The sequence below is a fragment of the Podarcis pityusensis genome (assembly GCF_964106645.2).
Source record: "Podarcis pityusensis genome assembly, chromosome: 3".
Classification (NCBI taxonomy): Eukaryota; Metazoa; Chordata; class Lepidosauria; order Squamata; family Lacertidae; genus Podarcis; species Podarcis pityusensis.
In genome coordinates this window covers 4,277,867-4,566,224 of record NC_138026.1, presented here as the reverse complement: position 1 = coordinate 4,566,224, position 288,358 = coordinate 4,277,867, and the positions used below count along the sequence as shown (strand labels likewise).

At 43.2% G+C, this 288,358-nt stretch overlaps 2 protein-coding genes across 4 annotated transcripts in view; both read left to right on the top strand.

Moving 5' to 3' along the window:
- LOC308472507 (interleukin-17F-like) overlaps positions 1-1,587 on the top strand; it is a 4,808-nt gene extending 3,221 nt beyond the window's left edge. The window contains exon 3 of the mRNA XM_080997504.1: positions 823-1,587. Within this exon, the coding sequence (XP_080853630.1) occupies positions 823-1,066 (244 nt within the window). The 3' untranslated portion in view covers positions 1,067-1,587. The remainder of the gene's footprint in view (positions 1-822) is intronic.
- Positions 1,588-46,930: 45,343 nt separating this feature from the next.
- PKHD1 (PKHD1 ciliary IPT domain containing fibrocystin/polyductin) lies at positions 46,931-286,539 on the top strand. 3 transcript variants are annotated; one of them, XM_080997326.1, is made up of 63 exons: positions 46,931-47,119; positions 49,816-49,968; positions 51,945-52,055; positions 53,549-53,672; positions 57,440-57,539; positions 64,227-64,284; positions 66,727-66,805; positions 67,279-67,353; positions 69,215-69,279; positions 70,872-70,911; positions 73,405-73,475; positions 74,261-74,362; positions 74,555-74,650; positions 74,914-75,052; positions 78,464-78,578; positions 86,850-87,125; positions 87,882-87,971; positions 89,351-89,441; positions 90,571-90,709; positions 90,793-90,929; positions 91,778-91,962; positions 93,870-93,992; positions 94,417-94,522; positions 95,971-96,249; positions 98,157-98,287; positions 99,597-99,732; positions 100,332-100,527; positions 101,389-101,456; positions 101,783-103,411; positions 104,384-104,524; positions 112,289-112,523; positions 115,300-115,450; positions 143,320-143,476; positions 153,105-153,317; positions 163,943-164,150; positions 166,142-166,299; positions 168,223-168,417; positions 170,338-170,463; positions 171,162-171,295; positions 176,245-176,357; positions 178,617-178,722; positions 180,512-180,646; positions 183,538-183,673; positions 184,853-185,099; positions 193,737-193,911; positions 195,895-196,090; positions 202,827-202,892; positions 204,154-204,288; positions 211,162-211,299; positions 216,025-216,138; positions 216,468-216,555; positions 217,939-218,093; positions 218,895-219,041; positions 219,936-220,817; positions 222,634-222,802; positions 224,826-224,983; positions 258,252-259,263; positions 267,204-267,339; positions 269,348-269,435; positions 277,036-277,143; positions 278,406-278,564; positions 279,316-279,453; positions 286,129-286,539. In XM_080997326.1, exons 2-63 carry the CDS (start codon positions 49,917-49,919, stop codon positions 286,467-286,469), a joined length of 11,673 nt encoding a protein of 3,890 aa, XP_080853452.1. In that variant the 5' UTR covers positions 46,931-47,119; positions 49,816-49,916; the 3' UTR covers positions 286,470-286,539. The 3 variants fall into 3 exon arrangements, with proteins under 3 accessions (XP_080853452.1, XP_080853453.1, XP_080853454.1); XM_080997327.1 differs by lacking the exons at positions 46,931-47,119; positions 49,816-49,968; positions 51,945-52,055; positions 53,549-53,672 and adding an exon at positions 54,698-54,719; XM_080997328.1 differs by lacking the exons at positions 46,931-47,119; positions 49,816-49,968; positions 51,945-52,055; ... (10 more) ...; positions 74,914-75,052; positions 78,464-78,578 and adding an exon at positions 81,108-81,171.
- The last annotated feature ends 1,819 nt before the right edge of the window (positions 286,540-288,358 follow it).

Here is a 288,358-nt window from a genome sequence, read left to right as displayed (position 1 = left end):
GAGACTCTTGATCAACGCAGTCTGTGCATGTTTCCGATCTCACATTCTTTTTGGCAGCACTTGCTTTGAGAACCTCCCGTTGGATCACCCTCCTCTGCCTGCTTAAAAGCAGGAATGGGTCTCTCTCACCTTCCCTTGCTTCACAGGGCAGGAGAAGAGAACCCTTTGCAGCCCAAGGACCCCATTTCCCTTAAGTCAGCCTTCCAGGGATATATGCCAGGAGCAAGAGCCTCCTGCCTCCACATAGTCAGCAACGTTCCCACCACGCAAAAGCCACAGGTTTCTAAACCCACTCACCTCTCCATCCACAATTCAGGCAAGCAAGAGGCATTCTCATATTCCAGTACTAGAGGGAAGTAAAGAGCAGAACCAGTGAGGTGGGTGGGGTGGCCTAGAGAGTCTTAAGAGACTGGAGGGCCATATTTGTACCCCCAAGGGCAGTGGCTGAGGGTCTCGACCCCTGTCATAGAAGAGGAACTGGCAAACTGACAGATTGTATTGCATATCACATGATAATATATTATTAATATAGTAGTCAATAAGCAGCCATTTCCTTCACTTTCTGATAACTTGCAGTCTCTCTTCCTTGAAGGATTGAGATGTGTGAACCTTTGGAAGTCTCTTCCATGCAAAGAGACCCTACCTTCCCCGCTCACAGACCTTTCTACAAGGCGGCCATTCCTGCTTCTCTTTGGCCAAGACTCTTATTTAGCGCTGGAGAGGAGCAAACGTTTAGCTTCCCATTGTATGCAGCCAGTTTCAAGGCTCTACGTGTTCTGATAAACTAACAGTCTTGCCTTCCTTTTGCCTCTGTATTTGCAGCATTCACGAAGATCACAACAGGTTTCCCCATGTGATTTCGAAAGCCACCTGCCGCCATGCCTTCTGTCTGGACAGTAAAGGCAAACCAAACATAGCCCTGAATTCTGTTCCTATTCAGCAGGAGATCATGGTTCTTCGACGGAAGCAGGTTGGTTGCCAGCAGACCTTTTGGCTGGAGAAAGAAGTGATTAATGTTGGTTGCACCTGCGTCATGTCAAGAACCTATGCTAATCGAAGTGCCTGAAAGAAGCATAGAATTGACCAGTGGAGGTAAATGATTGACTCCAGGCTGATGCTTTCCGAATCCAAATCACATTCTTTGATGACTCAAAAGAGAAAGAGACTGCTATCTCAGGGATGAGCAGAAATAAAGACAACATAGAATTAGGAAAGATTTTGTGCAACTTTCTTACTAGATGACACAACTTTAAAATGCCATTTGTTTCAAAACATTTAAGTAGGCCATGAAAATGTTGAATATATATTCCTCCTGGCCTCAGGCCACGATGACAAAAATAATCTCTCCTAGCTAAAATGGCCTCTTCTCTTCACTTGCCAAAAATGTAAAAGTCCTGCCTTGTAATGAGTGTTGCATCCTTTACCCCCATGCTATTGGTCAGTCTTATTGAACTGTATGTTCCATGTCATGATATAAATGCATATGAAATGTGAAACTCATGGAGAAGCAAAGAGAAACTTGCTTCCAGCTGTATTTATAAGACCTATTTATATAACTTGTATTTATGCACCTGCAAATTATAATTCAAAAACATGAGTTATTTGTATTTATTCAGTAACTTAAACAATGAATAAAAAGACAGAAATATTGAGTTGTCTGTTCACATTTTTCGAATTGAAAACTTTCCTAGTGGTGAAATGTTTAAGAGAACTGACTGTTGGCACGGGCGAGCCAGGCCAGGCCAGGCCAGGGGCTTGTTTTATGCACTGTAGAGGCAGCTCAAGGCCATAGCTCAGTGGCTGGAGCATCTGCTTGCAGGCAGAAGGGGCCAGGTACAATCCCTGGCTCTCCAGTCTGGGCAGCTTCCTAGGCCATTGAGCAATCAGATGCAGATCTCTTGTGACTTACCATAAATGCAAGCGGAAGACTCCAATCGCTGTCATGCACCTGTTATGCACCACAAACATGAACCTGTTTGCTTTTCCCCAGGGAAGGCTGAGGGAGGAACGGGAGTCCGGCCCTTCTCAGTGCTTCAATCCAACCGGCTGCCTCTTCCACCCCTAAGACCCAGCTACAATACGATACGATAATCTTTATTGTCATTGTCCCATACAGAACAACAAAATTGGGGGGGGGGATCTACATAAGACATTCAAAACCAACAAACCTGCTATCCCAGCTATCCCAACCTGGTTAGCCCCCTAAAAACTCTGATACCCCATTTTTAAAATACAATATACTCCCATAGAGACTCCTTAAAAAGGTAAAAGGGCCCCTGACCATTAGGTCCAGTCGTGGCCGACTCCAGGGTTGCAGCGCTCATCTCGCTTTATTGGCTGAGGGAGCCGGCGTACAGCTTCCGGGTCATGTGGCCAGCATGACTAAGCCGCTTCTGGCGAACCAGAGCAGCTCACGGAAATGCCATTTACCTTCCCACCGGAGTGGTACCTATTTATCTACTTGCACTTTGACGTGCTTTCGAACTGCTAGGTTGGCAGGAGCAGGGACCGAGCAATGGGAGCTCACCCCGTCGCGGGGATTCGAACCGCCGACCTTCTGATTGGCAAGTCCTAGGCTCTGTGGTTTAACCCACAGTGCCACCCTTGTCCCGAGAAACTCCTTACACTGTGTTTAAAGCCAAAAGCACATTTGGATAGAAACTGTTTCTCAGGCGGCTAGTCCTACAAATGGCAACTTTCTTTCTCAAATGCTGCATGCGATTTCACAAAACAGTTGCCATGTCAATGGAAAGGGGAGAGAGGCACAATTAAGCAAATTTTCTTTTTCCTCTGATCTCCTCTTTGCTCAGCATTCCTGCCAACTCTCTCGAACTTTGTTCGGATCACAACTTCTTTCTGAGACCTCTTCCCCCTTCCCCTCCCTTCAGAAGTCATTTCCAACCCGCCCCCCCCTTCTGCGGGATGGCCGCTTATTGGCTTCTGGAACTTTGCTGCAAATTGACCAGCAGCCGACAACTGACAGGCCTGCATTTGCCTCAGTGTCTAGGGCTGCCATATGTCCAGGTTTTCCCAGACACGTCTGGGAACAGGACTATCAAAATGGTGTCCGGGTGGATTTTTAATGAATCAGTCAAATGTCCAGGGGGAAACCCAAATGTATGGCAGCTCGGGTATTTTTTAAAAAAGAAAAACTCTTGTGAAAATCCAAAAACAACAATAACCACTGCAAAGATTACGTTTTTGGGGGGAGATGTCCCCAGCAGAAAGCTCAACAACTTTGCCCAGGTGTAAAAAAGTAAGGGAAGAAAAAGAAAAGAAAGGCAACCCTATCAGTCTCTCTCTCTCTTTTAAATGCCTGTTTGTGTGGTGTTGGAGAGGAGGAAAAAACGCTGGTGTTTGTGATTTGGTTTGATTTCATTTAGATTCCATACTCCATCCCAAGGGCCCAGAGCAGTTTGTACCAAGGTTTCTATCTCTTTCTAAATGCTTAATAGTTCTATCCCTAAGCGGCTCACAAAGATGGCATTGAAGTTAAAGGTAAAGGTAAAGGGACCCCTGACCATTAGGTCCAGTCATGGCAGACTCTGGGGTTGCGGCACTCTTTTCGCTTTACTGGCCGAGGGAGCCGGCGTACAGCTTCCGGGTCATGTGGCCAGCAGGACTAAGCCGCTTCTGGCGAACCAGAGCAGTGCACGGAAACGCTGTTTGCCTTCCTGCCGGAGTGGTACCTATTTATCTACTTGCACTTTGACGTGCTTTCGAACTGCTAGGTTGGCAGGAACATTGAAGTTAAGAGACATCAATTAAAGGAAAAAGTGAAATTGTTCCCCTTTTTGAAAACATACCATCACACAATAAATAACTAATTTTTTTAAAAAGCTACCCAGGGAATAATGCCTTTTGCAATCACTCACCTGCTAGATACTGAGCTGTTACAAGGATGCTGCAAAATGGGCCAGGTGAGGAGCAGAGCTCAGTCCCAGGTGTGGTGGTGGTGCCTTTGCAGCTCTGCTTGGGAGGCAAGTGGGTCTTCCCAACTCCCAGCTGCCATTGCTTCAGTCTTCCGCATACAAGGGTGTCCTCTGGAAGTGAAACCGATTTCTGCACCAGCTTACGTGCTGGACATTGTTCCTGAGCACCTCCTTCCTCCTCCTGCGCTTCCGAGTAGAGGTACATGTGGGCCTCTTGTTAAAGTTATGTGAATGCAATTCCCTGATCTGGACCTTGCGCAGAGTGTGACTCAGTAAGCTCTCCACACCAAGAAAAGAGTTCCAAAGTTTTACTGCAAACTGTCCTTAAACTTGTTACAAAAAAAAGAGGTGTAAATACAAATAAACACACTGCTCTTAAACAACTAGCAATGCAGTCCAGTTTTCTTTAAGTTCTTACTGGTTAATATACCAAGGAGCCTCACTCTGTGCCCAATAAGCGCAGGGCACCTTTGCTCGGCCGCACTGTGACCCACAGATTGCTGCAAAATACCGGGCAAGGTTTTGCCCAGTATCTTGTCTGTGCAATGGGCTCATGAGAAAATGCTGTCCCATGAGCCCTTGCAAAGGGGAGGGAAAAGCCTATACAAAGCTTCTTCTCCTGGAGCTCAGAGCCACTTTGCTCTGAGAGCTTGAGGTCTGCTCATCATACTTTGGTATGGTACCCCCACCCCCCCACCCCCCAAGGCCATAGCTCAGGGGCAGAGCATCTGGTCTGCATGCAGAAGGTCCCTGGCTCATCCCTGGCCCCCCCAAGGTAGGGCTGGATGGGATATGGCATTTTAGTTTTTTTTTTTTTAATTATTGGAAATTTATTTGCAACATAACATAAACCCCCCTCCCCCCAATACAGAAATACAATAAACGTAACATACAACAATGCAAACAACCAAATGAAAGACTTCCTTTATCCTCTATCTGGCCTCCTTATTTACTTCTTATAAGCTGTTTCCTTTATGAATAATTATTAAGATTTTTCTAATTATAACTTAAATATCCACAAAGTCTCCAGCAGACATTAATCGAAAGAAGTCCAGGTGTGTATTTTAGGGCACTGTTTTGTGAAGTATTCTCTGCATTTCCCCCATGCTTTTTGAAACTTGTCTAGTGTGATCTCTAATTGCCTCTGTTAATCTAGCCAGTTCAATATACTCTAACAGTTTGTCTTGCCATTCCCTTTTTGTTTGCACAGTTTCTTTTTTCTAGTTTTTAGCCATTAGGCATTTTACACTGGAACACGGGACAATCCTGTATTATACAGGGCAACCCTAGCCATGAGTTTTGGGTTCTCACCCCCCCCCATCTCTCTCTGTACTGTTTGTGTGTAAAGCCAAAGGTTAAGGGACCCCTGACCATTAGTTTCAGTCACTGACAACTCTGCGGTTGCGGCGCTCCTCTCACTTTACTGGCCTAGGGAGCCAGCGTACAGCTTCTGGGTCATGTGGCCAGCATGACTAAACCGCTTCTGGCAAACCAAAGCAGTGCATGGAAACGCTGTTTACCTTCCCGCCAGAGCAGTACCTATTTATCTACTTGCACGTTGACGTGCTTTCGAACTGCTAGGTTGGCATAAACAACAGGAGCTCACCCCTCCGTGGGGATTTGAACCACCGACCTTCTGATCGGCAAGCCCAAGCTCTGTGGTTTAGACCACAGCGCCACCTGCATCCCTGACTGTGTGTGTGTAAGGTAAAGGTAAAGGTACCCCTGCCCGTACGGACCAGTCGTGACTCTAGGGTTGCGTGCTCATCTCGCTCAAGAGGCCGGGAGCCGGCTCCGTCCGAAGACACTTCCGGGTCACGTGGCCAGCGTGACGAAGCTGCAACTGGCGAGCCAGCACCAGCACAGCACACCGAAACACCGTTTACCTTTCTGCTATAAAGCGGTACCTATTTATCTACTTGCACTTAAAAGCTGTGTGTGTGTAGCGGCTTTTAATTACTTAAAATGGCTGATTATATTTACATTGGTACCTCAGGTTACAGATGCTTCAGGCTACAGACGCTTCAGGTTACAGACTCTGCTAACCCAGAAATAGTACCTCAGTTTAAGAACTTTGCTTCAGGATGAGAACAGAAATCGTGCTTTGGCAGTGCGGCGGCAGCGAGAGGCCCCATTAGCTAAAGTGGTGCTTCAGGTTAAGAACAATTTCAGGTTACGAACAGACCTTCAGAACAAATTAAGTTCTTAACCCGAGGTACCGCTGTATATCTAATGCGAAAGTGCCAGCTTGTAATCTTGGTGGATATTGCGAACTAACAAAGATTGTTTGTATGTATGTGTGTGTGCGTGTGTGCGTGCGCACACGCGCGCATGCACCATGCCTGCTACAGCGTCACCTTGTGGTCTGGCTGATATTGCAGTCTAACCAATAAAGATTTCCTATGGGTTGCTGTGTGTGTGTCCTGGGCGGTTTTAAAGAGGCCCATTGGCCCGCTAGCATTGTACATTCCTGTTGACTGATTACACTAAATGAATAAAGACCCAGCAGTTAAAGTTAATAATAATTATTAAATAAATAAATGGAAGTAAATCAGCAAGTTGGAGAGAGAGAGAGTCAGAGCAACGTTTACAAGCCATGTTTGATTTCTCTTTGAATCCAAGGGACAAGCAAGACCTTTAAGGGTGTTGAATGCTGTGAACCCCTCCATTGTAAGCTCAGGTTGTACAGAGCTGTAAATAAACCATATACCCCACAATCTCTGCTGCCCCTCCATCTGAGCCCTGAGCAAGTGCCTGAAAGCCCTGGGACCTTGCACCGCTCAGATATTGGGGTGGTGAGCAGCAATACTTTGGGCCAGATCTGCAGAGGGGCAGTTTGGGCAACCACACATTTTGTACCTGTCCCGGAAAACCCTGCTGGTGGTCCTGCCCTGTGGAAAGCTGATGGAGGGCATGTGGTTGCTTTTCTCTTGCATATTTCCCTGAGTGACATCTCAGGAGGTTTCTGTTCACTCATAACAGTTAAAAAACCATAGACAGCTTTTCAAGCTCCTTCCAGGAATGTCTGCTGAAATGAATCTATGGCAACCAACCCAGACCTCTAAAATATGGGCCATTTTTGTTTTTGGTGTTTCAGCCAACAAGTGCTTTTAACGGAGCCCATGTCTAGCTCTCTTCCCCTCCTGCGTAGGTGCCTGGCAGTGTGGTTGCAATGCTGAGTCAGCCTGCCCTACATTCAACACTTTTGCAGAACACCTCGGGGTGGAGAAGGCAGCCTTCTTGGGAAGGGGGAAATGTGTGGCATTTCATTTGGCTTGGCAACATGGCTGATCTCGTGGGCCACCGGAATGGGGGCTGCTTCGAACATTCACATAATCTGTGAAGGAGACAAGCTTGTGTTTCGAAAAATATGTGCAAAGCATGTAAAACACATGCTTAGCAGCCATAAATGGCTTGGACTCGCTATGCATGCACTCCTTATAAAAACAAGCATTTGGTATCTGCAGAGATGCCATTTTGGATTTCATGGAATCGGGAGGAGTGATTCAAGATGGAATTTGAATAACTCCCTTGAAGATATATATTCAAGATTAAACGTCAACAATATGTTTCTAAATGCCATTTGCTGAGGTAACATACCTCTTAATAACTATAGCAATGATAGGTAGAAATAACTTTTCCAAGTTGTTTTGAAAGGTTATGAGTTCTCTTTCCTATTCGCCTATGATAGTTATCATAAACACCCGATAGTTATTTATTAGATGCAGTTTTATTGATTGCAGAATTATGTAATGCAAGGTAACTGATCTACTCATATAACGCATACCTTCCCATTAAGCAGATGCTGTATTAAACAGGTGATAAAAAAGGACTAGTTCTGAGGCCAGAATTAAACTGGTAGAGGGACGCAGGTGGCGCTGTGGTCTAAACCACTGAGCCTCTTGGGCTTCCCGATTAGACGGTTGGCGGTTCAAATCCCCGCAATGGAGTGAGCTCCCGTTGCTCGGTCCCAGCTCCTGCTAACCTAGCAGTTCAAAAGCATGCCAAAAAGTGCATGTAGATAAATAGGTACCGCTCCGGCGGGAAGGTAAACAGCGTTTCCGTGCGCTGCTCTGGTTCACCAGAAGCGGCTTAGTCCTGCTGGCCACATGACCCAGAAAAACTGTCTGCGGACAAATGCTGGCTTCCTTGGCCAGTAAAGCGAGATGAGCGCCGCAACCCCAGAGTCATCGGTGACTGGACTTAACGGTCAGGGGTCCTTTACCTTTATGTATTATTAATTTTGGGTCAACTGGGATGATACCTACGTCATTGAATAAAAGGAGGATAATGGCGGGGTGATAAAGAACATTATTTTGTCACTTGAATGAAATAAAGTGTAAAACTTTTAGGTATCTCTTGGATGAGGACCAGATTAAAAGACAAAGTCACGTTATCAGCATAATGAAATGCTAAAGAGAAGAACAATGCCATCACAATAGATGTGGAATTATAAATATTGCTGGAATGTTTTGAAGAAAATGGACTGCCTCAGTGTGATCCGAGTAAGGAATTTCTAGAAAAGTAGAGGCCCAGCTGCACTTTCCACAAGGTGATGGGGAGTCCTTGCTATTTTTCTAGAAAAAGAGGTGCCGGAACTCACCATGAACACCTCCCTCATTCTCTTAGAATGATAATGGCGCCCACCTGAGAGGTGCTGGAACTCAGTTCCAGTGAGTTTCGGCTGAAAAAAGCCCTGTTATTAGGGGTGCCTATGTAAGAAATGAAATTTACATTAAAAGGTGGAAAATTCCATTACCCTGGTTCAATTCCTGATCAATATAAAACCTCTCTCCTTTCCTCACTGCTTGTTGCTGATCTCACTTTATGCCACATGCTCTCACATGAGCCTGGCCTAACACTGACTACGAACTTGAGTCCGAAATGGGATGTATGCTAGGAAACTGGGAAATCAATATATGCTATGGTACTTAGAATTTCTGTTTCACAGCTAGATGATCTGGAAGAAGTTAGAAGGAGGCCAACACTTTAGTTAAGATAAGGAAATAACACAGATCATTTGTTTTGTCAGTGTAATTGTAATGCCACTCTTACACCACTTTTGAACCATATTTTTTAAACGGCTTATGTGCTATATTACACTTAGTCAAGGTATTTGGGGGTCCCCTAGTCTGTCCTGTATTTCTTGTGTTGGTGTGGGTTTGTTGTTGCTATAGATGTCTTTTAGACTGTGTAGGGCTTTGGTTTGCCAAGTTTTTATCTGGAGGTTTTGTGCTGCATGTTGGAATAGTGGGTGGTAGGCCAGGGGGGTTAGTGGGGCTGAGAATCAGGATAGTTTTACTGCTTTTCCTTTCCATGATTTAAGCATGGACTGTGTGAACCTGTTCAGTGTGGTGGGGATTTTCTTTAGTTCGTTTTGCAGAAATGGGTATGCTGTTGTGGGGATGTTTTCGATGGTGTCTCTCCAAGTGAACCCATTGCTTCGTCTCATCTTCTAGAATATACGATATTATGTGGCGTACTTGGTTGGTGATATGCAGTGGTACCTCAGGTTAAGAACTTAATTCGTTCTGGAGGTCTGTTCTTAACCTGAAACTGTTCTTAACCTGAAGCACCACTTTAGCTAATGGGGCCTCTCGCTGCCGCCGCACTGCCAAAGCACGATTTCTGTTCTCAACCTGAAGCAAAGTTCTTAACCTGAGGTACTATTTCTGGGTTAGCGGAGTCTGTAACCTGAAGCATCTGCAACTTGAAGTGTCCGTAACCTTGAAGTACCACAGTAATATGATTCTGCGTTGGGGATTCCCCATCCTCCTTCTGAGGAGGGGAGGTGCAGGTATTTTGGGCTTATTCTTGGCTTTTTGTGTGAGAAAATAGTTTTTTCTGCCACTTCTGGGGTTGGGTTGGGGGAATCCAGACTGGGAGAGTTTGGAATAAAAAGGTTAGTTTTGGGAGGGTGATCATTGCTGTTTTGTCTGAGAAGGTAAGGTTGGTGTTGTTCCATTTCCTCAAGTCTCTGTTGATTTGTCGCCACAGGGGCTTGTAATTGTGCAGGTAAAGTTTGTTGAGGTTTTGGTTATTTGAACCCCAGGTACCTGAATTTGGTACACCAGAGTTTTATCTTTGTGATATTGGTGAATTCCTTTTGGGTATGCAGTGTGTGTGTGTGTGTGTGTGTGTGATTTTGCAAAGTTTACTTGTAGGTCCAACACCATTGCGAATGTGTTGAGTTCTTTAGTTAGGGTGGTTGCTGTGTTGTGACTATCAAGTCATCTGCAAAGAGCCCAAGTTTGTAGGTTTTACCTTTTATTTCTACACCCTTGATATCTGGGTCTGCTTGGAGTCAGATTGCCAGGGGTTCCAGGGCCAAGATGAATAGGAAGGGAGACAGTGGGCACCCTTGTTTTGTGCCTCTGTGGATTGCTATGGTATTGGAGTCCATATTGTTAATTCTGCATTTTGCTGAGGCTTGGGAGTAAATTTGTTTGAGAGTTTGTAGGAAGTTGGGGCCAAATTTAATGTTCCTTAATACTGCTAATAGATACGTCTATTCTAACCAATCAAAGGCTTCAAGGATGTTTAAGGACATAATCATCAGTGGGAGTTTGGTTGTTTTGCTGTGTTCTATCAGATTCAGTAGTTTCCTAAAGGGATCTGTTATGTTGCGACCAAGAACAAAGCTTGCCTGGTCCGGGGCAATAAGTTGGTGTGGGAAGTTTTTTAGGTGGTTAGCCAGGATTGATGTGAATATCTTGTACTGTTGGTTTATCAATGATATTGGGCAGTGTGATTCTATTTTGAGGCTATCTTTGAGTGGTTTTGGGATAGAGACTATTTTGGAAGAGGCCCAGGTTTTAGGGGTGGGGAGCCTTTTTATGATGTCGCTAAATAGGCAGGTCATTGTAAGGCATCAAGGGTTCTTTTAATTTTTTGTAGAATTCTGCTGTATAGCCTTCTGGACCTGGGGTTTTGTGTGGTTTCAGATTTTTGAGTACCATCTCTATTCCTCTGGGGTGATAAGGCTGTCCATTAATTCTTGTTCCTTTGTAGTTAAGGTTGCATTGGTCAGCCCTGTTAAGAGTCTTCCAATTTCCTGCTCAGGTAGGTTGTGGGAAGTGTATAGGTTGGTGTAAAATTCAGCAAATTCTGAGGTTATTTCTTTGGTGGAGGATGTTATGTCACCGTTTTTTTTAGTGACACAGTGTATTCTTGTTTTGAGTGATATTTTCCTGCATCTGTTTGCTAATAGTCTGGAGTTCTTCCCTCCATATTTGTAAAAGCATTGTTTAGAATATAGGATGTTAGTCATTGTTTTAGAGAGTCAATTTCCCTTCTTTTTTGTTCTAGGATTTTATTGAGGTTTTTTGGCTCCTGTTTGTTTGTAGTGTGATGAGAGGGTTGTAATGTCTTGTTCTAATTTACCATTTTTTAAGGAGGTTTGTTTTTTAAAGGGATGCCCTCTCCTTAAAGCACACTCATCTGATGACTGCTTTCATTGTGTCCCAGAGGAGAAGGCTTGCAATGTCGCCCACATCGTTATCCTTAAAGTAGTCTTGGAGAGTTTTAAAGAGACTCTCTCTAGCTAGTTGGTTTGTGGTTAGGATGGGGCTGAAGGACCATGATGGGGTAATTTGTGCTTCGTCTCCTATTTTGAGGGTAGCTTCTACTGGGGCATGGTCTGCGATTTTAATGTTAGCAATGTTTGTTGTTTCTACCAGGGGGATCAAGCCTTGTGTTACCAGAATGCAGTCCGAGTCTGGACATTGTGCCATGGCGTCTAGACTGGAATGTGTGATGTATCCTGGGTTATTTTCTCCCCAGATGTCATAAGGGCCTCTGTTTTTTTAGCATTTTCATTAGTTTGTAGGAGTCTCTCATTGTTTGGGGTTTCCGTCTTTCAGGGAGGTGCCTCTCATATTTAGGTTGAGGTCACCTACTAGGATTGCTTCCCCTTCGGAGGAGAGGAATTTGTTTAGTGTTTTCTGGAAGAACTCTAGTTGTTTTGTGTTTGGGCCTTATAGGGAGCCAATTGTCAGTTTAGTTTTGCCATCTAGTGTCTCTTTAGCAAAAATGAATCTGCCTCTTTTGTCTTTTAGCACTGTTGTGGCTTTGAAGTTCAGGTATCTACTGAGTCCTATGGCTACTCCGCGGGCCTTTCCTGAGCCAGGTGCCACCCATGGTCGACTGAAGAGGAGTTCACTCAGGAGTTTGCTTTGTTGGGGTGGGTTGTGTATTTCCTGTAGGAAGGCAATGTGTGGTTTCATGGTGTTTATGTACAAGGTGATGCTTTTTCTTTTGATAGGGTTTCCCAATCCCCTCACGTTTAGTGTAATTGCTTTTCAGCTAGTCATTTTCTATGTCTGTTTTATAGGATGATTCCCTGCCAACCCATTGAGGTTGCCCTGTGTTTCTCATTTTATATTGTCTATTGAACCTAGTTTATGGTTATTGTTTTGATATAAAAGTTGTTCCCGCCTTAACTGAATGATCAAGCTGAGTATAATGCTTTTAAATAAACACTCCTGTCATTTTAATACTTACCCTGTATGAAATCTAAATATATCCACAGGAAAGAATAGGTAACTGGAGATGGCATATCTGAACTAAGAATTATTCAAGATTACTGTACCACATTGTTTATCCAGACCTAATTGGAGCATTGTGTAGACGTAATCTACACAACAAATTGAAATCATGTACAAAATTGCGACCTCCCTATTGCTGCTGCTGCTGTTAATAATAATAATAATAATTTAATACCCCACCCATCTGGTTGGATTTCCCCATCCTGGGGCTGCTAGTAAATAATGTAATTTATAGAGGGCAAAATCTGCATACAGTTTCTCTTCAGTTATAAAATAATTTCTAGTTTATTGTAATAGACATATTCTTACCGATGGTATTTATGCACTGTATGTATGATCCTGCTTTTCTCGCACATGAGGTTGTAATGGAAGTGTAAATCGATTAACCAGAATGCTCACCTTCTCTGAACCAAAGCAGATGTGATGGAGGCACCCACATTTAGTGTACAACACACAAACAAACACACCAGCTAAAGCAGCCCAGCTGTGGAATGTTCTCCATCAGGAGAATTTCTGGTGCCTTCTTTTTGGCACCAGGGGAATATCTTTTCCTTTCTCCTGTCCTTTTAACCTGTGAGGGCTTAGTAACAAATATTTCTGAAGTTTTATTCCAAAGGTTTTTGGATTTTCTTTTATTTTCATCTACTACTGTAAGCCACCCTGGAAGCTTTTGTATTGAAGCCAGGCTTTTCCCCATGATATTCTTGGAGTTTCCCATTATATTCTTGGAGCAAGCTGGTAAAACTGGATTTGTAGCTGTTTGATGCAGCACTTATCACTGGCCCTTCCTCAGCCCAGAAATAAGTGATAAATGGGGTGCCACAAAGTTCTGTTTGACGTTGTTACATCTTCCTGAATGACATGGCAAAGAAAGAGGGTGAGGTGCCCATTCAATTTTCAGATGACATTGAACTGTGTGGATGGAGAACTGGTCTAACATAAACACAAAGTTTTGCATTTGGGTAGAAAGAATCAAATGCACAAATACCAGATGTGTGGCACTTAGGGACTTTAGCAGAACACATACAGGAAGGGAACAAAGATGGGTGATGGTCTGGAGATGCAGTTCTACAAAGAAGAAGAAGAAGAAGAAGAGTTTGGATTTGATATCCCGCCTTTCACTCCCCTTCAGGAGTCTCAAAGCGGCTAACATTCTCCTTTCCCTTCCTCCCCCACAACAAACACTCTGTGAGGTGAGTGGGGCTGAGAGACTTCAGAGAAGTGTGACTGGCCCAAGGTCACCCAGCAGCTGCATGTGGAGGAGCGGAGACGCGAACCCGGTTCCCCAGATTAGGAGACTACCGCTCTTAACCACTACACCACACTGGTTGAAGGAGTTGGGTATGTTTAGGTTTAAGAGACTATTAAGAGAGGGATGCAGGTGGCGCTATGGTCTAAACCACAGAGCCTAGGGCTTGCCGATCAGAAGGTTGGCGGTTCGAATCCCCACGATGGGGTGAGCTCCTGTTGCTCGGTCACTGCTTCTGCTAATCTAGCAGTTTGAAAGCACGTCAAAGTGCAAGTAGATAAATAGGTACCGCTCTGGTGGGAAGGTAAATGGCGTTTCCGTGCACTGCTCTGGTTTGCCAGAAGCGGCTTAGTTATGCTGGCCACATGCTGGCTGTATGCTTCCCTCGGCCAATAAAGCAAGATGAGCGCCGCAACCCCAGAGTCGTCCATGACTGGACCTAATGGTTAGGGGTCCCTTTACCTTTAAGAGGCAATATGAATTCAAATATTTGAAGGGCTTTCACAAAGATGTTTTCTGTTGCTCTAGAGGGCAATACCTGAGCCAGTGGGTTCAAATTACAAGGAAAATGATTTAGGCTTTGTGTGCACTATACCTTTAAAGCACACTCATTCCCTCAAAGAATTTTGGGCCCTGTAGTTTACGCTTCATAGAGTTAAAATTCTCAGCAAGCCTTAACAAACCACAGGGCCCAGAATTCTTTTAAAGAATGTGCCTAAATGTATTGTATGTAAGTAGCCTTATACTAAATATGGGAAAGCTGCTTGACAGTGGGAGAGACTTCCTCAGAGGTTGGTGGACTCTCCTTCCCCATATTTTTTTTAAAGCAGTGTCAAGAAAACTGCCTATCAGGGATGCTTTAATAGTAGGTTTCCTGCATCAGCAGAGGACTGGATTAGATGCTAGATGACCTTTGAGGTCTCTACCAGTTCTGACTCTATGAAGGGCAGGACAGAAGTTTATAAAATAATATTAATAACAGTTCCCTCGATGTATTCTTGGAAGTAGTTAGGCAATGCTCATTCATCGTATGTACACTTTTTTCTAAGGATCCTCTAGGGGCCAAGCTTGCTGGGATATGGGCCTTGGCAAATGCCTGATGATCTTGGCTGCCCACCCAAATGCTAACCACTCTTACCAGCTGTGTGAACGGCTTACTTGTAGTAACTGAATATTTCTGCTACTTGGCAATTGGATAATTTTCATAGAATTTTTACTGTTCTGATAATATAGCAATGGTGCTACAATTAACATGTTAAAAATCGAGTGTTTGCATGCACCCAGTTATTGCTTATATTCCCAGTTGATGTAGGAATATACAACCGAATTGTTTCCCCCCCCACAACTATTTCTAGGAATGTTAACCCGTATGGAATCTGGTAATCCTGATTCTTTGGTTTGGAAACTCTGTTTAACACCAGCTGTGTCAAGAATGTGTACCAGTTTACCGCATTAGAACAGAAAACGCAATTTCCTCTCAAGAGTTCTGAGCAGAGAGGCTAATGGAAACTCTTCCATCAGAGAGAGGGTGCTTTCTCTCTTTAGCCATTTACGGAAATATTCAGTCAATATGGGTCACATTCTTTCTGGCTAGGAGTTAGTCATGTGAAACCTAACACTCATCCTTCCTATAGGAGATGTTCTCATATCTTGTTCTGGAGCATCTTATGTTTCCCACGACTGTAAAGAGAATACTGGAGTTTGTGAAATAAGAGTTGCTTGCTTGGTATTTTTGTATATTCTCACGCCCAAATACGCAAACTTGCAGTAGCACAATAAACAAATGAGTGAATACCCTCGTACCTACGGGACCGCCTCTCCTGGTATGTCCCACGGAGGACCTTACGGTCTTCAAACAAAAATATCTTGGAGATCCCGGGCCACAGGGAGGTTAGGCTGGCCTCAACCAGAGCCAGGGCTTTTTCAGCTGTGGCTCCAATGTGGTGGAACGCTCTGTCACAAGAGAATAAGGCCCTGCGGGACTTGACATCTTTCTGCAGGGCCTGCAAGACAGAGCTGTTCCACCAGGCCTTTGGCCAAGGCACAGCCTGACCCCCTCCTTTGGCAATCCTCACAGAACTCTAGCCCAATGGTTGCCATTAATTTGATTTGAACTGACTTTATAATGAAATGATTTTAGAATGTTGTATCATTTTACTGTTGTTAGCCGCTCTGAGCCCGGCTTCGGCTGGGGAGGGTTCTCATTGTTCAGGGATTATAAAAAACCAAAAAACGCTCCCTCTGCATGACATGATTTACTGTAAGTATTTTGTGATAGCAAAAGTGGAATATAAATTTTATACAGCTGAATCTGTCACAGAGTCTCTGATGTGACACGTACCTAGCTTCTTAACTTCTCAGAAGAGGAGGGTTCAACCAATAAATGCCAGTTAGCCCCCAGATGAGTCCTATTCAGGTGTCCTGCTTGAGGTTAACTGTTCATCCTAGTAGGAATTGGATCCACATTGAGTAGCCATCCCACTGGTATCTATGCAGAAAGCGCAGATGTCTGACAGAAGGGAGGGACCTTTCTATGCAGTCTGGAACCCTGGGTGATCAATGCTTCATCCTGTACGGATGCCAGGGGATGCCACGCAACATGGGTCCACTTCCAACTTGTACGTGCAGTTTAGCCACAAGTAGGACACCTGCACAGAATCATAGAACTGTACAGTTGGAAGGAAGTAATGGGCTCTTAACTGTTCCATTGGCTCTGTGGGGAAGTAAGCTCAGAAGCAAACACCAATTGACAACAGGCCAGGAAAGTGCATCAATTCAATATTTATTGGAGATCAGATATTGGCACAGACTCAAGCAATACAGGCAAAGATTAGTTACCCCTATTCAGAAAGTTCTAACTCACACTGGAAGCTGCCTTAAATCAAGACAGATCATTGGGGTCCGTCTGGCTCACTATTGTCTACACCAGGCTTCCTCAACCTCTGCCCTCCAGATGTTTTTGGCCTACAACTCCCACGATCCCTAGCTAGCAGGACCAGTGGTCAGGGATGATGGGAATTGTAGGGTCAAAACATCTGGAGGGCCGAGGTTGAGGTAGCCTGGTCTACACTGACTGGCAGCAGTTCTCCTGTACAGTGGTATCTTAGGTTACAGGCGCTTCAGGTTACAGACTCCACTAACCCAGAAATAGTACCTTGGGTTAAGAACTTTGCTTCAGGATGAGAACAGAAATCATGCTCCGGCGGCAGGTTTCAGACAGGCAGGTCTCTCCCCGGCCCTTCCAGGAGATCCTAGGGATTCAATCTGGGGCATTCTGCTACTTAGCCATGGTTCCCACACCACAAATCAAGAATACCCACAGCAAGCTGTGGAAATGTGGCAAGAGTAATGCGCATTGCAAAATAAAAAAAAATTGTAAGTATACTTCACAAGGAACAGAGATGAGACATAGACTTATTGCTGTGACACATAATGCTACTTTATTATGTACCTGATTTTTTTATTATTGTCAAGCTCAGAAAAATAGATTTTATACTTCAGGTGTGGTTTGGTGGTAGTGGTTGACACATTTGTTGAGTGGCAGATTTGTGACAGATACGTCTTCGCAGACAACAACAGAAATGGCAGGAAGGAAACCCTCGTTACCCACAGAGCAGCATAATGACTCCTAAGTGCAAAGTGAGTGGGAAATGAGAGTTTCAAGAAAAATTGAATGCATCTTCACTGTATTGTTTGGACTGGCTGGATATTATTCAATCTGTAGAATAAGCAAGTGTTTGAGTTCCGCTTGTTAACATGCACAAGTTAGGAAAGGCAATTGACTTACAGTCTGATGTGCAGTAGGTCTTCCTTGGCAGCTCAACAATCATTGGCAAACTATTTTGCTTCTTGACAATTAACATTAAAAATAGCTGGGGAAATATAATTTAATGTCCCATACAACAGCAGCAAAGCTTTGAAGGACTCCATTCTGATGAAATAGAGTGCTTGAGATTCTATGCTGAGAGCAATGCGGTGGAATCAGCTATATTGATTTAAATTTGCTTACTGAACCAAAAATACCTCTTGATCTGCAAAATATCAGTAATATTGCAGAGCCAGGTGGACATGTCCCTCACATGAAAGTCCACTGCGATCATTTGAATGAGTTGATGGTCACTGTAAGGTCCACTCTCTACCATAAAATTAGGGAGATGATAAAGGAAAATTGATCAACACTCTTAGTTTGTATAACAATGTTGAACATGAAGTATTCCAAATGAATATTCTATGCTTTGCAACAATACCTATGATTGGCCCCAAATCTCATTAAAAAAAATTTCCCCACAAAATAAGAGGATTGGAATTTTTATTAAAAAGAGCCAAATCTCCCGCTCTCCAATTTCTAGTTCTTCCTAAGTGTTACAGTACTTTGAATCCTGTAGGGGAATAAAAACATATTTCATAGTAGCCCCCAGTTTAATAGAAGTGTATATGGCTATTCACAATGATTCCTCTACCCAAACCAATTAGCTTCCCCACTGCGACTGAAGGAACTGCTGAGACAGTTTAATTGGATGTTTTAAAATGATCTAGGTGGTTTAGAATTTTGAAATGTAATCAAGGAGATACTTACTTTGTAATTAGCTCATCCTGCAATATTCTACGACAGGATCTTCATCTTCAAGGGGTCTGTTTTCTCAAGGGTTTGCTACCCATAAAAAAGTAAAGGTAAAGGGACCCCTGACCATTAGGTCCAGTCGTGACTGACTCTGGGGTTGCGGCGCTCATCTCGCTTTATTGGCCGAGGGAGCCGGTGTACAGCTTCCAGGTCATGTGGCCAGCATGACTAAGCCACTTCTGGCGAACCAGAGCAGCACATGGAAACACCATTTACCTTCCCGCCGGAGCGGTACCTATTTATCTACTGGCACTTTGACATGCTTTCGAACTGCTAGGTTGGCAGGAGCTGGGACTGAGCAACTGGAGCTCACCCCGTCACGGGGATTCGAACCACCGACCTTCTGATCAGCAAGTCCTAGGCTCTGTGGTTTAACCCACAGCGCCACCTGCGTCCCTTTTGCTACCCATACTGATGGACAATTTAACTTTTGTGTCCATTTCTTATTTCAAAGTTTAGATTTCCTACTCCAGGTGAAGGGATTATAAAGAGGAATAATTTGGATTTTCTGTCATCACAGCACAATAAACTGGCTTCCCTTTGCGACTGAACACATTCATCCCTGCTAAGGATTTGATTGGTTTGTGGCACTGACTGATGATACCTGTACCCCCACCCTCCCTGACAGCCACGCAGCATAGAAAAAGTAAGGCAAAACCAAACGCAGATAAGGGAGAGAAATCTGTGTATGTTTTGCAGATGGATGTTTGATGGCAGCACTGCTATAGCTGGTTGAAGGGGACCAAACCTCCAAGGAAGACGGTCTTGGTTCCATTTGACCAGCCAGAGCAGCACTCAGCGTCTGCTTTTGTGTTTACGCACTCAAGTTGACGTCAGGACCATCTTCAAGATCTCATACCTGCAACATGTAAAAATTGAAGTTTACAGAAATGCAATGGCTGATTGATGCTTACAAGTAAACATACATATGGGATCCTTTGTCAGATCAAAGCCCTAAGGACTCTTTTCCAACCATGAAGGGAGCTATAATTGGGGCTAACCTTACCACTAGGAGAATTGAAGCAGCTTCTTAAGGCTTTGTTGTTGTTGTTTCATAAAAAGAAGAAGAGTTTGGATTTGATATCCCGCTTTGACACTACCCGAAGGAGTCTCAAAGCGGCTAACATTCTCCTTTCCCTTCCTCCCCCACAACAAACACTCTGTGAGGTGAGTGAGGCTGAGAGACTTCAGAGAAGTGTGACTGGCCCAAGGTCACCCAGCAGCTGCATGTGGAGGAGCGGAGACGCGAACCCGCTTCCCCTGATTACGAGTCTACTGCTCTTAACCACTACACCACACTGGCTCTCAAGACTTTCCTGTCCCAGTGGATCGTGTCCTTTTGCTGCTCAGAGGCACTGATGTAGCAGTCAGTAAACTGCTAATGAATCACCGCAGAAGAAGGAGGGGGAGTAGATGAGGAACCCACTGGACCCAAGTTTTAGCAATAGTACATACATGTTTTCCCCCAACACAATAGATTAATCTGTTCAGAAAAGCGTACAAACCTTTTGTGGCATTTGTGCTGGTATGTTCAGGGAAGTTTTTAATATGTAACGCTGTACTGCTTTTAACACTTGTTTGGGAGCCGCCCAGAGTGGCTGGGGAAACTCAGCCAGATGGGCGAGGTATAAATAATAATAAATTATTATTATTATTATTATTATTATTATTATTATTATTATTATTTTACCTAATACTATGGATATACGAATGTTAAAACCCAATATACACCAAAATAGTGTATGTTGGTGGTGAGAAACTGTTAAATTAAAAAATGCTGACATTGCAATTCTACACACAACTACTGAGAAGTAAGTCCTATTGAGTTCAATGAGCTTTGCTTCCAGGTGGGAGGGTATAGGTTTGCAGCCTTAATGAGCTGAATGCTAGAGGCAGAAAAGGTAAAAGAATCATCGAGTTGGAAGGGACCACGAGAGTCATCTAGTCAAACTCCCTGAATGCAGGAATCTTTTGCCCAGGATGGGACCCCGAGATTAAGAGTCTGTTTCTCTACTGACTGAGCCATCCTCCCTACATCATACAAGGAAGTATGGTAGAAGCTGACAGAGAGCTATGGCTTACTGTGAGGCAACATGACTAGAAAATAGTTCTAGCAGGCTGGCTGGAATGAAAAGTGGGCAAGCCTTCAGCACCTATAAGCCTCAGGATGCAGAACTATATGTGGATAATAGTTACGAGGCTCTCTGGGATCTCGTGGAGATACTTTAAAGCCGGGACACTTGAATGTTGCTTGGAAGGATCAAAATGCCAGAGGCTGACCCTGAACCTTGCTTTCGCCTCTGTGACCTGCAAGCTGATAGCCCCACTCACTTGGCAGCTGGGTTATTTGAGAACATTAAAAACTTCAAGATTTGGCATCTGTGGACATGCAAGGTTCAAGCACATGACACAGCCCCAGTAGCAACAAAACGACACGTTCTCCTTAAACAAATAGCAAAGAACTTAAAGAGACCCCTCTTTTGTCATCTGAATCACCTGCCAGTTGTCGCTCAAGCTTCAGTTTTCACAAAGCTGCCCAGCTGTACCTCTGTGACAGCTGCCAGGGGCTGTTGAACCAGACGGCACGTGGCAATGCCTTAAGCAGGACAAAAGAGGCATTTTTTGAGATGATACCAAGGTGGCATGCCAGGGGTGTGTGGGGTGCGGCTCACCAGGAGCTTGGCAAAACTAGCTCAAAAGAAGCTTTCAATCAGGGAGTTTCACACTCTATACCAGGGGTCAGCAAACTTACTGAGCCTCGGACCAGTGTCTCCAGCACCGATCGCGTGGAGGGCAGGGGAGTGTGTGCCCATACACGTGTGCACACACTATTGCTGGCACACTCTTGGGTCGGAGGAGCACCGGAAATAGCTTGTGTGCATGTGCACGGGTCTCCTCCAACCTGGATGTGCACCAGAAATAACGCTTGTGCATGCGCAAATAACGCTTGTGCATGCGCACAAGCTATTTCTGGTTCTCCTCTAACCCGAAAGTGGGCAGCTGCGTAGCGCAGCACCGATAAGAGTGGGTGGCGGCAGCGGGCAGTGGGGGTTGCTGCGGGCCGGATAAACGAGTCCCTCAGGCCTTATCCGGCCAAGGGCCTTACTTTGGGGACCCCTGCTCTATACCGGCAGCCTCCTCCTCTTTTCCTAGAGCCAATGTAGCCGTTTGTTAGCTATGGGGATGTACCGACATCTGGGGGCTTCTACTGATCTCAGTAAGGTCTTTGTATTAGAAGATGTTCTTTATGAACATTTACCTATACCATGTAGAGGCATAGGAATCAATATTCAGAGAGTCACTGCCATTTTAACATTTGAGTAGCAAACCAGCGGTGTAGCTAGCTGCTCGGATGCCCAGTGCGGGGCGCGCATCCTGCAGCTGGAAGCGGGCGAGCCACCCATGGGGGCAAGGGGCGCTGGGTGGAGCCTCTCCGCTGCCTCCCCCTCTGCTCTAGGGCGGCTGAGGGAGAGGCGGTGGGCAGATGCAAGCCCCATGTGGCTCGGGCACGCTGCAGGCCCCGCGGTGTGGCACCCAGTGCCAGCCGCATTTCTTGATGTTTGTTGACTGAACTAAAAAGTTTCATGAACCCCCTTTTTTTTAATGCTCATATTTTTGTCATTTTGTCAACCCCCCCCCCCAGTGATGACACCCGGGGCGCACTACACCCCCCACCCTCTGCCACTGTAGCAAACTGACTGCTCTTTTATCTCCACTTATTCCAAGGTTCTGCTGCTCAGGGTTGAAGCCTCTCCAGATCAGCTTTCCCCAACCTGGTGCTCATGGTTGTACTGGCTGGGTCTGATAGGAGATGGAGTCCAAAATATCCAGAAGGCAGAAGCTGCTAAAGACTGTTCTAGAGTGACAGATACAAAAGAGGGCATAGGAGAAAATCCACTAGGCCTTGCTTCTCTACTCCCTAGAGCACGAGGTGACACATATCAGATTTCCTGATAACTATCAAAGTGGTGCAAAGGGTCAGTGTGTCTGGCTGTTGACCGGAAGGTTGGTGTTTCCAGCCCACCCAGGGACAGCTGTGGGCAGGATTCCTGCATTGCTGGGGGTTGGACTAGATGACCCTCAGGGTCCCTTGCAACTCTACAATTCTATGGAAGTCACTGAAGAGAAAATCACACAGAGAACCAACTGGCATGTTGAAAGTTCAGGGGCCAAAAGGTATTAATATTGTGCTAGATCCCACAAATAGTTGGGTTAAAATTTTAATAAAAGTATGTGCAATGTGGTAGGTGGAACTATTTAACCAAGGGCCATATTAGATTTGGAGTAGTAATGGTTTGATAGATGATGGTACAGTCATACCTCGGGTTACAGACACTTCAGGTTGAGTTTTTTCAGGTTACGGACCGCCGAAACCTGGAAGTACCGGAATGGGTTACTTCCAGGTTTCGGCAGCCGTACATGCGCAGAAGCGCTGAATCGCAACCCGCGCATGCGCATGCTGTGGGTTGCGAACGCTGCGGGTTGCAAATGTGCATCCCGCATGGATCACGTTCGCAACCTGAGCGTCCACTGTACTTTTAGATCACAAAACAAAAACATATATAATTGGTTCAAATATGTCATTCTTCAAATGGAGCACCAAGATAAAACATATTAATCATGTTTAAAGAAATCTGAGAACAATCCTTCATCAATGTGTGTGTGCAAAGGGCTCAGTAGAGTCCTCCATGTGTGTTGGTGCGTACATAAGCGAGTGTATCAGAGTGTTACGGAGAATGAGAAGTTTGTGAGCACCTCAGATCTCTCCTCCAGCTCTCCTCCTCCACTCAGGGCTTATCCCCACATACTGTTTGCCCCACTCTTTCCAGACACAGCTCTGCCTGGCTTCTTCTTCTTCTTCTTCTTCTTCTTCTTCTTCTTCTTCTTCTTCTTCTTCTTCTTCTTCCCCAGAGCTTTCCCCACGAAAGCTCTTTAGTGCTCCATCAGAGCAAACATCAACTCCCGTTTCCTCCGGTTAGTTTTTGCAGGAAAAGCTCTGGGGCAAAAATAAAAATAAAAGGGGCTCGGACACAGAGCTTTTAAGCGCAGACCATGCCTAAGTGTGGCTAAGCCTTTGGTTAAGTTTTAATAGCACCCCATGGTGCTGGGGGTGGAGCTTAATCATGTGCCCCTGAAGAAAAGGACTTTAGCACTGGTCTTTCCATATATATGTCCTTATGTTCCAGAGCTAATAAAACATGGCCAATTCTCTTCAAAGTACATTTTGTGGACCTTTGTCCCCCCTCAGGTACATTTATCAGGTCAAGTGCACCCATGTTATGCTATATGTTTTGGTTCTGGCTGATTTCGGTGACTTTCTATTGATTCCAGCAATAAGTGACTTCACATTTTGCACTTTCTAAATGAAACCACCATTTCCATTCTCCAATTGCAATTGTTCCCTTCCCATTGTTATTGTCTAGAAGTTTGCCAGCAAAAAGACCAGTTAAATATAATTTGCACTTGCTATGTAGTACGAAGGGAAATGATTCAAAAGTCAGCAAAATCAAACAATACATTTCAAAATATCTTGGGGGAGTCTGTTAACAGGTTGCCGTATGATTGCATGCATTTCAGTGAATGGAAGCGGTTTTGGATTTTTTTATGTGCTTGTGTGAAAGAGGACAGACCTTTCCGGTGGTTTATCTTCTTGAAACCACACACTTCCTTACATTCCATAGCAGTATAATTCATATGGGGATATAAAGAAGCATGTCATCTCAGAAAGAGAAATCTGTTGTTCTCCTCTTTGTAGCAGGAAGCCAAAACATGTTCACCTCAGTTTTATTAAGAAAATATTGTTCAGAAGATTGAAATCTTATGCATGCCAATTCGGAGGTAAATCTTACTGAATTTCACAAGACTGAGAGTGCTATTCTATAGATATCTACTCAGAAGCAAGCTGAGTATAAGGAAAGTCCCACTAATACCAATGAGTTGGGGTATGTTCACATTACTGCTTGCTCCACATCCAGTGCACTCCCATGGCTAGCTTTGGAAGCCACATTCACAGAACATTAGCCACAATCCATATTGTCCCTGTAGTTTCTCAACAAATATCGCTGTTGGCTTGGTTTCCCCTCAAGCCAGCTTCAGTCCAACTGGAAAACTTAAACCACATTCACTTCATGCTTAAGAAGAGTGTGTGCATCATTTTAGACAAGTGTCGTGCACACAGAGATGAGCGCAGATGGCAGCTTCATGAATAGAGTTTCGGATACATGACAAATCTGAAGAATCGTGAATTGTGCAGGCTGTTTATGTTAGCCAGATTTAATATGTTTCCCTCGATGATAGTGAGAGGAAGATATTTAGCTCTCCCAGAATCAGAGTGTCTCTGCAAATGTAGTAAACAGGAACCTGATACTTTGGAGCATATTTTCTTTTCTTGTGATTTTGGCATTTATGCCAGAAGACAATTATTAGAGGCCTTACAACTCAATAGGCTGAATTCTATGATACCAACGGTTCAGGACCTGCTTTCAGACAGGAATGATCAAATTACTTTAATAGTGGCTGAATTTTTGAGTGCTGTCCATGTAGAAAGACTGGGCCATTATAAAGAGATTTAGTGGTTCTTAACTGATCAGTGATGTGGTAGTGTTGTATTATATTATTTATGCAAACTGATTTCCTCTGGAGTTAAAGATCTGACTGGGACAAACCTTGTTATGCTGAGCTCGTATTTTGCACAATTTGTATACGGTGTCTGTTTGATAATGTGTGGTTTGCTATGCCTAATAAAGGATATTTGATTGAGAATAGAATTTCCAGGCAGAAGCAGGGCTGGTGGGGGCAGGGAAGCCAAAGTGCACTTCAGGCGATGAAATCCCCACCCTCTGATGTGTGCAAATGTGTCTTGAAACGCAGTGCAGAGAAAAGGACCATGCTCCATTTTAAGCTGCTAATGTGGAAATACCCTTAACTTTCAGATAAGTGTGTAAAGGATTTCAGATGTCAGTACCAGCTAAGTGTGATAGAGCAGCAGCCTCCGTGCATCAGATCCTATCCCTCCCACCTTAATGTGATAGTTATACTTCCTTTTGTTGACATTGGTAAGAAACAGTATGTGTAAATCAGTACCTACCCTTTTTGGTTACACATACTGGTTTCCCACATGTGCCAAGTACTTCAGATTCTATGAGAAAATTGAGTTTTCATGCACACACAGCAAGTGGAAGTAGAACTGGATCCAGTTTTTAAGTGAACTAGTGCACGTAGCATCCCGACGCGATCGATTTGTGCCATGCCCTCATGCCAGAGATTCAGACTGCTGTACCTGCGGTTCCCATCAGTCTACTAGCCACAATCAGACTATGCACAGGCAACAATATTTATGGGACAATTGGTCTAAATTTCCCGATTATTGCAAGGACTGGGAGGGTGGCCATTACTTGAATACCAAAATGCCCCTCGGTCTATTGCAGCTGTGATGGCATATTGCTAAGAGCTAGTTTCAGGTCTTCCCTGGTTTTGCAGAAATCTGCAAAACTGATTTGGTCAGGAAATGTTAGCTCTACAAAACCACCTTCAAGTATCTGAAAACCAATACCCTGTGCAGATCTCCAGGGCTTGCTTGCCTTCAGGAGTGGAGCTGAATCATGTGCCCTCAAACTATTCTTCGTGGTTCAGATGTTTTTGGCAGAGTTCTGAGAAATGCAGCTTTCAGCTGAAAGAAGATAGTATGAGCAAAGTCCCTTCAGTGTTGAATTGCCTTTTCAGTGGATGAAGTGATCATGTGAAACAGCCTGATGTTTGTTCTGGTTGCTGGGAAGGAACGGATAGGCAGAGTTTGAGGTCTAAACTTTATATAATGAGGGAGGTCTGCAATTAGATATCCTGTTTCTTTAAATTTGAAAATGCAGGGCTTTGCCAACTGGTTTGGGCTTTTTTGCAGATAGCAAGATAAGGAATTCGTTCCTTATCTAAATTGCCCCCTCCACCCCCATATGCCATCAGGTCTACAGAAGAAGCCCCGTGTGTGTGTGTGTGTGTGTTATAAACTGCTGTCAGTGAAACCAAACAACTACTATTTATGCTATTATCTAGTTTTCACAAAAGCAATGTCAATTAAGGGATTGATACTCTCACTGTTTTGCAGATGTGTTCCTATGGAACTCATAGTGGGTGGAATCCAAAGTCGTACAGGAATGGACTTCCTCTCCTTGATGGGGGGCGGGGCTTCAGGGGGCAAAAGAGCAAAGAGAAACCTTCTTGTGCAAGTGGAAGCCCATTCCACCTGTGCATGGATGTGAGGGGCTTTCACCCAGAATAACTAACTTCTACTTTAAGCCAAGAGGAATGCTTGCTTGAAGAGCCTATTGAAGTGTGAAATCTCTGCTAGCTAAAGGGCTGCACCCACCATCATTCACGGTATTTTCTTCAAATACCTGGATCCATTTCCTTCCCTTTCTAAGCTGGCTGGGTAATTTTGCATTGCCCACTCGCATCCAGCACCAGCTCTTTCCTTGGCAGGTGAGTTTGTGGAATCCTCCATGCCTTTGTGTGGCTGCATCCTTCTGTTGCACAAGAAGATATCTGGTTTGGGATGCAGGGTTGTTAAAAGATGGATTTAGAAACACACTTAACGCTGTTTTCCTCAACGCTCTCATAACCACTCTCAGCTCCTGTCCCACACTCAGTTGCAAAGCCCAGAACCAGATTGCATTAAAAAGCCTAAGGCTGAGGTCACATGAGTTAGAAATCTGTGACTGTTCACCGAGTTCACTGCATGTTTTCTATACATATGCAAAAGCAGCTAGAGGGAAGCATTACTAGACTGCTTTGAGTGCAGTCACTTGAAGTGGTGGCAAGGCTTCCCCCCCTCTACTTAAGAGAAAAAGTTAGGGAAGGGACACCCCCAGCTACTTCACTTTAAATCATAGAAGGGACCCCAGGGGTTATTTTGTCCAACCCCTTGCAATGCAGGAATCTCAACAAAGCCTCGGTGAAATTTAACCAGCTTTGTACAGGTCCTAAAGATGACAATGATGATTTAGATTTCTTACTCATCCTTCACCATGAGGTCCCAAGGGGGGTTATAGCAATTTAAAAATACAATATAATAACCAACCGAAATGAATTACACCAAAGAGAAAATTATATCTTGAGTGTTAACGGCCAGAGTAAAGAAGTGTGTCTTCAGCGTACAATGACAAATGAATGATTTTGTAAGAAGGGAATCCCACAGCTTGGTGGCTGCTGCAGAGATTGCCCTCTCTTGGGTATCCACCCCCAAACTTTTATGGGTGGTGGAACTACAAAGAGGGCCTCTGCTCACCCACAAGACGGTCTGTAGGAAAGGGGCCAGCTTTTCAGATATTTAGGGTCTAAGTCATTTAGGGCTTTAAACATGAACGTGAATAGGGTCCAGAAATGAACTGGTAACAAGTGCAGCTGGTCATGCGAGTTCTAAATGGAACCCCAGCCAGTAATCTGGTGGCTGCATGTGGCTCTGTAGATATTTCTGAGTTGTCTTCAAGGTGGGCCCATCTAGAGCATGCTGCAATAATGCAGTCTAGAAAGCACCAGAACATGGAATACAGTGGCCAAGTCTTCTCTGTCTAAAAGGGACAGAAGAAACTAGCTAGAGGTGAAATCAGACACTCCAATGCAACCTGAACCTCCAGCAAAAATGTTGGCTTCAGGAGTGCTCCCAAGCCACAGACCTGCTCCTTCCAAGGGAGTGCAGCGCCCTCCAGAACAGGCTGCCTCCCCACCTTCTGAATTTGGGAACTCCAAATAGATAACCATCTCTCTCTTTGCAGGATTCAGCTTCAATTTATTGGCCCACTGCCAGGCCATCCCCACCTCCATGTACCAATCTAGCACCTCAACTGCCTCTACTGATTCAGATGGAAGAGAGAAAGAGAGAAAGACCTGGATGTCATCTGCCTATTGGTGGTACCTCACTCTAGTTCTCCTGATGATACTTTCCAGCTATTTCAGAGAAATGTTAAATATCATGGGGGACAAGATGAAACCCTGTTGGATGCCACAGGGCAGCTCCTATCATGCTGAACAGTGACGCTCACACAACTTATTTCTGGAAATGGCTCTGGGGATAGGAGCAGAACCACCAAAGTACAATGTCCCCCACTTCAACTTCCCTGTCTGCTGCAGAAGGACACCATAGGCAATGGTATCAAAAGCCGCCAAGAGGTTAAGGAGAACGAGCAGGGGCACACTCTCCATCACCTTCCCTTCAAATGTCCTCAACCAGTGAGACCAAGAAAGTTTCAGTGCAATGGCCTGGCCAAGCTGAAATGGATCCAGGTGATCAGTTTCCTCCAAACTTATGTGAAGGTGGGCTGCTGCCACCCTCTCAAGGACCTTGCTCAAAAAGGAGACATCTGCCATGGGCTGATAGTTATGTAACACTTCTGGGTCCAAGGAGGTCCTCTTAAGTAGCGGAAGCACTGCCTCCTCCTTCCAGGTAGATACAAACTTCCATTCCTCCAGTGAAGCATTAATCACTTACTGGGTGTCCCCAGTCAATTCACCATGGCTAGCTCTGAGAGAAGCGAAGATGGGCAGGGGTCAAGGAAGTCCACTCTTCCTCAAGCAGCTTGTTCCACATCCTCAAGCCACAATAACCAAAAGTGACCCAGTCAAATGGAACGGACTGTGTTCTGGACACCTCCACCAATTTGGTCTGACTGTGATGTCAACCTCTGTTGGAATCTGAGAGATTTTGTCCCCAAAGTGCCTTGCAAATTTGTTACAGCAGGCTGTATAGGATGTCAGAGCCACATTCCCTTGGCCAGAGGACAAACTCATCAGTTAGAAAATCTCTGCTTGATGGCTACAACTTCAGGGGCTGTTTTGCGCTTCCTTCCACCTCAACCAACAAAAGGTCTGAACTGAATACTATTGTGCAACTACCAGAGTTTTTTTTCCCAGCCAGAACTCACTGGAATTCAGTTCCAGCACCTCTTAAGTGACCATTGCCATTATAAGAAACAAGGGAGGCGGTCATAGGGAGTTCTGGCACCTCTTTTTCTAGAAAAATAGCACAGGTAACTACCCAGTACCTACCATAATGCTATGTCTTAAAATTACAGTACATTCTTACCTATGAGAAAGGTATAATTCATTTAACGCTTATGCAAAAGCTTTCCATTGAGTGTGAAAACATGTATTCCCCTTTAATCAGAAATATAAACTCAACGTCTACCGAAAGAAAACTTTGCTGTTGTATATTTCTCCTTCTCTTCATGTATCCATGATCCTACATCTTGCCTATGAACACACTTGTGTGACTCTGAGGTTTCCTGTTTTGTAGGACTGGGAAGAGGTTGCTCAGTACATAAAAAACAACAGCACAAGCAGATAAGAAATGGAGATGGGCCCAGGAGGCTGGTAATGCCATAGCTGAACTCTGACCCACAAATAAATGTGTAACAGAGGGTGTTTAATGGGTAATGGATTGAGCTTGATCTGATGACAGTAACCCAATCATCTCTGAGCTATAGAGTGACACATCTGTCCATTCTTGGCATTTAAGATATGATAGGAGACAGATAGGAGCAGCTGTTTCAGTTTTACACTGTTAAGCGTGGTGATTTTTCCATTAACGTTGGGAGATATTTTAGAACTAGGTGATTGTACCCAAACAGAAGTTTATGCACTCGCTTGTCTGTTTGAAAGCTATCCTTTGAGTCTGGTGGCATGTGCTTGCAGTATGGTACCTTACATTTGAAGGACGGCAACAGACAATAGCTCATGCATGGGATTAGAATAGTCAGCTGTTGTGCACAGGGAGGACTGCACAACTGAAATTCCTGAAGCCACTGAATTTAAATGTAGCTTAACCCACCTATGCCAGCCCAATAACCTGTACTTATGTGTACCTTTCCCTTTATTGTGCAAGAGCCTGGAGAAGTGGCTCCAGATGACTTAGTGGAGACTTACATGATTTTAACAACCACCCAACAACTTCAAATTATGCATTAGCAATAGTTTGTAAAGAGCATGTAAGGCGACTGTTGCAACTATATCATTTCATACTGTTGGTAAGAGAAATACATGTGTGAAAGCTTTTCTACATGGAAGCACACACCTGCGCCCCCGCTGCAAAAATCCCTGTATGAATGAAGCTCACATTTTACTGAAACACACCGAGTTCTCCCTCATGTACACCATATGCTGTTATTTTCTGCATGGAGGAGTATTTAAACAGGCAGTTGTCCACCTGTTGTCCAAAGTGATTTCTGAATGTATGGCTTGGCTCTCCAAGAATACACTTAGCTGCTGGGGGAGCAGGGATTCCATCTCTGCTCTCTCAGCCATGATGTTTAAGGCACTCCAACAATCCTTTGAAATATCTACTAGGGAAGTATTGATTGCCAGTAATGAGCTTCAGTTAGGGAATCGAGGTACACTCAGAAGGTCTGGAATGGCTCTCTGAAAGAAGGACCTACCACAAGCTGGGACTGGAGACTACGCAACAGCAGAAAGTGGTCTAGTCCTATTCTTGCTTTAAACTTTTCTTGAACTTTTCAAATGGCTGCTATGTCACTACTCCCCTTGCCTCTCCCTTAATACATCCAGTGTGGTGTTCTTGCCTGTGACTTGTAGGGCCCCACTCTTCCTGAAACCAATATGAGGGAAACCTTTTTGAAGCTGCCTTGCCTTTAGAAATTATCTCATGCTTTGTTACTCAGTCCCAGATTTAGGCCAGAGGCAGGAACACTTCAGAAGGGAAGTCAGGAGAGAGGACCAATGCTAACTGTTGCTTCAGTGTTTTGTACACTGCTTAGATATATATTTAATATATTAAGCAGAATAGAAATTAAATAAGCAAAACTAATCTAATCAATGTGGACAAAGGTTTAAATGCCTACTCTCAGATATAGTCGTGATTAAAATGCAGTCTATATTGAGAACATTAGTTGCAGTTCCTTTAAAAAAAGAAAAGAAAAAACCCCATAATAAAGCAAAGTAATGATATTAACAGAAGTCAGCCTCCTTTTTAAAAAAGAAAGGAGAAAACAAATTTCTATTTTTTCACATGCACTCCTAATAGACTAATTTAACTGTTTATTATAAATCAGTGCACCAGACAGTGAGCTGACTAGAAATAAATGTGACGCTGACATTGGTCCAAAACACAGGTGGTTGGAGGAACCTTTGCCTCAGCATAACTGTATGTAACAGATGGTGGCAAAAGTCGGTAAAACAATAATAGAGGTTGTAGAGAAGGCCACCAATTAGATCCTGATGGGCCCTTTTACCTCACAAGTTGCCTAGTCAGAATCCATTACTTTACATGCCACCTACATGCCATCACAGCTTCTTCCTAAAATGGCCACCTGTCTCCAACTCACTTCTGCTACTCCTAAATACTACAACATACCCTCCAACATTTATCCAATGAAAATAGGGACGTCCTATTCAATAATAATAATAATAATAATAATAATACCATGCCCATCTGACCGGGTTGCCCCAGCCACTCTGGACAGCTTCCAACATATATAAAAACATAATAAAACTTGAGACATTAAAAAAAAAATCCAAACAGAGATGCCTTCAGATGTTTTCTAAAGGTTGTATAGTTGCTTATCTCCTTGGCTTGGGGGTCATACCTCATGTTACGTTTGCTTCATGTTATGTTTTTTCAGGTTGCGTCCCGCGGCAACCTGGAAGTACCGGTAAGGGTTACTTCCGGGTTTCACCGCTCGCGCAGTAGTGCTAAATCGCACTTCGCGCATGCGCACAAACACCAAATCGCGCTGTGCACCTGCACAGATATGGCGCTTCAGGTTGCGGGCTTTTCACGCTGCGAAAGGGCCTCCGGAACGGATCCCATTCGCAACCAGAGGTACCACTGTACAGCAAAGCATCACAGAGAAGTAAATGTATTTTGTGTTTGCCACTGCAGCCGCCCCATGTAAAACCAGCTGAGTGCATTGTTGAGGGATAGTGCTGGACCCAAAACTGATAAGCCTAAGACTTATCACCAGGACTGCTTTTAATACTGATGGAACTTGGAATTATAATATGAAAGAACACCAAGCGACAAACACCTTAGAGATGAGACAAATTAGTAGTGACTTAAGGATTCCAATCAGTGCGAAGCTGGTTTCAGAAACGACACATCAAACAATAGGATGCTGTAACAAAGTACAGGATACACATGCATTTCGGATAATGTCCCGTGAAGGCTGCAGTGCAGTGAGTGCACAGGTAATGGGTGTCTGAGCACCATCTATGTCTATTGGCTTAGCGGAGCATTACTGATGTGGGCACTTAAAGAATACAGCACGGCCACCACAGAAGAGACCCACTGTTCTGTGGGAGGCTGCACTGGAGGATTTACCTAAAACCTGTAAGCAAGAATTTAAATATGATGCAAATCACAATTTCCTCTGAGCCTCTGCTGCTTCATTCAGAATGCCACCAAAATGTTCTGCCCCAGCTGTTACTCTGCCCTGGGTAGAATGCTAAGCTCATGAGGAGGAGCCTTTGAGTCTCTGTGAATATTGCAGGCAGAGACTGGCAAACCTTTCCTTAGGTAAAAGATGGAAGGCTTTGATGTTTAGAGAATGTCTATTTATAATATTTATTTGAAAAGTTTGTTTCTTCGTTTTCAGTATCTAGGTCTCAAAGCGGCTTACAGCAATAAAATTTAGGGTAATTGATTAATAACTTTTTCATACTAATAATTTGCCCTCAGTCAGGAAACTGAATGAAAAATGGGAATTGTTTTTTAAGGCAAGGACTTCAAGAAGTGTAAATGACAGGTGTTATTGAGCCCCCTGGAGGTTAATAACACCCGCCATTTAAGATGGTGATCGTGGGACAAGAATTAATGCACTCTCTAAAAACAAAATATGCTTTCCATTGAAAATGTTAACTGATTAATACATTAAAATTCATTTGACTGATCAGCTACAATTTATTTAATTGGCTTAATGCCTAAGAAGAAGCTGAAACAGATATTGTCCTTTAGTTCCAGCACTTGAAAATCTACTCAAAGTGCTATGTTCAGAAAGCAAGAAAGAAAAGCATGTAGATTTGCAAAGAAATAAAAACAAAAAATAAATTCATGCTTGGGATTTGAGGTGAATTTGGGTGCTTTTTCATTAATGTTATGTGTCATGGTTCAGTGAATAATGTTGTTACTCATTGATTATTGAAAACACGTTTGCCAAGCCAAGACTCAGGCCTTGTCTATGCTTCTGCCTAGAAAGCAGTTTCTCACTTTCCCCGTGCTTTCTAGGCATGAGCCAGAGTGGTTTTGTGTTTGCCTGGAAAACACATTCTTTACTGCTGAATTGGAACTAATCTCTAGAAAATCTGATTGCTGTTTTCAGCAGAAAACCATGGGTTTTCCGAGGGAAAATGGCAGAGCATGCCTACATGGGAGTAAGCATACAATGGTACATTTAACTTATAAATAAACCCATATAGGATGTTACCCTTAGCATCCCTATGGAGTTATTACATCTTTGCTGAGTGAAGAAACACAACCGATTGGCTAATGAAGTTGTACTCCAACGCTTGTAATTTCACATTGTTTAGCAGATAATCTCCACATTTTCAGGTTTTCTTTTTCAGCCAGGAGAACATTAAAATATTTCTTTAAAATATTTCTAAGGGGAAGCGCTCAATATTGTTGTCACAGCTATCAGATTCTACACTGCAGATGTGATCGTGTTGTACGCTCTTCCATTGTGACTGTGGCCCTACAAACCCATGATCATGGAGAGGGTCCCTTTGCTTCCCTTTAAAGGTGACTTTTAGTTATAGAATGTACCATTCATCGTCCTAAGATTTCATAAAAACTGTGTTTCCCCTTAGTTTGCCTACCCATGAGACAGCCCAATACAGTTAAGCCATGTAATAAATGTTAAATAGGAGGAGGGGTGTGCTGATTTCCTCCTCCACCTCTAAGGCCTGTGCAAATGACCTGATGATGAAAAAGATACAACTTATTTTAAGTTTAAGTACAAAGGAAGCAAACATGTGGTTGGAATATGCTTATCGTAATCCTAGCCAGAGAGTCAGGATTGGCTGCTGTTCTCTATCTAGAGAGGCTAAACCTGGATTTGCTATTGCATAATGTGTGAAATACGGTTCTGCCTTTTCCATTTTGATAAGAATCACTTTTTAAAAACTTATTAGTGCAAATAAAGAGAGTGAAGCAATGATTTGGCATAATAGTCCAAGAAGGGGTTAAATATGAAAATTTCAAACATTACCTCATAGATCACCAGAGTCTTCCTGAAGTGCGTATCTCGTTCTGCACGGTGGGCCATCGCTTCACCATCCAAATTTGGAGGAAGGGGTGTTAGGGGGCATTTGAAAGGGGGGTGTTAAGACACAGAGAGGTTTGCTTCTTCCGGGATATTTTTTCCTGAGGCGCTTAAAATTCTTACAACTGGTTTTGTTCAGAGACCTTGATGACCTTTTAAAATTAAAAAAAAAAGAAAAAGATTCTGTGCAGTCTTTACTATTATCTCACCTCTTGCCTGTTTCTAAAATTATTTTTCTCATGCAGCTTCCAGCCCCTCTTCCCCACTCTATCCACACCCTCTGCTTGCCACTTCCTAATTTGCATTTTACTTCAAATCCGTCTAAATTTCTGCCCCTCTCTCCTGAGGAATCCTCGACCCCTTCGCAATTTCTTTAAAGAGTACTGCTCCTTGCAGTATTCCTTGCTGCGGAACGGCTCCATAGTTCTTCAAGCCTCTCTGCTACACTCCCCTGTTTTCATGCTGCTAATGTCATCTCCAGTTTCTCCTCCTCCTCCTCCTGTCTCCCCCTGGCTTCTTCTCTTCCTCTTCCTATCAACTGGGACTGGTCTGGAAAGGCCGGTGCGGTCCTTTTTTGTACTAGATGCTCTTACCCGCCCCTTAACTTGGCCTCCCACCTGTCTGCGTCCTTTACTGGCTGCAGCCGTATCCACAACTCCTGTCCACCTCAATCACTAGCAGTGACAGCAGCACAGAGGACGCTTGAATTACAGCTCTTCAGCTGTCCTAGACTGGGAGAGCAGCGACCGTCTTTAGATTGCATTTCATACATGACATTGCTGCTCTCCTCCCTGCCTGGATGTACAAAGGCAACACGTTCCTGGAAATAAGGACTTCACTTGCCACACATCTAAGGCGCTTTTAACAGTATGCTTGTACAGGGATACCCGGATATGCCTTAGCTTATGTTCTGCATGCCTTATCAAAGCTACTGAAATAAGTCAAGAAGGCAAAATACAATTTTACAAAGCTGGAAATGAATGGCGAACTATCCCAGTGGTAATACACCTCCCCCCGCCATTTTTGTGCTGGCAAGTTCTAGTAGTCACAGAAAAAAGGTCATTTGCTATCAAGGGGACCCAGGGGTATGCCTATGTCCTAGACCTTAGAAATACCTAATAATAATAATAATAATAATAATAATAATAATGGCATAGAATTCCTGAGCCTGCTTACAAAGTGGTGGGCATCTGCCCTACTTTACAGAAGGCAGCCCTATGTTTGAAGGGCTGTCCAGTCAATGTCCAATTGAAAAAGAAAGAACAAGGAGGCAGCTGAAAAGCTTTCTTGGGGAATTTTTATATTGTGCTGCTCAGTTTTTGCTTTATATTTTATTGGAATTTTACTGTGTTACTTTGAAATGTTATTTTATTATTTTATTGTTTATTGCTTGTGTATATGTTTCCTTTGAAAACTGCTTAGAGCCTATCTTTATTACATAGCATGTACAGTAAGCCAAATAAGTAACTATAAGTATCATCAGAAAAAGCCAACCACTTCTGGCCAGTAGACTGAGCTGCAACACCTCACCTCATCGTCTTTCCTGTGATGGTAAGAGGTATTGTTTTTCTGTTTAAATTAATAGTAATTGTGGCAACAACGGCTGGGGGTGGGAAAGAAAATCCAGAGCATCCCAATTTGCCCTTTGCCTGCCTTTTATTTATTGTAGCGCCATTAACAAAACAAGAACTAAATTGTTATTTAGTCGTCTCTGGAATGAATTAGGTTTATTTGCTTGTTTGCCATCAAAAGATGCTGTGTCCCAGAATCAGGAGCTAAATATTCCATAATCATGATATTTCCAAGGTAACTTTATAAATCTGGGATGTGAGTTACCTTTTTTCTATAAAAAAATTGAGATGCTCTTGAAGCACTGTAGTTATTTTTTTCTTTCAACCAATGAATGTTTAACCTTAATTTGAAATAATTGTTTTCACGGATTTCTAAAACTGCAATGCCTGTGAAATACCTGCAATATCTACTGTAGAACTGATTCATTACATGAAATATTTACATTAGTTCCCACTTCACATTGCTCTCTCTTGCTGTACATATTCTTGATGTGTTTAGAAGTCAAGCTGCCTGAAGTGTCACCACAGTCTCTGATCTGGTGAAGGAACCATTCAAAGTCAGCACTGAGCTGCTTCATGAAAGTCGCTGCCGTTGTTCCTCGTGACTGAAATTCTTTGCAGAACAGGTGGGCGGCTACATCTAATGGGTCAGGACTGCAGGAAGGAGGTCAAATATAGGACTCGAAAGGACAAATTACATATTTTTTGTTAGGAGATCAGCAATTTCACATTTGAATTCTTTTAGATGGTGGGTGCCAGTTATGACCTATAAAGCTTTGTGTGGCTTAGGTCCAAGCTATCTGAAATGCTGTGTTCCCTCATATGAACTTGCCTGGGTTTTGAGATCTTCAGAGGAGGCCTTCCTCTTGGTCTGGCCACCTTCACAGGCATGTGGGAGAGGACCTTTTTGGTGGTGGCTGCTCCCAGACAACTTTGGAACTCCCTCCCTGGAGAAGCTAGATAGGCTCCCTCCTTGTTGTCCTTCTGCCTGTCGGTGAAGACTTTCTTGTTCCAACAGGCCTTTGGGAACTGACTACTTTTAATGAAAGCATTGTTTTTATTCTAATTATTTGTATAGTTTAAATAGATTTTAATATAGTTTGAATTCTATAAAAGATTAATTGATTTATTTATTTTTTTAAAATGATCCCCCCTATGTTTTTAGCTGTTTTTATCTGAAATCCACCTTCAGTCCCTGTGGTCACTCCTCTCAATTGGTTCAGTACTTGCATCTCACCCCAGGTCCTGGGTGCCACTCAAGATAAAGTGTTATGTACTGATGTTCTCACCCTGGGCCAGCAGGGGGATACTGTAGATAGTTATGCAAATGAAGGATCGAAAGTGACGTTCAGTGATTGGATAGTTTGTATGCAAATGAAGGATCGAAAGTGACGTTCAGTGATTGGATAGTTTTAGAAAGTTGCAACAGTTACATTGTTCTGGAGCTCTATATAAGCAGGCTGACTGAGCTCCTCAGTTTAGTTCTGTTCTGGCCTCTGAAATAAACAAGAGCTGTTTGAAGAATCGCTGTGTCGTCTGATATGTTCGCCCACAACTTAACATAAAGTGTGCATGAAACCTTCTAGGGAAAAGAGAAGAGAGACTGTAAAACAGCATCAGCTACTGAACTCCTTTGGTTATTGTGGCTGTTAGAGTTGTGTTCAATCTGTCAGTCTGCATAAAATGCAATTAATTAATTATAAAATGTAGAAACCCCACAAAATGTAGTGTTGGTGCAGAATTCAGCTTCCTAGTGATTTGCTTTCGTTTTAATGAGAAATAATTTTTTTTTTAGCTCTTTTGGACACAACAATAGATTTGAAAGTGTTTAGAAATCCGAGGAGGGGAGCTTTTCAACTAGTAGAAGCAGCATCAATGATGCAAAATAAATAAATGTGTTTGATTTGCCTAATGCATACAGGTTGCAAAACCCAGCATCATATTTTGTACAACTTTGCTGCTTCATAGAGACCCACGCCAGGGTCAAAAGCAAGAGTGTTCTGGAGCAATTGTGGTGTCCCACACCTGCTTGCACACTTGTGAGGGGAGTGGAAGCAGTTGTTGGTTGATGCAAATTCTAAGAGTTCTTTTGGAATGTGAGGCCTAATGCAGCTGCTCTTTTTAGATGGCCCTTTTAGAATGATGTATAAGTATCTTTGATTTGCCTTAGAAATTAGGAAGATTTCCAGTAGGAACTAAGCCCATCTGTTTACACGGTTTTTATCAACGTTGTATTAATCACCTCCATTACAGTGAATCACCGTGTGTGTGTGCAGGGATGAAATTCACATGGTTGGCAGTGTCATTTGGGTAGAATATGAAGAAAGTAGCTTCTTCAAGGATTATAAAGATATTGGTTTATTGGTTTTACTTAAAAGGCATACATACCCCTTTTTTAAACATTCAAAATCAATTCTGTGATTGAATGGAAGGTGCGATTCCAGAATTCAACACCATATGTATTTAATAATCCTTCCCAATGCGGCTCAACATATATTCATGGGTGCATCTGGAAGTGAAGATTAAAACATGACCCACCCAAAGTTCCTACTAAATTGTTGGGTTTCTATTTCCTTTCTCTCCTAGGAGTCTGAAAAAATAATAATTACCTCATCGCAATGCAAAAGAAGGGGGACACACACATATAATTTTTTTAAATGTACATCATTCTGACCCTGCAATTAATTTTAAACACACTCACAGAGCTTTTTGGGTATTTGTTTTTATTTTTTAAAAACAAGCATTCTAAGAAGCATGCCAATCTGCAAAAGGTTTGAGCTTTTTCTTGCAAGGTCCAAGACGCTGGCGTTGGTGCCTGGCAGCTGTTCTTCTTGAGGTTTATACAGCTGCTGCCGAGGCAGCAAGCAGAGCAGGCAAATGTACAGAATTACCGAAACCGTGTACCTCTGGGACAGAGAAGGTCAAAGGGGAAAACGTTTTGTGTGAGAGACAAACAGGTGAAAATGGGAGGACAAAAGGACAATAATACTTCCAGTGTTTCAAGATGTAACCTGGCTTTATTGAAAATCATTTACTGCTTGAGAACAATACCAACAGTAGCACAGATATACAACAACACCTCGTTTTGATAGACTAGTCCTTAAATGTGTTAATTTATTTTCAGAAATCCAGCAGTGACACCAAGTCCTTGTTTATTATGGAAACCATGTTGCCTTGAGAATGCCAGCTAAGCAGGAAGACTTTGGATAGGCTCTTTGTTACACCTTCTCTCACATCCGCACAACTGACAAGCCTTTGCACATTTCCCTCTTCACTATCTCCAAATTCTGCCTTCCCCCCTCTGTAGCTATTGCTGTGTGAGTGTGTGTGTGATTTGCAACTACAATTCCAGATTGTTGCTTGCTTGAGTTTGTACTGTCACACCTCACATAGTATTTGGTGAGGGAGGGGAGGCACTGCGACTGCAAAAGAGAGGCATCCTGTAGGCTCTGGGAAACCCAAAGGTTTGCATAAGAATGATTGATATTTGCGCATGCTATGCGACCACAAAATACTCCCTGACTGAACGTTGGCAGGGGGTGGGCATGAAAACTAGGAGGATGGAGGAATGGAGCATTTTGTTAAAGGACATGGCTGGCTGGATAGAATTCTAAACAGAAGTGCAACATTTTGCTGCAGGTCCTACTTATTTGATTCTCCAAAGTGTGTTATGAATTCCCTTAAAGATGCGACCAAGGAAGAATCTTTTGGGAAGGCTTCTTCAGTGGGTGGGAACTTTTATCACCAGCCACCCCCTGAGTCCATCTGCAGTTCCTTCTGCCTGCTCTCTTTTGAGGGAAGAGCCTGGAATGTGGAGTATGTCATCAACTGACAGAGAAAAGAAAATATGGCAATAAACGTTCCCGTTGGGATTCACTCCTAGCTGGACCTGAAACCTGGCCTCTCCCAAGAGAAGGAGAAGGAAGCAAGACCCCACAGAGCAGATCCTTGCCCTGTCCATGGCCATGATTCAGAGCCAGATATCCCAGCTACAGGTCTCCACAGGCGCAGAGGAGAAGAGCCTAAACTGGGTAACTACAAGTTGCTATCGTAGTGTAAATTTTGCATGTTTTTAATTATAAGCTGCTTTGGAAGCCATTCGTGGCTGAAAAGCGGGGTATAAGTGAAACACCTAAATGAATGAATGAATGAATGAATGGTTAGCCACACATACTCAGTGACCAACACAGAAGGTTGGAGCTGAAACAAGCTGTCTCTCGAAACTGGAGAACGCTCCAACCTGTTGCTAAAGCAGCTGTGCCAGCAGTAAATTTAGCATTTAAAGAAATTCATTGGCTGAAATGTGACAGGGGCAATTTGTTCCAATTGGTCTTAGGATGTTTTTAGAAACAGTGCTCCCAAAATATATTTTTCTTAGCATAAATCAGAAGAAATTGTGGTGATAAGTGATATGAAAAACCAGCCATATCAAGTGAAACTGGGTGACCTTGGGCCAGTTGCTCACTCTCAGCCCAACTTACCTCACAGCGTTGTTGTGAGGATAAAATGGGGGAGAGAGAGAACCATGTATGACATCTGGGGCTCCTTTAGAGGAAAGGTGGGGTATAAATGCCATAGATCCATAAATCTGTTTGTGCTCAATGATCAATAGACTGAAAATTTAGCATGTCTTCTCTTGCTGACTTGGGCTAAAGCCATCTCAGCAGCGTGCAATGGTGGAAATGTTTATGTTGGAAAGGCTGAACAGTGTCTGATATACAAAAATGGGCCTGAGTGTTGGGATGGGATATTCTTTTGAGCCTAACCTTGATCCTCAGCAGAGGCTGCCAGTCAGACTGAATGAGAAGCAGAGATTTTCCACTGTGAGCAACTGTCCTCTAGTCGCTGAGCTGGAGATCGGGTGACAGGGGTGGGGGAAGGAAGGTGAGGAATCCCAGGTCAGGGTGCAGCGCTGGGCTTGATAGAGCTCGTGGTCCTGAAAAATGGCCGAGTGCTGCTCATAAAGACTCATAAATGCTGTTTTAAAAATCTGGAGATAGTGTTATACTGCTTTATATTTCCAAGGGAAAAATACCTCAAAACCATTTACAACACATTAAAACATCAAATAAAACATTACAGAAGAAAGTAAAAAAAAAGTATACGTTCAAAGCAACATAACAGGAAATGAAAATATTAAAGGTTTCAAAATAAAACATTACAAAGGAGGTCAACTGCAAAAGGCACACTGAACGCAGAAAAGCTAGCCAAAATTGCAGAAAACATTACTAGAGGAAGTCCAATATAAAATGCACCTTTAAAACAGTTAGCAAGAGAATAAAATATTACCCAAAGCATAGAACATTGCTGCTGCTGCTGCTGCTGTTGCTGCCAGTCCTACCTACCCAATGGTGGTTCATTGCGGCTGGAGGCTGTGGAAACGCAGGCTCCATGACCTGGGTCTGCACCAAGGGGCAGCCAAGATAGTCTTTGGCCTCTTCAGCAGCCTCAGCTTTTGTAGCTGGAGTCAGTCCGGGTGCTGCCCTCCCAGGCCAAGTGGAAAAAGGCCTGCAAGGCAGGGAGGCTATGCCTTGTGAAGCAGGATCCCAGCAGGACTCATTGTGCCTCTTCCTCCTCATCCTCCCCTTAGTCACCAATGCATTTGTGGTGTTCTGATGGCAAATGTGTCATAATGGAATCACACCTTGTTCCTTGGCCTAGTGGAGTTTAAAACTGAATCCTGTGGCAAATTTTCAGTATACGATTATGCCCTATAAGCAGTGCCGGATTTACGTATAAGCTAAACAAGCAATAGCTTGGGCCCCACTCTCTTGGGGGGCCCCCAAAAAAATTAAAGAAAAAAAAGAAAACCTGGACGTACATTTCCAAAATATAAGATAAAAACAAATAAAATAAAACCTACCTACAGCAACAGTGTTTTGTGTTGTGTAGGCTCTTATGATGTAAGCAATGGCCTGCTAGACTGCTCCCTAAAATATCACTGGTTTGCTCATTTCTATATATAGGGTGCCTACATTCTCCATGTGCAAATGGCTTTAGATACCTGTTAGGTCCATAAATTACCATATAGCATATATTCAACACAAAAACCTAGCAATTTGTTGTTGACAAAGAACAGCTGGACATATAAAGGGCCCCATTACCTTCAGTAGCTTAGGGCCTCATCAAACCTAAATCCGGCCCTGCCTATAAGTATTATTACATTGTAACGCTGTAGTTATTAGTGCTGCACAATGGTGTTTCTGAATATTTAGAAGCACCCCTCTGCAGGAGTGCCAACTTGGCCCTGCGACTGTGGGCGCCCGGGGCTGTGGGTGTCATGCAGCGTGCATGGCCCTGGCACTGAAATTTGTGGGTGCCTGGCCCCTTCACAGGGAACTTTGTGGGTGTTCAGGCACTCAGGGCCCCAGGGAGTTGGCACCTATGCCCGTCCGTTGTACACAGTATTTATTGCTGTATTATTTTAGCTTTTGCCCTAGGGAGTCACTTTATAATTACAGTGGTGCCTCGCAAGACGAAAAACTCGCTAGACGAAAGGGTTTTTCGTTTTTTGAGCTGCTTCGCAAGACGATTTTCCCTATGGGCTTGCTTCGCAAGACGGAAACGTCTTGCAAGTTTGTTTCCTTTTTCTTAACACCGTTAATACAGTTGCGACTTGACTTTGAGGAGCAACTCATAGAACGCGGTGTGGTAGCCTTTTTTGAGGTTTTTAAAGACTTTGGTGATTTTTGAAGCTTTTCCAAAACTTTCCCGACACCGTGCTTCGCAAGACGAAAAAAATCGCAAGACGACAAAACTCGCGGAACGAATTAATTTCGTCTTGCGAGGCACCACTGTATATATTTGCTATTGTTTGTATTTTATACAGGGTTGTCTGTGAAACTAACCAAGGACGTCCTAAAAGCATGAACAAAAACTTTTGCAGAAGTTTCATCTCAGCTCACATTGGATATTTCATCTACCTCTGACTATTTTTTAACTAGTGCTAAATTATGCTCAGTTAATTTATTAACTTTATTATCCACTAAAATGCCAAGATAGTGAATCCTGTTGACTGTCTGTTTAGATATTGTAAAATTACTTCCCCCCCCCCTATTCATCTTCATTAATCCCTAATTTAGATTTATTTTAGATTAATGAATCTGCGTGCACTTTTTGAGCCAGCACTCCAATACTGAGACTGAACAGGAGAGAAAGGAGAACCCCTTGTCTGATCTGTGCCCGTTCCAGTAAATCATGGCGGTAGCTGAGCTATAAACAACTGCCATTTCCCTCTCCAAATCCGATAGTGGCCAGCATTCCCTGCCTGAGATATCCAAGTCAGGGATGTGATGTCCCTTTAGGCTGGAATTCAGATGGAGCGCAATAACAAGAAGAATTTACTGGAAAAGAAATGCACCAAATCAATCAATCAATCAATCAATCAATCAATCCCAACACCTCACCACTAGGCACTGTACAGGAATTAGGTTTGAGCAAAACAAAGCTTGGCTGCAGTTTTACATTGATCCATTGACTTTCTCTCCAGTTCTTCAGTGGCTCAGCACTGCCACCCTGTGCCCCAAATGCTCCCCATCATATGGTGTGATTTTAGAAAACTTATTTACCACTGAAATCAAGGCGTTCATTTCCCCCCCTTTTGAAATGTGGACGGAGCTATTTTGGGGCTACTTTTTAAATGTCCACTTGTTTTCCTTTAGATTCTGAGTTTTATACTCTTGGAACTATTTCTAGTATCCTCCTGCCCTGCTGCTTTACTGCAATGGCTGAAAATTGCACCAGTTGCTCTTCCCCAATGGATCTGTTAGAAACATAAAATCATAGAACTGTCAAGCTGGAAGGGACCCCGAGGGTCATCTAGTCCAACCCCCTGCAATGCAGGAATCTTTTGCCCAACATGAGGTTCGAACCCATGACCCTGATATTAAGAGCCTCCTTCTTCTTCTTAATATCTTAAATGAAACCATATGAAGAAGTGAAAGAATACGTAAACGATTGGCTGCATTACTTTCAGATTAATGAAATGTTTAGAAAAGAGGTTACAGAAAGAGGCTATTTTGAAAAAGAATCTAGGTGTCAACGAGAAGTATTGAATAAGGAAGTTAAAAATTTATCTATGATGTATAAATTATTATTGGAATGGCATTTGAAGGATGAAGAGGTTAAATCAGTTATGATTCAATGGGCCAAAGACTTTGGATATAACATTCAATTTGATGATTGGATAAAATTGTGGAAGGAAGGGATGAGATTTACGGCATGTACCACAATTAAAGAAAATGTTATGAAAATGATATATCGATGGTATATAACACCAGTTAAATTAAGTAAGATGTATAAGGTGAGTAATAAATTTTGGAAATGTAAGGAGAAAGAAGGGACATTTTATCATATGTGGTGGGAATGTAAAAAAATGAAGTGCTTCTGGGAAATGACATATAATGAGATATAATGAGATAAAGAAAATACTGAAATATACATTTGTTAAAAAACCAGAAGCATTTCTATTAGGAATATTAGGTGGTGAAATAAAAAGGAATGATCAGAAAGTATTCCTGTATGCAGTAACAGCAGCCAGAACTCTTTTGGCCCAAAAATGGAAACAAGAAGAAATGCCTACGATTGAAGAATGGAGATCGAAATTAATGGATTACGCGGAACTGGACAAATTGACAGGGAGGATTCACAACCGACGAAACCAAATATTCACTGAGGACTGGATTAAATTTACAGAATATATTAAAAATATTTGTGATAATGATATAACATTTGTAAGTTTTCAAGAAGCTCTGTAAGAAGATTTGGTAGAAATATTGTTTAAACAACATGGTAAGATAAGATATATATAGTGCAATATAAATTAAGAAATGTGAAGATTTGTGATAATTACGGAAAATTATCAGACATGTTCCATTTGGCCTTTTCTTTCCATCCCAGAACAATAACTGTCATTCCAGCTAGAATCATAATCTTGTACAACTCTTGCTTATTACTTTTTACTTTGTTATTTCCCAGTATTCCCGAAAATAACAAATCCCTATTAACTTCTATTTTATTTCAAGAAATATGTTAATCCAGAAATTACCTTTATAATCTTTTGCCATTATTCCTTAACCATGATGGGAGTTGTAGAGATGGGAGTTGTAGAGTTGTAGAAAATTGCACCAGTTGCTCTTCCCCAATGGCTCCCAACAAAGTCTAAAAGAAAAAAAGATATGTGATGTGTTTTTGATGTTTAATGCTGTTATAAATTTGTCTTTATTGGAAAATTATATATATATATATATATATATATATATATATATATATATATATGAATGATATTAAGAGCCTCCTGCTCTACTGGCTTAGCTATCCCCGAGACAACCTGTTAGTAATTATGGCATTCTGGTTCTTCCTCACCAATCTCCATGATTATGGTATCACATACAAATGTGCCCATTCCATTATGGGATGTTCTAGGCCCAAAGAATCACAAACATTTCAAGCAAAATCTTTCTGGGGGAGGGCGGGCAGTCTGGGCAGCATGTCCAGGAAACAGTTCAAGTCTGTCAAAGGGGCATTTTAGGGGGCAGCGGTGGAAAAGTTCACCTCAGCCTTGCACATATTGGATCACCAGTAAGATGGCCAAGCAAGGAGCTGTTGGTTGTGGGGACTCCAGCACTGCATTGAATAACCCTTCCTCAACCTGAGGCCCTTCAGGTATGTTGGACTACATCTCCCATTAATGCCAGCCAGCATGAGAAGACTTCATGGGAGTTGTATTTCCCCCCCTGTTTTATTAAATTTGCTTAATAACATAACATTATTATATATATTCTATAAAACAAAGAATACAACACAAAATTCATGCATACTACAATGCATAACTACATAACATTAATATATATGGTTTCTGAAAAAGGCTTACATAACAAAATCAATTCAAAATATTATCCAGTTTACTTTTTTAAAAAATAATTCCCCTCCCCCCTCCTCCCTGATCAGGCCTTCCTTCTTCATATCTTTATCCGTGTACACAGTCTGTTCATTTGAGCTTGTATGTTAGGGTTGGCTTCCCCCCTTTCTATCCAGTTCCTGTAAAATGCCCATGTATTTGTGATTCTTTGGCATTTATTTTCCCATCTATCCTCTGCCACTATCTGTGCAAATATTTCTGATTGTACGTATTCAAAAACATATTTTTCCATATTCCATTTGGCCTTTTCTTTCCATCCCAGAACAATAACTGTCATTCCAGCTAGAATCATAATCTTGTACAACTCTTGCTTATTACTTTTTACTTTGTTATTTCCCAGTATTCCCGAAAATAACAAATCCCTATTAACTTCTATTTTATTTCAAGAAATATGTTAATCCAGAAATTACCTTTATAATCTTTTGCCATTATTCCTTAACCATGATGGGAGTTGTAGAGCAAAATATCTAGAGGATACCAGATTGCGGAAACCTACGAATCATCTATATGTTCCTCACATGTAGAATAGTCCTCAAAACTAAAGGACTGTTAAATGACAATTGCTTATATTATTTTTAAATGTGAAAAATAAAAAAAAGTTAGAATGTATATTTCAAACTGTGTTTTTCTCTCTCTTTAAAATTATTAAGTAAGATTAAGAGAAATGTCCCAAGCTACTTCTGTATCACCATGAAAAAAAAGCTTGTGGCAAGATGGCTTAATGGCATAAGTAGCTTACGTTAATAAGTAAGCTTGCCCCGAGAAAAATCACTCACACCCCTGCTATCGCAAGCATTCAGATTGGTCACACACTAGTTTTAGTTACAGTACAGCTTTTTCCAGTTTCTGGAAAAGCAAAAGCTATTGCTGGCTATTTAGAAAACCCATCATCCAGGACCAGTTGAAACAATGGAACAGAACTAAATTATAGGACTTTGAAAATGGTTAATTTTGAAACTCCGTATACCACTGTCTAATTATTGGATCAGAAAACTGGAGGAAGAACAAGTACTATAAAGGTATGCAATGGAAGAATTTTGAAGCATATAAACTCACTGGTGATTTTGGCATATTGAGAAAATGCTTGTTTGTTGCAGATCTATCTCGTGGAGGACCAGTCTATCTGTCTGTCTGTCTGTTTGTCTAACAAAATGTCTGTACTGTTTGATTGTAACAAAACATGGAAGTGGTTTAGAAGAAATATTTAAATTCTCAGCAAAACAGGTAAAAGCAAGTATTAAGAAACTTTTGAAATATCTGCATACTGGATAGGCTTGCATAAAGAAAAGTACTTTAAGCGGTTGCCGAAAAGAATACCGTGATGGTGCCTGCTTGATGTCAATGGGCAGGAAGTTGCTGCCACAACAAAAGAATTATTTCTTACAAGTGTAGAACTGGTACTTTGTGGATCTTGTCACATTGCAAGTTCTGCAGAGCCAAGCAGCTGGTCTACTTGATTTCGCTCCTAATTGTGAGATCTGAAGAAGTGTGCATGCACACGAAAGCTTATACCCAGAACAAACTTAGTTGGTCTCTGAGGTGCTACTGGACAATTTTATTTTGACGGCTTCAGACCAACAGGGCTACCTATCTGAATTGTGAGATCTGTTTGTTTTTAATTAAATTATAAATTAACTATAGAACTTCATCTCCAAATGTTTCTTTAAAATAAAACCTATTGTTAACACATCCACCCACCCATCAATATATTTATTTATATCCAGCCTTTTTCCCTGACAGGGACTTAAGTCAGCTTATAGATCAAATAAGAGCAGTTAAAAACATAGAGAAACCCCCGCCCCCAATCAATAAAGAACAGTTAAACATTAAAAGAACTAAAACTCTTTCTATATATGAATGATCTACTAAAACAATTTAGATAATTACAACAAAAACATCACAGCACCAGCCCTTTCCTTTAAAGTAGTCAGTTCCCCAAAGCCTGCTAAAACAAGGTCTTCTTCATCTGCTGGCAGAAGTACAAGGTGGGAGTCAGACTGGCTTCTCTAGGAAGGGAGTTTCAAGGTTGCCTGGAGGAACCACCACTGAGAAGGCCTTCTCCGCATCCCCACCAAATATGAGGTACTAACATTCATGTAATTATAATATAACAAAACTAAAACAAAACGGCAGAATACAACATTCAGTTCAAATCAGCCAATATAACTGAAGCCTGTTGTTGTTTAGTCGTTTAGTCGTGTCCGACTCTTCGTGACCCCATGGACCAGAGCACGCCAGGCGCTCCTGTCTTCCACTGCCTCCCGCAGTTTGGTCAAACTCATGCTGGTAGCTTCGAGAACATTATCCAGCCATCTCATCCTCTGTCGACCCCTTCTCCTTGTGCCCTCCATCTTTTCCAACATCAGGGTCTTTTCCAGGGAGTCTTCTCTTCTCATGAGGTGGCCAAAGTATTGGAGCCTCAGCTTCAGGATCTGTCCTTCCAGTGAGCACTCAGGGCTGATTTCCTTCAGAATGGAGAGGTTTGATCTTCTTGCAGTCCATGGGACTCTCAAGAGTCTCCTCCAGCACCATAATTCAAAAGCATCAATTCTTCGGCGATCAGCCTTCCTTTATGGTCTAGTAAAGGGTAAAGGTAAAGGTAAAGGGACCCCTGACTGTTAGGTCCAGTCGCAGACGACTCTGGAGTTGCGGGGCTCATCTTGCTTTCAGGCCGAGGGAGCTGGTGTTTGTCCACAGACAGCTTCCGGGTCATGTGGCCAGCATGACTAAACCGCTTCTGGCGAAACCAGAGCAGCGCACGGAAACACCATTTACCTTCCCGCTGGAGCGGTACCTATTTATCTACTTGCACATGACGTGCTTTTGAACTGCTAGGTTGGCAGGAGCAGGGACCGAGCAATGGGAGCTCACCCCGTTGCGGGGATTCGAACCGCCGACCTTCTGATTGTCAAGCCCTAGCCTAGGTGAACACAAATGTTTGGACCTCATCCCTGAATGATAACAAAGGTGTTCCCCCTTGGGAAGAGAGTTCCACAAACAGGGCATGGGAGCTGGAAAAGCCTCCTATCCAGTTGCCACACCTCACTTCGGATGGCAAGGTGGGCACCCATGCCCTCAGCAGATGGCCTCAAAACACAGCACCTTAAATGGGAGGTTAAATCTACCAGCAGAGTAGACTTCTCTCTCTCTCTCTCTCTCACTCACACACACACACTCATACAAAGGATGTGGTAACAGATATCTATCTGTCTGTGTATCATCTATCATCTATATCTATCTATCATCTATCTATCTATCTATCTATCTATCTATCTATCTATCTATCATCTATCTATCATCTATCTATCTATCATCTATCTATCTATCTATCTATCTATCTATCTATCTATCTATCATCTATCTATCATCTATCTATCTATCTATCTATCTATCTATCTATCTCTATCTATCTATCTATCATCTATCTATCTATCATCATCATCTATCTATCTATCTATCAATCATCTATCTATCTATATCTATCATCATCTATCTATCTATCATCTATCATCTCCCATATATTCTAAGATAATACAAAAGCTTTCTTTCAGGCTGTTTTTTTTTTTGGTTCCATGTAGTAATTCTGAATTGGTCTGTAGATGCCCTTACGAAGAAGGATTCTGAATTGGTATTGAAATGTCTTCTGGGCATCAAGCTGTTTGCCCCAAAGGTATTAAAAAAGAAAAACAGCATATAAGACATGTTTCCTTTGCAGTGAATACATGTGAGAGAACCAACCATCTGAGCTCTGATTATGAATGAGGCAGTGATCTCAATGAGAAAGTCTGTTGTCGAAAGCAGAGGCAGAGATTAGAGATGGAGTTTCGGATGCCATCCTTTCTTGAGGCTTTGCTGCTTTTCTTCGGAGGTGAGTTATCAAGCTGCACTACTGAGCATCAGCACCGTGGCAAAGAGATAAGAGCTTGCCTGTGTGCTTTGTAGAAATTCTGTCACCAGCTTGGCCAGTCAAACTTGCCTTAGTCAATCTGCTATACAAATTTAATAAATAATAATAATGACAATAAATTCTAAGCTTCCAATTAGCGACCTTCTTTACTGCCTCATCATGTATTCAGTTGCAATAGTAAAGAATTTGTTGTTAACTAAAACATGAAGTACCGTATTTTTCGCCCTATAGGGCGCACCTAGTTTTGGGGGGAGGGAAATAAAGAAAAAAACTTTTCCCCTCAGGCGTGGGGCTGGGGCGGGGGAAGCCCAAGCTTCCCCCGACCCCAGTCCCCAGAACAGGCTGCTATCCGCAAGCCTTGGGAGCCCGGTGGGAAATCCCACGGGCTCCCAAGGCTTGCGGATAGCTTCCTGAAGCCTGGAGACCAGAGGGGTCGGTGCGCACCGACCCCTCTCGCTCTCCAGGCTTCAGCAAAAGCCTGCATTCGCCCCATAGGACACACACACATTTCCCCTTCATTTTTGGAGGGGGAAAAGTGCGTCCTATAGGGCGAAAAATACGGTAAACCACTGCAATTACTTTTGAAGCACATGCAATTATGATATCACACTAGATCAAATACTCTTTAATAAGGAAATACGCTGGCATATTCAAGGGATGCTCAGTATGTCTGAGTTTGCTGAAGCATGTTTTTGTGACCAATAGCATACAGTACAGTGGTACCTCGGGTTAAGTAATTAATTTGTTCTGGAGGTCCGTTCTTAACCTGAAACTGTTCTTAACCTGAAGACCACTTTAGCTAATGGGGCCTCCCACTGCCACAGTGCCACCACAGCACGATTTCTGTTCTCATCCTGAAGAAAAGTTCTTAACCCGAGGTACTATTTCTGGGATAGCGGAGTCTGTAACCTGAAGCGTATGTAACCTGAAGCGTAGGTAACCCGAGGTACCACTGTATGTGTTTTGCTTATTGCAGCCCAACATAAATATTTTTCTTTTTTAAAAATGTGAGCTGGGAAGATTTCTGGCTGCTCTGGGTCCACCCCCTGCCCAGGGGAAAGAGCCAGAGATCCTGCTGAGGCCTTAGTTCCACTATGGAATGGGGAGGCTTGTAAGGCCATGGGCATGATTGTTCCTGAGTGCGTACTCCTGCACTGTGAAGTCTGTTTTGCCCCTTAGTATACTGAGGAGCGGGATGTGGGTGGTGCTGTGGGTTAAACCACAGAGCCTAGGACTTGCTGATCAGAAGGTTGGCGGTTCAAATCCCTGCGACGGGGTGAGCTCCCGTTGCTCGGTCCCTGCTCCTGCCAACCTAGCAGTTCGAAAGCATGTCAAAGTGCAAGTAGATAAATAGGTACTGCTCCGGCGGGAAGGTAAACGGCATTTCCGTGTGCTACTCTGGTTCGCCAGAAGTGGCTTAGTCACGCTGGCCACATGACCCAGAAGCTGTACGCCGGCTCCTTCAGCCAGTAAAGTGAGATGAGCACCGCAACCCCAGAGTCGGTCACGACTGGACCTAATGGTCAGGGGTCCCTTTACCTTTATTCTGAGGAGCTGCAGTTGATGAAATGGACTGGGCAAGGACTGGACTATGAGAGGCATATCTCACCCAGGAGCTGGCCAAGCATGTGTTCAGGTTCCTAATCAGGTTTGCCACGTGGCAGGGAGAGCCGCAAAGACACCCAGTGTTGCTGCCTCCATTGCATCAAGGCTCTGTCCAGCAGGGCTTTGTTTTTTCAGAGGGAGGTATGGAACACGCAGGAGTCTCTTTCATAGGAAGAGACCTTCACAAACCTTTCACGATCTCCCAGTTCTGCTCAGTCTGCATCCACATGCTCCGAAAGGCTTTTACAAATAGATTATTCTTTTAAGAAGAAAAGCGATTTGCTGTACCATTACATAATTCATTGCATATGTCTTTTTTTTTCTTTTTATAGTTACGTTGGCAAAGGTAACCATGGAGCCAAAGGAAGGCGGCATTGGCGGTGGAACCTGGATCACACTGAGATATGAGGGTAGATTCTGGGGCCCCTCAGAAACTGTTGGTGGTATTTCTAGACAAAAAGGGACAGTCATAAGACTAGCTGCTCTTTGTGGCACCTCAACCCAATTTTTAAAAGAAAATGTTACTAGATTAATCATGTGTGATTTTGTCAACCAATGGTAATTTATCAATTAATCTGCTGATTAAATTTGCATGTGGGTGAAAACAATAGTTTTAAAGCAAGAAGCACACTTTAATTACTGCTCACGTGTGTCAGCCCACATAATCCTAGAGAAGATATTCTCTGCTATGTGAGAGACAATGGGCAATACTGCAAACAAAGTATTCTAAATGCAATTGCACTGTTGATTCCTAAAATGGCATTATTATATTGATAATTTTATTTTCAGTCCCTTTCATTAATGATTCCTAACTTGAAACCCACAGTTTCACAGCTGCCACATTGTGGGTCAACATCCTCATTGAGCTGTCCAGCACAACCCCAAATTCTCTTACCTGGTCAGTAACTTCCACCGAGGGGGCGTGAGCGCCAGCCAGGTGAGCGGGCGGCAGGGGGCCACGCCCCCTGCTAGCCGGAGCTCGGGCCCCGACCACAACCCCTCCCCTCCCCTTCAGGGAGGAGAGTCTTTCTCTTACCTGGTCAGTAACTTCCACTTCAGTTCCTGTAAGTGAGATTAGAAATTTTTTTTGCCACAGATTGTATCATTTTGCACTTGTGTACACCGAATTGTGTTTGCCATTTTATGGCCAATTTGCCCAGTTTGGAGAGATCCTTTTGGAGCTCCTCATGGTCTCTCTCTCTCTCTCTCTCTCTCAAAACTGCCTTGAACACCTTGATAACAGCAAACTTGGCTATTTCACTGCTCACCCCTAACTCCAGGTCATTTATGAGCAAGTTAAAAAGCACATGCTCCAATACAGATCCTTAGGAGAATCCACTTCTTATATCCTTCCATTGTGAGAACTGGCCATTTCCCCCCCTATTCTCTGCTTCCTCCTCTTTCACCATTAGTGATGCACAAGATGATCTATCCTCATGTCCCATGACAAGAGGCAAATAAAATTCATTGTAAACATATGTAAAGTGATCCACATTGTGCCCCCAAAAATATTAAATTCCCCTATATGTTCATGGAGTTCAAACTGGCAGTGTCTGACCAGGAATGAGACCAGCAGCTTGATGAAAAGGTTGACCTGGTGTGCAGGATCTGTGAAAAAGGCTAATTCCATGCAAAGGATAATTAGGAAAAAAACCTGAAAATAAAACTGCTGATATCATAATGCCATACTAATCTATGGTATAACAGCACTTGGGAGTACTGTGTACAGTTCTAGTTGCCTCTTCTCAAAAATGATATTGTAAATTGGAAAAGGCACAGAATTTATTAAGGGCTTGGAAGTGTCTGGATTGTGATATATGATGGTGCTGTTATGCACAATGTCCTCTGTGCCCTGCACATATTGTCAGACAGGAGATCAGTGTTTATCCCGTTTCACCTTCTGTGCCTTGCTTGTTGTTTGGTTGCCCACCATTAGGCCTCTCATATCCCATCAATTGGTCTCACCTAGAAGTGTCGTTCTTGAATTCAGTGCTGCCTACAGTACTGTGTGACATTCAGCCTGTCAGTTTTGATCTGTCCACCACAAAATGCCAAACAAGGTAAGGAAGGTTCTTTGCAGTGCTATTATCAGGGGCAGAGCACAATAGCAGAGATCCAGATTAGTTAATCTGGAGCCATCCAGATGCTGAACTGCAGGCCCCATCATCCCTGACCATCTCCCTGGCTGGGTCTAATGGGACTTGGCACCCAATATCTGTATATATATACATATATGTATATGTCCTTCTGGTTAAAATATTTCCTGTGGGCCAAGAAGGGATAGTGGACTCAGACCATCCCAAAACCATGTTAGAGAAGCATTCTGTTGATATATGTGAGTTTACAATGTGCTCTTGTAGGTTGTGGGAATGGACCTACATTCCTTACATGCTTCAACCTTACTAATGAATGTAATGAACATCAATTCAGGAAGTGTATCTTATTGCAACAAGCAATGAGTTTCCTACATGGAGGAAGGGATCCAAACCCAACACGGAGGCAGGTTCTCATCCACTGCTTCCTGCCCCTTTTAACGTGCCACCAACGATTCAAACTGGGACCTTCTCAAAGCACGAAGAGAAAGTAAACATTGTCCTGAGGTGACTGCTCCACCAGGGCAAGCAATGTGGCTTCCCAGACAGAATGATCCCTCTCCCACCCCACCCCCCGCATGCTGCTCTGGGGGTTCTCCTGACAGCCCCCGACAGCCCCCAATTTGAGGCAGCAAGGAGGGGAGAAGGCCCATTGCACAAGCAGAAGTCCTTGCCCAGGGTTTTATTTTTTATATATTTATTTACAGCATACTTTTCAGAATTTCTAAGCGGTGTACGTAAAAATGTAACCCCCCCCCAATGACTTGTAGAGGATAAAAACAATAAAAATTCACCATGAAAACAGAAAACTACACCACTAGAGCTAGACTGACATCAGTAAGGACAGACATATTATAGGGCCTGTGGGTTTACTTGCCATATGTCCTCTTTTTCCAGGACACATCCTCTTTTTCATGTGTAGAGTCATAGCGATCCATAGTTACAAGTAGAAGTCAGCAAATGTCCTTTTTTTTTGCTCTTCAAAATATGGCAACCCTGGATGGTCTTGCTATGGTGTTAACATTTTTCCTGCTCTTTTGTTATGCTTTAACTCCACTTCTTGGTTTTTTTTCTTTTCGTGTGATATTTGTCCGTTTTTAATTATTTTCAGTTGCAGTCCTTCTGAAGATATACCATAGGATTGTACTGTTCATTTTCTATATATCTATACTGTTGTCAGCTACCATGAGCATGTTTCAAGGATAGAATATCTGTCTGTCTGTCTATATCTATAAAACCTCAGTGCTTTTTTGTGTGACCATACTCACTGATATCAGCACCTTTTTCACCCCCTTTCTTTTGCTGCCATTTTGTCCTGGCACCCTTAGCACATTAAGATAAGAGTACCAGCGTTTCATTTTTTACTCAAAAAGTCCTGAATAAACTTGTTCTTCAGGGCTTATTGCAAGCCTCTTGGCACCAGCCTTTGCTTGAAACACCAGCTTTAAATACAGTGGTACCTCGGGTTAAGTACTTAATTCATTCCGGAGGTCCGTACTTAACCTGAAACTGTTCTTAATGTGAAGCACCACTTTAGCCTATGGGGCCTTCTGCTGCCACCGCGCCGCAGGAGCACGATTTCTGTTCTCATCCTGAAACAAAGTTCTTAACCTGAAGCACTATTTCTGGGTTAGCGGAGTCTGTAACCTGAAGCGTATGTAACCTGAAGCGTATGAAACCTGAGGTACCACTGTACTGGTCTTGTTACCGCTCAGTAACAAATACTTCGTTACCTCTCAGTTTTTAATTAAGCAAAAGTCATTGTCTTTCCGTTTAAAGAACATTTCAAGTCTAATTAGATCTTCAAAATGCTTGACACCCTAGTGTAGCTGTTATATTAGAAAGATACACCAACAAGAGTCATGTGCCCCCATTCCCTGCTTTTATGGCTTGGTTGCAAATTTATTAATTTTTATCAGACAGGGACTTTAATAGGAAAAGTATATGTGGATGAGAAAAGTTATAAGAAATGTAGGATTAGTTTATATTCCAGACCATAACAAGGATTTCACCAAGTGCCAAGCAGGAAATCAGAATTTAAAATGTTAACGACAATGATTAACAAGTGTGGCGCATACCTGTGCCCTGAAGAGAAAGAGAGAAAAAAGCTTAAGTTTAAAGACTGGGTTTCTGGATAATTATTACTAAGTTAAAACTTTGACCCGCTGCACTTGGGTGGCAATTTGCAGCTGTCTCCTGCACTATTCTTCCCCACTCCCCACTCCCAACCCTCCAGTAAAAATATCCCACCACTGGTTTTCTGGGAGAGCAGTTTTTCTTTTAAGTCACATAATGAGCAGCAATCCAGAAGGTGAAGATTTTCATGTTACTGTACATCTATTGAGGAAAAGCTTTACCTGTTCAGTGACTACATGCCATTAACTGCGAAAGACACAGCCCTATTTCTAGAAAAAAGGTGGCAACCCTATATCACCACCTGAATTTGCAAAGTGGTGGCGGTGGAGTTAACTGAACTTTATGTAAGTTTAGAAAGTCCTGGTTGCGTGTCGAGGTCCCCAGGTCCACCCCAATAACTCACACATCACACAGAAGTTTTTGTTTAAGATTTTTGGCATAATTTTGGCCAAAACTTTATTAAAATACAAATCTGTGAGTGGTTGCGTAGGCATTGGTTGCGACTATCTGCCCCCACCATGGGGGACAGACTGACATTCCGCACGATGCGAAAGTCAGAATGGGGGAATACACTTGGGGGTTACGCGGAGCAGGGAACCTGCCCTCACCCCAAATGCAACCAGGAGCTCATTGCTATGGCCCGAGCCCCCTTGACAGAGTGGACAAGCAATAGTTAGCTCCCAATTCCTTTAACGGAATCCCTTGCAGCAGCAGCATTAGAGGAGCAGGCACAGCCAATCCATGCCCCTCAACCAACCAAACCATAAACCAATGCCTAACCGCGAACCTTACAAGTTGTGACGATTTGCTATGCAGTAGGCAAAAACCAAATGGCCCCAGCCAATCAGCCAGATGGACAAAATTCCTACCAGGCCCCCGCTCCAAAGCAGACGACCCCATGACAGGCATAGCAAGGTCAAAGCGAACAACCCTATTCTAGGGAGGGAGGGACGGGCAATCCGATGCACGGGCAAAAAGAGGAAGCCCTAGCCTCGTGCAAGGAGTTTTACTATTTCTGGCTGTCAATCAATAAATGGCAACATTAACTTCTTCCCAACAACAAGGGAAGCCCCAATCGCATCAGTGGCCAATGATCAATTAGCCCGCCCCCCAACTTTGGAGTGTCCTGGCGGCCCCCACCGCAACACGTGCTCTCCATGAAGGAGAACACGCTTCCTCAGATGGCATAAAATAGAAGTTACCTTAACAGACCTAGTCCTATTCTGCAATCCCCTCCAGCAACCCTCCCCCCCAGCAGAGGATCAGGCTCTATTAGCTTTCCTAGGTTTCCCCCACAGACTATATAATTATCAGTGAAGCACCCGGGAGATGAGGCAGCCATGTTTTCTTCTCCATGGTCTTCTCCTTCCAGGCCTTCCTTCTCTGCTCTTCTGAACCCATTTTGTGTGTGTGTTTTTCTCCTACAGAAGACGCTGGGGAGTTAATGACAAGATGGGTGGGAACTGGGTGGGAGAAATCATGGCTGCCTCGTTTCTTTCTTCAGATTCAATATTAAGCTTTACATTTTAGTAAAGTGGACTCCAGTCTCTCTCATGCTGCTTGCTAGCTATCCTTTGCTCTTATTATTTCCATTGAAGGGCTTCGCAGTGGGGAGGACTTTACCAACTCCAGTTCACTCTGAATGGGCAAATTATCAACAACACGAAAGAGTTGCACTGTGACAACTGCATATTTCAGGTATGTATTCAAGCGGGTGGACGCGTGATTAGGAGCAATCCAGTAGCCAGGCCATAGGACATGGGCCATTAATACATTGTTAGAAATAATGATTTTAATGCAGTGTAGAATTTAGACATTTAGAGCTAGCTCTGAGCCTTAGGCTAGCTCATCCTTGCATTTATGAGGTGCCCAGGCTCAATGGCACATTGAACGCACCCTTTATCTCCTCGACTACCTAAGCTTTGTAGTACAAGTGATGGTGCAAAGCATGAGGCATTGGCAAGCACGGCAGAGGAAGAAAACCTTGGCATACACTGGATATAACCTTGTGAATAGGAGTGGAACTTGCTCTCATGGACTGGAATGAATAAAGGGTGCAGGAGGAGGCGAACGCTTAATCTGTACCCAGTTCATTCTCATACAGCCTATGCAATCACACTCTTCTTGCGTGGTGAGTTCCCGACCCCCCCAGGTAGAAATAATGACACATGACACAATTATTAAGGTTAATGGGCTAAAAAAGGCCACAACTTTATTGGTTACAGGTGATGAGCAGTATTGGCTTAGGCAATGGACCTAACCGACTATATCTGACTCCAGCCCATCTGCTTGAAGTCTGGGAAGGGTTAACCACCAGTAGGGGGAGTCCTGCTGATGCACATCAACTAGGAGATCCCCCGGGGTCATCAATAGGGGTTGTGCCTTAGGCCCTAACCTCCCCAGGCTTTGGACAGGGCCACGCCTCCTGGAATCCTTTAACGGACTACCCTTCAATATGCGGGGCAGGTGATGGCGCTACCTCCCCTCTTTCCATTGCCTAACAGAACTATTCCAATGCCAATACTCAGAAAGTTGTGACGATTTTGCTACAAGGTAGGTGAAAACCAAGTGGCTGGTGCCAATTTGCCAAGTGAAAAAATTCCTACCAGGCCCCTCAATGGCAACCAACTGAGGTCCATAGCAAGGTCAAAGAAAGAAAACCTTAGAGGGCGGGAGGGTGGTAAACCAGAGCAGCTGGCGGGTGGACAAAGAGGGAGATCTCTGGCTGCGTCCTGCCTTTATGGGGCAGGCCACACCCCCGGAGCAACCCGATTGGCCAGTAGGGGGTGATGCAGCCGGGAATCCCCCAATTGCGCGGGGCTGGCCCCCCAACTCCTGCGCACGTGGAGGGGCCGTGAAGCCCACAACCCCACCTCCTCCTTATACGAAAGTGGCTTTGCTTGACAATTCATTTAGCCCCGGTGAGAACAAAAGTATCTTTTTGATACTCCTCCATGTCGATATGTTTGTTGGCGTGTAACATGTGATTAGGGCTGCATGCAGGCTTAGTGACAGCCGGGACTTATTTTCAATGGAACTTTAAGTCAGGAGCATACACTTCTGAGCATTTGCCATGGCACAACCACAACATTCGTAAGACCAGTCAAAGATGCCCAGAGCACCCATCTCTTGTGGTTTCATCAGACTGAAACAGGCAACCAGTCTTACTACATATCTGGACGTGAATTATAAAATTGCCCCTGCTGCTTGCTAAGTTGATACAAATGACCTCAATTCCCTGGGACAAGAGCAGTTTGCTTGTCTCTATGTTCTCTGTGGGTCATCCTGCCCAGAGCTAATGAAGATTTCTCTGTACTTGAGGTAGTGCTGTGTGGAAGAATATTTGGTAAACTGGCTGTGCATATGAGCTTTCTGTCACTGCAACATCAGCATGAATGGCACTAAGGCTGGTGAGATATGTGTGGTTTGGGAATAGAGAATAAGCTTGCCTTTTGCTCACTGAGCTCACTCAGCTGTCTCTGCTTGCCAATGAGCCAGAACTTTTACCATGTCGTGTACAAGTGCAACCAAGGGTTTTCTGCGGCATCGAGCATGAGGAGTCCCATGTTTCAGCAAATTGCACATTAAAGCTAAGGTGTTGTTTGGGAGTTCAGCTAGCTTAGAGAGCTGATGAAAAACCACCAGGGGATGCAGTTAATGAGACACATTCCAAGCGAAATAAAACACACACTGCCTCTTTGTTTGGGGGCACGAGAACCTGTGAGCCATGCACATTAAAAATTAATTTTCTCTCTCTGTGGTAGTTGTAAAAACGTAGACAGCTGCTGGCTGTGACAGGTTTGGAGAAACCTGCGGAAGGTATTCCAAGCAGCTGGCGGCCACTGCCTTCCTCTCCTCGCGCTTCCTCCTCTGCTTCCCCACAGCTTTTGCCCAGTAGCGCAGTCAGAGGCTGACCTCATGTCTCTGATGATCAGCATGAAGAGGAGAAGATTCATTAAGTATTCCGATTGCTTCACCTTCCTCTTAGCGGGAGAAGTGCAAGGGGCAGAGTCTGTAAAGGAAGGCAGTTCTGTTGTGCTAGATCATGGAAGCTTACAGAAAGCCTGCTTTTCAATTCTTATTTGTAAAGAATCTCGCAACTGTTTGTGTCATCCCTTTGTATCTAGAATGATAGAATTCTAGAGCTGGAAGGGACCCAGGGGTCATCTAGTCCAAGCCCCTGTAATGCAGGAATCTCGGCTAAAGCGACCATGGCAGAGGGCTATCCAACTTCTGCTTAAAAACCTCCAAGGAGTGAGAGTCCACAAGCCATTGCTTTCATGTTGTCAGTGTAGAGATGCCACCAGCTACATTCGGTGTAATGCTAAACTATGGTTTAGCGCTATGTGCATGAGTTGCAGTGAACCAAAATGAAACTTCAGTCTCATTCTCTCTCTCTGTCACTCTTCCTCTTGTGAAACCTGTAGCCTTCACAGAATCTCTGCTTAGTGTGGTGAATGAACCAGAGATCAAGCTATAGAACAAACTGGTCAGTTTCACAGCAAACCTTCTTAAATCCATGGGTTATGAAGTTGGTTTGTTTCACTAACAAGTGTGCGTTTTAAACCAGTCTTTCCCTACCTTATTCTGACCATGGCCCGTTTCCGACCTTGTTTCCTTCCTGTGCCCCCTCATGGGCATAGCCAAGGGAGGCAGGGGACAGCTGCCCCCCCCAAATAAAAATCAATGCAAATTCTGCGCCCCTTAACAAAATCCTGGCTACGCCTATGCCCCCTCCTGCCCTATTTATAATTTTTATAAATTATGCAAACTACAATTACATAAAATCATAGGAACACAATGAAATATTGCTGAAGCAGCAAAACGTAGAATCAAAATCAATGCAAATTCTGCCCCCCTTAACAAAAATCCTGGCTACGCCTATGCCCCCTCCTGTCCTACTGGTAGAAATGTTTTCTTAGTAAATAGAATAAGTTTTATTTATAATTTTTATAAATTATACAAAATACAATTACATAAAATGATAGGAACATAATGAAATATTGTTGAAGCAGCAGAACGTAGAATCATCTTCCTAGTGCAAACCCCTGCTGTGTAGGAAACTTTGCTAAAGCATCCATGACAGATGGCCACTCAACCTCAGCTTAGAAGCCTCCAAAGAAGGAGAGTCCAGAACCTCCTGAGGAAGATTCATCTTCCATAGTAAAAAGTAAGCAACACTTACTTGACCCCAGTGATTTGACACAGAGGAGGAAACCTACAGATACAGTCCAAAAGCCACACAAGGAGTTCTGTATATATGGGAGAATTTTAAAAAGCAAGTTGTCCTCACTGATCTGGTACAAAAAGATTTTGTTATCCGGAGGAGCCCTGGCTGCCTAGATGAAACACTATAGCCCCCTGCACCCTTACTTAGGAGTAAGGCCCACTGAATTCAGTGCAACTTTCTTCTGAGTAGACAGTTATTTACTAGATGCAAGTCAGCAGCACCAGACGCCCCCACTTGGCTAGGCGCTGGGGTGGACTTCACCTCGCACCTTGCAGAGCTAGGTCGACACTGCCGGCAGGCTCTGTGCCCCTTGACAACATCCAAAGGGCCTGATCCGCTAGGCGTTGGGGTGGATTGCAGAGTCAGGCCCAGGCTGCCACCAGACCCAGCACTGGCAGCATCAACAAGTAGCTCCGCCTCGCCCAGCCCTACCCATTGCCACCCTACCACTGCACTTGACTGACCTGGGGGCAGAGACGACCCTTGGTGGAATCTACACACATATAAAAAATTCTGTGGGGAAAAAAACAACTTAAAAAAAAAAGTTTTGAAAAATACATTGAATTTTGTATAACTCACTTTCGCCATCTAGTGTCACATTTGTATATTGCACTTTACAACATATTTAAAACGTTTTATTTGCAGCTCTGTAGTTAGAGAAGGGTTATTTTAATCCAGTGACTAACTCCTGAAATCATCATCTACGCTGTTCAGCTACAAACAGCATTTTCTATACACCACTGATAGACATCAGTCTTTCCAGTATCTTTGCAGGTTAACTTTAGGAACAAAAATAATAAAAATGCTAAATATTAAAATGCCATTTGTATTTGGAATGGATGAGGATGGGTGATGGACAGGGGATGAAGGAACCTGCAGGAGAGGCAGGCCAGAGATGTTTTCTCAGGGTGTGAGGCTGAGGGAAAAGGGGGAAGGTTGGAGCTGGGAGGGTTCAGTTTTCTGTGTGTGGAATAAGGATCAAGGTATAGTGATAGAGGGCTTAATATTATATATACACATTGGGTTTTTTTCATTCTTCCTTTGTTTTCTATTATTCTTTTCTTTCTTTTTTATTTTAGATTAGTTGGGTTTTTATTGTATCTTATGTTGAAAACTCTCAATAAAAATTGTTATAAAAGAAACTCTCAATAAAAATTGTTATAAAAGAAAGCCTGAAAATGAACTGAATGGAGTTACGGATATTAGAGGTAAATTAAGGCTCCAATTACAAGTGGCCTTCCAAAATAATTTTACCATTCTCCACACCACAGAAAGGCCGTATTGCTAATGGTATCAGTAATATACACTAAAAGTGACTACTGGGTTTGTGGAGAGGAAATTGCCTATAATCCAGCTGGCAAAAAAATGTCAGGTGTCTGAGAAAGCAAAGAAGAGGGGCAATTAAAAGCCGAAATGTGTTCTGGTCGAACCATGGCTCCTTCACTGGCTTCTTCCCAGAGGATTTGTGGGAACGAATGTCACTTATAACATTTAACAAACAGGTCACTGATACATATTTCAAGAATAATTTATTATAATTGTGGACCATAGATAATTGAAAAACAGGATATGAATATATTGGATATTTGAGAAAGGTGAGAATATTTGAATTGCTTTTAATACTAGTAAGTATCATAGTATTTTAATATTCTTTTGGAAGCCGCCCAGAGTGGCTGGGGAAACCCAGCCAGATGGGCGGGGTATAAATAATAAATAATAATAATAATAATAATAATTATTATTATTATTATTATTATTATTATCAGAATGCAAAGTGACTGGATGAAGTTAGGTTTGGGAAAGAGACAGGATTTTATTCACTAACCAAAAATTCATTCAAAATATTCAAAACTAGAAAAATATCTAATGTCTAAGCGATGTGGCACTGAAAAAGCAGCCTGAAAAAATGTTAGGATTGTACAGTATTTTGCAGAATTCCTTAGGGCAGGCTTCAGCAACTGCGGCGCTCCAGATGTCTGCAACTCCCATGATCCCTAGCTAGCAGGACCAGTGGTCAGGGATGATGGGAATTGTAGTCTCAAAACATCTGGAGGGCCAAGGTTGAGGAATACCCTGTCTTAGGGTATCAAATCAGGCTCCACCCCTCACCAGCTGGCTGCCTTGGTAGCCAATCAGAGAAAGGCCACAGCCCTCTGGTGGAATTCTGAGGCACTGCATCACCAGACTCTGGTCTGGCTCAGCAATCCGTAATAAATTAGCTTAATACATGGGTAGGCAAACTAAGGCCTGGGGGCTGGATCCGGCCCAAACGCCTTCTAAATCTGCCCTGTGGACGGTCCGGGAATCAGCATGTTTTTACATGAGTAGAATGTGTCCTTTTATTTAAAATACACCTCTGGGTTATTTGTGGGTGTGGCGATCACACAGGGCCCCCGGATGTTTGACGGGCTCTTGACCCTGTGCCACCATTGAGATTGCTTTCTTCGCTGCCACCACCCCGTTTCTCACGGGGACACACGGAGTCCAGACAGATGTTAACATTAACAAATAATCAAGTTTATTTTTAAATGCAGGAACAAGCTTATGGTTTCAGTTAATTTTTCTTGGCAGTTTCTTAATCTTAGTTTCTTACTGACCTATCTGTTCTTAACAACTTTAAACTGATTATTCCAACTATCTATCTAACTCCACCTGACAATTCCTCTCACTCTCTCACAATACAACTCGACCAACCCACTGCCTATTCCTCCCTCTTCCTTCTCCAATTCCCAAACCTCAACTGACTTTCAGAACCTCCCACTCTAATTTTTACTCCTCCCTTGCATTCTCACTGGCCAATCACATCACACTCCTTTAACCCTTTCCTTATGACCCACCTAGGAGGCAAACGCCACAGTGGGGCATAGGAATTCGTTCATTATTTTTTTCCAGAATATAGTCTGGCCCCCCACAAGGTCTGAGGGACATTGGACCGGCCCTCTGCTGAAAAGGTTTGCTGACCCCTGGCTTAATACTTAATTCTGTGATTTTTCTGCCCTTCTTCAAAAATGGCAGAGTACAGACAACCATCAACGTAAGTGGAGTATTCCTACTACATGGCAAGAGTACACTGATGTCTCTCTCTCCAAAACTGTGAATGAAACAATAGTTTTGTGAAAGGCAATGTAATATAATATATATTCTTTTCTTAACAGTTCTCTGTTGCACACACTCCTGTGGTGTATCGTGTGGACCCCCCCTATGGAGTCCCAGGTAAAGGATGGACCTTAACGTGGAGACCGTATGTCTTTATTTATACAATTGATGGGGAAAACAACTTATTTATGATTTACTTGTCAAGAGCTTTTAAGAGTCTTCCTTCTCTTTGGATGGTCTACATTCCCAGGCTGATGAGTCCTATACACAAAAAGGAGCATAAGATAAGGGAATATGGCAGATACCAGAAAGAACAATGAACAGTGTTTTCCTGTATCTTATTTCAGGCTATTATTACGGTTTTCTGACCTTTCGAAGTCATTAACATTAGTTAGGCTCATTACAGCAATTAAGGCAATAGGACTTCCGGGTTGGCGCCATCGCCGAATGGCGGACTCCCTCCGAGCTCCGGAGGGAGTCAGCTCGGCAGGGGCTGGGTCCTACCGCGCCGGCGACGCGGGGACCCTTAAAAACCACGGGCACGGGGCCCGTGGACATGGGGACTCGGCTGGTACCGTCAGCGCCCTCCCGACTCGTGAAGGAGCCTTTTTAAAGGCTACGGATCGGGTGCCAGGGAGTGGCGTGGTACTTTGAGTCTATCGCTTCCCCTGCCGAGTGCAGCCGCATGCCATTCGTCGGAGAGCGCTGGCTTCTTCCATTTGAAATTCGGACATTTAACAAAAACCCGTGAGTAATTGGGTAACCGGGTACAAAAGGAGAAAAAAAAAGGAATTTTTTTTTTTCCGGATTCGGCACGAGCGGGGGGGATCTAAAAAGGAAGTCAGTCCCCTCCCTGATTGTAAACATGCTAAAACAAGGACTGAGAAACCAAGATCAATTCAGAAGTTTATTGCTGACTAAAAATACCAAATTCCACGATGGAATCATTACAAGAATTGTGCTGGAGGAGAGTCGAGGGTGAGAGGGAAAAGGCAACCCCCCCCCCTGGGAACCGGGGCGATTCAGAGAACCTGGCGGAGAGAGATGGAGAGTTTGACAGCTGTCAAAGTAGCTGTCAAATCTTGAGAATATAAAGAGGACTTTGCTACAAGTATTTTGCTGGTTAATTTTGATACAATTGGATATAAATATGGATACAAAATGTCGGGTGGAAAAAGAAACAACAACTTGACTTTTGGATGAGAGGACACAAAGTTATTGCAATCCCTCTAGAGGGGCTTTGGGACATTACAAGCGGCGTATGTGGAAAACTACTCTGGGATGTGTACTACTGGTCTTAGCTCCTGGGAAAGTAGCAAAACTGAAATATTGTTTTGTCTACAGAGGTGACAACACAATAGAATTTTTCTATTTAAGTAAGCTCCTGAATAACAAACCTCTGTAGAGATACTAGATTTCAGAATAAGAATGGTTTTGCAGCTGAACAAGACAGAAACCTGAGAAAGTAAGAAACAAAAGAGTAAAGGACCAACTACGCCACGGCAAGAACAATGGGAGGAGCAACAATGACCAAGGGAAATTAAAGGCCTCGATTAGACTGGATTTTTGAAATTAAACATTATCAAAACAAGTAAATTTAAAGAAAACCGGCAAGATGGATTGAGAAAAATTTGGCTGTGGACTTGAGACCTCCAGGCCGACAACATACAGACTGATGGACATAAGGAATCTAAACCGGGGAAGGGAGGGGGAATTCTAGAATCCAAAGGCTATGCAATCAACTTCTGGAACCTTCTTCTATTTTCTATCTTTTTTTTTTATATATATAACTTTGGTATTTTGATTTAATATGTTTTGGAAAAAAAAAAAAGGGGGAATTCGTGGAAGGAAACGGGGTAGATTTTGGGGAAAAAAATCTTTGTTCTATTTTGTTAAAGGTGAGGAGTGATGTTAAGATTGCAATTTAAATTGGCTATTAGGCATAACATATTAGGTTAAATTGGGAATGAGAACTTGTGGAACCAACGTAGGGAAAGGGGAATACAGTCGGGAGGGGAAGGAGGGAGTCCCAGAAAGAAGGTTATGAAAATAAGGGTTTAAAATTGGTCTCTTTTCTTTCTTTCTTTTCTTTATCTTTTCTATCTTCTTTATTCTGTTATTATTGGAAATTTTAATAAATATGATTATAAAAAAAAAAATAATAAGGCAATAATATTAAGAAGCAGTTTAGGTTAATATTATAATGCTGCAACCCTGAGTTAACTTTAAAATTATATATAATGTTATAATGCTGACCTGAAATAAGATACAGGATAATGCTGACTAACGTATTGACCTCTTTTGTTTTAATGTTAACAAATACCACATAAAAATAGTACAATTTTGACTCCTCTTAACACCAGCCATGGAGAATTTGTTATCTATGTATTATTCTTTATGATTCTTGCTTATAATTTTTAGATTTGTAATACTTACAGAGGGCGTCTTCTACTGCACTGAAGAAATCAAGGCAGTAAAACCCAACTCCCCATTTTCCTCTACACAGATTTTCATTTTGCCTTTTAAATAATTCCCCCACCCCCATCCTTATCCTGTTAGGAAATGTAATGCAAGTCTATGGTCTTATCCTGGCCCAAGAATTTGATGCCTACAGCTTTAACACAGATTTTATTGATGGGTAAGTGTGTTTATTGCTTCCTTCAGTTCCTCTGTGCAACTCGATCTAGGGTTACTCCCTTTGCATTTCCAGGATGGGGAACTGTGGTTCTCCAGTTGCTGGACTCTAACACGCCCAGCCCCAGCCAGAATGGCCAACGGTTAGCCATGGTGGGAGATGCACTCCAAGAACATGAGCAGCCCCACAGGCCCTGTACCCCAACCAGTGTTGGATGTGGGGTGGTGCGAATGGATCCCCTGCACAGGGCACTGAGCCAAGGAAGCTCAAAATTGAGAAGACCCAAAATTGAGAAGATCCATTTGGGGTTGCCATATTACGAAAGATTTCCAAAGCCTGCCCCTGTCCCAACCCTGGCTATAATTAAATAATACATTTGGATTGTTACTGTGCATGGGGGAGAGAAATGTATTGTGGACTTGCATTATTATGGGTTGCCTTGAACTAACATTGCTTCTTCCCTCTCTCTGCCCCAGCCCTGTTATCCTCGAGGCAGAAAGAGATGGATGGATAACCATTTGTTCCCTTGCCAATAAGCAGATGCGCAGCATGTAAGTTGCTCCTCACAGCTTTGATTGCAATGCTTTTTTGCTGTGAGGATTCACAAAGCTTATAATGGTGCAGGATATTTGGGGCTCCTATAAATTAGGGAAGGCACACTAATAGTTTTGATGCCAATGAAATATAATTTCTGTCCTTCCATCCCTACCCTCAGCTACAAAATTGGTCCAAATGATTATTTCTATACGCAAGCACTTTTCTGTCTGAATTCATGGATGCGAATTTGTGTGTGTCATACCCTTTTGTGCATTCACCCTTCGTTTTCTCACATGTACCTTCATTTAAATATGTGTGTGAGTGCTTGCTTATATGTGTGCAAGACCAGCACCAGAGTCAAGGGCCCCCACTACCTGACTCATGCTCCTCCCATGCAGCCATTCATTGTGGCCACACAGTATTTTTCTTTTCTTTTCTTTTCTGCTGCTGCCATGGTGACAGCAAGAATACCAGCCAGTCTGTGGCAGCTGGTAGCCCCTGGGCTTGGTGGGGCAGCCTGTGTCCAAGGGGGACAATAAAGTCTCTCGTGTGGGACCAAGAAGGTCACGTGGGAGGGGCCGAGTTGTTCTGCCCCCATCCTCCTGCCTTACAAAGGTGTGGATGCAAGAGCATGGCAGCCAGGGAAGTACTGAATGCCTAACTAAATGGAGAAGTGCCTATCCTTGGTTTAGAAGGGGTCCCTGCTGTCACAATTTGTAGTGTTGGATTAGTGTCACAGTAACTCTGTTACTGCCATGGTTGCACTTGCCTCCAGAATAGACCACTGAGAAGGTAGAAAGTGAAAGCAGATTAGGAAGTCGAAATCATTGTTTAGCTGTGCAGTTAGAAACTCAAAGCATGGTTTGGGTTCTGAATGATGGTTCCTGTGAACTCTGCTTTGGTTGTAGTATCTGAGTATATGTATGTCCTTGAGAGGAGTGAGGTTGTTAGTGGTATCGCATCATGCAATAATTCAAACACAATGAGGTCAATCGATCAAGCCCTCTCCTGCTGCTTTTTGATGTAAAGACCTTTGTTTTGAAACAGGAAGACAGTGAAGCTGGCCTGTTAGGTATTTTAATGAATCATTATTTAAAAGTTCCAAGGCTAGGCTGTGACTTTTCTGGCTTTAAAACAAAAGAAAACAGGTCCAGTATTAACTTTATTATACAATTTAAAAGTTTTTTTTCTAGTTATGCCCTCTGGCAGAATAACTTAGAGCTGATTCAGTGCCCATATTTGGACTCCCTGTCCCTATTCAAGGTGATTTCCACCCCTCCCAATTTCATGGGTGGATGATCCAAGTCTGAGATGCAGTAATCTCAGTTCTTCATTAGAGGCCCAGTTCCTGAGCTGCTGCAAATGCTTCTAAAACACACAAAAAATGGACAGATAGTTCTCCCAGTTGTTGTCTTTATTAGATTTAAAGCAGGTGAATCAATATTTGTTGTCAGAGTTCATGTGCTTAAGCTACGTTGTGTCCCTAGACTACATGTTTATATTTAAAGCATATTGATGGGGAGCACTAAAAATCAAAAATATACTGTGGCCTTTAGAACCTAAGGAATGTACATTCATTCACAAAATAGTACTTGTTTCTCAATATCCTATTACCACTGCATGGGGACAAATTGGAGAGTGGGACACAAAATTAACAGGGCAGCCAAAACTAAATTTCTCAGTGGATGCTCAGACATCACTTGCTGAGCATTTGATGTGATGGGTTTGGATGTGGCAGAACACATTCAGTCCTTTGCTGTCTTTGAAGTAAATGAACAGTACTCAGCTCAGCTTCACATAATATGTTCTATCTCCTTTCCTTTGCCTCTATTGCATCTTCATGGTTCATTGTATTTTATTTTCCTTTGTTTGCAGATATCCCATTCAAGTCGATCACGGTCTGGGAACTGTAGCATGCCGAGTGGAAGGGAACCATATTGGTCAGTGGAAAGCAGGGAAATAACATGCAATCTTGATTTTATTCAGTAATATAAAAATCAACCATGATAGACCAACTGTAAGCAACAAGTGTATCACAGTGAATGCCTTGCTGAAGCCATAGAGAACAGGCACTCCTAGCAAGAGTTATTCCTCCCAAGAAGCACGAGGTGTGGTTTGGGGGGGGGGGAAATGGAGCAGAAACAGCAGCTTGTCAGGTGTCTGATGATGTTTCTGAACTGGGTGCAAAAGACACGGGCATTTCAGAGCAAGTGAGTCACGTTAGTTACCGTATTTTTCGCCCCATAGGACGCACCGGCCCATAGGACGCATCAAGTTTTTTTGGGGGGAAATAAAGAAAAAAAATTTTATTTCCCCCCCAGGCGCTTGTGGGGCCGGCAGCGGGGAGAAGCGCTCTTCTCCCTGCAGTCCGCCTTCAGACCAGGTCCGGGGACAGCGGGAAGACCCGCTGCGTCTCCCAGCTGTCCCCGGAGCTTGCGGGGCAGGCAGCGGGGAGAAGCGCTCTTCTCCCTGCAGTCCGCCTTCAGATCAGGTCCGGGGACAGCGGGAAGACGCGCTGCGCCTCCCAGCTGTCCCCGGAGCTTGCGGGGCAGGCAGCGGGGAGAAGCGCTCTTCTCCCCGCCGCCCGCCTTCAGATCAGGTCCGGGGACAGCGGGAAGACGCGCTGCGCCTCCCAGCTGTCCCCGGAGCTTGCGGGGCAGGCAGCGGGGAGAAGCGCTCTTCTCCCTGCCGCCGGCCTTCAGATCAGGTCCGGGGACAGCAGGAAGAAGCGCTGCGCCTCCCAGCTGTCCCCGGAGCTTGCGGGGCAGGCAGCGGGGAGAAGCGCTCTTCTCCCTGCAGTCCGCCTTCAGACCAGGTCCGGGGACAGCGGGAAGACGCGCTGCGCCTCCCAGCTGTCCCCGGAGCTTGCGGGGCAGGCAGCGGGGAGAAGCGCTCTTCTCCCCACCGCCCGCCTTCAGATCAGGTCCGGGGACAGCGGGAAGACGCGCTGCGCCTCCCAGCTGTCCCCGGAGCTTGCGGGGCAGGCAGCGGGGAGAAGCGCTCTTCTCCCCGCCGCCCGCCTTCAGATCAGGTCCGGGGACAGCGGGAAGACGTGCTGCGCCTCCCAGCTGTCCCCGGAGCTTGCGGGGCAGGCAGCGGGGAGAAGCGCTCTTCTCCCTGCCGCCGGCCTTCAAATCAGGTCCGGGGACAGCAGGAAGAAGCGCTGCGTCTCCCAGCTGTCCCCGGAGCTTGCGGGGCTGGCGGCGGGGTCTCCCCGCCGTCAGCCTCCAAACCACTTCGGGAGACAGCGGGATGGCGGCGTTCCGCCTCCCTCTGTCCCCCGACCTTGTGGGGCTGGCGCTGGGGCTCTCCTGAAGCCTGGAGAGCGAGAGGGGTCGGTGCGCACCGACCCCTCTCGCTCTCCAGGCTTCAGTGAAAGCCTGCATTCGCCCCATAGGACGCACACACATTTCCCCTTCATTTTTGGAGGGGAAAAAGTGCGTCCTATAGAGCGAAAAATACGGTAACTCTGTATGTACATGAAATGATTCACATTCCTGCACTGAGATGTGTGCTTTTTCTCTTCTTACAGGGTCACATAATGTTAGCTTTACAGTGTTTAACAAAGGAAAGTAAGTAAGGGATAAGGTTTTTTTTTTTTTTAATGGCTAATTTTATAGTTATGTTGTGTTTCTGAATGCCTTCTTTTTCATTTAAATACTATTTAAATGCACATATACCTTCTGCTTTGGAAAGTAGTTGTATTCAGAAGTTGGCATTCAAGGTGTCAGTGACGTTTCCTGCATTTGGGTCTGAAAATATGCTTTGAGAGCTTGTTGATGCTCACCTCAAGGTAGAGATGAGCATTAGAAAGTCCCAAATTGTACCTGGCTTTTCCCACCCAGCCCCCAAAGGCAAGTGGAGGAGAACTAACAATTCATCACTGAGCAGGTGGGACAAGAGTTTCTTTTCCACAGGTGGACTGGTGCTTCTCCCCTATGAGACGTTTGGGGAGCTTCAATGTCATTAAATCTTCCCACTGAAATCCCTGGAAAACAGTGTATCCATTCATTTCAACAGGAAGATTTAAAGATGCTAAAATTCTAAGATTAGCTGGTAGGAGGCAAACAGTCACCTGTCTTTGAAAACTTGCACCAACGTCTTTCAAAGCTGTAGCCAACCTCTAGCTGCAAAGATGCCTTTTGAAGTTCAGGGGTATCCCTTCCAGGGGACACATTGGGCTGTGCAGGGCTTGGCTGCAAAGTCTTTAGCAGCCAAATATAATTTAATGCCTCAATCTCCCTCACTGCAAAGAGCTAGCTGTGCACAGGTGGGAGGGTTTTTTTCCTGGACTTGTGAGAGTAGCCTTTGAAAGCCAGAAATGGTGTCAGTGGTGTCCTGCATTTTCCTGATCCCTGGGTTGTCACTGATTTTGCATGGCCAGGAGAGTCCCGTGTTGTGGCTGCATGAAATTGCCATCTGTATATGGTTGGGATGCTATGTTCTGATCTCTCTCTCTCTCTCTCTGTGTGTGTGTGTGTGTGGTGGGGATGGCTCAGTCGTGGTGGGAATCACTCAGCTTGTATATGAGCCAGTCTTAACATGAGCCACAGGTGGCTTGCCCCTTTCTAGTTGGCTTCAGCTTGGTGGATTCTGGAACCATATCAAGACAGAAATCCACTATTTTATTTTTCATCTGGAGTTTCAGCAAGATCAATTTTTGGAAGGGGGAGCAAGGAGAACAAATTATTTTAACACATACATTGAGTATAAGCTCAATTTTAGCAGTGTAAGCTTAAAGACAAGTCTCACCTAGTTGATCTTCCAGCAGATTCTATCTCATCAGGAAGTCCGTTCCATAGGATGTAGGAATTGGACTTATAGTGTGGTGGCACATAACCTCCCATTTTGTATCATGTAGACACTGCCACAATTGCCTTTTTGTCACCTGTGGAAGACCTTTTCCAACAATCCTTCAAAGGGGAGATTTTTGCCTCAGTGTTATATATAGTCTAGCGTTGATGCTCCTATTGTTAAATAGCTTCAGGATATTTCATGGGAAGCAATTCATGAGTGAATGAATGAATAACCAAGTTTGCCCTCTGGAGGTCAATAATGCAGCAGATTCCCATGACATATGGGGTGAGTGATGAAAGCGTTGCATGTGTAGGTCCCCAGGCCACCCCTCAAATAATTTCACACATAACACGTTGTCAGGGCAGCCCTGACACACGTAATTTTAGTTTCGGTTTTTGGGCACTATTTTGGCCACAACTTTATTAAAATACAAAATCAGTGAGTGGTTGTTTAGACATTGGTTATGACTATCTGTCCCCCAGCCTGGGACAGAACTGATATACCGAGGTCCGATCGGAAGCCAGTAGAAGGGAAAGTCAAAATTGGGGATCATTTGAGCTAAGCGTTGGATCCATGCCGCTCACCCCAGCAACTCCCCAAGGCTTGCCAGCCCTGGTCCCATGACAGGGATTGGACGAAATCGTGGCAAGCCCCAGGATTCCTCTAACGGAATTTCCTTCAGCACAATAGGAGGGGCAGGCACAGCCTATCCTGACCCCTCCACCACCAGCATTTTATAACCAATGCCTAACCGCAACCTTACAAGTTGTGACGAATTGCTAAGTAGTAGGCATAAACCAAATGGCACAGCCAATCAGCCAAATGGCAAAATTCCTACTAGGCCCCTGCACCAAGGCAGACGACCCCATGACAGGCAGAGCAAGGTCAACCGGAAAAGAGGGTGGGTGGGTGGGTGATCCGATGCACTCTGCAAAAGAGAAAGAGAAACCAGAGTGCCCCAATATTTAAAGACTATGGTCCCACCCACCCAATTTGCAACATACAATTTGCCCCAGCAACCCGGTTATCCAATCAAAGTACCAGGCAACAACCATTAACCTGCCTGGCAACAAATAGGGCTGACCCGGCGGCCCACACTGCAACACGCGCTCTCATTTATGGAGAATGCGCCTTCCCCAAACAACTAGCTTTTTGCAGTTCTGCACACATTTACTTTTTTCACTCTGCATTGGAATATCTTACATATTCCAGTCTTAATTTCCTTCTGTATTAGTGTTGCTGTTCACTCACTCGCTTTTGTGTTGCAGGTCAGTGGTGAACAAGGATGCTTGGCTTATCAGCGCAAAACAGGACCTTTTCCTGTACCAGACATTCTCAGGTATATTGCCCTGTAGTCTTTCATTGAAGAGGATTCTGGAATTAATCCCACTTCCTGTTCAGTCTACAAATCTGCTGTAATTATTTGTGTAGAAAAGGATAATGAAACAGAAGAAGCAGGGGAGACAGGGGTAGCTTCACTCACTCTCGACTCTGTCCTTGCTCATTTTTGGTTCTGGGCCTCCTACCCAGTTTTTACTCCAGATCTCCCTTCCCCCGTTGCTGGTATGCCGCTCCTGACAGATTATCCCTGAGAAAATTGGTCTTTCAGCTGAAAAATGGTTGTCCATCTGTGCCCTAACCGCATTCAGCACTAACCACAGTTCTGTGATTAGCTGAAAATGAAAGCAAAAGTTAGATTTCCCTCCTGCTGGAGAAGAAGAGAGGAGAAGGAGAGCACAAACCTTTTGTAGAGCATGAAACTGGGGGTTTGTGTTATGATTAAAACACTGTGTGCGTGTGTGTGTTTGTATCTGCTGGAGAAAGGGGGATTAATTTTTAGATTGAGATTTTAAACCTGATCACCATTGTCCTGCAGCCCAAACCATTATTCTTTTATTCACTTTACTCCTTTCCCAGTTAGTTTGAATTTTGCAAAGCTCCCAGAACCTGCAGCTCAGAACAAATGTGTCCAATGTGAATAATTTCTTTTGAGCATGGATTGGGGTTGTTTTGGTGCAAGGCAGAGTCTATGTGATATAAAACCAGTACGTGGTTGTGCTATTTTATTTTAGCTAACCTACATCGAAACAGAACTAAATTTCAATGATTTCACTTCCTCTGCAGAAATATTTTCAGTGTCTCCAGCTGGAGGGAGCCTGGGTGGTGGAACCGATCTCACCATCACAGGAGACTTCTTTGATACACCTGTGCAGGTCACAGTTGCAGGTAATAATGTTGAAACCAGTCTTCATGGTTCTGGAAATGTGAATTTCTCTGGAGGTTTACCACAACATGTGTTCATTTCCTTTGAAGCATGTGGTGGGTACGTCCGTGCTGGTGATCCTTTAAGAAGCTTGGACTGGCATTTTGCTCTGAAGCAATATCCTTCTCATTCATGTTTCTCTTCCCACCCTCCAGGCAGTCCCTGCCAAATTAAGCACGTTACTCCACGAAAGATAGTCTGTACAACTGGAGCCGTTGGTGTGCACAGAAGACTCAATGGCCCTAAACCAGGTGCACTTTTATTGTGGCGCGTCCAAGTGGTAGCTTCCCTCACAATTGGTTTGATGTTTCAGCATTAGCTTCATATTAATTGTATTAACACAGTTAAATTATCAAAGCCATGGATTTGTAGCATTCTAGATCATTTGTTCACTTGCAAAATCAACCCTCTGCCTCCTTAGCCAGCACCTGCTGTTGTTGTGATGTCCATTTGTGTTGTGATGCATTAACTCATTCATTGCAGATGATAAAGTTCTTGTTCCCCAATTTCTCAGGAAACAGAGGACTTCTTTTTGAGGTTTGGGATGGATCAGACACAAATTTTACTGAAGCTGATCCTGGGTACCGCTGGCAGTTTGTCCCTAATGCCAGTTCTCCATCAGATTTCCAGTTTGGGAGCCAACAGACATTCAGGTAATCAGTGATCTTTGAGGACTCTGATGTGTACTACAATTCACACTATTTTAGTGGAGTTCTTTTTACAGGAACTTGGGATCTATTTACAATCCACAATGAGTGTTACATGCCGCTTAACTGTCATGGCTTCCTCTAAAGAACATGGAGATTACCGTAATTTGAGGGCCCTGAGATTTCTTGGTTAGAGAGCGGCCCCTTTCCCAGAACACATTACCAGGTGAAAACACAGCTAAGTTGTTCTTTTTCTCAGTTTGGATTGAAGCTGGTTTTGGGTAAAAGGCATATAAAGCAATATTTCACAAGAAACCGCAGAATAGGTATGGGTTTGTGGCTAATGCCGTGTGCGCATTAGAGGTGGGAGTGCGCTGGATACATAGAGGGAGGGAGTGTGTGCACACTGAGCCAATGTATTGATCATGCAAAGTTTCAAGCGAGTCTGTATTGATAGGTGAGCAGTTGATAGTCAGTCAAATTTCCTGCATTTTCATAAGCACCTCCATACTGGCTGACTGAATGAAAGCTTAAAGCCTGTTCTTACTCAGGCGGGACGTTGCTACTTCCCCATGGACCCAGTACACTCTGGTAACATTTGAGTACTGAAACTCTCTAGAAGGTACTGACTACTGGGGGGAAGGGGGGATAAGTTGATAGAAGGCCCAAATCGAGATTATCTCAACACCCACACACCACTCCAGAATTAGCAGGAGTGCTGAGGAAGCTGTCTATGCTAGACGGTCAGAAAGTCAGTCACAAGGGATGAGCTAACTGGTGTCTGTTTTTAAACTTGCAGGTTTGCAGGTTGGGCAAGAAATCTGCACGTTAGCAGTTTGGGGCAGACAGGACAGGAGGGGTGGGAAGCTAAAAGAGGTTCTGTTTCTCTTGCCTGCATGAGTAAAGTTCCGCTTTTTTTTGCCTGCTTGAGTAAGCCTGTAAGAAGTTGTTTGCCGCATACTATAAAAGGCAACTTCAGAGAAAAAGGAGGGGCTCAGCCTTTGGGAGAGATCCTACTTGGTTGGACTCGATGGCCCTTGTGGTCTCTTCCAACTCTATGATTCTACTGTAGCCCCCGTGCAGATAAATAAATTTGACCTTTCTTGGAGAACCCGGTGTCTGTCTTTATTGACTGGGGAAAATACCTGCAACCAAGTATCCCAATTATATTGGTGTAATTCTCGTCCCTCCCAGGTGGCTTCATTCCTGCAGTACTAGAGAGGTAGGGAATCACAATGGCAATTATTATTATTATTATTATTATTATTATTATTATTATTTATATACCGCCCTATACCTGGGGGTCTCAGGGCGGTTCACAGAATAAAATCAAGATATAAAACTATAAAATGTGAGCATCTTTCCTTAGCATTTATTGACATAGCACATGACCCGGACAGAATTGGCTCAGCTGCAGAATCTTCACAGACCATTTGCACAGAATAATAATAATAAATAATAAATTTTATTTATATCCTGTCCTCCCCAGCCGAAGCCGGGCTCAGGGCGGCTAACAACAATAACAAGAATATGGGATTCCATAGATGTTCATTGTATTTGAATATTTAGAACAGAGAAAAAATACAGCTGAACAATGTTGTGGGAAAAGAGAAATGCACTTTATGGAAGAAATGGCAAAATCTCCCCAAAGCTCTTTAATATCCTATCCAAACATTTACCCAATAGAATGACAACATATATTGGAAAGGTGCCTTGGTTCTGGAAATTGTGATGTAGCTCTCTGGTGCTGATTTAATGAGCACCTGAAACAATCTCCTTATATGAAAATTTGATAACTTTTAAGGAAAGAAACCAGATTGACTTTCACGAAATCTATCTGAAGACACCATTCCCTCTCAGTTTTTACACTTGCTGTTTCTAAACCTACAGGTGGAACTGTCAGGAGCCACGAGGTTCCCTAGTCAGTTTCATATGTGTAAATAGAATCATAGAATAGAATCATAGAATCATAGAGTTGGAAGAGACCACAAGGGCCATCGAGTCCAACCCCCTGCCAAGCAGGAAACACCATCAGAGCACTCCTGACATATGGTTGTCAAGCCTCTGCTTAAAGACCTCCAAAGAAGGAGACTCCACCACACTCCTTGGCAGCAAATTCCACTGTCGAACAGCTCTTACTGTCAGGAAGTTCTTCCTAATGTTTAGGTGGAATCTTCTTTCTTGTAGTTTGGATCCATTGCTCCGTGTCCGCTTCTCTGGAGCAGCAGAAAACAACTTTTCTCCCTCCTCTATGTGACATCCTTTTATATATTTGAAAATGGCTATCATATAACCCCTTAACCTCCTCTTCTCCAGGCTAAACATGCCCAGCTCCCTTAGCCATTCCTCATAAGGCATCGTTTCCAGGCCTTTGACCATTTTGGTTGCCCTCCTCTGGACACGTTCCAGTTTGTCAGTGTCCTTCTTGAACTGTGGTGCCCAGAACTGGACACAGTACTCCAGGTGAGGTCTGACCAGAGCAGAATACAGTGGCACTATTACTTCCCTTGATCTAGATGCTATACTCCTATTGATGCAGCCCAGAATTGCATTGGCTTTTTTAGCTGCCGCGTCACAAGATCCTTTTTTAGCTGCTGCGTCACAAGATCCTTTTCACATGTACTGCTCTCAATCCAGGTGTCACCCATCTTGTATTTGTGCCTCTCATTTTTTTTGCCCAAGTGCAATACTTTACATTTCTCCCTGTTAAAATTCATCTTGTTTGTTTTGGCCCAGTTCTCTAATCTGTCAAGGTCGTTTTGAAGTGTGATCCTGTCCTCTGGGGTGTTAGCCACCCCTCCCAGTTTGGTGTCATCTGCAAATTTGATCAGGATGCCCTTGAGTCCATCATCCAAGTCATTGATAAAGATGTTGAATAAGACCGGGCCCAAGACAGAACCCTGTGGCACCCCACTAGTCACTCTTCTCCAGGATGAAGAGGAACCATTGATGAGCACCCTTTGGGTTCGGTCAGTCAGCCAGTTACAAATCCACTGAGTGGTAGCATAGTCAAGACCGCATTTTACCAGCTTCTTTACAAGAATATCATGGGACACCTTGTCAGATGCCTTGCTGAATAAATTTGCTGGGGGGGGGGTGAGGCAATCAATAGGGAGCTACATTTCCTACTTTTTATTTTATTTTTTAGAATGAACTACTAATGAGTTTATTAATTTTCATAGTTATGCAAGAAGGGATCATTTTTATAAGTAGTTTCTTGGAGATTCTTTAGTAAGCTAACATTTTATTCTGGGATGAGATAACATATATGTCTCAGTGGTGTTCTATAAAGGTAAGTCTTTTAAAATGATTGTGTAATAACTAAAGTCATTCATGTAACTCATCTGTCCCTCAGCAGCGGAAGTCTGTTATTTGTCTGAAAGTTTGCTTCATTAATGTTTTTGTTTTGTTACCCAGGGCACAACTATGTGGTTTTTTTGTGGCACCACAGACAAATAATTACACATTCTGGATCCAGGCAGATGACAAGGCTTCTTTGTATTTAAGCCAGTCCGAAGACCCCCAAAGCAAGGTACCAGTACCATAAATCACTACAAGTAAAAGTTAAAATTCTGTGAGCCTTATAACTTTGCATTGTGGCACTTGCTGGCCTTGCCCTTTGTTTAGACTTCCAGAGCAGGATCTGTGTTGATTTTTCTCTCTCTGTTAAATATAAATTGTGTAGACTGTTACAGCTTCTTGATGTTTATATAGTGCTTTTTGAGTGTTCAAAGTGTTTCCCATACATTACTTTAGTAGACAGCTGGGACAGCTCAGAGCATGAGACTCTTAATCTCAGAGTTGGACTAGATGACCCTCGTGATCCCTTCCAACTTTATAAATTCTATGATTCTACCCTTGTAGCAGGGAGCTGGGGCTGGACTCTGAAATAAGAGGAGCTTGCCTAATTTTATCTATTTTTTTTTTTTGAAAAATATTTATTGGGGTTTACAATAAAAGTGAACATAATGAACAATATAACAAATCTTAATATAATTTCACATTTTCTTTGGACTTCCTCACATCTCCCGCTCCCACTTTCATCATTATAACTTTTTACCAGCAATTTATTATCTTATTTGCATTCTTATATCTCATTTATGTCTTTATAATCTTATAATTCTCAATAAAGTTTATATTTTCTCAGTCTCACTTATTATCTTTAATCATCTAAGTTAGTGGTGCTCCATTATTTATGATCTAGCATCCTGCTTAACATTCGCTCAAATTACAATACTTTTGTAAATAATTCTTAAATTTCTTCCAATCCTCCTCCATCTTCTCTTCTCCCAGGTCACGAATTCGTGGCTTGCCTAATTTTATCTAGTTAATTCCTGGCCTAAGTGAAATTTAAGCCAGGGGCTTAAATTTACATGCTTTAACTTACTCCTGTGCTACACCGGATGTAAGACTGTCACTTCAGAAGACAAGTCACTCTTAGTAGCACAGTGCTTATGAATCATTTGCTAACCAGAAAGGAAATCGCTGATGATAACTGATTTTTAAATTGCTTTAGCTTAGGGAGGAAAATAAATATATTCTAAATAACTTATCTGCCACATGCAAGGAAACTTCATTTGTTATGACTTCTCAAATGTAAGACTCCCTTATCTAAACTGTCCCTAAGTAGCCAAGAGAATTCCACCACACATTTTTCAAAAGATCCAGCTTTATTAGTATTTTAAGATGTTCCTTGGGGGAATGCACACCTTGGATACAACGATCCATTGTTTACCAAATGATGACAAATCTTTTTCGGTTAAAGTGATTGTTCATCTCTTGTTAATAAAGAAAGAAATGTTCTCTCACGGGATTGCTTCTTCTGGTTGGATGTCTTGCCCGTAAAACATGCAAAAGATCAAATATCTTTTTTCAGACATTGATAAAACTAATTTCATTTGTTCAGCAAAATCACTTCTGCTTCGGATTGCTGTGGGTGCAGATGGTCTCCTCAAGGATAAAGTATAAAGGATCTTTATACTGGGATCTTCAAAGCAGGCTGGGGGGTAATTTCCCTTTCCCTTCTCCAATTCCCCCCTTGAGGCCTGCAGGTTGTTGTTCTGAGAAGAGTGGTGGGTGTTCCTCTAGCTTAGCGGCTTTTGCAAACAGACGTGCCTGCATGCCGGCCACGTTTCTTGGGTGTCACTGTTTGCTGGCTTGATTGGTTATCAGTGGAGAGATCTTCCTGTTGCTCCATCTCCTTGTTCTTTGGGTTGCCAGGGGTGGTGAAGCGGACAGACTGTTTCTTTGTCTGCCGGTCCTCTGATGGCGATGCTGCTTTTGGCATGGAAGGGTTGGCCAAACTGTAGAAAATATCATTCTCAGTTCGACGTGGCTTTCTTTGGGCTTTCTTCAGAGCAGAAGTACCTGTACGCCTAGCATGTTTCTTGAGGGCCTTCTTGAGTTTAGCCTTGATCGCAGCCCTCTTCTTTAGTTTGGCGTGCAGAAGGCCCGAGCGAGTCCGAGTGTAATGCTTCTTATTCCTTGGCCTGCCCATCCGTGAGGGCTTCCTGCTATAGGCTTTACTCCTCTGGGAGCACATGGTGTGCTTGGCCTTGTGGGCTGAAAGGACGTTGGCCCTCATCCGCCTGTCGAAATACCGGGACATGGGCTGGCGCCTCTTTTGATAGTGACTCCTTGCATACCTCACTATGCGTCTTGTCCTCGCTTTCTTCTTTCGCCTGGAATGTAGCCGCCTTCGTCTGCTCAGGATCTTCCGGGATCTCTTCTGCCTCCTTCTCTGGTAGTAAGCCTTCCTACGTCTTTGGACAGCAGACATGGCTTTGCTGTTTCTCTGCCTTCCTGTTCAGCTTAGCTGTCCTACTGCAAGTGACAGTGACCTCACTCCAGCTGTGCTCTTATATAGTGGGAGGCATTCAAATGAGGGACCGGCTCCGGGTGCTGTGATTGGCTGGGTGGAACAATAGTCCAGTGAAGTACGTAATAATGCTTAACTGTGAGATATTTCCTTCAGGGTGAAATCACAGTAAGGTCCCCCCCATCTAGCCTTGTGTTGAAGGAGGGGGAAATAGCTGTTGTCATGGCTGAAATAAAAATGAATTTCTGGAATTCTGGTCATCCTATAATGAGCCAATATTTGGGCCCCTATTAATGGTATTCTAAAGGTATCACTTGGATTGGCGCCATTATTATACAGAGAAAATGCTGGTTTCTACTTGAATTAATGTCCCAGCCATGTTTTGATTCATTACACCAGCTTTTTTTGTTGTAATGGACAAGACATAATAGAGACTGTGCGGACTCTGCTTCTTTCCATGATTGAGAAACTGTAGGAAATAATCACTTGCATTTGGGTAGTGACCATGATCTTCAGGATAGGTTGCTATATGAAAATGTGTAGGCAGTACCTTCGGTTTTCAGAAATAAAAATAGGGCTAAATGCACCTAGCCCGTCAGATTTTATTTTTATAAAATGAGTATACAACATCTTTTTAAAAAAATCTGAGTTGTGTAATCAAAATGCCATATACTGTATTAAAATGACACATACAATACAATACAAATCTTTATTACGGTCAGAGACCAGAATTTAAAATCTAAAAAGTGCTTTAGAAAGCTAAAAGGTATTAAAACACAAGGTGAATATAAAAGTCTATAAGAATTTAAAAGAAGCTAAAAGAATCCAAAAGAAGGGTTAGGAACATTGGGCAGGTGTGGTAGAGCACAAAAGTTTGATATATAAAGGCTTTAGCTATCATTTACAGAGCACTCTGATATGTTCATTAAAACTGATTTGTGGCACATAAATGATACATAAAACCATTTAGTAGCCAATAGAAATGGACCAGCAAAACGTTAAGGAGCAGATTACAGGACCCTTGTTTCCTTGTTACCTTAAGCCATAGTTTGAACTGATATACAGGCGCATGTGCAGTGTGCTAGCGCATGCTGCTGTGAGCACTCTGCTCCTCCAGGGCTGCGTGGCGCTGAGCCATGGTTAGTGTTATGTCTGAAACCAAGCTTGTGGTTTCTTTCCACCAAACAAACTGTAAGCGATAAGCCAAGAGCAAACCTTGGTTGTAAGCTCAGCATTTGGAGAGAAACAAACCTCAAGCCAATGTTTGGACATAACAGTAAGCCCATGGTTTAGATCAAAGCAGTGTAACAGGGGAAGAGTTTGGCTTAGTTTAATTTATGGTTTAAAGTGATGTATGATGCAGGCTAGAAAATAGCAGTTTGAACAGCTTCGCCAATAATTTCATGGAAGGTTTGGTGGAACAGAAAGAAATTGAATGAGAAGGCCTTTAATAGTGTCCTAAAACTCATTAGACATGTGACTATCCATAGGCAATGTATTCTGCACTTGTGGTTCAACAGAAGTATTCTGCATTTGCACCATGCCTCTCAATACTTTTGACAAAACATACAATATAAAAAATGAGGAGAGTTAACCTCCAGCTTCTTGTCCTCTTTAGCATGAAAGGGTTTTGGACAAGACCAATATACCAGATATCAAAATAAATGATCAACCTGTGTGACGGAAAGCTCAGCTCCACCAGTTTGGTGGTGCAGTCCCGCGGACTTCAACCAGAGGGCTGAGCTGTAGCCTCCCTCTGATTGGCTGCTGGTACAGCTCGCCAGAGGTGGGCGGAGTCAGCACTTTGGAAGGGAAAAGGAAAAGCAGGAGAGAGAGTTGGGCTGGATCTACATTGATCTTTTAAATGTTATTAAATATAATGTTCTATAACGTTTAATGGCGATTTGCTGGTGGCTCACTGCTCTGCAGCGCCCTCTGGTGTCACATTTTTAATAAGACATTTCTTACTTATAAGCCACGAGTGCAGATCCGCCCTTAAGAGAGAGGACAGTTGAAACACTACCATCGAAAAAAGAGTAATCTGGGATGCAAGTAAAGCAGTTATGAGGGGGTTTCTAATTCAACAGAATGTAATAAAGAAGAGAACTCAAAATGAGAAAAAAGATAAAATTTTGGAAAAAATAAAAGAGGGTGAGAAGAAACTGAGAGTGAAACCAAAGTCACAAGAGATTCTGAGAGAAATAAAGTTATACCAAGTTCAATATATGAAGATGATGAATCAGGAAATAGAATGGAAAATTAAACAAATGAGACAAAAGACATTTGAATCGGCCAATAAATGTGGAAAACTGTTAGCTTGGCAAATGAAAAAAAGACAAAAACTTAACACCATTACCAACTTGGAAGTGGAAGGAAAGAACATCCAGAATCCAGTGGAAATTAGAAAATGCTTCCAGAGATACTTTAAACAGTTATATACACAAGGGCCACAGAAAGAGTTTGATTTAGACCAATTTTTAAAAACAAACGGACTTCAAAAAATCTCTCAAGAAAATAAGTTAATGTTGAACTACAAAATAACAGAACAGGAGGTGGAAGGTGCCATCCAGAACATGCAGTTGGGCAAATCTCCAGGGCCAGATGGCTTAACCTCAAAATATTATAGATCCTTGAAGGATTGGATAATTCAACCACTAAAGGAGGTTTGTAATGAAATTTTGGAGGGGAAAAAAGCGCCAGAGTCGTGGAAGGAAGCTTATATTACACTAATACCGAAAAATGAGTCTGAAAAGACACAACTTAAGAACTACCGCCCCATATCCCTGCTTAATGTGGATTATAAAATTTTTGCAGATATTTTGGCTAAAAGGTTAAAAAAACTATTAGTGGAGGAGATACATAAAGACCAAGCTGGCTTTCTCCCGGGTAGACACTTGTCTGACAACACGAGGAATATAATCAACATTTTGGAGATGCTGCAAGTGAATATTAATACTAAAGCTGTTTTAATTTTTGTAGATGTGGAGAAAGCCTTTGACAATATTTCTTGGAGTTTCATGAAGAAAAATCTTCAGGGGATGGGGGTTGGTCAAGGGTTTGAAAATGGTATAAGTGCAATTTATTCAGAACAAAAGGCTAAACTAATAGTTAACAATGTGGTGACAGAGGAATTTAAGATAGAGAAAGGGACACGACAAGGCTGCCCAATTTCCCCATTGCTTTTTATTTCGGTCCTGGAGGTTCTGCTAAATATGATCAGAAGGGACCGTCTGATCAAAGGTATACAGGTCGGAGCCAAACAGTACAAATTAAAAGCTTTTGCAGATGATTTAGTATTGACGTTACAGGAGCCAGAATCTAGTACTAAAAGAGTATTAGAATTGATTCAGGAATTTGGTCATGTGGCAGGATTTAAGTTGAACAAGTTAAAAACTAAGCTGCTTGAGAAAAATTTAACATCGATTGAGAAAGAGAGGTTTCAGAAGGAGACAGGTTTAACATTGGTTAAGAAAGTAAAATACCTGGGGGTTAATATGACTGCTAAGAACTTAAACCTATTTAAAGACAATTATGAGAAATGTTGGTCAGAAGTGAAAAAGGACCTAGAGATATGGTCAAACTTGAAGCTTTCCTTGTTAGGTTGAATTGCTGTTATAAAGATGAATGTATTGCCAAGAATGTTATTTTTGCTTCAAACATTGCAAATCTTGGACAAAGTGGACTGTTTCAAGAAGTGGCAGAGAGACATTTCTAGATTTGTCTGGCAGGGCAAGAAGCCCAGAATAAAATTTAAAATATTAACTGATGCAAAGGATAGAGGTGGATTTGCCCTGCCAGACCTTAAACTTTATTATGAATCAGCAGCATTCTGCTGGTTGAAAGAATGGCTGCTTCTTGAGAACACAGACATTTTGGATTTAGAAGGTTTCAATAATGTTTTTGGGTGGCATGCATATTTGTGGTATGACAAGGTTAAAGCACATAAAGCATTTAAAAACCATATTGTTAGGAAAGCATTGTTAAATGTCTGGATAAGATATAAGGACTTACTTGAAAATAAAACCCCAAGGTGGTTGTCACCGATGGAAGCAAAGGCTCAGAAAAAGCTCAATATGGAGGCCAAATGGCCGAAATATTGGGAAATTTTGGAACAAGAAGGAGACAAATTGAAATTGCAGAGTTTTGAGAAATTAAAAGATAAAGTGCGAGACTGGCTTCATTATTATCAGATAATGGAGGCATACAATTTGGACAAGAAAATTGGCTTCCAGGTGGAAAAATCAAAATTAGAAACAGAACTGTTAGAACCCAGAACTAAGATTTTGTCAAAGATGTATAACTTGCTGTTGAAATGGAATACTCAGGATGAAACGGTGAAATCTGCTATGATTAAATGGGCACAAGATGTTGGACATAACATTATGTTTGCTGACTGGGAACAGTTGTGGACTACAGGTATGAAATTTACGGCATGTAATGCCCTAAGAGAGAATATTATGAAAACGATATACAGGTGGTACATGACACCAGTCAAGCTTGCAAAAATCTATCATTTGCCCGATAATAAATGTTGGAAATGTAAGGAAAACGAAGGTACATTGGAAATGTAAGGAAAACGAAGGTACCTTTGGTGGACGTGCCCAAAGATTAAGGCTTTCTGGGAGATGATCTATAATGAAATGAAAAAGGTATTTAAATATACCTTTCTAAATAAACCAGAGGCCTTCCTGTTGGGCATAGTCGGCCAATTGGTGCCAAAGAAGGATAGGACTTTCTTTATGTATGCCACAACAGCAGCAAGAATACTTATTGCAAAGTATTGGAAGACACAAGATCTACCCACCTTGGAAGAATGGCAGATGAAGGTGATGGACTATATGGAACTGGCAGAAATGACTGGCAGAATCCGAGATCAGGGAGAAGAGTCAGTGGAAGAAGATTGGAAAAAGTTTAAAGACTATTTACAGAAATATTGTAAAATTAATGAATGTTAGAATGATGTGGGATAGAAACTAAGTGGTTTCTAGCTGTAATGTTATAAGGGAATATGAAAAAATGGACTATTAATAGGTAAAAATCTAATGTTACAATACTTTAAGATTGAAGATTAGGATAAACAAAGAGGGGAGGGATTTGCTGAACTAACAAACTGAACTGGAATACAGAAAAGGGAGGTGTGAGGAGGTCCGGGAAATAAGCAAATGAAAGATAAGTGATTGAAAGACTGAATTGTTTTTAACTATTTTTATTTTGTATTTTTCTTTTTTCTTTTTTTATTTTGTAATATTTTGAAAATCTTAATAAATATCTTTTTTTAAAAAAAAAAAAAAAAGAGAGAGGACAGTTGAGAGGTGACTTTCTTGATATTCATGCTGGATAGAAGTATAGTTTCTGAGCATTAAAACACAGTTCTGTGCCTGGAAAGCGCAGTGTGGATGAGCGCCTGTCTTCAGAGGTGCTGCCAAAATGTGTGACATGCATGATCCAAAATTCTAGTCTGGTGATGTTTTGTTAAAGTGGTATCCATTCCCCAAAAGACAAGTTCATGAACACAATGGATCTTCTGCCTAATATTTAGTGCCATTCATTTTCAAAATGAGCTGGAATTTGAAAGCTCCTTTGACAGACTGCTGATGTGGCTACTTATGTTTTGAATGACCTTATGAGCTCTTATGTTCCCTCATTGAGGGATGTAAACCCATTTTTTCCCCCAAGCCATCCACAGGTTACTGTTAGCTAAGTAACAGATCTGTTATTTAGCCAAACACACACCTGGCTACTCTGACCACCTTATTTGCGTATGTCCTACAGGTGCGCTTAGTTTGTATTAGAAACCAGGCTTTTAGTGTTGCATCTCCAGCTGTCTGGAATTAATTACCAGCTGAAATTAAGACAGGCACCCAGTGTCATGACATCTGGGGATTAATTGAGGAGGGAAAGAACTGTACATGCCCCCTTGAGCTCCTTGCAGAAAAAGGTGGGTGAAAATGCAATGAATAACTGCTGTCGCTTACTTGAAAACAGGTGGAAATTGCATCTATTCCTGCTGGCATTCCTGAATGGTCAGCGCATTGGGAGGAGAACTGGAGCCATCCCTGGAAGCCAAAATCTGAGAAATTTGAGCTTACTGGTGGTTCAGTGTACTATTTGGAAGCTGTGCATCATGGGAAGTCGCCAAAGAATGGAATGAGAGTTGGAGTCCAGATGCACAATACTTGGCTGAATCCCAGTGTGGTTAATACCTATCGCAGAGAGAAGCACAAAATACATGCCTGTGCAGTTAGGCTTCCTGAAATACAGGTTAGTCTCATGGTTGAGAACTGAGCCTCATATTCTTAGAAGTTGTGATTCTGGGCCCTTCCCATGATTTCAAGTGATTTCTAGTCATGGGCCTGAGAGGTGGATTTCTTCCCCCCCTTCGGTCTTGCTGCTTTCTCCTGGGAAACCTGTTTTTTTACTGCTGAATCAGAACAAATGTTGGTAGAGTTCTCTGTGGATTGACGTTTGTGAACATTTCACCACATACTCAAAAGTAATAAAAAATGCAATAAGCCAGGAAATAATCAACACGTGTTGAAAACATTTAGTTCACTGGTTCCCGAATAAGACAATTTATGGGAACTTTATTATTGTTGTTTTTTAAAAAAAGATTATGAAAGTTGTCTCCAAGTCTCTTTGACTTCCTCGTTGGGCAAAATCTAGAGAAGAACTAGGGATTTTATGGGAATATCACATTCATAACTAGTATTCCTTTGTGCTGGGATTCATGGCTGGCCTGAATTATATAATAACCACTGACTTAATTCTAGAAGTGCTTTTTCAGTGGCTGCTAAATACACTGGGTCTACAGATTTTAGGGAGTAAATTTGCAATGACAGAAATCACACTGATCTTGTAGTTAAGGTGAATGTTGGGAACTCTAAGTGACAACCGTGAAAGGTTGTCCTCGTGGTCCCTTCAACTCTACAATGCTATGAAATAATTGTTTCAAGTTTCCATATTAGTACCACTGGGAAATAAATATTCATACTTTGCAAGGGTCTTTCTGCTTTATAGATGCTGATAATATCTGGTACAGGATGGTTCAGACTTGCCTGGGACAATGTCACCACCAACCTTATGTCAACAAATATTACAGCTGAACAAGTAAGTCGAATTACCGCTGCAGGCCAATAAATACTTTTGGTTATAGAATCATTGGGAGGGTATTACAAGATACTTTCTGAGAGTCATTTATCAGCATGGAGAAATTCTCAAAATCTACCTATGTATGGGCCAATCTAGTTCTGTATTCTTGACCTTCAACGACAGTGGATCTCTCGGGTTTCAGGCAGGAGTCTTCGCAATCCTACCTGGAGATGCTGGGGATTAAACATGGGATTTTCTGGCTCTTCTGAATATAATAAACACAGGACCAATAAATTAAGGGTCAGGAAAATATTGTGATATGAAATGTGATTTTCAACACGGAATATTGGGGAAGTTCATGGCTCCGTGGTAGGACGCATGTTTTGCATGCAAAAGACTACAGCTTCAATCCCTGACCTCTCTAGGTAAGGCCGGGACTGTCCTATGTCTGAAACCCTAGAGAGCCATAACCAGTCAGAGTAGATGATAAGGGGGGTAGATGGACCAATGGTCTGATTTGCTTTATGGCATCTTCTGGTCTTCTTGCAAACATTTCTAAGATCATGGTCTTTTCAGTGAGCAGCTCTTGTCCAGGTTTTGTCTTACTTTAAATGTTGTGAGGCTTGTTTGCCCTTTCAAAATAAGTTTTTTTGGGGGTGGGGAGATTTTGGGTTGTTCTTTTTATTTTGATTATGTATTTTGTGGTTTTCTATTCTCTGGGTATATAAATTCAATAAATAATAATAATAATTTCTTTTATTTAAAAAAATCTTTCAAAAACTGTAATAAAATTGTGGTTTTCTGATGAAACGTTACATAGAAGAACAGTACAATTCCTGTCAAGTGCAAAAGCTCTTATGGGTGATAAGAGCAAAGCACAATTTAAAATTTTGTTTCAGAAATGGCTATACAATCAATACATGAATATTTTCCAAAAGCTAAATTACCAGAAACTTCTAAATTTCTAGAAAAAGATATTTCATTTTTGTCATTGTTATGTGAGAAATTATAAAAAATAAATAAATGCAAAATACAGAGATTTCTCTTGGATTGTGAAAATAAACTATGGTATTTGTTATGCCTCTTAGGTTATGATTTTCTATGTGACAAGTTTCCCTACAAGTCACACTTTCTATTGAAATAATGGGTATGCAAAGTATGCTCACCTTTTAAAACCCAATAAATGTAGAGCAAAATACATTGTATGTATTGGTCTCTGAAACTGTATTCACATGTTCAAATGAAGATGCTTAGGGATATTTTTTAAAAAAAACACCTTAAAAGCCATTGTCTCCTAGTTTTAACCCTTACCCCCATGCTGTTTCCCCTATCTAAATTCACCTCTGCGCATGGCTTTGCTCTTATTTGCTCTTCCATTCCTCTTTTAATATCTGCAGCTCCAGAGAGAGCTAGAGGATCTTCTTCCTTTAAGATGTGAAACACAGCCATCATCTGCCAAAATTATTCTGCGGGAAGGATTTGAGCAAGGTAACATTGTCCTTTTACATCCAAAATATCTTTATGTCAGCAGAATACTTTAGTGCAGGCATAGGCAAACTTGGCCCTCCAGATATTTTGGGACTATAACTCCCATCACCCCTGACCACTGGTCCTGTTAGCTAGGGATGATGGGAGTTGTAGTCCCAAAACATCTGGAGGGCCGCGGTTGCCTATGCCTGCTTTAGTGGCTCTGTAAGAACAATAGAATCTGTGAGGCTGCTCCAAAAACCTTCTGAGCACTCAGAATTCAGGCAGGATGAAAAGTCGGAGGAGAATACACATTTGAATATATAAGAGCTCTCCATTCACTGGTAGCTCGTGTTGGTCAGGTCCATAAATATTCATTCCTAATATATTATGGACATTAAGAGATATCTGCAGTGTGTCTCTTTTGTTCTGTGTACTTTTCACGCAGTGCCCTTTCTTTCCCATTGCCTCTATGGTTTGTACCACTGTATGTGCGGCAAAATCAGTGCACTTCATAATGTTGTAACTTAAGATGCTCACCCATATCCTATTAGTGGGTTAGGAGAGCTGAAAATAATGCCAGTCTTTTTCACACCTGCCCTTGTGGAAGGCTCAGCTCTTTCAGGCTAAAATGTCTCATCAAAATGCCTCAATTGGTATCTGTTTATGATGACACAAAAGGATTCGCTGATTCCTTCTTTGTTAGGCATTCTTTATTTTTTCATGATTTTGGGTGGAAATGACATTGGGCAGGATCACGACATAAGGGGTGACCCCCCCATAAGGGGAGTGAGGAGGGGTCTGTCCTTGCATCAACCCCTCCTCCTGGTTGCCCAGAGGGACCTGGAAGCCTGGCCGGCACCATGTTGGGGTCCAACACTGGCAAACACCCATGGGTGCTTTGGGTGTTTCCTAATTGATGGCAGGAATAGGATTCCAACAGCAAGGACTGAGTGGAACTGAAGATGAGATCCTTTCCCTACCCCACTGCTGCATAAACCAAATGAAGTCATAGCTTGTTCCAGTGTACGAATGTGTGTTTGCCATGCTTATTCCTAGTGTGCTCATGAACCACAACCTGTGACTGCCACAGGAAGTGAGACTCTTGGTTCCACCCCCTGATATTATCCAAAAATGATTTCCTTTTCAGTTTTTCAAAGAGAGGCAAAGCCAGTTTGTCCTCATGGGAATCTTGTGGAATCCGTGTCAGTGGTCGGTGCTTCACCTGTGTATAACGTGTCCTTCTTAATGGCAGACTATTGCAAGACTCTCCCTCTTTTCTCGTTGAGGTAGGAATTGGTTTCAGAATTGTTCTGCGCCCTCCTGAAATGTTTGAAGCTGTATCTGTTTACATGGTTTCATTCTCACACAGAGGAGCTGTGCCTTGGGAAGGAGCAGGAGGGAACGTGGGTGAGGCCCAAATCAATCTGACCGTACAAAGAGTGCAGGCTGCAAGTCCACCTCTTGGAGGAACCTTTCAAATCCATCTGCCCAATATTGTGATACCAGGTAAACTGAGGCTACGCAGCCTCCATCTTTGGAAGTTATAGGAAGAATTCATGGCTAGCTTTAGATTTATTTCTTGGCCTGTTACTTCTGATTATGCTCTTTACACATTATTATTCACTAATATTTCCCTGCAATACTGCATTTGTCCCTTGCTTATTGAATCACTTATTTTGTCTTGTTTGAACTGTTTATTTTTTAAAAATGTTTTGTATTTGGACAATAGGTTAATGCCTATTGTGAGCCACGTTGGGCACAGTGGCATAGAAATCAGCTAAACTTAAACTTGATAGATGCCGGGTTAAACAGATCACAAAGGTTTCTCTTCCATGCATTTAAATATGAAACTATTCTAGTCATGTCACAAAGGGAGGTTAGGGATTAGATTTTGGTTTAAAAAGGAACCCTTTCCCCGCTGCTCTGTGACTTACCTTCATCCAGCCTCTGTCTTCAAGTAATTTTCTCTCAGGATCACTTCTGGTTTCAGAGCTCCTGTTAGGAGAACAGTACTTGGAGCATGGGAACTAAGGGAAAAATAAGCTTTGGAGGACAGGGAATGTGTTCCTCAACTGCACATCCCCTTTGCTTTAAAACCAGATCTCTACCTGCTCTCTAGCCATTCCCTGATTGAGAGAATTCCATACCTAAATCACATGTCTAGATTAGCCCTAAAGAGCTGTACTGCTGCTGATACACCAAAAAAAGCCCTGTCAATATGCTAAACACATCAACCAGCTTCATGCAATATGTTCGCATTTCATGAAACTTGCACTTCATTGTTTAATCACATATTCTTCTTCTAAGGTTTCTTGGTTACTGACTTAGGTTACTTTATATAATCCTTTCCCCAGGCATTCCAGTATCCATCTCTGCCCATCACCTCCGCAAGCTCCTGCAAGCCTACAGTGATAATTTCACAGCTCAGTATGTGAATGCCAGTGACTTTTCGGTATCTAAGGACGCAAGCAATTGTTATCAAAGTATATGGACACTGACCTGGACCTCAATGATTGGTGATTTACCCAATTTCATCAGTGTAAGACAATCTTTTAAATATATCCAATTGACTGCTCAGTATTTCTTTATATTCAAGATTAATTCATTCACAGTTTCTGCCTATACATGTGCTCTTGCCCTGGACCTTTATTACTTCAATCCAGAATTTGTTTATCCTTGATCTTATCCCCTTTTGCCTTGTTATTTTCTATGCTTGTAAATGTCTTGTACAACCAGAATGCATCTATAGTGCTTTGAATCATAGAATCATAGAATCATAGAGTTGGAAGAGACCACAAGGGCCATCGAGTCCAACCCCCTGCCAAGCAGGAAACACCATCAGAGCACTCCTGACATATGGCTGTCAAGCCTCTGCTTAAAGACCTCCAAAGAAGGAGACTCCACCACACTCCTTGGCAGCAAATTCCACTGTCGAACAGCTCTTACTGTCAGGAAGTTCTTCTTAATGTTTAGGTGGAATCTTCTTTCTTGTAGTTTGGATCCATTGCTCCGTGTCCGCTTCTCTGGAGCAGCAGAAAACAACCTTTCTCCCTCCTCTATGTGACATCCTTTTATATATTTGAACATGGCTATCATATCACCCCTTAACCTCCTCTTCTCCAGGCTAAACATGCCCAGCTCCCTTAGCCGTTCCTCATAAGGCATCGTTTCCAGGCCTTTGCTCCCATGGCAGGAGAGGGAACTCAAACAATCAGGCAATTACTTGGTGCAGTCCTTTCCTAGCCTCTGAGATGGTCTTTATTCTTCATGTAACCTTGCTGCCTCAGAATGCACATGGCCGGCGGTGGGGCACCTGCCCACTTATTAAAAGCTTCCAAATCGGAGAGACCCTCGTACATGGAGGGATGGCTGTACCATGACTGTACTTGAACTGGCTTTGAGGAAGCCTCATCCTTCCCACCTGTGCTTTCTTTCCGTCGGTATTTTATTTTACCCTGCTTTTCATCTAGAAATTGTGTCCCAAAGCAGCTCACAACATTTAAAAAGTAATGCAAAATATCATTAAAGCACAAGATGTAGCTTTTTCCAAGTTTCATGAGATTGCGACTCATCATTGTTGGGATGTGAATAGTTACTAGGAGAGGATATATTTATTAGGTATTATCCTTTCTTTCTCGTGTGTGTGAGTTCAGCAGAGTGCCATCCCTTAAAAGGAAGCTTAGACAGGTAGTTTCAGCCTTTTAGTTTAAGTAATCCAGGATGCTTTAAGGCAGACTGGATTTTCCTGGTATTTCCCCCTTTCCTGCCCCTTAAAATAACAATCGCACAAACAGTCTTGTAAAAGATAGAAATAACATTTACGCACTCAGAAGAGGAACAGATACAGCAGCTTTCTTCAGGCAGGCTTACAATGGTAATTCAGTTACAAAGGCATACTTAAGTCTAGCTTAAAATGTGGTCTGAGCTCCAAGCTCAGACTTTGTAGATGTTCTCGCCTTGATGTCACAGTGGCAAGAGATGGAAATGTCAGAGGGTGCATAAGGACACTGTGGGTGTCTCTCACAGAGTTTTCTCTAGCAAGTTTACAGGAAAACTGCTTCAGCTCCTATCATGTGCCTGTCTAGCAAAACAAATTGTTGGTTTGGCTGCACTTTAAATTCCCAGAATCATGACTCCTCCCCAGACCCCCACATTTTAAATAGTTCTTCTTTACAGAATGCCTTCCTTTCCCTTTCCCTGAGGGAAGGGCGAAGGTGACCCGCCAGTCAAGAAGAGGGGGTGGCAGAAGAGGCAGCTGAACTTGGACCAGCTCCATGAAGCCAGAAAATATGGGCGACTGACTGAGAGGGAGGGAGGTTAAAAACAGGAATTTGTTTTGCATGGGCCATATGTGTCCATTATCGGAGTTCTAGTGATAACCAGTTTAGTCTAGCAAACTATTCCCATGTTTGGATACATAAGATGGTTTTTGTTTTTCCCTTCAAGGTGTCTGCTGAAAACCTCACTGGTTTGCGCCCAGCTATTACACACCGTGTAGTTTTTGATGGTGGTGTTTTTATTGGTCCAATATTTGGAGACATGCTTGCTACCCCAAATAACTTTACACAGGTATGAAGTGGACAGACACCATATCTCATGAAAGTTGAGTGTTTTAACGTATCACAGAACTGACCATGAATTACCTTGCTATGGATATTCTCATTTTGTGAAAATTGGTAGACACTAGAGCGTCCTACAGGCATCCAAAAAAACATGTGAGATCTCCAACTGGGGAGGTGGTGGGGGTGTGTGCCCTTCTGCTGCCCTTGCCACTCATCTCCCTGATTGTCCTGGGTTCCCCTAGGCCACACCTAACTTTCTTGCTTTAAGTGAGAAGATCTGAAGGGGGCTTCTAACCATTTGTGTTTCTTATCAGGAGGAGTTATCTATGCACATTCAGTAGAATGCACTTAGAAGCTTCCATTAAAAAAAATGAATTCTTTCATCAAACAAATGACAAAGAATTGTCTAATAATTTCCTTTGACTTTCTAGGTTGTGGTTACAGTGAATGATGTTCCAGCAAACTGTTCCGGTTCATGTACATTTCAGTATCTCTGGGAATTCACCCCTTTGGTCAGTAATGTTGAATACTTTATAGGTAATGCTATAAGTTTTTTCCTCTAATAACCTTTCTTATAGTATTTCTTTTAATATCTTTGATGTCATGGTTCTTTTGATTGTGGAATCAGCCTTCATCACTCATTAAAGCTAGCTGAGGTGAGGGGGGGCTGCAAGCTTTGGTGATGAACATACCTTTGCAGGAAGGGGTGGGGGCTGCCACTTTGAAGGAGGCAGTAGAGTAGTCTCTTCCCAAAAAGAAATAACCACACCCTGAGTTGAAACTGTCCTCCCTTTGAGCAGCTGCAGACATTTCTTGAAGGAAATCATTTATCTACAAACATTCCAATCTGTATTCAGGCCAGAGTTTGTGACCAAACTTGCTTTTGTTGCCCTGGTGGGATAGCCTTTACCCAGGAGATGGATAGCTGGGCATACCCTTGCAATTTCTGCTTAATCTCTCAGCTTTTGCTGCCATTCTTCACAGTAGCTTCCTGGACCATCTCCAGGAGATGTGCATCAGGTTCACCTTATCCAGTGGTTCTGGTCCTATCACTGGGAGTGGTTCTGCATGACCACCTCCTAACTTTATCTGGGGTTTTTTTTGCATCTTGAGGCCCCAAGCCAGCCCCCCATGAAATAACTACACACGGACACAGAATTAAGGTTGATGGGCAACATTAAGGCCACAACTTTATTGATTGCAAATTAAATGTAAGTGCCATTGGCATAGGCATTGGCTGAAGTCTGTAACGGACTACTGCCCCAGTTGACAGAGTCTATGTAGGTAAACCCATTGGGGCAGCAACATTGGGGTTTTGCCTGACAGAAGCTTACCGCGAGGTTCCTGTGATGGCCCTAGCCCTTAAAGCGGACTTCAGACGAGATCTGGGACCCCCGGATTCCTTTAACGGAATACCTTTTGATCATTGAGGGGCAGGTGAGGGCCACACCTCTCCTCCACACACAAAATTAAGCCAATGCCTAACCGCCAAACCTGGAAAGTTGTGATGATTGCTAAGGGGGTAGGCAAAAAACCAAGTGGCCAATGCCAATTTGCCAAATGGATAAAAATTCCTACCCACCCCTGTCCCAAGACAGGCGACTCACATAAACTCCAAAGCAAGGACGAGAACCTACACTAAGGGCAGGAGGGCGGGTGTTCAGCAGTGCCAATCAAGTGCCTAGGGCACTCTTGCGCTGATGCTTATATAATTCCTTAACTACCACCACCCCTTTCCTGATTGGCTGTGACCTGTGATGCCTATTTAGAGAAATGAAACTTAGACCTAGAAATGAAACATACTTAGTCGGGGTGTGTCCAGGGGCCCAGTCGCAAGAAGGACCGCCTTCTGAGGACGATCCCATTTTTCTCTCTCTTTTTTTTGTAAGAAAGAAATGGTAAAATCTTGAGATTTATTTTAATAATAAAAATGATATGTTATTGATACTTTGTTTTGTAGTATAACTCTGAACTTATTCTTTCAGATGATGGAGTTCATATAGTCATTAATATCACAGGTTCTGGCCTGAGTTCAAGTAGTAGTTCTCTGCTCATAGAAGTGAACCACACACGCTGTGAAGTCCTGAGTTCAAATCACACTAATGCTGTTTGCCAGATGAACTTGTTGCCGGTTGGCTTGTATAAGCTGACAGTACTGGTGAGACCCCATGGATTTGCAGTCAATGCCAGTAGAAAAGGTGACATCTTACTGAGGATTATGCCTAGATTGACTTCTGTTGAACCTCCTACCGCTTCAGAAATTGGTATGTATGATTCGCTCGCACTTTCTATAAGCATATCATAGAGCCGGTTTTACACGTTTACTTCAACTGCTCTTCTTCCAGCTCCAAAGGCTGGAAAACAAAGAAGCAGGGAGAGATCTAGTGATGTTATTTTTTGTGTGTGGGAAAAAAAAATCTTTATTGAAATTCAGTAATATCATTACAGATTTAACTTCACACGTACACATACATACTAAGAAAAAAATATATCCTTAAATTAATTTACCATAAGGTGTTAATTTAAACTTCTAGTTCCGCTTAGATTTCAACTAAGCTAAGATCAAATAATAAAGTAAAATAAAGTAACATGTAACAAAATAAAGTAAAAGAAAATAAATGTAGACGTCCCATCATTTCCCGATATTGTTGACCTTTATGATTTTGTATGTACTTATAATTATTACCTTACATTTAATATACTTTCTAATACTTTCTTACAACATATTGTACCAATTTTTCTTTATTTCTTAATATTTTAAGTACACAAAGGTCATTCAAGCACTGCTATAGATAATATGTCACTGTTATTTTTGTGTGTGTGCCTCTTAAACATTTTCCATTTCTGAGAAAATGATTGTTTTGTGTTACCTGTTAACCTATCTGTTAATTGAACCATTTCCACATAGTCTAATAATTTATTTTGCCATTCCGTTAGCATTGGTATCTTTCCACCCTTCCAGTTAGATGCTATTGGTAGACGGGCGGCCGCTGTTGCATATAAAAAGAGTTCTCTTATATTTTTTGGGATATCTCTGCCTAAAATTCCCAATGGAAAAGCTTCTGGTTTCTTTAAGAATATTAATTTAAACATTTTTTTCATTTCATCATAAACAATATTCCAAAAGTGCTTGACCTTTCTGTATGTCCACCACATATGGTAAAAATCTCCTACTTTTTCTCCACACTTCCAACACTTATTCAAACTATTTTTATACATCTTGGAGAGTTTTGATGGTGTAAGGTACCACCGAAACTGCATTTTCATCATATTTTCTTTAATGGTGTAACATGCAGTAAAGTTCATGTTAGTTTTCCAGAGTGTTTCCCATTCTCTCATCATAATAGGACGTCCGATATCATGCACCCACCTGATCATTACCGCCTTCACCTCCTCCTCCTTGACTTCCCAGTCAAGGAGGAGTCGGTACATCCTAGAGATAATCTTCGTGTCATTATTTAACAGCTCTATTTCAAATTTAGAGGGCTCCTTGGCAAATCTATATTTTTGGTCCTGTCTGAATGTCTCAAAGAGTTGATGATACTCTAGCTAAGAGAGATTGAACAGATGCTTTATAACCTTTGGAATAACCTAGGTCCATTTAAGGTTATTTATTTTTTTTGCTTTCAAGTTTCCTTTAAAAGCCTTTCTTAATATCCCTGCTAGGAGATGGCAAACTGAGGGCAGTTCCAGACTGATGCTAATTTTGATGGGATTCAGTCATCAACCAGCATACTCAGGCTAGACAATTAAAAGTTGATTTGGAGCTCTTGCACAGCAAACCTACTCCCCACCCCCCAAATTGCACTTTTTGTGATGAGGAAAGCGACACAAAATGGCACTGGAAAATGTGGAATAACATTTGTTTGATACAGTCAGTGCTGTCTAACCTCTCTACAAACAAATCAGAACAAAAGCACAATAAAAAGTCAACATTGTCTAACCTCCCCGCAAATGTTGTACAAACAAATTAGGAGGCTGTCTTGAAACTACCTGAGGTTTAGGACCATGGGCATATGGAAGACAAAGGCAGAGGTAAAGAAAAGAATCCAAATTTTCAGATCCTCCTAATCTTTTAAAACATGTACTATTATAGCAGTGGCACACGTATGAATGGTTTTGCAAATGACATTCCTGCATGTTTGCTGTAATGAAATCCTGGTTTTTATAGGAGGGATTCCAGTAATCATCACGGGTTCCGGCTTAGATGGGATAATCTTGGTGCAATTTGGTTCCCAACCCTGTCCAATTAATGCCGATACCAGCAATTCAATGAAAATTGAATGCAGGCTTCCTCCTCGGGTAAGTAATACCTTCATTTTTGTTGCAAGAGAAGGCAAAATAATAATAATAATAATGATAATAATAATAATAATAATAATAATAATAATAATATTTATTATTTATACCCCGCCCATCTGGCTGGCTTTCCCCAGCCACTCTGGGCGGCTTCCAACAAAACACTAAAATACAATAACCTATTAAACATTAAAAGCTTCCCTAAACAGGGCTTCCTTTAGATGTCTTCTAAAAATTCATCTAAGCCCTCCCCTCCAACTTTCCCTTGTACAACATGCATTGCATGCATTCCTGTGGTGGGTTCATCTGAGGTCAGTTATTCTCTATAAGTTATTTTCAGCAAATACTATTGCACAAGAAGTACAGGTGGATGTTAAGGTATCCCCCACCTCATGGCAAATGCTGTGCAGGAGCTAATAATCAGAGGCTTATTAGTAAGTCATTGCCTATTTAACTTATTGTACAATGATATACATTTCTGCTCAGAAGTAGGTCCCTTTGCAAAGTATTCAACTAAATAATTGTGTGAGCTGAATGACTTCTGCTTCCACAATGACACCCCCCCTGGTGCCCTAAATCTGACATTTGCCCCCAACCCTCCATCTGGGGATAGCGCAGGTTGTGCATGAGGCGAGGAGAGAGGTGAATGTCCCATTGTGCAAGCACTCATGCAATTACCCAGTTGAATGCTCCTGTACAATAATAATAATAATAATAATAATAATAATAATAATAATAATTTATTATTTATACCCCGCCCGTCTGGCTGGGCCTCCCCAGCCACTCTGGGCGGCTTCCATAGAAACCAAAAATACAGTAAAATATCACACGTTAAAAACTTCCCTGAACAGGGCTGCCTTAAGATGTCTTCTGAATGTCAGGTAGTTGTTTATCGCTTTGACATCTGCTGGAAGGGCGTTCCACAGGGCGGGCGCCACTACCGAGAAGGCCCTCTGCCTGGTTCCCTGTAGCTTTGCTTCTCGCAATGAGGGAACCACCAGAAGGCCCTCGGCGCTGGACCTCAGTGTCCGGGCAGAATGATGGGGGTGGAGACGCTCCTTCAGGTATACTGGACCGAGGCCGTTTAGGGCTTTAAAGGTCAGCACCAACACTTTGAATTGTGCTCGGAAACGTACAATGGTTTAGGAGCAACAGGATCCTTATTACAGGAGGGATGAGTGGCTGTCATGTAATGGAAAAGCACTAATCGACACCTGCATGTTACCTCAAACTACATTTCATTTTCCCTGGAGGAAATGGCTTACTAGTGCACAGTCTCTACCGTTACTCATTTTCTGTTTGTTCCTTCTAGAGTGGAGAAGACTATATTGCCCATCTCATGCTGGTTAATGAGCACGGGCCTGTGGTCTTTGCCAATGCATTCACATATGATCCATCACTAAATCCACTCATTTTGTCACTGAGCAGAAACAGAAGCAGCACAGCAGGTAAAAGGGGCAAAAATCCCTGAACGTTGTTGTTGTTGTTGTTGTTGTTGTTGTTGTTGTTGTTGTTTTCTTCTTCTTCTCCTTCTTCTCCTTCTCCTTCTCCTTCTTCTTCCTCTTCCTCTTCCTCTTCTCCCATTTTTCCAATGCTTTGGTATTTTAAAATGTCACTGGCTGCACATGACATGTTTTAGAAGTGGTTCTTAGCAGTGCAGTAAGAGGACACAGCAGCTCAGATGCATTGGTGATTCATATAAACAAACTGCTCCTGGTGCTTATGTATGTCAGTGGGGAAACAGGCGCCTGCCCCAAGCAACCACAATGGCTTCTTCCACTGCCTTTGAATATCTGTGGCTGGGAATCACAGGTGGGCAGGGGGCGCTTGTGCTCATGTCCTGCTTGTGAGCTTCCCAGAAACATTTGGTTGGCCAGTGTGAGAATGGGAGGCTGGACTAGATGGGCCTTTGATTTGCTCCAGCAGGGCTGTTCTTATAAAACTGAACTCTGTTTAAGATTATTACAGCGGCATTTGTTATGGGAGTAGCTCATGCTTTTCACTGTATTAATAGCAGCGTCTGCAAGTTGTCTTTCATTCTCTGCAGGGGGTCAGGTGCTCCACATAGGAATATCATCCCTCACCAATTATACCTGTCTGGACGTGCAGTTCAGAATTCAGGAGTCTGTGGGACAAATCCAAGCACTATCTGATCATGGAATCAGTGTGGTACTGCCTTCTCTGACAAATGGATTATACAGCTTTTCTGTCGTTTTCAATAACGTCTCACTAGGCACTAGCGGGTAAGCAAATATAACTGAGACTGTAAAATGAGACTGTAGTATAATCCCTACCAATGAATATTTGTTGACAAGAGAGATCTATGTTGTTTGGGTATTATTTAAAAATGTTTTAGTGTTTTCTTGCTGATCGAACTATTCTGAAGGGTTTAATATCATGGTTGCAGGGTGTGTGTGTGTGTGTGTGTGTGTGCGTGCGCATACACACAAACATATATGTATGGGCTGTGGTAAATTATTTCAATTCTTTAGACTGAAGAACTAAAAATTATTCAGACAGGTTCTTCTCAAACAGTAAGAAGATGAGCTCAAAGTAAAAATTTAAAGCCTCCAGACAGCCAGGGCTTGTCCACACTTGCTAGTCTTGTGCCTAGAAAGTATGGGGCTGAGACGTTTTCTGCTTAACTTGTGCTTTCTAGGTAAGAGTCTGAGCAGTTTTTCATTGTCCCACCACTTTCTCTGGAAAAACTGTGGAATCGGAACAAATGTCAGTTGGGTTTTCTACAGATTGCCGTTTGTTTCCATCCAGCAGAAAACACCATGTTTTCCTAGGGGGAAGCATGAGGCAAGTGGAAGTTTGGGTGAGCCCTTAGTGGCCTCCATGTAGTTTGCTGCCAGAATGTACGAGCTGTTGGGTCTTCAGCCCAGCAGGGATCACATGGAGGCACCTACATGCAGCAGTTTGTGACTTGTCCAAAAAAGATGGCGAAAGGCCTACAAAGATCGTGTAAATCACAGCTGCCATGTGCATTAGTCCGACATGGAGGAAAATGAAATTAATTCTTATTAAGCACAGAAATAAGACTATTTGCATATAAGAAAAAATATACAACTGAATTGTATGGGTCTCTCTTTTTTTTCTAGAGTGGAGCCGTTAATCCAGTACGTCACAGAGATCTTCAAAATGGAGCCATGTTGTGGTTCCTTGCTGGGTAAACGCTATCAATGCATCATACATGTTTGTGCAGTAAGACTGTCAAGGATCACAGATAGATGACACCCATTGTTGGAGTAGGAGCTAAAGTTATACAGTGCTGTTGTTGAACCTTGTGTGCATGGCAGGGGACAGATTCTCTCCCCCCCCCAACTGTATCCCAATTTGCAGCCCATTTAGTGTGTCCCATAAAATGCAATGGTAGCTGTTTGGGAACTAACTCAGTTCTCATTTGCATAGTTCTACACTGCCAAAGCCTAAATGTAACATTAGACTTTGTAAGTTTGGTTTTAGTGCACTGAGATTTTATTATCTGTTTCCTAGGTGGGACATTGCTCACAATCTCTGGAACAGGCTTTGGCAACAGCCCAGACATGGTCTCAGTCTTGGTAGACTCACAGCTTTGTCGCGTTACCAGCGTGAACGATGGGAGGATTTTGTGTCAGACTCCACCTGTCACTCAGCTAGCCAGTGCCACCTTAGAAGACTTTCCAGCGCAAGTGGAGGTGCTCATAGGCAACAGGTCATCTGTGGACACACCTGCCTTGAGTTTCTCAAAGGAGAACGTTAACTTTCTTTACAAAATGTCTTTGACTCCAGATATTACAGATATTAGAGTAGAAATGCTGAATGATAGTGTACGGCTGAGCATAAAAGGGACCAATGTGACCATTTCAGTGGCTATGCTGGGAGATGAGGAATGCCAGCTTGAGGTGGAGAACGTCAACCACTCTGCAGTTGGCTTTCAGTGCTCTGTACCCCTAAGCGCACTAGAACCCGGACAGTATCCTTTAAGAATTCTCCAGAAGCAGGCGGGCTATGCCAACATACCAGCAGAGATGCAGCATGTAACGGTACGCCCCCTGATAAAGATGATTTTTCCGTCTCATGGCTCCATATGTGGGGGGCAGTTGCTCACCATATCTGGCGTTTCTTTAAAATCGTGGACAAATTCAGCTTGGGTGAATCTAACAGGCAACTTCACCTGTGAGATCCAGAGTTCAAACGACAGCCTCATAAAATGCGCCCTTTCCCCAGGTGACCCTGTTCTGAATGACTGGCAGCTGCGTGGTGCATCTCAAGTCCTTAGCGTCACAGTGACTGTGAATGGGATCACTAGCCACTGCCTGGGGGGCTGCTCACTTCATCTTCTGGAAAACCTGACCCTTGTTATTGATGCCGTGACCATGACGTGGAACGGGAGGCTCGCTTACTTGTTGATCAGAGGCCAGCGGTTAGATAGAGCAGGGGATGAAACCTTGATAGAGGTGGATGGTCATCTCCCTTGCAATGTCACAGCTTTGAATGAAACCTGGATCAAGTGCCAGACAGGCAGCCTTGACGCTGGAGAACACAGCATTTCTGTGCTGAGCAGAAGCTGGGGTCAAGCGTGCCTGAGGCAGAAAGGCTCCAGCATTTTCATAGTTGTTCCCCACGTTCTCCAATTTTACCCCCAGAATTTCAGCGTCAACGGCAGAGGCCTTCTCACACTCGACGGCCTAGCATTACGAGGCAGGAACGAGACCTCCATTCTCATAGGAGAGCTCCACTGTCCCCTTACCAGTGTCACATACTGGGCTCTTCGGTGCCTCACCCCTCCAGGCGCTGGGGTTGCCACAGTACAGCTGAACATAGATGGCGCCTCGTACCATATTGGGGAAATAAACTACAGCGAAGATTCCACACCTGTCTTTCTTTCCCTTCTATCTTCTGTGAATCAGCATCTGACAATGAGGGTGTCACGCATCTGGCGGACAGAAGACATGTATGTTTTCATTGGAGGCTCTCCCTGTGCCAATGTTGTTGGCAACAACACAACTTTGAGCTGCACACTCCCTCAGCTTTCCGCTGGGGAATATAACATCACAGGCGGAGATGCCCTCCAAGGCTTAGCTTCCTCCCATTTGGTGTTCCCTTCTGTCCTGATGGTTATGTCTGTGAACAACAGCTTTGGTAAGCAGGCTTTCAAGATAATTTTATTTTGACCTTGTTGGAGCGGCGTGGAATGCAGACACAGGACAATGGCAATATATTATAACAACATAGATATGAGAACTCATGGGCTGCAGTCAATGGGTTCCTGCTGTAATTGTGAGACTACTTGTTACCTCTGCTTTAAAAAATCCTTTTCCTGGTAGAGAGAAAGTGTGGAGCTTGTCTTACAAGAAATGTGTGCTCCTTGCTTAAAGCATACATCCCAATGCTCTCAGGTTTAATACTCTTTCTGCTGAAAGCCTTCTGACTTGCAGTAAATGAACAGTCTTTCCTGCTTTTCTATTGTCTCAGGAAATACTCTAAAGCAAATCTTGAGCAGTTTGTTTCCTGAAGCAGAGACTCTTGCAAATTCTTAAGTTTCAGAAATCCATTACTGACTTTGGAAGAAATACCCAAACCCCAGTACCTGATCTTCACCACCTCTCTCTTTCTCTCTGTGTGTCTTGCTTTACTCTGGGCACATTCAGAGGTATGCTATGGTAATAGCAATTGGCCAGCGAAACAATGTATTAACTGTTAAATGAAGGGTATCACAGGACTTTAGTATAGCTCATTAATAGCTATATATTGTAGAAACACATAACTCTGCAGGCGCTGAACTAAAAAACCTCTTTGGATACTAATGGGGTATTTAGTCACTGCCTTGTATTCTGAGGCTATGGTGAAGCCTTCTGTAACCTGTTCAAGATCTTATCTGTTGTATACTCTTTTTGTGTGTAACCACCTCTGTATGGTTGCGGCCTTTCTATCTTGAATAGCTGCATTGCTTTCCTTGTGGATATATGGAAGGCACAAGAGCTGCCTGTATCTTCATAGACTATCTCCAGTGGCTGGGTATTTCATATTTCTGGATTGAGTGTTGTTAACAAGAAGATCTCAGCAGCTGGCAGTTGTTTAGCTCAATACAAATTTTCTGTTTTTTCCTTCAAGGTTGTCTAGGTGGTGGAGAAATACACATACATGGGACTGGATTCTCTCCAGGAAATACTTCTGTTACCATCTGTGGTGCTGTCTGTGAGATGCTGGATGTCACACCAACTGATCTGCGATGCTTAGCCCAACCCTTGAATGGTCAGTTCAGCTGTATGGACTGAGAGATGTGCTTAGGGAGAAAGTGAATGGGTGAAAGAAAGAGAAGGGAAATGGTTGCCTTTTTGTCTTATGGTTGATCCTCACCACTGGAGTATCCGGTTTGTTAATTTGAAAATCTTCATTGCTTCTTAAAATATAATGAATGATAACAAGGAGTGGTGTAATGTAGTGCCTTGCAGTGAGCAGAAGCAAATGAAGAATGGTTTTAAAATATGACAGTAAAACATACTGTGTAGCATTGGACAGCTAATACTTCTCCACCTCCTCTTCTTCCTCCTCTGCCCTCTAAATCTGCTCTGGAGGGTTGGGGGAACTCCCAGAACAGGTTTAGGGCATGCACAGAGGATATACAGGGGAGGAGAGGGGGACAAGTCCTGTTGTGCAAGCGAAACTCGTTCGCTGTACACATACCTCCCTTAGCACTGCATTTAATTCCCCCCCCCCCCATTCTTGTGCTCTCCCCACATCCTTGGGCGGTGAGAAGTTCACTTACTCAGGTTTGGTTTTCTTTGGTAGGAGGTCCCTGGAAGTTTATGCCATTTATTTACAAATGTACAAGTTGAGCATAGGTGGTGGCACAGCTTAAGCACTCCAAGTGGACAGCCAAATCATGCTGCTCCAACATTAGATCTCCAGAGAGAAACAGACATTGCCACGCAATACTTTTCAGAGCTCAAAACAAGCCTTTTCCCCTTGGTCTACTGTCAGGAGTGGGAGCAAGTCAGCAGTAACTCACAAGGTGTCAGTGAAATTAACTCTTTATTAAAAGAAACAAAGTACAGTGCTACCTCGAGTTACAAACCCCTCAGGTTACAAACGCTTCGGGTTACAAACTCCGCTAACCTGGAAGAGTTACCTTGAGTTGAGAACTTTGCCCCAGGATGAGAATGGAAATTGTGTGCCTGCGGCGCAGCGGCAGCAAGAGGCCCCATTATCGAAAGCTCGCCTCTAGTTAAGAACAGTTTCAGGTTAAGAACGGACCTCTGGAACGAATTAAGTTCGTAACTAGAGGTACCACTGTAGCTCAGTCCTAGTGATCACACCAACTCTTCCCAGTAAGTCTTGCCTCAATGAGGCAGTTGCAAAAACTGTAGATCCTTGCCTCCCCTCCCCTCTCGAAGGCTTTTCCCCTGGGTCCTTCCCCAGCATCACAAGGCTCCTTCATCTTCTCTCTCTTTGCTCTGCCCTCTTCATTCCTCTCTGTGTTCTGGGAGACCAGTGGGGGAGGGGAGCTGGTCTCAGCAGGAGGGGGAGACCCCCTGGATTCTTCAGCAGCCTGCGTCATCTCTGTCTCCTGGCCCCCCTCCTTTCCTGGACTGCTCTCTGCCAAAGCCTCTACCTGCTCACTAAGCCTGACTGCCTCTTCAGCTTCCGCCATCTTTGCCTCCCAATCTGCTGCCTCTTCTCCCTCTGACCACTTATCGTCATCCCACCACCAGTCCTCTGGCACTGAGCCTTCTTCCCTGGGGGTTTCCCCAGCTGCTGCCTTCCACCATTCCTCTTCATCCAGCCAGTCCATGGCACCTGTGCCTACTCCAAACGTCTCCCCAAAAAACAGTGACACCCAAAACAGCCAAATGAATACAGAACAATGTTGAAGCACATGAAATGCTATCTGTGTTGAGGGGCTGAAATGGAGTATCCTGGAGGAATGCATGGCTGGCTGGAAGGAATCGGAGATGGTAGGATGCCAACTGCAGCCCTTTGGGTTGGGGGGCAGAATGTTGAAATTCCATACAATAAAGTGATGGGTGCTTTCAGAATGCATGCTGCAGTAATGTGTGTGCGCCCCTGCTGACAAAGTGTACAGAACAGTGTGGGGAGGGGAGAAAGTATGATGTGGGGTGGGCAGCTGGAGGGCACCTTATCTCTTACTCAGAGCTGTATCTAGGTCAAGGGTCAGGGGTCAGCAAACTTTTTCAGTAGTGGTCCCTCAGACCTTGTGGGAGGCCGGACTATATTTTGAAAATAATAATAAAGAATGAATTCCTATGCCCCACAAAGAACCTACAGATGCATTTGAAATAAAAGGACACATTCTACTCATGTAAAAACACGCTAATTCCCAGACCATCCGCGGGCTAGATTTAGAAGGCGATTGGGCCGGATCTGGCCCCCGGGCCTTAGGTTGCCTACCCATGATCTAGGTGATCTTGCGCCCCTGGCATTACCATCCAGATTGTGCCCCCTAGCCACAGACAAATTAGCTCTTCTTTCTGCCTCTCCTCCAACCCCCTCCCCCATTCAATTCACACTCTTATTAAAACCTTTTCTTATGAGGGGATAATCAATATTTTTATTTATAGACATATTTATGGACATATTTTTAGCCGATTTTGTGTCTCCTTCCTTGTCTCTGCCCCTGGCGGGGGCCCACCTCACCACACCCTAGCTACTGCCCTGCTCTTACCTGGGTGCTGACTCTACGTGGGGTGTCTCTCTGGAATCTGGTAGCATGTTTTAGTAGCCAGCGTGGAAGATGATGGCTTCCCCAAGGGCTACTGACCCTCCCACAGTTGCTACAGCTTCCGGAGCAGCAGTCTTCTAGAAAAGGAGAGAAGCAAAGGGGGAAGGATGGATGGATGTGATGAAGGGGCTAAGAGGCTCCCCAGGTAAGGAAGGGGATGGATTGGATCCTGTTACCCTTCTTGGGGGCACAGCAGGGTCTGGTTTGGCTTATAATTGGGCTCAGAACAGGGTGAGCCATTTTCTAGATTTCCAGAGGTCCCTCCATCACAACATCCCTTCGAGGGCAACTATTGGTTTTTATCTAGTATAGACATTTCATAAAATTAGCTTAATTTTTACCCCAAATAATACTAAACAAAGACTTCGCATGCCTTGTTTCACTAATATGAGTTTTGAAACCTGGAAAATATCCTTCATACGTTCATTTATAGGATAAGAATGATGGTTTGATTTGTCAACATAGCATCACTTTATAAAAAAGAATTTACCACAGAGAAGATAATTTTAGTTTTTTGTAGATAAAAGACCAGTTACTTACAAAAATAAAATTAACTAAACTACAGTTACTAAAACATAAAAATGAATTATTTAATGTTAAAATTGGTTTGTACACAGGAGAGGGGTTGTTGCTTTTGACTCCTTGCAATACTTTAAATTGCCATTAGATGTCAGCAAATGAACATTTGATTCGATCAATATCCTTTAGTAATTTGGCTGGGAAAGTTCGGTTAGATTATGTGCTGCTGATGTGGTATAAAGAATTTTATTGTTTCCGGTTGCTTCAGACAAGAGAATGGAAGGTAGTTGTCACTGTTTTTGCAATTGTAATAAAAGACAGCCCATGAGAAATAGCCTGCGTTTAAACGCATGAATAAAATTTGGCAGCAACAGCTGAGATTTTCAGCATAAAGACCCTATGTTACACAACAGCACAGGTAAGTCAGTCCAGAGAGAGGACCTGGCAAGAACAGGAAATCACTCTGTGCCACAGGGAAGTATGAAGGAAGGGCAATAGTTGTGTACAAGAGAAACTGTTGCGAGAGGTTTTGAGTTTATTTTGGGGTATCGGCTCCAAAGGGGTTGTATGGATGTTTGCTTACTGCGAGCAGTTGTAGGATATTCCTTCATGGCACTGTTATAAGGGCCCAGAGTCTTCAAACTAGGGACTTTGGGAGCAAACCCAAGGCATCTTGCCCTGCGTGCCACTGGGGCAGCTCATGGGGCAAAGGAAACCAGCTGTCACTCACACTGGTGAGGAAGCAAATTGAGAATTGTGTTGCTCTAGCGTAGGGTCCAAACAATGACTTCAAACAGCAAGAAAGGGGGCTTTGCCTGCCCATTAGGAAGGACTTCCTGATGGTACGAGCTGATTGATGTGGAACAGGCTGCCTCTGAATCTTGATTGCTACAAGCTAAGCAGGTAGAAGATGGGGAAAGACAGAGTTTGGTGGAGGAATGGAATGGGCAGGTGTGATGGCCTCCAGCCAATAATATTGGCAATCTGAAGTATAGGAGAAAAATTAAAGTGATGAGGGGAAAGGTAAGTGAAAGATTTTTGGGAGCAGACGCTGAAATGCAGCTAAATTAACTGAATGTGGTATCAAGGCAGGTGTGCTCAGCAACACGCAACTTTCTCCTGAAGTTGCCCTATTCTTACATGCCATCAGAATTCCTCCTTTTCTGTTCCTTTTTGGTTTCAGAACAATGGGAAGAGGAAATAATTTATTGGATAAAAATAAATTGATTTAAAGGACAAAAGATAAAAAATGTTTCCTGGTTGTATGGCTTAGGGAAAAGAAGTTTATCCCTCATCTCTCTCTCTCTCTCTCTCTCTCTCTCTCTCTCTCTCTCTCACACACACACACACACACACACACACGCACACAGGTCAGAAAGGAATTACTTTCACTTGCTTTCCAGAACAGTAGCTGTATTGATCTGTTGTACTGTCTCTCCTCCCACACCCTTATCTGAAACAGCCATGCTGAAAACTGAAACAAGTTGGACTTTATTTCATGTTAGTTAATACAGAATGCTTTTGGATCTGGCTGTTTCCATTATCAGCTCTGACCTTGAGGAATGCAGAGAGAAAAAAGATTGCCCACCTCTGGTTTATGTGACCCATTAGGAGAATAGCCAGGGGCAACTGAATGTGTGCCACATACGCAGCAAAAATGTCCCAGCAGTGAGAGCGGTTTGTGTGGCTATCATAAGAACTTTGGTTCTAGACATGAGCTGCAGTACTTTCAGTTGATTTCCTTAGACAAAGCCCATGGCAAACATTTCTCTTGCTAATCATTCTAGTGAAGTCGGACACAGGATTTGGCAGCATTTGTAGGACCGGAGCCTGCAAACTAAACATGGAGAGAACACATTGCTATATGCTGATTATGTGATATTGGTGCTGTTCAATTTCTTTTTTGCTTGAAAATGCATTTTCGACTCTTAGGGCTGTCTATGATGTTTTTGTTAGGACTGAGTGAAAATTGAAGAGCTTATTTTTCTTGCAATTTCTTTGCACCTGCAGTTGAAAATATGTTTTGAAAGTATAGAAATGATATCACATGTCTGGGACTTAAGAAATATATACAGTTGTACCTCAGAAGTCGAACGGAATCCATTCTGGAAGTCTGTTCGACTTCCAAAACGTTCAGAAACCAAGGCGTGGCTTCCAATTGGCTGCAGGAAGCTCCTGCAGCCAATCGGAAGCCCCGTTGGATGTTCCAATTCCAGAGAACGCTTGCAAACAAGAACACTCACTTCCAGGTTTGCGGCGTCCAGGAGCCAAAATGTTTGACTTGCAAGGCGTTCGTCAACCAAGGTGCGACTGTAGTCCAGCTGAAGTTTTGATGAATTGCCAGAGCATTTACTATGGATTACTAGTACTTGCCTCTCATCACTTTCACCCAGTTAGTCTTGTTAATGAAATGAGTGAAGTACTGCTGTGTGTGAACGGGACCAGTAGCAAATTTCTGAAAAGGGACTTGAGGGGAAAGTTCCCAGAGACACCTTGAGCTGCTTTACATGTTGCAGGCTGAGGGTTTACATTTTTTCCTTTTGCTACTGCCTCTTTTATGGTGTCTTTAACAAGTTGACAGAGGTTGGTTAAACTGGTGAACCTTTTCATGACATGGAAATTTGAAGGGATGTTTGGGGAGAGAAAAATTCCATGTGTTGAAACGTGTGAGCCTGCCGCTGTCAATGACACCTGAGCTAAGGCAGTGAAAAGGAGGAGGAAGGTATGTGGGTTCAAACAAGGGCATTGAAAAAAGTCCTTGTCAACTTGGCTCAAGTCTTGTGCGTAAGCCAAGGAAGTGGAACAGGTAAGTTGCATTTTGAGTCACTTTTGCACAGGGCTGTTGGTTAGAGACCCTGCAAGGGCTCCTGCGCTCTTAAGAGTTGCACAGAGGGTGTGTGACTTTCTCTCTCTCCCTGCCCACTCTCTGCTCAATCCTGAGATTGCCCTCCCAGAGCAGGTATGCCTGGCATCTTTCAGCACCAGACAAAGACATTTGCATTTGCCCAGAGGCTTAAGTCTGTACAGTTATTAAGAGGGCCAACCCAAATGGCACCCAGTAGCAAGCATTCTTTGCTCTTCATCAGGCTGGATGTTAAACACACAGCAGGAGTTGGGAGATGAGGGGAGAGAAACGGCAAGGCTTCAACAATCACACTATTTTTTGTATTTTTGTCCCTCCCCGCTGCCCCTAACCCCAAACTCCTATTCTGTGTAGCACCCAGCCCATGACCCCCCATATGGGCCACTTGCATAATCCAGGATTGCAGGGGGCTGGACTAGACTGACCCTTGGGGTCCCTTCCAACCCTATACCTCAAGTCATTCTCTGCCTATGGATTTTGGACCTTTTCTCTAATTATGAATATCTGACCAGCTATAATGCATGTACATCTACTAAAACTATTGTGAATATGGCTGTTATCCAAATATCCAAATACTTTATGACCTTAGGTCATGGGTAGGCAAACTAAGGCCCAGGGCTCGGATGCCGCCCAAACGCCTTCTCAATCCGGCCCCTGGATGGTCCGGGAATCAGTGTGCTTTTACATGAGTAGAATGTGTCCTTTTATTTAAAATGCATCTCTGGGTTATTTGGGGGGCTGCCTGGTGTTTTAACATGAGTAGAATGTGTGCTTTTATTTAAAAGGCATCTCTGGGTTATTTGTAGGTCATAGGAATTCGTTCATTATTATTTTTTTCAAAATACAGTCTGGCCCCCCACAAGGTCTGAGGGACAGTGGACTGGCCCCCTGCTGAAAAAGTTTGTTGACCCCTGCCTTAGATAATCAGTGACTGAAGGCTGAAGTACTTGTTGTGTTGTTCTTTTTTACACTACAGATTTTTAGAAAGCAAAATTCAGTTGTTAAGGCCACAATTTGAAAGGAAGAAGAGCGGCTTCTTTGCCCTTTCTCCTTATATCACCTTCCTACTATTACCTGCAGCAGTTTTTGTACCCCTATGATGGAAAACAAATTGTTGTTGTTGTTTAGTTGTTTAGTCGTGTCCGACTCTTCGTGACCCCATGGACCAGAGCACGCCAGGCACTTCTGTCCTCCACTGCCTCCCGCAGTTTCATCAAACTCATGCTGGTAGCTTCAAGAACACCATCCAACCATCTCATCCTCTGTCGTCCCCTTCTCCTTGTGCCCTCCATCTTTCCCAACATCAGGGTCTTTTCCAGGGAGTCTTCTCTTCTCATGAGGTGGCCAAAGTACTGGAGCCTCAGCTTCACGATCTGTCCTTCCAGTGAGCACTCAGGGCTGAAAACAAATAGTATGCACCAATTGTGATAAAAACAGTTGGGGGGGGGGGCTTGACCTATCTGGATCCATTTCCTCCTCCAAATTGCAGACTCAATGGCTGCATTTTATTAAACAAAAGTCTAGAAAGAATGGTGGAACTGCATGTGAAGTGTAGTTTGTTTATTTTTATTGGACAAGTTTCCATGCTGCCCTTCAGTCCAAGTGATACCCAATGGCAAAATACAGCAAAATCATTCCACCCTGAGAAAGCTTCAATGTGAATAGTGACAAAGCTGGGATAAGAAAATAGCTCATGAAAGTGCTTACTTATTCAAGGCTGGCGACTTTTAACTCGCCTTCCTCCTTGTGTTTTTAGCAGTAGCGTGACAAACCAACTGAGTAAGCTGCTAAACTTTCTCCATCACTTTCTGCAAGGCAAACAGGAGCAAGCCAAAGAAAAGTGGCGGTGCCAAACTAATATTGATGGCTGGTGATTTCCCTCTCTCTTCTCCAGCTTCCATAGCAGTTCTGTGCAGCTTGACGTGCTCTTTGGAAGAGAAGGCAGATGACTGGAAACAGCCAGGTGCGGCTCTGATCCAGTGTGACATCCGAATCAGAGCAAGCACTTCTGTTGTGACGGCAGCCACACCGTACCGATACCTTTGTGACGATTCAACGTGTTCCTCTTCGCTACCTCGCAAGGCTGCTGTCAACTCATCTGGCATCCATTTTGCTGGCCTTTTTATCAGGTTAGACATGGTCCTTCTGCCTGACAGTGGCTGGACTCCAGTGCACTGTTTTGTAAGGAGCACTCAAGTTTTGTAGGGACGGGTTTCAAACTGGGGAACAGGCATGTCATTGCACTTGCTAGACTGGCGATAGCCGAGTGTGCTTTGGCCTGCAGAGAGATCTGCCTGATTGAACGTGAAATCCATTCATTGTTGATATCAAAGGATCTCTTTGTCTTTTTAAAGTATCATTTGAGTCTGAGGGACACCAGATGATCCATCTAGTAAACATCTTACTTTGTTCCTGTGTGTGTCTTCTGATCCAAAGCAACATCTGTTGAATGCCACTGGGGGAAAAAGATTAGGGATTATGAAAAGCAGAAGAAGGCCTCCCCCCCCTCGCTACTTTAAGTCAACAACCTAAGCAATATTCAGAGTGCCCATTCAGTGTTTATTCATCAGTTACTGACCAGCAGGGTTGCCGTTGGCTTAAGGTCCAGTGTTACTGATGCATGTGAATCATTTGGTACCAGTTCCTCCTTGTGGTAACATTGGTTGGGTGTTTGGGGAACTGACTATATTATCGAAGGTTATACACTAGGATTTTTACTAGTTCTAGTCCTGTGTTTTTAGCAGTGCATAAGAAGTAAACACTTCTGATTAGAGTTGCCAGGTTGTAAATCAAGAGACTCCCATTTTGCCTTCAAATTTAGTGCTGAAGTTGGATTTTCAGTAGCTGTTGTAGCTTTTAAGGCTTCTTCCCTCCCTTGCAGCTCACCTGAAGTCCTGTTCGTAACAAGATGGGAGGGAGATGCCAGAAATCAAGGTTACTCAGTGTATTTATACAGGAACACATTTTTTAAATGTAAAAATGGGCACTTCTGGGTTTCATCTTTGCAAACATGCCGTATTTTTCCGTGTGTAACACTCCCCCGTGTATAAGACACCCCCTATTTTGGGGGACTCAAAAATAAAATGGGGGGAGATTGCCAAGAGTTGTTAAGCTTTTTTTAGGGGAATTGCCCAGAGTTGCTGAGCTTTTTTTGGGGGGGGGTGGGAATGCCAAAAATTGCTCACCCCTGCTGAACAGACGCTGACAATCACATGCTGCCTAATTGCCTCAGTGGCAGCCAATCACCCACAACCCTTCACACAACCACCAATCAGTCGCCAGATCGCCACAGAGAATCTCTAACTCGCAGCTGCAACCAATTGCACATCCCCCCCTCAGCACTACCTGTGCATAAGACGAGCCGAGATTTTTAACATGATTTTAAAATAAAAAACCCTCATCTAATACACGGAAAAATACGCTATATGCTAAATATGTGTTGCCAGGCGTCTGTTGGAAGCACAGTAGCAGGGCCATTTAAAAAGGTTATCAACTCCAGGCACTGTGGCTGCCTCCTCTCTCCTGCTGTCTCCTGCTGGGTGATGGTGGCGGTGGCCCTGGGGCTCTGGCAACTTTAGATCCACTGGATTTTAGCAAGCACTTTTGTCTTGCATTGCAAAAAGAGCAGCACCTGCCAAATTCTGGCCTTTCTGTAACTGTTGGAAGATACATGAGGCCTGCCTGCTTTGTACCAGTCACATTACCTGTGGGAGAATTTCCCAAATGTCTGTTTCTGTTTCTCAGGATACTGTTGGGAACACAAGAAGCCCAGTCGGGATGCCGGCTGCTTTGCTAATAGGGCTCCTGTGCAACCCAAGCAACAGCATCCCTGTATCTGTAAGGAAAAAAGTTTTATCTGCTGAAGGTCTTGCTCGCCGTGTATATACCGTTAAAGCAGACAAATCCTGCAAAACCATCACCACCCAGATCGGCAGCTGTGGCGCTTTTCTCTCTCCTGTGATGGTCCTGAGCAAAAAATGCAGAATTTTTTTGGGGGGAAATAAACCCTCTCACAAAAATAGAGTGTTAGGGGCAAGTAAATCTGAGGTTTTTAAGGCAGCTGAAAGGAATGAAAATGGTTGCTCTGGTAGGTGGAAATAGATACTAGAACTTCAGAAGTTCCCAACACAAGTGAGCAGCTGTTAGCAAGCGGGCCTAATTAAGAGCACCCCTTTGCTATTTCCATTATTATTACTTCTCCCCACCCCATCTCCCACTTCCCAATGAGAGAAGAGATTTCGGGGGGGAAAGCGGCCTGTTAAACTAACTGGCACATATATCGAATCTGCTTAGCCTGGGCTGTTAAGTAAGTTTAATTAATTTACTAAGTTAATGTTCCAGTGCTAGCAAGAAAACATCATTGCTATCAGCTGGGTAGCAGGAATTGGAACCCTAAATGAGCTCATTTTTTCACAGTTGGAATTAGGGACCAGTTAGCCAGTTGTGTGGTTTTTCCAATTTCTGCGCTTGCCCTAAGGGAGTTGCAAGTTATTCATTCCCCAGGATTAAGTGTGAGTAAGAGAGGGAAAGGAGACAAGCGCTACCTGGGGTTTGCTGCCATTTTTGACTCAAGCAGTGTCTGTTGTCTTTAGTTGTCCGTTCTTGTGTTTGCTCTGTCCTGGAACTGAATGTGTACATACGTTTTGATCGGCAGGCAGAATGGCATCACTGAAAAACATTTCCTATGTGTATTTTTGTGGAGAGGGCTTGTAGATAAAGGGGGTGGGGAGGCAAAACAAATAAACAATAAAAGAATGGAAACAAAATTACAGAAATTTGCAAAGTTTGACAAATGGTGGCCTGCAGTTGCCACAAGCTAATGGCTTGCGATGATTAATAAGAGTAAAAATAATTGCATTTCATTAAGATTGATGACACCCCATTTAACCTCCCTTCTCGTTTCAGCCCTAAAGTGGAAAGAGATGAAGTTCTCATCTATAATAGCTCCTGTAACATTACCATGGAAACTGAGGCAGAGATGGAGTGTGAGGAACCTAATCAGCCAATTACCGCCAAGATTACTGAGATATGGAAAGAGCGGGGCCAGAACACTCAGGTATAATCAAATCTTTTTTATAGACTGATTCAAACAGCTTAAAATCAAATTTGTAATATTGTGTACATTTAAGAGGGGGGAAAAAACAATTTAGGCCAGGCACAGGCAATATATAATTTTAACCGCTATCCAACTTTGAATAGCATTTCTAATGCACAGCAGTGGAAATGATGGTTAGTCATATGGTTTATCAAATATGGATGAGACCTGCCCCATCTCTTTTAATTGCCCTTTATAGCTTATTGTTATCTTTTTATTTTTGCAAAGCCTTTTCTTACAAATGCAAGCACTCTTCCTAATTCGATACTTCTTCCTGTCTCTGTTGCTCGAATCAGAGATCCTGATCACAGATTATTATGGGACCCTTTTTTGAGCCATTATGGAAACTTATCATTCTTTGCGGGCTGCTTACCAGTTGAAACAGGCCGATGACAACGCTTCTCTTTATGGCTATGTGGGGTAGCTAGGCAGACTTTAAAGAGTTCTGCCACATTTATTTATTTATTGAGGGAGAATGGCAGTTACAATTCTAGAGCACTCTGTTTTGGTACTGCCCCACACTGGAACCCAAATCAACTTGAAAATCTCATCATTTGATTAACAAATAAATAAATAAATAAATATGAAGTTGGTTTTGTGTCCCTGCATGCTCTGAGAAGCACAGATAACTTATCTCTCTCTCAGCCTCTCCTTCTTTGCCTTTCCTTGTTCTCATGGTAGCTGCCCATACAGCTGATTTTGCATTACCTGGTTATGGCTCTATCCTCTTCTTCTTTGGCAATCACTCGTAGCTGAGTAAGATTGTCTTCCATGAATACGGTCTTAACAGTGTGTCCATATGGCTCTATATTCCGTGTGTGGCAGTGTGAATGCTTTTTTTATTAAAAAAATTACCTTTATGCGTATGAACTTACTAGATTTGGTGGTGTTCTTTAGGCAAATGTAGTGTAAATGTAATGAAAGGTATCTCTCCTATCAAATAAATGAATAAATAACTTTTTACTTGACTCCAGTTGTTTGCTGCCTTACATCTTTTTGCTAGTGCATAGACTGAAATACTGTACTATTCCGTGTATAAGACATGCGGTTTTTTTTACTGTAAAATAAGGTTAAAAATCAGTGCATATGCGGGACGGGCGATTGGTTGCAGCTGTGAGCAGAAGCTTATCAGTGGCGATTGGGTGGGTGATTGTTGGCTGCTGCTAGGGCTGCTGTGAATTGGCTTCCGCTGCGGCAATTGTGTGTGCGATTGGCTGCTACTGGTGGCGAGTGGGCAGAAGCTTGTTTTCTCCTGTGACATGTGCGATTGGCAGCGTTGGGTGAGTGATTTTGGGGGCATTCCCCTCCAAAGAAAAACTCAACAACTTTGGCAATCCTGCCCCCAAAAAGCTCAACAACTCTGGGCCATCTCCCCCCCCCTTTTCTTAATTTGGGATCCCCAAAAGTAGGGGGCGTCTTATACACAGAAAATACGGTAATAAAGTGATATTACTGGTTGGCATCTTGTGTACGCGCTATATCTTTAAAGCACACTTGAAGCGCATGCAGTCCCTCAAAGAATACTGGGCACTAACATTTAGCCCTCACAACTGGCAGCGCCCAAAATTCTTTTAGGGGGAAAATGTACTTTGAATGTGCTGTAAAGGTCTCCCTGCCCCTCAGTCTAGGTTTTACATCTGGTCAGTTTAAAATTACTTCAATTGACTTGTCCTCAGTGCAAATTAATAATCTGTTCTAATGTTGCGTATATTTATTTACCTTAAATAGCAGGTGGAGATAAGAAATAGCTTCTCCCACAAAAGCCTGCCTGTTTTTTAAGATATCTGTGGAGACCCTCTTCTGAGTTCCAAATCCATATTTGGTTGGGATAAGGTTGGCCATCACTGCTGCTGTGCCTAAACTTTTGAATTCCCCACTTAAGGAGTCTTGAGTCGTCTTTGGTGGCCTTCAACCGCACCATTAAAACCTTCTCATTTAGGAAGACCTTTGGCCTGCTGCAGCTGGTTTTTAGTGTTTCCTACTGTAATTGCAAGGGACGCGGGTAGCGCTGTGGGTTAAACCACAGAGCCTAGGACTTGCCGATCAGAAGGTCGGCGGTTCGAATCTCCACGACGGGGTGAGCTCCCGTTGCTCGGTCCCAGCTCCTGCCAGCCTAGCAGTTCGAAAGCATGTCAAAAGTGCAAATAGATAAATAGGTACCACTCCGGAGGGAAGGTAAATGGTGTTTCTGTGCGCTGCTCTGGTTCGCCAGAAGCGGCTTAGTCATGCTGGCCACATGACCCAGAAGCTGTACGCTGGCTCCCTTGGCCAATAAAGCGAGATGAGCGCCACAACCCCAGAGTCGGCCACGACTGGACCTAATGGCCAGGGGTCCCTTTACCTTTTACTGTAATTGCATGCTCCCACCTTCCCCCCTATTTGGCATTTGTTATGTTTTGTGCTGCTCCCCCCCCCCAAAAAAAACCTGCAGCTGCTTTTAAACTCATTGCTGGCTTTTATTGATTTTCTTTTATACAGTATGTCGCTGTTTTAATAGGAAGTATTCAAGTAAATAGTTGTGCTAGTGCCAGGATTAGTGCTAGCGCAACAGGATCCCTCCTCCTTCTGCAAGACATGCCCTGCAAAGTTCCCAGATCTGATCTGGGGGGTTGTGGGGGGGAACCCAGGTCAGATTGAGTGGGGAAGTGGGGGGAATGTTCCATTATGCAAGAGGAAATCCTTGCACTAATGGAAGGTTCCCCTTAGTGCTACATTAGATGCAGACAATTGTGTTACATGTCTACTATTTCCGTAAATTGCCTTGAACAATATGAAAAGGGTAGGGTGTAACTGTATTTAAAAAACACACAAGCAGAAGCAAAGCGTGTTCTCATTAAAGAGAGAGCACGTGTTGCGGATGGGGCCAGACAAAACATCCTCAGTTGCCAGCCAGGCTGTTGCAAGGGAATTGAATTGATTGGTGACTGTTGTTACTGGGGTAAATTTGATGTTGCCAAGTAAGGGGTGGAGTCAGAGGTTATTTATACTGGGTCCACAGCTTGTTCCTTTCTCTTTCGCTGTGGACACCGGATCACCCGCCCGCCCTCCCTTGTTTGGGCTTCGCTCTGACCTTGCTATTGCCTGTCATGGGGTCGTCCGCCTTGGTGCGGGGGCCTAGTAGGAATTTTTCCTTTTGGCTGATTAGTGTGTGCCAATTGGGTTTTGCCTACTACGTAGCAAATCGTCACAACTTGTAAGGTTGGCGGTTAGGCATTGGTTAAATTGGTTGGTGGAGGGGTATGGATTGGCTGTGCCTACCCCTCCAATGCTGCTGCGGAATGGGAATTCCGTTAAAGGAATTCTGGGGCTTACCATCCCCTTGTCCAAACCCCTGGAATCGGGTGCGGGCTGTGTAAGACCCCAAGGCGCAGGCAGGGAGGAACTGAAGGGTCTGTAACGCAGCCCCAGTTGCCCTGCTTGTTCCTCCACACTGACTTACGCTGGAATCCGGGAGTCAGTGCTATCCCCCAAGGCGGGGGGGATAGCTAGTCATAACCAATGCCTACGCAACCACTCACAATTTTGTATGATAATAAAAGTTGTGGCCAAAATTATGCCAAAAACCTTAAACAAAAATTATGTGTGATGTGTGAGTTATTGGGGTAGGGATGATTTGGGGGACCTCAGCACGCAACTGAGCAATCTCTCTTCCCAGTAGTGATAGTTTCTTAAAGAGTCTTGTTTGGAAGAATGTTCAGATTCTCCCCATCATCACGGGCTGGTTCATAGGTCATGGATAACAGAATTGTAGTGTTGGGGGACCCTGAGGATCATCTGGTCTAACCCCCTGCAGTGCAGGAATATGCAATTGTCCCATACAGGGATCGAACCTGCAACCTTGGCATTATCAGCACCACACTCTGACCAACTAAGCCCAGGGGTCAGCAACCTTTTTCAGCTGTGGGCTGGTCCACCGTCCTTCAGACCATGAAGTGGGCCAGACTATATTTTGGGGAAAAAATATGAATGAATTCCTATGTCCCACAAATAACCCAGAGATGCATTTTAAATAAAAGGACACATTCTGCTCATGTAAAAACACGCTGATTCCCGGACCATCCCTGGGCCGGATTTAGAAGGCGATTGGGCCAGATCCAGCCCCCGGGCCTTAGTTTGCCTACCCCTGAACTAAGCTATCCAGGCATTCACAACTTGTTGAATGTAGCATCAAAGGCATGTGTGAATGAGCTATCAGAGATTAATAACTGCATATACAACTTTCCCTATTCACTATTTCCAGGCCGCCAGTACTTTTCTGGGTTATCTTGTGCCATCTGCATGTCAAATAATTTGGAGACAATTTAGGAATTCTGTATTTTGCAGAGTTATATTACCAACCTGCATAGCTCCCTATTGTAATACTGTTAACTCCATAACAGCAGAAACATAATTTCTGGATGGGCTCTTGGAGAGATTATTCCTAAATCATACCCCAGAACCTGGTTGATTTGCACCATGAGTTTCCTGATCATAAAATCTGCTTCAGCTTGAATGGCAGGTCCTTTCTGTTCATAGAAGAACGCTCTCTTCTGTCCTAGTGACTAGGCCACCTAAGTGACTGCCTTGTGCTTATTTGTGGCTTAAAGAAACTTGTGTTTGCTAACTGAAACCCAAGTAGCATGTATGTGAGTATGTATGGGGGAAGGGGCAGGTCAGATAAAAGGTTTCCATTTTAGTTGACAGCCCCCTGCTAAGATTTATGACACCATGTGCTATATGCATGCTTCCTTGTAGAGGCTTAAATCATGTCATGCAAACTGGCCTTACCTTTCCACTGGAAATAATGGTACCAGTCAGAGAAATGCATTAATGGCATCTTGTACATTGGGTTACAATAATGGTGCTATTAGCAAGAGGTGCAAAATGTCAGGGAAGTAATGGGACATCACCATTTCCCTTGCACACTGGACTCCAAGGATTTAATGCACCTCTACATATATTGAGCATCAAGCTCTGTATTATCAATAGACACTTAACCTTGTTGGCTTAAAAGAAAATAATTAATACAGTTGAAAATTTGATCTCTACTTGGTGATTCTGGGATGTCAAAGTGTAAAACAAATGTTCTCCTGAAACTATTGCCTTATAAAAAAAACCCTGAAAACTATTTTGTGTTTGGGAAGTTTAGAGATGCATTGCTGTGAACGTTTTCATCTCTCCTCCTTCAGAATATTTAATTCTGGGAATGCTGAGTATTCTTCAGTGTTAAAGTACCTAGAGGGCAGACTGTGGAGTATGGTTAGCGTACATATTAAAGTGTGTGTACTAAAAATAAGCACACATTATTGTGTATTAAAGAATAAGCACACAAACCTATTATTAAAGCACAAATAGGAGGTGGTTTGTTCTTCTGGAGTGGATGCTAGATTGCCGCAAAGGTTTAGTAGCACTGAAACCCTGCCCTCACATTGAGCCGGACGATTAATTGGGTTAGCGTCGTCCTCCTGGCTCTGTGCTCCATTCTGACCAGGCAAAGTATACCCATGTGAGGGGGTATAAGTGACGAAGGAAATAGGCACGTGCATCTTTTAGAACTCATTGACAGATTCGTGGCTCATTGAAAAGCTCATTGGATGTGTATGATATGAACTGCAGTTCAGTATGAAGGCAAAAGCTTGATTTGAACAATAACAATAAATGTTTAGATATGGATTTCTGGAAACACTTTACTTTTGATAGGATATCTTGTGGCATGAAGAGGGAATTTTATGTCAGACGGCTTAGATGGGATTTGGAACATCTCATGCTAAATATAGTAAGAGATGGATGAGACTTGGGTGAAATGGAGTTGGCAGTGTTGAGAGCAGCAGTGGAGGAGAAGAGTGGATGCCCCATAGATTGTGGGCTGCTGCTGGCTGTATTGCCAATGTGTGAGGAAACATGAAGGCTGACTAAACATCAGGAAGAACTTTCTGATGGTGAGAGCTGTTTGACAGTGGAAGGGACTCTGGGGTGGAGAACGCTCCTTCCTTGGAGGATTTCATTACATGAGTTTGGACTAGGTGTCAATTAGGGTCCCTTTCAACTCTACAATTCTATGATTTTATGAAGTGTGATTCTAATGTTCTATTTTCTGATTTTTTAAAAATCTACATTTTGAATTTTGTTTGCTGCATGTTTAGTTTTTTAGTAAGCTGCTTGAGGCATGATGTGAAAACTTAGTCAGCTGGACCTCAAATATTCAGTATTTTATTGATGATCCTCGAGAGCCAGTAGAGTGAAGAAGAGGATACAGTGCTTTAGTTTAGTAAAACAAATGGAGGAATACCGTCAGGAAAGTATGCAGAACAGATAATTACAAAAAGAGAGAGCAAAGTTTAGGAAAAGACACCCATTTCCTGAGCATTCATTGCTTGGTCTTTTCCCGTTATCTGCGTGCAGACTCTTGTGACGCACTCTTATCGGAATCAATTTAACATTGATTTTGGCTTCTGGACATACCTTCCCAGATCTGATGGTTTCCAAAAGCCAGCTCTTTTCCTTCTCCCCCTAAGTGTTCCTAAAAATATTTCCCTGTCTCCAAGTTTAGAAAGCGACCTTCCCGCAGGGCAGGAAGGGACAAATTAGTAACTTGCATTTTTAGGCATATGTCCTCATGAGTAAAATAGGGATTTTTATAACATTGTCTGCATTAAAATGCACACACTTCACTTGCAGACATGGCTTTGTGTTTGTGCATCTTAATGTGAAGGAGATGGGGAACAGAAGCACTTGGGTTGTCCTATTCTGTTTGCTCCCGTGTCACATGTGAATCTCTCTTCCAAGTTGCTTCTCTCCTTCTACATTTATTTAATATAATACATTTGTACCCTGTTTTCATATAATGTTTCAAACAGCTTACCAAAAAACTAAGCATGCAGCATACAAAATTTAAAATGTAGATTTATTTATTTTTTAAATCAGAAAATAGAACATTGGAATAGCATTCATGGTACAAAGCCCCCCTGAAATAAAATGGCCTTCATGTGTTAAATTTCCTCTAATAGGAGGGAGTTCCATAGACAGGACCACTCATAGTGCTTTGCCAGATGATCTCAGTGATTGACTTGAGACATACGTGGTGGGGTAGTCCTTAAGTTATTCTAGGCCTAAATTGTTCAGGGCCTTGTTGCATGGCGAGTTCTCGCCTCCCCCCAGTGGAAATAAAGACACATGACACAATTATTACGGTTAATGGGCTAAAAAAGGCCACGACTTTATTGGTTACAGGTGATGAGCGGTATTGGCGTGGCATTGGTCCTAACCGACTATATCTGGCTTCAGCCCGTCTGCTTGAAGTCCAGGAAGGGTTAACTACCAGCAGGGGGAGTCCTGCTGATGCACATCAACTAGGATCTCCCCCGGGGTCACCGCTAGGGGGCGTGCCTTAGGCCCTCACCTCCATAGGCTTCTGACAGGGGCCACACTCCCCGAATCCTTTATCCTTCAATATGTGGGGCAGGTGATTGCGCTTCATCCCCTCTTCAATCTACATAATAATACCAATACCAATGCCTAACTGCCAATACCGAGAAAGGTGTGACAATTTGCTACAAGGTAGGTGAAAAACCAAGTGGCGGGTGCCAATTTGCCAAGTGGAAAAATTCCTACCAGGCCCCTCAATGGCGACCAACCGAGGTCCATAGCAAGGTCAAGGAACGAAACCTTAAAAGGCGGGAGGGTGAGAAACAGGAGCAGCTGGAGGCGGCAAAAGAGGGAGATCCCCAGCAGCGTCTGTGTTAAATAGGGCAGGCCACGCTCCCCCAAGCCAGCTGATTGGCTGGCCAGGGGGTGACGCGGCCGGGGATTCCCTCAATTGTGCGGAGGGCGGAAGTGGCTTTGTGATGGTCCTGCCACTGGGGGCTGCCTGGTTGCTTTTGACCCATGACAGGACCTATTCAGTGGTGGTTCCCCATTTGTGGAATACTCCCCTCCCCCAGTGAGGTGCTTCTGTTTCTATCATGATTGACTTTTAGGAGGAATTGGAAAATATTCCTGTTTACCCAGGTATCTGATGGCTGAAGGGCACTGTTTCTGGAAGCTCTGAAACAGCTGGATGGGAAAGTGCTTTTATACATTTTAAATGCGACAGTTTTTAGAATGTTTAATTTTTATTTTTATTTTGCTGCGGATGTGTTTGCTGCCCAGGGATCCTTTGGGAGGAAAGGCTGAATATAAATTAAATAAACAGCACTTGATGGACTGTGCCGAAATGGCTAAAATGACCGGAAGAATCAGAAATCAGAAAGACCAAAATTTTAATAAAGAATGGGGGAAATTTATAACTTATCCTTAAATCTGGCCCAGCAGCAAACAGGAAGTCACTGGAGGTCTGTTAACACCAGTGTCATGTGCTGATAGTGGTCTCTTTCCATCAGCAGCCTAACTACAGCATTCTGCTCTTAGGCAGCCCTATCTATTTCACGTCACAGTAATTCAGTCCTGCAGTTTTTAAGCAGAGGTCGGATGGCCACCTGTCATGGATGCTTTAGTTGAGATCCCTGCATTGCACTAGATTGGGGTTGGACTAGATGACCCTCAGGGTCCCTTCCAACTCCACAATTCTATGATCCAGGATATATTCACCCCACCCTTTTGACTGAAAATTCCTCCAAAAATTATGCAAAAAACGAGATTGCATCCTTAGGAATTCTGCTGCTTTTTTCAAGCCAGAAACATGGAGGGGAGGAACCAGATGGCAGTGGATGGCTTTGAGAGATCTGTGAAGGGTTTGTCCCAGTCACACACAGGCCGACTAAAGAAGCTCTGCTGTCTTATCTACAGAGACATACACTGCTCTTTTTGAGGAGTGGAGCCAGAATTATATTAAAGCCTTGATCTAATATGTCTTAGCATGTGCATGTGCATAACTTTACGATTGCAGGTTAAAAAGAGAATTTCATTAGGAACAAGGCTTTTACATCTTCTCCGCAAGCTTGTTTAGAGTGCTGGAAATATATGCTGACGAGTGTGACCTGCAACAAAATGTTGCCATGCTCCTGTCAGCATGTTCATCAACTGTGCCACCTTTCAGGATATTCCTTTCCCACCCCAACAGACAGGCTGTGGCCACTGAGCACGTTTTTCTACTTCTTCAATTCCTAGTGTTCCCTTGAACATGCTGACACCTCCTTCTCATATCTCACTTGCCCCGTTTTGTAGCCAGGGCCGGCCCAAGACATTTTGGCACCTGAGATGAAAAACAAAACGGCCCTCTCTTCCTGCCAGGGAAGAAGGGGTGAGTGAAGATCTACAATCAGGAACAAAGGGGGAAATAAAGATCTACACCAGGGGTTGGCAACGTGCGGCCCGTGGGCCGGATGTGGCCCACAAAGACCGTTTTACTGGCCCACAAGCCACCCACTTGGTGAGTCCCCTACGCGCTGCGCTAAACCAGCGCAGTGCGGCGCGGGGACTCAGAGTGGTGCCGGAAATCGCATCTGTGCATGTCCAGACGCTGAAAATTGCTTCTGCACAGGTGTGATTTCCAGCATCTGGGCATGCGCAGAAGCGATTTTCGGTGCCGCGGACATGCACAGACGCAATTTCTGGCATCACGCTGCACCACTCCGGCCCACGGACGGTCTCCATGGGAGTGATCCAGCCCGTGGCTGGTAAACCTTGCTGACTCCCTCCCACCAACAACCAGGGTGGGAGGAGACTAGCAGTGCCTCCAGTTCAGCAAGAGGCCACTGTAGAGGTGGCCTGTGGCAGCAGCAGTGGGCAAGGCATTCCTTGGAAGCCGAACCTGCAGCTCCTGCCTCCTGAGGCAGTCACCCCTTCTTGCCTCATGGGTGGGCTGGCCCTGTATGTAGCTACCATACAGTCACTATTTTTCAGCTCCATCTACCATGGTGAAGTTAATCTAGACAACCATGTGCAGTGCCTTGAGCATCTAAGTCTACTATTAGGATATGTGGTGATGATGATCATGCACGAATGAATTCATTTGTGTAAGACAGAACCTCTTAGCATTCCTTTTGGAATCCACTGCATGTGCAACTTAGCCTGTGATTAACCTGGGGAGTCTGCTTCTGTAAATAATGCAGTTCAACCTTTTTAGAAACGAAGATGCTGGTGGCTTATTAGCTCATGGCTAAATGCTACTCTGAATACAGGGCTGGGGAAGCCCAGAGGAATAACCTGTCCACTTATACCTCTGATATCTAATGAAATGTCAACCACCGAGACACTGATGGGGTAAACATGCTGATGGGGTAAACATCTCAATACGAGATGCTGATGTTCTCTCTGGGCTTATGGGAGGTTTTGACCAAGCTTGGATGTCTTTGAACCTATTATGCTTAGTGAGCCTGCAGATTATTATTCCAGATCACTAGACCAGACCTAATCATCATGCAAGCATGCTGTTTTAACAATGTTTCCCTTGTACAGATTTTCCTTACTCCCCTGGCACCATAGGTGGTATGAATACATCTTTTAGGGCAGATGCCATGTATGTGAAGCCAAAGGCAGGAAAACCGAGCTGGTGGAGAACTGGATCTGTGACAATCCAGTCTCTCGAGAGATTATCATTATGGAACACGCAGGCTGATAACTCTAACCATTCCAGTTCATGGTGCTGCACTGAATGTACTTCTGCCTAACAGAGCAACCCTAACTATTGAAAGTGGGCATAATCCCTATTCCATATTCTGTTCAGGAGGCATTTGTCTTACACCACCCTTTTTGTGAGCTAAATTGGCCATGGGTGCAAGTCTCTCTTTGCCCTGTAGCGTGATAAGTTCCCTAGTCCTCCCCCCAAAATAAATAAAGACACAATTGACACAGAATATAATTTAAGGTTATTGGCATAATTTTGGCTACAGCTTTATTGATTACAGATTGTGAGTGGTTTGCTTAGGCATTGGTTCCTGACTAGCTGCACCTGACCTTAGCAGGGCAGAACTGACGACTGGACTCCAGCAGAGGTCAGTAAGGGAAAACATTCTGGGGGAGCGTTGGGCCAGGCTCAGACTCAAGCTCACCCCAAATGCTCCCCGGGGCTCTGGCGTGGCCCTAACCCCCGGAAGGGGATCGGACAAAAGCAAGGCAAGCCCCTGGATTCCTTTAACGGAATACCTTTCGCGCATTGGAGGGGCAGGTGTGACAACCTCCCCTCCACTCCACATTGAACCGATGCCTAACTGCCAAACCTTACAAAGTTGTGACAATTTGCTACGTGGCAGGCGAAACCCAATGGCACCAGCCAATCAGCCAAATGGGAAAATTCCTACCAGGCCCCTGTCCCCAAAACAGACAACCCATGATGGCATAGGAAGGTCATAATGAACCCTAAATATAGGGAGGGTTGGTGGGTGATCTGATGCACAAGGTGAAAAGAGGAAGCTCAACACAACGTGCAGCGATATATACCGTAGGTCGCCCGGTTAATGCATAAAACGATCCCATTGGCCAGAATTACCCCAGCAACCGAGGGACCACCAGTCAGGTTGTTGTGGTTATCCAATCGCTCCCACTCACAACAGCAGTGAAGTCAGTCTTGTTGATCTCACCGCAATGCGTTCTCTCTGGGAGGAGGACACGATTTCTGCTTCTCCCATGCCCCCAGAATCACCCTTTTTTGAGACTTAACACCTGGCTGAGCTGGGGTTGAGGGTCTTATGCTTTTGTATCTCTGGCTCAATTGGGAAAGCCCAAGATTGACTGAATCCAAACGCTCTCATCTCAGCAGATCTTTGATTTGAATTGTGTGGTTAGTTTGCTCTCCCCACAAAAGAGAAAAAGGCATTAAGTATTTAATTAAACAACCACTGGTATGACTGAACTTCAGTGCTGGCTGTGCAGCTGTGGAAATAACTGAACTTGAGTGGTGGTTGTGGCCCGAGTATTGGTGCACCCTTCTTCAATGGGAAACTGAAACTCCTTCCTCTAGATATTTTTGTCTACCTGCTATGGGTCTAATTACTCTGAATGAAGCTTGACCCATCTTTCCTGTTGATGTGTGTTCTGTTCTAGGTGTTTGCACTGTGAGCTGCTTTAGGGGTCTCTGTTGACGGGGAAAGTTTTAAATAAAAAATGGGGAGCAGTGCAGAAGCAAAAAAAGAAAGCAAACCATGCTCAAAACCATATTCTCTAAATAAGAAAAACATGGGTGCATCTGGTGCCACTTTCAATTCTGAAAATCTTAAAACAAACCTAAAGAATGATGTTCATCCTGCTTATGCTTCTTATTTTGTCCAATAAATATCCATTAAATGTGGGAAGGTAGGTAATGGACAAAGTTTGTATTTTCTTTTTTTGCTCTGCCTACACACACTCCACCCTCCACCCTCAAAAGGACCACTTCTTCACTGTGTCTCGTAAGATCAGTCAGTCCAGGCAGTAGCTCTACTGGTTGTTGCGGACATTTCTTTCTATGCACACATTTACTCTTGACTGTTTATTGCTAGACCTGTTACAGATGGTGACACATGGCAATCATTGTCCCACGCCCTGGGCCTCTTTCATAAAGTATGGCAAACTTCTACGTCCTTTTTGTAACCCCTGCCCCCATTGTAAGCAATTCAAAATCTATTTTTGATCCTCCCTTTTCAGGAGTGACGTCCTTCATGGATGGTGCCTCATTTAAATCACTCTGGCTACTTGGTGATGCATGGAAAAAGACAAGTCATTACAAAGTTTATTATCTGACACCCCGTCCCCCAGCAGTACTTCTGAAGTTGGAAGCAGCCGGCCCTCTGGTCTTCATACTTACACTGATGTTTGTCAGTGATATTTTGTAGGCTTCTCTGAACCTATGCTGCTTCGTATCGCCTCATTCTTCTCGATATCTGGACAGCCGTCTTTCAAAATTATATTAAATGACCTCCCACCCCAGGAGAACAGTAAGTCCTATGTGATCAGTGTGCAGCAGCAGCAACAACTGAAAGTCCAAGTTTAAGTGCAGATGTTATCTTTACGAACAAATGTGCCTTCTGCAAGGTTGTTAAGCTGCGAAGAGAAAGCCAACATGGCTGCCACTGTTACCACAGGCAATGCGAAGAGATAAATGGTTGACCCTGGCCCGTGTCAGGTTAGGATTGATGCCACTATCAGCTCTAGTGCCTTTCCAATGATTTTTTTTTTTTTAACTCTGATAGAGTGTGTTATCTAGTTACTGCCATGAGGGCAATAGCCTGGGGTAGGGGAAGGGGAAAGAGAGGGGGTGGGGAGAAAGGTCATTCTAAGAGGACAATCTTTGTCAGATTAAATGAGAAAAGGGACCTTGCTTTTAAAAAGGAAGTCGGGAAATAAATAAATAAATGATGAAAGTAGCTCTGACTTGTAAGGGAAGGATAAGCAAAATTGCCAGCGCTTTCTCTCTGTCTCACCAGGTTAGGCTTGGGGCAGATATGGGGGGTTCTGGTTGTAGCAGTCGTATGAGAGAGGGATTTTGAATAATGTTGCATGTTCTTTCAATCCTGTAACTTTGAAAACGTTTTAGCTCAGTATGCTCAGAATCAGGATGAATTTGCTTGCCCTTCTCTGCAAGGGGAGATGGGAAACAGAAGGAAAGTTAGGATCCAAGTTGTTGTATTTTAACCATTTTTTAAATGGATGCTGCCCAGAGACCTTTGGTTATGGAGCAGCATGGAAAGACCTTAATATATAAATTAATAAACAAAATAATGGCAACTCTGAAGTGAATTAAAGCTGTGTCAAGCAGATTTAACATAAAACTCCCTCTGCCCCCTGTGATATGGAAAGCTTTAGCCATTGTTTTTCTGCTGACAGTCATTGGGAGTTTGGACATAAAGTTCAGGCAGGCATGTCAGCAAAGGTTGCCATATGCTAAGCCTTGGGCAAAAATGGGGAACTGTGTACAAGGCGCTGATAGCTATATTATTCCTTTTTAATTTGCTGCCGTCAGATAATTGATAAGACATCATGGATTGATGTACATAAACTCCAAATTATTATTATTATTTGCATTTATCCAGCACCTTAGGTGTTTAAAGTATAAAGGGGGAGGTTCACCTGGTGCCACCCGCCTCTGGCCTCACAGGTATTGCCTGACCATTGCAATCACAATATCACTTAATGGGAACCTAAAAGGACAATAGAGAGGGGGCCATATGAGTTTCCCCAACAAAGTCACCTGCTGCTGCTGTTTTAATTTTGTCAGCTGCTCTTACTGCTAGGCAAAATATTTCTAGTTGACCTCTGGGTGGTTTTGGTGCTGGAGCTGTTAGCCCTGATTAGTTAAATTTCAAATGTCAGAGATCATTAGTGGTGATTTTAGCCAAAGAGGGTGTAGAATTTAAGTTCTTCAAACTGAACTGAATAAATGGAGAGCACCTATTTTTATGACTTTATCTCCTCCTCTGACATGGGATAAACCCATTTCCAGTTATATATCAGGTAGTAGGTTGATCACATAGGTAAAGGTAAAGGGACCCCTGACCATTAGGTCCAGTCGTGACCGACTCTGGGGTTGCGGTGCTCATCTCGCTTTATTGGCCGAGGGAGCCGGCATATAGTCATGTGGCCAGCATGACTAAGCTGCTTCTGGCGAACCAGAGCAGCGCACGGAAACGCCGTTTACCTTCCTGCTGGAGCGGTAGCTATTTATCTACTTGCACTTTGACGTGCTTTCGAACTGCTAGGTTGACAGGAGCAGGGACCGAGCAATGGGAGCTCACCCCTTCGCGGGGATTCGAACCGCTGACCTTCTGATCGGCAAGTCCTAGGCTCTCTGGTTTAACCCACAGCACCACCTGCAAGGTTGATCACATAACCATGCTCTATTTCCTTTTCTAGTTTTTAGGATTTGTTTGAAGGTGGCTGTATTTGATTATTACTGCCAGTATTTCTATCCTGCTGCTCCATTTAGAACAACCAAAGTGGCTTGCAGCAAATAAAATAGAATTGACATAAGATCAAATGAAGCAATAAAAACACCAGTGCAGCTGTACTAAAACATGCACGGGCATTGCTGTTTAATACAGGGATTAAAAGCAGCCGGTTAATGCAATTGCTTGAACACAACAAATCACACATTAAAACCCAGCTGAAAATGGCTGCTTACCCAGTCATGGGGTGGGCGGTGATGGTGGCGCACCAGGCCCCCTCCCTTTGCAGGAAAAAGGCCTCTGCGTTTTGTGGCCGGCCTCTGGGGATTTCCCATGGCCGGATGCAAAGGAGGGTGGGAAAGCCCGCCAAGCCTATCCACCAATCAGGAGGCAGCTATTTAGGCCGGTGCCGCCAGTGGTGGGGCCACAGTTGGTTGAAGAGCACCCCCCGCCCTCCCGTTATGCTGTGCTCTGTGTTTTCATTTATGGCAATAGAATGCCTGCTGTGTTTAAATGTATGCTATCCTTTTCCTTCCTTGCACCACCCAATTGATCTTGCTATGGTTCATTAAGGCTGGTCATTGAGTTTGACCAAACTGCGGGAGGCAGTGGAAGACAGGAGTGCCTGGCGTGCTCTGGTCCAGGGGGTCACTAAGAGTCGGACACGACTAAACAACAACAACATGGTTCATTCTGGTTGCCATATCTGGAGCCAGAATGACCGCTCCCTGCATAAACTGGGGGGTGTTTTTTGTGTGATCGCACGCAGCCCCCCCGGGTACTATTAGACCCCCTGGAAGGTAGTTGGCTTCACCGCCCCTCTGAGATGGATACCTGGAGGTTCCCGCCTAGCCTCATCAATCAGCCAATCCCGGCGGGGGGGGGGGGGGCTTTGCCAAGAGATTTGGCCAGGTAGAGTTAGGACCGCGCACACTCACGATAGAGGGTGTAACTTACCTGTTGGTCCTCAATCGGCTCCTTTAGTCTATCTTCCCTCAATGGGGGGGGGGGGGGCGTGAAGCCCCCCTGTGGAGGTGATCTCAGGGTTCCCTGTTAAAGTGGTTATTTTGAGAGGAGGCACTGGTCATACACCAATGGGTTGTCAGTGCTCTCCCCTACGACGCGCAAAATGGTGGGGGCATGCTCTCTGCTTGAACAGACGTTCTCCAGAGTCAGCCCAATCCCCACACACTTTGGATAACCCTGATGTTCCCCAGATCCCCAGCTGGGGACTGGGAGGGATAAATGCCCAATGCCTAAGCCAAGGTCTTCCTACATCTGAGAATTTAATAAAGTTGTGGCCAATTTTAATCCCATAACACGTTACTAGAGCCGGAAAGGAATTTGCCTGCAAACAGTTTCGCCCCGTTTGGAGGTTTTGCCTTCCTCATAACAAACTGCCACACCTTTTGGTGGATAAGGCACTGGGTGGAATCCTTAGCTGAACGTTGGGGTGGAGAGAAGTGGTGCAACGCCCCTACCCCCAATGGTGTGATTACAGGGTACCCCGCTAGAGGAGTCCAGTGGGAAGACTCTGTCCAGAAGCCAGGTGTGGGCAGATGCGTCCTAGAGCTTCCCCGTGACTGGGTCTGCAATTAAAAAGTTAGCAACAGTCATTAAAAATTATAGAAGGAGGGAGTTGCCAAAAAGAAGGCATGTTTCTTATACCCTTTCTGCATATTGACAGAGCAAAAAGCAGGTCTTCTGGCGCTGATCTCAAGGCTAAGTAATTGCTATGGCAGCAGGTGGCTTCTTGGCTTCTGAGGTAACCTAGCCCTAATCTGTTTTAAAGGTCAGTACCAGGCCTTTGGGATGCGGGTGGCGCTGTGGGTTAAACCACAGAGCCTAGGACTTGCCAATCAGAAGGTCGGCAGTTCAAATCCCCGTGACGTGGTTAGCTCCCGTTGCTCGGTCCCTGCTCCTGCCAACCTAGCAGTTCAAAAGCATGTCATGTGCAAGTAGATAAATAGGTACCACTCCGGCGGGAAGGTAAACGGCGTTTCCGTGCGCTGCTCTGGTTCGCCAGAAGTGGCTTAGTCATGCTGGCCACATGACCTGGAAGCTGTACGCCGGCTCCCTCGGCCAATAAAGCAAGATGAGTGCCGCAATCCCAGAGTTGGTCACGACTGGACCTAATGGTCAGGGGTCCCTTTACCTTTACCGTTACCAGGCCTTTAAATTGAGTCTGGGAAGAAATAGGTAGCCAGTACAGGTGGAACAGAGATCCATGTTCATATGGACACATTTTCTGAGCATCAAAAATATTCTCCACATAACGTGCACAATAAAATAAGACACAAAATTGAAAACAACCATAATGAAGAACTCAGTAAACCCATCAATCATTCAAACCAACCCTGTAGTAGATAAAATCCAGCAATAAAATCCAACATAGGTAGACACAAATTAAAAGCCCGGCAACCAATCCAGCAAAATTGAGCCCAGCTACAGAAGTGAAAAAAGTAAGGCCAAATTGCCATTATCCTTCAGAGACTAAGTAAAATCAATAATGTTAAAAGACATGAAGAGGTGTTAAAAGACTTGGGAAAACAAAAAAACTTTCTGCGTGGTGCTGAAAAATAGGTGCACTTTGCACCAATTAAAGTTTCTAGCCTGTTTTCAAAAGCAGCCCCACAGCACTGAAGTAAATCACCCTGGAGGTAGACATCTTAAGCAGCATCTTCTCCAGAGAAGGCCCAGCAGGTGAAACAGCTGAAGGCTGGTGAAAAGGATCCCTACCATTTAAGCATCCAAGGAAGGTACCCACAAACTTCTTCCTCCAGGCTGCATTCACTCTTGCCCCAACCCTGAGGAACTGCGCTTCCATCTTAGCTAGATTTTGCCCCCTGCCCCTGCAGTCCACTCCTGGAGGAACTCCAGACACAGATTTCCCACCAGACACCAGACTCCCACTGCCTTCCTAGGATCAGATGGTGGAAACGAGAAGGAAAGCTCTTTGTTGTCAGCATTTCAATCCAACCCCTGAATGACATTTCCCAGCAGTTTCACGTAGATGCTCAAAGGCATGAAATGGAAATGCCTTTGAGCATCCAGCTGCCTGCTGGGACTGATCTTCCAGGAATGTGAGGAAGTACTGAAGAATAGGGCCCTATAATGCCATTTCTTAAGGCAACAGAAATTATACCATAGTTGGCGGTATCGAAAGTCACTGAAAGATGAACTGCAAGGTCACACTCTCCTTCTCTAAATCTGGCATAGGTCATCCACTAGGGAAATCAGGCCAGTTTCGGAGCCAAGACTGCTTGGAGATCTTAAATGACTTGCCCTGCTAGAATCTACTAGGTCCAGTGTTTCTGATGCTGGTGGTGTGAGGTTGCTGGAAGAGAGGAAGAACTATTCCCCATTGCCTCTCATCTCTGCTCCGACCATTTATTCTCCATTTAAGGAGGAGGGAAGGGAGGAGTCAGAGTGTGTGTTGGCACAGAAGATGCTATGGATGCCTTAGGGGGTATTGGGAAGGCATGCGGTTTGGAAGTTGTGGGGCTTAGAATCATAGAATTGTAGAGTTGGAAGGGACCCTGCAGGTCATCTCATCCAACCCCCTGCAATGCTTCTACTCAGCTTGGCCTTGGGTTTTCCACACTCCGTGAGCCAGGCACCAACAAATGCTTGTACCATCGCTACTTTCACATGTTTCTAAAGGTGGCTTATATAAGCTCTGAACTGTGGTGCATATGCTAAATCGTTACTGTTTTGCTTCATAAGGACCTCGGTTTTTGTTTTTGCAACATGAAAATAGAGAAATGGTTCAACTTTGGTTTACTGTGGCATGCTTAAGCTAAAATACAAGAAAACCCCAGTTAAAAGGCCTAGTTCCACTCCCATAGTAAACTCTAAATGTGTTGGACGTAGGAGTTGTATTCTACCGTTTCTTTTCACAAGACAATGAGAGCCTGAAGCTATCGGGTGCGAGCCATCAGGTACTACTGTCAAAATAAGAATGATATCGAAATGAGTTCATGTCTTCCCTTCTAAACAAGTAAAACCCCACAAGATAAATATAGCACTCTGGACACGTTTCTTGAATTGGTGGGGCAGTCTCGGTTAGAGTAGGTGCAGCCTAAAGTAGCCCCTTATGTACTGCAAAAAAAAAAGGGGGGGGGGGGGAGAAGACACAGATTGGCATACAAATTTCATATACTAATTTATATGTCTGGATGGAAATTTAGAAATAATTGCTATGATTTAAATGAAAATACAGTACATCTCACTATGGTGGTGACGACGGCCTCTGCTCTTGCTACATGATGGACAACGCTTTGGAGAACAACGCCTTTAAACAGAGAACTCTGTAAAGTAGGATACATGGACACCCTAGTGCTGGTTGTTTTATAAAAGGCTGTTTACTGACAGCTTTGCCCCTTAAATTTATTTTTTTCTGCTTTACTTTGTTTAAAATTAAACCTTTTTGACAACAAAAATCCTGCAAAGTGTTTTATTTCCCTTTTTGTTTTGGGCAACTGCTGTGCTTGATCTGAATACTGCAGAGTTTATGCAGCTTACATTATCAGATGGAGGTGACTTTATTTCCTGCATTTATTCTTCCGGACTGAACAGCATTATGCAATTATGCCTGCTTTTAAAACTGCGTATTTTACACGGGGTGATTCTGTAACCAGGCCATGATGCATTATGGCAGTGATAATGTATACAGATAAGCCAAAGGAAACATGTTGCTGCTGTGCTAGGACTGAAACAGGATATTGCACTGGAAATGGAATGCTTAGTGCTTGCAAATTAGGCACTCCTTTTTTCTTTTTCTTTTCGTTGATGGGGGGCAAAAGAGAAAGCCTTGACAGCCAAGTCTCATATCTAAATAGAAAAGAGAAAGTGCAAAGTCTAATGCTGTCTTGCATGGTGCTGCTCTGTTGAAATGGCTCAGTTTGCACATCATGGTTAGCCATGTTTTCCTGAGATGTGCATGAGCTGGAAGGAGCTGCCATGAACCACCCACCTCAGATGGAACCATGTACTGGGCTATGCTTTCAGCCGGCAAATACCTGGTGGTAGAAAATTCCTTTGTTTAGCTATACTATGTGTGAAGAAGCACTTTCTTTTGTTCCAAATCTTCCAGCATGCAGCTTCGCTGAATGGTCCCAGGGCTTTTTTCCCAGCCAGAACTCTGTTTTGGCACCTCTTGGGTAGGCTCCATTGCCATTATAAGAGAACAAGGGAAGAAGAGTTTGGATTTGATATCCCACTTTATCACTACCCTAAGGAGTCTCAAAGCGGCTAACATTCTCCTTTCCCTTCCTCCCCCATAACAAACACTGTGAGGTGAGTGGGGCTGAGAGACTTCAGAGATGTGTGACTGGCCCAAGGTCACCCAGCAGCTGCATGTGGAGGAGTGGGGAAGCGAACCTGGTTCACCAGATTACGAGTCTACCCCTCTTAACCACTACACTACACTGGTTCCGGCACCTTTTTTCCTAGAAAAAATAGCACTGACAAGGCCTATCTACTTTCCCCACACCTCAGTCATGTCTCCCTACTCTTACTCACCTTGTTTCTTAACCTAAGAGAGAAAGGGAAATGGGTGTCGGACAGGTAAGCCATAAGCTGTTATCAAAAAGGGAGTGGACAGCAGACAAGGGAGCTCTGAGGAAAAGAGGGACTGCGAGGCAGAGAGCCTATACAGAAGCAAAAAAGTCAATGGCAGGTAAATAGGAACTGAGTTTAATACACTTGTTTAAAATAACCAGCTATGTCTTTTGCTATTGATCTCTGTTTAGTTATTAGTACAGTGGTACCTCGGGTTACAGACGCTTCAGGTTACAGGCGCTTCAGGTTACAGACTCTATTAACCCAGAAATAGTACCTCGGGTTAAGAACTTTGCTTCAGGATAAGAACAGAAATCGTGCTCCGGTGGCGCGGCAGCAGCAGGAGGCCCCATTAGCTAAAGTGGTACTTCAGGTTAAGAACAGTTTCAAGTTAAGAACAGACCTCCAGAACGAATTAAGTACGTAACCAGAGGTACCACTGTACCAACCAGTCACATCACAGAATAATTTTTATCTTGGTTTCTGAATTCAGGCTTTGCCGTCTATGCAAAGGGGAAGAGTGTGTTAAAGTAAGGATCTTCCACTTTCTTTACAGTCTCACACAACACAATTTTTATCTTCCCCCACAATGTTCTATTTCATAAATTAATTACCTCTAGGATGACAAGCCTTACCTCCTGGGTCTCGAAGCTGCTTTATTTACTTCCGCACCGAGTGAATTTTCCCACCCTTCCTCATCCAGGATTTAGATTTCCCTTTTGCTTCTGCCCATGTGCAAATTAGCCTCTTCAGCCCAGGAACTGGCTCATGGTGACCTAGACCTGCCCACTCCCCTCCCCAGCTCATCAGCAAGCAGAACTATTTCCACATTGGCTTTGGAGTCTTCCTGCTGCATTTGCAGCTGCCCCTGTCTGAGTAATTAATGATAGTGCTGTTGTTTATGGGCTTGAGTTGCTAACACTCTTGGCTGGAAATACATTTCTACCTTTGGGGCCTGCTAGTTTTCTGTTTCCAGTCCCACTTCACTGGTCCAGGTCAATATTTTCTGTGTAAATAGATTTATCCAATAATGGCTGGTAGGAGAGTGTGTCATTCATCAGTCCCGTAGCAAACACACTAGACCAACTTCCACTAGAGCCCAGGAGGCTGCACTAGTGCAGATTTGAAGAAAATGTTCCTTTTTTTCTGTATTGTAGGTACAATCCTGTGGTGTGCTTGATATTGAATGGAAGACTTTGAGGCCATAACCACCCCAGTCCTTGAAAGAAAACGGTCCCATAAACTTCAATGGAGTATTTGTATACACAAGCGAGGCCTAGAATTGGGGCCTAAGCATGAGTTGCTTGAATTGGTCCTACCCCATCGCCTGCGAGAAATATTCCCTTGGTTTTATGTGGAATTCTAGGGCACTAGGTATATTAGAGGTGTATACAGGTGGCAAATTCTCCAACAACAATGGCACTAAACAAAGCAACAGGGGAGCTAATGAGGTACACAGCACTCATTATGATCTATTAATCCAACTGGTCTGTTGTCGTCACAAAAATGATACCCAAGAAGTACCGTATTCCCCGAATAATGTAATATGGAGCTACAATTGCTTGCCACCCCCCCCCCCACAATCAGCAATGAGATTTCTTTCTGCTGATTGATAAATCTAGTGTCACCCCCCCCCCCTAGATCTTACAATAGTTCCTTTTAGAGTCAAACTGGAAATAGTACATAGATGACAGTTCTAAATAATATGCCCCTATGTTGAACGTTTCCTATGCTGACATTAAAATAAAAAACAGACTTTTAATAACAACAACAACAACAACAACAACAACAACAATAATGCCCAAATGACCACATGCAAGTTTAACACCATAGGAACATGTTGGAAAATTGTCTTGCGTCAAGCAGTCTGAAGGACATGACTTGCGAGCGCACCCTGCAAATCTTAACTCTTTCACAAACCATTCGTTGGTGTCTTCCTCCAACCTGTTTATGTTATTGTGCTAAAGTGTGTGGCAGAGGTGGGCTCTCTGTTGTGCATTGATTCTATGACATCCTAGAAGCAAGTAAAACAGACCTGTGCAAACTGTGACTCATCAGGCTAAGGGGCTAAGCCTTGCCCCACCTTTGCTCCTGCCTGCCTCAGACTGCACGGAACAGAAAATTCTTGAGCACAAGGCCAAGCAGAACATCAAATTGAGCACAGAACAAGATGCCCAAGCCAGCTTTAAAACAATGTTTGAGATAGTGATGACTATGGCAATGCTTTTTACAAACTGCCTGCTCCAAATAATTTTGGAAGGATTCGCTAGCAGCCTTGCTGCTCCTGGTGAGCATCCTTTATAGATCAGAGCACTGAAAGACATAAGCATATTTTGTCTGTAATGTATCTGTTGCTTATATTTTCTGTTAACAAGCCCAAAGGTATACAGACGTACTTGGAGAGTGTGGGAGGTTGACGCAGGAATTGCTTCGTCTTTTTAAATTATGGTTCTGTTCGCCTTCCTAATTGCTTCTTCACTAGGAAATCGCTTTTTCAAAAAACATTTCCCTAAGAGCTAAAGATAATCAACTTTTGTTTGTTTCTGTAAATATTTTTGTGTCCTTAAGGAAATAATAATTTCTATTGTTGCAAGAATGTGGTGGTGGCCACTCCTCTAGGAAGAATTGGAGCAGATGGCTGTGAATACATTCCTTGAAAAAAGGCAACTTGGCAACAAAAATGAAGCCAATTCCAGCCCCTCCTCCCTCTTTTGACATCTCTGAAGATGTGATTTTGCTTCCCTTCAGGTGGGTAAGGGGAGGGCTAGGGGAAAGCAAATCTCTCTGGTGTATTAATCTGAGGAGCTGTCAAGAGTTCACAGCCTGGAAAGTACGCACCGTGTATTCCATCACTGAAATTAAGTGTTCTGAAAGGTGGAGCTGGAGTCCTGGGTCTCTGGCATGGGGAAATATATACACTGCATTCCATCACTTAAAATGTTAACCTTGTCCCTCACTGGTGACTGGGAACAGGGACACTTGCTCCATGCTTGCTAGTTAAATGGCAATCTGTCAGTGCAACAGGGACGGCAGGGAGGCTGTGTTGTGTTATGTCAGTCTCTGTGATTTGGTTTTAATGTTCCATAGTTTCACTTGTTTGCGCTTGCAAGGCTGGGCGAGGGAGTAGTAATATATATATTACTTAAAGATTTGTCCCTCCTGCTGTGGACCACAGCTAATTACAGGGGAAAATAGTGTGCTTCAAAAAACTTGTGTAGCCTAAACTATAAAGATGGTCCAGCAAGTGTGGCGCTAGTTGGAGGAGCTAAAAGAGTTTCTTTATTATTTTTATTCAATAAGGTTGCATATCACTCTACACAGGTTCAAGATCCTATTGATTTCAGTTGTGTGGATGTGTGAAAGATGGTTTCCTGTGTACGCTGTCAGAAAGGTTTACATCTGCAAAATGGAGACAAAGCAATGCTCTTTCGCCATAAAGAATTAGGGTTTGCAGGAAACGTTATGCTGACAAATAAATAGCACAGGACATCTGTAATGTTCCATATGCTCTATGACAGGGGTCGGCAACTTAAGGCCCATGGGCTGCAAGCGGCCCACGGGGGTCATTTAACTGCCCCCCGAGCCACCCCTGAACTGAGCCGCCTGCTCTGCAAGTCCCCGCACATTGCACTAAACCAGCATGGTGTGGGGACTCACTTCTGTTGGCACCAGAAATTGTGTCTGCACAGATGCCAGAAATCGCAGGCACATGCATTCATGCGCACACGCAATCCAGCCCACGGAGGAATCTCTGCTGGAGTGAACCGGCCCTTGCGAGGTAAACTTTGCCGACCCCTGCTCTATGACATCTACTCCATCAGTCCTTGCATCTATACTGAGTGTAGGGTCTTTACTATTTTAAGTTTTTTAAATGGAGGGTCCCTCCTAGGCTGGGCTGGTGTTCATTTCCTTAGGCATGTCTGAGCTGATATTTTTAACCAGTGTTCCCCAGGTCATATCGTGAAGCCACATGAAACAATTAGTTCAGTCAGCAATATTCCAGGAATGGCACCTATTTTCTTATTTTTCACACCTGTTAATCTACTAATGAGATGCCCTCCAAATATTGGGAATGCAAATGGCCTAGAGACATACCAGGCTTTGGCTACTGAGCAATTTTCTGCCTTGCACCTGTTGCCTTTGGACAGTGTTACTGAGGTTGATGACAGATACGTACCTCGCCCTTGTTGAGTTCAGCTGTCTCCGTCTCGTATAGGCAGGACCCTCTTCCACACTTCTTCCACAAGTGTAGTTCTGTGGGTTCACAGCTGCTTTTTGCCCCCTCTTCATGCTTGCTTCAGCTGTGCGTGTATGAAGTCTCAGACTTGCATAAAAATCTCCACTCCATGTCCATTCCCAAAAGCATCCCACAGAGATGGTGGACTTAACGTAGCTTTGCCTGACCCTATAGGGTTTTTAATCAACCAGTTGTATCGTGACTCCTCCCATCTTATTTATATCAATTCTCTGGGGAAACAGGGAATAGGGCTTCTTGATTTAGACACAATCTGGGTGGTGATGACTTTCAGTCCTGTTGTATGTGGCAACAATTGCTGCTTGGACCAAGCAACTACTTTCATTTCATTTACGTTAGCTTGGAAGTTTGCTATCACTTGGTGGGTTTTATAAACATGCAGGTTGGTGGGAGGGGGCTGGGAGGGGACTGAGCTGATGAGTGCTGATGTTTTGCTGCATTTACTGGCAATTTCCCCATGTGCTGCTATAGGGGTTCACCCCACCATCCCAATCCAATTCTGGTGTGTGGGGGCAGGAAGGGGGGGGGCAGAAATAACCAACAGGAATCATAAGTTGAATCCAATTCTCAGTAATATTTAGGATAAACAAAAGCACCCCTTCATTCAGTATTTTACTGAACACTAGAAAGAAATAGGATTACATGTTACTTAGTAACTAGTAATTGTTAGGTGATGTTCTCAAACTTTTCCAAATCATCCACAATGGAATTTTGAAGATGATTTGCAGACTTTATGCTTCTCAGTTGTGGCTTCTCCTAGTTTAGCTTCTCCCTACTTAGCCCATTTTTGTCTCTGCTGAACAGAAAGTGACAGCCCTTGAGATATTTGAAGATGGCTATCATATCTACTCTCAGCCTCCTCTTATCCAGGCTGAACATACCCAGCTCCCCCAACCGTTCCTCATAAGGCTTGGTTTCCAGACCCTTAATCATCTTGGTTGCTCTCCTTTGCACACCTTCAAGCTTGTCAATATCCTGCTTAAACAGAGGTGCCCAGAACTGGACACAGGACTCCAGGTGTGGTTTGACTGAGGCAGAATAGAACAGGCCTATGACTTTTGACAGTCTACTATACTAAATTCCGTATTTTTATGTTGTGAACCACCCTGTTATCTTTAGGTAATGGGAAGTATACAGATGTAAATAAAAATTATAATAATACTTCTGTAGATGCAGCCTAGAGTAGCATTAGCTTTTTTGCAGGTGCATCACAGTGATGACTCCTGTTAAGCTTGTGGTCTTCTAAGACCCCTAGATCACTTTCACATGCGTTACTGGCAAGCCATGTGCCCCCGCCATCTTATATTTGTGCATCTGGTTCTTCCTGCCTGCATGTAGAACCAGGCATTTGGCCTATTGAAATTCATTTTGTTAGCTTGGGCCCAGTTCGCCAATCTGCTAAGGTCATCTTGAATCCCGATTTTGTCTCCTGCGGCACTTGCTACATCTCAGAAGAATGGTATTGTATATACATATTTGTGTTGTGTGTTTATCACTTCACTTGAGTGTCACAAGAGCACCAAAGCAATCTTTATACAATTTATCCATACAGTCAAATAACTCAAATGTTTTATCAAATTGTCTGTACACCTTGTTTTATCAAATGTTTTGTCAAAATGTCTGTACACATCAGTAACATTTGCTTCATGTCAAATGAAAGCTGCAGCAAACTGCATGCTGAAATTAATTTTAGAAATTCTCCCTGTTAAACTGGAATTTGAAGAGAGTGGAATGTAGGGCAGAGCAGACTCCTGCAGTGATGAAGGAGTTGGGAATGTGTCCAATATTGCATCCACCAGGGCAAAGAAGTCACTGCTCCTTACTCTTGTTAGGAGCATTTATGCATTTCTGTTTCAGTAAATTCTGATGTGAATGGATACAGCTTTGCACCTCCTAGACTAATGTGTGTTTTGGAATATATTAATCCTCCTGATTTCTCACTTCTTTGAATTCGGTGATACAGTTCCTGTTTCAAAAACCATATTTATGTGTGGGTGAAATGCACTTAGAAATTCATACATTGGGATAAAATGCATAATTAAACAGCATATTTTGTGATAAAATATGCAGAACAACAACAACAACAAAAACCCCTACAGATTAGTGTGCAAATGGGATGCAATGGGTTCACAACATTAGCTTAGGGATGGAGGATAAATACATGGACCACTTAATGTAGGTGAAGGTTGAAATCTGGAGCAGAGTCCTGTCAGCAGATTTGAAAGAATGGGAAGTATTATAGTAGAAGACATTTAGATCTTTGAACTTAAGCATCAACGCTTTGAACTGGGCTTAGACATTTACAGGCAACCATAATAGCTGGACTCAAATTGGTGTTGTGCAAGTTGCCCCTTGGCCCGGTAGGGACATGAGCCTTGTACATGTTGCTCTTTCTGGTTTGTTTTCAATGGCATTCCCACACAGAGGGCCTTGCAGCAGACTTAACAGAATGTTTCTAGAGTATGGGCAAGGGTTGCAAAGTATATTTCAGAGCTTTTTTTACCAGATTTGTATTCTGCTTTTCGACTAGTGTCCCCAAATCAGTTCATAACAGCCATAAAATCAACCAAATTCTCTAAAATCAAACCATAAAATAAATTTAGGCCATTTGTGTTTGTCTTTTAAGATCCTGATTTTGAAAACAAAACCACAACAAAAAATTAACACCCCCCCCACCTATGGATAATATCTAGTTCCTCTGAATATGAGGGAGGAGAGGAGCTGAAGGAGCTGATTTATGAACTGAGGCATGGGGTGGCATCTCAGTCTCCAACTCCTTCTTTCTGTTTCCTGGTTTTCTCAGGGATGATAGTTGGCTTTTCCTGGGTGCTCTGACGAGATGTCAGTTTGGCTGATCCTTGAGCTGTTTTGCTATACCTGCAGTTCATACTTCTGTCTTCTGCAAAAGAATACCATAGAATCATAGAACTGTAGAGTTGGACGGGATTCATAGGAATCTTTTGCCCAGTGCTTTCCTTCTATAAAAAAGGTGCCAGCACTGTGTACCCTTGAGTACCCCTAGAAAAAAGCACTGCTTTCGCCCAACGTGGGGCACAAACCCACAACCTTGAGATTAAGAATCTTACGCTCGTATTTCTTCCCTTGGTCTTGACTTTATGACTGCATCACCTGGAGGACATGCCAAAGAAAGATTCCATGATCTGCCTAGCTGAACATGTCCCCCTCCCCCCAAAAAAGTTTGTATTGCTAACCTTTTTTGCTTTCTGTTTCATTTTTAGAGCACCCTCCCTCTTAAATTTTGTGGATTCTGGTCAAAGAACATCAGCTGGCTTACTGGGCACCAACCACAAGATGGCGATAATGTCACAGTAGAAAGAGGCCAGACTTTGTTCTTGGATACAAGCACAAGCATCCTTAACTTGCTTCATGTCAAAGGTCTGAGCAAATTTCGTCCTCTCCTATCCCGCCCCCCCCCCCACGGGAAGGAAATTGCATCTATTCATTTGCTTTATTCTGTTCCTTTATTAACACTTAAACCTCTTATTTTATGTATGTGGAATTCTTCAGCGCTGCTTGAGGGGCAAGATACTTTTCTGCTTTGTTTCACTATACACCTGCACATGAAAGAGTAACAACAGCAATGGCCTCACTAATAAGCTGCTACTGCTGCAGACGAATGTGGAGAATTCATGTTGCCCCTTGCAGCTTCCACTGCTGAGGCCTGCGTGTCAGAATGCCAGTAGCTTGAAAGCTAAAATAAATAAACTTAAGGAAATTCATGTGAGGAAAGTTTCCTCTCTTCTCCATGCCACCCCTGAAAAGCTTCTCTAGGGGGCTAAGGGGCCTTTCTGACCAACGTGGCCCTGGGCAAAGGAAAGGAATGAAAGGGAAAGGAAGCCTTCTTCCAGGAATTTCCTTAAGTTACACTTATTTTAAGATCCAAGACAATGTGTTTATAGAATCGTTTAATGCTACTATTACGGTGGCTTACCACCATCTACATGCATGATGTTCTAATCTAAAATAGGTAAAGGTAAAGGTGCCCCTGACCGTTAGGTCCAGTTGTGGACAACTCTGGGGTTGCAGCGCTCATCTCGCTTTACTGGCCGAGGGAGCCAGCGTTTGTCCGCAGACAGCTTCGAGGTCATGTGGCCAGCATGACTAAGCCGCTTCTGGTGAAACCAGAGGAGCACACGGAAACTCTGTTTACCTTCCCACTGAGCGGTACCTATTTATCTACTTGCACTTTGATGTGCTTTCGAACAGCTAGGTTGGCAGGAGCAGGGACTGAGCAACGGGAGCTCACCCCGTCACAGGGATTCAAACCACTGACCTTCTGATCAGCAAGCCCTAGGATCTGTGGTTTAGACCACAGAGCCACCTGCATCCCAATGTAAAATAGGAGCAGGCAAGCAAAGGGGAATGGAAGCATGGGGAAGAATGTGTGGTTTTTTTCAATTGCAATGGACTTTGGCATAGTGGCAGTAGAGAACAGGGGCTAGCAGTGGGCGAGGGAGAAGCAAATCCAGTGGGAAAAGGAGAAGGTGGGAGAGAGAAAGTGAGTTGGTGCCATCATGGGAGAAATGTTTAAAGAATAATCGGGAGTCCAAGCAGTCAGAGTGAGCACAGGCTCTTTGGGGGCCTTTAGCACTTGCTGGGGTCCTCCTCTTCCTCCTCCTCCTCCTCCTCCTGTATTAAATTTGTATACCGCCCTTTGTCCAACAATCACAGCATAAAAATACAAAATGAGAACACAAAATACACAGTAAAACAGAAACAAACCAATAAGCCCACTCCACTGTGTGTTATGCCTTGAGGTGGGAGAAGCCACAGAGGAGCAAAGGTGTTGCACCCGAGCACATACACAAGCTCTTGCTGTCTGTGCTCCTGGCTGTAATGATGTTCCCTAAGTCTGAGCGGAAGGAGCTGGTTTTATATGAACTGTTGCATTTCTCATTGGACCTGGTTGTGCTTCTCAGAGAACAGCTCCAGTTCACACAAGTCCAGCAACGTGTGCTGTGTAAAAAGGCAACGATGGTGTGTGTGTGTTCTAAAACGTATCTGGAAGGTGAGGAAACTCTGCGTTGCTCTGCATTGCTGCATGCCGGCATAATTAAAAGGTTGGAGCAAGACCAGGGAGAGCCCAATTCAAATAGTCACTCAGTCACGAAACTTACTGGGTGACCTTAGGCTAGCTGTTCTCTCCAGCCTAACCTGCCTTGCAGGGGTGATAAGATAAAATGGGGGAGGGGAGAACCACGCATACGTTGGAGGAAGGGTGGGGTAGGCATTCCATCAATTTAATGTCCTGTAGAAGCTGGCCGGAGTGGTACCTATTTATTTACTTGCACTTTGGCATGCTTTCGAACTGCTAGGTTGGCAGGAGCTGGGACTGAGCAACAGGAGCTCACCCAATCGCGGGGATTCGAACCACCGGCCTTCCGACCAGCAAGCCCTAGGCTCAGTGGTTTACACCACGGCACCACATGCAAACTTGTGCATGTGTGCGCATACATGCGCACACGTCACACACTGTTTCAGAGGTTCTCACTGTGTCTCATTTATGGTGTTGTAACTTTTGTTAGAAAAACAAAAGTTGGTGTTTTTCACCTGAAGGAGGAGCCCTGTTAAGGCAGAGTGCTGTGAAGAAATTCCTTCTGTTTCGTTGAAAGATAGTTCTATCAACAGAGTGTGGGAAAAGACACAGAAAAAAAGGTTTAGATAGGGGACAGGGCTTTGAAGGTAGCATTTTAATTCTTCAGTTTTATACCTATTGATTTCCAATTTTTCCACAGAGCAATTCTCATCATCTTCATCTGAAGATGTTAGAAGCTAATGAGGCTTAATTCTACAAAAAAGTTTTATCTGCTGGCATCTGGAGATCAAAGTGCTGTTGTTTTGTTTTCTTCCAGTATTTGCTGGCAATCCTTTTAAAGTAAAGTTTCAAGTTCTGTATCTAAGTCAGAGGCAGGTTTGTCCTGATCCCACCACAATCCCATTATTATTGTTTTTTAAAAATCTGCTCAATATAAAGGTGCATGGGTATGAACTGACATGTGGTCCATGTGAAGCCAGTAGCTTGACTTAAAAAATAAATGCTTTCACTGACTAGACATCTTCATTATTTTTATACTGCATTGCCTGAATGTAGTTCCCGTTTATCTAATCCATTTTTTAGTTTTGCTCAAACCTTTTCAGATATAATTATGCATTCAGTTTTTAGTTAGTATTTGGTTTTTATCATAAAAAATGCTATAATTTAAATACCGTCAGAATGATTCTAGCAATGACCATGTTGTATTTTTTTTTTTTAAAAAAACACCAAATAAATTCCACCAAGTAATGGGCAGTCTACTTCAGTATATATGTCTGTGTGTGTGTGGTTTTTATTATTAAAGAAGGAAACTTCTTTACCTTCTGTTTATATGTTGTATCTAGGATTGTCGTAGTCTTGGAAAAGCTATGTACAAAGGGGAAATACCTGTTTGCTATTCAGATGGAATTCAGTTGGAATAGGAAGAAAATCCCATCAAATATCAGTTGATTGATTTTCAGTACCTTTGATCTTTGTAAATTCTGATTTGTGACTCAGTACAGGATGCACACATCTATTTCTAGACCTGCCAAGGAGGAGGCAACAGCTTGCGCATGAGATTCCTACAGCTCTTATTAGCCAACAAAGTTGATTATATGCATCTTTGGCAGCTGCTAAGATTCATCCCAGGCTTCTCTGGTGCCTCAGTGAAAGTTAATCCTAGCTCTATTAACAAAAGAAATTGCATTCCACTTCTGCAAAGCTTTAGCAAAATGGTTGATCAGTACATTTCCTCTACTTGTACAATGTAAGAAGTGGCACAGGTGGAGTTTAATAAGAGCCTTGGTGTGATTGCTTGATTTCTCATTGCTTTGTTACATAACCCAATGACTGGCCGTGGAATGGGTAAACTATGTGGTTGAGACAACATGACAGGTCTGTCTGCATGTGCAAATTGTCACTTGATGCTGCAGTCATCAGATAATGAACATGCATGTGTGAGCCAACTCTCTGAATATTAAAGCCCTTGAATTTTCTAGGAACCCTCCAAAACAATTACAGCTTTGTTGTGCTAGACGTTCTATGCAGATTCTTAGATACCACCTTTGCCAGGCAAGCCACTCCACGCATGGGAAGTGTGGATTGATGGTTGCCTTAATTCACCTCATTTCTTAACATCCCTGCATTTCATTCCTCCAGATCTTGAAATGTAGTGCCTTCATTAGCCAATCGGTTTATTGTATTGGCTTTTCAAATATGGACACTGATTAATCACTTCTTCCCATAGCAGCTGCTGCAGAGAAAGTTGCAGAGCAGGTTCTGTGTATAATAAGCAGCCAGGTTGTTTTAGCTTTAACGTTTCAGTTGAAATTAGAAATAGTCCTGGACCTCTACAGATCAGATGTCACCATAATGCGCTGTGGTCTAAACCACCGAGTCTCTTGGGCTTGCCAACTGGAAGGTCAGCGGTTTGAATCTGTGCAACAGGGTGAGTTCCCGTTGCTCTGTCCCAGCTCCTGCCAACCTAACAGTTCGAAAGCATACCAGCGCAAGTAGATAAATAGGTACCACTCCGGCGGGAAGGTAAATGGCGTTTCCGTGTACTATGGCTTCTGTCACGGTGTTCCGTTGCACCAGAAGTGGTTTAGTCATGCTGGCCACATGACCCGGAAAGCTGTCTGCAGACAAACACCGGCTCCCCTAGCCTGAAAGCAGAGATGAATACAACTGGACTTAACTGTCCAGGGGTCTTCTACCTTACTTTACCTTTTTACCTGTTTCCCAATACTGGGGGGTCTCTTGAATTCAAATAGTGATGCTGCCTCAGTAACTGCTTAAACAATTGGGGAGGCAAGGAAGTGATTGCTTGCAATGACCCTTTGCAGGACTGCTGTTTCTTATCTCTCTGAAGGCCATACAAATAAATTATCTATGTAACATATAGGGAGCCCATCCCCCCAATATACAGAACACCCACTGCCATTCGTGCTGTTCCAGAGCAAGCACAAATGCCTGCATGTTATGGTCATAACCTTTCTTCCTCTCTGGCATTTGTTTTCTTTGGCACACAGAGCCACATTTGACTAACCACACCGAACGCGATGCTGTTTCATTTCTGTTCATGTGGCGCAGTTTTCCTCCAGAAGAGATGCCTTATTCGAGCTGCTGATTAAATCACCCTTGCTTGGCACTGGTACTGTCAGGAAGGAGTCCAAGCAGCTTGCAAGGGAGCCCATGCCATCTGAACAGATGGGCACACATGCAGATGGCCAAGAAAGATGGACATCAGTTTGGGGAGTTGATTTCTGACTGAGAGTGTTCAAGCATCTGCCTGTGTATAACTCAGAGTGGGAGGAAGGCTTTGATCCAGAAAAGTGCTTTCATACACTGCTTGACTTTAAGCACACATTGAGTTCTATGAATTCTAATGGGAGCACTTGCATATTAAAAATCCAGCACCTGTTTAAATGCCTTGCTTAACTGGGACTGGAATTGGTATCCCTAGTGTGCTGTGGATCTGCAGTTGGTGAAAAAATATGTTTAACGCAAGCTGGATAAATGTAATGCAAAAATTGCTATATAGTGCATGTAATAAATCCACAAATTTAGACTGACCAGTATAGCTAATGACAAAAGTATGGTACTGATGTCATCATCCTTTTGTCCTGAATTTCTCATCTGCATTATTTTTTTTACTTTCCTTGAAATTCCTATCACTGGCCTCAAACACCCACCCAGGAATCTCACCAATCTTTCTGAAATCATCCTCTCTTTTCGTTATGCACAAGAGCAAATCTCAAAAGGTTTAAGTCTTGCTAATTGTTAGATAGACTTTTCTGGTTTTTCTTTACCTTTACCTCTGTGGGACTCTCCCCTAGGTAACATTAACTTTGCTTTATTTTGAGTACAGCAAAAGGACACGGTTGCTACCTCTAGCTGAGGCTTTGTGTAGTCTCTCGTGTCCAATGGAAATATGCAATCTAACAGTGATGCCAGTTCAGGAGAAAGTCGCAAGTGATATGTAGCAGCAGAAATAAAAACAAAAAAACCCCAGGAAAGGAGGAATGGCTGAGTGGCCCCTTGTGCGATACCTACAAGGCTAGCATGTTCCCTGGCCAATTTCCATTTCCATTTCACAGACTTTTGCAGCGTAGCCTCCTCCTGGGAGCAACCAAGTTCTTTCTTTTTTAAAGGGGGAATGCCTGGGAGTAGAGACTAAAGTTTATTTGAGATGACTGGTAATTTTGATGGTTTCTCAAAGCATCAATCAGCCTCAAGATGTTTCTCTTTACCTTCCTCATATGAGGGGAAGAGTGCGTTGGGAAATGTCTCTCTTGTAACTATATAGAAGTGATTATTTTTGGTATAATTGTATTTATTTTGCTTGGTAGGAAGGCCATCATTGCTCTAGTTCATTGATATTTTTACAGAATTACCCTAAGGTCATATGTAAGATATTCCTTGCTTTCTTGGAGAGCCAGAACAAACAGTAGAGAAGCTGGAGCCAAACACTTGCTTGAGTAATATTCATTCTTTTCTGCTCTTAGAAGAGGGGTCAAGTGCTATGAAAGCAAGAATGAGCAGCAGCTTAAAAACAAGGAAAAAACCAACCCTTTAAGGCAGTAGCTGCATATCTTTTTTGTACTAACAGAGTGCAGGAAGGGATGGGTTCAGAGAACTAGCCGTTAAGACACAGTTGGACCTAAATGCTTGTAAACTTTGAAAGAGTTATAATTAAATCAGGCAAGGGGTTTGAATTTAATCCTTCCCTGTCATTTCTTTTCCTTTTTCCTTATGTTTATTCATTTGGCACTCTGGCTCTTAATAAGTGGCTGGATTTTCAAAAAGACAAAATTTACGGCAGCGCTCCCTTCTTTTAAAGTGGAATAGAACTTCGAGCATCACCTGAAAAGTAGATTTAGGCTTGCATTTATCACATACATTGACAATGGTTGTATGAGCTCCTTATTTCCCCCCATATAGCTTCAAACACTTTCAATTTTCTTTTCTTAAAAAACTGTGTTTTAGTCATAGTGGTATGAACAGTTCAGCATAGGGTTTTTCACATGTTTTCTCCCTTAGCCTTCCTCCCACCTGCCCAGGATTCACACTGGCTCACACAGTTCAAGCAAAGTTACTCCAGGAACACAAGAATTTTACTGCAACCTACTGAAGGAAAAGGGACGTGGGTGGCGCTGTGGGTTAAACCACAGAGATTGGGCCGATCAGAAGGTTGGCGGTTCAAATCCCCACGACGGGGTGAGCTCCCATTATTCGGTTCCTGCTCCTGCCAACTTAGCAATTCGAAAGCACATCAAGTGCAAGTAAATAAATAGGTACCGCTTTGGCGGGAAGGTAAACGGTGTTTCCGTGTGCTGCTCTGGTTCGTCAGAAGTGTCTTAGTCATGCTGGCCACATGACCGGGAAGCTGTATGCTGGCTCCCTCAGCCAGTAAAGCGAGATGAGCTCCGCAACCCCAGATTCGTCTGCGACTGAACCTAATGGTCAGGGGTCCCTTTACTTTTACCTTCACTGAAGGAAAAGGATTGCTGGTTGCCTCTTCAGTGGCGTAGCGTGGGGGGTGCAGGGGGGGCCGGCCGCACTGGGCGCAACATCTGGGGGGCGTGCTCGCACTCGCAGCTCTCTGCCCCTACCTGGCTCCACGGGTTAGGGGGCGCAAATTACTTGCCTTGCCCCGGGTGCTGACAACCCACGCTACGCCACTGTGCCTCTTTAAAGATTAGTAGCAGCATATCACTGGATATCATTTTTAGTTGGGCCAAAAGGTCACTCATATATTCCAGTAGTCTAATTGGTTTGCTTTCTGTTCTAATTTTACATAGGCTACAATATTCTCCTCAGAATGCAAATAAAGCATTTGACCTGTGCCGCCCAGGTCCATATCTGCTTGCAATTATTCATGTTCATATTGGACACACACACTTAAGTCTAACCTGAAATAGCAGTCTGGCTATTTTTCAGTGCAGTAAAATGATGACTTGGCTCTGTATAACCTGTAGTATCTGATATGGAGTTGACCGGCCTCAAATGATGAAACGGGAGTTAAAAGTGAGATCAAAAATGCTGCTTTTGTTCTTTGACAATAGGTACTCACATATTCAGTATGAAGATTTATGCACGTCACAAAACTCGTTCAGGCTACTGGATCTGGCAAACTGTATTATCTGACAAAGTAATAGCAGAATCCTATACATGTCTACTCAGAAGTAACCCAACTGAGTTCAATAGGACTTACCCTGAAGTATCAAAACAACACAATTGTTTAGAAATATGGTTTTCTCCTTATTTCATATGTAAATCAGGGCTCTAAAAATCTTTGGTTCCATTTTTGCAAAGCTCCAGAAGAGACTTGCTCTCTTGAAAGGTGTTAACTTTCTCCTTGTAGAAGATTTTCTCTTCGTGGAAAAGATCTTTTATATCAGGGATGGGGAACTTTGGCCCTTCAGATGTAGGGAACCGCAGTTCCATGACGCTTACCATTGTTCATGCTTCCAGGGACTGATGGGAATGGGAGTCCAATGACATCTCCATTTCTGTTTTGTATACTACCCAATGTATATTGCATACCCTTCAACTGTCCTGTTTTAAGCGGGACATCCTGGAATCACAGAAGCCAATCCCAGTTTATGTTTGATTCCCGGATGTCCCATGTTTTGGTCCGGTATTCTAGGGTGAGTCTTTGTGCCTGAGCGCTGGACCAAAAGATTCTGGCGCTCGTGATCAGGGTCATGCCAGAGTGCTGAAGGTCCAGCACTCCAACATGACCCTCTGATGAGCCCAGAGTGCTGGTGTTGTGCTCTCGTGCCATGCACTCACCCCACTTTTTTGGGGGTGAGAGGATGATGTGGGACACATGAGTGGCCCAGGAGCGATGAGTGTCCTAATTTCAGGTAAGAAAAAGTTTGAAAGCGAAGTATGTTAGAGTTTGCCTTTGTATTTAAATTTATGTTTATTATGTTCAGGATTTTGTTATTTATTTATTTATTTATAAATAAATAAATAAATAAATAAATAAATAAATAAAGCAAGCAAGCAAGCAAGCAGGCAAGCAAGCATAGTAGAGAGTGGGACAAGGAATAAAATGTAGTTGTTTTTATTAAATATAAACTGCAAGACGTAACCAATACAAGTAAAAATTCACTTTTAAAGACCAGATTATCACAGTGTTGTAGGTGAGGGGGATTGTGGACAGAGCTGGTGCAGATAGCTTCTTTTTTTACCAACATGTCTTTGAAAACCCTCCCATAATGACCTGGTGAGAGCTGCTTCATGCTTTTTTCATTTTGGAGATACAGTGGTACTTTGGTTTTTGAACGTAATCTGTTCCGGAAGACCGTTCGAGTTCTGAAACGTTTGACAACTGAAAATAGCTGACATCTAGGCCTCAGGATGGATGCGGGTGGCGCTGTGGGTTAAACCACAGAGCCTAGGGCTTGCCGATCAGAAGGTCAGCGGTTCGAATCCCTGCGAAGGGGTGAGCTCCCGTTGCTCGGTCCCTGCTCCTGCCAACCTAGCAGTTCGAAAGCACATCAAAGTGCAAGTAGATAAATAGGTACTGCTCTGGCGGAAAGGTAAACAGCGTTTCCGTGCACTGCTCTGGTTCGCCAGAAGCGCCTTAGTCATGCTGGCCACATGACCCGGAAGCTGTACACCGGCTCCCTCGGCCAATAAAGCGAGATGAGCACTGCAACCCCAGAGCCGGCCACAACTGGACCTAATGGTCAGGGGCCCCTTTACCTTTAGGCATCAGGATCTTGCACTCAGAGGAAGCCGCATGGCATGTTCAACTTCCGAGGCGTGCTCGAAAACTGAAGCATTTACTTTTGGGTTTACGGTGTACAAAAACTGAAATGTTCATCAACGGAGACGTTCAAAAACTGAGGTACCACTGTAATGTTTGCCTTCTTTGTTGGGGCAGGGGGATAGTGGGGAGATTATATAATCTGCTATGTTGCTGAGACTACACCTTCCTACTCTTAATTATTGTTAATGCTGTTTCTCTTTCAGGAGGCAGGCTTGTGTTTGTTGGCCCTGGGCCAATAGAGCTCCATGCTCATTACATTCTGGTGTCAGATGGAGGAGAACTTCGGGTTGGCTCTCCTGGTCAGCCTTTCTGTGGCAAAGCCCAACTCCACCTCCGGGGCAGTTTGCACTCTCCTGCATCCTTTCCATATGGGGCCAAATTTCTGGCTGTGAGGAACGGAACCCTTTCTATGCACGGTGAGCTTTAGCCACAATTGTGTGATAGATGTGTAAAAAATGCTCAGTGTTAACAAAACCCATATTTTCCATTTTATTAAAATAGCTTGCACTCGAATCTCTCTTAAAGAGAACTGTGGAATATTGCAGCAGCCCTGAACATCCACTCTCAGTTAAAAAGGTGTAGGAATTATTTGCACCGTCTCTAATGCTGTGGTAGAGCATCTCCAGGTAGGGGTGGTCTTATTCTCAGGATAAGGCAGCTTCCTGTAGTGGAAGGGCCAGAGTTCAGTGGTAGAACATGGCTTTGCATGCAAAAGGTCCCAGATTCCATTCCTAGCAGCTCCAGAAGACTCCTTGCCTGAAATCCTGGAGAGCAGCTGCTAGCCTGTGTAATGCAGGCAAGTTCCAGTGGTCTGACTTAGTATAAGGCAGCTTCCTATGTACTTTCTACTTAGGATAGAGCCAAGACAGGTGATTTAGGTTCTGAAAACGATGTTTTATTCCCCAATTAGTTAAGTCCTTCCTTGCATACGTACATGGCAAAGTCAGTTTGGGTAGACAGCTTCTTTTTAGCAAAACCCTGATATGTTCGTACTAGTACACTGCTTTGCATTGTGTCTAGAGTGAGTTCTGAATTACTGTGCTCCATCTAGGCACCATAGTAACACTATGGCCCAGGTTTGTCTCTCATTATCCTTCTCTTTTGTATAATAAGCTATACCAAATATTATATTCATTAATTTAAGAATTTCTATCCTGCCCTTCATGATACGGTCATAGGACGGGTTACAGCATATCAAAATACATTAATTAAATACAACCAACACACATTAATGCTTGAAGGTGCAATATGGTCGCTGCTTACTCTGAAGAGCATCACAAAAAAGAAAGGCCCAAATGACGCAAGCGAAATTCTTGGAGGGATGTCTCCGTTTCCACCAAGGTCAGGCTGTTCAATTTACATTGCCTAGGCAACTGCTTAATATGCCACACTGTTCCTGTGGCTGGCGATGTCTCAAACATCACTCTTGCTGATAATGAATTCAAGTGGTGAGTGCTGACAGAATGAGGTCACTGAGAAACACGAGGGCAGTGTTGGCCTTCTCAAGGGAACCCTGATGTTTCCAGAAGTAAATAAATAGATAATAAAACCAAAGGGTGCTAGCCAGCTCCAAACGCGAGCCTTCTACCATGATATGGTACAGGAGGCAGAGGGAACGCATGGGACCTGCATCCCAAGGTCTGAACAGCATTGGAAGGAGCCCTGAAGAGGAGGACCTCTTTCAGAGGGGTGGAGATACAGAGCAACATTTTTTATTGGTCTTGCTTCTTCTCCTGATTGATGACCTGACAGAACTATGGAGTGCCAGCATTTTCTTTCTGCTTGGATTTTACTAGTGTCCAATGCCTTCCCCTTGTGTTGCTAGCAGGAGAAGCATTTGTATGGAAGGCAACAGGACCTTGTCTCCAGAGCATTTGACCTAGGTGCCATAAAAAGACAGACGGAAGGAACATCCACATGAAACACCAATGACTATTTCTAGTCATGTCCATGGCTGTAGAGAGTAGACCGGGTGATCAAAAAGAGTCAGTAAGGGAGAAGAACTGGGTGGCCTTGCCCATTCTATTGGAAACATCTTTTGGTTTCAATCCTTCAGCAATGATGCAAGAAATATTGGGCTTGCCATCCCATCTCCTGTCCGAGGCGCAGTTCCAGTGCATGGGTACAATTAAGTTTCACTCAAAGCGTGTAATCCACCATTTAGTCGTAATGCAATTGAGCCTCTATAAGTAAGATGAAAAAAAGAACACATACTTTTCTGCCTTCATGCTGCTTATGTCAAATACAAACACATTTTCCTGGTTCCAATATGGCATCAACCTAGCTTGTAGTATAAAACAAATTGGAGTGCTTGTCAACATTTTTATAGTTTTGAAATAAATGTGTATAGCTAGAGCAGATCTAAATCATTAAACAAACAGGCTTTTGAGGGGGAGAGAAATCAGCTGTCTGAGTAGACAGGATTGAATGTAATTTAATTTCTTATTTTCCTTCCAATAGAAAATTTGGAAGGAAGCATTCTATAGCAATGGCTGAATGCTGATTGTTTAGTAACTGCCTGTCAGCTTCTTCCTTTGATATGTTAATATGACTCAGGGTTTTCCCAGAATTCTCTCCAAGCGGCAGTCCTGTGCTCGGGTGGTCGGAGTAGACGGGGAAATTGCACTGTTGCCTTTGGCTTTACCCAGCTCCCCTGCCAATCAGACCACACTCCCCATAAACTGCCTGCCAATCACATGTCAGCTTTAAAGGAGGTCTCAGTCAGCTGGGGTAACTTGAATTTTTGACAATGTAATTATGGCCCTTGTGTCCACAGCAGAAGCCTGAATAGGATGGAGGGAATTTTTTTATTTTTATTGATTGTTCAGAAGTGAAATTTATCAATGTCTCTGGCTCTGTTCATATGTATTCCCCAAGAAACTCTCCTGACAAGTTTCCAAAGAGAAATCTAGCTTGGTGGCCTTGGCCATATCTTTGTCCTTTCCATTATAATCGATCTAGACGGGCTGGCTGTAGTTCCTGAGAGAACATGCAGAATTTCAGGTGGTGCAAGCTTTGTTCAAGAGATAGCATGCAAAAGAATTACAGTCGACATGCTGCAAATAAAACAAACCTATCCATTTTTTTCCACTACGGCACAGATGAACTGTTTGATTGGTGTCTGGTGCAAGACACTTCAACACTGGAAGTGTCTGAACTTGTGTGTGAACATGACGTATACAGAGTACCTTGATACTATTCCTGACATAGTCAGGAATTCTCTCACCCTTCACCCTGTCCTTCTGTGCTGCTCCTGCCTCTCTTGCTCTCTTATGGATAATTCCAGAGTCTTTGCAAACCTGAATCCTGGATGCAGAATAAACTAAACAAAGGCACTGTAGTTCTGAATCCAGTTCTCAGGCAACACTGAGAGCTTTGGGTCTCTCTGAGCTGATTGAGGTGTTTCCATTCTAGGCATTTAGCATGGAATTGCAATATTTAGGTTGCTCACTTTGGACAGAGCATTTATATGATGCATCGTCCAGTTATTGTCATCCTGTATTTTCCCTACCAGAAGAATAGTACAATCCTCCTGGTGTAGGTACCATTAGTGATACTCTTCTATGCATATATTTGAAGGGCAGGAGTTAGAAGGAGGCTTGGCTATATAGCCGGTGGCTGAACCAGTAACAGCTCAGCACACAAGCACCATAACCATTTTAGCATTTTGTTATTTTTAAAAACTTTTATTTAATGTTAACTGCTAATTTTATCTAGTTGGAAATAGCACTAAAATGCTTTTTAATTTTTTATTTTAATATGCTCTTTTTATTTTATTACATTGTAATACCAATTTAAATAATAAATCAGAAGAAAAAATCTTTCCAGTTGCCACAATAAACCACCTTGCTGAAATGACATGGAAAGGGTTCCCCAGTCATTATTATTATTATTATTATTTTAATTATAGTTTGCCAGATCCAGATGCAAGCCGTTCCTTGTAGGGCAATGAAATGGTGTCTACTGCAAAGATTATAGTGAATGTGTGCTTTGCTTCAAAAGGTTGTTCAGGTGAATTGGACCTTCCTGTTCCTCATCTTCAGCACTGGATATGACATAGCAGAATGTATACATAAAAGGGTGCATACACCCAGCAGTGTGGAGAGTTAAACACAATTCTTCTTATAGCCAAAAGAAGCCCAGTGATTGGGTAACACTGGGAGCAACGTGTTTGGAAGTAGCTTTGGTTTCTCACCTTATTTTAGCGTTTCAGTGGAAGATGCTATGTACTTTTACATAAAGCATGAATCATGAATAGTTGTTTAAAAATGTGAACTAGAGCTGAGCTCCTGTTGAAATGTGGACCTAGATCACAGCAAGTAGCTTTTGGCTAATCAAGGCATCCTGGAGGTTTATGTATTCCAAATTCTAGGTTTGTCTTTTACCATGGAATCATCAGTCTTCCTTTCTTCACACCCCCACCACTCCAATTCCCCTTCATAATGACCGACTTTTAGCTCCTGAAGTTATAGGCAACAGATCTTAACATTTGGATGATCATCTTGCCCTACACTGATGTTCCTAAAAGCGCTCATTCTGTCTCGTTCACTAACTGCTTAGGAGATTAACTGGCAATAATGGAAAATGTGAGAAGCTGGTGATGAGTCTGTGTTGTACTTACGCACTTAGCCCTCATGATATCTTCCTCCCTTTCATACCAGTGCAATCTAAATTACAGGTTCATTGCATTGCACATCACATCTTGCCAGCTTGGCCCCTGATGCTATTGTCAACTGGCAATACTTATGGAAAATACTGGCAGCACTTTGCTAGCATTATAATGGTTGCAATATTGTAATGCAGCAGTTGGTTCACCCTAACTTAATTTGCTAGTGTTGGGCGGGACTAAATCCTAAATGTGGTGCTTTTAATAAATGATTTAGGGAAATGGTAAAATAACTGACTGAAAACAAGACTGTTGTTGCCAGTAGCAGATTGCAGGGTGGTGTGGTGGACCTTACCAGGGAGATTGGAAGAGGAAAGGCAGCGGGGAGTTCTGCTCATTCCCCTCTGGGGGTCTGGCATTGCTGCCAGGCCTCTGATGCCTCAGCCCTAGGGAATTTCTCTTTGCCGGGAACTCCGGTTAGCAAGAGACCAATCCACTCTCTCACCGGCTGAGGGACTTGGATTCAGCCTGCCTGAAAATTGACTAATTGCAGGTGAGCCCAGAGGTGGTCTTTTGGGTGGTGGGCGCAGTGGACTGGGGTCCAAAGAGGACTTCACTCCAGTCCACTCCATCAAAATAAAAGGTGGCCCACTCCTTCACTGGCACCACCGGTGTCCCCCCCCCCTTTTTCCTACCCACACTTGGTTTCATCTTGTTACCATAAGTAGTTGTTAGGTGCTTGACCTCGCTATGGAGGCTCCCCCTATTCGGGGCCAGGAGGTATTTTTATGTCAGGTTAATTGGCCTTGTCTGAGGGTTTTGCCTTCCTCCCAACTTTGGTGGGTTAGGCATGGTTGGAGGGGATGTTGTAAGCCTCTGCCTGTCCTTCTAGGGGAATGGAGTATCCCATTAATGGGATCCAGGACGAGGGCTAGTATCGGGTTGAAATAGGCTAGAACTTTTATTGATTACAGGTGTAAGTAGTTTTTGGCCAAGGTATTGGGTATGTATCTGGTATCAAGCAATGCACCTACTGTTTAATAAATAAGGCGGGGCCATCCCCTGGCATACATCAGATGTTACGATCCCGCCAGGGCCACCATTGGGAAGGGTGCTATGGCTGCTGGACTCCCAGACACCCCCTCTTCCTGGACCCCTTTAATGGTGTCTCCAGATTGGCCTGTTCCAACAGACCTTTGCCACCAATGCCTGTGCGGTTGGAAGGGGAGACGCTGAGCGTTCCACCCACGGCCGAATGGGGAGGAAAAAGAATGGGCCCCTGGAGCCCAGGTAAGTGGAGACCCCTAGCTACTGATATACTTTGAGACTTATGGAGAAGAATTGTCTTGAAGGCCTGCTTCTTGGGTAAGAGGAATAACACGTTCTTGAAAATTGCTCCCAAGTATAAGCTACAAAACACGGTGATTAATTTAATATTTGTGTTTCTAGGTAGTTATCCCTTTTCCAAAATATTATGTATGGGGAAAAAAGAAAGAAAAAAAGTTGTCTGATGTGAGATGGTACGAGAAAAGTTCCAAATTTTGCACCATGATGCAATGGGAAATTCTACTTTCCTGCAGTAGGCTGTTCTTCTGAAGTACTTTCTCTTTGATACTAGGAAGCTTCAGGGGGTTTTGCTTAAGGAGTTCTCAGTAACCCAGGACACTGAATATTCCTTAGCAGCAAATAGTGATATGGAATAGATTCATTTTCCATGTCTAGAGGACTTAGTCATCATAAATAAGCAAAGACCTCCTGTTTTATCAGAGGGAACGTACGAAAAGCTTGCAGAGTGTCAACCAGCATATAAGCAACTTGAGAGAAGTTTGCTTTGCATCAACAAGCTGCCTACACAGAGAATTTGGCCTGAAGTGGCTTACGGAGGTGGCTCTAAACTTTCACGACAGGGAACAAACAGCGCCTGATTTATAGAAGTTGTGGAAGCTCCTTCCTATTTCAGCTACCCTGGTGCTCATAATGTTGCCAAAGCACAAATAGAAAAGATAGAAGAGAAAATCCACATTGATTTTGAATGGCTGCAGTTTGCTCAGGTCAAACTTAACTTATCCAAGAGCTGTTTGGCAAAATGTTTAGAGGAAGATTTTAGGCTTCCAGAGCTGCTGAAGAAAAACTGAATGCAGGCTGTTGCTACAGGGCCACAATTCAATGGTATTGCACATGGTTTACATGTAGAACAGGGGTAGCTGGCAGAGGAGCTGGGTATAGGGGGTGCAAGAGGCTTCAGTCCCCTCAGTATTTTGAGGCAGGGGGCCCTGCCCTCCCAATATTGAGGGGGCCGACATTCCCTGCTGCTGCCAGGTGCCCTCCGCAGACTCCAGCCCCTGCCCAAGAGCCCAGGAGCTAGGAGGGGGTTGGAACGAGCGAAATTGAAGATCGCCCTCCGCGTGTTCTGCCCCTGCCAGGCACATGCACGGAAATGGAGGCTGAGCATGGAGCCCAGCAGCCATGCTCTGTCTCTCCCCCCCACCCAATGCCATGAGGAGAAGGAGGGCGAGCACAGAGCACAGCTCGACACTCCCCATTCAACACCCAGTGCACAAGCACTGGTGGGATGCCATGTGGCTTGGCCTGCTGCGTGGAGGGGCAAGTTTGCACCCCTGGTAGCTGGTAACCTTTTGTCGACTGGGGTCCATGTTGACCCTACCGATGGAGAGACCTCTCTTGAAAGAAGCAAAGAAAGGCCAAAGGCTTCTGAAGGCTGCAGATTCACTTGTTGGTGAGTCACAGGGCGCTTCGGATGATGCAGAGCACTTACAACTCCAGCTCAGCGGCATGTTACGGGTTTTTGCATTGGGTGGGTGTTGAATTGCAGGATTGAGGACATGGAAATTGCTCCCAAATTACCCCACTGCACTTGGGGAAGCCCACAGCAGAAGGTAAGAAAATTCAAGGGGGAAAATTCCAAGTGTTTTTTGGTAGCCCATGGAGATCTTGGCATTTGATGCATTACTGTATTTTAATGTTGTGTTGGAAGCTGCCCAGAGTGGCTGGGGAAACCCAGCCAGATGGGCGGGGTATAAATAATAAATTATTATTATTATTATTATTATTATTATTATTATTATTATTTATTTGCTGGTTTCAAATTTGGCAGCATTCTTCTGTGGGGAAGATATGCTTTATTTTCCTCCTAAAACAAAACAAAACAAAACAAATCCTATGGCCTTGGCCTAATAGTATGTTGATGGAAAGGGGACGGCAGAGAAAAATTAAAGCAGGAGCCCTGACTATTTTTTTCTGAGGTCCCACACCCAACAACAGTATTGCCCAGGTACATTGCCTTGGTTGGGTCCCTGCACTCTGCTGGTACATGTCATCCCCGGCAGATGACTGAAAGAAGAGATGACAGATGAATGTTGTCCTTGACAGAAAAAAATGGTTGCCAACCTCTGTTTACAGCCATCGATAGTTTCAGCATACTCTGCTTGTAATATTTTTCCTCTTTCTTGTTTTATTGTGTTAAACTTCAAATATATAGTTTCAGCACAAGCAGGTTATTTAACACCTCAAAGGATGCATCTATAAAGCAACTTTGTGTACCTAGTCTACTGAGTACTGTATTTTTTGCCCTATAGGACGCACTGGCCCATAGGGCGCATCTAGTTTTTTTGGGGGGAAATAAATAAATAAATAAATATCCCCCCCCCCCCGGCCGCGGGAAGCCCGAGCTTCTCCCGACCCCAGCCCCCAGAACAGGCTGCTGCCCGCAAGCCTTGCGAGCCCGGCGGGAACTCCCCATAGGAGGGGAAAAAGTGTGTTCTATAGGGCGAAAAATACGGTATTTACAAAATTTCCCAAAAAACCTTATTTTCTCTTTTGAGTTGAAGAAGAATGGGGAGTGGGATGAGGCCTACTTTCCAACACAGCTGAGAATGATGATGGCAATGGATTTGAAATGGAGTGCTCCACACAAATACTGTTGTAGAAGAGTGCAGGTCGCATCCAGTTATTTTGTAGATATTCAGAGTAATACAGTATGCTGCATGGTTGATATTGCAATACATTGAAAGCATTTATGTGTCTTAATTTACAGAGTGCACAGTTATGTTTCTGTTCCAACTGGTGTAGGTGTTGCCTCCAAAAATAGTCTGTGGAAGAGTTGTTTTCCAACCGGCACTAGTTAATAATTAAAAAATGAATTAAATAATTGAGGAGTTGCATTGAGCCAATCCATATTTTAGTACTTGGGAATGTTTCCAGTGGCAGGCCTTTTGGTAAAGAATAATCGTAGTGATTTTAATTCCCCTTGCTTTTGACTGCCATCCTTTTATGAGAAATAGAATGCCATCTCTGGTGGGTTTATTTCTGCCCCCTTCCCCAAGTACTGCTGTGGTGCTTGCGATAGCCCCTTGTGAACAATCTCTTTCTGGTGACAAGACTTCTTCCCAAAGCATTTTGTCTGTTGCAGAGGGCAAGCAAAGGGGTGATGGATCATCCTGAAAATCGTCAGAGGAAGCATTTGCCCCCCAGGCCTTGTTCTCCCTAAGTTCTTCCCTCATCCCAGTGCCAAATTTTCTTTGGAATTGGCTCAGACTCCAGTTTTTGGAGGAAATCCAGCTTGTTGTTCTGTAGAGGTGGAACTCTCTGGAGGTTTCTCCGGGGGAATTCAAGGCGATGCTAAAATGGCACGGAAGGCGACTTCAGCAACTATTAGTCACTCCTGGTTGGCACAGCTGTTGGAACTTTCAGCTAATGAACCAGTAATTTATGAAAGCTGGGAAAGCTGATGATCTATCTTTTCTGCTTTTGGATTATTTCCACAATTCATGAAGGTTAATCAAATGTCAGGTTCCCAGTATACGGGTATAGATGTACTCGTTAATACTTGTGGTCATATATTGCTTGTTATGTCATGAGAGTTCAGAGCCTTGTTTTCTAATTTTGAATGGAATGTGATTGTATTAATGGCAGGAACTGATCATTTGTTTTTCATTTCACTCAGCTTTCCCAACTCTTAACTCCCATCAGTCCTAGCCATTGGATGATGTAGGGGGTAGTCCAAGACTTCAGGAAATCAGTCAGTCTGAGAAGGCTTGTCTAAGTGGGGTCAACGCAGTGTATTTCCCTTTATTGCATTTTAGACATGCAGACTGATGTCTGTCTTTTAGGTTTTTCCTTTGGCATGGCCTGTGCATAACTTTGCCTATTTAACTGTCTTAGCTCACAGTAAATAGGAGGCATTGATAATTCCACATGGTTTAAGTTGCCTTATAATATGCCTACAACATTACTTACAATAAATGGTTTCCTATCCTCTCTTTTGTGTATGGTACTAGATGTCATTGTATTTCAATATCTCCTGTGATCTTTGCTCCTGCAACTCCGCAATCCTCAGACACTTGGAAGCCTCATACTTTTAAAAATGTTTCTGCGCTCTTTTGTTGCCCAGCAACTCTGGGCTTCTCTCCATGTAGATGTGGTGCCCTATAACTCTTCAAAACTCACCTTAACTTGAGATCCCGTCGTCGCAGGGGGCTGGACTAGATGACCCTTGAGATCTCTTCCAACTCTATGGCTGTATGATTTCTACCAAGCCTAAGTGCATGGTCCAGCGTTTGCTCACACCCCTTGCCATTTTCTTCTTTCCACATTGTCAACACCAAATGTGCAAGTTCATTGGATGTAGGATCCTAAATTTTTGGTTATGGAATTCTTACAAAATGCCATGCATCTTGATGGTGTTGTATAAACAGTAATTTGTAGATGACAAGCTCCCTGAAAAGAACCAAAAGGTTCTCAGATACTTCACACTGACCTTGATAAAGTAATCGATATGCAAAACAGAGTCTACCGCCTCCACCCACATGGGGACTTTTAGAATCCTTTGTTTGCATTACAGTTGCATCAAAAATACCGACTGCATAGTCGGCATGGATCATTGCTTTCTCTGTTTCCACATCACCCTTCTCTGCTGGCCTCCAAGTGCTTGAGGGTTTTCGTCTTTGTTTTGTTCTACATGATCATTTCAGTGTGCATGGAAGAAAAATGAGTGTGCTGCTCTGTATTTTAACTGGCCTTAAGTTTAAAACAAACACAAAAGAGGGTAGAATGATTATTTAATGAGACGATTCCTATTAATGCATTAGCTTTAGCTTTACTGAAAGGGAAAGGACATTTAAGGAAACTTTCAGAAGAAGGACCTGGGACTTCTCTCATTTCTCTGAGCATTGCCACCTTTGTGGCATATTATTCATAAATTCATTTAAAAGCTTTGGGAGGAATTCAATGTAGCACCAAAGAGGTTGCTCCAACAGTGCAAGCATGCATAGTTTTTTGTTACTGATTTTGCTTGAATTGTAGGTTTGAAATACTTGGAAGATGAGATCAGAATGCTTAGTTTGTATGAAGAAAAGTCAAGCTACAATACCTTTGTGCTCCTTGTCTCTCTTTATGTCTCTACACATTATGTTGTAGGTTGTGTCCCTAAAGTGACAGTCACACACTTGAAATCAGCCGCACGTCCCAATGATACAAAATTAGTTCTGGTGGATCATGTGGACTGGAAACCTGGAGATGAAGTTGTTATATGTGGAGGAGGGCCTAGAAGTGCCCAGAAACAAGAGGAAGTCGTGACTGTCAAGACTGTAAATGGCACAGAACTCTATGTTTCATCTCCACTCAGGTATTTTTTCAGCAGACCTTGATGTTAATGTAAAGCTCATACAATTGTTCTTGGTATCTGAAGTGCATGCACACGAAAGCTTATACCAAGAACAAACTGAGTTGGTCTCTAAGGTGCTACTGGACTTCTGCTTCAGTGTATCTGAAGAAGAATGCCTGCACACGAAAGTTTATACCAGAACAAACTTAGTTACCCTATATTCTAATTCAGATTCAATTCTCTAAATATTACAGTTGTTCTTGGTTATTCTTCTTATGTTTGAAATGTTTAAGGCTGCAATCCTAAATACAAATACTGTCAGGCTTCCACTGGTTGACTGAGTACACAGGTTTTCGACTTTCTTCTTCTTGGCTTTATTCCAGGATTCCCTACTATGCTTAAACATAGATCAGGTTACATGATTCAGAAGTCACAGCAGAGCTGTAAGATACATGGCCACACATAAGCTTAGAAGTTGTCCCAACACTTAACATCCCCCCCCAAAGCTTCCCTTTTGAAGAACGAGGTGGCACAGTCATTCACACTGTTTTCCCCCAAGCCACAGGACTGGGCAAGCCAAAGGGCACTCCTATGAGTAGGCTGGATCTGCTGAGTCTTTGCACCAGAGGCAGAGTTGACATGGGTGTTACCTTCCCAGCGGTAGGGAGCACCTCCGTGACAGGAGGCAGCAGTGGAGGCAGATTGGGTGGCTCTCCTGTGGTGGCCAGATTATCTGATGTCACTGAGCTGGGCCTCTTCTCTGAAGACCCACTCCACCCAAAAACATTATCTGCCTGCCTACCTGTTACATTTATCTAGCCCCTCTATCTTGCAAGAGACTCAAAGTGGTGTCCATGGTTCTTCTTCTCCCAGTTTCATCATCACAACAACTCTGTAAGGTAGGCTAGGAGATGGTGGCTGGCCCAAGGTCACCCAGTGAGTTTCAGGGCTGAGTGGCGATTTGAACCCTGGTCTCCCAGGTCATAGTTCAAAACGCTAACCATTACACCACACTGCCTCTAGATCATCACCTGCCACACCACTGGGCTCTTCTCCAGAATCCAGTTCGGCACCCTCGTGCCATTCCTCTGCCCTTCTCTGGTCAGTCTTGTCAAGACATTTCCATGTGGCTCATGACATTTACTAAGGAGCGATCCAAACATCTCTCAAGCCCACCTCACAGCCATTGCATGAGGCCCAGTGTGGGGTCATTGGGTGCATAAGTGTGCATAGCCATCTTAACTGTGTCCCTCCCGCCAACCATCTGTTTTAGCTGCTGTGCACCAGCAGGGTTGCAAATGCACTGCTCTGTAAAGTCCTACTGGTGTGGAAGGGCAGGGAGATTTGGATTGTGCCCTAACCCTTATTGCATTCAATGGGTCTTCTCATAAACATTTTAAGGACTGAACTATTAATATGCACAGTACTGCTTGTAATGATATACGAGAAATTACTGTAACCTTGCACTTGTACAGTGAAGCTGCATTCATGTGGTTGCATCACAACTCAAGCGCCCACTTATGTGAATGGTTATATGTGTAGACTGTGTATGATTGGAGAAGAAGGGAAACTATTATTTGCATTCTCAGAAAATCCCACTCTTATTGTAGCAGCACATAATCCAGGGCTCAGCACTGGAGCTAAACATGTGTTCCAAGCCTCAAAGACCTTGCACCTCCTATTTCCAAAGGGGTAGTCTCTGGAAACCAAAACCAACAAAGAGTCTTGTGGCATTTTTAAAGTCTTAAGCAAATTTATCATTTCATCATTTATCATGGCAAATTTATTATCATGGCAAATAATATCACATTGGCAAATTTATCATCAAACAAACCAAGTTTTTTCCTTGTTTGGTTTGGGTCGAGGTGCCTTGGGGCAATTGCAAACAGCTTGTCAGAAGATAATGAAAGGTCAAAAGGTATGGATGGCAACTGAATTCTGGCTCTCATTTGTGACTAGATTTATGGTACAAAAATCTAAGCTGCCTACGATTGTTCCTATCTATCCTATAGGTATTCTCATGGTATTGCCGAAGAACATGTGTCTGGAGAGCACCATGTTTTCAGAGCTCTTGTGGCATTGGTCAGTCGGAGTGTGGTCATCCAAGGAAATGTCACCACAGAAAGGGCTTCCCACCTGCAGCAGTGCAAAGAAGCAGATATTTCAGGAGGTGAGAGAGAGGGTACTCTAAGGGTAACATAAAGAGATTAATAGAATCACAGAACTGGAAGGGACCCAAGGGTCATCTAGTCCAAGCCTTGCAGTGCAGGAAACCTTGACAGACGACGATCCAAACTTTGCTTAACAACCTCCAAGGAAGGAGAGTTCACCACCTCTCATGGGAGTCTGTTCCAGTGTCGAACAGCTCTTACTGCCAGAAAGTTCTTCCTAATGTTGAATTGGAATCTCCTTTCTTGTACCTTGAAGCCATTGGTTCTGCTCCTACCCTCCAGAGCAGGAGAAAACAAGCATGCTCCATCTTCCATGTGACAGGCCTTAAGATATTTGAAGATGGCTATCACATCTCCTCTTTTCCAGGCTAAACATACCCAGCTCCTTCAAGCACTCCTCATAAGGCTTGGTTTCCAGACCCTTGATTATCTTGGTTGCCCTCCTCTGCACACGTTCCAGCTTGTCAACATCCTTCTTAAATTGTGATGCCCAGAACTGAACACAGTATTTCAAGTGTGGTCTGACCAAGGCAGAATAGAGTGGTACTATTACTTCCCTTGCTCTGGACACTATACTTCTGTTGATGGGCAGGGTATATATTTTTTAATTATTTAATGTTGGTGCAGTCTAGAATAATGTTAGCCTTCTTGCTGCTGCATCACACTGTTTACTCATGTTAAGTTTGTGGTCCACCAAGACCCCTAGATCCTTTTCACATTTACTGCTACTAAGCCAGGGGTCCCCCATCCTATATTTGTGCATCTGGTTCTTTTCCTCTAAGGAAACTTGTCCCTACTGAAATTCATTTTGCTAGCCTGGGCCCAGTTCTTCAATCTGTTAAGGTCATTTTGAATTCTGATTCTGTTTTCTGCGGCATTAGCTACCCCTCCAGTTTGGTGTCATCTGTAAATTTGATGAGCATCCCCTCAATTCCTTCATCCAAGTCATTTATAAAGCTGTTGAACAACAACGGGCCCAGGACAGAACCCTATGGCACCCCACTTGTCACATTTCCCCCCACAGTGATGAGGAACCATTCTGACTGATAGCTGTGTTCCAGTCTGCATACAAATATGGGATCAGCTGGGGATGGGAGGATGTGTAAATTTTGGTTTTCTTAGTTTTTCATTGTTTCAATCTTAAATTTAGTACTCCACATTTCTGCAGCAATTTGTGATTTTTTTAAAATCCTTATTAAGATTTTAATGCAAATTTCTCCCAATGAACACATTTTTAATGTAGTTTTGACTAAAGCACATATTTTTTCAAGTAATTTACCATAATAAAATGCATGATTGCATTTTTGTGTGGTATTTTCACTAATGTATTCATTTTAATGAACATTTCCCCTATATATTTGTAATTATTGGTTGGAGACCTGCCTCACAAAATTCGGATAAGTATGAATATTGAAGGATGGCTGTGTTTTTGTTCTCATTCTTTCAGAAAGTGAATTTAATAGATTTGGCTTTAAATGTGAATTTCTCTTCCATCCATAGCACCAGTGAATTAAGTTAGTTCATTTTAGAATGCAAACCAAACAAACTTCCCTACTCCATCCCTTCTTGTTAGTCACATTTGGGGTATCTTGAACATTTCAGAAACAATTTTGTTAATTATTTGTCACTAAAATTCTTCTTGAGCAGGACTAGTAGAAGAATAGATGTTATTATTTGCTTTGCACATTTATGATTTTTTTGTGTGAATGGTCATCATGTGAGCACTCTAATGAACAAACATTGTGCCACCAGCCTGAGTAAGTTTTACCTACTTCACCCCCAGTGAGTGGAGCATGTCATAAACCTAAAGTATTTCATGTCTCATGATTACATCTCTTTTTTTGTAATTTGATGGAAGATTGTGAAGATGGCTTTTTAAACATTTGCCCTGCATGCTATATACCTTCACCATTGCTTTTCAGACGTCTCAGACTGTTTCTACAAGAAAAGTGAGAGGAAACTTGGATCGCGGGATATGGGGGCTGTTGTCATTGTGCAGGCCTACAGTGGTGAAGAGACTCAGCTTCATTTAGATGGTGTACAGTTCCGGCATGTAGGCCAAGCTTTCCAGAAGCATCTCAGTGCACTGACCATTGCTGGAAATGCCCACATGACTAGTGAGCAAAAATTATTATATTTTGTATCTTAGCAGCCTTTTAAAAAACAAACAGTTGTTGGCCTTAACTGAGTTCCATCATAAGTCTTGTTTCTGAGCACAATTCAAAGTGTTGGTTTTGACCTTTAAAGCCCTAAATGGTCTTGGCCCAGTATACCTGAAGGAACGTCTCCACCCCCATCATTCTGCCCAGATGCTGAGGTCCAGCGCCAAGGGCCTTCTGGCGGTTCCCTCATTGCGATGAGCAAAGCTACAGGGAACCAGGCAGAGGGCCTTCTCGGTAGTGGCACCCGCCCTGTGGAACGCCCTCCCAACAGATGTCAAAGAGATAAACAACTACCTAACATTTAGAAGACATTTGAAGGCAGCCCTGTTCTGGGAAGTTTTTAATGTATGACATTTTAATGTATTTTTAATCTTTGTTGGAAGCTGCCCAGAGTGGCTGGGGAAACCCAGCCAGATGGGCGGGGTACAAATAAATTATTATTATTATTATTATTATTATTATTATTATTATTATTACATTGCTAAAAACTCAAAACTAGGAGTGGAGCTTATTAGCTGTTCTTTCATGTTCAACTGAGTAGACCTTTATTTCAGTAAGACAATAACACCCAGAAATTTTTTGGAGGTGTCACTTTTCTGGACTAATAAAAGGAGATTTTTGGTAACCATTGGTCAGTCCAAAATGTCCTTTTCTGGGGTGATGTCACCATGATGCTTCAACAGGTGCTGGGTGATCAACTTTAAATATCTCTGGATGAAGCTGGTTATCTAGAAATATTTCAGTTGGCGTCCAGATTCTTTGGGGGAGCAAGACCAGAAGACTTTCTTGGTTACCCTGTAGGATGACATTCACAAGACAGACAGGAATGAGGGATCAGGACTACAGCTTGTGGTTGATCTGCATTTAGATCCAGACAGACTGATTGCTTCCCAGATGCCCAGTTGGCACTTTAACTTGGTAGCTATGCCAACTGCAGCATATCTTCTAGGGAAAAATGTGATCAGGTTGTAGTTATCTATGCCCTGGTGGCATCCAGGTTAGATTACAGCCATGGTCTAAATGAGGAGTTGCCCATGAAGACTATGTGGAAACTTCACTTCATTTGGTATAAAGCTGAAAGGCTGCTGACTGTTACTTATAAGAAAGACTGTATGTTTTCAGTTTTTAGGGTTTCACTGGCATTTGATGTGTTCCCGGGCACAATTCAAACTGCTGGTCTTGTCCTATAAAGCCCTAAATAGCTTAGGACCAAGAGCCACCTGGTCCTATAGGGATCTGTCCAATTGTTATGATCTTATTTGGAAGATGGACTTTAAGAACTCACATGCTCAGAACCAAGGTCGAAGGTTTCCAGGGATAGATTCTCCCTGGTGGTGTCATCTTTTTGTTGCACTCTAAGCTCAGGACCACTCAATGCATGTTCTGATGGCCTTTATTTAGAAAATGTGTAGACTGCTTAAATTTTTAAATTTCTGAGCAATGAGCAATATAAAAAACAAAACAAAAAACATGATATAAAATTAATAAACACAAGGACATAAGACAGAATTATTAGATACCTCATATGGCAAGATGCCAAATAACAGAACAATCTAAGCATGTTTAGTTTACTGGGACTTACCCTCAGTAAGCATGCATAGGATAAAACCCCTGTTCTTTCCCTAGGTTTTAGTGGGGAACAGGCTTTTAGCTCCAGCTGCTTTTTTAATCCCTGTTTGCTTTGATTTGTTACACTGCACTTTCGATTATATATTTATGTATTATTTTTAAATATGATGCAAGCTGTCTTACGAAATATGATTGAAAGACAGGATAAAAATATTTTAAGCGAAAATAAATAGAAATGAAGATACAGCATGAAATTCTACTTCTATCTAATTCTACTGCTTTATATAATTCTTCTTCTTCTTCTAGATTCTTATTTTCGAAACTGTGCCATATTAGATTCTTTTGCTCGTGGAATTAGCCTGCATGGGGTGTCAGATTTCAGGGTGGAAAATAACATTTTTTACAACATTATGGGCCATGGAGTTAGAGTGGGTAAGTTATACAAAATAAAATTGTGTTATGCAATATTAGTAGAAATTTTCAAGAAGATTCATTTTCCTCAAAACTATATTTTTTTCTTTAAAAATTCCATACTTTTTACTTGACATCTCACTCCTTTCATTTTATTGCTTTGTTTCAGAAACTTTCAATTTCCTCTTAAGATGAAAAACAGACATTTTATATAAAACCAGAAAATGTCAGTTAAATAAAAGCAGCAAAACTATTCTAAGAATTGAAAAATTGAAGTAATATATATGGTGCCGATTTTTTGACCTACAGAACCTGATACGGTTCTATGGACTTTGTAATTCCTTCTACTTATTTGTCTCTTTGGTTTACAAGCACTTGAGGGAAATCTTGATCTTTGCAATACAAGTCAAAATGCTGCAAACAAAATGGAGTTAATTTTTATTACAGAACTGTAATCTAGTCTCCATCTAAACAAAATGAGGGATTCTCTGGACCATCTCCATCGTTTTTGTCCCCTAGGAGCCTTTTGCTGCTTTGCCCACAAGTTGTGTCCCATTTCTTAATCATGCCTTTGAAACTGTAAGCAAAGTGTCACTGATTTGCCATTTAGTTACTGAGCAGGAACTAACTAATGAACATCTCAAGGTATATATTCTGTGACCATTGCATGTCTTGCCTCTGTGGCAGTTTGTTAATGTGTTATCTTGGTTTGTTTTTAGGAGATTCGCTGGATCAAAATAACCTATTAAGGCACAATACGATTATTGGGCTTTCTGGAACTGATGGGCTTTCCAGTGTTGAAACCTTGTCACCTGCTGGATTCTACATCCAGGCTCCTGATGATTTGATAGAGGTGAGCTGTAAGGATGTCACAGAGCACCAAGATAAGTGACAGTGTTTTCACAAGGTTCCCCTCTTCCTTTAGATTCTGTTTGTTGTCAAACAGATACCTCTGGGAAGTCCACAAGCACGGTGTGAAAGCAATAGCCCCTCTGCCATTGTGGCACCCCAATAGCCATCATGACTAATAGCAATGGATAGACCAACCTCTATAAAAGTTAAAGGTAAAGGGACCCCTGACCGTTAAGTCCAATCGTGGACGACTCTGGGGTTGCGGCGCTCATCTCGCTTTACAGGCTGAGGGAGCCAACGTTTGTCCGCAGACAGGTTTTCCGGGTCATGTGGCCAGCATGACTAAGCCGCTTCTGGCAAAGCCAGAGCAGCGCACGGAACCGCCGTTTACCTTCCTGACCAAGTGGTACCTATTTATCTACTTGCACTTTGATGTGCTTTCGAACTGCTAGGTTGGCAGGAACAGGGACCGAGCAATGGGAGCTCACCCCGTTGCGGGGATTCGAACCGCCGACCTTCCGATCAGCAAGCCCAGGAGGCTCAGTGGTTTAGACCACAGTGCCACTTGCCTTATAAATTTGTCTAATTGTGCTTTATGAAAAGGAGTACTTTCTTTTTTCTGATGATGGTGATTTGTACCCCTCTATTCCTCCCAGGCGTTTAAGGTGGCATGCATGTTTCTCCACCTCCATTTTATCTTCACAACAGTCCTGTGAGGTAGGTTAGGGTGGGAGTGAGTGGCTGGCTCAAGATCACTCAGCGAATTTCAGGGCAAAGCCAAACTTGAGCTGGGTTCTCTCCAGTCCTAGTCCAACACACAAGGTGACCCCTGAGTTCTTGAGCTATGAGAGAGAGGTAGGGAAATCCCTCCTGCTTTCCCACACCATTCAAGCTGTTTCTTTCATGGTGGAGTGGTGATTAAAGGGGATTAGGCCTGTTTGTTTCTCCTCCTGCTCCCCACACCACCAGCACTGGGAGCGCATAAGTGATATATGCTCACTTATTAAATAACCATGGTTTTCCCTCCTGTTTTGGATGTTGGGAGAGGGAGGGGCAATCCACATAATTCTAAGTACTAATGTAAATATTTTTATGCAAGTCAACTGTTATGACTTGCATAACAATGTTTATACAGTGGTACCTTGGGTTAAGAACTTAATTTGTTCTGGAGGTCCGTTCTTAACCTGAAACCGTTCTTAACCTGAAGCACCACTTTAGCTAATGGGGCCTCCTGCTGCTGCCGCGTCACCGGAGCACGATTTCTGTTCTCATCCTGAAGCAAAGTTCTTAACCGGAGGTACTATTTCTGGGTTAGCGGAGTCTGTAAGCGGAAGCGTCTGTAACCTGAAGCGCCTGTAACCTGAGGTACCACTGTATTGGTACTTGGGATGATGTCTCAGAATATGTGACTACATGCACAATCTAAGGCTTAATTCTCACAAACCACAGATGAAGTAGTTGAGTTATGTTTGAAGCACTTTGCTTCAGCTTGTAGGCAGAGACACACATAACTAAGTGCTGCTGCATTCATAAAATTCCCCACATACAGAAAAATAGCTGTGAGTGTTCTAGCCTAGTCTTCTCTCTGCTTATGATAGTTATCTGTGGGTTGCCACGTTTTTTCATGGGAGCTTCTCTGCTTTTTGTGAGAATTAGGCTGTAACATGTGAGCCAGATTACGGTGGCTGTTTGATCCACTGCATTTTACTTTGTCAGACCACCTAGGAAGGTGTCCCCCACAATCATGCTGAGGAATGACTTGGCTTGATGATGGTGGGTATTGAATAAAGAGTTTGCATTGATGTTGGCTTGTTGTTTCAAGCTTCTTAAAATCTGCCATTAGGGAGAAGATAAGGAAGCAAGTAGAGAGACGAGCTTGGATTTAAACTCAGCATTAACAAAATATGTTCAATATCCACATGTGGTATCTTAATCGCTTAAAAGGTCATGTGGCTGTATTCAATTGCTATCAGATACTCATGGAAGAAAACCACTTTCTCTCTGGGAATATAGCTGCAGAGAGATCTGTAGAATACAGTGCCCCAAATAATTTATTTCTGCAGAAAATTCTCTGCTTCGCTGAGACCACTGCTGTCAAGCTACCAGCTGTCTGCATAAATATGCTGGACTCTCGCCCTCACAAATCATCTGTAGAATGCACTACTGGAGTCGTAGGTAAAATAGTCACTGAACTATAATGTGAGTTGACTACTGAAGCTCTGCATTAACTGTGCTGTGGGCAGTGTGGTCTGAAAAGCTGCGTTTCCAAAAAGGTGCCTAAGCTTGTGCTTCTGGCACTACTCTTGTCTCTTTGCTTTGTGACCCTTGTGACAAATGTCAGACACCAGGACAGTGGGAAAATTGTATAGGTCACGAGACTGGAAACGGGATATGGAGCCTCTCTCTTCTAGGTCACTGGCTCTCCTTTGATCTGGGTCACAAGAAATGAACAGTCATTACCTTCTTAAAGCTCTCCAGTGACCTCTGGGAAGTGAGTTGGTGGTCTGGCTTCCAATCCCTGTGGACAAATATCCACCTCACAAACACTTCCAGTGACACAAGCGGCCACCTTTTGGCCACTGCACATCTGGACCAAATTTCCACTATGATTTTATAGTGTTGAAGGTCTGGGCAGAAAATTCACTCTTTGCAACTCTGGTTAATTCCCTTTTAGATTCTCCTGACTCTAATTCTCTGTGTCCAGGGTTTATTTTTTTAATCCTGATTTTGTAGTGAGAGTTTTCTTCAAAATGTATAAATTTGCAGAGAATTCCTTTAACTAGTGAGAAACCCACCAAATGGCAGGGTTTATTGTTATTATTTATCATACTGATTTTAATAATGCCATCAATATACCAGGCACTTTACAGAGGCAAGAAAGTAAAGAAGGTAGGTCGCTGTTCCAAGGAGCTGTAAGCTGCCCTGTGTTTTCCTGTGGAGGAGCTCCGTTCGCGGTGGCAGACATGTGTTTGATCACACCCAGTCTTCTGTGTTTGATCTGCTAAGCATTCAGTCTTTGCCACTTTTCTCAGTGTCAGGAATGTTGGTTGCTGGGCATTCAACAAGTATGAAATCCTAGAATTGCAGGAAGGGGGAGAGCCATAATATTACCTATATACTTTAGAGAGAGAAATGTTTGTTTGTTTGTTTTTAGTACCTGTAAGTCTTGTGAACATTGTGCATGTCTAGTGTTTTCAGCTACCTGATCATTTATAAGGGATTTTAAAGAATTGGTGCATGTAATCAGCTGTTCTGCAGTTTTCCATTCATTTGCATAAATCATTTTCTTCCCTGGTATGATGGCACACGTATCATAATGGTCACAATACAGTTTAAAAAGTCGCCCCACTTATTTATTTACTTAGATGTAATATTTAGGCAGGGACGCAGGTGGCGCTGTGGGTTAAACCATTGAGCCTAGGACTTGCCGAAGGTTGGTGGTTCGAATCCCCGCAACGGGGTGAGCTCCCGTTGCTCGGTCCCTGCTCCTGCCAACCTAGCAGTTCGAAAGCACATCAAAGTGCAAGTAGATAAGGTACAAGCAGGAAGGTAAACGGTGTTTCCGTGCACTGCTCTGGTTCGCCAGAAGCGGCTTAGTCATGCTGGCCACATGACGCCAGCTTCCTCGGCCAATAAAGCGAGATGAGCAAGCAACCCCAGAATTGGCCACGACTGGACCTAATGGTCAGGGGTCCTTTTACCTTTAATATTTAGGCCACTCCCCACCCCAACCCCAGTCACATGAAACATTTAAAACACAATTTTTACAAATTACCAAGAGATAAAATACAAAGAACCAGCAATAACTACCATTAATAAACAAAGCACAGTAGCAATTGAAAAGTCAAGAGACTAGCAGCGTGATCACTAAGAGAATCATGTTTAGAAGTCATCCTCCCCACTCCCCCCCCCCCAGGAGAAGTACTGGAAAGGCCTTCTAAACCTCCCTGGTCTTCTCCTTTCCACCCCCAGTGCTGTCTTCGAAGAGCAGCAATGGAAGACAAAAGCAGTTCGCACTGAAGGGAAAGGCCCCACCTTGAGCACCACACACCGGCTAATGGGTGGGGGTGAATTATCCTGGCATCCTCTGGCTCTTCCAACTCCACAGCTGCTTTTCTCTAGCAAAGGAGCAATTGGAAGCCCATGTAAAACTCCCTGTTGGTCCTTTAAAGGCTCACCCTTCCCTGTGTAATGTCAGGTGTAATTTGTTTCCACAAAACAGCCTCACACACTAAATGAGGAGACTTGGCAGGCTGGAAGTTCCGCATCTCTGTCTTAGATGAGAGCCAGGCTTCCTCAACCTTGGCCCTCCAGATGTTTTTGGCCTACAACTCCCATGATCCCTAGCTAGCAGGACCAGTGCTCAGGCATGATGGAAATTGTAGTCTCAAAACATCTGGAGGGCTGCGTTTGAGGAAGCCTGGATGAGACCATGGCTGCACCAGCAAAACTGTTAGAGCTGCTTGAAAAGATGCAGGATATTTTAGCTGAATATGTCGTTTTTCTTAGCCAGTATTACTTTTCTGCTTTGCTCTGATATTCATTTGAAAACAAGGAACAAACAGACAGTGGTTTGTTTTTGTTTTTCTCCCCTTTACTGTTGGACCTGCCATTATTCTGTCTACATGTGGTGCCACACAGAGGCTGTCTGCATGTTGGGGAACTCTTGACAAACCCTGTCAAGCACCCTAGAGAGGCCCCTCCAGCTCTGTGTCAGTTGATGGAGGCAGAGGAGGCTTCTGGCTGGAGGGAGCCCCATATCTGACTCCTTCTGAAGTAAAATTATGTCTCTCAGTTTTCGTCCTCAGGTGTCTGAATCTTTGCATTTCCAAACCAACTTGACATGGATGTTCATATAGGTCTGAAGATAAAATGCCACAACTTTTTCCAGTATTCTGGGATCTTAACTGCATTGAGATGGATGTTCTATAACCATATTCTCCTCCTCAGGGTAACACAGTGTGTGCTGCGGGACACGGCTATTTTTTCCACCTTTCTCCTTCAGGACCATCAGAGGCTCCAGTTCTGTCCTTCAGTAAGAATCGAGCCTATTCTTGCACGAGGTATTTTTGCATTCAGTTTGATTGGATAATATTTCCCCCTCCTTCCTCTCTGTCATTCTCTCACGTGTGCAAGCATGTGCACACATGTGTGTGAGCACACACTCACTCTGCTGCATAAATGCTAATTGCAATAGCCGATAAGGGGGGGGGGAGTGTTTAATGCTTTCTCTGATGTTTCCCCCAGCAGGATGAAAACATACTGATATGCTATGGTCCATTTCTCATAGACTGTAAATAGGGTTCATTTCAATTACAATTACATATATTCTTCTTTCCCAGTTCTAAACTATTGCCTAGTATTTTCATCTAGTAAACAGCTGTTGCATTTCATTTCAGAGATGTAGAATCTGCATATAGGCTTCAGTATTTGATACATTCCAAGTCAGTCTTACAGGGAAGCGGGTGGCGCTGTGGTCTAAACCACTGAGCCTCTTGGGCTTGCCAATCAGAAGGTCAGCGGTTCGAATCCCCGCGACGGGGTGAGCTCCCGTTGCTCAGTCCCTGCTCCTGCCAACCTAGCAGTTCAAAAGCACGTCAAAGTGCAAGTAGATAAATAGGTACCGCTCCGGCAGGAAGGTAAACGGCATTTCCGTGCACTGCTCTGGCTTCGCCAGAAGCAGCTTAATCATGCTGGCCACATGACCCAGAACTGTCTGCGGACAAATGCCAGCTCCCTCAGCCTGTAAAGCGAGATGAGCGCCACAAACCCAGAGTCGTCTGCGACTTGACTTAACTTTCAGGGGTCCTTTACCTTTACCTTTTTAAGTCAGTCTTAAGTGTGCTTTTTGGGAAAATTCATGTTTGAAATGTAGAACCCTGCATATTCTAGTTCAAAATGACCCCCAATTTATATATACACACATTCACACACATAAACAAATAAGTACACAGCCATATATAGTGGTTCAGGCTTTTTGTGTGGCTTATAAATTGACTGTTAGTAATTGTATTAGAAGTATTTGATCCATTCTGACAGTTAAGTACATTTTTTTAATAATCTGCAAAAAAAGGAATGATCACACAGATTTTTGAACAGGGTGTTTTTGTTTATGCCTGGTTTACTATTCAGTTTCCTAATTACCCACTGCTTTTTCTATTTTCCTTTGTATGTGCTTAGTAATTACTATAATTTAATTCCTGTGGAGTCAGGTACCTCTACTGATGTTTCCATCCTCAAAGTACCTCAGTATAAAAATCCTTGGCTCTGACTTGCAGTTTTTGTTATAGTGTGTGTGTTTTATAGTAACAGCTAATTCAGTAATATTTGCCTGTGAATATATGCTGTGAACTGGAATCACATTTTCTTCTCAGTATAAAGAACATGTACATTTAGGAAGAAACTTGAATTCCAAAGTGAATTCATTTGATTCATTTCAGGCAGATCATGAGACAAATTCAGAATCCACAGTCAATTAGATTGTGTTCCTGGAAAATATATTTGTCTTTTAAACTTGCAAAAATTGGTATTCCAGCTGCCAAGAGCCTGGATTGGTTCCTTTCTTCAAATGCACATGTTTATATGCAATTTTTCATTAAAAAGTTATTTTCACTAATACTGTGCAATCATATCTTGTTCAGAAGTTACATTTTGGGGATGGTGGGTGCATACACCTGAAAAAGCATGTACTCCAACTGCCTCTGTACGAATACCTTCTGGAGCTGGCGCGCTGAGTGGATCTTACCCAACAAGCAAGGCAGAGGGCTGTTACGCTCCCTTTTTTGGAGCAAGTCTCTCCCGCTCGGTGCGTGGGTTCTGGGCTGCTGTTGTGAGATTTCACAGGGCTGCCTGAGTTCTTGTGAGATCTTGTGAGAGCACCTCAGGGCCCACTAAGCACGGTGGCAGGCAAGCTCTTTGTGTGCTGAGAAAACGGGTGCAAAAAGAACATTTAAGCTTTCTGCCTTGTGTGCAGCCAGTTTGCACTATTTTAACTGGTGAGCTTTCAATTGCTTAAGGTTGAAATTGTGTAAGTTAATTACGTACAAGATGTGGTTGTACTATATATGCATTTCTGTGCCCCATCATATACATTTTTGTACAGATTGCTTAGCATGAGGACCACATTGCACAATTCAGAGAACTTCAATTTTTGAAGGATGGTTATGTTTCAGTTCACCTATTGTATTGGGAAGTGTGAGTCACAGTATGTAGATTTGTCTTTAAATGCAAACTGGGTTCTCTCCCATCCTTCCTATATCTGCACATTTTCCCATCTCAATGTTTTGTTATAAAGCCATTATCGTTCATTTCAATTTAAACAGCTTTGGACTCCTAATATACCCAGAATATCATCCTCAAAGAGTAAACACCACATTGCCTGTTACATTCGAAACCTTCACAGCCTGGCAATGTGAAGGTGGAGTTAAGGTAGGATAACCATAATTTTTTGCTTCCCCACCACCAAGTCTTCTGAAACACTTTAGCAATGGGGTAGTTTACTTGGTGCCCTTGACATGTTTGGGACAACAAATTCATCATCCTTGAGACCTTGTCCATTGAGCATGCTGGCTGGGGCTACTGGGAGTCAGAGTTACAACATATACAGTGGTGCCCCGCAAGACGAATGCCTCGCAAGACGAAAAACTCGCTAGACGAAAGAGTTTTCCGTTTTTTGAGTCGTTCCACAAGACGAATTTCCCTATGGGCTTGCTTCGCAAGACGAAACGTCTTGCGAGTTCTTGCGAGTTTGTTTCCTTTTTCTTAAAGCCGCTAAGCTGTTAATAGCCGCTAAGCCGCTAAGCCATTAATAGCCGCTAAGCCGCTAATATCCGTGCTTCGCAAGACGAAAAAACCGCAAGATGAAGAGACTCGCGGAACGGATTAATTTCGTCTTGCGAGGCACCACTGTACCATAATATTCATTGGCTCCAACTACTGTAACTTTGTTGTGCAACAATTTATCAATAATTTTCATTGTTTACATGAATAACAATAAATGATAATAAACTGAGGAGACCTAAGTCAAAATAGAACAAAAAACAAAGTTCAAAAACAGATATTTGTTGTTGTTTAGTCATTTAGTCGTGTCTGACTCTTCGTGACCCCATGGACCAGAGCACGCCAGGCACTTCTGTCTTCCACTGCCTCCCACAGTTTGGTCAAGCTCATGCTGGTAGCTCCGAGAACACTGTCCAATCATCTCGTCCTCTGTCGTCCCCTTCTCCTTGTGCCCTCCATATTTCCCAACATCAGGGTCTTCTCTTCTCATGAGGTGGCCAAAGTCTTGGAGCCTCAGCTTCAGGATCTGTCCTTCCAGTGAGCACTCAGGGCTGATTAAAAAAACAAACAGATATACTTCCCCTTTTTATGGTAACTATTGGGGGCATGTATTTTATGTCTCTGCTATTGCAGTCTTGATCCTGTGTGGAAGTACTGAAAATCCAGTCTTCTGGTTTGTTTCTCATTGTTAATCAAGCAGATGAGGAATAAGATAAAAGGGGAGGAAGGCAGGGTGGGTAAATTACTGTGTCAGCTGGGTAAGGGCTCAAGATTGCTGTGTCACGCCTGTTGCTATTTTTGGACAATACGATTGTAGCCAAAGCCCTGTAGAAGCTACCTGTAGAAGCATGGCATTCCTTCATACTCATTTCACATACCTTGGACTGTATTTATTATGGCTCAGAGATGGAACATCATCATCATAGCTAGGTGGCAGTGCCATTTAATCCCTCCACCAGGGCTATTGACTTTATGATGACGTCGCTGGTCCCCAGGAATTTAAAAATTAAACAAATTGAGCCATATGGAAGTTAAGTATAATGCTAATTTTACCATTTAAATAATAATTTACGAATTATGTTAACCCAATGGATGTATCTTTGTGTCTCATTTTGTAAATACGAAGACTTTGTGATTTAACTATTTCACAATTAAAATAAATAAAAACTGGAAAAAATAATCATAGTTAAGTGTCCCTTGTAGCATAAATTGTGGAATGTCAACCAGTAATTCATTCATGCCACGTGATAAAGTGTGGCCAGACTGAAAACACACCATTGTAACTAATGGTTAGGTGATTGGTAAATTCATAATTTTTGTTAAGGCCTGAGAGGTCACTGTCTTCTCGCACAGTGTCTTATGGAGCACAGACAACTATTCATTTACTTTATTTCCTTTGTAATAATGTATTAATGTTTAAAATACTTACTATTAACAGATTATTAGCAGTAGCAACCTACAGCTTTGGAGCTTCCACATCTCTTCTTGCAAATATTTTGGAATTGACATTGTGGAAAGTCTTGGAAACACCTCTGTTGCCAATAGTTTACTACTTGGTCACCTGCATGAGAAGGTAAGAACTCAAGTTGTCCTCCACTTTCAGAGGCTATTAAAGAAACAAACTTAAAGAGCTAAAAGGGCAATAAAGTTAGAAAAAAACAGCTTTTGGGGGAATATTGAGGTCTTTTCTCAGCACTGTTGTCAGACTTTATAGTCATATCTAGATGTCAAGCTAAATCATAGTTTAGTGTGATGTGAATGAGCTGTAATGAGACTTACGGTAGGTTCTTGCACTGTCCTCTCCATGGTTGCTAGTTGACTTATGGCTAAGTTTAATGGCGCTTTACCCTCTAATAAATGTGTATAGGATTGTAGCCTTATTCTTTCATGGGAGTAAGTGGGATTTACTTTTGAGTAGACATGTATAGGTTTATGAAGTTAGGCATGGTGTACTTTGTATGTTTAATGTATCCCAGTGACAATTGCAGAACTAATAAGGAAAGACCCGACTAGAGAAGACGTTTGCTCTCTCATCCAGAGTCTGTCTGAGTTTTATGTTTGGTTCTAATTTTTCCCTCATTGCTTTGGCAATATTTTTAATCTCTTTGTCTCAATTCTCTAATCTGTAAAACAGAAAATAATTCCCTGTGGCATAGTGAGGGCTTATCCGTTCATCTTTATCCGCTGCTTTGAAGCTGAGGAAAACTATGTATCTGTTGTTAACTATTTATTGTATTGTATTGAAATCCCTCTCCACAAGTAGACCAAACCAAAAGCCACTCGGATTCCTATTAAACTCTGAGTAACAACAGTTAAGGGAGTGCAGGGTATTTGTGTCTCAAACAGAATGTGTTTGGAAGCTGCTGTAAAAGGTTAGCCAATGTTGCACAAATACAGTTGGCTAGCGAGCAAGAATCCCTTTTTATTCATAGCCAGTATTTCAGGAACCGAATTATGTCAGTATAAAAAATATGAGGGATGTTGCTGTTGTTTTGCATACATGTTTGTCCAGAGCATGTGCTCTATCCCTGGGCCCAACCCAGAGAAGGTGCCCCACCAACTGAGAGGAGAGGTGGCTTGCAGAGAGTGGAGGAGAGAGACTGTAGAAGGAAGGAGGACCCTATGCTTTTGCCCTTTTCCTTCACACATCTCTGTCTGCGAGCTGCCTGAACAGCGGTGACTAGCAAAGGGATGCTGTAGTGGCTTGCACCAGTTATTGTTCTCTGCTTGAAAGGTCCCCAAGAACTAATAGCTTTTGCCAGCCACACCATTCCCAGAAGTAGAACCCAAAGTTCTTAATATGGGTCAATGTCAGGAGATTTGCTCCTTCAAGTACCTGGGTTTGTTTCATTTCCATAAGAGGTGTGTAAGGGTGTGTGCAGGTGTGTGTGTAAACCCAGGGAGCCTTAGGAGTGTGAGATGGTGGAGAAACAATATTCCTTGTGAAGGTGAGGAAAACTGAGGCAAAGAAGCTCAGGAGCCAGGAGAGATTAGAATGGTAGAGTGGGGTGAGCAACAAGAAGACACATGGAAATCTTTGGTAGGTGGTTTCCAGTACATCTAAGATGCGGCCTTTTGGTTTTGTTTTACTGTCGCTGGATATAGAGCATTGGAGTGCCCCCCACCCCATACTTGTTAAGAGATTTAAAGCACTCAGCTATGCTTTGTTCCTCACAGCACCCTGGGGGTGTGATTATCTTCGATTATCTCACGATAAAGAGTTGTCTTGTCATAATTTACATATTAATTTATGTAATTCTATCCTTTAATAATGATGTCTCTTTAACATCAATTAAAACTTTATGACATTAATTTAACAAGAAGGCTAAACCTTCCACTCAGCCAGCCCTTTTATTTTTAAAATATGCCTTTAAACCAGCTGTTACTTCTGTCCTTTTGTACTTCTGCTCTTTACACAGCAAGTTAATTTGTGGGGGGGAGGGGAGATGACTTCCATCAAGGCCAGAGAGCAACGTTGCCTACAGTTGGAACTTAAAATTAACGTTGCATGTGTAGTTCGGTTTAATAGCTGTTAGCAACTCAGAAAGTGCATAGCTCCTCCTGTCTATAGGTATGACTTGTGAAAGACACAACTTTCAATTCTTGCACAACTTACGTTTTCACAAGGGCCTAAAGGCAGCAAGAGCATGGAGAGCTTAATAGTGAAGGACACAGAATTTGTGATGGATACTGAACCGAGTGGGAAGCCAGTGGTGGAAGCTGAGAATGGGTGTGACATAGTATGAGCAACGGGATAAATCAATAATTTCAGTGAAGATTTACATAGAGGTGAGAGAACTGAGGCGTGAGAGAAGAAGACAGAAAGCAGAGAACACAGGATCAAACATAGGATAATTGGGATAGGACCTGGGAGAGAAAGCTGAAAATCTGGGAGCCTTTCTGGACATGCAAATCACTGTGTCTAGTTCTGGGCACCACAATTTAAGAAGGTAGAAGGTGTGCAGAGGAGGGCGACCAAGATGATCAAGGGTCTGGAAACTAAGCCTTATGAGGAGTGGTTGAAGGAGCTGGGTGTATTTAGCCTGGAAAAGAGGAGAGTGAGAAGAGATATGTTAGCCATCTTCAAATATCTCAAGGGCTGTCACATGGAAGATGGAGCAAGCTCATTTTCTCCTGCTCTGGAGAGTAGGACTCAAACCAATAGCTGCAAGTTACAAGGAAAGAGAGTCCAACTAAACATCAAGAGAACTTTCTGACAGTAAGAGCTGTTTGACAGTAAGAGCTGTGGAACAGATTCCCATGAGAGGTGGTGGACTCTCCTTCCTTGGAGGTTTTTAAGCAGAGGTCATGGATGCTTTAGCTGAGATTCCTGCATTGCAGGGGGTTGGACTAGATGACCCTTGAGTCCCATCCATCTCTACAATTCTATGTTCCTATGAAAAGAATAAAAGAAACCGCTGGAGCTATATCACAATATAGTCTCTTTCTATATTATTGCTGCAGGATGGAACTTGTATGCAGGCAGGACTGAAAACTCCCAAAAGGCATGAACTATTGATTTCAAATACAACCTTTATGAATTTTGACATTCCCAATTGCACTGCAATCGCCACCTGTTCTGGTTGTTACCGAGGTCAAGGTAAGATAGGCTTTCTGTGCAAAAACAAAAACAAAAATAAAAATGTGGTGGTGGATTTAAATGTGGACTGTTCTGTGCCTGTGAACTGGTTTCCTTGTCGGGTCAAATAAATGACCACAGCAGGCAGGGAATTCATGCTGGTGGCAGTGGAGGCTTCCCTGCCAATGCAGATAGCAGCCTTTGAGGGTAGAGGATTCAACTCCCCCCCCCCCCAATCCCCTGTGTTTCTGATCCTGCATGAGCTCAACTGAATTGGCTTCATGCAATCAAGGTCATGTCCAGTTTGACCCAAATGCAACTTCATAAAATAGGCAGGAAACATGGGGCAACAGAATAATGAGAAAAGGGACATGGAGATAGTTGTACTATCTACAAGCTGTACTATCTACAGACTGACAGCCTGCACAAAGTCCTATTTAATGTTTGTTTATTTTACCCTAAAAAGGTATTATCTTCTGTGCCCCACCTCAAATAATCGTAAGACCTCAACATTTGATGAATAAGCAGTGTCCTGAGATCCTGCCCATAATCCGGCTTTCTGAAATACTGTATGTTTTAAAAATGTTGTTATGTCCATAAAAATAACATACACTCATAAACAGCATCAAAAGCTGACTATAATCTGAACACCAACTATCCTTAAATGTATCATTTCAGCATGCTATATTTCAATGAAACTGTGGAGAAATCCAACATGGCGCGATAACAATTGTCTCATCAATGCAAGCATTTCAGACAGAGAACATTCCTTCTCTTTGCCCCCTATGGGCTGTTCTGGGGAGAGGGCTCTCCCAACCCCCTCCCAAGCCAATTTGGGGGGCATGGGGGATGGAGAGAGGAGAAAGCCCCATTGTGTAAGCAGAAGTCCTTGTGCATCCATGGACAGGATTCACTGGGCAAATCCCACCCTTAGTTTTGAGTAGGCACAAGATGTCAATTTCATTGCGAATGCCATGCTCCAAATACATTTATCTCTCGTTACCAACAGTGGATATGTCATAGATTTTCAGTATGAGTAATACATGCCTTTAATAAACAAGTAAGCAATGATATATGAACGTATTCTTTCAATATCCCAAAATAATTCTGACCCCTCCCTGACTGAATCAGATTTTGTAGCTTGTTCATCAGTTATTAGCAACACAACCATATTTCTCTCTCCCTGTCCCTACTTTACAGGCGGATTTGCTGTGAGGTCTGAGCAAGTGCTACTTCTAAATGCCCCAAATTGGATATCGTTCCCATTTCCTCATTGTGCAATTCTTAAAGATCTAGATGGCACAATCACAGGGCAAAGGGGGAGCTATATCCTCCCTTCTGTGGATACGCTTCCAGATTCCTGCTTGCCGAGTGTCAATGCCAGTCAATTTGCCAGTGGCAGTCTTTGCCATGGAAATGTTACTTTCCACCGTATGTCTATTGGCCTGTAAGTATCGTTCTTTTCTCAAGTTCTTCTTATAGAGGAAAGATGTGGACTGCTCTGTAGAGTACATGGCACATCTAGGAATGTATGCACATACACAAAGAACATCTCTTTCTCAAGTTTGACGTCCCCTGGAATGCCCAATTATGTGTTTACATGATTCCCATATGCGAACAAGTGCACCCTTGTTTAAGGGTTGCAAAAAGTGGTGTGGCTGGAGATAGAACTTTTTGCATGCAGGGCAGACGTTCTGCTGCCAAGCTCCAGCATGCACTGCCTCAGACCTAGCTGAGCCTTACACAAAGTGAGAGTGAAGATGGAGCTACTAACTCTTGCTGGGCCCAGAACAGACATGGGCCTTGGCAAATGCCTCTGAAAACTGCTGGCAGCAGTCACATGCAGCAGGATCCAGTTTGGATTTGTATGTGCAAAACAGGTGTTCTCTGTGAAAAGTGCTCCTGGTGTATGTGCTCAGTGGAGGTGGGTGGAGGGCTAAAATTGTTGGGATGTGCCCAAGGGAATGGGGGCAATTGGCAGGCCCCCAGCTGGCTCCAGCCCACCAGCCGGTTGTCGGTCAAACTCCAGTCCTTGGTTCTGCATCAAAACTGTGACTCAGAGATTCAGAAGCCTTTCAGAAGTTGAGCACGCAAGCCAGCAGAGATAACAAACTCTTCGCGACGGAAGGGCAGACAGAGGCATATGTAAAGCATATTTACAAGCAGTTTATTCAGCATAGATCAGGACAAAGAAAACATTTCTGCTCTCCTTCATGTCCAAGCAAGAAGCAGCATAAAGCAAAAGCTATACACAAATGGAAGTTCCCAGCAAGCTGTGCTGGAATGTAAACAGACATGTGACATACAACAGCTCCACACATCTGTTTAGGTGGAACGGAACAAAAATAACAGGTTAACTTTGTGAAACAACTGATTTCAGTATTGAGGTTCATATTATCAGCACTATTTTAAGACAGACTTTTTATTCCTGCTTCATTTTCTAGAGATGTATGATTACAGTAGATTATTTCACAAAGGTACCAAATGAAAAGCATTTAGAGCCAAGCGGTGTGTTTTTCCTTAATACAAAAAGGAGACTCAGAGAGAGACACCCTTAGGATAAGTAAGCTAATGGTAAACATAAACAGGAGACTTAATATTTATTCTCCTCAGAGTTGCTGAATGGTTTAGCAAATCCTTTGTGGGCCGTTTATGCCCAACAGTTCTGCACACTACACTTGAGCTAAATTACATAACAGTTTATACAACCATGATGGCAAATTGTAACCAAGGCTGTCAAGCTCCATCTATTAGTCATGCTAGATTTTTGCAGCATGCTGCTTCTTAACTGAAACTTACATGGACATAAACATTTGGTGTTGTCAATAAGTCATAAGTTGGTTTTGTTCTTAACAATTTTTGAAAGGTTCCTGACAGTTTGAGGCAGGGGTTAACTTCATCTTATGGCTGTTGCCTTTTCCTGGTTTCCTTTGCATAAAGACAAGATCAGTTCCTAGAGAGATTCCCTCCTCCCTTGGTAATGAAAGCTCTCTCCTCTTAATGATCCATGCAGACTCCCTCAGCTCCTCTGAATTACAAATACTCCTGCCCTACTCTGCTCCATTAACATTAAAGAGAGGTAGATTGGTGGCTATTTAGGGCACAGTGAAAATCACTGGCTATTTAGGGCAAATTAAAATGGTGCTAATTATGGTTTCAGGAATGCTCAATTATGTGGGCAATATAGTAGTTCTATTTTGGTGCTAGCTTGACAGTGTATAAAAACAGAATCATTGTTTGGAAAGAGACTCTGATATCCATTTCCAGTTCACAGTTAACCTGCATGTTTTAAAGGGAGGGAGCATATTGTTGCCTTTTTAAGGATTAAACCAAGAGATTTATTTGGAGGCACCAAACAAGGGAGGTTGCACTGACGACATTTCTTTCTTATTTTGCTGAGGATACTCAGAGATGGACAAGAATTATACTGCAAATAATACTGTCAAATACTCTTAGTTTTGGGCAGTGAAACCGCAGACGTCTATTGACACTGAGCCTCAATTTTGGCTCCTTGTTTATCAGAAACACTGTCTAGAGCAGCCTTTCTCAACCTGTGGGTCCCCAGATGTTGTTGAACTACAACTCCCATCACCCCTATCTAGTAAGGTCAGAGCTCAAGGATGATGGGAGTTGTAGTCCAACAACATCTGGGGACCCACAGGTTGAGAACCACTGGTCTAGAGCACGAGCCATATGAGAAGCTCCCTGCAACAGCAAGGAACTAGTAGTTCACAGAAGAGAGTCTTTTCTAAGAGAGAGTTTACGTCTAAGGGAGGTAGGCTAGAGATCCAGTTCAGTACATTGGAAGTGTGCTCTCTGAAATATTTGATGCAAAAATTGCACAGAAGACAGATTCTGGGAAATGGGAAGACCTACACTGGCTCCCAGTATGTTTCCGAACACAATTCAAAGTGTTGGTGCTGACATTTAAAGCCCTAAACAGCCTCAGCCCAGTATACCTGAAGGAGCGTCTCCACCCCCATCGTTCTGCCCGGACACTGAGGTCCAGCACCGAGGGCCTTCTGGCGGTTCCCTCACTACGAGAAGCCAAGTTACAGGGAACCAGGCAGAGGGCCTTCTTGGTAGTGGCACCCGCCCTGTGGAATGCCCTCGCATGATGTCAAGAAGAAAAATAACTACCAAATTTTTAGAAGACATCCGAAGGCAGCCTTGTTTAGGGAAGCTTTTAATGTTTAATAGGTGTCAGGGAACTGCCATCGGAAGGAAGGGAAGTGAAAGGGCTCACACAGGTTGGGAGAGACTCAGCAGCTGAAGAGGGAACCAGTAGGGGGAGAGGAGCTGAGCTGAGGGAAAGTGAGCTGGAGGGATGGCTCAGAGACACTTCCAGCGAAAACAGTGGGGAGGTTTCAGGACCTCCTGTAGGGACACCCACTCCTCGCCGGAAACTGTCACGCAGAGAGTCCAGAAGACGTGTTTCCGTTAAGGAGCTTTTATGTTGGAAGCGATTCCGAAAGCAACCACTGTCGGAATCTGCCAGCGACTGACGGAGCCATGTTTAAGGGGCTCCGTTACAGACAGAGGTTTGCAAACTTGACCAAACTCTGAGGGACTAGGATTTTACACACAAGCAGCTCATCGTCCCATCACAGCATTCCGACAGTCTCCGTGAGCAGCTTGTGCAGGAGAAGGCATCATGAGCAACCCAGCCGGAACCGGAGAAGCAGGAGCTGGAGCGGGTCCAAGCCTGGAAGAAAGGTACCGGGTGTTGGAGGTCCAGCTAGCGCTGCAGACGGCGAGGCTTGAGGAGAGGAGGGCTCAGGATGCAGACAAAAAGGGGAAAGACACCCAGCTCGTCAGAAAGGTACCAGGATTGGTGCAGAAGTTTGGGGGGGAGCCCAAAGACTATCATGGCTTTCGGACAGAGATGCAATATGCCCTCAATCTGCAGTTTGATGAATTCCCTGACGAGGAATCACGAGTGGCTTTCGTGATTGGGCATCTTGAAAAGGGGGCGAGAGACTGGGTTAGACCCCTGATGGCAGCGAATAGTGACGTCCTAAAGGACACGATGAAGTTCTTTCGCGCCATGGATCTGATGTTTTCCAGCGATATTGAACAGGGAGTGGTCCGCAGACAGTTAATGGCTTGCAAACAGGGGAGCCGATCTGTCCGTGAGTACTGGACTGAGTTCACCATGTTGATCCATAAATTGGGGTGGGATCTATCGGCGGAACCCATTCAAATGCTCTTTGAAGAAGGGCTTTCTTCGGCTGTGAAAGACGAACTTTCCCGGGCGCCCAGGGCGGAGTCTATGGACCAGCTGACCAAATCAGCGCTGACCATAGGAGCGCGCCAGGAGGCGAGAGCATTGGAGAGGCGGGAAGGGAAGGGGGAACGTTGGAAGGAGTTCCGCATTCCAGACATTCCAGAGCCAACTTTCCCGCCGGCAGAGCCGATGGAAATCGGAACAGCGCGCGCGCGCGCAGTTTCAAAGCCCAGTGAGGGGGGAAAGAAGGAGGGAAAAGGCGCCCGGAAATGCTATCTCTGCCAACAGCCAGGTCACTTTGCCAGAGTCTGCCCCCAGAGGAAGGAATGGCAAGGGATGGTAGGAGCTGTGGAGGGAAGAGAGGAAGAAATACCGAAGCAAGTAAAAGCCAACGCCTGGCTGCCACCGTCGGGGCACAGCAGCCAGGCCAAAGAGCAGTGAAAGTGCCCACGCCAGAACCTCCTAAACCCGCCCTAGTGATAGAAGTGGCGCTAGAGCTGCCAAACGGACACCCTCTAAAGATAAAGGCGCTGTTGGACTCAGGCAGCTCCTGCAATTTCATGAGCAAAGAGTTTGCAGCTGAACACCAGATACAGACGATCCCTTTAAGCAACCCCCTGCAGGTGACCACGATCGATGGCAGGGAGCTGTTGGGAGGAGAAGTCAGCTTGCAGACCGTCCCAATGATAATGAAGGTGGCAAGGCACACCGAACTGATAGCGTTTAATGTGGCCACCTTGGGAGGAGCTCCCATTATATTGGGGATGAGCTGGCTAGCGTTACATGATCCGCTGGTGGGCTGGCATCAGAGAGTGGTTTCTTTTGGTTCAGCACATTGCTTAGAACACTGCAAAGAGGGAAAGGGTTTGGCAGGGGCCCAAGCCACCCTAGCAGGGACTGAAGTAACGGAGAACGTGAAGGTACCACGACAATACGCAGATCTCCGCGACGTCTTCAGCGAAAGGGAAGCTGACCAACTACCCCCGCATAGACCCTTTGACTGTCAAATCAATTTACTCCCTGGGGCACAGCTCCCTGTAGGCAAGCTGTACGCCATGTCAGACAGAGAGATGCAGGAGCTAAGAGAGTTCATTGACAAGAACCTGAAGAGAGGGTTCATCAGAGAGTCCAGGGCGGTGGGGGGCAGCCCAGTGTTTTTTGTGGATAAAAAAAACACGAACAAGCCGAGGCTTGTGTGTGACTTCAGGGCCTTAAATGCAGTGTCAGAACCAGTGGCTTTCCCTATGCCCAGGATTGACGACATTTTGACAAGGGTCAGGAAGGGAAAGATTTTTACTAAACTGGACCTAAGGGGGGCGTACAACCTGATACGAATAAGGAAGGGGGATGAATGGAAAACCACCATGTTCACCCCTTTGGGGGCATTTGAATATTTAGTTATGCCCTTCGGCCTACAAGGAGGCTCCGCGTGCTTTCAATCGTTTATGAACCACGTCCTGGGGCCTTTGCTTTACAAGAATTGTGTGGCCTTCTTAGACGACGTGTTGGTGTATTCTGAGAATGAGGAGCAGCATGTGAGAGACGTCAGAGAAGTGTTGAGCAGGCTGCAAGCCAACCAGCTGTGGGTGAAACTGGAGAAGTGTCAGTTTCATACCAAGGAGGTGGAATTCCTGGGGTATCGCCTGTCAGACAAGGGATTGGCCATGGATCCCGGCAAGGTCCAGGCGGTGCTGGAATGGAAAACACCCAAAACAAGGAAGGATGTGCAGAGGTTCCTAGGATTTGGGAACTTCTATCGTAAGTTCATCCGAAACTTTGCCCACCTGACGGCGCCCATTACGGACTGTCTCAGCAGTAAGAAGAAGTTCGTTTGGACTGAGGAGGCGGAGCGAGCATTTGAGGAACTAAAAAGGGCCTTCGCCTCGGAACAACAACTCCTGCATGTGGATTTACAAAAACCGATGAGAGTGGAAACTGACGCATCAGACAGAGCGATTGGGGCGGTGCTTCTGCAGCCAGGGAAGGAGGAGTCAGAGTGGAGACCGTGTGCCTTTTTTTCGCGAAAGCTGAACAAATCCGAGAGGAACTACACGGTGTATGACCGAGAACTACTAGCCATTCATGAGGCGTTCCGGAGATGGAGGCACCTGCTAATTGGCGCACAACATAAGGTGCAAGTGTGCACTGACCACAAGAACCTAGAGTATTGGAGGACGGCACGAGTGCTCAACCAACGGCAAGTGAGATGGGCCCAGGAGTTCTCCAAATTTAACTTTGAGATTTGTTACGTGCCAGGCCCAGAGAACATTAGGGCGGACGCTCTCTCACGCAAACCTGAATATTTGGAGGGGGAGGGAGCACCCGAAGAGAGACATGTCATTCCAGAGGACCGCTGGGTGTGTGGGGCGGCATTGGTGGGACAAAGAGAACTGGTAGAGGAAACAGAGAATGATGAATACGCCCAGAATAAGCTCAGAGGTCTTAGGGGTGAGGGAGAGGAACCAGGGGGTTTCGAGGAAAGAAATGGAGCTTTGTATTACAAAGGGGCACTGTATATCCCTGAAGGAGACTTAAGGGGGAGGGTACTCAAGCAGTTGCACGACAGCCCCACGGCGGGGCATTTTGGACAACACAAAACCATGTGGTTGGTCACCAGGGAATTTTGGTGGCCTAAGGTGAGGGAAGATGTACGGGAGTATGTAAGAGGGTGTGAGCAATGCCAGCGAGCCAAAGGGGAGAGGCGGGCACCGGCGGGGCTATTAGAACCCTTACCAACCCCAGAACGACCTTGGGAGGCAGTGTCGATAGATTTTATGACTGATCTGCCGAAGTCCAAGGGGAAAACAGCCATCATGGTGGTGGTAGACCTACTAACAAAGATGTGCCACTTTGTAGCCTGCTCGCATGCAGTCACGGCGGAAGAGACAGCGAAGTTATTTGTAGAACACATTTTTAGGTTGCACGGGGTGCCATTGAGGGTGGTCTCAGACCGAGGAAAACAATTTACTTCCAGGTTCTGGAGGAAGCTCATGAGCTTACTGCAGGTGGAGGTCAACTTTTCGACTGCCCGGCACCCTGAAACCAACGGGCAGGCGGAAAGAGCAAACGGTGTCCTCCAGCAATACCTGAGGTGTTATGTCAATGACAGAGAGAATGACTGGGTAGAAAAGTTGGCGCTGGCGGAATTTGCCTACAACAATGCCGAGAATGTGTCCACAGGGATGAGCCCCTTCTTGGCTAATTATGGGTGTCATCCCAGGGGTTTCCCAGGGGGAGAAGGGGAGAGATGGAGCGTCCCGGCAGCCGAGCATTTTGTAGAAGAAATGGAAGCAATCCATCGTCAGCTCCAACTCAACTTAGAAAGGGCGAAGGAAGAATACAAGAGGCAGGCAGACAAGAACCGAAGGGAAGGTGAAACCATAAGGGTGGGAGATAGGGTGTGGCTGTCAACCCAAGGGTTGCCGTTCAAAGGAGGTTGTAAGAAATTAAGACCCAGGAGATTGGGTCCTTTTGAGGTCATTCAACAGGTCAACCCAGTGGCTTTCAGGCTCCGGTTACCCAACCACATGAAACTGCACCCAGTATTTCACAGGTCGTTACTGTCACCGTATGAGGGGGGACGAGAAGGGATGGCCACTCGGGGACCGGTCATAGAAGAAAGGGAATGCAGCAGCCATGTGGCAGAAATCCTCGACGCCAGGTGGAAGGGGGATCAGGTGGAGTATTTGGTAGCGTGGGAAGGAGAACCGGAGTCAGAAAACACTTGGGTAATGGCAGAAGATATCAATGACGAGGTATTGATAGAAACGTTCCATCAAAGGTTCCCAAGGAAACCTCAGCCTGTGGAGAGGTTCCGGAGGGAATACTTTGGGACCACCGATGAGGAGGAGGAGTTGGAAGGATTCTCGGACTCGGAAGGGGAAGGGGAGATGGACTCTGAGGAGGAGGAGTACTTCGAGACCAGGAACCGCAACAGGTGGAGAGAAGTGTTCGGGACATCGGAAGATGAAGGAAGTTCCTTCCGGGGTTTTGCCTCCTCACCGCCCGTAGAGGAGGGGGCGAGAGGGGATGAAGGGGGCCCTGGAGGGGAGGTGGATGTCAGGGAACTGCCATCGGAAGGAAGGGAAGTGAAAGGGCTCACACAGGTTGGGAGAGACTCAGCAGCTGAAGAGGGAACCAGTAGGGGGAGAGGAGCTGAGCTGAGGGAAAGTGAGCTGGAGGGATGGCTCAGAGACACTTCCAGCGAAAACAGTGGGGAGGTTTCAGGACCTCCTGTAGGGACACCCACTCCTCGCCGGAAACTGTCACGCAGAGAGTCCAGAAGACGTGTTTCCGTTAAGGAGCTTTTATGTTGGAAGCGATTCCGAAAGCAACCACTGTCGGAATCTGCCAGCGACTGACGGAGCCATGTTTAAGGGGCTCCGTTACAGACAGAGGTTTGCAAACTTGACCAAACTCTGAGGGACTAGGATTTTACACACAAGCAGCTCATCGTCCCATCACAATAGGTTATTGTATTTTAGTGTTTTGTTGGAAGCCACCCAGAGTGGCTGGAGAAACCCAGCCAGATGTGCGGGGTATAAATAAATAAATAAATATCATATTTTTCCATCTATAAGACGCCCCCATGTAGAAGATGCCCCCTATTTGGGGGGCAACAACCAATCACCAGTCCACCCTCGGCACTATCCGTGTATAAGACGCCCCCTAATTTTTGACATTATTTTTTAGGGAAAAAACCTAGTCTTATACACGGAAAAATACGGTATCTATGTTTTATGCCATCTGAGCTGTCATTAGCCTAAGCCTTTGAAAGACAATGGCGAACTAATAAGTACTCTAAAATAACAGTAGCTATTAGACAATGAAACGTGACTATTCTTAATTGTTTTTCAGAAAGGTCCCGATCTGTCCTTATAATTTAAAAGTGACTGATAGTCGCAATAAGACAACCATGGTCAGTTATGTTTCTGACACTCTGTCAAATGCAAATGGCTGGATGGTTCTTCTTTTGGATCAGGAGACTTATAGTCTGTCATTCGACAACCCTCTGCTGAGTGAAAACCTGCAGGTAACAATTCCCTCCCCTTCATAAATCACATTGGTATATTTGTTAGGGGTGCACACTGCTCACAAGATTGGGTTTGCACTAAAATTGTAGAAATGGGAGTGTCCCTAGGTAGGAATCCTGCCAAATTACAGACGAGTAGATTCAGGGTCTTTTTTTTCCTAAGCACCATTAAAGTTTATTTTGGGCTGAGCTAAACAAAAAGGTATTTACTTTCCAGGTAAAAATCATTCCCTCTTATTGGAAGTTGGAGCTCCTTCACTATTGACAAGTCTATCTCCACCTCTCCATTTTGGTGTCTTAGACTAACAGAATTGTAGATTTGGAAAGGACTCCAATGGCCATTGAGTGTAACCCCCTGCAATGCAGGATTCACAGCTAAAGAATTCCTGACAGATGGCCATCCAACATCTGGTTAAAAACAGGTAGTCCGTCCTTAAGCAAAAGCATCCTTAAGCTCCCTTTCGTAAAGTACAGTGGTACCTCCAGTTGCGAACGGGATCCATTCCGGAGCTCCGGCCGCATCCCAAGGAATTCGCAACCGGAGGTGCCGGTTCTGCGCATGCATGCAGTGCGGTTTAGCACTTCTGTGCATACGTGCGGTGTGTAGAGTGCTTGTGCACTTGTGCGTGTGGCGAAACCCGGAAAAACCCTGCCGCATTCGCATCCTGAAATATACACAACCAGAGGTGTGCATAGCTAGAGGTACCACTGTATTAGGATTGGAGTAGCTGCAAAAAGGACAGTGGGGCTAAGTTGGTCATGTGACCTCTGTGCCCCTCTCTCCTTCCGTTCTGGTTTGCTGCAGTAGCATAGCCAGACAGAGGTCGAGGGAGTGGCACAGTCCCACCATACTGTCCACTGCTGGATTGGAGAGCACTGGTGAAACCATTCCCTTTGATGGTAACATAGACCAGTCAGTCACCACAGAGCTTTCCCTCTGCACGTTCTCTCCATTCTGCTGTTTTCTCCATCATCCATCCCTCATGTTAAGTTGTTAAGCTAAGATTAGAGGCATTGCTTTCACTTTTAGCAGACACTTGTTTTGATGTCTGGAATGTGAAAGTACCAAGAAAAAAGCACACCAAGAACTCAGACCAATGTAAGTTTCAATAGTGGGAGTGGTCCCTGCTCACAAATCAATAGTCAATAGTAACAAGGGCTAATCCATTCAAAAGTATGTATTCTGACAAGGATTACAACTCAGATAGATATTACAAACTCTAACAGAGATTTCAAACTCAAACTCATAAAGATATGTATAACACAATAATTCGTTACAGAATTAGGGATAAGAGTTTATGAGTAGAGATAAGTTTATGTTAGTCCATAGTCAGATTCGACATGGAGGTCTTAGTTTCAATCACTGAGCAGAAGTCAGGAGTCAATTATGGATCAGAAGCCAGGACAGGGCCCTGTTTTGATGTATTCACCTTTGTCAGCTAATTTTTAAAGGGTTGTGTAAATTTGAAGACTTTCGGATAAATATATCCTATTATTTTCTATGTTTCTCAGGGATAACGACGACGTGTGGGTAGATCAATGTGTATCTTGAGATTTTCTGTGCCCATTCCTGGTATTTATCTGTCTTATGAAGAGGGCAAGTTTGTTGGTAGAGAGACATAAAAAGGCTGTGTGTATTTTCATTTTAACAATGAGAGGCATCCCATAGCTCAGGGGAAGGCAACCTAAGGCCCATGGGCCACAAGCAGAACACGGGGGTCGTTTAACCGGCCCACAGAGGGATCTCCACTGGAGTGAACCAGCCCAGGCAAGGTAAACCTTGCCAACCCCGCCATAGCTAGTTCAAAGGGTGTATGTACAGACCATTGGGGTTAGGGAAGCCCATATGAAATCATTTAATAGTGGCACTATGGGTCTAGAGAGTGTTCCTCATGTCTTAGATTCTTTCTGTTAAGCTCCAGACAAAATCTGGACACAAATATATTGTAAAAGTATGCATTTTTCTTATGTTTTACTCTCTAGTATATTGCTACGTTCGATAATTTCACAGTTGGGAATTATTTATTGCTGGAACATGAAGTCCGATCATCCCACATCAATGTTACAGTGACCTGTGGTACACGGAAAGGATCGCCACTCCTGTCGTTACCTTCACATAAGCACAATAAAGGCTGTGACTGGTTTTTCAATTGGGAAAGAAGGAGGTTAACTTATTTAGGTAAGAACAAATGCATATTCCCCCCACTTTAAGGATTCCTTTGAAACTGGGAGTTTTCAACCATCATGCTCATTGAGGAGGAGCAGCTGTATCCAAGCTCAGGAAGTGGTGAGGGATATCACACGTAACTCCTCATCCGTGACACTCTTCATCTGGGACATCAGAGCCCCCCCCCCAAAAAAATCCTATCACTTCTCTCCTGCCACATAAAATGATGGTGATGATGTTTTCCTGTGTTAAGTAAGTTAGGAGGGAGGAGTTACCCAGAGTCGTATAGGAGGACTCCTGAAAACACTGGGTTAACAACCCCCCCCCCACAGGAGATATGGAAGGACATGAGACATGAACATGAATACTAGGCAGTTCCCTGAGGCTCTTTCTCCAGTTTCCTTTCCTTTCCTTGCATAGGAAGTGCAGCTCTTTGCTCTAGGCTCTTTCGTTCAAGATTTTTCTGATCTCTCACCTGCCATTATTCAGTTATTTTCTCTAGATCGACAGCTCTCCATTTTCCTCCTCAGTTAAATTTAAAATTTTGTTTCCTGACTCTGATCTCCCACCACCACTGCCAGTAAGACTAAACTTATTGGGATGGTGAGATTGATGGACAGCCACCTGAATGTCTTAGCAGAAGACCAGGCTGCCACCCACTCTCCTGTGGCGTACAGCACAGAGCACGTCACTCAACTTGATTTGGAAACGTGCATTTGAACACACCACCCACAACTTGATACCTGTTTTGGGGACTGTTGGGGCAGAAGTGGCACACAAATGGACTCTGCATTTAGAAAATCTGTGAGACAAACGCTGGGTGAGGGCAGGCAGCAATGGCTATCTTGGATTCCTGCATCTACCTTTGTGGGACTGTGTCATTTTGGGCTGAGGACTTGATTGATATTCCCTTCCCAGTCCTTAAAGAGTCACAAATGCCTCAACCAGAACAACTAAAGGCACGGAGGTGTTGCTTTTTTCAAAAGACACAAAAAGAAACCCCGTTGTTCAGACCACTGTTAATCATTTGGGGCTCCTGTTGCCCCTTGCTGTTGGAAGTGGGTTTCCCCAGCATCTCCCTGCAGCCTGCGCAATTTCTAGATTTCCCCCAACTGATTAAGGAAGCCCTGATAACTAATCTTACCAAGCAACTGGGCATTGTGCAACATACTAAGAAATAAGTGTGCAATTCTAAAGAAGGCCCATAAGGTGGAAGCTTTGCCCCTGAGGGCTGCGTCCGTGCCCTAAGTTTTTGCCCATTCTTCACTTTTGTAGGTAGAAGATCTCTTGGTGCACAAAGTGGGGGCGGGGGAGGGCGAGGCGCAGAAGGTACTCTTCACTCTCCCCAGCCATATGATGGGGATCTCTGTGGGGGGCGGCTGGTTTGTGTGCCCCTCTCCCACCCAGGACAATGGGCCCTCTGGCACCCCATGCTACCCAGTGGTCAGGTAATGCTTGGACACCAGTCTCCCACCTATCCACAAAGAAGAAATCTGTACTATCCGGCTGGTAGCATTTGAACTTGTTCTTTGGACATGAAAGACCATCTGACGCCTTTGGTCACATGTTGGGACTTAGGGAGAATCAAACCTCTCCATTCTGAAGGAAATCAGCCCTGAGTGCTCACTGGAAGGACAGATCGTGAAGCTGAGGCTCCAGTACTTTGGCCACCTCATGAGAAGAGAAGACTCCCTGGAAAAGACCCTGATGTTGGGAAAGATGGAGGGCACAAGGAGAAGGGGACGACCGAGGACAAGATGGTTGGACAGTGTTCTCGAAGCTACTAACATGAGTTTGACCAAACTGCGGGAGGCAGTGGAAGACAGAAGTGCCTAGCGTGCTCTGGTCCATGGGGTCACGAAGAGTCGGACATGATTAAACGACTAAACAACAACAAAATGAAGCCCTAGGTAGTAGTAGTCAGTGTCTGGCTCTCCAGCTTTAGATCTTTGGGCCCCTTCCCTGGACTAAGCAATGGGAGCTTTTGTTTCCACATACCCCAGCACCCCAAAGCTATTTCACCTTAGCCACTGTTTAGATTTCTTGACTTCCGCCAGTAAGGATATACCAACTTTTTGGCTTCACAGAACTTCTTTAGGGCAGAAAGGTTGAGAAGGGTTTGTGTTTTTTCTTTTTTGCTTTGTTTCTGTTTTTTTGCAATGTCCTGTAGGAAATCAGCATTGTTGCATTGCTGGTCTTGGCCATTTGAGCCTTCAACGAAGAAAGAGGGCAGTTTTGTGTTTTAATCCCTGGAGTTCCCCTTGTTATGATATTAGAAACTGGCTTTATTTTTAAGTTACATTAATGGTCTGAAATAATTAGTCAACTAATTAATCCCGTTTACAAGCTTTGTAGGATTCTTCAGCTGCCACTCACTTCCAAACCCCGGGGCTCCCTGTTTAGTGTCTGCTCTCATGTTCATGTGACTTAGTCTCCATGGCTACAGGCTGCATCTGCTGACACCCCATACACTATTTACTGCTTAATTAAGAATTTCACGCTCAGCCCTTATCTGCCACAAAGAACAAGAACACGCTGTTAGGAAATTCCAAATTTAGGCCACTGCATAAGGAAAGCCTTTATTGTAGGCCTGACTCTGTGGAGCCTCTTTAACGATCCTCTTGGCAACTGAGCTGCCACCTTTCAATCAAAAATCATTAAATGGGGCAGAGATAATGAGCATGTAGCATATCAAAAGGAGGATGCTTGCTTGGGCTGAAGAGGAAAAGCTGTAAGAGCCTATAAGCAGCCACCACTTCAAAGGAAGAGGAGGTTGCTCCGTCAGCAGGACCCATAAAGCATCATTTGTTCCTGTTTGACTTATGTAAAAGGTCTGGCATGTTAGAGCCCCGTCTTGCAGACGTGGGTCCCCCGCCCTTTCGGTGCTCGTGTGTCAGCAGTTAGGCAGCTGGGCTCAAACCGTATCAGCCAGAGCATATAATCACTTGACTCTGCCCCAACAATGGACACTTGTAGGGGGTGGTCGAGGGGAGGTCTGTGCAACAATGGGAACACAATTATTGCAGCTGCTAGGGAGGGCTATAATTCTTCTTAGAGAAGCTAAAGGGACCTTGTAGAGGTGGTGGTGATGGGGAACCTGGGTGTATTATTAATAACCAGACTTTTGGAAGTACTTTCCGATGTCAGTGGGGTTCCAGCAGCTGCGCTTGTCCTGGCCTTCTCTAATAATTGTACATTCTGTTAGGGGTCAACTTACTTTTGACCCTCTCCTTTTGTGCCAGTTAAAAGCCTTTTAGAGTGAATTGTTGGAGAGTGGCAGGAGTGCATTAAACCCAAAATTTAATGTCAATAAATACATATCAGATGCCAGCTCATTCACTGGCGTGCTCCTAAATTCACACACTCTTTTTCTTGCTTCAGTCTGAATGACACAGTTAAAAGAAAATACATTGTGATTCAGAAAGCTGAACATCTGAAGGAAGCCATCCTGGAGTGCAGCAGAGGCTGCTTATACTCTATATTATCCCACCCTGATGTGCTCTGGGAAGGACCGTGTGCCTTCTCAAGTTTGAAATGTCAGGACAGTTTTTGCATGCAAAGTGGAAACAAAACCCACACTGATATCGGAAGCAAGCTGACTAACTTCACTCGTTGTGCACTGATCTGTTGTTGTGTAAGTCTGCCTTAACCAAACCACACTAAACAAAAAACAAAAAACATTACACAGTTATGGATAAACCACATAAAGAGTTTCCTGACATGCAGAGTTTTCAGAGAACGTTCTTCAAAGCTCTCAATTAAGAAAGTGTTCGTTAGCAGCTGAGTCTGGTCCTGCCCCCCCCCTCCGTCTGTGGGACGGCGCTGGGATGGAAGCTTCAGTGTTGGAGTCTGAATGTTCTCACTTTTATAGCTGTAATGTCAGATATTCAAGCTATTTTACGTATATGTTGTAAAGGAACATTGTCAAGGCATTCTTGTGAACTGGTGTATTAGCCTACTTTATAAATCACAGGGGCAGCAGGACATGTCTTTCAAGGTGCCTTTTCACAAACATGTAAAGTGGGATGGGGATGCCTGGTTTAAAGTGCACACTGAGTACACTGAGCAGGAAGGCAGCCCCACACATTTGCTTTTCCCTTAGAGCCCAGTAGAGGGACCAGCGGTTCAACAGGCAGAGCAGCAAGAGGGGTAGAGTCCCTCTCTCACATGCTCTTTGGGGGCTTTAACATGATTTATTTATTTGTAGAAGAATCTCTATGCTGCCAACTCATGTAAAATATCAAGGTAGTGTGTAATATATATACAATAAAACAGGAAAGACCATAAAAGCAATACCAAAATAAAATAAAATAAAATAAAATAAAATAAAATAAAATAAAATAAAATAAAATAAAATAAAATAAAATAAAATAAAATAAAATAATTGCAGCTCACCCCTGCCTTAAACATGACTAGATCAGTCCTGCATCTACACAGACATGAGAATGTTGTTATCTTCTGTAGTTTGGGTGTGAGATGATGATGAAGAAGAGGAATTTGGACTTGATATCCCGCCTTTCACTCCCCTTAAGGAGTCTCAAAGTGACTCACAATCTCCTTTACCTTCCTCCCCCACAAAAAACACTCTGTGAGGTGAGTGAGAGGCTGAGAGGCTTCAGAGTAGTGTGACTAGCCCAAGGTCACCCAGCAGCTGCATGTAGAGGAGCGGGGAAGTGAACCCGGTTCTCCAAATTACGAGTCCACCTCTCGTAACCACTATACCACACTGGCTCTCGGTGGAATACCCAGTGGAAAAGAACTGCCCATGAAGATGGATTTCATGTATCACTATATGCTATAATTACAGTGGAACTGGTGAACCCAGGTAGCAGAAACTCCGAGGTGCTGTATGTGGATTGGTATATTTGCATCTTCTATTCAATTAATAGACTTGTGCAGTGACCCTTTGATCTAACATCCTCCTAAAAACCTGCAGTACCTAATATGACTTTTCCATCTAGGTGCCTGCTGAAAAGCCACCCTTTGACCAAACAGTCATTGTGTTGTGGATCCTGTAATGCAACCTAGTGGAGAACAGTAGACACTTTCCATCCCATCTATTTTGTTGAGCTAAAATTAATCTATTAATGGTTTACTTGGTTAGATTTGGTCGAAACTCATTTTGTTTCTTTGAAGTCTTAGTGTGTGGTATCCTGGTTGCATTCTCTCAATAAGCTTGTTATAGATTACCTGAACATGAAATGCTACATAAACCATTGACAGTTCCTTGGATTTGGCAATGATTTCTAAAAGCTTTCAACGTTATTTTTTCATGTGATATATGTTGAACCACTTAATGTTGAATAGAATACTCTGGCTTGCTGTTTATGTGTGTCTGTTGTGGTCATTTATCCAAGTTTTAGCTTTTTCTAATAACCACAGGCAAAGTTTTCTGTCACCACATAGTTGATGAACATATTGCTCCTCCTATGCATCAACTCCTAGCTAGAAGAGGGGGAAATGGTTGGGAAAGCTGAATTAAAGGAAGACTTTTAAATAATAATAATAATAATAATAATAATAATAATACATCAGCCAGGTGTCCAACAAAGCCCAAAATCAGAGAGGAAACTGATGGTACTTGTTACCCACTCCTTTATTTGGTTTTATCTGGGCCATAGGGTTTTAAAGCTGTATTTTGTGAAGAGGCACTCAAATTTGCATTGGGATCCTTTGTTTCTTTGCATAGGTGATAGTGTGGAGTATATACAACTGTTCTATGAACTTCCATTGCCTGAGAACCTTATGATGTTGCACAGCCAGAATAGCGTAGTGTCTAGATGCTAAGACTTGTTTCAGGGAGGCCAAGGTTCAAATCCTCCCTTAGCAGCAAAGTTGACTGGATGACCTTAAACCTGCTGGCTGTCCCTCAGGCTAACCTGCTTCAGGCTATTGTGAGGATAAAATGAGAGTTAAATCACACGTGGGAGGAAACATGGGGCAGGGGGAAATGTAGTAAATAAAAGAAGTGGATCCCACAGTGTTGATTGTTTTTAGTTTGGTTTTTATTGCAATATATTTGGCTACAGAGAGATGGATTTGGAACATGGTTGCACACCAGCAGTTTAGCAATGGAAGAAGATCCATAGGGAGACAATGGAACAGGCTAAAACTTTCCAATAAATATCTGGTGCATCAGATAATTGCGGTATGGTGCCTTGAGTGTAGGAGATCCTATCTTAAAATGGAGGTCTGCCTAATGATATGTCCTTACAACTGTATAATTCTGTAATTATTCAGTAATGATTTCGTTTTATCTTCCAAGAGTCTTCAGCTGGGGATACCTTTATATTTTAATAAATAAGATAAATTATGTGCTTTTCACTGTCTGTCTCTGGTATATACAGTTTCTCAGAGGACAGAATTGGTCACTGAAATCTATAAATGTATTGATTAAATAGTCTGGAATGTAGTTGAACAAAAAAGTTGAACATCTCCCGCTAAATTTCTACTGCAAATGGAGGGCTAACAGTTACCTTGGAGCAACAGGGACCAGAGGGTGAATTTTTCTCTTTCCTTTTGGTTGTTTGTACTTGTATTTAATTGTTTATTTAATTCATATGTCTATTGTTGAACAAAAAAATCAGAGGTGAGGAATCCATGGATTATTTTAACTGGTTGTGAAATGCCTTCAGTAACTGAGTAGCTTAGCAAAGTTTACAATTGGAAATTATCGTAGAATAATATTTTAGCCTACTTTAATTTGTTTGTCAGTTTTATCTGTAAACTGTTGGCTTCTGAAATTTAGTTACAGGTCAAGGCCCAATCCAAGTGGCATTCCAGGCAGAAGTCACACTCCCTTTACCAATGCCCGGTATGTGTTGAAGGTGTGGGATTATTCAGACCACTAAAAATGTTTATCTGAAATGCTTTTGTGGGCTAATGTCTGTACTTGGGTAATTCTTTTTTAAAAAAGAATAATGGTGCCTTCTTTAACTTCAGACTATTTTAAAGATAATTATTCCAGTGCATTAGGCTTCAAGTGCACACGGAAACACATTTTTGTACAGAATAATTTTGAAAGGAAAGGAGAAAAGTCTACTTTCCACCACCCAGGATATTTAAAATTGACCTGTAAGCTGCTCTTGGCTGAAGATTGAAGTAAGAATGCTTTTTTTATGTTGACATCTCCGACACCCCAACACTACTCCTGCCCTCCTCTAACAGGCACTCCGTGAAATCAGAGCTGTTTAGGAAGGCAAATCATAGAATTGTAGAATTGGAAGGGGCCACAAGAATCATCTACAGTAGTCCAACCCCCTGCAATGCAGGAATCTTTTGCCCAACAAGCCTGAGATTGAGGCTGGATCTATACTGATTTGGAAAACTCTATTTTTAAAAATGCTATATAAAAAAGCTCTCAATGCAAATTCTCATTGGGACAGATCACAGCTCTACAGCGCCATCTGGTATCACATGTTTATAACACATAGATAACATTTTAATTAGTCCAGTGTGGCTGAGTCCTAAGTTTCATCCTCCAAACTGAGCTATCCTGCCTTATAGGGTTGGGGCCAGACTGGCGAAAAAGAGGAAAAAGCAACATTGTGTTGTGCTATGTTTTTGATGAAATGACAAATTAGTAAAAATCATTGCATTTTGAAAAAAACTGAACTAAAAATAATGAGTATATTTGTGCTTTTTAACAAAATGAAAATCTCTCTTAATTTGTTTTCAATTTTCACATAGTTAAAGATCTTCTGATCTTTAAGACCACATTGGAAAATTGAAGTATTTTTCCTTGCTGTTAAGATGGAGTGATTGGGAAAGTAGTCATGTGTGCATGTGGGTATGTGTTTTTTTACTTCAAATGCTGTGATTTTGTTGGTTGGTGGGAAGTATCTGTTTTGGGTGTGAATATGTGTCCATGAGAAACATAAATCTGTGATTAACTCTTTTTGTGCTGTTATGAATGGTATGTATTAAATGCTTTGATAGTTGAAACCAATATCTAAGCTTGGTAATGGAATTGCATACTGTCAATGATCAGTTTTGATAGGAATAAGCATCTTTATTTACACACCTTGGTTATGCTTATAAGGTACACTGTTTATAGTAATATGCCCTGCTTCTAGCTCCAGTTCCTCCTCCTCCACCACCACCTCTTCTGAGATGGTCACTTTCTGAGTCTTGGGATGGTGTGACAAAGGGCTGGGGTGGCTACAATAAGAGCATACCATCAACTGGTCAAGACGTCATCATTTTGCCTGGTAAGTAGAAAAGGTCTGATGTGAAAGAAAAATCATAGAAGCATGAGAGAAATAAATAAATAAATAAATAAATACACAGAAAAGCTGGGTTATGCTGATAATGAATCCACAATTTCCCCTTTTTCATATTCCAAAAGGGGATAGAGCTTTGGTTCATCTAAGATAGGGTGGGGGAACTTGTGTGTTGAAGTAAGAGTAGAGAAATTGCAGCTAAGAAGCTCAATTGTATATATGAGTGACACCCTTCTTTGGAAACGAAACAAATATCCAGACTTAACATTCAAAAACTTTACTTGCAGAAAATTATAGTTATAGATAAATTAAAACATATTATTTGCAGGCGCATGCTTCTCCAAGCATGGGCCTACAATCTCTTCTTCTAACTTCCAAACAATGGTATTTTCCTCTTTTTCCAGAGCTCAGCACTCAGCCTTCTCTATCTCTGTTAAGCCATACCTTAAAGCTCCTATGAGATATTTCCACTTTTTCCCATCCTTCAGCTTTGCTTTCTTTCAGGCAGAGAAGAAGCACTCCAACACTCTATTCAACGTAGCAGTGTTCACAGTGGATTCTAAAACACTTCACATAAAATGGAGTCTCTCCTTCATTAGATACCTCCCATATGACCAACGTTATCCAATCACATGAGAACTACTAGAGAACTTGCTAGAATTCAGTTACCAACCAATCAAATTTAAACACATAGTAATGCATACAAGCATTTAGAATTTCAGTGAATTAAACTACCATACTTAACATTGTGGCTTCCCACATGTCAGGCCCCAACATTCATCAGTCCCAGCCAGCATGACCAATGATGGGGGATGATGGGAGTTGCAGTCCAACAATATTGGGAGGACTATAAATTTCCTCACTTCCACCTCTGATCTAAGAATGCAAAAATGGAAACACTCTGTGGGCGCAACCCCCTTGCCCTCTGAAGAGGTTCCTTTCAGAACAGTCACCAGAAAGAGGGTCACTGACTTCCTTGCTTTAGTCAAAGTCTCCAAAACAAATTATTCCCAGACCTCAGAATCACACCTGGAGGATCTTCCTTTTGGAAGCTTAGTCCTGAGCGCTTCTGAATAAACCTAATTTAAAAAGGCTTAAAGAAGCAACACTATCATGGATTGAATAGTGAAACCAAAACAAAATACTTAATTGGCAAATAGAAACAAGACAAGTGTACTGCTTAAAAGTTAAGTCATTCATGCTTTAGAACATGCATTTTTTTTCATTCTGTAGCCCTCTGGTGAAAATATTTGTAACCCTTTCCTCTTACCATGAGCATAAAATGAAGATTTTAATATCTAAGATCATGGAAAGATATCAGATATTTAAATCTTCATTTTATACTCTGCAGTTCTTGCAAGCCACATTCTAATCTTCTTTTTGGATGTGTGTTGCCTGACTCCTTTAATTTTCTTTGTAGCTGATCTCTCTCTCTTAACTTACTCTTTTCCTAAGAATCCCCACTTTTCTTTTTCTTGACTGTGTGTTTGTGTAAAGAATTCTGTTTTCCACACCAGGAGTCAAAACAATAACCATAGACAAGCCTAACATGTGCCAGAGTGCTTCTTATGTGAGGTGCAGAAATTAGGGATGCGTTAATTTAGGCCATGCATGAACACAGGCTTCGCTCTAGACAAAATGCAGTCGCTCTCCTTTCTGCTTTCACATTTGTATGCAAAGTTCAAATGAAATGCACCCCTAATACTGTGTGCGAGAGAAAAGCATGTTATAATTTCTAGCAATGGTATGTTGTATAGATATGATATCATGTAGCCTGCGGCAGTTTTGTTTTTTAGTGGTGGAATCTGCTCTGTTGTTAGTGGGCTTTTTTTTTATTCTTTCTGATTCTGATTTGCTTTGAAGTTTTTCTGTTTGAAGAGATGAATGCTGGAGCCCTGTATCTCATGTAATAATGCTTCCGTTGTTCCTGATTTCCACTTGGTGGTATATTTATGGCATTTTCTAGTGCAAGAGTCTTGATCAAAGGGATTTTGTGTCATTACTTGAATCATTAGCAAGTTTTGTTTTATGCCAGAGCTGTGTCATTACTGAACTTTTCTCCAGACAAAAAACATGCATGCATGAATGGTGTATCAATTTAGATATTAGAGTGGTATCCTTCTTCGTTATGTATTAGCATTTGCTGATTAAGTGGTATAGAGTGGATGGAGAGAAAAGAGATGAGTCACACGTGACCTTTCCCCCCAAGGTTTATATGACCTAAAGTATGCAATATTTGCCCCCAAGTTATTTAATGCTACAAATAGATGTATGTTGTAAGATGTGAATAAGATACTTCAGTTTTATTTCATTTCCTAAAGGAGTGTGGAAAGAGCTTAGCTCTACAATAGAGCCCTCTGCTGTTCTGTTGAATATATTTCTGCATCACTCCAACACCACATAAAACAGAGTGGCTGTGGTCTCACCATTCTGGTTATGCCCCTTAGTTGTTGTGGATGATGATGATCAGATTCATTCATTCATTCATTCACCAGCAGAACTACTTTTGTGCATGACGAGTTAACAATAAACAAATCTGTGTTGCTGATGTAAGGTCACATTCAAACAGTAGTGATTACGGTATATAGGAAGTTAGTACTTTTTTTTTTTTTAAAAAAGGCTCAGTTATTTCTAAGGATATGTGGCTTAGCAAATAAGGAACAGAGAACTAGATGAAGTATACGCTCTAGGATGACACGGACTATGTTATGCATGCACTTACTGACTTGGAACTTAAGTTTTTATTCTGTAAATGCAAGCTCCTTCTGTTCAGTGAGGGGGGAAAAATAGGATTTAAGCTAATGTCTTATAAAATTGCTCGTCTTAGACTAGTTCCCCCAAATTAATTTAGCTACAATGGCTTTCCTTCCTATGCTTCTGTGTACTATTGTGACACTGTATTGTTTTCTGATTTCCAAGTCAATTTCTGCAAGGCATCTTCTGTATTATGTCAACTTACTGAATTTTATCCAGTGGTTGGTTTGTGGTAACATGAAATTATTCCGCTCGTGGCATTTGCTTTCCACCAGGACTGCAGCTCTTTGTGCCAACTCCTGCAGAGTTCCTGGGGGCTCTTCAAATCTCAAGAGCAGCTTGAGGGAGGGTAGGAGGGATCCATGGAAATCTGGTACCTTGCCTTGCATAAGCAGGAGTGCTTTCTGTTAGTGCATTTGATAAGAACCCATGCAAAGCAACAGTAAAGAAAGAATGATCAATGTTGCTATGGTTCACACTTTTAATGAGGTGTCGGCATGAATGTGGTCTGGGCAATTGCCATTGTAATGGTCTAGCGAGAGTTATTTGAGGTGGGAAGAGCAGTAACCCCTTCCTAGGGAGTTGCTGTACTTCTAAGGTATAGGTTCTAATACTGAAGGCGTCTGAGGATGCCCTGGAAGTGTTTCCCCATTCCAATGTACTACACCAACCCCATAGTTTTGCATGGCGAGTTCCTGCCCCCCACCAGGATAAATAAAGACACGAGACACCATAGTTTAAGGTTAATGGGCGAATTAGGCCACAACTTTATTGAATTCAGGAATGAGAGGCATTGGCTTAGGCATTGGTCCTAACGACTATCCGGCTCCAGCTCATTTGCTGGAGACACGGGGAAGGGTTAACACTATATCGGGGGAGTCTCCTGCCGAGGCACGTCGACTAGGAGCTCCCCCGGGTCACTGCTCGGGGGCGTGCCTTTGGCCCACACCTCCATAGGCTTCGGACAGGGCCACGCCCCCTGGAGTCCTTTAACGGACCACCCTTCGCTCACTGGGGGGAGGTGATGGCGTTCCTCCCCCCCCACATCCTCTTAACCCCTTCTTACTAATGCCTACCGCCACACGAGCAATCGCTTGCCGCCAATACTCTCATGCCTGAAACCAATCCCTTATCCCCTTTGCTATATCAGTAAGCCACATGTCATTTCCCACATCTGAAAGATGCACGCCATCAAGCCAAATATCATTTCCCGCATCCGAAAGATGCACGCCATCAAGCCGGTAGAGGGCCTCGCAGTTGCCCGGGTACTCAATGACCCACCCACCTAGGGCTGCCACTCTATGCACCACCGCCCGATCCAAGGCTTTCCTAGTCCTATTTGTGGCTATCGGGCACCTGCTCTCTCTCCAAACCCGGCTTTCCATCAACAAGGCCCAAAGAATGGTGATGTTTGGATAAGAGGCCTTAAGTTCCTCAAAGTCACTAAAGATATGCCACATCAAGTCGACTGCCTTTCTGTAAGCTAAATCCTTTTTGCCTAAGTGGATAACTAAAGCATCTGGGGGGCCCTCCGCTGCCGCTCTGGCCCTAATTGCGGGCAACATTTCAGCCCAGCGCATTCCCCTCCGATAGATCCAAGATATATTGATGTAGTTAAGGTGCGGCCCGAGACTGGAATTGATGGCGCGGATCCTGGCCCAATGCACAATGCTGTGCCCGATTATCCAGATGCACGCCCTCATAGCTCCTGCACCCTAGGTCCCCGTTAATGGCATGGTTTCTATCTCAGTGGACAGTGCAGGGCCTATACTCCAAATATGCACAACGTCACCTGAAAGCAAAAGAAGGTAACAAAGCCAGGTCAGGTATACTGTGAACAGTCACAAGGTCTTACGAATATATCCCTTAAATGCATCAGACTTCCACTGCCCCCAAGTCCTTCATCCTTTCAGCTGAGAGTCCCAAATGCAGTGCTGTGGTGGCGGCCCCAATCCTAAAGGAGTTAGCCACGAATTCAGCTGAGGATAAACCGCAGGCAGCAATCTCCCTTCGTATAACGCGCGTGGACTGATGCCGTGCAAGGCGGGAGCCATCCAAATGTATAAGGAATGGACCTGAGACGATTGGTCTCACGTACATGAAATGTTTAGTGTCCTTTACTGCTGATCGGTTTTGGAACATTTGACATGCAGGACTAAATTGGATCTGAACAAGGTCAGGTCTCTCAAACGAACCCCGGGCAGCGGATTCTGGTTGGGCCTTACAAACCACTTCGCCAATGCGCATAGCGCCAAAGGGCAGACGCAGCCGGGATTCCCCTGCTCTCGCAGGGGCTGAAACCAGCCCCCGCTCACGTGGGGGGTGGGCGTGAAGCCCGCAACCCCACCTCCTGGGCAGGCCGGAAGTGGCTTTGTGGTCACCTAGATCAGTAGTTCTCACACTTTCTTCCTCCAGAGAAATCTTTCAGCACTAACTTCTCTATCAACAAACCCTCTTGCGCTGCTGAGATTAGGGAGCGTGTTCTAGGACGCACACAATGAGTTGGTGTGGAACTTTTCTTAAAGACCAGTTGGGTCTCACTTTATTGTCCCATGCGAACGGAGAGTGTGCTCCAGATAACAGCAACATGCTGCTGTGGTTGCACATCCTGGGGAAATAGCTATTTCTCAGAGAAACATCTGCAATTGTCAGTCTTCTCATTGAGGAGTCTTGGATAAACTTCCCCAAGAGTTTCCCTGTCAATAGTCTGAAAATCACTGATCTGTGTCTTTAGAATGGAGGGTTAAATGTATTTTGAATATTTGAAATTATGCCCCGAGGTTAGAAATGGTCTCCTTTTAAAGCAAAAAACAATTTCTATGTTGTTTTTCTGAGTGCAACATAGAAAAATCTTGCTTTAAAAAAAGGAAGTTTGAATTATTTGTTAATAAAGTAACAGTAGATGACATAGATAGAGTTCACCCAAATGACCTTTCTGTCATTCAAACTGCAGCTATGGGTACTTGGCCATTCTGCCTCCATTCATAATCTACTTGACCTCTGCTTCTTTTGTTTATTTATAGCACAAGGAGAGAAAAGAGGCCTTCTATTCACTTTGGAGCCATCTGTTTTCCACTGTTTGTTTGACTAGTAACTTGACCTGATGATAATGTGGTGTCTGAATGACAAAACAGATTGATTTGTTGTGTAACTTTTTCATCCTTCGGAGCTCAGTGGCAGGCAGTGTGGAAGAAACACAGGCAGCCCATCTGAAGCATGAAGACCAATCCTTTTGCTTTGTGTCTCTTAAAAAAATATGTTGATTCCCTTAAGCTGCATTCACAAGCAAGTGTTTCACTGAATTTATTTGCTGACTGGGAGAAAGAGATCAAGGGAGAATTTTCATGTGTTTATTTACAGACTAATTAAATTAGGCCTGTTATTTTAGTAGCAGCAGGAGCTAATGATACAGTAGTATGTTGAGATTCTGAATGCAGTATGCATTTTTTGAAAGCCTCTTAATCATGGTCCAGGTATCTTTGTGTGTGTGTGTGTGTATGTGTGTGTGTAAATGTTTGCTGCTTTTCTCTAGCAACTTAACACCAACCTACTGCAATGCCAGCACACTGAAGTACTGTTAAACCAATTAGTTTCGCTAGGAGAGATTAAAGTGTGCATGAAGTCTGGATTGAAAATACAGACAATCACTTGCCATGAGCCTGAGAACAATGAAGAGGCTGTTGTGTGTGATCTGAGGAAGGAAGTGAGCGTGTTGGTGAGAGGGGTAGCCATCACAGATACACCGTGGTATCCTATGCACAGAGTGAGAAGGAAAAGCCAGAACCTGCCCACTTCCCTTTTAAAGTCACAGAGCAACAGCAAGGGGCATTTTTGTTCCTCTTTGGGTCAGCGTTCCATTAAAACGTATGCCATCCCCCCGCATTCTCATGGAAGGTAGGTCATTATTTGAACAGTATTAGTGGCTGCTCCAGAAAGCACCTCATATCAGACCATGAAGATCTTCTCTCTTTTCTTGGTGTCGTGTTATACGTTCTTTCATTTCAAATTTGAAGACTGTTGGAGGCAGAGTGCTTCCTTAAGTGTTTATATTGAATTGAAACCACAGGCGTTACAGACTTCTCCCTCCCTTTCCTCCCTCTTTCTCAGGCCGAAGCATCTTTGTGGATACAACCCTTCCTCGTGTACGAGGCCTCTATATCCAGGGCACACTGGAATTCCCATCAAATTCCAGCAATGTACTTAGCGCAGCCTGTATTGTGATTGCTGGCGGTGAACTGAGAGTGGGTAAGTGAAGAAGAAAAATAAGCAGCAGGAAATCTGCATGCTGGGTGCTGGTCAAGGACAAACAACACATCTACACATCCCCACTGCTGTTACTGATAATAACACCAGCAGCAGGAATATACTTTCATGGGGCTGGCGGGGATACCAATAACACTGAGTGGCTGATCCATGTCCAGGAGCTATTAGCCATATAAACTGAGATTATAAGGACTCTTTGTGTTGCATTTTTTCCTCTTTGAACATGAGTAGCATTCCTGAAGGAATATTGCAGTATGTTATCCATTATTTCCTAATTCATCATCATCCCAAGTGTGATTGAGCCCATTCATTCACAATGAAGACAACTAATTATTTATATGCGATATACAAGTCATTTTCCATAATTCATTACATCGTAAGCTTTACAAATCAGGCTATTTTAGTTACTTACAGGGATCCTTGCCATTTTAATACTGCTGTGTTGGTCACTCTTTGACCTTTTTCAAAATTGCTTTTTTAGGAACTTTGTAGGGGGAATTTGAGTAATTGGGTACTTGAGGAAGGCAACCTGAAACTTTTTTCTGGTTAATCTCAAGGGGTCCATCTAGTTAATATGGCTTTGGAAAAATGGAAACATTTTAGAATTCATTTTTGTCTTGGGAATAAAATAACGGTTTAAGAGTTAGTGAGGAGGGTAAGTCCAAAGATGGATATTCTTAATAGTTGATAACTAGCAGTGACCATGATCCATAGATCCACAGGATCCATGAAAGCTTATGCCAAAATAAGTCTGTAAGGTACAAGAAGAGTCTTTGTTGGATGTGTTCCCATGAGATTCAGCCAGCTTGGCAAAAGTCCTCCTCTTCCCAGAATTGCCAGACCATAAATGTTCTCAGTCCTAAAAAATGCAAGCCTTTCTTGTATTGATTGTATCAGACCCAATGCTGCTTCTTTGGATACAGAACTTTGAAGAACATGGAGACTTTTCTCTCTTTTTTACATACGAAAGTTTCTGGAAGCACTTTCTCTTTATGAATTTCCAAGCCCATCTCATGCTTTTCAAAGATCCTGAATCAGAGTTAGGCAGGGCAGATTTTTATCACTTAGAGAGGAAATGAAAAAGCCATAGCCAGCATGAAGAATTGAATTAATAATAGACAATACTTAGTTTAATAGCTATGTTGGGCCTTGCACTTTGTTCTGCCCAACAATAGAAGAAGATGCCATAGCCTCTGTGGCAGGGAAACATCCGAGACTCAGATTCTGCACTGATGCAAACTGGAAATGCAGGTGAAAACATGGCAGTGCCTTTCCAGAAAGGTAATTGTGTGCTTAGCATAGAGACCCAGACCAGAGCCGCAAGCCTAGAGTAAGAGACACTTGGAAGTGAATTTCTTCCTCAACGTAGTTGGAATTCCAGATGTGGTTTATTTGAAGATAATGAGCATGCTGTGGATTCTTTTAAGGACATAACATTTATTTTATCAAGCTAGTTTTTTGTGACTTTCTCAATGGCATCTGGTGTGACCAAAAGTGGAACTGCTGAGTTACTATCCTTGGATCGCCCTTGAGCCTTCTATTCATTTGGCTATACAAGATTCCCCCCTTATGCTCACATTAATTGTCTCCTCTGCTCTGTCCTATCATACTCATCCACCATCAGTTTTATCTCCTCCAGACTCTCACTACTCACTGTTTAGGCACAGTCATCCCCATTTGGTCTGCAAGGCCATTTGGGATAAGCCACTTGCATCCATCCTACAAGTGTCATGCAGACAAAAGGGTGGAACTTGAGCAGCTTCCAAAACAGCTGACAACTGATGGTTGGGAGGGCTGCACAAAGCAGGAACCCAGAGCTACATAGGATTCCCCCTCTCTTTGACATCATTTGTGATGACAGGAAATTATCAGGTTGGCCTTGCCCACCTGTCAAATTTGGAGTGTGAGGCAGATCCTAATAAGAATCTGCACAAGGACCAAAAAGATTTCCCAACCCTTGGATTAGGGAATCACTGTACTACGGGAAGTAGTCGTCTCCAGCTGAGAACTGCATGGGAGCCTAATGCTTGAAGAGGTACCAGTCCTTTAGGGTGGCTGTGTCTACTCTTTATTTATTGAGTGGATTTCTTTGCCTCTTAGGGGCCTGCTAGAAGCCTTTTTGTTCAGACATGCCTACACAGGCATGTAATTTAAACATGCAATTTGACTACTTATAATAGTTTCAGAATTGCTGGTTTTATTTATCGATTGATTAAAAATTATGTCGATTGGTTCTTAACATTAGCTATTTTTGGTATTTTTTAATATTTCAGAATGTTCTTTGCAAACAGCTTAGATGCTTTCTGTCAATTGAGCAATATATAAACTTTGTGGTTTTTGTTTTTGTTTTTAAAACTTCACCCACCCCTCACTGGTAGATTACTGGCAGAAGAGGGGAAAAGGTTGTGTCTATGTCAGTCAGAACTACTCATGCAAGTTTGCTAGATGTGGAAGATGCTTTTGTTCTGTAGCAGTGTCATGTGCATGAAGTGTGGTGCTACATTTCTGGGGAAAATTTTTGTTTGTTTGTTTCATTCACCACATCCAGGATCAGGACCACTTGTGCCTATTCTTAATCAGAGCTGCGGCGATGACAGCTTAATAAAAGATTAATTGCACACAATACATTTATTTATATAATTATTTTTTAAGGTTCACGAGGAGAATGCTTCTTAAGGATACATATTATAAGCTTTCTGTTCTTCACCAAATGCATAATTTTTAAAATGTTAAAAGATCATGACATGATGGCTAATTCTGCACAGATTTATTTCTTTAATTCTACATCTGCTGCAGTTTTGTGCTGTATAATTGATTTAATCTCTAATTTTAGAGGAATGCTGAACTCTCTAACTGGACTCTGCTTACATTTCTCTAGGGCAAAAATTGCCCTACTTTCCCCTCCAAGTATCTGTTTCATGCTAGGCCATTTTCTTCTGAGACACTGAACTACCCTTGGTGAAATAAATAGATTCACAGTTGGAATACAGCTTACTGTATAGAGACATCATTGCAAGATAACAGCTACTTTCCTCTGGATTTTTGCTTCATTTTTCTCATCATGTGCATTACCAATCTTTCTGTTAGACTGGAGAATACACTTAGAATTTAGACATTTCATCCGTAGAATATATATGATATGCAGAATACAAGACACAGTGAATTTTTTCACAGCCACCACACAGTGGGCCAACATTTTCATTTAGCTATCCACCACACTCCTATTCTGGCCAGTGAGCACCAGCTCAGACCTCATCAGCATGTATGTAATGTTCATGCATGTTGGTGTGTATGTCTGCATGCAAAGAAGAGAACTATTGTGTTCTCATTAGGGTTGCTGGCCTTTTGGATGGAACCAAGATGGAACTGGACTGCTGAAGTGGAGCAGTCAAGTAGTAGACATAGGCAGACCATGTCTGCTTGGAGCCTTGTAGAATCTGCTGTGTCATAAGCAAGCACCAGGGTGGTTTAGGGTGGGATGTAGAAAAATCTGTCCAGTCATAGACAGGGTGGGGGGTGGGGCAAAGCAAAGTCTCTTGGACTGGGGAAGTCTCTTAATCATGAAACTGCAAAGTGCAGTTTTATCAGTTAGAGTATTAGAGTACTGCTTTGGAACTGCAATACACAGAACTGAGTAACACACAGCCATACAATGGTACCTCAGGTTACATACGCTTCAGGTTACATACGCTTCAGTTTACAGACTCCGCTAACCCAGAAATACTGCTTCAGATTAAGAACTTTGCTTCAGGATGAGAATAGAAATCGTGCTCCAGTAGCGCGGCAGCAGCAGGAGGAGGCCCCATTAGCTAAAGTGGTGCTTCAGGTTAAGAACAGTTTCAGGTTAAGTACGGACCTCCAGAACAAATTAAGTACTTAACCTGAGGTACCACTGTATGCTCAATTTATAGAGAAGTCATTGGATAAAATTAGAGGTAAACTGAACTGGCTTGCTTGCATAGGTACCAACTCCCTGGGGCCCTGGGTGACTGAGCACCCACAAAATTCCCCATGAAGGGGCCGGATTCCCACAAATTTTGGTGCCCCCCACAGTGCATGGCACCCACGGACCTGGGCACCCATGGTTGCAGGGCCAAGTTGGCACTCCTGTTTGCTGGGCATGAATGGATTTAAGCAAAATATTCATGGTTTTCAACATCCTTGCTTTATGGAAATTTATGTCCCCCGATCAATTGACTTTTCAAGCCATTAGTTATTGGAATGGCCTTTCTGGGGAGATCTGTTGGGTTTGTTTTCTTCCTGTGCTCAGAGAGGCACTTAAAACACCCATTCGCTCTGAGCCCGGCTTCAGCTGGGGAGGGTGGGATATAAATAAATTATTATTATTATTATTATTATTATTATTATTATTATTATACCTCTAATGCTTAGTTGTGTGCTGTACCTCATAAGTTATTGCCTGTTGCTTTCACCTAGTTTTACCCATTGCTGCTACAAATGTTATAATGGTCTTGTTTGCATAATACAGTAAGCCAATTGGACTTGGACTTCACAAGCAAGTTTGGGGATTTACATGTTACAATTTTCTTTTCTTTGCCTTTTAGCAATTGATGTCTATGTTAATGATAACATTTTTTTCAAAGTTTTTAGATTTATTCTAAGCCACTTGAGATAATTTCTTTTATACAAAAGTATGATAAGAATAAAAATCAATCAATAATAGCCGTACATTTCCCCCCCTGTCAGGTACTTTGCAGCATCCATTAGAAAGAGGAAGAAAGGTGCAAATTCTGCTTCGTGCATCTGAGAGAGTTTATTGTGATCGATTACATGGCTTAAGTGCTGATCCTGGAACCATTGGTATGGTTAAGTAACATATTTTGAATTCTTTAAGGTGCATAGGGAAAAGAAGCCATGGTGCTATTCAGTGCTCTTTTTCTAGTAAAAGAGGTGCCGCAACTCACCATGGATGAACTCACCCTTGTTCTCTTATAAAGGCAATGGTGCCCACCTGAGAGGTGCCGGAACTGAGTTCAGCTGGGGGGAAAAAGCCCTGGTGCTATTTAGTTTGCAGCCAGTCAGGAATTCTTGTAATGGTGCTTTATGTGGCAAGAGTGGGAATTCTTGCTTAGTGTGCGCCAGACCTTGTAGCTATTGCTCCCAGCATGGTTTTCTCTTCCCCTTTCAAGGTGTTTATGGGAAGCTGCAGATGCATAGCGCTTATACCCAGAACTCTTGGACATACCTTAGAAGTGATGCTGCCCCTGGCAATGAAAGGTAAGGGGGCTCCCTTCTTTTTGTCCCCCTGTCTTGAGAGATGAAGTGGCTGATGACTGTGGACAGGGTCTTTTTCAGTTACAGCACCTTATCCTTTTGGTTCATTTGCTTCTTGTAGGCTACAGAATCACAGCCAATAAGGGATCTTGTAGTGAAAGTGATAACAGTGTAGATTTGTCTATATGATTTCACTGTTTCCTGGTCTGGCCATATGGGTGATGCTAGACAACTGGGTGGATGATCGCTGTCACCCTAAAATGACTGCACACATGGACTGATGACACCACTTTTTCTGCAATACAGTTGCTAAAGAGAAGTGCTTGTGGACCCACTTACAGCACCCCACACCCTGGTGGGTGAAAGGCAATCCCAGCCACAGGTGTAAACAAACTGCACAATACAACATTCTGAGATTTAAAACTGGCCACTACTTTTATGGATTGCAGGTGTAGGTAGGCTTATATCTCCAGGCGGTGGACCGGAGTGAAGACTTTGGTCTGCCCCCCCAGACTCCACCCTCAACCTGCTAATGATTGGACAGTTCAAACTGAGGATGGCGGGCTTTCATGCCATCCCTTGTGGCAGGGGGATTCCACAACAGCCAGCCTCCCATGGGAGAGCATTTCACCCCAGGGAGTGATCATGAAGTATGTGTGTGATCATGTTTGTGTGTGATCATGCAGGGCTACAACTGCTGCCCACCCTGGGACCAGGTGAGCAGCCATTTTCCTACCTTCTAATCATATTTGGAAAATATGCTCACCTTTTAATAATTTTCAGGTTTATTTGATAAGTGGGGGACAAAAGTATTCTAAAGTGCAACCATGTGACTAGAGGTAAGCCTTGCTTTCAGTGACGTTATCTGATCAGCCCTAATATTTGATCATTTCCCTTCTGTTATATATCCTATATAGATTTTCTTCTGTTTCCTGGGCGTTTGCTGGTATTTTAGGGGGTGATTTTATTTCTTTTGATCAGGCAATTCACAACTGTGACAATGATGTTTTAGCAGTTTAATGGGTCACCTTAGTTTGAGTATGACTGATGTTATGATTATGGGTTTTGTTTGTTGTAAGCTGCTAAGGGACTTTTTTGTACTAGGCAAATACAAACTTCAATAAATCTAAATCTAGGTGTCAGTATCTTTCTGTCATACCATTTTAAACTTTATTTTCCCCCTCAATTGTCCCAGGGGGAAAAAGACTACTAAATAATCTCCTTTACTCTGCCGCAGCATTCTTCATATAATATTATTTTGCCACTTAAAGATCATTTGCTTTAGCATTCTCCTGTTTTGCTAAACCATTTCCCCCCATAGGGTTTATTTTTGTATCATTAAAAAAATGTGTAGGATCTTCACATTAATTCTGCAGAGGTTTATAGGATTATGGTACAAGACGAATTGGACTGGCATTATGGAGACAATATTGTCATCAGTTCGTCTTCCTATGAAGCTCATCAGGCTGAAATATTCACTTTGGAAGAAGTCAACCATCATAGCCTTAGAATCCGTGAACGTCTACTCTACAGACACACAGGTATGCAAACTCTCAACCTTGGCTAGGTATGTTGGCTGTTTTATCCTTGGGACCTCTGGCACATTAAGAAGCTTTTATTTTGTATCATAGTTCCTTATGCCAATAACCAGAAAAGGTGGAAATTCCATATGTTGAAGTCACGGATCATTCCTGCTGGCCTTCCCTGTCAGATTATTATTATTATTATTATTATTATTATTATTATTATTATTATTAATTGAATTTCTCTACTGGCCTTCATCTGAGGATCACAGGGTGGTATACAATATATATATAAAACAAAACTACATAACATAGAGTGATCCTTCCTCATATGGTATATGGGGGTGGAAGTGGGGGTGGATATGGGGCAGGGGCTGCAGGCAGAGTTCACTGAGTTTTCCACATCCTTCCAGAGTGATCTAAACAATATTTTGGTGCTAAACTGACAGCATCAATGCTTGCCCAGTTATTGGACTTGAAGCCCTAGGCATAATGCTCCCAAGTTATTTTGGAAAATGTCTCCTTTTCCTGTTTCATTTTCTCTGGGATGTGATTAGTCCAGTTGGTTCTGTTTTCCCTGCTGCTTCATATGAAAGCCTGAGAAATCTCCCAGTTCAGTATTTAGTGAATTCTGACAGATAACCCCTTCTCTAATTCTGCTGGTTAGTGAGCAGTCTTCCAACTTTCTTGCTGGTCACCCAGTAGGAGAACCCAGAGTGAAATGGACCTTATTGTTCTGATTTTTGAAGTGGAGACATTTGAATGGCTAAAACTGACCTGCTTTTACCTTCATGTTTCCTTCTATTATGTCATGTATAGGACAATCCCACAGATTAGAAAATGGACAATGGATTCCTCTGGCTGCAGAGATTGGCCTTCTCACAAGAAATATACAAATTAAATCTGACATGGATTGTGCTGGGGGGATCTTAGTGGGACACCATGCCAGTGGAGCCCAGTATGCAGGTACTCAAATACTCATAGCTGTTTTGTTCAAATTTCTCAGCTAGTGCAGCTCAGAACCTTCCCATGCACAGCTACTGTGCCTCCTGTTATGATGGTGTGTATACAGGACAATACAGATTATGCACATTTGTTTGTACCTTTAATTGTACATAAAATGGGGGGAACGCCATAGCAATTTTCTACCCTGCCAGCTGAAGTGGCATTCTGCCACACCGGGGAGTGCATATGTAAAGAAATATTTTGGATGACCCAGCACTTGCTGAGGGATAGCAAGGTTATAGTTTATTATAGGAAACACCGTGGAGACTCTTGTGCTGTTTTGGAGATTGGGGCTTCAAGATGAAATGGACTGAAACATGTTGGGTGAGAGTGCTGTTTCCTCAGCCCTTCGCAATGCCCAGTGACATTTTGACGGGAGTCTGAAAACAGTTGGGGTTTGGTGCCTGCTATTCAAAGATCCCACTGGAACTGCCTAAAGCAATTTTTCAATGTGCTTTCTCAGATATTGCAGTATCATCTTCAGGACTACAGTGCAACCTCTACTCACATATGGAATCCATTCTGGAGGTCCGTTTGTGAGTTGATCCGGGTCACTGGTAGAAGTGTCATTCTGCGCATGTGTAGATGGCAGAAGCCACTTCTGCGCATGCGCGAATGGCGGTAAACCCGGTATTTACTTCCAGGTTTGCTGTGGTCGCAAGTCGAATTGTTTGTGATAGGTTTAGGGTTAGGGTTAGGGTAAGTCGAGGTGCTACTGTATGGGTTTAGGGCTTTATGTTATTTTTTTAAAAAACCCAGCAGGATATTCATTAATAATGTGATTTGTTTTTTCTCAGGGTTTAATGGTTACAAAAGAGAAACTAGTTCCATGCTCTGTCTTTTTCTGTGTTATAGGTATCCTCCAGCTTTCTAATGTTGAAATTTTGGGCTTTGGATCTTCACAGTCTCCAGCAGTTGGCATCAGGAATGCATCCCATGAATCTTTCATAATCTCCTCCAGCGTTCACCAAAGCTGTGGAGCTGGTATTCAGGCGCTTGCAAGCAGCGGACTCCTATTACACGGCAATGTGGTATTTGGAACCGTTGGTCACGGCATACATTTGGAAGGCCAAAATCATACCCTTACCAGGAATCTTGTTATTCTGAGCAAACAACCGGGGCAATCAGTACATTGGGTGACTGGCATCAAAACGAATGCTGTAGATGGTACCCGCCTACAGAACAATGTTGTAGCTGGCTCAGAACGGATAGCCTTTCATATCAAAGGGCAAGAATGTTTCTTACCTGAGACACTTTGCACTGACAATGTGGCTCATTCAAGCCTTCACGGGATACATTTATACAGAGGAGATGGCTTTCCAAACTGCACCAAAATCACAGGCTTTCTGTCCTACAAGAACTATGACTATGGGATCATGTTTCATCTTAAAGGAAACATAGTGGTAGAGAAAGTGATACTAGTAGACAATGTTGTGGGTCTCCTGCCAGTACTTTACAGCCCACCTGCTGATCTGCAGTCCCACCTGGAAAGGCAGTCCATCATACTACGAGACTCTGTCCTTGTGGCCACAAGCTCTTCCTTTGATTGCATCAAGGACAGAATCCAACCTCTTGCAGCTGACTTGACAAGTACTGATCGAGCTCCACGTAATCCTTGGAGGGGTCGAGTTGGCATACTGTGGCCTTCTTTCACCTCTGATCATAGCTGGTGGCCTGACAGCCCATGGCATAAAATGAGAAATTATTCTGTAGTGCTGGGAATCATGATGTTACAAGGTTGGTGTTACATTTTTGTGAGCTTATGGGGCCCTGCATTAATCAATTTTGTAAAGAGGACTAGTATTATTTTTCAAATGTCAAAGACTCTAATGGTTTTTATTTCCAGAAATTGATAAAATTAGCAGCAAATTTAAGAGGAGGGGGTGAGTAGCTTATTTTTTTTCCAGCAAAACCAACCAACCAGTGAAATGTCAGGAGCTCGTCCTGTTCTTGAGTAGGACCCTGGCAGAGACACATGCCCAACTGGCATGTTCTCTCCCTCCTGGTCGTTCGTTCGGGAGCTTCAAAAGCTTTCTTCTGCCTGAACATCACAGCGACCGATGCCAACAGACATCGGCACACTTAGGGATCCGCAGAGTTTGCGCAGCTTGTGTGACAGACGTCAGCAACTCAGCATTTTGGCTAATCTATTTTATTTACATATAAACACACATGGAGCACTGCAACATGGCTCCCTCTCTCTCTAGCATCAAACAGCAAAGAGAAAGAACAAAGGACAATAGTCCCACTTCACGGAACACAGTAACACAAACATCCGGTCTCCATCACTTCCCACTCTGTGGAGTCAAAACATATACCGTCATGTGATAGACAACAATCCCATGACTGCAATCACAGAGCAGGAATTCTAACATGAAACACCTCAGTATGTTGTGGCACCTTAAATACTAGTCCTCTGCTCTCTTTCCTAAGGCCAATAAGTTTCATTGAACAGTACAACCTTCTTCCAAATAAACATGCACAGGATCATAAGTAAAGCCCATTGCATTAGATGCATGATGATGCAACACTATATATTTATGTACAACTGAGGAATACCAGAAAAAGTTACAAAATTAGTTATTTTGCTAAATGTTTTCTTCTGAGAAGAAAAACAAGAAATTGTGAGAAATTTTTAAACAGAACATTGCGGCATTGATCCAGCTAAGCTTATGCATACCAAGTTCTACTGAAAGTAATGATATTTATGTTAGGTTTCAGTGGGTATTAGGCATATATCTAACTTTAGATGAACAGGGTCTACAAGTATTAGCACCTTTGCAGTGGGAGGATGGAAAATCATGAGCTCTTATGCAAATTAATTTCAGTGAAAACTGAAATTCTAACTCATAGCCTCTGATTTTAAAAGAATATGTCAGAATAGGTGGAAAAAAATCATTATGGCATTTATTTGGCAGGATTGCTAAGTCATCTGTGTAACATGCTCACAAACTGTACTATTTAATTAGCAGTTACATCTAGGGTCTGCAGTTGATATCACTGTGCCTTAATTATAGATACTGTGCAAATAATAAACAATAGTTTCAGAGACCAAAGCTGATTATGTTTCCTTTGTCTAATTGTAATGTACATTATCCAAATTCAATTCAGGCTCTGAATTTCAATAATTTTGAAGCCTCTTATCCTGGACCCACTGAAAGTCAAAATGTCTGACCCAAGCTCCCTCATGTGCAAAGGTCATAGAGGGATCAGGCTGGGTGTTCCATAAAAAAAATACAACAAATATTAGGCAGGAGTTTGAGTCAATGCAAGGGGCTTCGCCAGGTAGATTTGCTGCCTCCTCTGTTCAGATTATTTCTCTGCAGTGCCATTTTTTTGGTACCACTGCCCCAGATATTATCTTCCCCTCTTACTCTTTTGTTTCTCATTGTGTACACCACCCATCTATAGAAAGTCTCCATCGATGTTTCTGGTGACTAGAGTATCCCATAGACCTGTAACCTATCAATGCAGCTTGTCAAATCCCTTTCTTAGCCTTGGACGATGCGACTGCTGAGCCTTTCCATACAACTCTGCTTTCCTTCATTATCAGATGTCATCTTTGCTGGCTTTAGGAAAACTTGCTACAGTGACGACAGAGACATCTGCATCATGACAAATCCTGACGGTGCAGGCATTCTGCATCTGGTCACATCCGAAAGGGCAAGCATTTTCCATGTCAGTGAAGAAAATATGTTCTACTTCCATCCACTGCAAAATAGGTAAGGGGGCCATCGCTTTCAAGTAACCTGGCTGGGGCTTCTGTCAAGCATTTGGGTGCTTCTCTTCATCTAGACCAGGGTGAGGAACTTGTGGCTCTCCAGGCATTTGTTTATGACAAAAATATACTGCTTAATATAATAAAAAAATCTCTAATCAGTTTACATAAAAACAATAAAAATAGAACTTTCAATGTTGTTATTTTTCTAAAAACTAGTTAAAAATGTAATAAAAAAAAACTGTGTATGACAAATAAAACTGACATTTTATGTCACTGAACTGCAGTTTCAATGATCCTGGTTCATTGGCTGTCCTGGCTGGGGCTGATGGGAGTTGAAATCCAAAAACATCTGGAGGTTCATAGGTTCCCCAAGCCTAACCTAGAGATTTCCACAGCAGAAATCTAAATCCACTTGAAAGTCTTTTTGGCTTCCTGTGCAAAGCATTTTGGAAAATGTAATTTAGTGAAGAATGCACATATTTCTTTGTTAGAGGTTCTCTAGCTCCTTTAGCAAAGTCAGAGATTCTAGGATTCCCTGTTTAGGAGCCTTGGCTTGTTTCTAGTACAGTCGTACCTTGGAAGTCAAACAGAATCTGTTCTGGAAGTCCGTTTGACTTCCAAAATGTTCAAAAACCAAATTGCGGCTTCTGATTGGCTGTAGGAAACTCCTATAGCCAATCGGAAGCCACAGAAGCCCCTTCGGATGTTCGGCTTCCAAAAATAGTTTGCAAACAGGAACAGTCACTTCCGAGTTTGCAAAGTTTGGGAGCCAAAACGTTTGGTAACAAAGCTGTTCGACTTCCAAGGTATGACTGTACATGCAATGCCTTCTACATTGACTGGTCTGCTTATAACGAGTTTGAGTTTATACCTCAGGAGTGGCAGGAAAAGGCCAAGTTAGAGATCCAGACCAAAACAAACCCAAGGTCTAGGCACATACTCTTTAATTTCCAAAGGAAATAAATTTAGGCTACTGGTTATGTTTGGGTGTAATGCTAAATCATGTTTTAATGCTGCATGAATGAACTGCAGTGAACTTGAGGAAGCTTTTGATTCCACTTTTAGCAAATCAGAGCTTCCCATTTCTTTTGAACCAGGGACTGTGGTTCAGCACCATAGGAAGTGCCAAGCACCAGACCTACTTCAGTTTAGACAAGCTGTGATTCAGGGGCAAGGAGGCTGTGCACGCATCATCATTGCTTCACCACTTAAGCTGAGTAACTTCTTGGGAAATCCTCCTGTTTAAAGCATTTTACCTCAAACCAGCTTCCACCTGATTTGTATACATTTCAGACAGGTCTTTTGCATGTACAGGTGACAGCTTCAGTGAATTGGAGTTCATTGTAGGGAAGCAAAACACATAATGGGCATCAGGTAAATACACCTCCTGCCGCTCCCCTCTGGTCTGGACAGCAAAATAAGAATGTGACTTGAAATGTAGTGTGGAAGAAACTACCTTGCTTTGTTTAAAGCTGCGAATGTGCCCATAGCCTGAAAGTAATTGCTGCCAGAATCTTCCTCCAAACTGTGCCTGTGCATAAGACAGTGGGAGCAAGGAGCATGCCGGAATGACTTATTCATGTAACTCTAAACCATGATTTAACTTTATGTCTGAATGAGGCCACTGTTAACCCACTTGTGACTCCGATTTTGTTTTGTATTGTTCTGGGTCTGAGTAAAAATATATGTGAATATATATGAAATGATGTGTTATCTCTGCATGATTCTAGATTCATACTTCATTTAATACATCTTTTTCAAATCTGAGCTCTTGAAACTTTCGTGTTATTAGCTAGAAATATTGCTGAGCTTCAGGTTCACACATAGGCAGAAGACAAACACAAAAACTTAAACAACTGGTGAAGCAGTAGCATCCATTTGTATAGAAGAATTTTTGTCTGTTTCTATCACTTTCATGCTACCCGCTGTTTAAATAATGTGCCTGTCGATAATGGGGAAATTCTCTGAGTTGAGTTCAGGGTGGTTTTCTCTCAACTATGATATTTGTTTGTTTTGTTTGTCAGAGAAAATGAATCAAATGAATCATGTGTTGCTGTGACCTGTGGGAGCTCAGGAAAAGCTCTTTTCAAAGATTTGGATGGAAGTGCCTTGAGACTGAATCCACCTGTGTCTGTCTTCCCCAAATCAGAGTTTGAAACAGAACAACCATGTTTGGATGCTGGTAAGTTGCGTGCAAGAACCACACAGTAAGGCTGAGAAGTCTGGTAAGTCTCAAGAGACATAAGGCAGTCTAGTCCCACTTTGGCCGTCTGAAGGCGACTGCTTCTGAACTTATATTTTGTGCTGGTATAAGAAAGATAGCTGCATGACAATAAAAGGATTTTGACCAGGCTTCCTCAACCTCGGCCTTCCAGATGTTTTGAGACTACAATTCCCATCATCCCTGACCACTGGTTCTGCTAGCTAGGGATCATGGGAGTTGTAGGCCAAAAACATCTGGAGGGCCGAGGCTGAGGAAGCCTGATTTAGAGTCATGTTCTTAGAGGTACCACGACTTCCAGTTGTGTGTGTCTTGTCTGCCCTTGTTTCAGGGCAAGTAAATTAATTCAGCATAACCTTTGTGTGCATTAATGGCAGCGTAGTCCATGTTTATTCTTCAGCAGAGCAGGGTAATTTTATTCACTTTTCACAAGTGCTTTGAAATCCCTAATGTGAGATGCTTTCTAAACAATTGACCTAATAAGATTTCGCTTGAATCCCACAGAGGAGAAAATGCTAGGCCCCCCGGCATAACACCCTGCTCAAACCTTTTAAACCAAACTGCCTGTTTAAAAAGAACCATTCTGTTACACAGCCGTGTGCTGCAAGTGCATGCAGTGAGGCTCTGTTCTCGTCCTGATTAAGACTCTCTTCTGTGATTCCAAATAAACTCTTTAATTACAATTAGCATCTCTTGAGCATGCTGCTGCTGATGGCAGCCATTTTAACAGAAAAGTTGCATCGTTTATGACTTCTGCAGTATGGGAGCTCGATGCAAGGGACGGTAATTAATCCCATTTTCCATCCTGCCCTAGAAATTGATTAAGCACAAAGAGAACTTTAATCTTTAAACAAAATGTCTAATCTTTAAACAAAATGTCTAATGTCTTACCCGGTAAAAGGCATTTCTCTAAGGATCCGTGTCTCTGGCTGCTTAGAGGGCTGATTAATTCGCAATGTTGGTACAGACACACTTCTCCCCACTGCCTTCTGTGACCTGATTATGAATCACAAACCAGTGTCAGAGCCACAGTGGTCATTGCCACACCAAATTGCCGTTTAAAACCAGGTTAATTATTCTGTGTGGTCATGCAAATGCATTGCAATAAAGATTGTTTGGTGGGCAGTAGTTTACAAATGTCAGGGAACCACAGCCTGTATGACAGGAAGTTTTTCCACAGGACTTACTTTATAAGTGATATCACAAGAAAGTGATAGGCAGGTGCCCCTTAGCTTGCTTTGGGGATGAATCTATTACTATTGTCATTGGAGAAAAGGTAAAAATTAAAGAGGTTGGGTTTGTGTTCCCTACCTGGAAATTCTAAATTGACCTGTAAATTCTGCCTGTATCTTTTTTAAATATATTGTCCAATCATTTCCATCGACCCTTAATGTTTATTTGTGTGTGTGTGTGTGTCCAGATCATGGACACACATCGCAACTTCCTACCTTGAGTGCCCTAAATGCAAAGGACATTTACACCCCCTTTGTTAGTTCTTCTGTTTTCTTGATCTTTTTAACTTACAGTGAGGCCAAAAGTTTTCATCTTTGAAAACTCAGTGTTGTTGCTATGGACTAGTATTTTCCCAATCAGGCAGTTCAAATGTGTTGTAGGATGGGGGATTATTGGTTTGTCATTGTCATTATTTTTACTTCGTAACTTTGTGGGTTTTATATTGTAATTTTATGCTGTAAACTGCCCTGAGAACTACAAATGAAGGGTGGAATACAAATTTAATAAATAATAATAATAGATCTTCCTTTTGATTATTTTAATGTATCCAGCTAGATATTTTCATGTATCCAGCTCATATATTGGGCATTGATTTTATTACCTGTTTTTATTCAAAAGTGAATTTCCTTTTGTGATAGCCACTCTGAGCAATAGTCCCATCTCTCCCAGCATTGGGATCTGTTTTCTATATCTGCTTAGAGTACGGGGTTCCTTCCCTTTCCCTGCTACCATTGCTCTAGCTTTGATTCAGCACTGGTAGCTTAAGAATTGTGGAAACAGAGTGGAGGAGGGAGGCAAAAGTGGGTACGTGGACATCTAGTTCTACAGAAACAATATCTAAAATTTAGACCTCTCTTTTAAGGCAAATTGAAATTACAAGGACTCATCTGCTGTACATAGTCCAGTTCATAATCTATGACAAATGGAACCAATGGTGACCTAAAGATTTAGCAAGCACTTTTGCATTTGGTGAACACTTTTGAAACCATCGCCAAAGGAATATCTTGTAAAAACATGTTTCTTACAAAGTGAGAGACAAACCACAAGAAAGCTATGGTTTATGATTCTCAGTTTAGAATTAGTAAGCTAAAGCAGAGGCCTTTTTGCGGGTTAATGGGTATTGCAGTGTCCTTGCTGATAGCACTTGTGTGCAGGTTTAAAGAAGAATTGCATTTCCCCTAAATTTCCCAGGCATATCTGTAACCCAAGCAAACTGCTGAGTGTTAGTGTGCAGTGCTTTACACATAAGTGCTGTGTTTTGCAACAATTAATTTTGCAGAGGAAGCAGCCTGTTTAAAGATGCCTGAAGCGCTCACTGAAATGTGTGTTGTTTTTCAAGGCCACCAGACACACAGTTGGCTAGGCTGGCTAATAAACAAAGCAACAATGCAAAAGCCGTAGCCTTGTAGGGTTTGCTGGAGAAGGGGGATGAGGAGTAAAATGAATAATGCTTACCTGCCAGAGGTGGGTGAAGACAGTAATTGTTTAGCCTGCAGCGGATCTCTGCAAGGGTTAAAAATGACAGATATTAGTTGAAGAGAGCTAAGATTGTTTGGTTTGAAGCTTTCAGCAATACACAGACTGTTATTTACCGGACTTGGTCGATTTACTTCTTAATGCAATAATGACCTGTGAAATGAAACGTGAGCTAGACAATTGTTCCTCATTGTTTCCAGTAAAACATTCTTTCATACCCCATTAAACCACCATTAATTCCGTATGAAAGAGAGGCAATCGCAAGCACACAGATCTTGGGTTTTCTTTCTTTATCACAAATGTCCTTTTCTTTGCTGTAGCCTCTGTTCCTCTAAGACTGTCATGTTTTACCCTAGGAAAAATGACATGCATATAAAACAAGCTCAAAAAACCCATATTAACGGAGATGTGTGTACACTGCAGTTTTACCTCACTTGAACCAGTCAGGATTTGCTACACGCTACGGCTCAGTATTAATTTATATACAGTATTAATGAATATATATTAAGAGGCAATTAGTGGGAAGATGTTGATATGATTGTGATGGTGATAATAGTGATATGCTCTTGGGGTGGGCTTTACACCTGAATGTGTACACTGGGGGCAGCTGTGGCCAGGAGTACCTTTATCCATTTTAGGCTGAGGGGCCAGCTGCATTCCTTTCTGGGGCAGTCAGACCTGGCTATGGCAACACAGATCTTAGTTATGCCCAGGTTGGATTGTTACAATGTCCTCTCCATGAGTCTGTCTTCGAAGAGCCTTCAGAAACTTCAGTTGGTTTAGAATGAAGCTGCAATATCATGTTTCTCCTCTCCTGAAACTGCTGCATTGGCTGCCAATTTGTTTCTGGATTTGGTGGTGATGTTTAAAGTCCTAAATAGCTTGGCTGTAGGATTGATAGGAGCCACACCCACCTGCATAGCCAGCCGATCCCCCAGGATCAGGAAGATGCCTGAAGGTGCAATCACAAACTATTCCAGCAGGGAAGGAAGTGTGAGGCATCTAAAGATGATTGATAAAGATGATGATTTTACTGTATGGGTTTATGGTTTTATATTGTTGTAAACAGCTATGATACATTTCAAGGATACAGAAGGATATAAATATTTTTATAAGAAAAGATAAGCTGTCTTTAAATATCTGAAGAGCTGTCGTGTGGGTGATGGAGCAAGCTTGTTTTCTGCGTCTCCAGGGAGCAGGACTATAACCTGAGCCAATGGATTCAAATTAGAAGAATGGAGATCCTGATTAGGAAGAACTTTCTGACAGTAAGAGCTTTTTGACAGTGGAACAGACTCCCTTGGAAAGTGGTGGACCTTCATTCCATGGAGGTTCTTAAGCAGAGGTTGGGTGGCCATCTGTCAGGGATTCTTTAGCTGTGATTCCTGCATTGCAGGCAGTTGGACTAGGTGGTCCTTGGGACCTTTCGAACTCAGCAATTCTATGATTTACTTCTCTGTGTCCTATCCACCACAGAAGAACTGTTGCATGGGAAAAGAGAGAGAGGCTTCTAAGGGGCCACACCTAGATTCTGGAGCACTTGTCCTGTGAAGTATGGTTGGTCCCCTCCATTGCTGCCTTTTGCCAGGCTTTTGCCATGTGAGGCAGGTATTTGGTAGTATTCTACTGCTGAGTCACATCAGTGCAACAATGTCCACTTGTGTAATGGGATTTCCCCCTCTCCTTGGATGTGCCCTGCACCTTCCCCAAATCTGAGGGTTGGGGAACCCCTAGAACAGATTTAGGGATTGCATGGAGGGAGGGTGATATTGTTTTGTTGTACAAGCAGAAATCCTTGCCTTAAAACATTCCACACAATGTTTTTATACAGCTAATCTGGTTTTCTCAACTGACTCTTTCCTGCATTGGTTATTTTATGCTACTTTAAGTTTTGATTTTTTAAAAAAAGTTGTAAAGCATCCTGAGAGAGAGAGAGAGAGCGAGAGAGAGAGAGAGAGATATTTCTGAAGCTATGATCCTCACCTGATAGTGAAGTAGGTTTTCCTCTCATCCCATATGTATAATTTTTATGTCCCATATTCACCCTTCTCCAGAATGGCACCAAACTGCTGGGAAGACACCATGTTTTCTAGGCATGAATATATACCCTAGGCAAGAACTTCAAATGGAAGAAAGATAACGCTGACTCTGGCCACAGATGCTGTTTTGTGGGATCTGATTGAAGATGTATTATTGCGAGTGAGGCTTTCTTGTCCCTTCACATGAATGTGGCTTATCCTACAAAGGTCAAGTCACTTGCATCTCTTGTTCTATGGTGCGCTCCTTATGTCCTTGGGATACAGAGATGTGAATTTCTCATTTATGAGAATTTGGTTGCCAGTCCTCGCATTGCATAAAGTCAGTGAAACTTTTTTTTGTTTTGTTTTATATGGGTGTTGCCAAAAGGAACCCAAAGATAGATATCAATTTAAGCCTTAAATAATATACTCTGAATCGAATCAACAGCTTGTGACTGGGGTTTTATTCTCTCTCTCAGCTAATCACTACTGACCACAATAAGCTGGAGGCTAGAAAATAAAGTGCAAGGATAAAGAAAGGGAAATCGGTTTTATTGTTCTTGTCGTGAGATTTTAGAGAAACATAGCATGGAAAAAAATGTCAGCAAAAATCATGACCCAAATCTCTTTATAAAAGAAATGAGTTCATAAAAGGTACAAAGAACTTGGAACTGCCTGCAGGCTGTTACATGTAGCGGGTAAGTTTCTTAGTAATTAAAATGCACACAAGCCCAGTAAGCAAGTATATGTTTGAAGCCTGAGAAAGGGCTGTGCAATGATCATTTTACTTTCTAGGGTGCTGTTTTCCCTCTTTAGCTAGTCTGATCCATGAAGCTATGGAAAGGCTGCTTAGAACTGAAAATTATGTTATTTTTTGTGCAGTCTAATTTCATGATTACTTCAATATCAGCATCAATAGAACTGTGCAGAGTAAGTGTACTGTTAATTGAGTGAAGTCTACCTTTAGCTGTTGTGCTGAAGCTCTGTTCTGAAGTCCTCTCTCCATACTTAGCCAGCAAACCATTTTCCAGGAGGTTCCATATGTCCAGCATTTAAATACTTGATGAAAATGATATTTTAGAACAAGGTTAAGGCTTTCCTCTTTCCCTGCCATCAGGATGTGTCAACAAGACTTTGATAAGAAATCTGAGAACATATAAAAGCCACTGTTGAGCTTGCATGTAAGTACAAAGCAATGCACATTGGAACAAAAAATCCCTGTCCATGTATTTCTATATCACACACACAAATGTAGCAGCAGAGCACGCTTTCATGGTGCCCGCGGTGCATACATGTGTGCACACCAAGGATGGGAGCCTGACAGACAGCTTGGTGGCGATGCTTCTGAACCTGGCAGATACAAAGCAAAACAAGTGGAAGGGAGTGACAGTAAATCCTTACCATTCCTTTCTGAAACTTGTGGAAGATAGCAGGGAAGAGGAAACAGCAGCCAAGTAGGCAAGATGTGGAGTGAGGAACCCCCACAAGTACTGCTAATTTGGGAAAACTTACAGACATTATCATTTGAATTATTAACATGGGTTTGAGTGGAGCTGTGGCTTAAACTTCTTTGGAGGAACCCCATGATGTTACACTTAGGCTTCTGATGGAGGTAGCTATTACCGTTTATGGTCCTTTTAGTGTAAAGGATAGAGTTTGCTCCTCTGTGCCTGTCTGATGTGAAGCACCCTGTGCTCTGGCATTGAAAGCAGTGGTGGCTAGCATTGTTCAGAGACGTCTAGCACAGGCCAAGCATTACAGCAAGGACTGTAGAACATGGAGCTATTTGTGAAAAAAATTGCTACAGGCGAATGGTACTAATGGCTTGAGAAAGTATCCTTTTCTGTGATGAACGTCTCATAAGGGTAACACCAAGACTGTGGGAGAAAGGGGGAGAAGGAAGCTTTTGTGCGCAGTTCCCTTGTATATCTGCATTTGGAAGTCTTTCATTATTGTTTTCTCTGTTGTCTTCCAAATATTAGCCTTTAATGAAATACACATTTCCTTCATTTATCTTGAACCTATTCCAAGACCAGCAAATACCAGAATTTCAAATGTTATGATAGGATAGGTTCTTTATTGGTTTGTTTTCTTTTCATTCCCTCTGTTTTCACTGTGTCCTTTTTATTATAAATCCTTATGTTTCCAAATCAAGGAGCCTGACTAATCAGAAAAGCTTCCAACTGAGGTAGACAGCTATTCCTCAGAAATGTCCCCAAGTCCATCCCTTGCAGCCAGCTGTTCTGAAAACAGGAAATTGAGGAAGCCAGGTTCCTCAGAAAGATGGGATGTTTCAGATAAGCTTTTTGCATCCTGCACATACAGTGGAAAAGGATATTGAGGGAAGGGGCGGGGGAGATAAGAGAATGAGGTTCAAGGCATAGACTATGAGTTACAGTGCAGACATATAGTAGGACTGAAGCACACTCACACAGTGTCATAGGTCCATTCCATCCTGTTCCCATGTTAATCTGTGTTTTTAAATACAGTGGTGCCTCGCAAGACGAAATTAATTCGTTCCGCGAGTTTTGTCGTCTTGCGATTTTTTTCGTCTTGCGAAGCACGGTGTCGGGAAAGTTTTGGAAAAGCTTCAAAAATCACCAAAGTCTTTAAAAACCTCAAAAAAGGCTACCACACCACGTTCTATGAGTTGCTCCTCGAAGTCAAGTCGCAACTGTATTAACGGTGTTAAGAAAAAGGAAACAAACTTGCAAGACGTTTCCGTCTTGCGAAGCAAGCCCATAGGGAAAATCGTCTTGCGAAGCAGCTCAAAAAACCCTTTCGTCTAGCAAGTTTTTTGTCTTGCAAGGCATTCGTCTTGCGAGGTACCACTGTATAAACTCTGCATGAAAAGTTGTATTTAAATGTGTATTTTATCACAAGATAGAGATTTAAGCCAGAGTTTATCAACCTTTTTGGACCAGCGGGCACATTTTGAATTTTGAGAGCACTGTGGGCATCATTCACAAGATGTCTGCAATGAGGACGTGGCATAATGCACTTCAGCTGTGGTGAGGGGCATGGCATAACACAAAATTAGGGAGGGTGCAGTCATTGCTGCTCCCCACGCTTGATGACTTCATGATTTTACCATGTGAAATCATCTATGCTTTTCTGGTCCTGATTGTACAGTAGAGATAAAGCTGTTAATGGCACAAGAATTTTGTTTTCTCCAATGACAGCCCTAAACCAAAGACTAGGTTGCCATCTTGTACCATGTATAATAATAATAATAATAATAATAATAATAATAATAATAATAATATTTATTTATACCCTGCCCTCCCCAGCCAAGACCGGGCTCAGGGTGGCTAACAACCAATAATAAAAACAAGTTGATTAAAATACAATTTAAAAAAGATTAAAATACAACATTAAAACATTAGGATGTAGCCTATTCACAGGAGGAGAAAGGAAAAAGAAAGAGGGGGAGGGAATCAAACTGATTCTAAGCCAAAGGCCAGATGGAACAACTCTGTCTTACAGGCCCTGCGGAAAGAAATCAGATCCTGCAGGGCCCTGGTCTCATGAGACAGAGCGTTCCACCAGGCATGCACACAAAAGAAGTGTGCATGCACACAAAAGCTCACACCAGTAACAAACTTAGTTGGTCTCTAAGGTGCTACTGGAAGGGGAAAAAATATTTTGTTTCGACTACGACGACCAACACGGCTACCTACCTGTAAAGAAAATATGTTATCTTAACCCATTGCTCAAATACAATACAATCTTCTTTCGCATATGCGTTTAGCTGGAAGTGCCCTCTTATGGGATACTTTTTCAATGTCTTCCCCCACCCTTGCCTCTGTCCCATTTCCCTCCCAGATTTGACCACTTCATTTTGAAAGGTCCCTCATGTGTTGCTTGGTAAAGGCAAGTTGTAATATTTCTCTGACAGCTATCTCCTTCTCCTCCTCCTCCTCCTCTTCTTCTTCTTCTTCTTCTTCTTCTTCTTCTTCTTCTTCTTCTTCTTCCAGTCTACAATTTAAGCTCTGTTTCTGACAGGTTAATTGGCCAGTGTTTAATAAAACCATCAATTAAGCAATAAAACTGTGAAAGTAATTAAGGTGATCTAATTCATTTCAAGTCTGTTCTGTTCTTGAATTGTCCTACTCTTCTTATGGTGGTTTCTCTAAAATTAAGCCCACTAACAAAATGGGGAAAGTGTCAAGTCAGTAATTAGATCTTGATATGGCTCAAAACGATTTAATAATAGTGTGATGAGAGGAGTTTTGTATTATAGAAGACCGTCAGCTATGCAGTGAAGGCATGGTTTTCAGGGGCCAACTTTAACATGTATATGTTCAGCATTTGTATATCTGACTATAGAAAAATTGGGATTAATCATGAATGGTGGACAGATGCAAATATGCATACCATGACACATGGACGCAATATTTATGTTGTTCTAATGAGAGGAAGGGGCTGTAGCTTTGAAGGACAAATAGGAGTGTCAGGAAGACAGTGGACAGAGTTCAGTCTTGTCCTTTTCACCATGCCACACTCCTCATCTGGATCAGGGGCCTCTGGAGCTCCTTTTGATTTTATTAAAATCAAAATCTCAAGCAGGGGATTCAAAGGTGAGGTTAATGCCATGTCTAGTTTGACTTACGCTTCAGAAATGTCCTCCAGACAGTTTACTGTCAGGTAACCCCTGAAAGTCAGTGAGATTACAGTGGTGCAAGGGTCACAGAGACTTTAAATTTATATGTTTGGATTGCTTTTGAAATCAATACTACTGCTTAAAACACTGTTTTAATGCAGCAAGAACTGACCCCAGTTTTAATTATCTACAAAGTTCCAGGTGGAAGTTAAGTACCGTTAAAAGACCTGAGACCATTTCAAGTAAAGGTGTTTACGAATGTAGTACTGAACTGTTGCCACTGTAACTATGTATGGAATGGTATTGCAACATAGCAAATGAGATAAATTGGTTTACTCATCACACTCCCTGTTTGACTTGCTTTTCACACAGCATATTGCATAAAGAAGACACCTGTTAGAATAAAGTAAAATGGAAGGCAACATTGTCTGTTTATGGAGCTATCATTTCTTATTCTTTAAGAAGCATTTTATAACTAATATCTCCCCTCAGGGGTTGCACAAGTTATGGTGCATTTCAGAAAGATGAGTTAATAGAGAAAAAGTCTGTAACAATTGCAATAAAATAACAATCTTCTTAGATCAAAGGAGAAAGCTACCGAATAAATATTAAATTCAATAAGAAAAGTTTAGAGTACTTGTTAAAATAATTGGATGGCTGTCCAGTTGTTTGCAATTTCCCTCAAGTGCTTATTTTGGCATTCATTAAACACTAGTTTGTACCCCAGGAACACTTGAAAGAATGGATGGGGATATTAGTAGCTTGCTGAAAGGGATACAGAGGCTCTTAATGGAAATGCATATTTACACTGAAAAGGAACTATAATTGGTTTCTCATCATTCAAGTTCATTATTTTGTTTCAAATCTTTATTAAAGTTAAACCAGATTTACTCTTATCCTCTTCCTTGGGAGATAATTCCACCGGTTTATGCCTTACCTTCTGGAACCTGATGTTAATGCATCCAATTCCACGCAGCTCAAAAGAACGGTCGTTGTTGGCCCTACCAGGATGAGGGCAAGGAGGCCAGAGGGAGCCTCTCTCGTCTACCCACCAAGTACTAGTGCTTTGCTTAAGCATATGATTTACACATGAACTGCCTTGAATAAGGTAATTGAAATCACCCCAAATAACAACAACAACATAAAGCAATAACTTCAGATACTCAAAAATCTATTAAATTGCCTGAGATGGTGACATCCTTCCCGGAGTGGGCATCTATGTCCAATATGCCTTCTCAGCACCTCTGGAAAGCACATCTGAGTGGGGATTATCGGAGGATAATTCTTGATTTGTGCTCTTTTAGTTTTAATTGCATTAATTCCAATGTGAATATGCACAGCCATGTGAAACATCACCCCTACTAACCTAAGCACTGGAAATTGCATGAAATTCACCAAAGCATGTTTCAAAAGAAAAGAAGTTCTTTAGCATAAGTGCCACTAAAACGTCACCACAAATATTGTTGCCCAGTTGCTGCCCTAAAATTTCACATTCAACAATCCCTATAACAAATTGAAAACAGTTAAAAGGTGGGGGGGACACGTGTCTGCTGAGTATCATACTAAGGCCAAATTCCATGTGGCATACGACATAGCGGAAAGGTCACATTGCCCTGCATCAGGGACTACTTAAGTCAAGTTAATTAATGGCTCTTTCCCCCCTAACTCAACTGAATACACCTCTGAGAAAAGTGATGTTTGCAAAAGCTCTGTAATCTACTACTATGTGACCTGACACTCTGTATCTCCACCCTTGCACACTGAGAGTGTTCGAAGGGTTGAGTAGCAAAGGACACACTTCTCAGGCAGAAGTACTATTCAGTATCCCCCTGCACATAAGGAAATGCAGTTTGGGCCACAGAGATCATTCTTGACACTAACAGTGTGCACAGAGAGAGGAGAAGAAGAAGAAGAAGAAGAAGAAGAAGAAGAAGAAGAAGAAGAAGAAGAAGAAGCTTCCAGATTGTATATTTCCATCTCCAAAAAGCTCTCTGGACCTATGCCTGCAAAAACCTTGGAAAATGCAAAAGGGATATTACTTGCTTATGAATAGGTGTCAGTTGTGCAGACAGCATGCATTTTGCAAAATTCATAAATGTGCCATCCATCTGAGGAGGGCACAAGATTTTTCAACATATAAGGATGCAATTTTTTGGAAGAAGCATTTGGAGTGAAGGTGCTCCAGAACTAGTGATGTCACTAAAGTTTTAAAATAAAAGACCCAGATTATGAATTTCCACAACTCATAATGCCCAGGTGCAAGCCTAGGAGAGTGTCTTTGTCTTAAAATTCCTGCTATGGTTAGAAAGCAATTTAAAACAAGACTTAAGAGTTCATTAGCCAATTTAACACTTTCATGGTGGGGGTTGACATCCATCAAACTAGGCACTTAAAGATCACAGCTAATGACACTGTCATGGATTGCTGCAATTGACACCTAGCTTTTTAAAAAATAAGAATCTTTGGCATTATTTCCCCTAACAAACACCATCAATGAAAGCCCTGTGTAATGGCTTCTGCTTGCACAGTTGGACTTTCTCTCTTCTCCCCTCTACCCCATGCCTGTGAAATTGGCTCTGGGGTGGTTGGGAGCACCCCCAGAACAGCATGTGGTGGAATGGGGGGGGGTTGTTGATACAGTTGTGCAGATGGAAAATTTGTAATAGTGAAACATTGAATTCTACCCATAATTTTGACAGTAACTTCACCTGAGCAATCAGTTGGCCCTTGAATGCTGTGAGGCAAGGACCTTTTTTTCACAAAGAAAGAAAGTGGAAAAACTGCTTTGGAATCCATGGTTCAGCTGCTTGGGTCTGAAGGGAGGAAGACAGAACAGTAAACCTCCTATAGAACACAGCACAAAAGGAGCCTGTGAATCTAATGGAAAGGAGGACGACCTGGTTCATCCAATTCAAGTAAGAGGCGGAGCACATACTTCACGGGCAGGAAGCTCCAGGTTTGATTCCTGATATCTTTGGGCAGGGCTCAGAAAGATACCTGTCTGAAACCTGGAGAACCATTGGCAGTCAGTGTTGATTGACGCTGATGGACCAATAAGTCTTACTTAGTCTAAAGCAACTTCCTATGTTCCTGTCACAGCAAGATTTATCAACTTTGAACTCATAAAGCACAGCCACCCCTATGCAGACTCACAGCCACACCTGCAGGAATAACAGAAATTGTGCAGGTCAAGACAACAATTTTGACAGTGCCAACAAATTCTATAAGCAGGCTAGAAGAAAACAGAGAAAAAGAGGGAACAATGTAACAAAGAAATGGTTCCTGCTCACATTACTCTCCATAAAGAGTTTCCACCGAAAGGAAAGCATTTTACAGCTTTATGGGTGACTAGGGATGAGGGAGAAATTTGATTCACTTTGTATTTTTAGGCAAACATACTTATTTTGCATTTTCTGCAACAATTTGCCAGCCGAAACATGGCTAGCCTTCAAAATTCACACTTCTGTGAATTTTGCAATACACTTTTCCAGCCAAGTAGCTTATACAAGAATTCATACACTGGGATAAAGTGTGCATAAGAATACATAGATAGCATACAATGTGAAAATATCATGCAAAAATGAATTGTTTAAGACAAAATCACTTTGCAGAAAGGTCTATATTAGGCAAAAGTGCATGCAAAGATAATGTGCTGTATATTAGGAGAAATTCACACTAAAATGCTGCTGAGTTTTCGTGAGGACTTGTTCTTTAAAAAATTGCAAACTGACACCCCTAGCTGGCTTTGTAGTAATTTGTGGCTGGTGTTGCTCCTCACCTAACACAAAGCTACTAATATTTAAATATTTCAAAATACACAAATAGTATTTGGAATAGAAATCTGAAGTCTCAAACTTAAAAAAAACGGAGCAAAAGCAGGAGAGGCAAGTTGTACTTGTCCCATTTCTGCCAGTGATGCGCAGCTTAATTTATGTTCCCAACAAGGGGAACATACCTACGGGATACCTACCCTCGTACCTACAGAACACCTCTCCTGGTATGTCCCACAGAGGACCTTACGGTCTTCAAATAAAAACATCTTGGAGGTCCCGGGCCACAGAGAGGTTAGGCTGGCCTCAACCAGAGCCAGGGCTTTTTCGGCTGTGGCTCCGATCTGGTGGAACACTCTGCCACAAGAGACTAGGGCCCTGCGGGACTTGACATCTTTCCGCAGGGCCTGCAAAACAGAGCTGTTCCACCATGCCTTTGGCCAGGGCACAGCCTGACCCCCTCCTTTGGCAACCTTCACAGAACTCTAGCCCAATGGTTGCCATTAATCTGATTTGAATTAATTTTATAATGAAATGAGTTTAGAATGTTTTATCATTTTGCTGTTGTTAGCCGCCCTGAGCCCGGCTTCAGCTGGGGAGGGCGGGATATAAATACATTTTTATTTATTATTTATTTAGAAGGCTGGGAGCTGTTCAACAGGTCAGGTAGCAAGGCTCATAGGAGAGTAGCAGAGTTGTCTGGTTAGACAGGGAGCTGAGCTAAATGAGATGTTGGGCAGCAAATGATCTGCAGACTGCAGTGTTCTGAAGATTTTAAAGTACTCCTAAATACTCTCCCCACAGTCAGGAATTGGGGAGGGTTTCAAGCCCATCCAACTGAACATGCTTTCAAACTCTCTTCTTTCAAACTCTCTTCCCACCTGCACTCCCGGCGTCAGGGTTTCATGTATATTCCCATTCCCAGTTTTACACCTCACATGTTCAAGCAAATGCCTGAAGATGGATTGTGTTGGTTTTGGATGCTGTTAATGAACCTGAATGCTTTTTGCTTGATTTCCTTCCCAGTGGTTCAAAGCAAGCAGCTGCTTTTGACAGAGCTGGATATAGTTAAGGGAAAATGAGGTGGGAAATTTAGTTCATTTCCAGCAGAAGACACCAGTGGGATGAGTAATCTGTGGGAAATTGTGCCATTTCTTTCACTCCAATGCAGCATGAACAGAGCAAGCAGTCAGCCAAGGCAGCCTCTTAAGGAGGTATCTGAATTTAATAAGGCTGTCTGGAAGGGGAAAGATACAGATAGAAGATTAGAAAGATAACAGAGTGGGGTGAGGGGAGAGAGAAAAACAAAGGTAATTATAGACTGATCAGAGAACATTGTTCTCTTCTAGGATCAAGTGGTGGGAACTGGAAACAAATAATCTGACTACTATGAAAACACACGAAAACTATAAGAGCAGAATTCTGAAGATACTTTTTCCACCCTTATCAGAGAGCATGCCATCATAAATCCAAAACAAATTAGCTTAACAATTTATTCACTAGAGGACAAGAGCAAAAGGAAGAACATACTTGATTATCAGGATGCTTTAATTCATTCTCCTCTTTTCTGGTAATGATGAAAAAAATATGTGCTGAAGTTAATTTAGTTATATCTAATGGTAAAACCTTATGGAGCCCTAAAATTATTGAAGTTAATTTTAGCATTTCACCGCATATCTTATTACACTCTCTGCAGTCCTACTCTAGTGGTTAAAAGGCAATTAGGTATAACAAACTGCACCAGAATATGGATGAGGAGATACACCTTCAGATATTCTTAAAATATACAATGAAAATAATCATATATTTTGGTATCTCTGGTTACGAACTTAATTCGTTCCGGAGGTCCATTCTTAACCTGAAACCATTCTTAACCTGAGGTACCACTTTAACTAATGGGACCTCCTGCTGCCACTGCGCCGCCACTGTGCGATTTCTGTTCTCATCCTGAGGTAAAGTTCTTAACCTGAGGTATTACTTCTGGGTTAGTGGAGTCTGTAACCTGAGGTGTTTGTAACCCGAGGTACCACTGTATATTATTCATTTTCACTGTTGTGAAAAAAAGCATGATTCCTGAGAGCAATTTTCAGCATGAAAATCAAAATTATTTTATTTATGTATTTAAAATATTAATTTCCTTCTCTTGATAAGAATGATACATTGGATAGCAAACTATAAAATATATACAATTGTCACAATAAATCAGGAAAGAAAGCAGCATCTTGCTTCTTTCTGAACATCAACGAAAAGTTAGCATGGTGAATGAAGAGTGGTCCCAAGGCAAGGCACAACAGATGAAAAGGCCCCATTCCTTGAGCAGGTCCTTTGAAGAATGACCCTGATGGTTGGGCAGGTGGATGTGGGAGTTGAAAGTCTTGAAGGTGTCTTGAAGACTAAGGGCAGCACTCTGAAAGGTGCCCAGAAGCAAACTGGCGATCAGTACTGCAATCCCATGCCCACTTACCTAGGAATAAGATCGGTTGAACTTAAGTTGAGCAGACACCAGCAGACTCCTCCTTAATTGCTCTACTTAGTAGTCTAGTGGCTGTATTTTGCACTAAATTAGCTTCTGAACAGTCAGGACAAACATAATTGTGACTAGGTCACATTTTCCAGGAAAGACCACAGCTGTTGATCTCTTGATATTTAACAATGAGTTTGATGAAGCCTCAACACAGCCTTAGCACATATGCAAGAAAATATGAATTGAGAGATATGCATGAACATACACAGAAACTCAGAAGCTAGCCTTCAGAGTAGGTTTCCATCCTCGACCACCCTACCCCAACGCAGAATTTCGTACATTTAAATTTGGGGAAGTAAGGCAGAGGGTACATGCCAGTAAAACCAATTAGATACGCACTAATTTCTTCTCTGTGAAACAGCAGTAAGCAATTAATCAGAATTTTGATCACAACTCAGATGGCAATTCTAATTGCACTTGCCATTTCCCCAGCAAATATGGAATCATTATCTTTTCTATTTGCCTTCCCACCCTATCTTTCTAATCTTCCGGCTGCCAGAAGCAAAACGTTTTCCAAGAACTATATATTTTCTCTCTCTAGAGGCAGCATTATACCTCTGGACTGAGGGTCTGCATGTGCTCAGACCATGGTTGCATGTAGTGCAGGCTTCAGTGTAATTTGAATGAATACAGAGTGGCAGGCTGGCTGCTTGCCTGAGGGGTGGGGAATTCTGCCTTATGAAATTATGAGAGAGGATGAAAGGTAGCAGCTCACTCCATTATAAACCTTCTGGGAGGGGACTGGAGACATCTGACCTCTGCCCAGTCATCCAGCTTGCATCTAAGGGCGGGCGGATGGTGAGGGAATGCCAAAGGGCCTTGCTTCTGTTTTATTATTACTGTTAAGGACAAAGCCCCCCTCCCCATACACAACTGAAGGAAGAACAGTGGCAGACTGGGGCAATAAGGTGCCCTGTGTGAGGCCAAAATTTGATGCTCCCCACCCAGCCCTTGTACTACCTTCCTAAAGCTAGGTACGAGAGGTGTGGGGTTTGGGAAGGAGGTTCAAAGCTCTGGCAGGGCCCCGAAGCTGGGAAAGCACCAACTAGGCTTTGAGAAGGAGGTGGGAGGATTCTGGGTCCCTGTGAGGGCCCCACACCACCTTTCCAAAACCTAGTGCCTTACCAAGCTTTGAGAAGGATTGTCTAGTCATGAGACAGATCATAAAAAGACTTGGGATTGTAGACATCTCGATGCTGGGCTATGTTTATTATCAATATTTAAAGAGGTCAGTGCAGAACTAGTTTGTAAAACTCATATATTAATTGGTTGCTGCTAGATTGACCAAGGATGGAGAAATACATTGTACTTTTCCCTTCACGTTTGGTTTCAGGAGGACCTACATATCTCAATTTCAGGAAAGTTGACTCATTTGGTGCATGTTTCAGGAGGCACTGCCAAGCCAATGGACTGCACTGCCACATGGTGGATGTTTTTGACGTATATTAAGAAGCAGGCTCATGGCTGACAGGTTATTTGGTATTGATTGTATACTGATATCTACTAGTACTTGCCCTTTCTGTTCTTGCCAGAACAATAATAGTATTTTCAAGTCTGACTTTAGAGTGAACCTCTTCATGTTCTGATGTCATATCCAACCATGTAGCATCTATAATAGCAAGTCACCCCCTAGTTCTTTGAATCCATGCTGGAATTGATGGTGGATGGAGATCCTTGTTTGAAGGAGAGGAGGATGGAAATAAGCCTGGTTTTGCATGCTAGTGTGAATTAGGTGGGAAAGAAAGCAGCATTCTCTTCAAAATCAGCATTCTGATGTCGGGGTGGGGGTGGGGGTGGGGAGGATCTTTGGAATATAAGTGCTCTGGGGTAGGGTTACCAGATGTCCCTGTTTCCTGGGACGGTCCCCGGATTTATGAATAAGTCCCCGGACAAATTCCATCCCCGGAATGTCTCCGGATTTCATCTAATGTCCCCAGGAAACATGGCAAATCGGAGCAGCCTCCCAACTTCTGGGAAGGGAGGCCTCACGCTGCCTATCAGAGCTTGCGTGCAAGCAGGAGGGGGCAGGTAGGCAATGGGAAGCCTCCCTTCCCAGCTGAGGGATCCCCACCCCCTCCTGTTTGCACGCAAGTAGGAATGGGATTGGGGCTGCTCCAATGGGAAGGGAGGCATTGTGCTGCCCGAGCCTCGCCGCCGCTGCCACTGCTCTTGGCCCTCCTTCTCCACCTTCCATGCCTGACCCACCGGGCACCGCTTCCCCACCACCACCGAAGAACCAACAACCCAGGGGCTGCCAAGGCTCATGGAGAAAGGAGATAGAAGCCTTTGAGGAAGGGGAAACGTGGCGGTTGAGGTCAAGGCAGCGGCCGCCCCTCTGCCGCCACCATCGCTGCAGCATCAACGTCCTGAACATGTAGTATTTATTTATTTATTTATTTAAAGTGTCCCTGGATTCATTGAAAAAAAATCTGGTAACCTTACAGTCTGGGGAGGAAGAACACTCAGCATTTTTTAAATGTATTAACACACTTCCATGGAGGGTGAGAACATGCAGGCAGGATTCCGAAGACAGATAATATAACTAATCACAGGAAATTGCTATATAAGCTTCTTTGCGCTGAGTCTTCCCCCACAGAGTTCCTTCAACTGGGGCAGGGGGCAGATCTGGCTCTACTTCTGACTTTCTAGCCAAGTCATTATTCTACCAAATAGCACATTCCATTTATAACTAGGACTGTAAGAGCAACTCATGTTCCCTTTACATGCATCCACTCTGATGCCAGAATTGCTTCCCCCTTGCGCACTCCCACACAGCTGGAAAATGAAGGAGTGAGCAAAACAGCCACATGGGGGGGGGGTTCAATGTGGGTGGCTCTTTTGCACCTGGTTGCCTTGTGGTAGCAAATGGGTAGAAACCCCGCCAGCACCAGCACACAATTGGTCCAGTCTCAGTGGCCACTCCCCCAGCACTGTGAGATCACACTTCATTCACAGAACGATTAACATAGGGAGTTGCCTTATACTGAGTCAGACCATTGGTGTTGCCTATGCTGACTCCACGATTTCAGGCGGGGAGATTCTTATCCCTACCTGGAGAGACTAGGAATTGAACCCCAAACCTTCTGCATGCAAAGCAGATGCTCTATGACTGAGTACCACTCACCTTCCTTTGGCTCACCTCAAAACCTGTTCTTAATTAGTATTAATATTTCTATATTTAATAGTACCACATTACCATCATATTTCTGAGGAACTCTCAGCTGTTTAGTTGTGGTGGAGTGGCCAAGCTTACTACAGGGGAGGTCTTACTCCAGAGAGTATCTCTTCAGCTGGAAACAAACCTACTGAGTGTGGCTAGAAATGGCATTTCCTGCTGGGGAGCACTGTATTTGTAGTTTTCTATGCCTCCCAAAATGAATGTGGATAGAAGGTAAGAACTAGAAAGGGAGTACTAGCTAGTGGTGGAAGCAAATCCCACTTCAGGCTGGACCTGAATTCAAAGGGATGTGGACCTTCCTTAGCACAGGCTGAGGTTTCCATATCTGCAAATCCACACTCCCACTATTAGACGCGAGTGCCTGTCTTGGGCATGGCATCCACCTTTTATGTGTGTGCTGCGGGAAATATGAGTATCCCAGTAGCGTTTCCCACAGCCATCATGATGTGTAGAGCTGTCTTTGAAATCTGGGTCAGCAAAGAATAGAGTTCCAGTTCAGATGATTCATCTCGCATGGCAGAAGGTCACCAGAAGCACCAGCCCGCTTTCAAACCTGGTTTTGTGCATCAGAGAAGAGAAATGCCTCTGTGTTGCCAGGAAATCACCCCCATGCTGAGTCTGGCTGAAAGGTCTGGATGCAGGAAAAAAGAGCAGACAGGGCCAGCTGTACATTGCAATTTCTGTTTGTGGTCTACTGAAACGTCAGGCACGGGAGGCTTGACTCAGACTTGCCAAGTTGGGCATGTTTTAAAGACTTCACCTGAATGTTCAGCCAGCTCCTGATATGCAATATGGTGAAGCGACTCACATATGCAGAGCAGGCTGCTCTGTGCTGAGAAGAGCAGACAGGCTGCCAAGGGATAAGGGTGGGGGCCGCATTTCTATCTGCCAGAGAATTGCGTGTGCTGGGCATCAGATGTGAGCATACTGAACTTTAGCAGTATAGGGGCTGCCGCTCCAGAAGGTGACAAGAGATGGGGGTCTTTCTTTCAGCTCCTATGAAATAGATGCCTTTTCTTGGCAATGCACTTCCTATTACACATTCATCAATGTAACCACAGTGTCATGGAATTTTGCAATCTGAGCACTCCTTTAAGTCCTGTAATTCTCCCTCCTTCAGATCTGGGCCCGGAAATGTGTGAATTATGATTTTCCCACTAGGGATGATGGAGCTTGTAGTTTAATTCTCATGAGCCAGATGGGAAAAGCCTACTGGCCTCTCCCATTATTCAGGGAGACTTCTACAGGTGGCTACCTGGCCTCCAAAGTGAGTTCTTTGCTCCATATGAAATGGAACAGTAGGTGACCTGGAGTGGTGCCCAGGACCTAGTGTGAGATGTAAGTGTTGTTGAGCCACTTGGGAGCAATGACCAAAGGGCTAGTAAATTAAATGCATGTGAAAATAGCCAATTGCCAAGAAAATCCAACACAGTCACATTAGACTTCAAAAGAAGAAATGTCCCCCCAATTAGGAGATTGATAAAAAAGAAATTGAAAGACAGCATCAGATGGATAAAATCACTCCAAAACACTTGGCAGTTGTTTAAAAACACAATATTAGAAGCTCAACTGGAGTGGATACCACAGATCAGGAAAGGCATCGTGAGGGCGAAGAAGATGCCAACATGGTTAATGAGGAGAGACAAAGATGCTATTAGAGGCAAGATGGCTTCTTTTGGGACTAGATGACTCTCGGAATCCCTTCCAACCCTATGATTCTATAGTCTTGTGTGAATGAGGAGAACAAAAAGGAGCACAAACTTTGGCCAAAAAAAAGTACAAGCCAACAGTAGGAGATGCTTAAAAAGAATTTGACAAACGCATTGCTATAAACCTGAAGACTGAAAATGGGAAGTTATTTAAATATATTAGTAACAGGAAACCATCTAGAGAGGCAGGTGGGCCCCAAGGGAGTCAAAGGAGTGCTAAAGAAGGATATGGAGATTGTGGAGAAGTTGCATGAATCATCTGCATCTGTCTTCACAGTGGATGATATAGGGCATATCATGGTGCCTGAACTAGCTTTGAAGGAAATGAGTCTCAGGAACTAAGGCAGATACTGGTAATGGGACATGAAGTTATAGGTCTAATAGGCAAAATAAAAACTGACAAACATCCAGGTCCACATGACATCTACCTGAGACTTCTCAAATCAACCTCTGTACCTGAGGACTGGAAAGTAGCCAATATAACACTAGTTGTTAAAAAGAGACCCAGGGGAATCTGAATATTACAGGCTGGTTAGTTTGGCATCTGTGGTGGAAAAACTTGTGGAAAGTACCGTATTTTTCGCTCTATAGGACGCACTTTTCCCCCTCCAAAAATGAAGGGGAAATCTGTGTGTGTCCTATGGGGCGAATGCAGGCTTTCACTGAAGCGTGGAGAGCGAGAGGGGTCGGTGTGCACCGACCCCTCTCGCTCTCCAGGCTTCAGGAAGCTATCAGCAAGCCTGGGGAGCCCGCGGGAGTTCCCGCAGGGCTCCCTAGGCTGTGGAAAGCAGCCTGCTGCCCGGAGCGCAGGCGCGCCGAAGCAGAGTGCCCCACGCTTCGGGCAGACATCCGCAGCCTAGGGAGCCCTGCGGAAGTTCCCGCAAGGCTCCCTAGGCTGTGGATAGCAGCCTGCTTGCCCAGAGCGCGGGGCGCGCTGAAGCATAGTGCCCCGCGCTTCGGGCAGATATCCGCGGCTGGGGGGGAATAATTCCCCCCTTTATTTCCCCCCCCAAAAAACTAGGTGCGTCCAATGGGCCGGTGCGTCCTATAGGGCGAAAAATACGGTAATAATAATAATAATAATAGAAATATAATTATTTTGTATACCGCCCTATACCTGTAGATCTTATTGTTAAAGATAAAATAACCAAGCATATAGAAGAGCAAGACTTACTGAAGCAAAACCAGCATGGCTTCTGCAAGGTCAAGTCTTGTCTCACGAACCTATTAGAGTTCTTTGAGCATGTCAACAAGCATAGGGATAGAGGTGATCCAGCTGGCAAAACATACTTGGATTTTCAAAAAGGTTTTGACAAATATCTCACTCAAGACTCTTGAGTAAGCTTAGCAGTCAAGAAATAAGATGGGAGGTCCTATTGTGGATCATGAATTGGTTAGGTTGTGGGAAATAAAGAGTGAGAATAAACTGACAGTTCTCTGAATGGAGAGATGTAGTGGAGGGCCCCCCTCAAGGATCAGTACTGGGACCTGTGCTTTTTACTTTGTTCATAAACAACCTAGAATTAGGAGTGAGCAGTGAGGTAGCAAAGTTTGCTGATGATATTAAATTGTTCAGGGTCGTTAAAACAAAGAGAGGGTGAAGAGCTACAAAAGGATCTCTCCAAACTGAGTGACTTGGCCAATAAAATGAGTGACTTGGCAGTAAAATGGCAAATGCAATTCAACATAAACAAGTTGCAACAATGAAACCCTTAATTCCACACATATATTCATGGGGTCTGAACTGATAGTGATGGACCGGGAAGAAGACTTTGGGGTCATAGTATATAGCTCAATGAAGTTGTTGACCCAATGTGCGGCAGCTGTGAAAAGGCAAATTCCATGCTAGGGATCATTAGGAACGAAATTGAAAATATGGCTGTTGTTGGCATCTGTCTGTTTTGAGAGACAATGGAGTTTGTGACCTCCCTGGAGCGGAAGCCTGGGCAGTGTGTAAGCCTGGAGGTCCTGGGCTGATGGTCCTGGGCTGCCCGGATGACAGGACCCTTCTCTCAGCCTTGCTGATGTGGTCCAAATGAAAGCAGTGCAATATGTTTGGCACCAGCTTGGCTGCAGGAGTTGCCAGAAGGAGGCATATAAGGCACTATCCAACTGTTTAGGAACTCCACCCTGGATTTGCGCAGGGTTTACTCCTTAGCCTTTTCTTCTTCTGAAGATTTCCTGCAAGGCAGCAGATGTTTAGGATCAGAGTTGTCCTTCTCCTAGACGAGCCACCTTCCCAGGTAGACAGGCCCCATCTGCCCCTCACTTCCATCTACAGCATGCGCAGAAACCACCTTCTTGACCATTGGACTCACCATAAACTATGTCTGCTCAATCCACTGCAGCCTCTCTTCACATGCAGAGGAAGTCCCTAACTCACTGAGGGTTTGAGACCCATTGGCTGCCCTCACCCGGTTTAACCAGCTGGTTGAAGCCATTCCCTGGTGTGGCCACTGTCAACTTCTAGGAGCCAGAGTTGAGAGCTAAGTGCAGGGAGGTGACCAAAGGTGGTCAAACTACCCCAGAAGGAGCATGATGTGCCCCCCACCGCATGTACTGCCCATCCTCTAACACCCCACACACCCAAATTGAAAATAAAACCACTGATATCACAATGCTGTTATACAAATCTATGATGCAGCCGTATTTAGAACGCCATGCATAATTCTGGTCACCTCACTTCAAAAAGGATATTGCTGACTTGCCAAAGGTCCAGAAAAGGGCAGGGCTGGAAGATTCAGGACAGACGCTTCCTTTCTGCAGCACATTGTTAAACTCTGGAACTTGCTCCCAGAGGAGGCAAGTGATGACCATCAACCTGGATGGCTGTTGCTTGAGAAATGTCTCTGGTAGAATAATACATTGCACCTTGATCCTACATTGGAAAATTAAAAGTAAGATTTATTATATTTAGAATTTAGTCAATTCTCTAAGAACACTACGTGCACAAATTGGTGTTTGGTTCAGGATGTTTCCACAGAACACTCTCTAGACACGTAGATTGGGAATATTGGTTTTGGACCATCCCTAATGAACGGTTTACATTTCTATGAGTTTTGTGGGAATTCTACATTATACATGCCTGAGTTCTTATTCATGAGGCCCAAAACTGTTTTAACTGGGAAATGATCATAAATGACATAATGGAATGTTTCTATTTTGGAATAATCATTTGATTTCCAGACTTTGTTTTTGCAAAAGAACAGGATAATTTATTAGTGATGGGACAACACCCCTTGGCTCATCTCAAAATGCAAGCTTGTTTTGTTTTGGGTTTGGTTTTTTTATAGCTTTCCTTGCAAAGGTTTTGAACCAAAAGTGTGCTTTCTCTCTCCATGTATTCCCAGGCCATGCTTGTGAAAAATGCATGAAGCGCACCCCCCCTCCCCTTGCAGACCCTTTGTGGCCTTTCCTTAACTGGAAATGACGCTGCTGAGCAAGGCTTGGCCCAAGGCATTTTGCCGCCTGAGGCAAAGAACAAGATGGCAGGCACATGCCAACACAGACAATGGGGCACAAGAGGGCAGCAAACTAGTTTAAGGGGCACAAGACAGGCTGTGTGGCACTCATAGCTCTGTCCAGAAGCACCTTGCCAGAGTTCATAGCTCCTTGGCATCAGCTTTCTAAATTGGTTGTCTCACTACCTAATTTTTCTGCCAGTAGTCTTGGAGCCAAAGCTCCTTCTGCTTCTCAATTCAATTTGGGAGGCAAATAAAACTACGAATCCTTTGCTCCCCAAGAAGAAATGATGCCCCTGAACTTGCTCAACAGCTCCTTCTCCTGTATCTAGCAAGCCTTCCTCATCACCAGTTCCTTTTCCCCAGCCTTCTCAAAGGTAAAGGTAACCATTAGCTCCAGTTGTGACCAACTCTGGGGTTGCTCGCTCATCTCGCTCTATAGGCCGAGGGAGCCAGCGTTTGTCCGCAGACAGATTCCGGCGTCATGTGGCCAGCAGGACTAAGCCGCTTCTGGCGAACCAGAGCAGCGCACGGAAACGCCGTTTACCTTCCCGCCAGAGCGTTACCTATTTATCTACTTGCACTTTGACGTGCTTTTGAACTGCTAGGTTGGCAGGAGCAGGGACCGAGCAACGGGAGCTCACCCCGTCATGGGGATTCGAACTGCCAACCTTCTGATCGGCAAGTCCTAGGCTCTGTGGTTTAACCCACAGCGCCACCCGCGTCCCTTCTCAAAGGTAGCTTTTTCTTTTTTCTTTTTTCTTGCTTGGGAGGTGGTTAGGGGGATGAGCCGAGTTTGAGCCAGGACTCAAACTGAAATAGGCCTGACCTGAAATAAGGCAAGATTTTTCAAACTTGGGAGTTTTATTTTTGAAACCGCTCATCTGCAAATTTACCCCTTTTGGAATGTGGCAATGGAAAATGGAGAGTAGAAGGATGAAGAACCAAAGACCCTTCCTAATTTGTAACTAGATGAAGCAAAACACTTTGACAACAATAGTCTTAGCAAGTTTATTTTACTAATTCCCCCACCCCCTCGCTTGTCAAAGAACATACTCCCCCCCCCCCATAATAAGTCCTTTCCTCTTCCATTTCTCTTGCAAAGCAGGACAAGGCACTTGTGGTGGGTACACACTCCTGCTAACTGTTATGATGTTTGCTGTCAATTTCATTTATTTATGCAACTGCTGTGGAAAAGCCCCAGGCGGAGAAGCAGCCATGAAAGATTTCAGAGTCCTGGTGTGGGGTCATGAAAGGGAAAGAAAGGGAACGACGTCGGGGCGGGGGAGTCCACTGGTTATGAGAAAGGAACTGACACAGGAAATGGTCACATATGGCACAGATTTATTGTGTCCGGGACTTCCCATTCAAATCCCATTATATCCACAGCTCAGAGCAGCACTTGGCACAACCCACATTTGTTTTTAGATCTGGCATCCAATGAAATCAGAGCTTCATTCTGAAAAAGAAAAGAGGAAAGGAAAAATGTGATGTGTTTATCGTGCCATGGCAGGAAAGCCAAGGCTTGGTATTGTGTCTGAAAAGAATGCTGTTTTGCTTTCTCTTGTATAGGGTCAATAGTCAGAAAGGACCGGGGGCAGTTGTGTGTTTGCATGTAGAAATGGGCTCGTACGTTCAGCTAATACAGAAACAACCTGAGAGGAAATAGCCCCTTAAAAGCATATCGTGCAGAAAAGATAAAGACTGCTGTTTTCCCTTCAAGAGGAGGAGAACTGTGTTATTTGCTGTGAAATCGGCAAGGACCAGTTGTGTTGAGGCAAGTGTTTTCAATAGGGCTGCAGGTTTAACAAAATGATTGTGATATTATGTAAGTGCTTTAATTTGTGAAACACAGAGAGCAAATACTTGCGGTATAGGTTTATTCAAACTAAGTGGTGTACATATTCAGCTCATATCTCTGCCTTCCAGTAAATTATGCCACATTCATCCCACATATTCTGCTGCAGCTTGGTATGTTCTCCCATAGACCCATATTTGTGGTACCCTCTCTCAGACCCCACCCATTATTCATCTTGTCACGTCACGCCTCTAGGTTCCCTGGCTGACATTTTAATGCTGGTCCACAGAGCACACGTGGAAGTAATAGACTAGAACACCATAAGAAAATCTCCAGGCAGCTTTCTTGGTCTCCCACATACACAAATGCCACTGATATCATCGTAGAGAGGATCCCTTTTATTTATCCCTCCTATCTTTTTGTGTGTGAATACAATACCCTGATCTTCCTTTATTTATTTTAGGGTAGACATTCAACAGGTATTGATAACTACAGTGCTTTATTATAAGCCATCCTATCCCTCCCCCCCCCGACCTTTCCAGATGAGTTGCAACATTTATCACCCAGATACAGTGGTACCTCTAGTTACGAACTTAATTCGTTTTTGGAGGTCCGTTCTTAACCTGAAACTGTTCTTAACCTGAGGTACCACTTTAGCTAATGGGGCCTCCCGCTGCCGCTGCACCGCCAGCGTGCGATTTCTGTTCTCATCCTGAGGTAAAGTTCTTAACCCGAGGTACTACTTCCAGGTTAGCGGAGTCTGTAACCCAAAGTATTTGTAACCTGAGGTACCTACCTTTAAATCCCTTTCCATTGCCCTCTGCTGCTGGATGTCTTTTGATAGCCAACAGCTTTCATTCCTATTACAGGCATATCTCTCCTTCTGTAACAGATTCTAACTAGTTATTTGTGGCAATTGGTTTTGTGTTTCTAGGGGGCCTATAAGAATGGTACGTAAAACAAAAAAATAAGACTCAGGTCCTACAATCTTTATAAGACAACACACACCAGGGAAGGAAAGCGGCAGGGAAAGGTAGATACAGTCATACCTTGGTTCTTGAACTCCTTGTGACTTGAATGTTTTGGCTCCCAAACACCACAAACCCAGAAGTGATTGTTCCGGTTTGCAAATGTTTTTTGGAAGCTGAACGTCTGACGCGGCTTCCGATTGAGTGCAGGAAGTTCCTGCAGCCAGTTGGAAGCCGCGCCTTGGTTTCTGAATGTTTCGGAAGTCGAACGGACTTCTAGAATGGATTCTGTTCGAGAACAAAGGTATGACTGTATGTGGGATCACTTAAATGCCAGTGCAAAGGCACGTTTTCCTCCTCCTATTTCATAGAATCATAGAATCATAGAGTTGGAAGAGACCACAAGGGCCATCGAGTCCAACCCCCTGCCAAGCAGGAAACACCATCAGAGCACTCCTGACATATGGTTGTCAAGCCTCTGCTTAAAGACCTCCAAAGAAGGAGACTCCACCACACTCCTTGGCAGCAAATTCCACTGTTGAACAGCTCTTACTGTCAGGAAGTTCTTCCTAATGTTTAGGTGGAATCTTCTTTACATGTACCATCAGAAGGAGCCCAACAATTGCCAGGTGGTGAGATGTTCCATCAGCAGAAAACAATGAGGGAGAAAAGGTGCAGTTGGGAAATGGAGGGTATAATGTTGGTTCCAAATTGGGGGGTATAAAGCTGGGCAGGGGCTGTAGCTCAGTGTAGAGCATCTGATCTGCGTGCAGAAGGCTCCAGGTTCAATCCCTGGCATTTCCTGGTACAGCTGGGAAAGATCTGTGCCCCAACCACTGGAGGGCCAATTCTAGTCCGTTTAGAGAGGACTGAGTGAAATGGACTAATGGTCTGACCCAATATAATTAAGCTTCCTAAGTTTATTATACACACGCCACTTGTAGGCTAAGCAAAGCAATTGCTACTGTTGAAATAAGACCAGCCAGAAAGCAAAAGGAAGTGGAAAGAAAATTCCAAGAGTGGAGACTTGCTCCTGTGCATAATAAAAATTCATCCCATAATCCAGAGGTTTTCAACCTTTTTGAGTCCACGGCTCCCTTGACCAACTACATCCTTTCTGCAGCACCCCATGGGACTCAGGAGCCCAGTTGGGTCACCCCTTGCCTGCAGAGCTGGCAGCCGCTCACCCTTTTTCAAACACCCTCCCTTGTGGAGTGTTCCCTCAGCCTCCCCTCCCCTCTCCTTGGGAGTCCTCTGGGCAGCAGCTGCTGCTGCCCCTGGTCTCCCACCCCAAAGAGAGGTGCCTCCTAACCCTGCCCCACAGAGGGAAGAGGATACCCCCCAGCCTTGGTGGCCCAACGTAGACTGCCCAGTGGTGAACTTGAGGCAGCACCAGGCACGCAGCTCCCAGGCAGGCCTTGCACACAGCAAGCACAAGAAAGGCCAGCACAGTGCCTGCCTGCCTGCCTGCATGCCCAGCCTCCCACTAGTCTGTCCATTCCCAACAGCAAGGGCTGGTGGACTGGCTGGCTGGGCTCCCTCGTCCGCTTGCTTTCTTACTCTGAGGCCATCCCCTGGCCAGCCCCAGAGGCACCGTTCACCTGGGGAGCTTGTAGCCAGGGCCGCTGCAACAGCTGTGCAAGCCTTTGGGAGGCAGAGACGCAAGAGGGCATCCGAGGAGAGAGGGAAGAAAAGGGGAACAGAGGCCAGCATTGCCCGTCGCACCCCTGACCGTCATTCAAGGCACACTGGTTGAAAACCACTAGCATAATTGCTACATTCATCCCATGTTAACAAACAAGCCACAAATAGTGAGAGCTTTTCTTTCTCTCAGCAAATAAGAGGTTTCTGCCAAGACTGAGTACTCCTTCTCATCTCTGCCTTCTTGGCCTTGTGGAGGGGCTCCAGTCTCACTTTTCGGACTAGGAGGAATGTGTACTTCTGGACACGAATCCTTTTCCTCAGGCACATTGGTTTGCATGCAGATTTAGTCTGGGTGTATTGAAAAAACAACTTGGATTTGCATCCGTATACGCCCATTTATCTGCTTTATGAAAATTTAGAAATAATTGCTATAATTTGAACAGACTTTAAATTCACTGTGGTGAGGAAGGTTGTGACTAGGTATTCAACTGAGATACTGAAATACTGAGGTCTGAATTAAATATTGCATGCAAACCCATCTCACATCATTCCAGTGACCACCCACTCACTTCAGTCAGCTTCAGGAGGGAAAGGCAGGAGGGTTTGCCAAGGCTGAATCTTTCCACTTTGAAATTCCAAAAATGAGGAGTGCTAAAAAATTGTAACATGACTTGGGAATTCAAGAGATATTTTGGTTAAATTACTATAATTTAGTTTTGCTTGTAGGTAGAATGTGTGTAAAACTGCATAGAAATAATTAAAAATGATTGTCTAGTACTTGTTGTTGTTGTTGTTGTTGTTAAGCATTACCTGACATTTTCAGAAGGTAAAATTAAAAGTTCTTTGGTTTTCTGAAAGCAGTTTACAGTATGTCCTTCTTCAACAAACGTACACTTACCAAGCATAATGTTGTCCAGTAACTAAAATAATAGCGGATTTGAATTCCTCACACCTGAAACCATATTTTTAAGATCAACTACTGAAGAAATGTGCAAAAATTAAGTTTCACCCCCTAAAATGACATGACCCAGTTGCAGGGGTGGGGATTCTTAACCTTTCTCCTTCAAGATGCTTCCTTACTCCATATATATATATATATATATATATATATATATATATATATCCGACACAGCATTTGCTTCTTCTCTCACACAAGCTCATACAGCAAGTTCTCACAAGGTAGTTTGTGAGATGGCGGGAAACTTAACATGTAGGTTCTCTCAGTTGTCCACTGAATTATTTGTCTTCCTTACTTCTGGGGGAGTATGCTTTATGGAGTATAGTTTGCCCAGGGCCACTAGGCTACAGTGAGTAAATAGTGTGCCATTAATTATGTCCCCACTTTTAGCTTTTAACATGGTAGCTGCATTTATATTAGCATTAGAAATAAGTGACTAGCAAACCTAGCCAGATGGAAACAAACACTGCTTGGCATTTATTTTATTTTGATAAAATACATATTAGAGAAACTTGATGACACCTCTTTGTTTTAGTCAAATGCTCCCGAATTTTTTCCTTACAAGTATGCAATGTGAAATCTATCATAAACTGGGGAAGAAATTAGTAGAAAGAAATGGTGATGCTAACCTAAAGGGGGAAATCATTAATGTTGATGTATTTCATTCAATTTTAAATGTAGAACTTTTGAGGGCATTGGTGAGGGAGCTGGGTAAAAAACCGAAAGTCTCCATGCCTTTAAGTAAAACATCCATATTTTTTTTTTAAAAAACCCACTTTAAAAAACCTTCCCTTTTGGTCCATTTTCTAAATAAAGGATACGAATTGTGTGGGGTGTTTTTTTTCTTAAGCAAAGAGGACCCCAACGGCATATTTTTCTTTTCAAATGTGAAATGAGGTGGAAAATCCTCATTTCACGACAGGAAGGACAAATATTGACACAAAGTTAATATTTGTCAGAAACCCTGCAAGCAACCTGAGTGTTTGGAAAGAAGTAAATTAAATAAAATAACAAATTTGGTGTGGAGCTCTTTTTTAGAATTTGTGTGGGGGGGAAAGAGAAAAATTAATGTGAAAAGGATTGTACGAAAAGAGAGCACACACAAACTTCCACTTTGCTGCCCTTGAATACCCAATAGGCTACTGTGTAACACACCCATGTGCACATCTGATGCCATTGATCGCACCATACATGGTGCTCAGTGTCGCGTGTTGGCGCATAAACACAACAGCCCCCCACACATTCTTTTTTTAAAAAAAAACTCTCTTCCGCATATAATTAGTTTTATCTCATGCACTCGCCATCTTCTTGGCTTTTCTGACTTTTTTTGCCACACCTGCACACCCCAATCTGCGAACCCCAATTCTCTCCTCCCCTCACTTTTGCACACGAAATATATAACCCGCTTAACTTAATTTTAGCCATTTAGAAGGAAGGCTTCTGGAATTTATCACTGTTATTGTTCATCTCGAATGTAAATAGCACATGTCACCTCAATACTCAGTGGTCAATCAGTATTTATTAAGCCCTGTCCACTCTGGCCTTTTTCTGCAAGGAGAGCCGCAGGGCAGATTAAACGCTGCCCCTGACACGGTGTGTCACTTATCTATTTGTGTTGATTATGAGAGTCAGCTGTGAGCAGACCTCTCCCCCCTCCCCCCCCAGCCCCGCTTACAAGAACCCCTGCTTGGATTTTCATGAGGAAATAATCAGATTAGGCCTTCAGCGGCGAGTTCATACGGAGTTCTCTTTTCTCCAACGTGCTGCTAACTGAATAAACGTGTTTTGTGGTAAATTGTAAATGACATTATGATTACCAAGGCCAGCGTGGGTTTCATTTTAAAAGTGATCGAAATGGCTGGCTGCAGAAATTGTGACTGGCAGAAAAGGTGATTCTGAAAGGAGGGAGGGCAGAGGAAGAGGAAGGGACCAACCAGGACTCCAGCAACCTCTTTGCAGAAGAGGGAGCTTGCACAAATGCAAATCCTAGCAAATGCCAGAATAGGAGAAGGACCTCTTCAGCAAGAGAAATGCGAGAGGGATGATCAGTGGGAGGGGAACGGTTGACTCAGCTGTTTGCAAGGCATCAAATGAGGAAGGCTGCAGCAGTTCTGTAGCTAGTGAATCACTGAATCTTAGGGCTGGAAGGGACCCTGAGGGTCATCTAGTCCAGCCCCCTGCAATGCAGGAATCTCAACTAAAGCATCCATGACACATGGCCAGCCAGCCCCTGCTTGAAAACCTCCAAGGAAGGAGAGCCCACAACCTCCTGGGGGAGTAGGTTCCACTGTCAAACAGCTATTATTACCGTCAGAAAGTTGTTCCCGGCGTTTAATCTGAATCTCCTTTCTTGTAACTTGAAGCCATTGGTTCCGATCCTACCCTCCAGAGCAGGAGAAAACAAGCTTGTTCCCTCTTCCATGTGATAGCCCTTGAGATATTTGATGATGGCTATCGTATCTCCTCTAAGTCTCCTCTTTTCCAGGCTAAACACACTCAAACCCTCTCAACCATTCGTCATAAACCTTGGTTTCCAGACCCTCAATCATACTGATCACCCTCTTCTGCACACGTTCCAGATTGCCAATATCATTCTTAAATTGTTGTGTCCAGAACTAGACACAGTGATTTGCATGTCCAGAAAGGCCCCGAGATTTTCAGCTTTCTCTCCTTGGTCCTACCCTAATTATCCTATGTTCATTCCTGTGCTCTCTGTTGCAGGCGCACACCCACACAAACACACCCACCCTCATGGCCAATGTTCTGGGGGCTGCATTTCAGTGGTTGGTACTAAAATAATAATAATCACAAATGGATGCAAAATATGAAGAACTCAGTTAAACACCGGAAAACTGAGAAACTGAGACATTGGCATATTCTTCCACACAGTGGAAAGGTTAGGCCAATCTGCACGTGCCCCCAGACCACCCCACTGGTAGAAAAACTACCCCTATTAGAACTTAATCCATTTTTTAAAAGAGTTTTAACTCCTCCTTACCACCTCTACCATATAATGCTTTTTCTGGAAAATGTAGTTTGTTGGTACCTCTAGTTACGAACTTCATTCGTTCCGGAGGTCCGTCCTTAACCTGAAACTGTTCTTAACCTGAGGTACCACTTTAGCTAATGGGGCCTCCTGCTGCCGCGCGATTTCTGTTCTCATACTGAAGCAAAGTTCTTAACCCGAGGTACTATTTCTGGGTTAGCGGAGCCTGTAACCTGAAGCATCTGTAACCCGAGGTACCACTGTACTGAGAACATCAGATATGCAATCGGTTGTATGCCATTGTTCATCCTTAAAGGAATTATCATAAATTTGATTCTTTTTATGGCACCTTTTAAATATTTGGGGACTGCTATAATAACCTCTTCCTTCAGTGAATTTCTTTTCTGGAATAAGATAGCTCAGTTTTGTCCTCCAGATGAAATCTACTGAAAAACCATCTCTTTTTTGTTGCTCCAGTCAGAACCTTCAGTGATCTAATGCTTCACTGATACATCTGTAGAACCTAGATGGCATCAGCTTTCTGCATTAGTGCCAACTCAGTCAGCAATCTTATGTCTAAACACATTAATGAAATGCAATTATGCATTTTATTACTTTGAAATGAATAAAGGATTCAATCTAAAAAGTGCATTTTTTTTTTTGAAAACAGCATCCAGTTTTACTCTTTAATTTTCCTTGTCATTTGGAGTAGGCACATATTTTCCCCGCCCTTGCATCTGGTCTCCCAATCACACTTTCGATGAAAGCTAATAATGTAGCTGTACAATTGTTTACCTCTTCAGAGACTGTGTAAAGAGAAATGTCTGTCACATATTACAAGTCTTGTGACAAAATTACAAGTGTTGGCAAGTCTGTGTTGATGATGTATTATTTATTTAACAGGCATTTACAGAGAAGACAGAAAGTGTATCTACAAACCGTCATCAAATGTGTATTTCTGTAGAGAAACATACTATGCAGTGGTGATTTTAGAAAGTACAGAAACAGATGCCAGTAACTGGAAGCCCTCTCCACCCGTGCTGGTGACCGACACCTTCATTGATACCTTCAGTGAAGCCACTTCACGGGGATCCTTCTGTGCCACAGAGCATTCATCAACATTTTACTCAATATTGCCATTGAGCAAGCTCTCAAATATTTGTTTTAATGGTCCAGTGCCTTGGTCACTAAGACTCTACTTAAATAGTGATCACAACGCTACAAGGATTCTCTTAGCTATCTTTTACGATCAGCCACGAAGCTTCCGTGTTTTTGTTAAAGGGAACTATATGCCACCAGTTTTGTCGTTTCCCAGACCTTCCTTGGCAAATGCTGTGTCGGGAACCAATTACTTCAGTTTTCATGAGAATCTTCTGTATGTTGCCATTCATTGGGATGAACCTATTGAAATACACACATATAATTCTCTTCATGTTGCTTTCACTATAGCAGAGGCTGAGGCAGCGGTGATTCAAAGACTGGCTATTTTTTTACAGATTGGGTGGGACCAAGTCAGAACAGCCCTCAACGCATCTGGAAGTGAGAGCACCTTAAATACCATAGCAGACAATGCTACAAAGAGAAAACACCAGTGCCCCCCTATGAAGTCATGTGTGTTCATTCACCATAGAGCTAGCCAACAGAAAACCCAAACAGGTTCAGCAGTTTTGGGGGGCTTGCTGCCACCCCATTCATCCACTGGTTTGAGAGTGCTGATCCTTGAAATAAGTGAGCCATTACACTTCCGAAGGTACAAGCTTGCCTCCTCATTTTCAGGTGACAGATTGACAAGTTTGGCCAATACTCTTATCAATGCCCAACAGACTGGTGAACTTCAGCATGCCCTCAAAATACCAGTTGATACCCTAGTGGTGATGGTTTCTGCCACCTCAGTTCCAGCAGAGGGAAGTTCTAGGTAAGTGGACTTCGCGTCAAATAGTAATGCTGTAAATCCTAATGTAAAAGGCACTTTTCATTGCCTGTCAATGTCGTCAGTGGTGAGGGATGATCTGAAGGGCACCAGGTGGGGGGAGCCTCGCAAGAGTGGCTAACACAGAAGCACTTAGACCAAAGGCTTACTCTCCTGTATCCTTCATTCACTGAAGCAAGTGGTACAACAACCATCACTTTCAAATTATGGCCAAGATTAGTTTGAGTCAATGAGCCCAAACCACTTGTCCGACTCTGGCTATGTTATCTGAACAGCTCTATGGAGGCACTTTTTGTTTATAAAAGCATATACAGCTTATCAAACTGTGTGTACAAAAATTATAGCTACAATGGAAACAAAATTGCAAATCACCAGCAAATTGTAACACAGACATTAATTGTCTGTATAAACTAGGTGGCATAGAAAAGTTTTCAGCAAATGTGTAAAAAGTAAAACTGAAGATGCTTGCTGAATCTTTTTATGAAGAACTTTTCGCAAGACTAGACTGATTACCCTGAAGGTTTGATTTTGTGTTGACATCAGATAAACCTCACTAATCGGGGGGACAACTAAAGACACTCCTACAGATGATCTCAGTGATTGAACTGGGATCACGTTCAAACACATGAATGAGAAATGGGGCCACACTGAGAAGTCCTGCCCCCGATGTCACATGTGCTATGTTGGGGACATGACTGGGGGACAGTGTATGAGTAAAGTATTTGCAAAGGGCTTACATGCTTCGCTCTCACCATGGCTGCCACTCCCAATTATACTTTTAATAAGGAAAAGGGATTTGAGAAATATGGCCCTGTCAGAAATGAGAGAGAGTTTACACAAGCCTTCCTGTACAGTAAACTGCTGCTCCCTGACTCAGACCCATTTCTGACTTCACATTTGTCCAGCTGAAGTGCAATTATCACCTTTTCATAGACAAGGCACAAAGAGACTGTCAGGATCAATGATAGTTAAGTAAGCTGCTTACTTAAAAATGGTTGATTACTTGGAATTTTACGTTGTGTTTGGACATATCTCGGGCATTGTGCAAATAAATACATCAGATTCTGACTTAGGTCACAATCCTGTGTATAAATCCTGTGTATACTTTCCTGAAAGTAAGTCCCCTTCAACACAGTAGGGATTTACTTCTCAGCAAACACGCAGAGGATTATGTTGCTGGTTTATTATTGCCACTAAACAATGCATCATCTTGTTACACTTTTGGCTGTCCATAGCTAATTTGGGTTAAATTACTTCATATCAGTGCACAAGAATTAAAGGGTTTGATTCCCACATTACTGATTCCCCCATGGTACGCCATCACCCTGAAGCTGTGCTCTGCTTTTAATATCTACTGTCCATAGCAAACCTATCTAAAAGGCCTTTATAACTCAACACTGTCACTTTATGCCCAAGAGCAATGGAAATCCACTTATCTCACTAGGGTGAGACCTGTAAATACAAGACCCACAGAATGAAAATTAACATATTTCTCCCACTGTGACGGCTGCCACAGCAGCATCAATGCAAGCAATAATTCTGAGCTAGCTCTCTGATTCTATAGCAGCTGCTGGACTGACCAAGTCAGAAGATGGGCACAAAAGGAAGAGTCAGGAACGTGCAGGAGGTGTGGCAGCAGACCCTGAGAAATGTAGTGGGAGCTGTGCAGGCAGCTCAAATTGTTCTTGAGGGTGTGTGTGTTGTCTTTCCCATCTTGCCATGCACTGGACTACTAAAAACAACCTAAACTATTGAATCATATCAGAGATGAAGGGGCAGCATATCAGGGATTAAAGGCAAGCACATCATACATTCAAACAACCCTGATAAACAAAACACAGAGAAAACTGTGCGCACTTATCTTTGTTGACATTCTGCCTTCTACATGGCTGTTGTGAAGGCATAGAAAGAGATATAAAATAGTGCTTGCATCATAGACATCAAATTTTGGTTCCTTTAATCAAATTATCTATCTTTGTTCTGTGAAGGGCCATGTTTTTCTGCAACACCCCAACAATTAATACAGCTCCAAGGCTTCAACCAATATTAATCTGGTCTAATTATTGCGTGTTTTAGGTCCCTAAATTCTAGTAGAAAACAAAACAAGCAAACAAAAACCATTGCTCCTTCTTTCCAATGTTCTGCCCTGGAAAACAAACATACCTAATCAAAGGCAACTCAGTTGAAGAAAAATTTAGCGCCATGTTTAGCAATGAGTTTCACCGGGAATTCTAGCAGTCTCTCTCTCTCTCTCTCTCTCTCTCTCTCTCTCTCTCGCACACACACAAGTAATAGAGCAGATTCCCACCTTTCCACAACAAACAAGAAAAAGACCAACATTCTGGGTCAGGACATTGCCAGCATCAGCAATGGTAAGCACACGCTTGAGGTAGACAATTCTGTCTACCTAGGTCACACCATAACCAGCAATTTCTCCATCAATGCTGAGCTGGGCAAGTGTATTGGCAAGGCAGCTGTACAATGGCTCACGTCTCTAAAAGGTATGGGAGAACGTGATGCTAACGGCCACTACCAAGATGAAGGTCTACCAAGCTTTTGTTGAGCACACTGCTTTATGCAAATGAGTCACTGGCAACTTACGCCTGCCAGGAGTGACACCTCAATGCCTTCCATATGCACTGTGTCAGGGAGATTTTGGGCATCATGTAGGAGGACAAAACCATCTCCTGGAAAATATTCAAAATTCAGGCATGGCCAGGAGGTGTTGTGTTATGAGAACTTTGCAGGCATTTGTAAGACTGTTTCAGTGCACTGAAAATCCATTTCAAAAGTCACTATGTATTAACATCAACATAAATTAAGCCTATGAAAAGTGGGGTTTTGTCTTTGTTCACTACAACGAGTATCTGAGCTGACAGAAAATAACTACCTGGTAGAGAAGAATTAGGCCCCAGAATGTGGAAGTTTTTCCACCCCATTTTTGCCATTGCCCACTGTTTTAATATAGTTTACAAACAAACAAACACCATAGCTCATCTGCAGGAAGCACAGCAGGTGAGGGGTTAAACGACTTTAGCTGTTGGGCAGGTTGGATGTTTTTTATACTTTCCTTTTAGCTGGAGGACCTTGTGCCCACAGGCCATAGTCACATTATCAGCTAGAAATTGGATAACGACAGCACAGTGACAAATCCAGGTTGCTTGCAATAAGGTGTTAATCCCTTCGCTTTAATATCGAAGCAGCTTGTAATGATGTTTGGACATCACTCCAGTTTACTGACGACCCCACTGGGGTTTGCAATAGAACCGTACAAACCACCTAACAAGGTGTCAGGTGACTTCCGTCGCCAAAGCAACGGACATTGCAATCTAATCTTGCTTCCATCCCTTCCAGCTCCCAATAAGGCCCAGGTTATAGAAGTGGCCCATCGATGCTTGGTAACTGGAATCAATTAACGTTAATTCGTGCAATGCTATGATGTATTGTGATCACTTTCATTTCAGAGAAGGGGGAAGGAATTGCTATAATTCACCTAAAATGAGGTTGTCTATGGTGCTGAGGTATTAATTGGGTGTCCATATTAAATGGGAAAGGAGCACAGCAGTGAAGGGAAAGTGGATGAGTGACTCTCTTGGCTGCTATTGACCTATCAGAAGAAGACAGTGCCCTTTTCCTTTGCTTTTATCTATTACAGTTTTCCCTATTGCGTGTCAAGTTGATGTATTATAAAAAATTCATTTGGTGACCTTTCACCCCCTTTGCAGATTAAACAATTTCACCGGGATGGCATCATTAAGAGGGCTTTGCATTTAATGATGATTTCTCTAAAAGGCCACGGAGATTCGATTTTAAGCTAACAGATTTATTGCACTATTATAACATATCGTAAAAAACTCTACCACCTACGGTCTAGTTTTAGGATAGAAGCTGTTAAGAGTTTATATGGAGCTTAAAGTGGTATTACCTTGGGATATGCTGAAACAGCCCGTCCGCTGGGTCTGTCCTGCAACACAATGCTGTTTACTTTTCACACGATACTATTCCCCAGGTGCTAAACCTAAGAAGTGAATTAGAGGACTGCCTAGTTTCAGTCCTTAACCATTCACAGTTCAGGTAAGGAAAGGGTCGAATATTTATGGTTATAATTAATAATGTAAGCCTTGGTTTCATTAATCTGCACAATATATAGTGTGGTTGAAACGTGGTGCTTGGGGGCTGTAGAAAGGACCTGCTGGTTGCTATTGGCAACCATAGGGCACCCACTGAAATGTCAGAAAACTCTTGGGAGTCAGAGGTAGGGAAAGATTTTTACTAGGGGAGCTGAGCCATTTGTGACACAGTATAGAAGCTCAGTAGCCTAGGGAAGATTTCTAAGCAAACAATGCAGATGTTGTTACCCACTAGACCTGCTGGGGCTGCTAAGAAGTCACAGGTCTTGGCCAATGGCAGGGCCTGGCTTTCTCACCAACTCCCTTCGCAAAGGTACTTTTAAGCATGGCTGTTTCACAAAGGGTTTAACACCTGCAGTATAGTAACTAAACTGAGTGGTGTCTTACTTTGCTGCAATTGCTCCTCTGCTGGGAGAAAAGTGCTCTTTTCACCTGTTCTGGTATTCTCCTCCTTTGCAAAGAAACAGTTGGCACTTCAAACACCGCATAACAGGTATCCTTTGTATCAACAGTACAAAGTATAATCACCAAAAGCCCTTTCCCCCCAGCAGCCTGTTCTCACAGTAACCAAACAAACGCACACACACACAGCATTTTTAAAGCTAAAGAAAAACAGGAATGCAAAACCTCAGTACTTCTCTCAAACCTAGACACACACAGAGACCCTACAGTGCTCAAAATTGCGGTGCACACAAAAACCACCCACGATGTCTTCTCCCAGTCCTCCTCCGCTATTCATAAAACTAACTGCAAATGATTAAGCTCCTTTGTATTTTACCAACAGATCTGTACAGGTTTCTTCCCTAACACACATCCTATTTTGGCACAAGGGTCTGCTCTCCTGTGGATCTCAGTATGTTCAGCCGGTCTGCGTTTGCGATCCCCTGTTGCGTAACCTCTTTATAGTTTCCCCACAGGGCCTGCTCTTCCTGGGTGTTGTGAACTTCCCCATTTCTCCTTAAGGGAACTGACAAGCTAACCTGCTTACCTCCTGATATTGCTCAGCAGGAAAGCAGCAAGCCTGCATGTTCTTTTACCAATGCTACAGGGAGGAATCTTTAGGTTCCCATGAACCAAAACGCTTGGCAGAATGGCAATACATTCTGCCTTTGAAGGGAGCATTTTCTTTCCCCTTTGGCGCAACCAGTTATTTTAGACATTGACAATGTCCTGCAGGAAAGCAAGTTCTTTCCGCTATTTAGCAAGCAAGGTTTAACTTGGGAGCAAAATGTGTAGAAAAAGCATAAAAAGGTAAAGGACCCCTGACAGTTAAGTCCAGTTGCGGACAACTCCGGGGTTGCAGTGCTCATCTCCCTTTACTGGCCAAGGGGGCCGACGTTTGTCCACAGACAGTTTTTCTGGGTCATGTGGCCAGCGTGACTAAGCCACTTCTGGCGAACCAGAGCAGTGCACGGAAACGCCATTTACCTTTCCGCCGGAGCAGTACCTATTTATCTACTTGCACTTTGACATGCTTTCGAACTGCTAGGTTGGCAGGAGCAGGGACTGAGAAACGGGAGCTCACCCTGTTGTGGGGATTCGAACCGCTGACCTTCCGATTGGCAAGCCCAAGGCTCAGTGGTTTAGACCACAGCGCCACCCAGGTCCCTAGAAAAAGCATACACACACACACATATACACAGTGAAACAGTCTCCCTCATGAGGTGATCCCATTAGGTTTTTTTTAAGCAGAGGTTGGATGGCCATCTGTCATGGACACTTTAGTTAAGATTTCTGCATTAAAGACGCATTAAAGACGGTTGGACTAGATGGTCCCTTCCAGCTCTATGATTCTATGATTCTATTATGTTATGACATGGAAAAAGTAACAAAATTCTTAACAACAGCCTTCTTGTGGCACCTTAGAGTTAAACTAACAGATTTATTATGGTACAAAGTTTTGCAGCCTGATGCCCATTTACTGGATGCATGAAGTCTGAGCTGTGCTAGGTTTGTGAATTCACCTCTGAGGAAGCAACCATCCCCGTCTCAAATATATTTTTGACTGCCTCAAAACCCAAAGCAAAGTTAGCAGGCTTTGAGGCTTTGGAGCCACTTTGAAAACTCAGGAGGGTTTCTAGAAATTGTTTTCTTGTTTGGGATATTTAGTCCAATTTTAGAACTTCCTCCAACCTTTTCATAAATGGAAAACACAAAAAACAGAGAGGCAGAGGAGTGGAGTTCTGTGATTGACACTTCCAATCAGGGATGGCTCTCCAAGAGAAAAACCAGTCAGTCTAGGCTTTAATAAGCTCTGTCCACAAGACTTGTTCTTTCTGGTGGGAGCAGCAGGCCTGGAAACTGTGAGCTTGTAACCTTTACTGAGGTCTGGCAGAACACATACTGTACATGTTGATCCTACCAGTTATGCCCAGTGAGGTCATTCTTTTACATTTATTGCTAGCACTGATAAGAATAGTTTTCCTGCTTAGGTAGAGTATATCGTGATGTTGTTGTTTAATCATTTAGTCGTGTCCGATTCTTTGTGACCCCATGGACCAGAGCATGCCAGGCACTCCTGTCTTCCACTGCCTCCCGCAGCTTGATCAAACTCATCCTCTGTCGTCCCCTTCTCCTTGTGCCCTCCATCTTTCCCAACATCAGGGTCTTTTCCTAGGTAAAGTATATAAGCCTAGTGAAAATATTCCCACTAATTTTCTACAATCCACTTCTCAGTCCCTGTGCGTTATTTCAGATTAGCAGTATTAGAAGGCAACATAGACTATTAGCTTTGAAATCAGCCACTTTTCCTTTTCCTTCCTAGCATCGTTTGCAAAGGCAAAAGCTTTGCAAAGCCCAGAGTGCCTTTAGAATTCAGAGAAACCTGTTAAAGAAATTGAGTTAAACCAAAGTGAATAGGCTCTCAATAAATGCATTGTTTGTACAACACCTTAAAGCAAACACCAGGAGATAAAAATAAATGGTTTTTATACTTTCATTTTGAGGCAATATCAAACCCCAAGTCATCACCTTGTAGCAGTGGTTTAGAAGCATATATACGGTAATAAGCATAATGACACAAAGCATTGAGAAGGAAGTCGGGCTGCATGGGCTCAGAATGAAGTTCCTTCTCCCATGCATTCAAATAATCCCAGGTGTTTGAATTCAATTTTTACTCTTGGAAGTAAAAGTTTAAGGAGGAGCCTACCTGCACAGAGAATTTGAAAAGTAAAGGACCATAGTGTAGTTAAAGATACAGTGCACATATTTGCAGGCACCATCTTTGAATTATTCCCTGTGCTATAGAGCAGAGAGCACAGAGGATTTACTGTACTAACCTGTTAGGATTAGGGAAACTGGTAAAGGTAAAGGGACCCCTGACCATTAGGTCCAGTTGTGGCCGACTCTAGCGTTGCGGCGCTCATCTCACTTTATTGGCTGAGGGAGCCGGCGTACAGCTTCCGGGTCATGTGGCCAGCATGACTAAGCCGCTTCTGGCGAACCAGAGCAGCGCACGGAAACGCCGTTTACCTTCCCGCCGGAGCGGTACCTATTTATCTACTTGCACTTTGAGGTGCTTTCGAACTGCTAGGTTGGCAGGAGCAGGGACCGAGCAATGGGAGCTCAACCCGTTGTGGGGATTCGAACCGCCAACCTTCTGATCGGCAAGTCCTAGGCTCTGTAGTTTAACCCACAGTGCCACCCGTGTCCCAGGGAAACTGGTAGATTCCATAAAACTAGCCATATGGGTAGAAATTCTCTCACCGATGTGCCCAGTGATGGTTCCAGATGTATTCTGAATGAATAGCCAGTAATGGTGGTTTCTTTTCCTCTTAACATTTTTCCATGTTCAAGAAATGGAAGCAGCCAGACTCCAGGAAGTTGCCTCTATGTCAGGCCTTATAACATCTCTGTCCGGATCCAGCCCGCTAATGGGGTGATGGAAAGCCCCCTTCCCAGGCAACCACAGGTCATCTTCCTGGATAAGCAGGTATGGAATTATAAGAAGGCGCATTTGGGATAAGGGTATATCCTGTATGCAGGACTGCTAGATTTAAATGTCCAATGTAAAACATAATCCTAATACCCCATCCTTTCATTTTATAGGTGAATGTGAAAATGTAGTCTTTTAAATATTGGTTGCTGAAAGAGAAATATCAGAAATGGCAGCCCTTTTCACATAAATAAAAACACACATGAATAATGGTGCACAAGATTGCAACTTGCATTTTAGTGTCTTTGAAGTTTAATGCATTGTATCACAGAATTTGATGTCCATTGAGCAAAGAAAATATCCATGAATCCACAGACTTTAATTCATGCACCAATCCTTCTGAAATTTTGCAGTGACAAACGTGTAATACATGCTATTTTCATTTTTAAAAACCAAAACACCACCATTTTCCTAAATTGCAGGGAGGTAAGCAAGATCCTTTTTAGATTTTCCTTTCCCTATAATCAACTTTAAATATGTGCTGCAGAAAAAAACCCTGTCTATCTTTCTGAAATTTATTAGATTAATTACTTAAAGGCACTTCTATAATGTATATTGTTTTCATATACATTTCTGACAAGTGGGGGGGGGGGGGAGGAGAAGCAAATCTTTTAAAAATCTCCATTAAACTGTAAAGGCCATGCTTACAGAAAACGTCCTGCACCTATTCCTTGGAAACATTCTAGTGCAAGTGGTAAAGGAGTTATAGACTTCTTTGCTTTCAGTAATAGTGAATGGGGAGACACACAACTTTTGTTTTCCTGAAGCAAAGTTTCAATGACATGTATTTTTGCATTTTTGTATTGTAAGCCTCTCTGTGATTTTTGGATGAAGGGTGGTATAGAAATGATGATGATGATGATGATGATGATACTAATAATAATAATAATAATAATAATTTTTTTCTGAATTGCTGCATTGGGATCTGAACTGTATTCGGTGAGCAGCCCTTTTCAGGAACTAGAGATGGACAGTGGGACATCTTAATCAGGAAAAGGGGTAGATTTGAACTGCCCTTATCTTCACTTCCTCTCCAATTGCTGATTTCTGAGATCCCTCCCCCCCCCTTTGTATATTTCAATAGCGGTAGGCTCTGTTGATGGGCATAGCCAGGTTTTTTGTTAGGGGAGCAGGACTTTTGTTAGGGGGCAGAACCAACGTGATTGGCCAGTTAGTTAAGTATTTCTATTATTTTACTTGATTGGGGCAGGGGCAGCTGCCACCTGCCCCCCCTTGGCTATGCCCATGGCTCTCTTCAAGGCCAGTGGCACTTCCATTGCTTATGTGAAAGGAAGTCACATCAAAGCATCACCCTGACAGTCCTCCTAGAACAGGTGTGGGGAACCTCTGGCCGCCAGATGTTGCTGGGCTAGAACTCCAAACAGCCCCAGCAAGTAAGGGCAATGGCCAGGGCTGATGGGAGCTGGATTTCAGCAACATCTGGAGAGCCCAGCATTCCCCACACCTGCCATAGAACAGTGGAAGCAATAGCTTTTTCCCTGCCTGAAGCAACAGGCAGGATGAAGGATGGAGCAAGACAGATGACTCTTCAAGGGACCTGAGCCCATTTCAGAGTCTGCTTGAATGAGACATCACTCAGACCATTTCTTCCTATTTTTACAGGAAGGGGGAGATCATTAATCAGATATTACATGGCTAGCTGGTGAAGATGAACAGCATAAATGGGTCCTTTTAATACAATTGCTCTTTTATGGATCAGCTGTGGCAGACAAGAGAAGAAGAAACGCAACTGAGGTTGAAACCTTCCTGAACCATCTCCTCAATGAACCATCAGTGTGGTTTTCCAATATTTTATAGCATTTTTGTGGTCACCACTTGACCGCAACTTGTTTTAACTAATTTTAATATTGCGTTTTTAAATTCTTACAACCTGCCCTGGGTTGAAAGATGGGGTAAGAAATCATTGTCAACATCATCATCCCCCCCATTAGGAAAAACAGTGGTGACTAACAACAACACACTATGTTTCTTTTTATTTCCGTAGGGTCGAAGAGTGGCCACAGTAGGCTTCCCCTCCAAACCGTGGGTTGTGACAGCCTTTCTGAAAGACAGTCCAGAGGCTGTGCTGAAAGGTTTGGACCTATTTCTAAGCACCTCTGAGGTTCCATTATAGGCAGCGTGGGGCCATGCTGCTCACAAATACAGTGGTACCTCAGGTTACATACGCTTCAGGTTACATACGCTTCAGGTTACAGACTCTGCTAACCCAGAAATAGTGCTTCAGGTTAAGAACTTTGCTTCAGGATGAGAACAGAAATTGTGCTCCGGTGGCGCAGCAGCAGCAGGAGGCCCCATTAGCTAAAGTGGTGCTTCAGGTTAAGAACAGTTTCAGGTTAAGTATGGACCTCTGGAACGAATTAAGTACTTAACCCGAGGTACCACTGTATGTGAAGAATGTTAAAAGGAGTGTATTTTAGGCAGTGCTATTTTTCTATGTGAACATCTCCCTCATTCTCTTAGAATGGTAATGGCACCCACCTGAGAGGTGCCGGAACTGAGTTCTGGTGAGTTCTGGCTGAATTTTTTTTGGGGGGGGGGGGATTTCACATGAGCACCAGCAGAGCACCTGATCCAAGCAACATCCTTATACACAAAAATATAGTTAACTGTGAAAGAATGGCTTTATAGTTCTGGGCTTCTTATGTATATGCTTGTGTACATTACGGAAATGTGTATCTTGCATGTATGTCTTGCTGCATATGGCAAAAAGATACCTGTCTCTCTGGTCCGTTCATGTGGGGATTGTAGGGTTAACTAACTATGCCCCAAGGCATTGTCACCATGTATGTGCAGGATGGCACATCCCTTTTCTGGAGGTGGGGAAAGGAAAAGCTCCAAACTTCCTTGAATCTGTAACCTGAGGAGAGGAACACATGATTGACAAGGGAGATCTATAAATACAGATACGGCAGACAGGGCTGGTCCTGCTAAGAGCCTGGTGAGTTAGGGATTGTTTATCCAGTTTTGATTTGTTTTTGCTCCAAAGGGTACATTTTGGGTTTCCGTCCTTTTGAGCATCACATTTCCATCTCTGTAACATTTGCATGTCTTTCTTATCTTAGGAAACTAAATTCGTGTTAGATAAACCCTGCTGGTCTCAGCTTTATCAAAACATGCTGAGGCCTAGAGCTTTAAACTTAAGGAGGCTTCAGAGAGACCCCAGGGAACTCTGGGGAGGCTGTTTGATAAGGGGCAGCCTGGTAAATAACTGATGTCTTATCTGGTGGCAGCAGATACCGCAACTGGAGGGAGAGAGGGTGCTAGAGAGAGGCATGCGCTGTTGTGGCCGCATCCTCTTCACCAGGTGTACAGGTCCCAGGTGTTTCAGATGTGGCCTTCACAAGCTCCCTCCTCCCTCCATAGAATCCTCTCCTTATGCACCTGGACTGCTGAGTCTCGTGTGAGAAGAGACAAGGCAGAAATGAACAACTGGGATGCATCACAACAGAACTCTGCCCACGCCTCTGTTGCTTGCTATGGATACTTTGGAGGAGCCCGTTGCCTCACATGGCAGAACATCAGAGTGTGACCTTTCAACCGTTGCTCAAGTTACTTGCTGACTGTGGTGGTCTTCGTTTTAGTTTTACTCAGGGTACAGTCGCCGGAATTGATGAATATAATTAAGTAAGGTCCGTTAATTTCAATGGGTCTGCTCTGAGTAACACTTAGTTGACTGTCACCCCAAGGATTTATTTGTTCTGGCTACACAAGTTACATTTGAAGTTCCAAAATCAGAAAGGGCAAAATATTTATAAACTTCCCTAACAGATTCAGATCTCTGAAGTCAGTGCCATCTCAGAGATAATTTTCACATTCAGAATAGCACGTGATATTGTTTTTCTGGATCCCTACAGTTTTAGAAACAAATGGAAAATTGCATGATCAAATGTTTCTCCATGTCAGAAATTTTCTGCCTTTGAAGCTAGCAGGCCTAGGAGAAGGACCTATGTGCAAGGTTTTTTTAAAAAAAACAACAACTCGTGGCAGAGCCTTCAGACACCTGCATTCTGATGTGATGTAGTCCTACGAATGATGCTTTTCTGAATACTAGCTGAGGTCAGACACCAGTTGATTTTTGGTAAGCCACTGTCCCTCAACCTCTGTTCCCCTTTGATAAAATTTGGCCATAAAGTGCCTATCTCAGATCAGTTAGTTACAAGGACAAACAAGATTCAAACTTGTAAAACACTTTGTACTGCAAATATATTGTATTGCTCCATTATACATGAGCTTGTTCTGGAGGTCTATGTGACCTCCTTATCCATAATAACCTGGGATTTGAAGCAAGCGGTATACAAATATATTATTCCAGAGAATGACAAATAGTGCATTTTTAATTTTTTAATTTTAAAGAGAATTAAGTGGACTTCAGAATTATTCCCATGTAAGAGTAGGTGCATGTGAATCACCACCCAAAGAAATGAACAGGCTTTCGAAAGCATTTGGATGACACAGCAGTGATTTCTGTGACTTGCATATAACAGGACAGAAACGGAGAGGTTGCTTAATTAGGACTATCCTAGGATTGTGGAGCCTTTGTACAAATAATGCACTGAAGAATCTGAGGCATTTCTGCTTCTCAGGGTCCAAGGCTCTAAGGCAGAGAGGGGCACCACCTGTGCCCACTGAACTATTGGAAACAGGGGAGCAAACAAACTATCAGTTGTGAGAAGCTTCCCACCGTGTGCCAATTTGAAGTCACAGCTGAGCTTTGCACGTATGAACCCTGATCATGCTAAATATATCTTTCCAGGGGTTGTAGCACAGCTCACGCAGGTAGGCACGGTTGGCTGAGAACAGAGCAAAGGAATTCACTGTGCAAATGTCTTTCAATTATGGACTTAATGACCCTCGTGGCCCCCTTGCAGTCTTTTAAGCGATGAAGGTAATGGACTCATTGCTGTGGCTGACATTAACCTGGGCAGTCGCTCTGCTGGTTTAAATTGGCATAGCTCCAAGGAAGCCAATGAGGTAATTCTGATTTACATGCTCACTGATGACATCAGTAGCAATGCTTGTTCCACAGAGTGGGCATTTGTCTACTGTTAGATAATGGTAACCACCTGGCCCGTTTGCCCAGGACAGCTGCCTTATTTGGGGATCTAATAATTTGCCAATGGCTTTGAAAACAACCAAAACAAATGGAAAGGAAGAGTTTATATGTGATCTTCTGAGCTGCTTTGTGTTACCCTTCATTGTAAAAGTTCAGCTGTTGAAATATATCTTTGTGAGTTATGAAACAACCTTATTTTTCTCTCTGACCCAAAATTAATTAAGCCATGAAAGGAGAAATATAAAGAAAGAAAGAAGCAAACTAATAGAAGATGGAAGAAGGCTCAAATAAAGGACAGTCACTGAAGAGAAAAAGGCATTATGCATTCTTTAAAAGAAACATACATCAAATTAATAGTCAATAAACTCCAAGAACGACAGACGTGTGCTCTGCAGATGTTCGCTGCGTAATCATTTGCTGTGTTTATTCCTTTGACAAACGTGATCATTGTGATCATTGTTAGCAGCATTTAAGGAGAATGTGTCTGCCACACGTATTCAGACTGCTTGGTTTGACAGCAGCCAAACTGCCTCTCACAAAGCAGTTTAGCTCCAAATTAGCTCGCTCCAGCGTTAAATACCAGCTTGCTTTGGAGGTCTTTGTGACGAGCACCATATATATCCATAATATTCTGGTATTTGAAGCATATGTGCCAGAAAGCTGAGAGACTCTCCTTTCAAGAATACAGTATGTTACTCCAGGGTTCATCATAGACTTGAAATGGCAGCTATAAAACCTTCCAGTGTTGCAGCCTGGAAAGCTAGCATTACAGTAAACTGAGAACGTTATCAGTAGTCAAGGCACTTAGATGCTCTGTCAAAAAGTTCCATGAAAGAGGCTTAATACAGGTGCCTAGCTGGCAAGCAGGGAAATCATAGAGTTGCAGAGTTAAAAGGGACTACAATTCAGCACTTTCTGCAATAACAACAAAAATGTCTCAAGGTAACTTGCAAACCCATAAAAACATAATGCTTACAAACATTTAAAAACAATGCATCAGGAAAGTCAGTAAAAGACAAATTATCTAAAAGTGCTTATCCAACAGTATTATAAAAAGGATAAATCCTACCCCATCCAACTTAAAATGTACACCACAGAGAGGCCAGGAATCATAGTATAGGATGGTCCAAATTAGCTATCAAAGGCCTGGAACAGGAATGCCTTAGCCTGGCATCTAAAAGCGGACAATGAGGATCTGAGGTGGAGATCATTCCACAAATAGGGAGCAGCCACTGAAAAAGCTCATTGCTGTCTGTCTAAGGGAACAGGTGAATTTTTATTGGGAAACAGCACAAAGTAGTGTGAAAAGCTCCTACTGATACTTCTGTGACATGATCTGATTAGTCTTTGGCCCAGTCCTGCTGTTTTAGGAAAGAATATTTTCCGGCTATGTAATGAAGCACATTGAGCCTCTGGCTGACGGGCTAACCTCTCCTTCTCTTTTGCACATCAGAGGAAAAGTTCAGGCGCATATGCTTCCAATTTTAAAGTGACCACACAGTCCCTCAGATGTCAAGACTTAGAAACTTAATTTTGTTTTCTAAAAATATTTTCGGAACAAGACAGAATGGAACCATTGTATGGCCCTGTCTCATTATCACTTACCATTGTTTAAACAAATCACAGTTCCATGAATTCAGGCATCACTGGGGACTGTGGCTGTTTGAAAAGTGGAAGTGAACACTTCTGATCTCTTTGCAGGCGTGAAAAAGGGAAGAACACTCAAACTTGAGGCTGTTTTGTTCATGTGACAGGAAACGGATGCTTTGTTAGTCTGAACGGGGCTACAGCAGGTGTTCAGACATTTCAATTTGATTTCAACACAGTGGTGCTTTGCACCTGATGATATTTTGATGGTATACAGTGTATAGGTCCCAACGGCAAGTTGTGGCTGCAAGCTACTATCTCTGATTGTTAGCATGTGGTAGGTATTAAACTGCTGTAACGTGGCATCTACTTGTGGATCCTGCAGACCACCTTTGTATTGGAAGCTAACAGTGAATGCAGAGGACAGGGCGTGAAAAAATGGAATAGTGAGAGGGGGAAATTAGGCAGTAGCAAATGGGGCAGAGGCCTTGATATTTCAGAAAACAATATTGGATATTTCAGGAAACAATATGGGTGGGGAAGAGGCATTGAGGAAGTGTTTGAAAGAAGAAGAAGAAGAGTTTGGATTTGATACCCTAAGGAGTCTCAAAGCGGCTAACATTTTCCTTTCCCTTCCTCCCCCACAACAAACACTCTGTGAGGTGAGTGAGGCTGAGAGATTTCAGAGAAGTGTGACTAGCCCAAGGTCACCCATGCAGCTGCATGTAGAGGAGCGGAGACGCGAACCCAGTTCACCGGATTACGAGACTACCGCTCTTAACCACTACACCACACCGGGAACTGTAATTTCAGCAATGTGAAGCCTGAGGCCAAATGCAGCCATGCAGGCTTCTGTAACTGGCCCTTGGCTCTCTCCTGAGGCCACACCCCGCCTCAGGCCACACCTCTCACTGACCCTGCTGTGCTAGGGCTTTGGCCAGCAGTGGAGCAAGCCAATTGGATGCCTGGGGTGGCGTGCGTGCCCTGCGCCCAGGGGCAGCTATCCGTGAGGTGGAGCCTCTGAGGAGTCTGCCTGCCTCCTCCCATTCAGCTGCCCTACAGCTGAGGGGGAGGCGGGGGGGGACGGACCGTTTGGGGCAGTGCAGAGCCTGCAGGCGCTCAAGCCGCCATGTCACTCCCAGGAGAGATGTGTGGCTTGGGCCTGCTGCAGGCCCCGCAGTGAGTGCCATCCAGCATTTTGTCATCCCTCTCAGTGGTGACACCCGGGGTGACCTGCCCCACCGTACCCCCTTCCTCCGCCCCTGGCTTTGGCATCTTGATAATTTCTTGCATTGCCACATGGAGGACGGAGAGATGGTTGTGATGGCATGTGCATGTAGAAACCTCTGGTTTTTGCATGGCTGAAATACAACCTTTCTGTACAAAAGGTGAGAGTGGCATCCGTTGTTCCACCCACTTTTGCCTCTGGCCCAGCCCACTGTGGCCCGTAGCCCCTGGGAGGTTCCTGGGAGGTTCCCCACAAGGGAATGGAGCCATCAGGCTGAAAGGGGGCATCTCAGCTATCCATCTGTTTTCTTTGACCTACTTAGATGGATGTCAGGGATGGGAAATATAGGAAGGTAGAAACCTGTTTAGATGCTCAAACTGCTACAAGTTATCCCAATGTCCTAGTGGAACTTTTTCTAGGAAGGACAACCGCTTATGCCACAATGAATTGTGGCATAAATTGTGCAAAAAAATTATCTTGATGAGGCATTTAGCTTCAGACCCAGGGCCAAACAATTTCAATACTATATTGGGAAATATACATATATATATATATATATTTAAAAATCCATGTCGGACTAGAGCAGAACTATGAAAATTTTCCTCCTTCCTTTACAGTTTGGCACTCTGACTTTATTTGCATATAAATTATTAACCCTATAAATTATTTGACCAACTGACTTCCTGACTTAAGCAGATACCTTTGGCATCAGGCGCCTTGTTTGTAAACAAGAAGTAAAATATTGGTCTGTTATGTTTGCAGCACAGAGAATGCAAGAGGGAGCACTGAAATAGTGTACAACACATTAACAGGCTACAAAATTGATATGTACTGTGCTTAAAAACATGGAGTCTGGCTTTGCTTATCTAGAAACTTTTTCCGTGAGTAAATGTGTAGTAATAGCAGGGCTTTTTTCAGCCAGAACTCACTGGAACTCCGTTCCGGCCCCTCTCAGGTGGGTGCCATTGCCATTATAAGAGAACAAGGGAGGAGTTCATGGTGAGTTCCGGCACCTCTTTCTCTAGAAAAACAGCACTGGGTAACAGTATGCTCATTTGAAATGGAAAGCATCATAATCTAATAATTTAAACTCATCATAATCTAATAATTTAAACTCATTATTTAGTGTTTTAACAATGCTGCAGTTCTCTGGCTTTTAAAACTGAAGAACAGGCTGTCTCCAAGGGGAAATTTATTGCTTGGGAGATAGTGAATTCTAGGACAGGTGTTTTGATTTCTTCCACTGGTGATCCCCCCCCCCAAAAAAATATAATACAATATTATTGTAGCCACAAAGGACATATTTAATGCTGCAAGTAATTGATTTGCTGAACAAGTAAAAAATTCTTGTTTTGTAATCTCTGGATGTTGTCCAACATCCTAAACAGGTTCTGATATCTAGCACCTCTAACCCTTCCCACCTGAACCAATATTTAGAAAGTTGATTCTCCCTGCATGGTTAAGAATTTTGCCATGATCCTGTGTCAAGTTCAGGATTTGACTAGAGTTTGGTTAGCACTTAAAAGCATTGCGGAATGAAATGCAGGTATCTAGTCATTAAATTAATAAAACAATATTTCCAATAAAAATAATGTCATGTAGAAAACTGGAATGCAGACTTAACAATGGTGTAAATGATAGGGTTGTGCATCAATTCTGTGTGCACCTTGAATAATGAGGCAAATCTAAGTCCCATTGGCTTACTGGAGCTTTCAGGTAAATTTGTGTAAGATTGTGGCTTTAAAAGATGTAGTTTTGGTGAAATTCATCAGATAATCTAGCATAGATATGTATTTTTCTTCAGGTGACACAAGGATAAAGGTCCAAGATGGAAAGGCTGCCTTTCAAAACCTGGTGGTCTCTGGTTCCTGCTCAGGTTGTTACCTCTTTTTCAAAGTGACTTCTCCTCCAGGTAAGATTCGTTATCCAGTGAAGAGTCTAAGGGGGACTGCTTAATACTGAAGCTAAGCAGGTGCTGGGTAAGATCAGTGCCTTCATAGGAGATATTGGGTTCTGTAACAGAGGAAAGGTAGGATGGATGTACACATAAGAAAATAAATAAGAGATCTCACTTTTATCAGCCAATATGTGAAAAAGTCTTTTGGCTGCATGTGCAAGGACCTTTGCTTCTCCTTTCTTACGGAGGAGCAAACAAGCCAGGGAGGCTTCTATTAACAATAGTTTCCCATTTCATCCAAACCAGAAAACTGTAGCTAATGACTTCAGAACAAGTTAGGATATGAAGTCAACTTCAAACCATAGTTCAGCATCCTAGCTTGCCCCATACTATCCTGCTTTGGATGAAATGAGAAACTATAATTAATGGAAAAAAATTCCTGGTTCACTTGCTGACTCAAGCAAAGAAACAGCTACATGTGAAGCCAAAATGATTGTTCATACATCAGCATAGTTTGAGATATTGCCATCCAAAGGTAACTAAGAAATCATTTTAAAAAATAAATAAATTCTGAATTACATTCCTCTCCCTTCCAAATTCTAATAGCTTAAACATACTGCTGAACCAATGTTTTTTGGCTTCTCAGCAACATTGGCTGAACCAGTCTAAAAAACCAGGATGGGGAAGAAGATGGAACTTTGATCGGATCCAGCAGAGCTCATACCACTGAGCCTCTTGGGCTTGCCGATCGGAAGGTCGGAGGTTCAAATCCTCGTGACGGGGTGAGCTCCCGTTGCTCTGTCCCAGCTTCTGCCAACCTAGCAGTTCAAAAGCACATCAAAGTGCAAGTAGATAAATAGGTACCGCTGTGGTGGGAAGGTAAACAGCGTTTCTGTGTGCTCTGGCTTCTGTCACAGTGTCCTGTTGCACCAGAAGCAGTTTAGTCCTGCTGGCCACATGACCCGGAAAGCTGTCTGTGGACAAACGCTGGCTTGCTCAGCCTGAAAAGCGAGATGAGCGCTGCAACCCCACAGTTGCCTTTGACTGGACTTAACCATCCAGGGGTCCTTTACCTTTTTACCTTTACCTCTATAATAAGAACTGGGATCGTGATACCATCTGTGATATTGATAGTGTTTTCTGTGCCTCATCTTTTTCTTTCAGGCCTCAAGCAATCTCAGACACAATGTCCTTTCTTTGTGGCAATAACTACATTTCTGAACCTTTAAACACATGCTCCTCATTATGTTGTTTGTTTTATTCTGCTTTTTTTTTAGGTGCTATATTATCTGTCAGATCCAATTCTTTTACTATATTCCCCATTACTGTGACCGAAAAATCAGCCATAATCTTCACTGCTGCACTGGGATCGGCAGCCTCTCTGCTTGTTTTGGGATCTGTTGTTATCTGTTGGTCCAAGAAAACAAGAAGGAACAGTGAGTTGGAAAACTGAAGTGAAGCTTCTACCCAGAAAATACCCCATTTGTTCTGCTGGGGCTTACAGAAAAAGAGAAGTTTTACAGTGAGACTGGCAATAGTTGGTGGTAGCAAATCGTGCTCCCCCCAATTTTAACAGTGTAGAAATGTTTCTTGCATTAGTATTGGGCAGATCAGCATGGTGTGGCATTACTGCTGTGTACAGACCCTTGTGTTGTACTTTCTAGTTACTCCAATGCAGGAGTGGCTGTCTTGGAGCCTCCAGATGTTGGGACTCCAGCTCCCATCAGACCAGCCCACATAGCCTAGGGCTTGCCTATCAGAAGGTTGGCGGTTTGAATCCCCGTGACAGGGTGAGCTCCCGTTGCTCGGTCCCAGCTCCTGCCAACCTAGCAGTTCAAAAGCACGTCAAAGTGCAAGTAGATAAATAGGTACCGCTCTGGCGGGAACGTAAACGGCATTTCCGTGCACTGCTCTGGTTCACCAGAAGTGGCTTAGTCATGCTGGCCACATGACCCAGAAAAACTGTCTGTGGACAAACACTGGCTCCCTCGGCCAGTAAAGCAAGATGAGCGCCACAACCCCAGAGTTGTCCGCGACTGGACTTAACTGTCAGGGGTCCTTTACCATTTTTTTAAGGCACTTCTTATGTCCAAATAGGTATGGGCTATTAGTTGTTTCTCCAGGAGGTCACTTGTATATTTCACTGAAAATTTGCAGTTTAAATTCCCTTGCAATGTTTTGCTACAGAAAACAGGATCAGAAAACCTTTGAAGAATAAGAAGAATAAGAAGCATGCCCATATTCAGGCACATCAGCAGATACTTCATGCCCAACCATGCTTCATCCAGGAGGAGAATAAACACAACATTACTGCTAGGAGAGAAGGTGAGTCTCTTGGATACAGACTTAATCCTATTATAAAGCACCTTTTTGCACATCATAGGTTGCAACCTTAGCAGGTCCCTGAGCTGGTCTTTTCAGTGCCTCAGCCACAAATACTGTTTGTCAATTAGTTGTAGCTGGTTGGATTTTCTCATGAGAAGTTCCAGGCAGGCTTTGCTTCAGGAGGCCAGATAATGGCTTCCTGCAATGGGCTGTTGCTTTGGGGTTTGAGGCTGGTCTCTGGCTCAACCTCCAACCTTCCAGCTCACTGGAATTGTGACCATGACAATATTTGTCCTATCTTTTATTACAGCGTTCCCTTCTTGTAATTTCAGCATCACCTACTTCACTTTTTCTTTTCTCTGTTCATATGCTAACCAATTCCCAAGTTTATTAGCAAATTGTAAAAAATGTTTAGCATATTTCAAATGTTAGCATAATCCTGCATTGTTTTTTCCCCATTTTAATATTTTTTATTAATGTTTTCTTGGTTTACAAAGGTATGCATAAGGTCTCTTTTTTCAAGTTACATTTTTCATAGGTCAGTTTCATTTGTTGAGACATTAGAGTTAGGAAGAAAAGGGGGGAAGAGGTGGAGGGGGCCATGGTTGGTGGGGGGGGGGGGTCAAGAGGCGATGCTTCTGTTTTGCTTAATGTATTTGTGGGGTTTTGTGTCAGCATCATTTGTGCAGGTTCTCTTTGCTTGTTTTCCTTTGGTGGTGAGAGAAATTGGGGTTGGCCTAGGGTGCGGTTGCTCGTTTGTGATTGGCTGTGGTGAACTTTGTTTTTGTGTGTGTGGCGTGGGTGTGTGTTTTGGATCAGGTTAGCCATATTGATTTATATGCTGTTGGTGGATTCTTTTCGTTGTCTTGTTGGGCTGTGTAAGTGATAAAGGGGAGCCATACGGGGGTGAAGGTATCTTCTTCTATTTGTTCCCGTGTCAGTTTCAGTTTATTGGTTAATTTTTCTAGTAGGGCTGTTTCCCATACTATTTGGTACCATTGGCCCATGCTTACTCCAGTGTCTGGCTATGATGTTTCTGGTTGCTGGGAGTAGGTGGGTTATGAGTTATTTGTGATGTAAATGGGCGTTATTGTCTTGGAATATGTTTAGTAGGGCCAGTTCTGGGATGATTTCTAATACTTACTTAGTTATTTTACATATTTCTTGTATGGCTGTTGTCCAGAATAGTTGGATTTTGGGGCATTCCCACCACATGTGGAGGTATGTGCCTGTGGAGGTGCACCCTCTCCAGCATTTTGGTGATGTTCCTGTTAGCATAGATAATGGTCTCTGCAGCATCTTAATTTGGCAGGTAACATTTGTATTTGTTGGTGATTGTTCCAGCTCTTTTTCTTTTTGTCTAATTTCACACAGAATCTTTTGTATTTTCTCCTGTCTCTCTTTTTTAAGTCAAGAGTTACCAGTATGTTGCATAAAGTAACCTCTTATATATGTTCTGCTTGCATCCCAGACTGATATCTTTGTCTAAATTATTCTCAAAAAATTATTTTGATTTTTGCTTTCAGTCTTCTATGATCTTACCTTGGCATAATAATGTTTCATTGTCTCCCTCTAAAACACCAATTCTTTTTGTGTGTGTGTGTAAGTCATCATAACTGGATTATGATACAAGAAAGTTTATATTTGGTAGTATATCAACTTTATGCACCCCCGTAACCAATGTCTTCGTTACCCATATCATATCCTATCTTGATAGGACCCTCTGTTTCTCACTAAAATACAAAAATTGTTTTGTGTCCCCATTTTTATATCTCCAAATGTCCACAAGTTCCAGATTGTCCACTATTTCAAAAAATAAAATAAAATGGGTAACTTACCTTGGGTAATTTTAATGTTTCTTTCTGAACTTCTATTCTCCACTCCAGTCTCCCATAAGCAGCACTTTTTTTCAGTCAAAACTCACCAGAACTCAGATCCAGCACCTTTCAGGTGGGCACAATTATCATTATAAGAGAACAAAGTGAGTTCCAGCACCTCTTTTTGTAGAAAAATAGCACTGCCCATAAGACACCAATTTCCATATGAGACCTAGTATCTGGATAACTTCTCAGCTATGTTACTGTAGGGACTGGATGGTGACTAACCCTCACATAAATATGCATTGAGTTAATGTTGATGGACAAAGTAAAGAGGAAACAATCCCTTACACCCCTTTCGTGTGAAGGGGTTATAAATCCTCCATAGTGTGGTAAATATTGAGTTGTTTTGCCTTGACACCTGCCATCATCCCCACCCCTGGACTCTTCATATCAGCCACACATGAGAAAGACCCTTTGATCTCCAAAAGCTAGGCAGAATAGACAATGCTGGACTAAATGGTTTGTCTCAGTATTATATTCTTAGCGACTTTGCTGAGAATATGCTTTTAGAATATTGAATATTTGGACTTCGATTTCACTTTGTTCAGGAGGCCTTTTCATTTTAATCTAAAGGTTCCACTATTTTAAAGCTCCATGTGAGCAGAAAACTTTTATCTTATGAATGAATAAGCTACGGATGACCTCTTATAAATAATATATACTGCAGATGACAAAGTGAAGTCTTGTGAGATGTAAAATAGCTGCTGAGGAAGACAAAACTTCTAATGTATTTGGGAGCTTTTTTTTGCATTAAACGGACTGCTACAATCAAACGTGGGATTGTTTGACTTGCAGATTATTGCTTCATCCATTTTCATTGGATCAAATCATTTTTAAATGATATTTAAAATAATGTTTGCAATGACTAAAAGACCCCAGTGCTAACTTGATGAGGGTTTTTTTCTCTTTTATTGTATGCTTATTTATGTATGTGTCATTAGGCTGAGTTTACTAGATCAAATTTTCATGAGTATAGCTGCATCAGGGGCTGTTTGGGTTGTATATCTATTTATATATAGGTAGGGTGTGCCTAATCCTAAAAGCTGATCAGGGACAAATTATATGCAAAAGACTACTAAGCCGGATCAAATCTCATCATTGCAATATATGCAAGCATGCCACATTGTCATATCCACCACAGAAATTAAGAGAGATTTGAAAAAGTTTAAATATTTCATTGCAAACATATACTTGTCGATCTTTAGGTTTAATTTATGTTATATATAGTAAGAGTTCAATTAGACTTTCTTCACCATACCTTCCACTGCCATATACATGTGTGAAAACTAGAGAATGTAGGGCAAGGAGAACCTACACTCAATATATTTTGAACAAAATTCATATAGCTAGTTGACTCTCGAACCAAGTGTGGTCCAAGTGGTGTCAGCCCAAATTTAGTACCAAAAATGCATTGCGTGTTAAGATCCCAAGACCTTCCCCAATATATAAAGACACAATTGACACAGAAATTAGTTTAAGGTTATTGGCATAATTTTGGCCACAACTTTATTGATTACAGATTGTGAGTGGTTTGCTTAGACATTGGTTCCCGAGTAGCTGCATCTGACCTTGTCAGGGCAGCACTGACGACTGGACTCTGGCAGAGGTCAGTACAGGTAAACATCGTGGGGGAGTGTTGGATCAGGCTCAGACTCAAGCTCACCCCAAATGCTCCTAGGGGCTCTGGCGTGACCCTAGCCCTCGGAAGAGGGTCGGACAAAAGCAAGCCAAGCCCCTGGATTCCTTTAACGGAATACCTTTTGCGCATGGGAGGGGCAGGTGTGACAACCTCTTCTCTACTCCACATTGAACCAATGCCTAACCGCCAAACCTTACAAAGTTGTGACAATTTGCTACGTGGCAGGCGAAACCCAAGTGGCACCAGCCAATCAACCAAATGGGAAAATTCCTACCAGGCCCCTGTCCCAAAAACAGATGACCCACGATGGCATAGCAAGGTCATATAGGGAGGGAGGGAGGGTGATCTGATGCGAGGTGAAAAGAGGAAGCTCAGTGCAGCGTGCAGCAATATATAGGTCCCTCAGTTAATGCATATAACGATCCCATTGGCCAGATTACCCCAGCAACCGAGGGACCACCATTTGGCTATCCAATCGCTTCCACCCACAACAGCAGTGAGGTCAGTCGATGATCTCACCGCAACGTGTGCTCTCTGGGAGGAGGACAGGATTTCCAGACCTTCTCAGATTTATCAGGTTCCCTTGCCACATACATGCTGAGCATTCGAATCTGCATGCTCTAATATTTCCTTGACCCATCTTGTGAGAGGTGAGTGCTGCCAAAGCCAGCGTAGATAAAAACTCCAGGCTCGCCGCCAGTTACTGTCTTTTAGATTTATTTACAAAGTTCAAAAAGGTTTCCAGAGCTTCAAAGCATGTCCGTCTCCGTCTGATTAGATGCCTCGAATGCTTTTTTTTTTACTCCTTCTTCCCCAGCAGGCTAATCGGCGGAAACCCCGCCTCTGATCTCCTCTGTTCAAAGGATACAGTGGTACCTCGCAAGACGAATGCCTCGCAAGACAAAAAACTCGCTAGACGAAAGGGTTTTTTGTTTTTTGAGCTGCTTCGCAAGATGATTTTCCCTATGGGCTTGCTTCGCAAGACGGAAACGTCTTGCAAGTTTGTTTCCCTTTTCTTAACACCGTTAATACAGTTGCGACTTGACTTTGAGGAGCAACTCATAGAACGCAGTGTGGTAGCCTTTTTTGAGGTTTTTAAAGACTTTGGTGATTTTTGAAGCTTTTCCAAAACTTTCCCGACACCGTGCTTCGCAAGACGAAAAGAATCGCAAGACGACAAAACTCGCGGAATGAATTAATTTCGTCTTGCGAGGCACCACTGTAGCTAGTTCCGGGCCGAGCATCCTCTCTCCCTGCCTCTTCTTCGCTGTCAGAAGAGAAGCTGCTAATTAGCTCTTTCGGCTCTCTATAAGTGCTCCTCTCCCCCTTTGGGTCTTTTGCCGTGTGCATCTCCCTGACACATCTCTCACTGTTTGATGGGGGCATGCAGATTAAGCTATTCTCCCTTATGAACTGGCACAAGCAGTGCAGTCATCATCCGAGGCCCTTCCTTGTGTGCCTCCTCCATGAGAGGTCCAGAGGGTGGCAACACAAGAAGGGGCCTTTTCTGCAGTGGCTCCCTGCTTGTGGGGTGCTCTCCCCATGGAAGCTCACCTGGCGACTTCATTACATGTCTTTAGGCACCAGGTGAAAACATTCCTCTTCTCCCAGGCCTTTGGCTAATTTAATTTAAATCTATGGTGTTTTATAGTGTATGTGTGAGGGGGTTATTGTTTTGTTTGCTATTATGTTGTGTATTTTTGTGTCTTTAAACTGTAAACTGCCCTGTGATCCTGAGAGATGAAGGATGGTAAATAAAATAAAATAAATCTGCCCTCATTCACCATGTTTGCTGTGAGTCCCATGGAACCAATTGGGGTGGAATGGTCTAAAGGGGAGGAGGAGGAGGAGGGCTCTGAGTTGAAGGGTGGGGTCAGCCAGGAGAGTGAGCTGGATTTAAGTTGGCTCCATCCCTCGTGGCCACTGTGGCGGGGCATCTGTTGTGCTTGGGGCTGAAGGGGTTTTGGCTGCCCCAAAGTGCAGACCTCAGCTCTTCTCCCACTAGAATGCAAATAAGGGACTGCGAGGGGTTCCCCTGGTCCTAAACTTGTTGCTTATGTAAGAAGCAGAAAGAGGTTAGTTTTGAGTTTCATCTTATTTTAATTAATATTTATCACAGAAAAGCAGAAGGAGCAAGAGAGGAAATGCTACAGTTTATATGTTTTGATATTTGCCATACTCTTTCAAAATACAGTGTTCAGCTGTATGCCTTAGGATACATATCTGCTATAAATTCATTTTTTATCTAATTTGTCTGAGATCTAAGCTTCCTGTGGAGGTCTGAGATCAAAGGATCTGATTCTTTCTGATGTTGGCTCTGACACGTAATGTGTGCTGACTTAGTTCTGTCTATAAAATCGCAGTGGGAGGCTGCCAGTCTCCCTTGGCACCTTTACATAGTGAACTTTCATTTCGACTGGTGAGGATGACAGGTACCACATTGATTGGAGCCACCGTGTAAATAATTAATAGGGAGAATTTTCTCTGCAAAAGGAAATCCAGTCCTTCAGATTCTTCTTAAAAGGAATTGTTGCAAGATCATTAAAAATCCCCAATATGTTCAAATTTAAACAAGAATAACAACATCTTAAGCAAATATAATATGCATGACATGGAATGTCTAATCTTTGCATTCCCCTCTATTTAAAGTGATGTTGGTTTTGAAAACTGAGCAACCATCAAAGTTAGTTAGTTCTATTTTGTTAATGCCAGCTAATTTTATTTCCCATGAACAAACCCTAGATTTTTTTATGTTTGGTATTTTAAATTTGGTTGAGGATGAATGGTATATATAAGACAGCGGAAATCAGCTTGGAACTTAATATAACATAAATCAAATGACAGATTAGATGTGCTTTGATTTACCAATCCAGCTGTACAAAGACATAGTTTTAAATGATCCCATTGCATGTGGGAAGATAAATTTCCCCTCTTTATGGATACTGCGATATAAATGTAAGGTTTTACATTGGGAACTATGAAAAAGGCAAGGCCAGCCTGAAACATGATACCAGTCCCTACCAGTCTCTTTTTGGTCTTGCCATTGCTCTGCATTTCCCGTCATTCATCCTTAAGAGTAATTGTTGACCAGCCATTGAGAACACCAAGAATTGGACCACAGTCTATCAAATGAATGCTTATATTTTCTCTTAATAGACCTGAAGCTGCGTGAAGAACATGAAGACACAGCAGAACCATTAAGGAAGTGCCATCAACAAGCATTTAACAGCACAGCAGTGGGAGCAGTAAACAGGACCAAGCAAGGCCGTCGGTCCCACACTGGAACATCCACATGGGGGTCTCTGGAACTTCAGCAGCTGAGCATCAAGGAGCTTAATGACTGGAAGGATACCAAGCGACATTTCTCGGACTATGCTCAGCAGAAGGAAATGAAGAAAGGGCAATTCACAGATAAAAGATATAAAAGACCCTCAGAGAAGCCTGCCTTGAGGTCAGGAGGGGATGTGAGGGAGAAACAGCAAGTTGCAGTACCATAATAAATTAGTTCCTGGGATAGGAATTATGATAAATAATATGGAAGTTGACAAATAAATGGCTTTAAAAACTCGAATAGTTTCACTCATTGACAATCCAAGAACCACCAAGCTTTTTAAGTCCACGGGCATATTTGGATTTTTGAGTGAGTGCCATGGGTGTTACTCCCTCTGCTCAGTCAATCTCTAGCTTACCTCCCCCCCCCCAACCCCGAGAGGAAGAAAGAGCAAAAGCACATGTGGGCCTATTTTATATGCGTAAAAGTCAGATCTTGTAGAATTAAACTGAGTCTTGAAAAGCACCTAGCACCTAAAGAAGAACTGGGAAATGGTGTAAGTCTCCACTTCTTCCTTCAGCAAGGGAGAATAAGCTATGCACCCACACTGTATCCTTATTGGGGCAGTGGGTGGAGGGCCCCCCCCCCAGGCTTTGTGAGTACAGTCATACCTCAGGTTACAGACGCTTCGGGTTGCGCACCGCGCCAAGCCCGGAAGTACCGGAACGGGTTACTTCCGGGTTTCGGTGCTTAAGCATGTGCAGAAGCACTAAATTGCACTTTGTGCATGCGCAGAAGCGCCGAATCACAGCCCGCACACGTGGCACTGCGGGTTGCGGATGCTGTGGGTTGTGAACGTGCTTCCTGCATGGATCACATTCGCAACCCGAGCATCCACTGTACAAGGGGAAGAGGCCTCATGGGCAAATGCCATTGAAATACCTCCTGTGACCCCCGGTGCAGGCAGGAGATGGAGCAAATGGTCAGCTCTAAAAGAATTCACATATATTTGCTTATGGTTGCCAAAATTTGAACATTTATGCATTCAGATTAGCTGGAATGTAATTCAATAAGAATCTTCAATGGTAAAGAAGGTGAACAAAAGGCAAAAAATAAATAATCAGTAATTTTGTTTTATATAGTAAGGATAAGAGAATAAAAGCTGGTTTGGTTGTTAAATTTGCTGTAGGGATCAGCTTTCTCAAGGCAAAGGCCATTCTTTCAAACTTGCTCCACAGACATACCATCTACCAGAACTCACCACATTAGTTGGGGCAACGTAATGAGATCCCCACCTCCACCAGTAACTGCCATGGAGCAAAAGTAGAGAAACTCATTATGTGAAGGTAGTAGTAATGGCTCATGTAATGGATTCTAATCAATGATGCCCAGCAGTGGGAATTCTTACTACCATGTGTGCCTTGGGAGGTGAAGTCAAACCATTGGGAGAGTTGCAGCGCCTGCTGTGGCTGTAGAGACTGCTACAGGAGGGACATGTTTTGATGCAGATGAGGGCATCCGGTTGTGCTGGTGCAGACACACCAGCGTGTTTCTTCTCTCTGTGCTCCTCCCAGCAGTCATTATTACCACGACACATGTAACATCTAAATAAGCGCTAAGAGGATGGGTGTAAAGGGTCCAGAATTCAGTACATGCACACATTCTTGGATATTGTTAGCTGTTTAAAATCTTTGCAGAAGGGTGTAGGCAGCACTCACAGTTTGATGGAGTGCGGCCGCACTTCTGGTTTGTGGGCAAGGATTTCTTTGCAGACCACTATGCTCAGCTTGCTGGTGTCAGAGAGTAGGGCAAGGGTGGACACTCGGAGTTGATTGAGAAGCACAGCCCCACTCCTGCTTCAAGCACACGAGTGCCCTACACATGGGTGAAGCATAGAATCATAGAATCATAGAATCATAGAGTTGGAAGAGACCACAAGGGCCATCGAGTCCAACTCCCTGTCAAGCAAGAAACACCATCAGAGCACTCCTGACATATGGTTGTCAAGCCTCTGCTTAAAGACCTCCAAAGAAGGAGACTCCACCACACTCCTTGGCAGCAAATTCCACTGTCGAACAGCTCTTACTGTCAGGAAGTTCTTCCTAATGTTTAGGT

What these genes read in the sequence shown, in the direction of transcription:
- PKHD1 (XM_080997326.1), top strand. Translation starts at nt 49,917, where the DNA reads ATGGAGTTTCGGATGCCATCCTTTCTTGAGGCTTTGCTGCTTTTCTTC. An exon ending in TGCTGATCCTGGAACCATTG is followed by an intron (nt 216,139 to 216,467) that starts GTATGGTTAAGT and finishes TCCCCTTTCAAG; the next exon opens with GTGTTTATGGGAAGCTGCAG. An exon ending in TCCAGAGGCTGTGCTGAAAG is followed by an intron (nt 269,436 to 277,035) that starts GTTTGGACCTAT and finishes ATTTTTCTTCAG; the next exon opens with GTGACACAAGGATAAAGGTC.